This window comes from Plectropomus leopardus, chromosome 4 (assembly GCF_026936395.1).
Source record: "Plectropomus leopardus strain MGB_pleo_1.0 chromosome 4, ASM2693639v1, whole genome shotgun sequence".
Classification (NCBI taxonomy): domain Eukaryota; kingdom Metazoa; phylum Chordata; class Actinopteri; order Perciformes; family Serranidae; genus Plectropomus; species Plectropomus leopardus.
In genome coordinates, this window is record NC_142179.1 from 11,197,179 (window position 1) to 11,440,916 (window position 243,738).

A 243,738-nucleotide genomic window follows, 5' to 3' on the forward strand; every position below is an offset into this window, starting at 1 on the left:
GATTTTTAAAGGGGAACCTGGTGTCTCAAATAAATAAATAAGTAGGTAGGTAGGTAGATAATAACATAAAAATAAAATGAATGTATAGGTTAAAATAAAATAAATTTAATAGTCCTGAAATTAGGCCAATTTTGCTGGGTTTTAAGGGATGTCTGTTTTATGCCACTTTAGACCTAAACCGGAAGCGCTCTAGTTTTCAATATCAAAGCGGAAGTAAAGGAGGATTTCTCTCTCGCTTTGCCGTAATTTATCTTTGTGGGTGCGAGGCCGACCGGTTTTTGGAGGACAGGTTGTTCACTGAGGTTATCACCGCATCGCCTCATCCGACACACCGAGTTTAACGCCAGACCACATGAACCCGGGACCCGGGCTGCGGCATTAGGCGCTACATGTGATTATTTGTGGTATGTTTTCGCTGCTTCCGGTGTTTTCCCGACCTTTCCGCTATTGACCAAACAATAAGTTGAGCTACAATACATGTAGCTAACCGATAAAAAACGCTACTGCAGACAAATAACTGAACTTTTACAGGTTTTGTGTTTGGACAAATCACGGATGGTTCAATTTGACAGCAGAAATGTGGCTCAAAAGCCACAGCATAGTTTAGCTTTTATACCGTTGTAGCTTCACCCCGGGTCAAAGCTAGCAAGCTAATATCATTTTATCATGCATTTTTAATGGACGCTTTCAGATGAAAATGTGATTTTTGTGTTGTTTTTTTAACCAGCAGCAGCAGCACTGATGAAGCTTTTAACAAACGGCGGTGTGATTAAACAAAAGTGCGCTAGAGGGCGTCCCGGTAACGTTTCACACGTAAAGAGAGGCGCTCCTCCTCAATCAGCCATTATTAAGGTTTTATAAATAATATCAGCATTAATAAGATATTTATCGTTCGCTGTCCTTTGTAGATGAGTCATAAACCATCAATTAATCGTTAGTTTGTGAAAAATATCTCTTGCTTTTAAGTCATTAATTTAAAAAGGCAATCAGCAACTTGGCAATAAAATAGCAAAATGTGACAGAAAAAACCCAGAGAAGGTAAAAAGAGAGAGCATTATTTTAATTATTTTTTAAATATAAAAACCTTGGGGCAAAAAACACAGAAAACCATATTTATAATTACTGTAATTACATATTTAAATTTACGATTATTATTTAATTATTTACAGTTATTTAAGATAATTTCCTTGTTTGCTTGTTTGTTTTTTCATTGTTTTTTGTGTTGCCTTTCTGTGTTGCTACTTTTCTGGAAATTTGCTAGTAACTTTTATTGATTTCTTTTTTTTTTCAAACTCTTTTTCATATTTTTAGTCAATAGACATTCAAACACACAGACCCCCCCACCCACCCACCCACCCTAAAAAACAAAAAGAAAATAACCTGAGGAAGAAATACATGCATACATACATACATAATTCATGTTTTAGTTAATTAACCCATTCATTTATTTATTTGTGTGTTTGTTTGCAGCGGTGTTATTGTAACAAATGTCCACTAGAGGGCGTCCTGGTAACGTTTCATAAACAGAACTAGGTGCCACACTTCTTAAATCACCAAATTTTGAGGTTTTATAAATAATGGCAGTCTTAAGTAAAAGTAAAAAGCTTGAGTAGGATGAACACAACCTCCCAACCCCAAATTTGTATTTATTAGTACTTTTTAAATGACCTATAAAACATTGCTCCGTCAGTTGCTAAACCTTGATTGAGCCGATTAGATCCCGCCGGCTGGCCGGGGCCCTGCCGCTGCTGGCCGGGGCCCTGCCGCTGCTGGCGGGGCCCTGCCGCTGCTGGCCGGGGCCCTGCCGCTGCTGGCCGGGCCCTGCTGCTGCTGGCCGGGCCCTGCCGCTGCTGGCCGGGGCCCTGCCGCTGCTGGCCGGGGCCCTGCTGCGTGGAGTTTGCATGTTTTTATGTTGAAGGGGGTTTTCTCTGGTTTCTCCAGCGTTACAGTCTGCAGGTGAATTGGTGACTTTAAATTTGCCGTTTGTGAGAACGTGGGTGTGAATGTGTCAGCTCTGTGATAATCTGGCGACCTGTCCAGCCTGTCCAGTACTCCACCTCTCGCCCAGTGTCAGCTGGGATAAGAGGTTACGGCTAATGAATGACTAAATAATTTAGCCTGTAGTTACAGCAGAACAATTAACACTCAATTAGTTGTGTGAGTGACAACAATATAACACTTAGTTTCTCTGTTCTTCTCTGCAGGGAAGACGGACGGACTGACTCACGACATGTAAGAGCCGATACAACATTTTGAAGAACTCTGAGTGATACTACTTTTGAACTAATATATGAATACTTTTTGTTTCTACTTTTTAAGGTCAGGGTTAAGATGTCACATGTCGCTTCCTGTGTCCGCGGGTGTCCTGCTGGTGGGCCTCCCGTACTCCATCTCTCTGGCTGCCCAATGGCTGTACGGCTGGCCCAACAAGCCGGGATATAAGAAGTACATAGAAGCTCTAAAACCAAGGTAAATATTAGATGTGTTCATATTTTTTTATTCATTGACAAGAGTCAGTCAGTCATTAATGGGTTTTTTTAATGCTTGGCCTCTCCTTCAGGCGAATATACTGTTTGACCAGAGCTGTGCTGGAAACTCTGAAGTATCTACAATATGGGAGGCTTTACTTTCAGTGGAAGTCATGGTACAAGAACAACGAAAACCGAAAGCATTATGAAAAGGTGACTTACGCACAAGTTTCTATTTGTATTTGTGTCTTTGCAGACATTTCGGTAAATATCTAAAATTAAATAACCACACTGTCATGCTTGTCTCAGGTTTCATCGCTTCACTTGATGAAAAATTTGCTTTAAGTGTTACTTAAAAATTGTGTCAAAGTTCACAGTCTTGTCTGACTGAATACTTCACAGGGCATCGTATTTGGCCGCAGAAGCAACAAGCTGGACTTGTACCACCCTCCAGACGTGAGCAGGTCTAAAGATGTCCCTGCGCCGCTGGTGGTTTTCATCTACGGAGGTGCGTGGGGCTCCGGAGACAGATCCATTTACTGTTTGCTGGCGAGGCGGATGGCGGAGGAGCTTAATGCAACTGTCATATGTCCCGATTACTTCACCTATCCAAAGGTAAGAGCTTTACCACCTCACATAAACCTGTAAACGTAAGGTGAAAATGACACTGCAGTGACTTAAACGGCAGATAAGAAATGAAATTCTGACGATTACGGTGGTATCTGAACTGACTGCTGCTTTGTCTGATTGTCAGGGGAACGTTTTAGGGATGGTCCAAGATATTGCTGACTGCTTGGTTTGGGCTCAAGAGAGTGGACACAAGTTCAACTTTGACAAGGTGAGAAACATCTTCAGCTGTTCTTTAGAAACACAGGCAAACTTTAATGATAAGACTGACAATTTATTGCAACCTCCCTTCAAAAAAGAAAACTTTTATAGTGCTTCAGCGAGGTATGTTGAGCCCAAAGTCAGGGTTTCCTGTACCACGGAGGTGGCCGATATTAACTTGTGCATTTACGATATGTCATTTTCTGTCAGCATTTGTCTCAACTGAAGCAACAGTGTTGCTTTGCGCTGTAACGCATTTTAATGTTCTTCAAAGGTGGAAATAGGCAGCACGCGGTTGATCATTTACAAGAGTCAAATGACGTGTTCTGCACATTATTTGACTCGTTTTCTGTGAATGCGCTTAGAATACGAAGCAGAGAGCCTGAGTTAACAGACAGTTGATAACCACCTTCGTGGTTCCCTGTTGGCTCTGACTGTGGCTCTATGGTTTGTCGAGCCAGCTCAGTCAAAGAGAGCCTGGCTCTGCTGAACTGGCTTCGTGGTAAACCCCCCTGACCCCCCCGTCACTGTAGAGGCCGACGCTTTTCAGTTATATGTCACCCCCTTTTTTGTTTGCTTCTGTGACACCAGCATACTGTCTAAAATTACTCACTGGAGTGGCATAATGCCACCAGTGCAGTAACTGGCGAACAAGCACAGTACAGAGCGGTGGCCATTAGCTATCCAATGGGATACTCACACAGGGAGACACATGCACGAACATGCACACGCAGCTGGATCGTCTAACAAAACGAAGAATAGAGACGCCCTGACGCAACATGCAGAGGTAACGTGACGTCATTCTCTGCTCAGGACACCATACCTCCACTCTGTCTATACATAACAAATAGTGTTTTGCAGCAATTTAATGCTTTGTTGGTGTATACAGCTTCTTTGATTATTTATCATGAAAAAAACCTAAAACGTTTTTGTTTTCAGTTTGAGAAGCACTGATCCAAGATGTCCAACATGCTTCATCAACAAATTAAGCTAATGATGTTTTGCCAGAGAGTACTGATCGTCATTCAACCTGTGTCCACGGGAATAATATGTCATTAATACACATGTTGTTGTCTTATTTTTCTGTCTTTTATAGGACAACATAGTACTAATTGGCCATTCAGCAGGTGCACATTTGTGTGCACTGACCACACTGTTTCTCATTGATGCAAGAGAGGAGCTTTTCATCGAGGCCAGCAAGCTGAGGGACGTTACATCGGCAATAAGAGGAGTTATTGGTGAGGATCACTGTGCAGCGCATCAGTCACGTTTGCAACGATGTGTTATGCTACAGTAAACTTTGAGATTTCAGATTTAAAATTTGTTTGCACAAAACAACAGAAATATAACAAAAGAAGATGAGCAATTATCTTTGCTCAACTGTGGTTATTAGAAAATTGGTCTAAAACTTAATTCTGGGTGGCATTAAAAAAAACTGTTAAACAGTCTCAAATCAAACTTGCCTTAAGCTACAGGAACCCTGTAATAATAATAATAACAATAATAATAATACATGTCTGTGTGCCGCACACATTGTTGATCTATTGCTTTATTGACCTGAGGGCAGAGACGTTCTTCATACATTTTCCACAGTTGGACCTGAGACATCTGCCTCATTTATATTTTCATAAAACTGATTCCTGGGATTTTGTGTTAATGTGTTAGTTTGTCTCTCATGTTTCCTGGACAGGTCTGAGCGGCGTGTACAACATCATGGACCATTATGAGCACGAGCAGAGGCGAGCAGTCGAGTTTGTCTCCACCATGCACAAAGCCATGAATGGAGTGGAGAACTTTCCGTATTACTCACCAACACACATACTCAACACGTTTAGCCGAGACCAACTGAACAGGTGAGACTGAAAGGATTTAAAGCTGATAGGCACATGCACAGATGGACCCCGGGTGGTGCTCAGGCACCGGCACTAGACAAGTGCCCTTTTAGCAAAACATTTTTTTCTAGTTTCTTTTTTTTTGTATATAATTTTGCATTTTACATTTTTAAATTTGGCGATGGCATCCGTTCTCAATAAAAAGTGTGTTCTATGCCTGTTAACTGCATTTAAGACGAGCCCCTGTGCCGGTATCATGCTGTCTCCTCTAAAATCTGACGTTTGCAGGTCCCTGAACGCAGCACAGCAGGTGGCGTTTCCATGACTCATTTTTTCCTTCGCAGCAGTTTGTCACTCCTCACATGGATAATTAATCTGTAGATCAGTTCACTGCTGATCTGATCACATCAATGGGTGACAATTTATTTATTTATTAATGGACATCTGTATAAAATACAAGTGTAAATATGCCGGAGGTAGCAGGACAACTAATTTACATCAGTAGTCCCTTGGCAGGTAACAAACAACAGAAATAAAGAAAGAGAGAGAGAGAATACAAAACAATACAATAATTCATACAGAGGACAAAAGTACATTAACAGTAGCAATGTTAACTGTATGGCATAAAGTGCCGCATCTATTCGACACTCTGCTGTGCCGTCTCAGCCCCAAATGTGCTATAAATAAACAAACATTATATTTATTCTAATAGCTCTCCTAATTAACAGACCAGCTTCCAAAATCTATTTGTGGCGGTGGATGATTTAGTTGTGGCGGCGCACTGCAAACAAATCAAGCACCCTGCAGAGCCATACTCATGCAATTAAACCACAATTAAAAAATCTCAATACAGCCAGCCTCAATAAGACAATAACCCACCACAATGCATAACAACAAGTACACTCAAACTCAGTAAAGCCAAATTGTGTTCCCACTTTCAGGCGTCTTTATACACCAAAACTCAGCTTAAAATAATGTTTACGCCTCCCACACGTGGTTCTGATCATTAATTTCAACAAATAGGACGTGTCTTGTTGCTGATCACGGGACAGCAAGGAGACCACCTTGCCTAGATCACACATTTTTTAAAAGAATATTTGTAGCTTATTTAGAAGATAATTATAAGAATGTATAGGTGACTATGTAAAAGGAAAGAGAAGGTAAAGAAAATTTGGAGAGAAGAAGAGCAAAAGAAAAGATTTCTTTGTGTTTGTGCAAAAATAAATTTATGGAAGGGTGCCCTTTTTCTGTGATTTGAGCACCCGCTCCACAAAATGCCTGTGCAGGGCTCTGAACAACAATAACATTTATGAAATCTACATTCAATATTTTCATTTTAATTAAATCAGTTTTCACCCACAATCTCTTGTTTTCGTTCCTGCCAGAGTGCCTCCGTTCGCTTTGCTCCATGGGACCAATGACATTATCGTTCCTGTTGAATCTTCCACAAAGTTCTACAACCTCCTCACCTCGCTGTCCATAAAGGTGTCGCTCTACCTGCTGCCCAGAGTCGACCACACTGAGATAGTCACCGACCTCATGGCGTCAGACCGGCACTTCTACCATCCCATCTACAGCTGCATCAAACAGGAGTACAACAAACTTTCGGGAACCTGCTGACGTCCCTTCAGAACATCAGACAAACTGTCATTCATCACTGATAATTTACTGATTGTGCCATTAACTCTGTTTACAGTTTCTGCTCTAATACCTCAACGTGAATCCTGTTCAGCCTTGATTTTAACTTTATTGTGATTCCATGATTATAATTTATATTTTGATCAGACTGTAATTGAGTAAATCCTGGGGTTGTTTCTGATTCATTTTTTCATCTACATTATTGAAAAAAAAGGTTCTTGGTGGACTGCAATCTGGAAAAACAACATTCTGCATTACCTTGCAGTAACACTGTTATTAAAAAGAGTAAAGCACACTGATACATAGTATTGAAATGGGTCCAGTTACAGTCCATACTTCTGTTTCAGACCAACTATGTCCTAAAGACACTGCCACATTTTGATTCATTAACTCATGTTATCATATTTGCATTAAATTAAACTTAAATTGTATTATCTTTTCTTGAATACCTATTATTGATATCAGACACATTAAACCCTCCTGAAGGAACTGATTTTTGTGTCTTATTGTAAATGCTTTATATATGAAAGTACAGTGTTGGTTTATGTATCTTATCTTATCAATCAGCAGTCTATTGTGCTTACATACATACCCACCATACATTAATCAATACTTTTTAATAAATTGTAGGGAAGAGTGGGGTCATACTGCTACTGTGCAGAATCTGGCTCCAAATGACGTCACCAGTGCAAGATGGCAGCGACTATATCGGGGATGAGCAATTGAGAGTAATTTTACTTTTGATACTTTATTTATTTTGATGCTAATACTTTTTTTTATTTTTACTTAAGTAAAATTTTAAATGCAGGATTTTTACTTGTAAAAGAGTATTTCATCAGGGTAGTATTGCTACTTCTACTATGGTAAAAGGTCTGAGTATTTCTCCTTCCATCACTTTCAAGAAGGCATGTGCCAACTGACCCCGCTCTCCCCTATCTGTAGCTAATCTGATCAATAATTACGCTTTCAACTTGATTTATCTTGTGGGCTTTTACATGACATTTAATAAAAGCTAATATAAATCAAGTTAATTAACATCTTATCCTCATCTATGCTGTGGTTTAGTTGAATTGGCCTGCAGCGTTTCCTCCTTTGTTCCTCAAGCTTTTATTTTGAAAACTAGGATTAACATGCCTTTTTTTCCACGCGCACACACGCACGAGGCGGAGTTTCGCGAGGACCTACATCGTTGCTGCAGTTGAGTTTAGTTCAGGGTCTGCAGCAAGCAGCTGCACAGCTTCAAACACACACACACAGACACACACACGCACACAACTGTTGTGTTTGACGGTACCGAAGCGTGAAGAAGTGAAAAGCAGGTCTGTAAATATGTAACCGCACATGTCCGGTAACAGTCGTGTTTCCACCGGGAGAAGAAAGATGGACTCTGCGGGGAAAAACACCCAGAAGAAGTTGTGGCTCCGCGGTCTGCTCTGGTGGTCGCTCCTGCTCGAGCTGGCGTCGGGAGGTAACAACTTTTACACTTTTTTTTCAATGAAAACAAACGAAAAATAAACTAACTTAATTGTGCTTTTAATGCAGTTGTGTTAAACTTGTTACTAAATCACAGTATTGGTCAACTTTGACGAGTTTTCTCCAGGTGTTACTGAAGACTTTGTTTCACCCTGAAGGCTAATTAAGATTGCTCGGGTAAACCACCACCTCAGTGGCCATAACAAATGTTAGCTTTCTCATTTTCCTGGTTGTGCTTTCCTTCATATGTAGGCTAAAGTACTATTCCTGTAACATCAGAAGCGTGCCTCCAAAAACAGACTGTATCACCTTACACAGGATCGTTCATGTTTTCTGAACATGCTGTCGAGCTGCTGCGGTGATTCACAGGTCTTCAGCACAATTGCAAAAATTGTTTATGAGGTTTGGTTGGTGTGTTTGGCTGCACAGCGACAACATAAAGTCATTTTTTAAGCTTTTCAAACAGCATGGTTCTGCGTGATTTTCTCAAATTAATGAGGCTAATAAAATCATTGTTTGTCTCAGATAAATGACTCTGGATGATATGTGCATGCATAGTGCGCACAGAAGATATGCATTGCTTTTACCTTATCATGAGAAGCGGCCGAGATGTGACTGTGATGCATGAAAGAACAATTTGACTGTTAGAACAGCACACTCAGATGAAATCAAAGAAATGGACAGTCGTCGCTGCAACAAGAGATCTAAGGGGAGAATGTGTTTTTAGTGAGTCATGGCTACAGATGTACATTATTTACATTCATGTGGGCATTCATTAGCCTCTCTGGTTGATTTGATCCCATGCATGTGTCATCTAAAGTCAGCGTCTGTCCAGGCTTTGCCCCTGGGAATAATCAGGAATCATTCCACCATAACTCACTCTCACCATATCTTTCATTGAAAATAACTACAGTATAGACATTTCTTTTACTTCACTGCTCCTCAGAATGTGTGTGTTCCCTTCAGCATTATGAAGCAAGCCTTTGCTAAAACATCCTCGTCCCCGGCCTTGACAGTGCATCAGCGACAGAGTGGCATGACAGTCAACAAAAACCGAAAGAGGCACTTCAGTCAAGATGCATCTCTGATTTGCTGTATAAACTGAGCACACAGGCAGTGACAAGCACTAGCCTCACCCCTCAAATTAACTGTAAGCGGGTGTTTGCTGAAAGGTCACTGGCTTTGTTGTTGAAAGAGCGTTTTGTGAAATCTCACCTAAAAAAATGTCCCCTGACGCACAGAAAGTGCCCCTGCAGACATGCAGATTACAGAACAACCTCCAAACACCTCCTGTTTCTGCTTCTTAAGGCTCATGCTCAGGTGCACATGGGTATGTTAATGTGTGGGTATTGTTTGCTGGGATTCTGTGCTCTTTCATTTACATACCCCCCCAAAAAAAGCTATGTTTGTCCAAAGAAAAAATGAAACAACCTAGCTTTTCTTTCATTCTTTTACAGATTTCCAAGGATCCTGTAAACTGCAGGGAAGACCCTTTTGTTTTAACCAAACATGACGTTCAGTCATATGACTTGAACGTCACCGTGACATCGCCAAGATACAACTGAGCGTGCATGTCCATCCTAAATTTAAGGGAAAAATGTCAGTGCACTCCTCTTGGCCAGTTTTTCAGAAATGCTTCCCCCCGTTATGTGCGCAGAGATGAATGAATATGATGTGTAAATGAGAAGGGACAGTAAATGCAGTCGGACTGACTCAGGGTCAGAGTAAGGATAAGTAATGCTGGCTGCTGTGTGCCTTTGGGTCGATCAATTAGTTTATTTCCAGCTGTATAATCTGTTGCTAAAGGCACATTACACCTGACTGGTCAGTTAATCGCGTTCATTTATGCAACAGGAATAACTGCAGTATTTTTTCAGTTATAAAATATTGCTAAATATATATGCCTGCGCAGGCAGAGCTTTGGGCTGAATCTTGAGTAAAAATAAGCACCTGGAGGATATGTATTTAAAAGTCTTCCAAAGTTTTTCAGGCTTGTGTCTGCCATTTACCTGATTATTCAGCTGAGGCCTTAGGAATATTTTATGTGTGAATTAGTGCAAAACAGTTTAATTTTGTGGGTGTGCACAAATAACCAACAAAGCTTGCTACTGTGGGGGATATGATTTGGAAACAACCAGTTCACTGGAAAACATGATTCGTTTGTTGATGTAGGCTAGAATAAAGCTGATAAACAAATTAATACTAAATGTTTTATAGCTAGGGGTGTGATATGGTGTTTTTTATAATAAATAAGATAGCAAGACTGGAAATGAGGACTGTGGGGATTAGTCCACTCAAAGAAAAATTACATTTTGACAATCAATAATTTTGAGTCACTTCTCAAGCAAAATATTTACCAGCCGAGATGTCTGCCTTCTCTCCAGTATAATGGAACTAGATTTCACTTGACTTGTGGTGCTCAGAGCGCCAAAAAGTACATTTGAAAAACTCAGCAGTGATGTCTCTTTCCAGAAATCATGACCCGGTTACTCGAGATAATCCGCAGACCTTGTTGTGAGGAGTGTGAACCGTGCATCTGCTGTTAGCTAACGCCACAACTGTGCAACTCAGCCGAGGAGGACGCCGTTAATGTTTACATCTCGCACTGTCGGGAGCTCGAGCCTCTGGTCCAGGAGTAGATACACGCTTCCTTCTGTGCGGTGATGTGTTTGGTTTGTGTAGTTCAGTAAAAAGAGAATAGTTCCTACATGAAACGCTCACAACAAGGCCTTTGGATTATCTTGAGTAATGATTTTTGGAAAGAGACTGTGCTGTTGTGTTTTTCAAATGTATTTTTCTTGGTGCTTTGAGGACCACCAAAGCTCCATTATATTGGAGAGAAGGCAGACATCTCCATTACCTGGTAACTCACACCAAAACAGTAACGACTGATAAAAAGCATTCGAGGTAAGAGGAAAAATTTGTGATTTTGATTTGGGGTGAACTGTCCCTTTTAAGATAAACCAAAACAGCTGACACATGAACTAAACTATATAAATTTACATCAGCAAAAAGTCTGTATGTAAAATAATGTTGTATATAATTTCTCTAAGAAGCAAATATCTTTATGCACCCGCTCAAAATGTTGTGTTTTAGCATTTAACAATGAGACTGGACAGTGTTTCAGTCTAGGGGAAGAAAAACAGATTTGTTCAAAGGTACAAAATCGATTTTGTAAATGGGTTGACACTGGGTTGGTTGCTCACACATGAAGCTCTTTAAATAGACCGTTACTTTGAGGAAGCCTGGGAGATGACAGAAAAAAACAGTTTTGCATTTAAGTATATATTGATTGAAAGCACAAGTACATATAACCTTAATCTTGTGTTCCTATTGTTTTTTATTAACAATGAATGAAAATGAATGAATATCTTTTTCTCTCTGTAATAAGCTCCCTGTTGATTGCTGACTATATTGATTTGGCTGGTTTAATTGTGTTAATTTGCACTCCACAGTCCGTACAGACTGAATGTGGTCAGACAAACTACCCATTAGTGCATTAACCCTTTTAGGAGTAACAGCAATGCATTAACTCACATTAACTTTATCTAGCCTCCCCAGTCACCCTGGCCCATTAGCGGTGGTCCGTTCTCGCCGTGGGTCACAAACCACAAATAAAACCAACATGGAACAAACATGTTTCTTCACAGAGCCTAAGATCTTTTTTAACTTCTGATTATGCGTGGGAGCTCTGATGCTCATTAAAAACTGAGCTGGTGGTGCCCGGGCATGAAGGCTGGGATGGGAAGGCTTCAGAGCGCGTTAGGCCAGATTACAGGGTGATGTGAGATGGCTGGGAGGTGAGGTAGAAGAAACAGCTGGCTCCGTCCGCCACGTTGTTTCTGGAACATGAGGCCACGGACAATGTGGGGACGTCAGAGCCTTTCATGTTCAGGTTGAAGGTTCCTGTCAGGGCAGGGCAGGCCCATACATGTCTGACTCCCTGCGATCTCACCTCCACATCCTCTGCCTCAGTTTGTATACCGCTGTTGTGGCGTTAAAGTCAAATATCTTTAAAATTCTGTTATGTAATTCCTATGTTTTTGGACAGTCCATGAATGGTTCTCTTAAAGCTACAAACAAAAGGAGGGAGAAACCTGCGGTTCTGTCACAATGCATAGGTTTTGTTTCAGCCTAAACGTGCTTAATATTCAAAATGTAAAGCTGTAGTGCTTCCACTGGTGGATGAGGTATTCAGATCCTTTACTTAAGTAAAAGTACTAATATTACTCTATAAAAATGTTCTGTTACAAGTAAAAGCTCTGCATTCAGAATTTTAATTAAGTAAAAGTAATTAAGTATATTCATGAAAAAATAAAGTGTTAAAGGTACCAAAAGCAGAAAAATGTAAAAACTCAAAATTATTTAAAAACAAAAGAAAAAACACAGCACAAGATAAATAAATAATTAATAATAAAAAAACACCTTAAGAAATTATATTAAAAAAAGAAAACACCCATAAACCTTGAAAAGGTAAATAAATACCTGCAAGCTCCAAATTATATATAAAAAACACCTAAAAAACTCAAAATTATTGAAAAAAATTAGCTAAATGTTTGTCAAAAGCATTTGCACTTCATTTCTTGTTAATTGACTGATTTATCAATAAAGTAAGCGCAGATGTACATTTATAAACTGTTTTGTAATTTAATTCATAACAAAACACCATATTTTATATAACAAAACATTTCTATTTATGTATAAAGTCTTATTTTTTAATGCTAAAATCTTAATCTGTAAATTAACTAAAACATTTTGATAAATGTAGTGAAGTAAAAAGTACAATATTTCCCTTTGAAATGTAGAGTAAAAGCATAAGTGACATGAAAAGAACCTCCAATAAAGCACAAGTACTTCAAATTTGTACTTCAGTACAGTACTTGAGTAAATGTACTTAGTTACATTCCACCTCTGCGTGCTTCTTTAATTTACTCTTGTCATATTTTAGTATAAATCATTTTGGTGCAAACACAACTGGCCCACCAGGAAGGCTAAACTCAGCGGAGAGTCTTACGAGCATTCTTTTAAATCAGGCGGGGTATAATTTGTGCAGTGTGTGTTAAAAAGCTCTGTGTTTGTGTGTGTGTGTTTGTGTGTGTGTGTTTGCATTTGCTTTCCACGTTCACAGACTCTGCTCCACTTGTAAAGAACAACCAGGATGATAATTAGCCTGACTTTTATATCTAAATGTCACATGTTGGCTATATTAAGACCACAATGCTTGACTTGACTCGCTCTGTTTGCTGTATTTGCTGCTACTGTACTTTCTGTTGCAGTTTTCTTTCATACTTTATACTCATTTAACAGTCTGTAAAAGATGGTAAACACCACATATGAACACATATGTTCTCCTTTTTGTTCTCTGTTTGAATTTTTGGATAATCTAACCCTCTCTCATGTCTCTTTCTCTAGCTTCCTTCTATGGCGACGGCTTTGTACAGCTCAAGGCAACAGAGTCGTCCGACCATAACACACTCCGCATTCGCTTTCGAACCTCCAGCACCAATGGCCTGCTGTTTCTCGCCGCCGGCCAGACTGACTATTTCTTACTAGAGCTCCATGCTGGTCGCCTGCAGGTTGGTACATCCATGGCCCCAGTACATGAGCATATGTGTTCAAGCATACATGAGCACACACGTGCACTACCGCATATATGTACAGGCGTGCAATACACACAGACTTTGTGCTTGACCACATGCACGCGTATAGAAAGACGTGACACACGCTGACCACCGTAAGCTATGGCTCCATCACAGTTGACAGTGTCAGTCTCTCGACACAGTAACACAAGCAGACAAGCCTGGGTGGTGCGAGCTGAGTGTTAACGCCACACCAGTCTCTTATCACAGTGGAAACAAGGAGATTGTTAAAGTAGAAGAGTTGGTTAGTTTGGTGTATTTGAGTAATTGAGTGATTATTGCTTGATTATACTTTATGTTTTATTTGGATTATTTGTGACTTGATCACAATTCAATACATCATACAGCCTTTGTCCAACAATTTCATAATTTTCTTGATTTATCCTACTGCTTTATTCGCATACTCACTCTATAGCACAATATTTGGGGCTACAACCAATGATTATTTTTTATATTGATTCTTTTCTATTTTTAATTTATTGGTCCATGAAATGTCAAAAAAATGTGACAAAATGTCCATCACAGTTTCTCAGACCCCAAAGGGACATGTTCAAATGTCTTGTTTTGTCTGACCATAAAGGTCAAAAACCCAACTACATTCAGTTTAGGATGATAGAAATCTAAGCAAAGCACCCAATTATTATATTCGAGAAGCTGGAAACAACAAATATTTGGCCTTTTTTCTCAAAAATGAAGAACTGGATTAATAAATTTTCTGTTGAACAACTTATTTCAAATTATTTAATGGATTGTGCTCTCTATCACAGATGTTTCTAACAACTCAGTTCCTTGACGTTTTAAAAGATGATTAAACTTAGATCAGCCAACTAAAAGTAAGAAAACACTGTGGAAAAAAAAAACAGTACTCACAGTTCTGTAAGGTACTCACAACTGTACAAAAAAAGGTGTACACTTGTAAATTGACATTTTTCAACAACCAAATTGTATTTTATATGCAGCTTAAATCTGTGGCGGTTTGCACCATGCATTGTAGACATTGACTACAACTCACTAAACAGTTAACAAATAACATTTATTGAAAACAATATTCTTACAGAAAATAAAACTTGCCTGACTACTACAATGGCATTTTTACTAGGTGAACACAACTGCATAAAGTAGTAATGCTCTCGATAAAAAGTTTGTTGACTAACATTTCTGGTTCAGACTAGCAGGCGCAGCAACATTTATTAGACTAGTTGACTAATCTTGCACATCCTACTCTTTACACAGTGTTATGTTCTATAATGTAAAGACGCTTTTCCTTACTTTGTCCAGTCCTGTTATTATTAACAATGCCACTTGCTGTATTACTGTTCTGCTGTGTAGTCAAAGGTTTAAATTTCAGGACAGGGGGCAGGCAGGCCCACTTCAATATTTAGAACATGTGCATTTGTTTCCCCTCATTTAGTAGCAAAGGACTTTTATTTTGACAAAATTAAAGATGTTTACACCATAACTTGATGCAGAAAAGGCACAAATTAATACTGTTAATAGTGTTTGATACTCAGAATTTTCTGGCAGAGGACCCTCCAATGTTGAAACAAAACCTACATCCTTGTGTGCAGCCATGAACGGTTGTGCTCAGCGACTGCAGTGCCTTTGGCTGATTAAGGGCTTGGTCAGTTGAAATGCATAACTTAATTCATTTTAATATAAATCAGTTTTCCCTTGATTAAAATTTGTACCCATCATTTTTGTCATTATGGATTTGTAATGGATAATTGAGATGACTGGTAATATAGTAAGATATTATAAGTATCCCGTAAAAAGTGTGTCTCCCTTTTTCTCAAGGCACTGACTTCTGCAATTCGAATAAGCTTAAATTACTAAGACGGAAAAAATATGAGAACCCAGCTTTTATTAAAATTAAATTCAACAAAAAATGCGTGCCAGCAGTCAAAAAAGACTGATATTACTGCTGCAATAATAATCTGGCTCTAAATATGCATTACATGCATTACACATCGCTGGAAATTTATTTCCTAATGACAAAATATATTTACCTTGGGCACAGTTAAGAGATTTAGGATGGGTTTGTGTCCCATGTCGGGAGCACTATTTTAAGCGCACAACACAAGCCTTGTTGGGAGGATTTAGGGGTGAACTACATTTGGCCCTTCGAGACTGCTTCTGCAGCATCCAGTAAGCAGCTCTGCCAGGCTAAATCAGCATGCAGAATGGACAGACGTACTGTAGGAAGCCTTTTTAATATGCAGACACATTCATAAGAAACACAGGAAGTCCTGAGATATGCATTATAGCTTTTGTGCATCAAACTCGAGAAACCCTTGTGGCTAAGCTTCTATTTGTGTCAGACTTGTGCTACCGGGAATGAATCACACTGACGACTGTGTTGCACTGTCGTACTTCAGTGAGCACGAGGAGTGAACCGCTCGTCCGTGTTCCTTAAACTGGCACAGGTCACCAAATAATTTTTTTTTGTTCGCTCGCACAAGTTATCCCCGGGCTTGGGGTCTCATTCCATGTGAGTCAGACATGAGCGTCGCTCCCTGGAAACCCGTGCATGAATAGCAGGGACTCAGCAGCATGCCTTGACAAGCACGTCATATAAATACAGCATTAGTTTGAGATGGTGACATGATGCTCTGCGGACATAGCTGAAGGCAAAGAGATAATAGTTCTCTTCCTGCTTTAAATCACAGACAAAGCTCACTGTTATAACACCAGCTGACATCACGGAATTTAAACATCCTGTGTTTCTCTTCCCAGGTGTCATAGTGTCTACAGTTATTCAGTTAATTATTATAGGACATAATTAAATAGGTTATAGAAAGCATCTGATACAATGAAAATATTTTAAGAATGTGTGTATTATTTTTGTATTTGTAATTAAATATAGACATTTATGTTCGTAAAATATTATTTTAAAAAATTCTTCATAATCATACCAAATGAAATCAAATGTAATTTATATAGGACATTTCATACAATCACGTAGTCCAAAGTGTTTCACAGAGCAAGATTAGCAACATATAAAAAAAACCTCTAAAAATTATAATAATAGAATAGAAATAAGATGTTTAAAACAAATGTAAGAACAAATAAACATGACATAGAATAGTACAGAATACCAAAGTATGTCTTGAGGTTTCTTTAAAAAAAATGTCCCCTGATGAGGAGTCCCTCAGATGCTCAGGCAGACTGTTCCACAAAGTTGGGCCGCAGTGGCTAAACGTCAATTCACAGTGGATTTTTGTTGAAGGGACCTGCTAGTTACATATCTAAGAAGCATATCTGAGAGCTAGGCTGATGCCAGACCGGTTTAAAAACTAAAAAGAGAATCTTAAAATAAATTCTTAAACTGACAGGCAGCCAATGCAGTGACTTTAAAATGGTAATAAGTGATATGTTTTCTATATGTGGTCTTTGTTACTGTTCTGGCTGTTGCGTTCTGAACAAGTTGCAGGCGGCCAACAGCTTTTTGAGAAAGACCAAACAAGAGGGCATTACAGTGACAAGTCTTAAGGTTAAAAAGGCATACATTAGTTTTTCTGTATCAGCCTGAGAGAGGAACAGTCTGACCTTAGCAATATTTCTAAGGTGATAAAATGACAGTGAATGATGTTTCTAATGTTCGATTCAAAACTGAGGTCAGAATCTAGGATAACCCTGAGGTGTTTGACTCGGTTCTGGGTATGAAGAGCTAGTGACTTAAGGTACCAGAGTTGCAACCTATATATGCATATTTAAAAAAAGGGTCTGCAGCTATGGCTAAAGCATTGTTTATTCCAATTTTATTAATATTAAATGTGTCGTATGTCTGAAGAGCACCACCTTCAACACTGCATGTATTTTGGTCCCTTGCAATATGCCTGCCAAGTGTGAAGTAGATCAGCTGAACAGTTCTCGAGATATGTGAAGGGCACAGATACAGAGATGCCGTCCTTGCTTCATCGTAAGATCTATGGATTAGTTCTTGAGGTTTTTCAGTGTGGAACAAAGTGGTGAGCCAACTGACCAACACAGCCATTCCTTAGAGGCACGTCACTAACATGGCCATCAATTACAGCAATCATACTGAATGTAGGAAATCACAGAGAAGGCCTACTCCAAACTGATAAATCTGAATGTAACTTGAATTGCTGCTCAGATCAGTATGTGAATTTGCCATTCATTTTTGTAATATAGTATATTTTGTAATCCTTTTTTTTTTGTATCTTCTCTTAGCTAAAACTAGACCTTGGATCGGGGGAGGTAGTGTTACAGTCAGAAGGAGGCACCCAGCTTAACGACCTGGCATGGCACTCAGTGGAGGTCCGTCATGTGCAGCATAACGTCACTCTGACCGTAGACAAGAACTCTCACACTGATGTGAAGATGCCAGGCTCCAGTCACAATCTCCACATTTTGGACGGGCTCTATGTTGGAGGCTCAGGAGGCCTAGACAGACTTTACCTCCCTAGAGACCTGATCGGCTTCCGAGGCTGCATGGACGAGGTGCTCTTTAACGAACACAACTTGTTGTCATCACTGAGGCCATATATGGGATTCAAGAATGTCCATGAGGTGTCTTTAGGCTGCAGTCCTCAGTTCTTTGCCACAGAGGAGGACCCTATCAGCTTCTTCAGCTCGAGGGCTTACATTTCTCTTCCAACCTGGAATGCCCAACAGGAAGCAATATTTGAGTGTGTTGTGCACACTTCAGCCAAAGAGGGAATTATCCTTTACAGTTCAGCCAGAGAGGGAGACTTTTTGGCTGTGGAGATTCAAGAAGGTTTGCCAGTGGCCATTGTTGGGAAAGGTGGAACCAAAACCGAGCTTCGTTCACTCACATTCATCAATGACAGGAAATGGCATACTATTAAGTTGCAATTCAGTTCTAGAAGTCTTGAGCTAAGTGTTGATGGAGAGATGGTGAAGAGTAGCATTAGCTCTCGTTCAAAGGGGCTTCAGCTCAAAGGATATCTTTTCATTGGAGGTATCGATGACAGCACCAGATCAGAGGTCAGAAAGGTGGGGCTTGTCTCTGTGTCAGGAAAACGTGTCAGAGGAGGTTCTTTTAAAGGATGTATGAAGAAGATTGAAGTCAGTGGAGTGAAAACTGGTCTCTCAAATGCTGTCGTCACCAAGGATATCTCAGTTGGTTGTGAACCAGAGAAAGAACCAGAACCATCGACCACTTTGAGTCCAACAAGTGCTCCAGCATCCTTATTTCATTTGGTGACACCAACTCCGTTACTTTACATGTCCACCCTCGCAAGGGGCTTGGACAGAAAGTATGGAACAAATTTTGTACAGCTCAGAAACCTTGTAGTCCAGGAAGGTGGTCGAGCATCTCTTGAGGCCAAACACATTAAGGTTCTCTTGGACTTCAAGAAGCTTGGCATTCGGCAGTCTCAGATTGTGTTTCGAATTCAGGAGCAACCAATTCGTGGTCAGATAAGGCTTGATGTCGATCAGGACCAAGAGGAGAACACCTTCAGTATGTTGGACCTCTGGCATGGACGAGTAATGTATATCCATGGAGGCTCAGAGGAACCGGATGACTTCTTCATGTTTTCAGTTTATTCCAGCAGTAGAAAACAAGTTCCTGATTATCTGAAGGGCAACAAATTGTACCGCTACAATATTACTGTGACACCCACCAACGATGCACCTGAATTGAGTCTCCCTGAAGGCAACCTCTTTGTCCTGTTGGAGAACTCAAAGAAACGCCTCACCACTGATGTTCTGAAGGCCACAGACATTGACAGCAACTACACCGACCTTGTCTTCTCCGTGCTTGGGAACCTGAACGCTGACGCAGGATATTTGGAAATTGAAAAGAACCCTGGCAAGGCAGTGACCTCATTCTCATATACAGACTTGGAGGAATTGAGAGTGTACTACGTTCACACAGGGGTTCGAAATTCACGGATAGTTCTTAGAGTTAGCGATGGGGAAAAGGTAAGCAACACTGTGGTTCTAAGGGTCATGGCTGTAGCACTGGAGTATAAGATTGCCAACAACACAGGCCTTGAGATTATTCAAGGAGAGACAGCTATACTTGGTTCAAAGCAGCTGGCTGTGCAAACCAATGCTGTAAAACAAGTTGTAGACATTCGATATGATATCATCGAACCCCCTCAGTATGGAGAACTCCAGAGACTTCACTCAAGCGGTGAATGGAGGCATACTGACTCGTTTTCCCAAAGGCTTCTTGAAAAAGAGCGCCTGAGGTATGTAAGCACTTTTCAAGAAATTCAAACATCCAACGCCACTGATTATTTTAAGAGCAAGGTTACTGTGGCTGCAAGGACAACCACTGAAATACTCTTTCCAATCACTGTGAAGTGGGTGAAGTACCACCTGGTGAAGAATGTGATGATGGACATGGATAAAGTTAGAAAAGTGACACTGGATTCAGAGTATCTTTATGCAACGGCTGAAGGTGTGGCTCTTTCAGAGGATGACCTCTATTTTCGGGTTCTCACCACACCAAAGAAAGGGAAACTCCTGTTTGACAGTACAGTCCTGACAAAGAACTCCACCTTTAGCCAAAGAGACATAACAGACAAAAAAGTACATTACGAGCTAGTCGACAGGCCTTATGAAGATACAAGTGATCGGTTCAAATTCCAGCTGGTTTCCAAACATGCTCAATCACAATACTATGACTTCCGGTTTTCCATTAAAGCTGATGTCAACAGCGTGTTTATGAGAAATGATGGACTCTCTCTTCAGGAGGGAGAAAGTAAACTTATCACAAAGGATGAGCTCTTTGCAGAGACTTTGAGTACAAAGGATATGTACTATACTGTCATAAGCAGCCCCAAGAATGGCAAGCTAGCCCGTATTAGCCAGTCAAATTCCAATGCAAGCTATGACAATATCTTAATATTTAGTAATCAGGATATTTTAGAGGAACGAATTATGTACATCCATGATGACACTGAAACAACTCAAGATGAGTTCACTTTCATAGCCTCCACCAGCCAAGGATTCAAATCCTCCATCGCCGACGATGAAATTGGCTCTAAAGAAGGAGTGTTCAACATCTCTATTCAGCTAATAAATGACCAAAAGCCAGTACGTGTTATTGATAAAGTTTTCAATGTAGTACGGGATGGACAGAGGCTGCTCACCATACAGGATTTGCGTTATCATGACAAAGACTCTGATTTTGATGATGGCCAGTTGATTTACACTCGACGTGGAATCCCGATGGGAGATCTAGTGTTGGTTAATGACACCACACATCGGCTGTTCCAGTTTCGACAGAAGGATTTGGAAGAAAAGAGAGTGTTGTTTATTCACAAAGGTGTTAGCACTGGCAGGTTTGTGCTCTTTGTCTCAGATGGAAAACATTTTGTGTCAAGCCTTTTAGACATCAGTGCACACGACCCTTTCTTGAAGGTTGGCAACAACACCGGCCTCCTGGTTCAGAAGGGCCAGTCCGTAACATTTTCCACCAGTAATTTTAGCATCATATCAAATTTGGACATCAGAAATGACCAGGAGGTCATCTTCAAGGTGGACGAGGCTCCCAAGTATGGAGGACTCTATCGCAGTGAAACAAAGGTGGAGTCATTCTCACAGTCTGACTTGAAGGATGGACTGATCTCCTATCGGCACAATGACAGCAAACATCTTGCAGACTATTTCAACTTAACAGTTAAAGCTAAAGTTCTTCAACTGGCGGTGAGGATCAATGTGAAGGTTTACCTGGAAAGTCATCAGAGGCCACCCATCGTGCTGCATCACAACATGTTACTGGTGGAAGAGGGAAAACCAGTGAAGATCAGTGGAACTAAACTAGAGGTGAGTGTCTCAGAAGAGAGACAGAGTTTGAAATAAGTGGCAATGTAATTTTGGTATTTGTTTAAATAATACAATGGCCATTTTGATTGCAATTTATGTTAAATATGTTAAATGTTTATGTTAAATATCATCACAATATCACAATTGGTCTACCACAAAAATCTAGTTAGGCTAGGTTTTCTTTAGTTAATTTTCATATGAAGTTTGTTTGACCATTGTTCACTAAATCACTCCTTTACTGATAACGATAATAATAAGAATTATAATATTAATAACAATGATATGCATACTTATGGGAGTCTCTCATCAATGAGTAGATGGTGGGTCTAGTTCCGTAGAAAGAAAATAGTTCCTACATAAACCTGCTCACAACAAGGTCTGTGGATTATCTTGAGTAACCGGGTCATGATTTATGTAAAGAGACATCGCTGTTGACTGTTTTAAATGTGTTTATTTGGCCCTTTGAGCACCACAAACCAAATGCCATCTAGTCCCATGCAGACATCTCCACAGCTGATAGTTCCAACAATCAGCAACTCACACAAAAATTGTCCAGACTGAAAAAAAGCACTTCAAGTTATGAATAATAGTATTTGTTTTTGATTTGGGGTTGAACATTCCCCATAAGAGCCTCCAGCCCTGTTTCTGAAAATCTTATATATAACAACCTGCATGTTTGGTGTAGTTATGGTGACAGAACTAAACAACATTTAACAGATAATGTAAACTATAATAAAAGGACAATGTCATGCTAGTGTTGCAGTAAAAGAGCAGTTCTTTCTGCTCTGAAAGGGCAGAAACTGAATGCTGACCAGTCTTTGTTTAACAATGATGCCATGTTACATTGAGAGCAAAATGAAAACAAAACTTTAGTGACACATGGAACATTTCAAATTTAACCAGTGAATATGTTTGCTGATCGCTGCAGGTCACTCACGAGGACAACCTGCCATCTGAGATTGCATTCACAGTCAAGGTAGCCCCATCTCATGGCTTTCTCCGGCGTTTTGTCGAAGCGGAGGAGCGCTACATCGGAACCAAACAGTCCCCTGTCAAGACGTTTACCCAAGAGGACATTAACAGTGGGAACATCCAGTACATGCAGGCGGAGCCCAACAAAGTGAACGACACCTTCGTCCTTGATGCCACCAACGGCGTGACTGACGTCACAGACATTAGGATGTCTGTTGACATCATCCCACGCCTCATCCCTCTCCAGGTCTCCAATTTCACACTGAATGAGGGCGCCTCCAAGGCACTGACCCAGGACGTGCTCAAAGTCACAAACCGACACTTCTCTGGAATCAACTTCCTGTATAGTTTGACTGAGCCCCCGCAGCACGGTCACATTGAGCACTCTCGACACCCCGGTGTGGCCATAACGTCTTTCACCAGGAGACAGGTGAGACATTCTGACAGACACTGTTATAGTTGCTATGGAAAAATTGCAATAGGCCTGCAGTTGGATTAATGGATAAATAATTTGAATTTGTGTGATGGTGATATTTTTCATGCCCATAACTAACACTGAAGACACAGAAGTCATACCTGTTTGTTTTTGTCGTAGTCATTACTATTTTTGCAGATATGGAATGATCTTTAAATTTGACTCTTTTTTTCCCTGTTCTTCGTCTCCTTTTTGTAATTTTTAATTTTATTTTGTAGCCTAATGTTTGTCCTTGGGGACAGATTTAGTATATCTAATCTTAAGATGCATGAAGTTAATTACTGTACAGCAATATTTTAGAAAAAATAATAATAATATTAGATTAATAATAATAATAATAATAATATAGATATTGTGTAATCTTTTAAAATACTTTGGGATGATATTATGTTATCCAGCTACCACCATTCATCACAGATTTCCAAATCTTACACTAAATTCAAGTTGATTTCTTCATCTCTTAACTAGAAGTGACACATTTCCAGTATCTCTAACACATTTTTATAATACATCCAGTCCATATACCACTATTTTACTTTAGATATTATAAAAGTTAAAAATACCCTTGCCAAAAAAAGTCAGTGACTTTCACAAGTATTAACATAGTCATGAAAGTATTAACATAGTCAATGAGTGCAGATGAAGGAAACAAATATTTTGTTGTTACATTTTTGTTTCTGTGACCTTCAGAGGACCAGAAAGTAACTGTGGCCCAACCAACCAACCACAGTCTCCCTTGTTCTTCTGTCATGTCCACTGACATTTAACGCAAATGTTTCAAATTTGACCCTACTCTACAGGCATTTTTTTAACAAGTTTTGTAACCTAAAGTTCATCCTTCATTAAATCACAGCGTTAAAGGAAGGAAAAAACAGCATTACCCTGGCTGACCCCCCTCTCAACTCACCCAACCCCAGCTGGAATCTCTGGCTCTTGCTATTTTTTTCTGTCATGTTTGTGCTTCTCATTAATTTCTAAAATTGCACAAAGCATTGATGCGTTTAATTTTTGCCCCTATATGCATGTCATGTCATAGGAAATTAGATGATTGCGACCTAAGAGTCACTAATCATTATGTTGTTTTGTACCTGTTTTTAATAGATATTTGTAGTTTTAATTTCCCTAATAATTTCTATGACCTTTAATTAGGTGGAACATGAATTCATTTACTACGTCCATGACAGCAGCGAAACCTTTGCTGACAACTTCACTGTGGTGGCCAATGACACAGGCCTGAGGAAGCAGAGCGCAGCCCAGACGGTGTACATCCAGGTTTCAGCTGTCAACGATGAGCCTCCTGTTATTACAGCCAACAGGGTCCTCAGGGTGAGTCGGCACTGCTGCTCTATATTTAAACTCTCGACTTTTTTTTTTTTTACTAGCAGGTCTGGCACGATAACTTACTGTCAGACAATTTTCATGTGGGCAGTGTTGCAAGTTGCCATGGCTGGCTGGCTGGCTCAATGAGGGAAACTATGCTTGCTATGTGGAGGAGGGTCCAGAGGGGCTGGCAGCCCTTGACATACATTTGGAGGTGTCTGGGATTTGTAGGAAAGTGTGTTTATGGTGCTAAGGTGTTAAGCTTTCAAACAAATTCTAGTTTTTATAGGAAGCACTGTTTTGGGTTTTTTTGTGGTTCAGTTTCCAGCAGTCTTGCTTCAGTGAATTTAAGAGGGAGCTGCTGTTTTGCATATTTTGGGTTGACTGGAAATTATTTTAAAGGCTGCTTATGAATACCAAACAGTATAAAATCAAATGCAAAATAACCCACAGGCATTATACAGACAGACGGTCTCGCTCCCGCAAATATGTCAGTTGAATTTAGTCCCTTTCACAGGCATCCTGGTGTTGAGTGGCATGATGGCGTCATGGCCTGAAAATAGCAAACACTGTGACCACATGTTGACAGTCCAGTCCAGTTTCACATCTTTCTTCACTATTTGCTCATCCAAAGAAAACCTGCAGGTTATTTAAAACCCGTCTTTAAAAAGCACTTCTACTCATATACATTTTCAATTTTATGTTTTTCTCTGGTTAGATGGACGTTGTCTGTGTGTGTCCATGTGCTCAGCAGTTCTGGTTTGTACTCTGGCATCTTTAGTGGCCAGAGTTGGGAGAGGTCCAGCTGGAAAGAAAGCTTGAAGTATAGGTCTCTATTGTCTGTGCAGCTCTTCCCTAAATGCCTCAAATTCCTCTTGGATCCTGTAGACTCAGAGTGACTCCTAAAATTCACTTCACTTAAAACATTGGGAAGCCAGTTGAATTAAAGAAGTTTTAATCAAAAACCCTGAAAATGTTTTTGAATGGGAGCTTTTTGTGATTTTTTTTGGCAGCCATCATTCAGATGAATAAGTTTTAGCAGCATTGCACAGACACCATAGAAGCATTATTTATTTATTTATTTATTTATGCATTTAAGTGGTTTAGTGAATATTGGAGCCTTGATGTTTTTGTTATCATTTGCTTTTATCATATGTCTGTTGTCTGAGTTGTTTTGTTTTGTACTACGTGTCAATTCCTCGTCTGGCTATCACAAAACAGATCTACTCTGAGTAACCTGAGACTGATGATAACTAAAAACTGGCCCGCACATATTGATTATCAGTTTCATTCAAAGGTGATCACTAGTCATAATTTTACTAGATTTTGGGTGTTGGGTCTGGATTTTGTCCACAAGGTGGCTCTCTGCCACTGCACTTCATTAAACGTGTATTTCAGAGGATTTTGATAGATTCGCAGGTGGTCTTACAGAGATATTTATTGATTCCCTCAGAATTAGTTTTGGAACAGCTTGAATGTTTATATCCTCAGATTTGTATTCATCAATTGTGCCACAGGATTTATATTTACATGTCATATGAAATCTGCTATTGCTGAATAAACCCTAAGATAAAGTATAATCTGCTGTGATATGAATAAATCTGTCTTGAAAATGTAAACAATTTAGCCAAAAATGAAACAAAACAAACAACACTGACAAAAGAAATACATCCAAGGATTTCTACTTTACAAAAATCTTAATTATGCCAACAAATAACTTGAGTTCTCTGTCTGTATTACAGAATCTGCCCACATGTTTTAAACTGAAGTCAGTAAAGTAATAACTAAAATGTTTTGAATTTGTAGTTGTGGCAGTGCTACTGCTTATGGTATACATTTGACCTGTTTGTGACAGACATCTGTGACAGATGTCTAACAATAATGGCTTCACAAAGAACATCAGCAGTCTGTGATGGTGTTAAACTGTCAGGATTTTAAAAAGCTGTGAGCAGAGTCTCTTGAGGTCAGATGTAGTTTTTTATCTTCTGTGACCTCCTGACAACATGTTTAAGAAGCAATATATGACTGAAATCGTTCTTTTTAAACAATTTTGTGCTTAGATTGTTTTTATTATTATTATTTTGGTGCAGGTTTGATAATCTTTTTAAACACCTCAACAAATAAACATGAAAACAGTCATTCTTTGGAAGTCAAGACTCTCAGGAATTAAATGACTGTAGATGAAAGATGTGGTCAGGTTTGTTTTGTTTAAACTTCACTGTCATCTCCGTCACTAAAACTGCAGCCTGTGGAGCAGCAGACGCCCCGTCAAGCGGGGGATTGATCTTGACTCCAAGGGGCTGCTTGTGCAAATTGATCTCATGTGTCTTGTCTTTGAAATCGGTGAGTCACACTAATGTTGTTCCTCAGACTGATCCTGCTGTGGCTTCCTGTTAAACGGGGGATTATTGGAGGTGTAGTCATTTCCCACTAGATCAACACACACTCACATGCGAGGCAAGTCCTCTCATGTGGGAGGACGTGATGCTGTGGGACCGATGTGATGTGTGTGGTGGGTGGATGTGGAGTTTGCAGGTGCTAATTGAAAAAGTAACCCACACTTCTGTTCCAGTAAGTAACATTTAGAGCCAAGTGAGAGGCCAGTTCACTGCCAGTTACACCCGAGCCTTTCATTTTGTCATTTCATGGTAATTTTAGGACCATTTAGACTTCAGTTTTAAAAGGTAAAACCCCCCCTCAGATGCTCTCACACCCATATCTTGTATCATCTGATGCTTGTGATAGGCTGTACATTCCTGCAGCTGTTTTTTTTCTTTCTGGTTTTTGCACCCGCTGGTCCCCCCCCCTGCGATTCTCACTTCTGCAGTCTGTGATCACTGACATTTCTCACACTGACCAGAAAAAGCATTGGGAACTTGCTAGTTTAATCTCACCACTAATGTGAAACACTACATATATTTTGGTTGCCTAGCACCTCAGCATGGCCTGCTAAAAACTGCTCTAACAGTTTGTAAAAAAAAAAAAAAGTTTGTGTGCAAAGGCCTGTAATTTATATGTTACAGAGAGATACTCTCAGCGCCCTGAGCTCCAACCAAAGTAAATTTTGTGGCAAAACCAAACAATAACATTTATTGTAACATTACAGCTGTTTGAATTAATGTTTTTATTTTGAAGATGGGTCAAATGACATCATGTAATGTGTTAGTTTTCCCTCATGGTGACAAACCTGCTGATAATTATAACTTCTGCAGTTCCCCTCAGCTATACAGCACATCTCAGCATCTTTAGATCTTTTTTCTTCAGCCTCAGCTTTACTGTTTTTGTTCACTTTCAACCCTCTCATTAGTGTTGTTTCCAGTCACAACGAGCAGTTTTTTTAGGGAGAAAAGTCTTAAAACTCACTGTTTGCCAGCACACTTTGACAAAGTTAGAGTCAAACTGGTAAACACATTTGGGCATTCAGCTGCCAAAGAGCCACATATTGAGTGAATGTTGGACTTACATTCATCAGGTGGCCAGAACATGAGTAAAATTTTGTTTTGTTAAGTTTTCTGTAAAAACTGAACAAGGTGATTTTATGTTCATGTTTGCAACTTGCTTCCAGTGCCCCAAAGTGACCAAACTATTTTGTACCCAACCTTAAAGGTATACAATGCAGGATTTTCCTAAAAAATGATGTATAGACTCACACATAAGTAATCCCACTCAATATCACTTGTGTATTTATCTGCAGCGACCTGGCTCTATGCCTGTCTTTTCTCATTTTCGTCTTATTTTGCTGTATTTGGGGCACAGCAGTCAGGTGAGGTGAGGACTTTATAGGCAGGGGTGCTAGGCTATAAGCAGCATGCATCCAAGAGGAAGCTCCAAAAATCGCACCGCACAAGAAGAAAGGAAAAAATAGTGAATCTGGGGATTCCTGTGATGTATACTTTTAACTAAAAATAATAAAATAAAATAAATAAATTACAGTTGGTCTCAAGGTAATTTTACTAAATCTTGGTATCCCCACCACATGAAGAAATTTAGATATGAAAATGAGTTATGAGTCGTATTTTCCAGATGTGGAAAATTAATATAAAATATTACAAGTTTTGGAAAAGTCATGGCATTTTGTTGTATGTAATGAAATTGTTAGTCATAGTAGTACCCTTCCACATGGTGTAACATAACGTCAAATTTATATTCTGCAGCTTTTAACCGTCAGGTACGTTCCCTCTCTCCCGTCATGTATGCTAGCTTGCTGAAATGATTTTTGAATCAAGTTTGAATTGATAAGTTTGAAAAACACTTGGCAAGGGAAGAAAAGATCAAAAATTAAAATTATAACGGTTCATAGAAAAATCATGGAAAAGTTTGTAAATTTTGTCCATGAAAAGGACCCAGTTGCTCTGACAGAAGATATTAATAAAATATATTTTATTCATAGAGAAAATCCAAAATATGATATGTGTCTATATTAATGTAACAGCAGACAATGATCACAAGTACGAGTAGGATTTTAATGATGAAGACATTTTTACATGTGACAGTAGGAACAACGCAGATGTTAAAAATAAGTTAATGATGGCTGAATTCCATTTAGCTGCTTAAATTTCAGGGTCCTGGTATTGTGCGTGCTGGCTTACTGTCACGCTGTCATGGTTTAGTGGGACACGTGAATACAACAGAGCCATTTTTAATGTTATTAGTGATACCTGTGCTTTCCTTCAGTGACAGTTCAAAATGTTCTTTTCAAGTAATCAGATTAAATTTTTCGTGATTTTTGTCCTCTCAGTAATTACTGCAGAATCATAACCTGTGTGAGGGACAGTGGTGTGTTATGCAATAGCTTGGACTATAGAGGCTCATCCTTTGTTGTCAAGTGTCTGCATGGTTCGGTGGCTTTGTGCTCTGTGTGTCAATGAGTTCCTCTGTTCCTTCGTGTTAGCTCAAGGCTTTTGAATTTACATGGAAGCAGGACCTTAACTGCGCCTCGCCAACGCTCACTCCAACTCTGTTTACAGTCTGCATGGCTATATTTAGTCCTTGCATGCTCTTCATTTGAATTATGTCTGTGAATGTGACTTGAGTGACATTTTTCCATGGCTTGTTACTGTCTTTTGTCTTTAGGTGCCTCGGTTAGAGATTTTTTTTATAGCAGTTCTGCTTGTTTGGATGATACATGGCACAGTGGGAAGTGGCGGTTGAAAAGAAAGAGAGAGAAACATGTGAAATAGCCTTGGAGCTGGACTCACACCCACAGCATCCTGGGTCCATTGTATGTGGTGATGAATGACAAGGACACATCAGCTGTTTCCCCTGGTCTCACTTCCTTTTCAGTTGTGTTATGTCTGAGCAGGGGAGGTGAAACATAGCTGCTTTACAAGTCTATTTAACTAGTGAGTGAAGTGCATGAGACAATCTTATTAAGTATGTTTTAATTTGGGGGGATTTCTTTAAAAAAAATGGCATTGGCATGTGGAAATAAGCTCTAATGTTGCCAGTTTTTTGCCCTATGGTATAACAAAATATGACAATATTTCATTCTGTCTATCAAAATAAATGTCAAAGTGGCATTTGGCTGTCAGATCCAGTTAGCCCTACGTCATGAGCCATGTCAGACAAAATGTCTCTGTTCCTGGAGGTCCGTATTTTCATGGAGATTACAAATGACACCTGTTCTGTCCTTGTCCGTCTTGTGTCCAGGTTTGGGTGTCCTCAGTGACGGAGATCAGGCCGGAGGATCTGAGAGCGCAGGACCTGGACACACCAGCAGAGGAGCTGCATTTCATGGTGACCCCACCCAGCAACGGACACCTGGCCCTGAAGAGCGCCCCCATGAAGGCAGTGCTCAACTTCACCCAGGAGCACATCGACCAGGGACAGCTGCTGTTTGTTCACAAAGGTAACATCTGTTTTTCTCTCACCTGCTGAAGTGTAAACACTGCATGACGACACTGGAGAAAAACCCCACAAAAAACAGAGATGTATTCCTTGATTTAATTTAATGAAGAGGGGTCTGACAGTCGCCAGGTGTTTACAGAGGTTATTTGATATTTGTTTTTTTCCTCGTTTATTTTCCTCTTTTTTCAGTAAATATTAATGAAAAATCATAGATATTTGATTTTGAGTCTGTGGGTGCATGTATATATTTCATTTATTACAGTTTAGGTTTAAGTGAATAAGGAAGCTGCTTAATTAAAATTCAGTGACTAATGGAGAAGGGGTGGGATTAAATAAGTTTTTACTTCTTCTCACTCTTTTTGGAATATATGTAAACCAATTCATCATATGTTTGACCATTTCTTTTGCTTTATGTTTTTCATTGTCTGGAAATATTACTTTTTGTCTGTCTGATTTTGTATAATAATTTCTCTGTCTCCTTTTTACATGGTTGAAATCAATCAATTTGATCTACCTTTTTTACATTATTCAAATAGGATACACTCATTCAGTGGAAACACAATAACTATATAAAAAAAACCCAAACTGTGTTGAACACTTGGCACTTTAGGGTGTCAGCATATCACGGAGGGCCAAACAGGTTCAGGACATACAATGTAATACAATGACGGCCACTTTCACCAAGCTGTCCTCAACAAACTCTTCATCATTGAACTGCGAATCTCTCTGAGCAATTTTGTGAGATACCACACTACTTGCCTGTGTTGCGCCTTTACTACTTTTACATTTGTGAAGTGATTGTTGTGTTCAACATACGTTTGCTCTTTATTTGTTTACTTCCAGCAGGATTTGAGATTGGTCTCAAAATGCCATTTAACATTAAATTCCTTGATTCTGTTTGCAGAAACAGCAGATTCCATTATCTGAACCTCTATGATTAACTCTAAGAGTTAAACAATGTTTCCTAAAATCCTCATGATTTATTCATTCATTGCAAATTGTGTTAAAAAACCACCAAAAAGATTTTCTTTTTTTTTTGCATGTTTAAGGTTTTTTCTTATACAGTACTTGGTGTTCACAGGTCCTCAATAAGTCTTAAAATGTCTTAAATTCAGGTTTATCAATATGAGGCCTTAAAAGTCATTAAATGGTCTTAAATTTAAAACTAATTGCCACAAACGTTTTACTCTGATTTATGCATTTTTTATTTTTTTTTCTCAAAATGAGTCAAGCTTTTTTGTGTGAGTCCACTTTTCTGATGTTAAAAATCTTTAAACCAGCCACTGAACCTCATCCTGTCATTTTTCTCTATATGTGCACTTACCTGTTGGCAAAATGCAGATCACGCATATATCCATATTCCTACATGAAACACCTCTGCACATGGCAACACAAACAATACTTACCTTTATACTTAACTGCAATACTTGAACAAGAAAAAAAGATGATTTGTTGCTAAATAGTAGTCTAATAATAATCTTTAATTTTAACCAAATTTATCTTAAAAAGATCTTTTAGAGCATTAAATTTAAGTATGTGATACCTGTGGCCTATTTATCTATTATATAATGATTAACTGTGGGTCGCTGTCCATAATATTAAGCAGCAGCTACACCGATATTGGAAAAGTATTCTTTTTAATATTGTGACATTGATTTCAGTCATGCTGCCCAGTTTTTAATATAACCTGTGATAAATATCTCCAGATGTGAGCAGTATATTTTTATTCTCCAGCTTGTTTTGGAATAAATGCACTAATGCTAAATATAATTCACTTTTTTTTTTTTTTAGATTCAAAACAACTTGTTGTTGTTGTTCCTTTTATGTCCACTAGACGATGCTGTTGTCAGTCCATTTCCCTTGCTTTCTACTTGTGTCAGCTCACACTGAAATCATCTGTGGGAACAATGTGCGTCTTTCTTTATTGGCTGTTAAATCACCTAAAACTCTGATACAGACAGACTGGTTGGAGGTGATGATACTTTATGATGTGGAAACTGATGTGAAATTGGGGATAAGATCTGTCGACATCTGATGGTGTCAGATCAGGTTTCTGCTTACTGTCCTGATTCCTATCTTTTTTTTTCTTTGCCTGTACTTGTACCACCAGGAAAGGATGTAATAACAGTTTGCAAGAGTCTCCCCTCACCTATGTGTTGAATGTCTCTTTCTTTTTTTTACACACATACACCTACAAGTATAGAGAATTGATTTTGATTAAGTGTTCCCCTATTGACTCAGAATAGAGATTTTTAGCTTGCATTGCAGTTTTTCTTGGGACCAGTATCAGGAATGCTGATCAAGTTCTTTTTTATGTGTATTTTGCAGAAAGCAGACGCAGCTTATTTTCCAAGAACAAAGTGAAAACATGTCCTCATAAAACTAAGTTGTCTTGACAGCTTTTAATTAATTTTTTTTTGCTCTGGCATTTCCAGGTGCCATGTCTGGAGGATTCAACTTCCAAGTCAACGACGGTGTGAACTTCACTCCCAGGCAGATCTTCAGCATCACTGCCAGAGCCCTAGTCCTCAGTTTAGAGAAAAACCATCCACTCAAGGTGTTTCCAGGTAAATCACTCGCTGAGTAGACTAAATTACAAGACTGACATTGTTGTATACTTTTTACAACCCAAATGCCAAAAGAAAAGGAATTGCACTGTACCTTTCTGCAAACCACAAATATGTTACATTTGCACATTTCATACTTAAAGTTTTTAAAGTGATGTAAAATATAAGCTGACTCAGAGGTGGAGGGGCTGGTGGATGGTTAGACACTAAGTCAAGACTCCTGCCAAGCTGCAGACCACTGTCTTAGACAAAAAAGAATAGTTGTGATTTTGAGTCTGTATTTTTCACCACTAAACATGGTTGTTTTTTAGCAACTAATTTCTGTTCCCACAAAAAAATGTTTTTACAGAGATTGTAAACACTGCAATGCTTGCAGGGATAATGCCCCCAAAACTGGGTATTTTAAGACAAAACATGGATCTTTTCCTGACAGTAACCATATGACTTTTGCACCTTACCATAACCACACATTAACCCGAGTGTTTTAAAAGTTTCAGTGTATGTGCTACACATTAACAAACAAATGTATCAGTGGTTTTCAGGAACATACAACGTCCATATTTTATTTTAGCGATTGAGTTGATTTTTCTTTCATGTCAAACAAAACTGACAATTTGCAAGTGTGCCTCATGATATTTTTCCTCTTCCCTACTCTGTGGCTCTCAGCTCCAAAATGTAAAACTTGAAAACGGGTCACCGGTTTGATTCACTGTCATAGCCGCAGGAACATATTCAGAACAAGGGGTGCTAAAAGAAACAAGGATCAGAGTGACAGCACGAGTGCACACATACTGTAGAAACTAAACTTACAAATTGATAACACTGACTGGCGCAGCTTGTCTCTGCAGAGTGCTTGTAAGCTGCCTGGTGCTGAACAGCATAGCAACTGTAAACAGTGTGTGACAGTGGCCATATACCTTTTGAATATTTGTTTCTCCTTTCTGCCATGGTGATAAGCAAATAAAACATAGCCCAAATTTGCTTTTTAAAAATAAATCAGAAGTTGCACTTTGACTGTTTTCAGTCACTCTTTGTAAAGGCATTTTCATAAAATATGATTAAACAAATACGCACTTTCACAGATGCAGTGATATATGGTGAACGAAAAGCGAACATGCACTTTCCTAGGTTGGCAACTCGCTCACTGCCAACTAAGATATGAAAAATGATATCCAAAAGGTAAACAAACCAGACTCAAAAAACAAAAACATATAACCAAACCCCAATCTTCTAAGACAAATGCTGTCGCCTGTCGTGTCGAGTAAATAGAATGACATAGAGTGCAATATCACAAATCAAAATTTGCCTCAGAGGGCTTTACAACATATGACACGATCTGCGCCTGGACCTTCTGAACCTGCGGAAAAAGAAAAAGGCACCCCCAAAAAAACCTTTCTATCCTTAAACGTGGAGAAAAAATGCAGGAAACCTCAAGAAGAACGGACAGATATATAATAGATGTCTAAACTAACCTGACCAAATTAATAAAATTACAGTTTATACAATCCATATGACAAAACAAATTATTACTTACTCCTACAGTCATTAGTAATTTAGATAAGTCTTTATGAATTTTCATTGATTTTATTAAATGCATTTATTTTGGATGATGTATGCTCTGAGTACAAACATGCTTTCAAATCACACCTACTACCTGCACTAAACAGCATCTTTTTTTAGCTGTTTCTGTTTTTAGGGGTTTTGTGTCTTGCTGAAACTACACAGCTGCTTCCTGAAAATGAACTGAAACATAACATTTTTGTCTGCCTCTCAGTTATCCACTTGCACAGACACTTTACAGTTTTGCTATTTTTATCCATAAGTGAAGTATTGATTTCCTCTTTTTTGTTCCTATTGTGAGGGCTCAGTTGAAGATTTTGAGTGTGTATGTGAGGGTGTGTCATGGCCACAATCATATGGACTTTGTGAGTTGTAGTTCAGCAAGACCAGAGACAGAGTGGCGTCTGCTCGATTAATGATCTGGCTGTGTCATGTCGATTTAACGAGAATCTCCAAGTTAAACTTTCAGATATACGTATTAATTGCATGTTTTAAACTTACACCTTGTGAAAATTCTGTTATTAAAGAAAGTGATGTTACCTATCAGGACGCTCTTAGTTATGCAGGAGAAGAAATTCCTCAGTGTTTGAGGGGATACCCGGTCTACAGTGAAACAGTCTCTGTCGTGTAGGTCGATGAAAAAAGACACGTACAAACACACCTTTCTATTGTTCATATAATACTAAGCTATTAAAATAATAATTATAGGCAAATTCATATACATCATGTTTTAATGTTCAATCATCAGTGTTGCGTTAAATGTTTTTTCTATAAATTAGGCTGGTTTATGTTTGCTAATAATATGTAGGATTCATGTTAACCCTTTCACACCTGAGCATATTGGCTTGATATCTTTCAAAGGCATGAGAGGAAGAGGGCAGTGAGCAACCAAGAAACTGCCAAGTAACAAGGAAATTACCTAAAAATAAGTAACAAAAAAGAAAAGTAAAAGCAAAAGCAAGAAAGTGATTAAAAAAAAAATACAATAACATTTTACAAATATAATAATATTTATAAATAGAATTTTCAGGACATTTCTCTCTAGATACTTTCTTATTTGTTTTTGTTTGTTGTTTATTGATTTTTTTTCTTTATTTTTCTATTTTTTGCAATTTGTGTGCCATTTCTTGCCAGGTTCCTCATTGCCCTTTTTCCTGTGTTTCAAAATAAATCAAACTAATTTACTTATTTTCCCAGGTTTCAGAGGTTTAGATGCTTTTGAAAGACAGCTGAATGCAGTATAACTACAACTACTACTGTAGATCCAGGTGTTAAAGGCTTAATGTGTGTTTTCATGCATCACGTGTGTGTGTGTGTGTGTGTGTGTGTGTGTGTGTGTGTGTGTGTGTGTGTGTGACCTCTGCCCTCTGCCCTCTCAGTTCCCCTTTTATGTAACATTTAACCTGCTACAGTCTTCGCTCAGATTTTCTTAAATAATAATGCAGCACCTTACCAACAGTCAAATACCAGACCGATGAGTCACCTGGCGTCTCTTCATGTTTTGATGTTCAGTATGCTACTTTAAGCATGCCGGCTGTTGTCTGTGTCTGCAAACATGTTTCAAGATCTTCTGCGATTTCCAGAGGTCTGGTTTGTGAGTGAGAAAGAAAAGGATAATGCGAGGGCAGCAAACTGCCAACTGGCACGCTCTGCTGAGCTTCCCAGCCACAGGGTGAGTGGGTACTTGAAAAGCTGTGCCACTGTCTGTCTGAGGCAGCCCTGTTTGTGTTTTGTGCCAGGCGGGACAGAGGGAGGGGGAACGGGAGCTTTAACTGACAATGAAGGGTTTTGATGGGGTGAGGGGTGACACGAAACACTTTCACACTATGGACGCGAGATTAATGTTGTTCTTCTTCCTCCGTTGTCTGGGTGCTCTCTGTGCAGAGACTCCGCACTAAATGGCTGCATATGCCTCATTAAGAATCTGGCGTTTACCTGAAGCCATTCTGACAGGAAGTGGTAGTGATGTCGCCTGCAAATACCTCACAAGACTTCTTGGTATTAGGAAAATATAGGCTACTGATATTCAGCTTTGCTCCTGTTGAATAAAGAGGGGACAATATATTGATGTTATATCAATTTTGTTGTGATGACACCAGATATCGTCCTAAGTGTTGTTGTTTCTTGGTTTTAAAGGTTGCATTACAGTAAAGTCATGTAATTTTCTAAACTTAACAGATACTTCAAATTGTTCTGTTACTTGCCTTTACCTTCTCAGTCATTATATTCAAATTACAGATAACTATTTATCACTTATTTTCACTATTCTCCTTTCAGGCTTAAGTAGACACGCTGCATTTCATCACAGTGTTCTTGACATTTGAGCCTTTGATGTAAATTATTTAAATAAAAAATTTCAGGTCACAAATTAAGTATATATGTTTCATAAGATGCTCTTCCTGTTTATCTTTTGACCATTTAAGAATCATATTCTTCATACATTTTAGAGAAATCAGGGCAAGTTTCAAATGTATGCTTAAACATGGCGGAGGGAGTGGATTTTGACCAGAAGCTCTGGGAAGGGGAACGCCTGTGTCAGCAAAACTCTATATTCATAATCACAGTAAAGCTTGATAAAGAAATTTTAGAAAATCTTAAATGGTCGGACAGTGTTATATTATAAGTTTTACAGGCTTAGAAGTAATATTACTCTGCCAGACATGACAGATTACTGTCAAAAATGGAGAATAACTACCTGCAAGTGTTTTGAAATAACAATTATATTGTATTCAATAGCATTTGATAAATACATGCTTTTAGTGCAATGCCTGCTATCTGCGATGCTGTGAATATTGAGATACACTGAGTTTACAGTAAACACAGCCATAACAATCTTAATCATGATGGTAGGACAGCCTGGATGTGCCGAAAAAGTAAAATCCACGGCAAAAAAAAAAACATCCAGCAAGAACTTTCATGCTTGTTAGGTTCATTTTGCTGAGTGCACATAAGTAACTCAGAGGAAAATAGCAACCCTTTCTCATCAGCTGGGATCATCGGGACTGTGATGGCTGAACAGGAAAGAAACAATGTTCAGAGAGATTTTAGTAAGGACATATACTAATATGCAATATGCAATGCAATATTAAAAGTGGGGAACAAAAGCAGGATCTTAAAAGTATTTATTTGTTTATAAGCCAGCTGATTTGACAGAGACCACTTCTACATTTTAATACTTGAAATCTGATGATCTGATCCTCTTATACAGATACAGCTGATGGCTAATTTTACACAATATTAATACAGACAGCGTATACAACAAGCATTATAGAATACTGGTGCATATGGTATTTTCAGAACAGTTCTCTTTTTTGATTATTTAATAACGGTTCATAACATTAAAATTATTGACTTTTTAGCATCCTAGAAAAAGAACAAAAAATCTGCAAAGTTTGATTTGGGGTGGAAGCAAGGGTTTTTTGTGGCTTTAATGGGAAAGACTGACTTTACTAATTTTGTGGGTCTTGAGAGGATGACACAGTCGCCCCTAGCTGAGGTCTTTATGCTTCTGCTATTTCTCTCAGAGCAGAGCTTAGTGAAGCAATTTAAAGGAGGTGACGCCATGCTGTTGGTAACTGTCCAAACTAAGAGTACACCAGAGAAAAACATGAAATTCATAAGGCTCAGCATACTGAAGGGGGCCATGTCCCCTCCAACCCCAGTGAAAATTATGGCCTCAGGAATAACGATGCACATTTTCAGACAGTTTCTATTGGAAGTCATTAATTTTACATGGAAAGTTGAGCTTTGATGATATTCTAATATTCTCTGTCCTCTGTTGCTGTATTGTTCTTTTCCCTTGTCATATGGATCATTTAAAAAATTCATTATATCCCATATGCATCAAATACATGAACTTCAGACAGTGAATATGTATGGTGGTATTGTTTGTGCAGATTGTAGTACATATGTAGCATCTTTCATGCATTGCTGTTTCTTACAGCAGTCTTAAATTCCCAAAGCAGAACACATTTTCCTCATCTCACAGGCACAGAGTAAACAACTCACCTGAGTTTGTAAAAGTATTTTGATTCTGTCATGTATTTTGTTTATATTCCTGTAAGCATAACTGCATTTTACATGTCTATATGCTGCCATCATGAAATGCTGCACATATGTCTGACAATATAGCAAAACCCATCTAGTGCAGATTTATAGAAAGATAGGTTTTTGATGTAAAAAGAGAAGGAAGCCCGTCTCTTGCTCTTCCTCTAAGAGGAAAATTTCCCATGAGAGGCAGACAGGGATGGTGGGAGTGCTCAAGACAAGTGATGAATGAATTTCACTGTGCTTTGACCCCTCTTTCTCTCTATCATTGCCTTCCATCATTTATCAGTAGTCTTTTTTTAGTATCCTCGCAATCTTTGCAGCGGCAGCAGAGCTATGTAATTCATCTCAGAAGAAAAGAAGCTCTCAGTTGTCCAACCCTGTCATCATGCACGGGAGATATCTCTCCTTGCATTTTCCCCAAGTGGAAGACTTCTGCGCCTGCAAGGAGCTGATCCACTTTTAATTTCTTGTTTGGATTTTATGTAACACCCCGCACTGCAGTTGGATAGCGCTGTAAAAAGCCTGTGATGTCTGCAGTGCAGCTTTAATTTGACACATCAAAGGACTCTCATCGGTCTATTCCAGAGCTTGTTTTGCATAATTTGGTGTCAAAAAGATGTGAAATGCTTCCAGAGGGGGAAAACTTGCAACACGTGATGCAGCCGCACAAGAGATTTAACAGTGTGGCGACAGCTAAACTGAACACCAGACAAGAAAAACAAATTTTCCTGACAGATATAGTTTCATGATCAATTATCCAAACCACTTCACCAGTAATTCTCTTAATTCAGTTTCACATCTCTCCTCCAGGCTCCTCTACGCCAATCACAAATGAGGTTTTACAAGCAGTGACCAATGACATCGGCAACGCCTCGAACCGCACCATCACATTCAGTGTGATTCGACATCCTAAACTGGGGCGTCTGGTGATGAGGCAGCCTGATAATTCAACTGTGGACATCTCAACTTTCACACAAGACATGGTGAGTGAGGAACTGGAGGTTCTATCTTTTTTTTTAACATTTTTTTTATTTTACATAAGAATATTTTCAGATAAAACACATGGGATGTGAACCAGGTCAAGATTAAACATTAGGGTTTCTTCATTCATGTGGAAAGTTGCCAGATTTCCACAGTATAAATAATAGATACTCTGCATCCTCATTCAGGAAATTGACTTTAAGCTTCTTTAGCTGAATGGAACATGTAAGGCTTTTATGTGATCAATTATTTCTGATGGATTATGATCTGACACAGTTAAAGCTGTGGTGCTGTGCACTTTATTTACTGCTGACCAAAGCATATTTAAATTAATGATGAAATCTTATACATACTGTCGTCATGTCTTTCAGAATGCTGAAGAATTATTTAGGCCACTGAGCTGTTTGTACGGTTGATTAAGCCATCAGTTCACTTTAAGGATGGCTGATCTGCATGTTGTGCAAATTTGTTGATGTGAATTTATTTTGGGTTGTGTTTTTTTCTGAGGATCTGTGGTGTTTTTGTACCTCAGGTGGACAGAAAAGAGGTTGTTTTCATACAAACCCCCATCGAGTCTGTGGGCTGGGAAGCCATGGACTCCATGACCTTCTCTGTGGCATCACCGCCTACTTCTCTGGACAGCCAGACCTTCAGAATCGATATTTCTTATGAGAATACTGGACTTGAACACAACACAGTCCTGCTTGCAAACACAGGTACGAATAAGAGTCTAGTACTAGTGTGAGCAAGAGTAAAGCAAGAATTATTTGTACATTTTCTTATCAGCACAAAACTAAGTATGGCTGAGGCTGATGGGAATGTCATTAGTTTTGCAAGTATTTGTTCACAGTAATTCCGACTTAGCTGAGGTAAAAGCATTTTTAAAGTTATTATAAGTCATACTGAGGGGAACATGAAGATGAGTACCAATTTTTAGGGTGATCCATCAAATAGTTGTTGAGGAATTTCACTCAACTACAAATGTCAGCCTCATAATAGAAGTAAAGTGTGAGATCACCAAAGTTCGTATGCTTTACGACATTGCGACATGTGCTGTATGTTGCCATAAGGCCAAAGCAGAGCGTGTCCATTTTAATTAACTGAAGCTGCTGCACTGACCATGTGGGCATTGTGTTGCTCTTCTGTATTGTTACACAGCTTGTCTGTCTGTTTTTTCTTTTATTCTTTACAGGTGGTCCTCCAACAGGTAAAAAGTGCATAGAACTATGAAAAAATTGAGTATGATCTGTTTAAAAAAGATAAAAGCAGAGCAACCTTGATGGTGTTTCAAATTTACATAAATTCATCAAATCGATGCATCCTTTAGTTAAAACCATCCAGTTAATCATTTCAGTGCCGGTTAATAAAGTAACACTTTATAACACTGCATAAGCAAAGATAACGTTACAAAGACAGAGTCCGTGTAGCAGGTAAAATACCCTTACCCCATGATTTTCAGCTGTTATCCTCTGGAGACCACAAGTGTTTTATTTTTTGGCATTGTGTTCAATAGCAGTTGAGATACTTATGTCTGGACCAAAGTGGTGGACCAATGGACTTACAATGCCATCTTTAGAGCAATGCCCCTAGCGTGGCTAAAAACTACCAACTGTGCTCTTGTTTATGCTTTTAGTACTTAAAAATGTCCATGGTGATTAATGAAATGTTTGCTTGGTGCTAGGTGCTGAGGTAACAGAAGGAGGGAGTGTTATCATCGATGAATCCAAGCTGGATGCCACTAACCTGATGTCCAAGCTGCCGACGCCTCAGCGGAGCTCCCATGAGGTCTGGTTCCAGGTGACATCTCTGCCTCAGCATGGTGTCATAGTGGTAGGTGAGAGAAACCTCACCAAGGAGAAACCCAACTTCTCCCAGTTCATCGTTAACAAATACGGTATCACCTACAAGCACGACAACTCCGAGACGACTCGTGATACTTTTGTATTCAGTGCGTGGATAAATTCTAAGGGTAAAACAGCACAGCGCCCTCAAGACGATATTGACATTATTGAGGAGCATTTTAACATCACAGTCATACCTGTGAATGATCAGCCACCTTTGCTAAAAACCAAAGCTCCAAGTCTGAGGGTGGTACAAGGAGATACAGTAGCCCTCAGGCCTGAGAATCTCCAAGTGGAAGACTTAGATAATCCTCCTGATGATGTTAGGTTTTCTGTGATAAGCAAGCCAAACAATGGTTACCTAGCTCTTGAAGGACATTTGAATGAGTCAATAGCGGCCTTCACCCAAGCCCAGATCGATAACGGTCACGTCTATTTCGTCCATGATGGAAGCTCTGTCTCTGGGGTGTTCTACTTTAGTGTCACAGATGGCCACCATAAACCAATATATAAACTCTTTAACCTTGAAGTGACAGAAATCACCATTTCTCTGGTCAACTACACTGGATTGTCACTGGAGCAAGGCACGACTTCAGCAGCACTGACCCAAGACAACCTTTCTGCTGAGACCAACGGGAAAAACTTCACCATTCACTACCAGATCACAAGGCCTCCAAAGTTTGGCAAAATTCTAAAAGGCGACCAAGAAGTTACACAGTTCGAACAGGATGATTTACAAGCTGGAAGGTTGTCTTACCACATGATCACGCTTTCCTCTGCAGAAGACAGCTTTGAGTTCACTGCCTTCACATCAGAGGCAAATGTGACCGGTCAAGTGTTAAATATAACTGTCAGACCTCTGATCCAGGTTGGGAAAGGTTTGAGGATTCCCAATGGGATCGCTGTCCAACTCAACACTACGTTTCTTAATGCGTCTGCACTGGCTAATATTAGTAATAGTGACCCTGTATTTGAAATTATCGTCCATCCCAGGAATGGGAAGGTCGTTCGGACAAAACCTAAAATGTCAAAGAAAGTTGCACCTGCAGAGTCCTTCACCTTTCAAGAGGTGATGCAGGGAAAGGTAGCCTTAGAGATGAATGCCAACATGACTGGAGTTCAAGAGTTAAATGACTCACTGGAGTTTGTGCTGAAAGCTGATAACATCCAACCTGCTAAAGGGGAGTTCCACTTTACAGTTGTGCCATTTGATCCAGCACTTTTACCAACCACAAAAAGTCCCGTCCCAACCACATCTTCTGTTCATCGGACATCAATCCACACTTCTAGAAATGCAACTGCGTCACCAGTCCTGTCTACAGCTTTCCTCTCCACCCAGCAACCAAGCAAAAACCAGCAGAAATTCAAGGGACGCAATCGCTGGGGAAACTCCAACAGGACTAGCATTTTCAGCACGACTCTTGGCAAACCTACACGTGGAACTGATGATTTTCCATTTAGGAACACACCAGTACGTGTAGAGTCCTACCCTCAAAAAACTTCCAGTCCGCTCCTGGTTATCTTACCACTGCTCGCCCTGCTGCTGCTTGTAATCATCTTCGTCGTCCTGGTTGTCTTTCTTCGACACCACAGGCAAAGGAAGCAGAGCCCCGCTGCACCAAAGGAGCCACCTTCCACTGGTTTTCCAAGCAGTCAGTCCTACCAGGGTCAAACCCAGAGGAGCACAACAGTTCCCACAGTGACTGTCACGCCATTAAACCCTATCAACCCCAGCTGCCCAGGAAGCCCTGTTTTTGATCGGCTCGTGACACCAAATCAGGGATCAGCTTATAACACAATTGATTCAAACATGCTTATAAGTTCTTGGAGTAATGGTTCCCCTGCGTCATCTTCCCACATTATTAGAACCGCAACTCCAACTCTGCAGAACAATCAGTACTGGGTATGATCTTGCACAAACCAGTGCGTAACTCTGTGCTGGAGAACACTGTTAAAAGATTTGATTGCTGATTAAAATGCGGTTGTGTACTGAGGCTGCAATGAATTAGCCTAAAGCTGCATTAATCAATATTTTTGTAATACTGAATCAAATTACAGTGCCGTGTATTAGGTGTCAGTCATAGTGACAAACTCTGCAGCTTTATGAAGCCTTCTAAATTTGTTTAGCTCATGATCTTGTTTTTTACTGAACAATACTCTTTAAAGTTAAACATTTCATAAGCTAAAGTACAAGAATTGTTTGTCAAGAGTTGGTAAAGAGTAAACTAGAACTAAAACATCAACATGTGGCCGAAACACCACTCCAATGAGACAATACCATTGCTCTGTGTCTGCTAGATGAGTAATTATAGGCAGTTGTTTGCTAGCAACTTTAGCAACAACAACTTTATAAAGACCAAAATACACCGAGGCTGTAGTATCTTATTATTGAATTCCTATGCCCCCTAGTGGCTAAAAATAGATTTATGCAGCTTTTAAGGTGGATAAAGCAGAAAACCTCTTTGGCCAAAGTCCTTTGCTGTACATTAATCAATATTTTTATATTAATACGTAATCAAATCACAGTGCCGTGTGGAAGGTTTCACTCATAGTCACAAACTCAGACTTATCATGCAACTCTTCAGCTTTATGAAGCTTTTTAGCTTCTATTTGCTCGTTTTCTAATTAAAGTTAATACATTTTTGTCAAGAGTTGGTGGACACTAAACCAGTGGTAAAAGGTCACCATATGGCTAGAAACACAGCTCTGCTAGGATGATACCGTTGCTCTGTGTCTGTTGGATGAGGAATTAGGAAATTGTGTGCTTGCGTTGATAGCAATAACGACTTTTTAAGGCTTTGTCAAGGGTGTGCTAGCTTGCTTTTGAGTCAATCTGCCATTTAGTGGACAAAAATTGATACATGCAGCTTTAAGCTTGGACTAGGCAGAAAACAGCTGTGGGCAAGTCCCTGGCTGCACATTAATCAGCTGTACGACGGTTATAGGTCTTCTCTGAGTTGCACAATCCACTGAAACATTGATTTACAACCACTGCTGTATATTGAGTTGGTTCGAACAGACTTTGTCCACTTGAGCATTTACAAAGCGAGCATCATTGTGGTCAAGTATAACCTCCAGTATGTTTGGTGCCTAACGTATGTTTAATCATTGTTATCTGGTCCTCATGCACGTTGAAGTCTCTTTCATTATGGGTTTTGATCATCAGAGTGGAAGGCGATGCTAATAACAGGTTGAAACTGTGAATTACTAAGACTGACTCTGGCACAAAGATGCATAGTCTGAGCATTTCAATTGATTGTGCAGATTTTATATTGTTGTTATGTATTATATATTATAGTATATTAACATTTTGTAACTCAGGTATTTCGTTAAAAGTCATTTACTTCATGTTACTTTGAATAAGGGTTGCATGTATTGTCAATAACAGAGGTTTTTCTTGAACAATACAGGACTTAATACTATAAAATAAGACAGTAGTCACAAATACTTATCGGCATTGCTGTGTATTGAAATGGGACTTTGACCCAACTGGTTGACAGTTTGTTTGTTTTTATCATAGGCCTGATCAAATCACAACGGTTCAGATCTTAGCACTGTTTTTTTATGTTTTTTTATTTTTCTATGTACAGTATTGAAATATATCAAAAGGAAACTTACGATAAATCAAGGCACTGATATTAAAAGATTACACAGATCTACACTGTATTCTACCCGCCTTCACCTCAGTGATTAAAATTCAAATAGTACGTTTATTTGGCAGTCTTTAAAGAGGTCACCCTACAGTTAAATAGAGCCGCGTGTCCACCTGCTGTTAAGGCCCTGACACACCAAGCAGACACTCAGCAATTGGTTAGCGCCGGGCCGTTGGTGCCCTAGTTTTTACAGTGTGTCCTGCACCGTTTGCCTTTGTCGACCCTTGTTCGCCTTTTTCGGCTTCAGCATGTTTAATCAGAGTTGGGAATGGCGGAGCACGTTGGTACCTAAAATCACTTTGAGTTGCAGTGCAGCTCAACACATGAGCAAGAAAACGAAAGTGAGTAAAGTAAAATGTGGGGTGTTCGAAAAGATCAAAACAAATTTGTTGTATTCGGTATGATTATTTTTTTGCAATTGAGGTCTTCAGCAGAAAGGGATCATAATTGTTAGTGTTATGGTTCGCTGTAAATACGCTTTGTTCTTTGGTTGTGTCGTTAATGTGCTAACTAGTTAAGTAGTGTTTTTAAATCCAGAGTGCAACTCTTTGGCAGAGACACGGGCAACGTGAGGCGATGAAACAGGCAGCTTTTGTTGCCGCTACTTCTTTGATTTCTGTTTGGTGTGTCTGGGCCTTTAAGGAGAATGAGCAGCTAACCCTAAAACTGAGTTCATCTTTAAAAACACTGAGATTTTCTTTGACTGAAATGAGTGCAGGCATTTATATGAATTATTTATCTGTTTCTTTACATTATCTACTGTAGGCCTTGGGTGGTTTGACACTGTAATGATGTATCTACTGTAAATGAACGGTACTGCTCTGACATGTTCTGGCAACCTGTAGAACGTGAGAAAACCACTGTAAACTACTATGGTACAAAATAATTTTGTACTGAAGAGAAGTGTCTATCCAGTGTATTCCAGTCTCATCTGAATGATGTAACCTACTATGTAACAGAAGTGTCATATTTATTTATACCATATTTTTAATAAATCATTTTAAAATGATTGCAAGGAATCACTTTCTGCTATCATACAGTGTGTGCACCTGTGAAATTTTCCCCTTATTTCTTCTGCTTCAATGTGTTTTTGGCAGATTTCTCTATCAATATAATTTAAAGTGTGCTAGCAGCCTGTTGCCCCCCTCTTAATAGCACTTTACTCATTGAAACGAAAGATCCACTGCACCAGAGGACCAATTAGAAAAAGATTAATTTCCATGATCTCTTCTCCTGGTTTCCTGCACTTACTTTAAGTGCGGTTTTCTCGTGTCCAAACACAATAAAATCAGCAGGTCTTTGTCACATGGTCAGCACTAAGGTGTTGTGTGTTTTCCAAATGTCTACTAAGAATGTCAGTGGATGCCCAGAATTTTAACATGTAATGTGATTCAGAAAAGCACAGGGATCTTTTTGTGCAGCCGAAGCTTCACTGCTGTGAGTCAGTCCGCATGACTGAAGGTATCATGTGAAGAAGCAATTAGTTGTTTTCCTGCCCCCAAATGTACTTAAATGCTGGGTACATTAAGGATGTCTGTTATGAGAGAATACAAATAGTTTAACTAAAAATGCACAGAGCTCAGGATTTGTACACAGTCAGCACTGATGTGCTAAATGGTCTTGTTGAAAGTGAATTAGCTAATAAGAGCGGTGAGCAAAGGCATCACATGGGAGTTACAAACTTAGCACAATGATGTCAAGCCACAGAGTCCACTAAGAAGAACTTTACTGCGGTACTATAGTTAGTCACAATATTAGTCATTTATTTTAGGGAAATTACAGCAAAACTCAGGGCAAACATCATGAAATCATGCACGAGTGTGTGGAGTCTGTCTGGCGCACTTAGCACAGAAAAAAAGATGAACTGCAAGACAGAAAATGTACTTGAGCATGCAAGGGCTCCACTGATACAGTGTTTGAAATTTACTATTCCTGTCTTGACCAACTACAAATCAGCTCAATTAAATCCCAATTCAGAATGAGTTTTAACAGTTTGTTATCCAACCCAGTCACAAGAATTTGTTTTGCAGTGAATGCATGGATATGTTACATTTGTACATTAGTATGTAGGAGATACATTTTCTCAACAACACTGTGCTGAAGGTGTGGTTAGGTTTAGGCACTAATACCATATGGTTATGGTCAGGAAAAGATCATGTTTTGGCTTAAAACGCCCAAGTTTGGTGGCACAACAGCCGCTGGAAATGCAGGGACGAGTTGCCTAAGTATTCCCAGGTCTTGTGGCTAAAACGCTGATGGGTGTCTTTGATGCGTTGTTAAAAACACCCAAGTTTGGTGCCACAAACACTAGTGAATATGCTGCAAAGGGTCACCAAAGGACAACCAGTGTTGTGTGTTGGTTTTTAACAGTGATCTGCAGTGCTGCTGTGGTGTCTTGCTTGCCGAGTCACTGCCTGCATTTCCATTTTTTCTTCAGTGATTAAAGGAGATCTGGTGTTGCATTCAATGACATCTGCTCGCCAGGTTAGAGAAACAGTCAAGCCAATCAGAGCTTTGTTGGCAGGTTAAAACAAAATAGCAACTCAGTCTAATTAACAGGCTGGTGTTCAGCCACATTCGCAATTCTCAGAACGATGATGATGATTATGATGATGATGATGCTATGACACTAAATTAAACTACAGTGTGTGAAGGAGGTATTGGGGAGCAGCTTTTCAATAGACACAAGGGAGATGGATTATGTCAGTGAGGCAGGATTTAGACGATCAGCCACTCTCTCCCTCACACACAAAAACACGCAAACAAAAATCCAAAAACTTGTCTGTACTTTCCCAATCTGAATCCAAAACTGAGCTCCAACCTCAATCCCATGATGTCAAACCAACATTGTTATTTTGTGGCAAAAGCAACTTTGCTTGCGTTCTTTCATCGTCAGAAGCGTAGAAGTGCAGTCATGCGTACAAGTCTGCAAAACTGTTATCCAGTTTGTGTTTAGGAATGCTGATGATCTGAAAGACTATCCAGAGAGCCAGCTCATGGCTCGATTTATTGCCTTAAATCATTTGCAGAGATGCATGTCTTGTTTTGTGCGTCATGTCAGATTTGCAGTCTTCAGTTTGGTGGAGCACAACAGGCTGAAAAAAAAGGTGGCGACACAGAGGGGAAAAATGAAAAAGATAACATGAAGATCCAACATTTAAATGTCATGTTTTCTCTGTAAAGTTACATGGGAACTTTAGGGTTATACATTTAGAGCTATAAGGATGGGATGAATCATATGGTTTTCTGTTACATTTTGGGGCTTTTGATCAAAATGTCACAATTTCAATACACTGTTTCACCTGGATTTACAACAAGACTAAGGGCCCTATCTTACACAAGCTGCGCACAGCGTAACGCAACTGTCATTGCTACTTTCAGAGTGACGCAGTTGTCATTTTCATGACCACGCCTGTTGTGTAAGTCGCAAATGTACTTGTGTGGATCTCTGCGCTCATGGAGATGTCGGTCTTAAAATTAGGTGTTGTTTGGCAAATTGTTGGCAAATTGCTATTTTGAGGCAGCAGGAAGCAATTCCTCCATTGACCAGCAAAACTCTGGTTTTGTCAATTGCACACTATGGCTTGCTTCAGAAATGAGTCCTAAAACTCTGAAATTAGCATTTCAGCACCTGTCTTGAAGTTAGTGGATTTTTTTAATGGGTTTTTGGTTAAAAGCCTGAAATAAGGTCTCTGGTTAACAATAACATTTGTTCTAAAACATAAAATAAGTCTTTAAAAACAGACGATTGCCAGTAAATTAGACTACAGAGTGTCATCAAGCCGAGCTTGAACACTGTCTTGTTTTGAGGGCAGCCTTAAGTTGTGTAACCATAGTGTCGTTCATTTCAAGCCTAACATTAGCTTTTTATCTCTGACAACTTCATTTGGGCTCATAAAATCATAAAACTGGTGTTCATTTGTGGAGATTATTTTGCTGAACAAAACGTGTAAGTTAACATTCATTCATCATTAACATTTGTGTACTGCAGAGCTTATTTTCTGCAATGATCCAAAATCCAATGGAAAAATCCCATAGGCTTTTATTTTTATTTTTATGAGGGAGCCAGGGCAAAGCTTCCGTGTCGGCTGACAGAAAAACATCATCCCTGGAGCACTTGTTTAAATAGGGCCCAAATCAGGGTCACCAAAGTCATAATTATTCATCCTCTCGAAACTAGGAATTTCAAAATTGTGTGCCAATCCATCTAGTTAATGGAATAGGAGTTACATTTACAGCTAATTTCATAGGATATAATTTGCATCCTGTGCATTGATGAAAAAGAAAACTGCTCATCCGAATTGGCACAGAATAGGCACTCAGCCCATGCGTGCATGAGTGATTTGTACTTCCATGAACAAAAGTCAAATTATAGTCTCAACAAGAGGAAACTAGTGCAGAGAAAATGCTGACATCATGGTATTTAGAGTCACAAAATGTGGATGTCTGGCAGGAAGCTGTCACATGTTAGACACTCACAGCGGTCAGGGCTTAAATTAGCATTACGCTAGCTGTCTGTGATTTTACACACTCGCAGGGGCTTTTAACACAGTTACAATACAACTAATGCAATTTCCCAAAGCATGTGTGAAGCGAGAGTCAGAGGGAGATAATTAGCTGAAATGAGCTCTTGCCCTCAGATATTGGATCTCAGAGTGATCATTGTAATTTAAGGGCTGGTAATTGTAGGGCAGAGGGTTACAGAACAATAGCATCCTGCAAGACAAGACTGAGAGAGACAAAGCAGTCTTGGCTCATTTGGTTTATTAAGGTTCCACACAGACAAACCCAGATGGTTAATTGAATCACTTCAACCGCTATTTTACAGAGACTTCACTTCTGCGTTCTTCATATAAACTATTGAAAGAATAACAATTCTGTGCATTTGAAGTCCCACAAAGATATCATCCACAAAGTGTCATTTAGTTTATTCATAAAAGCTAATCAAGGCACGTAAAATACCGCAAAGGGTTTCAGAATGTAGCGCGCCGGTGATGAAAGCCTCAGCAGTTGCCTTGTAGGGGAAAGAACTGTTACGCAAATGATGAAGTAAAACAGAAAGCCAGTCTGCAATCTATCTACTTTTTCTTTCTTCCCACAGCTCTTTACCCAAGTGGCATCAGGCGCAGTTTTATCTGCTTCTAAACCGGGTCCTTTTGCATTTCTCATCTGCTGGGGAGAGGATTAGCTGCTTGATTCATTGACAGGCTTTGCTCTGGGTTTTGGCAGCTGCTCTGCATATGGCTGATTTGATCTGAAAAGGCACCAAAGAGAAACAGATCATGCACATATTGAGAGTAATATATGGCCAAAAAACAATGACGTTTATTCATCTAATTTAAGTATTGTTAGGATGGTTTTGCAGATGCAAACAAGTGGTAACCGTCTTGTTTTAGGGATTTCTGCTGGATACCTGTTACCAGGTTGTAAACATGATTTCCTTTGCTGCAAAGTTGGCCGTCAATTGACTCACTCTTGGAGTCGGCTTCAGGTGACCATTTTAGGAACTGCAGTTTTTGGCACCTCTGCGTTGGCTTCATTTTTCAGCCACTTGGGGCTGCCACTTGTTTTTGTGCTTCAATTTTCCTCTTTTGACTTTTTTTGTAGTTCTGCATTTTTTTTGCTAACTTGAATAAACATCCAACTTTTTGTCTTTTATTAAGTAACAATATTGAAACTGTTCTTGATGAAGTAGTTTTGTTGCAGTAGGCTACATTTTATAATATGCTCCAAGTAGTGTTTCTTTTCTGCTGCAAACTGAAGGCAACATTTGAACCATTTGGTCTTATTAGTTGCAGAGTCTTGCCTGATATTGAAGGCTGTAACTTTATCAAATAAATGATGCATAGAACACAAAGGCACATCTGTGTAATCTAATCAATGTCACTGTCAGTATCTGGCATTCACACATCCTCTCGACTCCACTCCCACGTGCCCTGCTGTCCATTGATTTGGTAACTCCCTGTCAATAGATTCATCCACAGTGGAATCATAAGCAGACGTCACGCATCAGATATTTGGCCTGATGTTGTGCTCTCCCTGAAGCTCTGTGTGGAGTTTAAGAACAGTAAACTTGCACAGTAGGAGGTGTTGTAACTGTGAGACAGGTCAGACCACCAGCAGCGTCCATGTCTGCTGGTGTATTTGATGACTGTGGTCGACTGCGGCCTGTGGGTGGCAGTGGACAAAGAGGGCGGTTATCTGGTCAGCGCAGTGAGAGTGTGCATGAAAACATGTTGCATGAGTTAGTGTCAGTGTGTGGTTCTGAGTTATACACATGAGGATGAGTAAGTCACATGGAGAGAAACATGAGGGGAATCCTTTGATATTATTGGCCTTTCGCTGGTCTCACTTGCTTGAGGAGACTAATTTTATGGTTAAATAAATGTACAAATTCCAACATGATGTACGTGCTGTCCCTGTAATCATGTTGTCATGACAAAAACAGAGTCAAATCATCCTGTACTTTTGGGTAACCTTTGAAAGTTCAGCTTGGAGAAAGCATAAGCACTTGAAGTGGAGAGAGGTTCTGGTTTTCTTCATTCTCCTGCTTACGTATGTGGAGGAACGTTAGAATTAACTTTTTAAGTTTTGCATGACTTTGAAAGTCTCCCCAGTGTAGATAAGTTGACAAGTATCTGTTTTTAGAATACAATTAAATATCGTACATGTATAATTCACTTTATAGCACACATAGATTAAAAATTAGATATGTTTCCAGCAGGAACTCTCACAAGTCATCTGATTTTAGGCCATGATAAGTAACTCTTTGCCACAAAAATTCAAACATATTGTAGTACAAAAATGGGGAAATACATAGCCTGGTCTATTTGATTGACAGTTATTCAAGTGGTTCTGATCCTGAGTGGGAAAATAACTGTCTGAGCGGGGGAAGTGGCCTCTTCCCTGGTTGTTCTTGCTTGTTTATTGTAATTAGAGCTATAAATGAAACCCTCTGATGGGGATGGGGGGTTGGGAGAATGCACATTGGCCCACAAAGACAAAAAAAGTGTGTTGTGGTGTGTGTGTGTGTGTGTGTCTATCTTGGAAGGCAGCCAGAGAGGTGGGGGTGGGAAGGCAGTCAGCGTTTTTCAGACTACATGAATGAGGCCCCACTGGAGTGAGCTTCCTGTGTGAGGGCTATAAAAACAAAACCGGGGCTAAAGAATGCCGAGTGCTCCCACATTCCTGAACATTCTGCCAGGTACAGGACACACTGCGTGTCCTCCTCTCTTTCCTTGGATAAATAGAAAAATACAGCAATTCCCATGATGCATTGCCACTGATTTAAAACAAGAAAACTAAAAATGTAGAAGTCTCTAACTGTTAAAAGCTGCAGCAAAAGATAATGTTTGGAGCCCTGCAGGTGGTCCACAGAGGCTCTCATGTTCATTACAACCCATGGCGCAAAAATGCATGTTGCACAGAACAAACAAGAAAAAGATATTTTTTCTTTTGTTAGTGCTCTACCAAATGTGTAGCTAAATGCATATTTTTACCTGAATTGCACCTGGTTCAAACTGGTTTATCCCCTTGAGAACATGCATGCCTCCAGCGCTTTACTGCTCATTAGGTTATCAAATATCTTGTGCATGAAAGTTCTCATTTTGTACAGAGTTTTTTGTAAGAGAAAAAAATCATTACGTTTCCAAAATGGAAACAACTTATTCTCTGGGCAGTATGAACTCACAAAGTATCCCAAGAAACTGCCAATTAGAATGTGTATGTTCATGCTTCTCTGGGGAGCATGAACGCATTTACAAAATATCAGCAATGTACCGATTAGTTCACTAAATACCTTGTGTGTAAGAGGTTTGTGTAAGAGGAAAGCTCACAGAGTGTCCAAAATAGAAAAAAAGGTTCCTCCTCCAGGGAGGATGAACATACTTACAAAATATAACCACAATCTGCCCATTAGATTATTAAGTATCTTGTGCATAAAGTTTTTATTTTGCCTAGAAGTTTTTGTAAGGAAAAAAAATCTTATTGAGTGTCTGTAATGGCATGGGTTCATCCTCTTAGGACCATGAAAATACTCACAAACTGTCCCAGCAATCTCCCTGATGGACTGTGAAATATCTTGTGTGTAAAGTTGTCCTTCTGCCCAGAGGATGGTGTAAAAGGAAAGCTCATTCAGCGACCAAAATGGAAAAGGTTAATTGCCAGGGGAGCATGAACATACTCACAAAATATCACAGCAATCTGTGTTAAAATTACAATTATCTATCATGAAAAGCTCTCATCTGCCCAGAGGTTTGTGTGAGAGGAAAGGTCATTGAGTGTCCAAAGGTCCATCCTCTGGTGAGCATGAACAGACTTACAAAATGCCCCAGAAATCTGGCCATTAGTTTGTGTAATATCTTATGTGTAACATTCTGACTTTGCCCGGAGGGTTGTGTAAGAAGAAAGCTCACTGAATGTCCAAAGTTTAAAAAATGGTTCATCCTCTGGGGAGTATGAGCATACTATCAAAATTCAGCAGCAATTCATCCTTTAGATTTTGATATTTATTTTATACAAGAGGAAATTTTAGAGTGCTTATGGTTACAGAGGGAATGTCAGAGCAGGCATCAAAAAGTATGAGCACCAACTTTATCGGAAATCTGCTTTTCTCTCTTATTTAATGAAAACATAGCAAGCAGTCACTACTTTAACAAGAAAGTAATTCAAAAATAGAGAAAATATACGAGACAAGCTGGAGCAGCCATTAGTTTTTAATGTAAACCTTTTTTTAGCAAGCAATAAAAAAAGAGATTAGTAGATGTTTGTACTTTTATTCTGCAGTTTCCAGTAATGCTGACAATGGGTGTGGCTGTGGCAGGATGTTGATTTCATCATGCCAGTACCATACAAACCCCTAAGCAACATATTTTGCTGTGTTTCTTTTGCTATTTAAACCACCTACAAAAACATGTCATGTGCTATACTAACATAGTTAGATAAAGCCGGTACAAAATTTTACTTTTTAGGCAGAGCAAATGTGATTGTAGCTTAAAATAATGTTTTATAAGCAGGGTGTAGCATGTCTGAGCCTTTTCCAGTACTGAGGGCCTCGCCCCCGAGGGTGGGCAGGGTGCTGTTGTGCTGAGGTCAGTGGATGATCTCATGTGAGCTGCTGACCAGGCCCACATGTTTGTCTAATCACACTTCCTGCAAAACTAAAACTAATGCCACTGAATTAGAGCAAAACCATATATATCAATTCATATCTTAACAGAGAAAGGAGAAAAAACGATCTTTTTTAAGTGCACTCTCAGTTCTGCTTGTAGATTTACAGTAGGAAGTATATTTTCTGAATTTAACTGGAAAAATCAGCAAAATAATGCTGAGAAACATGCTGTGGACTTGATTTGCTTATAACCCTCTGAAAGCTGGATCGTCATAAGTTTTGGGTTTGTTTTTTTTTGCTACATTAAGTTGATTTTCACATGCATTTAAAATTCAGAAACCTGAGCAAATTTGTTTGATTTCTTTTCAAAACATGACTAAAAATGCAGTACATCTTGGCAAAAAGTGTTCCACACATTGCAAGAAATTAGGAATAAGCTGACAAGAAAATTTGTTCTAATTTCATTTCATTTTTTCCCCAACAGTTTTTCTTTTGCTTTCTTTTTTGTGCTAATTTCCAAGTGATTTTCTTGTAACTTCATGTAATTTCTTGCTAATTTGGGGTAATTTCTCATTTCAGGTTTTGAGGGTGAAAAACTGTTTTCAGCAGGTTTCTGTCTGTTCTGTTTTACACAGTACAAAAATATATATAATGATACTAGAAACAAAAACAATGCAGAAATCAAAAAATCAACAAAATGATCTTCAAAAAAAAATAAAATAAATGTAATTAAGTGGTGAGCAGTAAACTTGTGGCTGAGCAGTGTAACCACCTCAGGAGTGAAACGACACCCAAGTGCTTGTTAGACACATTTGACTTTCAGCATGATACAAACACCGGCACATACTTTACCTACTGCATTTCTTTTAAAACCATCACATGCTTTATTTTGTTTTATTTTTTTAAACACTCAGCAGAGTTTAAACATTTCAGGCATGTTGCGTGCTAAACAAAAGAAGAGCGTTGATGTAATCTGTTTGAAAAGAGAGGAACATGTGTGACCTCACACTGCCAACTACCATGAAATCATCATCCGTCTGCAGATAACAGCTCCGACCAAACTTTCCAGTTACACAGTTACGTGGGTGCAGGTCTCATGTGACAGAGAAGAATGAAGATTTAATTTTCCACACCTGTGGAGACAGTATTCAAATAAAAATGTCAAGTGAGAATTTGAAGACAGTAGCGTTAAAGGTGCTCTTTGGATAAATAATCAGGTGTACTGTGCTTATTCCATGTTGTGAAGGGCGTATTGCACGGGTGGAATATGGTCTTAGCAAAAAAAACCCAAAAAAGATAAAATGCAAAAACAGTCTAGAGTTTGTGCAGAATCTAACTGCATTTATTTTAAGTGTCAATATCAATAAATCTGACGAGGAGCTGTAATGGTTGCAACACATTTGTCATTTTAAATACATATTACCATTTATATACTGAGACCATAATCCACCAATGCAATGAGCCCTTTGCAAGTTGGAATAATGCTAGATGCAATTTTTTTGTTTGACGTTTTTTGTAGTAAATTATCATGCATGTTAAGTGGAGATTATCAGCTCCAGGGGACCAAATTCAAACAAATCTCAGGAGAGGGCCAGGAGGACTTCACACATGCTTCATCTCACACTCTGTTTTTCATGAGAGAATCATACCAATCATACGGTGTCAGCTGTGGCAGGACAGGGTCTCCCCTCTGCCTCAGTCGGCCCAGACTCTGATCAAAGGCCAGAACAGACCCGGCTGTAATTGAAAACAGACCCAGCCAGAATCCCCCTCCAGCAGGAATATGCTGAGTACAGGCGAACGCCTCGCATACCAAAAGCATGAACTCTGCAAAAAAAGAGACAGCACAGAAACAGCACTTGAAGTTTGCTTCTGCTTTACATGTGCATAAAAAGAAAGAGGGGGGTTACTTTGTGTTAGAAAGCTGCAATTTATGTCATAATTTAGTGCCAGCATTGTAAAAACAAAACAAAACAGAGAACCACAAGTTATTATAATGTTTCATCTTCCATGTTAGAAAGATTACTGCGTGACACCCATGATCAAGAATTAGGCCTAGAGCAACATGCTATAAAGTGCTGCTTTTTCAAGAGGCACACTTGAAGACGGATGCTAAATGAGATAACACATCATTGAGCCGAACTGCACCGAACACAGCTTTACAGCCTTGTTGTAGTGGTGACACGACGGTAGTGTATTTTGTTAAAGCCTAACATTAGTGTTTTACTTGTGGCAGTTGCATTTAAGCTCATAAAGTCATAAAGGTGATGTTCAGTGAAGAGGATTATCTTGCTGAACAAAACATGTAAATATAATAAACATTTGTTTACCCTGGAGCTTAATTCTGCCATGATCCAAAATCCAATGGAAAAATCCCATAGGCTTTTTAATGAGGGAACCAGAGCGAAGCCACATCAGCCTACAGAAAAATGTCATTTCTTGGGCACTCTATTACAGTCTAATGTTATCAATGCTAATGCTGCTCTGTATCTGCCAGATGTGTGAAAAGAAAAGTGTTTGTTATGAAGTTCACCAGATCAACCAGGGCTGTGTCTAGAGAGTGGCCTGGGGTGGCCTGGTGCCACTCCATTATGATTTGCTACCTATCCAGTCAGTTTGAATTGATGAATAGATTGGATTTTTCTTCTTAGGTGCAATTCAGTCTTAAACCTGATGGGCAGTATTGTCCCAGGTTGTGTCTAGCCTGCCAAAAAGCGACAGAAGAAGAAGAAGATCTGTTTTTGTGATTTGGAGTGGAGCTGCAGTGCAGAGCTGGTGTCCCTGTTGTGTTGTGATGGTAAGTCTGTTTATCCTTTACACCAAACTATGATCAGGAATGTATGACACTACAGAGTTAGTAAGTAAAGTGGGTATAAGTTACAAAAATGGGAAATTAAATCTGTGTCAATGTGTGTCTGTAGCAGAGCTCGTACTTTATGCCACCTCTGCATAAGTCAGTTCTCCACATAGGCCACCCCAGTAAAAAAACAAAGTCTGGTCACACCACTGACCAGACCTTGGACATGCCTTTCCTCAATCCTACACACTTTAAAGCCCAAATTTATCTGTGTCAAATCTGAGGAAGCTAAAGCTGAAATGTACAGCTCTAAATTTGACCCACACAGCTATAAAGTCCTATCTGTGCAATAGGGAGCACCAGACAGCAGCTGTTTCAACACACCGTGCAAAAACAACATGTTCTCTTCGTCACTGCTTGACTTGAAATATGGCGCTGCAATCTTAAACAAACCATTTCCTTTTAACAGAAATCCTGTTTGGTTTTGCACTTCCTCTTTAAGCAATATAGTAATATTACAAGAAGAAATATGAGGGAACAAATCTTTGTGGTTTGCCTCAAGGCATTTCCTGGCATTATAATGTGACATTTGGAAGGCTTTAATCAGCTGAGGCAATGAGAGGAAGTCAGGGTCAAGCTGTGCAAGTGTGAAATTATGTCATGGGAGTGCAAGTGCTCCAAAGAGGGAGGTGATGAGCTGACAGTGATTAGTGAGCAGATGTGAAAAGTTGCACAGGTGTTATTGCAGGATCTTAGCAGAGATGAGTGATTTGGAGGACATCTTTGATGACAAAAATGAGTCTGAACTCCTAGTTTTAGAGGTTCTACCCCTGTTTCTTAACACTTTTGAAACCTGGAGTGAAATCACCGTGCTGCATTCAGATCCCCGTCACAAATATTTAAGCCTTCGAAGTGTGAGCACATTGATTTTATTTAAAAAGCAATTTTTTTTGAAAAAACACAAGAAAAAAACGGCAAAGAGCAACTTGGTAAGAAATGTCCTGCAAATTGCAAGAAATTAGTAAAAGGTAAAAATAACCTGAAAATTAGTTTACAACAGGGAGAAGAAAAAAAACTATGGAAAACTGTCCAGAAAGCTATATATATGAAAATTATAACCATATATTTAAAAAATATGATAGAGAAAAGAAGTATACATATTTTTTCTCTGGGTCATTTTCTTGTTGTTTTTTCTGCTTTTTTACTTTTTTTATTATCATTTTTAATTAAAAAAAAACAATCCTGCTAATTGTTGTGCCATGTTTTGTTAAGTTGTTTGTTGCTTTCTTCTCATGAGAGAAGTCAAACCAGTTTGCTCAGGTTTTAAAGGGTTAAGGAATCAGACCTGAGTGTTGCACGGGGAGGGTGCAACAGGAATTGGGTGTAATCAGCACAAGGATCTTGAGACGTTGATTCAGTCTTTATGAAAGCAATGTGGTTAAATGCGGCGTCAGTGCAGTGTCATTACAGGGGGAAACCCTGTTCTCTGAAATACTGCTTTGCCTCTCAGTGCCAGTTATTCAAACGTCTGGAAAACAAACCAATTTCTTGATCGGGCGATGTGTAAACAAGTTTATGTGAACAAAAAAAACTGTTAAACACTGATTCAGCTATGATAGAGGTGAAAACATGCTGTCAGATGATTACTTTTTTCTTTGTGTGAGCAGAAAATGAGCAGCTGTGAAGGGGTTGAGCCAGATTTTCTCAATTTTCGGGTCGTCACCACACTGACGACAAAGGTACAGAATGTCTCTGGGTTACATTCAGTGAATTCCAGAGAGTCTCTGCAAGTCCAAAAGGAAAAGAGCCAAAATCTGAAAGCAGCAGTGATGGCCACTTATTTTGGAAAATGTGATGTTTCTCATTAGAGCTGAAATGCTGGGACTGCCTCGATAATAAACCCTTTTAGAACAAAATCTCCAGAAAATCAAGCTCGACCTCTTGTATCATCCATGTTTTCAGTCTTATTGCGCTTGTGTCATGCTCTGTTATCATGTTCCCCCTGCAGCATCTGGACGGTACGCTGCTCTGGTGGCCGTCGGTTTCACACACTTGACGTTTGTGTCTGTGGAATGTAGTCAGCTGCTGACACTGTGAAAAATCCAAGTCTGAATCAAGAGCTGTTGTTTCCTGCTTGCTAGACTGTGGTGAGTAAGAAGCCCCCATTTTTCTCTCAGAATAACATGCAATGCACTCAAAATGAAGACCTCACTCACATTTAACACAATCTTCAAAAAATACCACTAAGTCACTGCTCTTATTATACGTGGGTCTATCATCATTGATTTCAAAGTGTTCTAGTTCTTTTTTGGAGCTATATGTGTCTAACATTTATTAGTTTTACTAATTCAGAGCAGCTACGCTTATAGATGGGAAGAGCAAGAATGTAAAAACAGGAGCACCCATTTCCCTGGGCGTTGGCAGTATTGACAGAAGGCCTGAGGGATGAGATTACTACAGGCGGTGTGCATCTTGTTGAGTTTATGTAGAAAATGAAAACCAGAGATTAAAGTAGAAAAATAGAGGACAGGAAAGAAAGAGGAGTTGTTGAGAGTTTCTAGTTTCCACATGACAGGATATTATTAGTTGTGCTAGAGGTGTAGATCTACAGAAGGCAATGTCGGTCTGTCGGCCTGTCGGCCTTTTTATTCCAGAAATAAGTCTCACAATCATTTTGTTGGTTTGCCATGAAATTTTGTACAAACATTCATGATCCCCAGAGGATGAAACCACTGAAACAGGGTTCCCCTTGCATCATCTAACAGTATGCAACCAAATCGGGTGCTGCTCAGCTCAATGACAGATTTTCCAAGGAGTAAGAAAGGGACTGGAGCACACACGTCAGTTTACAGCCCTTAATTGTACAGACTAATATTTCAGCACCACTGTGTCTTTATTAGAGTAAAACTACTGACTTATGTTTTTCACAGACTCGTCCTTTAGTGTTTCCAGCATGTTGAGGTTTTTGTTTTTTAGTCTCGACAACTATTAAACGGATTGCCATTATGTTTTTAACATGTTCATGATACCCAGAGTTGTTCTTTTGTGTCATCTGCATGTTTTGTTTTTTAGTGGAAATTTGGTCGACTGCTGTTGGATTTGGTACAGACATTCATGGTTGAGGGAGAACTGTTATCATGTAGGTGCAAGGCTATGGAAAAACAGTGTGCATGAAGTAAAAAAGTAACAGCCACAGACGTATTCCATGCCCCAAAAGCTTAATCAGGACAATGTTTCAATCCTATCTGGACCTTTGGCAGGTCAGAATAACTAGAATTTACCTGACGAAGATCCAAGTGGGACTGAAACATCTTGGTTAAAATTTTCTGGCATGGAGTTGGTATGCAGGCGTTAGATTTTTTTTCTGAATGTACAGATAATCATGGTTTCAAGAGGATGAATCCTAATCCTCTGAGACCTCCCTGACTTTTTATCCAGCTCAACATCTCAAAACCTTTCTGATGAATTAGCACAAGATTTTGTGCAGGTATTCATGGTTCCCCAAGGATGTACCTTAATGACTTTGGTGATCCTCTGAATGTACCTCTAGCGCTAACATGTGGTAGACATAGTCTTAAGTGAATGTTTCTGTAGACTTTCAGCCCTGTTAGAATTAAAAGGCATCTGCTCATCCTTGAGGAAATGGCTTCATTAACTACACGTAGAGAAGCTCTAATGTTTGAGAGAATATCTTGTTGCATGTCATCACAGCACTGAGTAGCATCTTAGTACATTTATTTAATAGATTCTCAATTTTGCAATCAATTAGATACCTTGGCAAGAGATTATGCAGTTGGCAACCTATTCATATTAACATACGAACATATTTACAGACCTGGGTGTTGCTTCTTAAGACCCCACGGTGATGAAAGCTGCTGCTTTCTGTTATCTTCTGCTCGACATCACATTTATCAAACTAGGATCTCACTGAGCAAAACAAAAACAGAAAAGACAAACTCTGCACGGCTGCACAATATGTTCACCTCAAGATAGCAAACAAAGGGCCAGTGTTGGACAAAACTGCTGATGTGCACAGGGAGAATTTGCTATCAGATCAGACCATCTGTGTGAGGAGAACATGTTATCTTCAGTAAGCGCTGTCCTGCGTTTTGGTTATCTTTGTTATAAGTTTTGGAGATGACAGCTAATGAAAAACTATTTTTGACCTTTTCCTGTTGACTGCGTGTTCACTGTCATACGCTTCGGCAATTTTAACAGTGGCCAGATGTCCCAGATGGCTGGTCGGGCCCTGCGCTGTCAGCAGATCTAAGCACAGAGCGTGAGCTTAGCGTGAAACACTGACACGGCACACCGGTCCTCCAGGGATGCAGCCAAGGAGGCCTGCAGGGCTGCACAGTTTGCTCCCTTTGTCTTTCTGCCATCATCAAATGGGAAGGTGGATACATTACATGGGTCGTATAAATTGTATAGTGTGAGAGTCTGAGGCGCTTTGAGGGACCGTTAAAGGGCAAATTAACCTGTCAGGACACATACCCGGACCTTATTGTCTCTTTCCCAGTGCGCTCAGGCTCCATCAGATAAATTCATACAAATCAAAAGAACAAAAAAAAAAAAAAAGATGAGATATTGCATATTTAAAGGAATACTTCATCCCTAAATTATCATATGTACTTTAATGGCTTATATATTACGCTGAATTTGTATTTGAAACTTGTTTTTCTTACACAAAACCAGTGATCAAAGAATCAAAAATTTGAGAAAATTCAACAGCAAAACTAAACCAAAAACACAACTTGTGCAGTTTAATCCAAGTCTCTTTTATCCAGTTGTATGCTCGGTACTTCAAAAATAGAATTCCCTCTCTGACCGTGAACTGAATGAAAGTGAACCTTTTCTGTGCTCTACTGTTTGTACTTCTTCTAGCTCCATTTTGATTATGTAAACCAAGTCATCAAATGTTAGAGTTCCTTTTGCTATATGTTTTTCATTGTCTGTAAATATTACTTTATTCTGTGTGCCTGCTTGTTTGTGTGATCATTACTCTTTCTCTTTTTACATGTTCAAAATAAAGTTACAAAATACAAATCAAATTAAAACCAGACTCAATTAACAAAAACAGCAATTTTACATCTCTGAACACAGGAACTGCTGGTCTACTGTTGCCTCAATCAGCTATTTTTTTTTGTGGTCTTGTGCAACTTTTGTGATTTAAAGGGTTAATTCTGATTCACCAAAGTTACTGAAAAACACAAACAAACTTATTGATCTAGGCAGCAGTAGACCAGCAGCTCCCGTGTTCAGCAAGGTTAAATCAATGTTTTTCTTTAATCGACTCTGGCTTTGAAGCATAGTTAAGTTTTTGTTTACTTCTTCATCAGAAAGTGTTGTCTTTTTGTCAGGTACTGAGCATATGACTGATTAATGAGACTCTGGTTACACTAAGTTGTGGGAGAGTTTGTAAATGTATGTTTTCATATAGTTTTGGTATTTTTAAACCCCTATTAATTCATCAATAGTTTCCTCTTTTCTTGGATTCTTCATTCATCTCAGCGGCATGGGAGAAAAACATTTTATTCAAAAATTAAATGTGACAGGGTGAGTAATTAATATCGAAATTATCATTTGGGGAATGGGGTATTAATTTGTAGTATGTGTAAAAAGACACAGGACCAATCAAAAAGCTTTCTGTGAAGGAGGAAATTTATTCAGCGTCTCTGCTTCTATATCAAATCTCCTCATGATGCAACCAACATCGTCAAGGTTAAAAACAGCAGTGGAGTCGAACTGTCTAGAAGTGTGATTAAAGAGACTGCATTATTAAAATAGGTGAGGAACCCTCGACCCTCTAACAGCCTGCCTCTGAACACTTCCCCAAAACTAAGCCTGAAAACCAATGTTTTGTCGACACAAATGATTCAGTGTAGTAAGTGTCCATCATACTCATCCCTCAAATTCTGCAAGCTTAAATCAGCACCAGCGCTGGCTGTGCCCTGTGTAAGGCATGGGTTCCTATTGTGAAAGCAGGTAATCCTCTCTTGATCCTGATTTTGTCACACTGTGCGTGTTGAAAATCAACTGGGGGGAATAAAAATGGCATAATCAAACAATATTATTTGCCATAAAAGACGCTGCTCATTCAAAGCACAGTGATCTTTTTTTTCAAAGACTGCAAAATTTGTAGCTTTGTAAAAACAAATAGAATATAGTTCTACATATACAGAATATAAAGCTTTTTAGTAACTAGTAACAAAACTGACCAGAGAGACGTAATCAGAAGGCACAGCGCGACAGTGGTGACAGTGGCTGCTCAGCCAGGAGAAGTGTAAACATTTCGTCCTGTTTGTCCGAGGAGAGAGATACTGGGAAGGGCTTAAGTGTTTTCGGAAGGCAGTGTGTTTGCCACTGGAGCGTTGCTGCTCCTGGAGTGACAGTCACTTATAAACAGTCAGTTTAAAACAGTGTTGTAAGGCTAAAAAACACGTGATATATGAAATCTTGCACCGAGTGTGTATGCAGCTCTTTCTCTCTGCGGGTCATCACATTATTAGCTTTAATTCACCCTCTTAGGAAACCAGGAGGTGCACCATCATCATCACTGATTCTCATTAAATCTATAAGACTGTTCATATTACACGTCCGCCTTTCTTTAAATTACATGTCTTCTCTTAAAGAAAAACATCCAGTCCCCCTACAAAATGTGGCCAACTCACACAGAAACCTGGATTTGGTTGAAATGTCGTTATTACTGGAGCGTCACCTCCTTGAATGTCCCTCCCTGCTGGTTTGAACAGCATTCACCAGTATGTGGCACCGGCGGCTGTTCGCCAAAACTCCACTGGCTGGTCGAGGGAGGGGCACGTGTCATTTATCACCAAGGTCAAAACCGATGGACAGAGACAAGCGATCCACTACGCGTTGTCATATTTCTGCAGAGCCTCCTCCAGCTTGCCTGTGATTTTTTGGAAGAAGGCGATCTGCTGCTGTAGGTAGTGCTGCATCTGCGCCTTGAAGTCGCGCACGCGGATCTGGTGGAAGTGCTGGATCTCAGCCAGCGTGGCGCAGGAGATGATGTTGCAGCGCTCGTCGATGCCTTCCACCTGCGCCCGGTCCATCTTGCCCTCCTCCACATGCTTCTGGCTCTCTTTCACCTTCGTCAGGGCTCCTGTTTGGAGACGAGAAAGTAAAGAAAATATTGACCAAAATTAATTTTTTGTTTCATGGAAACATTTATAATTATCATGATTATTACTGAAAGAGCTTCGTGAGATCGCATGTTCTGCAAATGGAAAACACCCACGTCATTTACTCATCAGTGCTCAGTCATCCAGATACGGTTTTAACCAGCGTGGGAAAACAGCCCACACATAGACTACATTTTAAACAACGTTCCTTCCTTAACCCTTTGAAACCTGGAGCAAAATCACTTTTCTTGTGCTGTCTTTCATGAGTATTTAAACCTTTGAACCTTGAGCACATTTCTTCCAAAAACATGGGGGAAAAGGCAATGAGCAGCATTTGTCACACAAATTCCAAGAAATTAGTGGATTTAGAAAATTATGTTTAAAAAGCTAGAGAAAAATGTACAGTAAAAAAATTCTAGGCAAAACAGCTAAGGAAAAACAATGTTCATAATTGCCATAATTACATATTTAAACTTATTCTACAAAATGATTTTCATTTTTAAACATTTTCAGATAATTACCATGTTTTTTAACTTTCTTTTTCTTTTCCTTTTTCTTACTAATTGTCACATAATTTTCTTGTACTTTTTACATATTTTTTTCTTTTTCTTTTTTTGCTCATTGCCTTCTTCCCATGTTTTTTTTTTTAAGAAATCAAGCCAATTTGACTTTTATTTCCTTTAACACTAAACTGACATCTGAGTCAGAGAAGTTAATTAATAATCTGAATATTCCCCTCTATTAAGATTCAAGAACACAGCTTGACAGGAAATTTATAACTTTAAGGAACTGGCCAAAAATAGTTTGACGAACAGTTTGTTCCAAACTCCCTGAGAACCGGAGCTACATCTGTGTCTATAGTTAGGGATTATGACTCTAACGAATATCTATCACATTATGTCACTTCAAAGGCCTTTTCTAAACAACCATTTAAGGGGATTTTGCCGGCAGTTTGATACCATCAATGATTGTTGGATTGTTGGCAATTTCAAGGACATACTGTAATATGAATGCTGGCAACTGCCAAGGAAATGTGCACAGGGCTGATTTGTAGCTATTCTTTCATGCTGATGTCACAGTTAAGCAATTCAGTGTTTGCTCAGACCTGAGTTTGATCTGTTTTTTTCTAAATTTATTTCTACGTCCTCTACACCCATCATCAGCTGGTGGTTGTGCTGACTTTTTGCCTGGGGAATGTAGCTTCAGTTTTTTATATTGATAGCATGTATGTGGCCATGAAGGGCATATTTAAGACCCTCTCTCAAAGGATTTTAATTTGAAAGTCAACTGGAAACTAAAACTGTTTTCATGAAGCTGATTTAGGCTTAACTTTAGCTATTTAGCTAAGGCCGGCAGTCTGTAAGGGACTTTGTATAATTGTGTCTGAAATCAGGAACTTAAAAGTTTTAAAATTGACTGTGAGGTTTTATCAGTTATCTGCCATCATCATTGTGCATGAACTGAGGGCTAGACTCACTTAACTACAGTAACTAAGGGTGGGGCTTGGCAAACGATCAATTGTAGCTACACGTTTTCAAATGTAAATACTTTCATGCAAATACAGTTTCATAAAAGACGGCTTTAAAAAAGGTTTACTCCCTTTAGGCCCCATCTTACACAGCCCCACTGTCATTGCTAGTTTCATACCAACCCAGTAGTCGTTTTCATGTCTTCTACCAAATTAGCAAATTGGCTGAATTTCTTTCAAAAACGTAAGGAAGAAGGCAAAAAGTGACAAAAGAAGAAATTACACCACAAATGAGCCAGAAATTACTAGAAAGTACAAGAAAGTTAACTGAAAATAAGACAGAGAAAAAAGTGCTTAAACATTATATAATGCTGTCACATAATTTTGAAGATGTAATTTTGATTTTTGATATTTTTTTTATAGTTTTTTCCCTAACTTTTTTCTTTTTTTCCGACAAATTTTCCCTAGCTTTGTAAAAAAAAATATCTAATTTTACTTATTTCTTGTAATTTGTAGAACATGTTTTACAAAGCTGCTAATTGTGTTTTTCCTCTCGTTTCTGAAAGAAATCGCACCAGTTTGCTCAGCTTCAAAGGTTTAAATACTTGTGAAAGGTGTCTGACAGCAGCACGAGAAGAGTGATGCCACTCCAGGTTTCAAAAGGTCAGACAGGACCCAGCATGTTTGATTTTAAATATTCAGCTGCTTCTGATCAGTGTCATTTGGTGGTTATTGATGAGTTTCAGTTGCTTTTTTAGTTTGGCAGATTTTGCTTCAATCATTATGAAAGGAAATCCAGCATCTCACGCATATTGAAAGTTTCACCTCTGAGTCTCTCTCTGCCAGTAAGACTTGCTGTCGTCACTGTGGTGGAGTCTTGTGGCATGAGCGCATCGAGACATGATGCTTTACAAACCTCCTATTTTCACACATGTCAACTGTCACTGCTGCTCTTCTCTTTTAAAAAACACTGCAGAGTTTTGTATTCAGAGCATGCCTTTAGCTATACTGGTGCCAAAACAAGAAATTAGCCTACATCTTCCCAGACAGATGGTTGGATGGGAGCAGAAGGCAGGGTCAAAACACTGGGAGCAGATGACAGATGACTTATCAAACTGCTGACATTTTCTGACCGAGTAAAGTAAGAAATGTCACGAGCAGTACGCACCGAGTTGAAACGCAAGAGGAACTGACAGGATATGACCTTCTGTCGGATCCAAGTACTTAAAAATGTTTACATGTCGCAGCTGGAGTCAAAGAAAGAAACACTTCTCTGGGCTGAGACATGAATGCTAATGTACGTGTGCTTACATCAGTTCTTGTTTTTCTGTCTTTCTATGAATATTTCTTGACAATTTTTAACGTGGTAAAGCCAGGAGCCTCATCATTTAAGTTATGATCAGCATTTTTGAAACATTTTCTGAACAGACCAAATAATTGATTTAGAAAATAATACGCAGATTAACTGATGGCAAAAATAATCATAGTTGTTGCCCTAAGATGTTTTACGTGACTTGATGTGTCCTTGTTAATGTGGCAGAAATATGGGTTGACTGAATACTTTGAAACCCTTTTAAGCTGCCTCTTCAAGGCGGGAATTTGAAGCCACTGATTTTTGAATCATTTCTTTTTTCGTTGTTTACCGCCTTCTTCTAATGTTTTTTGAAAGAAATCAAGCCTTTTTTCAGGTTTCAAAGGATTAACTCAAAGAAGAAGAACAGCGGCCGTAAAAAAATCTCAAATTACCCTCTGTGCAGACGGCGAGATCAACTGCCATTTAAGAGAAATGTTAAATCATTTTTATTGGCATGATGCTGTTGTGTTACATGTTACACCCATCACACCTCTTAGATTCAGCAATCTATCAAAAGTCACACGTTGGCACGATGTCACCGTCAGTTGGTTCTGTGTAAAAATGCAAATGTAGTGTAAAGAAGGAACTTCATAGCTTCCCTGTAGTGCGATCTCTCTGTAAAAAGGATGGCAGAAACCAACACTGTCGTACTCTCTAACATCACTGCAGGTGTGATGTTATAAAGTGTTGACACTGACATGTTGTAATATTTCAAAACGACAAAGACAAGACTGAGTAAGATTATTGCAGTTTCATTCATTGCACAATCAACTGACAGACAATGTCACCTCCGAGCATCGGCTTAGGGCGGCGTGTGAAGGTGACATTTGTGCCCTTGAGGCATACAGCAAGACTTCCTGTATTGGCCTATCATGCAATTTTCTCACCTATATGTGAGCCTAGTCACCAGCACTCTGTTGAAAGTATGATTCAGCCCGGCTCTTTCCTGAAATGTGAGACCACACAAGACTTACTGACCTAACCTTGCACTCTCTTGGCTTCTGTCTACTCTTAAAGTTCACAGAAATGCCTGACGACTGCCTTTTTCTCCGTCTGTCTGCGTCTTGCAGCATGTGAGGCTCTTATTAAAGCACACAGAGCAAAGAAATATGTTGACAACCCCTCCCTCAGAAAAAAAGATATCTCTTGACTATCGCCTTTCCCCACACAGTCTGCCCATTTGCCTTCTGGCTGTCGCTCCCTCGGCTGCAGTTTAACCTAAATCTTTGAAATTCCTTTAATGCACCACAGATTGAACATGACAGAAAGAGAGGCAAAGATAACGGGGAGCGGAGACACGGGGGTGGAACAGAGAGAGATGGGAACAAACACAGCTGTCCAAAGACTTAAATGCCAATCCCAAAGGTGTTCGCTGTGTCTTAAAGGTCTCTGGCTTCCTGTGTTTTAAAAGCTCACTAATGGACTAAGGAGGAATAATTGTTACCATGGAGATTTTATGAGAAAGGCAAGAGTTCAGTTATAGAAGATGGTGTCAGCAGACTGTAAAATACTGACAGCCACATCATTTTCACAGCTGCTGCAGAGTAATCTATAAAAGCCTGCTGCAAAAACACCAGTGAGACTCTGAGTCCGTCAACCAGGACTGCAAATAGACGATTTTCATTAGTGATTATTCTGCTGAATATTTTCTCATTTGTTTGATAAATGCTATCACAATTTCCCAGATGACGTCTTCAAATTGCTAATTTTTAGACAATATTCATCAGCCGCGACAACGTTGCAACGGCTGCTGTTGTTTTCACCTCGAGTCTCTGTGTCTCATCATGGAAAAATGTCATCCTGGTGACAATTATTGTAGCAGGAACTACCACAGAAGCTGTTGAGAGTATTTTAATCAATTTAAGTATTTCTTTTTGAAGAAAAAAAGTCTCTGACTCCAGCTTCTTGAATGTGAATATTTTCTTGTTTCTTTACTCCTCTTTGACTGTAGACTGGATATCTCTGAATTGTGGACAAAATGAGACATTTGAGAATGTCAGCTTGAGCTTTGGGGAATGCTGATTGGCATTTTCATCTGTTTTCTGACATTTTTAGACCAAACAACCAAAAGACTAACAAACAATGAAAACATCACTTTCCACACCTACTCACGACAGATTTCTGTCAGTGCCATAAAATCACAACCGTGCAAGATGCCATCATGACACTTCAAAGGTGTGTAGTTGAGATCAAAATGATGGCCATATCTGAAGATGGGTGTGGTCTGAGCAAATAGGCCAGAAGTAAGAGAGTGTAAGTTGGAGAGAGGCCATTGCCTGACTCCAGTTTATGCACCTGGCCCATATTTGTGTCAGGTTGCTGACCGCTGAGTCCTGGTCGGGGGTGATCCCAGCGTAAGATAGTGTGTAGTTTTGTCGGTCACAAGTGTACTTGAGTTTCCTTTTAGTTCGAGTTCATGACCTAACTGATCTGTCTGTACGACTCTCTGGAGAGCCAGAACACCTTTTTTTGTAGTGTAAGCATTACTTGAGATACTTTCTCTTGTGTATGTTTATGTAATACCACTTTCAACTTCTACTCCATTACACTTCAGAGAGAAATACTGAACTTTTTATTTGACTACAATTATTTCATATCTGTAGTAGCTAGTTACTTTACAAATTAAGATTTTTTTGCACACAATCCATATGTTAATATTCAAATGCAGCTGAAATAATTAGTCAATTGATAGAAAATTAATTGGCAACTATTTTGATAATCGTTAAAGTCATTTCAAATGCAACGCATTTTGTGTTTACGGCCTCTTAAAATATGAGGACTGGCTGCTTTTCCCTTTAATGATTTAGATTATTTGGATTTATTAAACTCACTGACAGTTTTCTGCATGAGTACTTTTAATACTTAAAGACGTTTTCATAAGCTTATGCAAAGGTTCTGAATACCACGGCTGCCATGTACATCACAATAAAAGAAGTGAAAACCATACTTCACCACAATAGATCCCTTTTAGGTTATCAAGTCATGCCATGCTGCATCTGATGTCTTGTTACCCAACAGCTGCTTCTGCTATCTTTGCTTTTTAGTGTTACTGAGTGACTGACAAAAAATACTCGATCCTGCCTGCATTTCAGACACATAATGCTGCTGTGTTAACATATGGAGATACAAGCTGTAGAGCTACTTATTACTGCCTCTGATTAATGAGCTTTGTAGCATAACTGCAGTGTCACACTGAGAATAAGAAAACATCCTCTCCGGGTGTACGGAGGTGGCACTGAGCCCTCCTGGACTCACTGGAGGCAGCCTTTCAGCTCTTACGTAATCCCTGGTTACACAACACCGAGCTATGTGAGCGTGTGACCTGGGCAACCAGCGGCAATCCCCATCTCATCACTCGGCCACCTCGGTCATCCATTGGTGCATCAGAGGACATTTAAATAGCCTGTAAGAATATATCAGACAGGCCTGCAGTGTTTGCACAGAGGGAGTGTCGGCTGAAAGGCTGACTCAGCAGGAAAACCTGACGTCTGTGTAAATCGGTGCTTTCCCCAACCTGTCTGCCATTGTTTAATCACTTCATGTAGTGATTAAACTGATGAAATCAGACAGAAAAAAAAGCTCTTAGTGATGGGCTGAAGAGATAACATTAACAAGCAGGCCAAGCCAAAATGCATTTGACCAACTTCATGATTTATTAACTTAATTCATCACAGATAGCTTACTTTCTTTTGCAGTATTACTATGTAGTCTATAGCAAACTTATTAAATTATAGAAACAGACAAGTGTACACTACAGTATGGAAATGTGATTGAGGACATTTAAGTTTATCAGTGCTCCTTCCCAAAAAAACTTTTTGTTAGCTTGATAAAGTCTTCTACTGAGCACTTTTATCAACAGGATGAAAACATTATTTGTTCGTGGGTGGTGCTCTGTTATTTTAGCTAAATTGATCATTTGCCCTGGACTAAAGTCAACTACAAGTTTTTCCCCCAAGAAGCACTGCAAGCAAAATCAATATTGTCACACTGAGTAAGTGTTTGAATAAGAACTTTAAGAGGAGGTCACATTTGAGGTCACATGATGTGAGCTGTGTGTTCACCTAAACATCAGCTACTGGACCATTTTTAGACTGCAATGAACGCTGTAAAAAGTTTTATATTCAATTTTCCCCTTCGTCTCGAGCTTCAATAATTTTGGATAATGGGATTCTCCACTTGCAAAATCAAATAGCTTCTTTGGTAATCAGCCAAACCAGAGTCAGCCCTATCTTTGGATTGTAAACAGTGAGCGTTTATGAAACCCTTCTCCTTCCTCCCTTCCTCTTTCTCAAGAGCCTGAAATAAGAAGCAACAACAAAACCAGTGCCACGATAACAGATTAGGACAAAAATAAAAGTACAAAAATAAAAGAACGTGAAGCTCAAAAAGTTCCTGAAAGCAACACCAGTTATTATGTCAATATCATGAGCTAATATTGTCCCAGTCAAGCTCCGCGCTAATGGCTAATGGGGGCCCTGCAGAGGTGGCGATCAATACGTTGATGCTCTGTGTCCCTCTGTGGGACGGCTCATGTTTCACTGTTTACTTCCACCGCAGGGACAAATAAAAACCTGTCTGGTGTCTGCGGTCCTAATGAGACAGATACTGGAAGCTAAAAATGGAATTGAGTTGTTGATAACACTCGATAAGCAGTGCTCTGACAGGCCTCTCCTAAAGAGAGCGATAGGACTGCACGAGATAACCTCTTAAATGTGTGTAATGACCAGACTTAGTAGCTTCAACCTGCACTTGTGAAGCTGTCATAGTTACTACTTAACCTTCTGCCTCACTTCAAATCTTCATTACAGCTCCACCAATGCATCAATACCACACTGTTCAGTCCTAGCTGACCTAGGTGGCCTGACGAGTTTCTGTGCGACCACTTCTGTTACGGAAACGTGTACTCTGGTCTGTGACAACAAAGGATGTGGCTGAGCCTCTCTTCGGGTGTCACAACTGGGAGAGGACTGCAATAAACCTCACTTCATAACAGAAGAACAGCACATGTGGACATTTCCTTCACACGTTTATCAGGAAAGGCGGATTAAAACTGAGCAACAGATGGGAGAGCACAGGAATAGGAAAAGGGAAGCGAAAGAAGAGAAAGGAAAAAAGGAGAGAAATGGACAGAAAGAATGCCAAACTCTGAACATGTATGTGGTAGGGATGTCAATAAAAGGTTGCTACCTTCGCTAGTCGGCACCAGAATAACCTAGTTTAACTAGTTATTTAAATGATTACTATTTCAATACAATGAAGCTGCAATTTCTATTATCAGGCATATTTCCAAAATGTTTATTTTCATGAAAAATTGTGTTCACAATGAATGTCATTTGTTAACTTTTATTTGGGGAGCTGTTTTGTAGAATAATAAATAAAATAATAAATAGAATATTGTGCAATGTTTATAATGACCGGTAAAATATGATTTAGTTATTGGAAAAACATAATTAACAATTTCAAATGAATCTTTAAATGTATGCAATATTTTTAGGACAATGATTAACATTACATATTAAATTGTGCCCAATTTTGACTGTTTTTTGAATAATTTCTCTGGTTTACGGCGCTGACAAACCAACTCAAAGCTCAGCCATTAGTCAGTGTTGGGCTGCAGGTGAGCGTTTGTGGCCCTGGTCGCCGCGATGTGTCCCACACCTTTTACCTTATTAGCTTTTTTTCCTCGATTCAATATCCTAAAGCCTGTCAGTGAATGAAATCACTCTAACTTGCAGTTCGGCCCAGTGCATTAGGACAGAAATGGAAATGAGGAACGTAAACAACTTAAGTCAAGAGGGAGTGAGGTCAAAACAAACTTATCATGTAAGTTGAGTGTTTTTCTTTAGCAATTGAACTCTTTCGCAGAAACATTTTCTGATGGATTGTGTCATTCGCTGCTGCATGATAAATAGGTTTTATTCTTTAAACATTGGATTGTGTTGTTAATGTGCTAACTGGTTAACTAACATCAGAACAGTCTTTTGGTTTCCCTTTTTGAATGGTGACTAACACGGCTGCTGGTGTGGAGTTATTTCCTCTCACACAGGCGCAGAGCACACATGCTGGTTAGATGTCAGTTGTGGTCAATTTTATTTTTTGAGAAACAGGTGACGTGAGGTGATGCATTAGTCGGCCTGGGCACCGCTAGTTCTCCAGTTCTTTGATGCTGGCACGATGTGTCTGGGCATTAACACTAGTCGACTAGTTTAAGCTGAATCTTCTGTTTAAACGTCAGGCGGAACATCTCTAGTGTGTCACTGGTGTGTTTAAGCTCCCATTTGCACATTATTGTCTTCACACAATGATATGCCAGTGAAATTCAGTGTTTATGACTTCATTTAAACCACCTCTTCTTACTAATTACAGTCATTTAACTACAGTGTTGTCAAGTGCGGCATGATTCTACAAAACCTAGGCGGTGAGTACACTTTAGAGCATGAATGTCAAGTACCTTTGCAAAGGTTATTTGCATTTAATGCTCCCTGGAAACATGTCAGCAATTTGAGTAACAAGCAGCCATTCAGCTGTCATGAGCAAGGCAACTTTTAAAAATATTTAATGTAATGCAGGCGCATTAACTGTGCCGATATATCACTGTCACTGCCATGACGCATAATGCATGTTTATAGCCTCTAGCAGCTACTGGGCACTACAGACGAACAGACCCAGTATATGAGTAGTTACACAAAGATTCTGCACACACTTTTAACTGTTTTTTCTTTCTTTCCTATGAATAGAAATAAATCAGGAATGCATTCTTCACTTGCTTGATTCAGGGAGAAAGGAATGCACGCACTAGAGAAAACAAGCTCAACCGGACTCAAAATAAACACAGGGACTAAACAGCCTCAGTCCACTAAAAAACAAGATGAGATCAAAGTAATTTGGGATTCAATATGCTACACGCGGCTCTCCTTTCATCTGCTGCATGCCCCGGCTTTCCTGTCAGCTTTGTTTCCAGTCTCCCAGTGTGGCGAGGCCTCGTTTCACTGCTGTCTATCCCCAACAAAGTGCCCGCAGCAAGGTCTTCCATGTCTATCAGAGTTTCTTATCTGTGGTATTAGGCTGGGCTTATCGCACTGTGACCGTTTTAATGGCTGTGTCACCTTATTTGGGCTGTGTGCGGCCTACGTGGCAAACTTGATTTGAGCTGACTGGGAAGTTTGTGTCCCAGTGCAGCGTAAACACAGCCTGTCCTGTTTCCCCACTGCATTGTGGAATGAATAGGACCAGTATTTGTGAGGGGGACCCAAATGATAAACCAAGAAGGCAAGGATCCATGTACCTGGTAAATTAAAAACAGGGGGCTCTGACTGGTGGATGAAAAGAATATATTCCCACCCTAATCTGGGAGCCATGGGATTTTAGTAAGTTAGGGCAGTGGGACTGAGCATAATGCATGGAATGAGGATTAGTTTGCATCATCCTCTATATGGGCCCATCTCCTCTGTTGTGTCCTACATGGCACTGGTCCAGGTAGAGTTCTCAGTTTCCAGTTGGCAGTGATTGTAAAGATTTCATGTGATAAAAAGAGGAAGATCAATGAAAGCACACATATATAAATGTTCAGAAAGCAGTCGCTCAGGTAAGACCTACAAAGAGGATCAGTTTGAGTTTTCTTTAAATTATCATGCTTTCTGCCCCATCAGAAGGAAGCAACTGTGCCACATCTCCACATATGGTAAACAGAGCTTCCCTTCTAAGCTCTAATGCTACAATGCCGTGCCTCTTGCATAACAGCGTAGCCTCTCATGAAAGTGACATTTTGCCACACAATGAGAACAATCATTGGGTTAGGGTCATGTAGGAGGATGGCCTAGATTAGTCTAACATTGACTTTCTGTGCAAAGACAACAGAACACATGGACCATCATTCAGAAAAGGATTCAGCTGCAAGTGTGTACTCTGCATCAGTGTTGTGATAACCAAGCCAGGTAGGACAATCTCCATCTCCAGAGTGCTTAAGTGTAACACTATTCATGTAACACCCTGTAATGGAAAATTACGCACAGCCAAACGGGTGCCGCCCTTTTGATTGAGCAGGTGGGACAAACAGGGGCAGCGGCATGTAAACGGACTCCAGAATGCAAACAATGCCTATTTGTTTTGCAAAGTGACTTAAGCTGTAACCTGACTGCTGTCCGCTGTTGACAAGTCTAACAACTAAACCTGCCTGACACTAATGGTGCTGTTTATCTTTTCACAGCCAGCAAACACACTTATTTTTTTACTTTACAACATGCTGACTGAACCTCAGCCAAACATGGTGAAGAGTAACGTTTAGAAACCATATTCATGATCCCCCACGTACCATTTTGTTTAATTTTATGTGTGTATATAAGGTGATGCACACAACATCATATGCTACCATAGAGTGTATTTAGTAATTTTACACCTATCCTTATTGTAATATGACATGTGCTTGTTACCATTATTGCTGTGCATCTCTCCCCCTTTCTTTCTCTTTCCTTTTTGTCATTATTGTTATTTAATTGTTATTTACGTAATCTATTGCACGTCTGTCTGTCTGGAAGAGGGATCCCTCCCTCATCATCCTCTGCTGCTCTTTCTGGGGTTTCTAACTCCCCCCCAAAATTATTATTAGCCAAATTATTTTAATTTATGTCTTTTGAATCAGCAGGATACAGATTGTTGTAAGCCTTCAAAGGGACAGTCCACCCAAAAGTCAAAAATTCATAATTTTTCTAATGCCACAGTTCAGATGAGGTGGATGCCATTAATGTTTACATCTTGCACCGTCACAAGCCACTCGTCCATGAGTCGATGCATGCATCCTTGTGTGCAGTGATAAGCTTGGCTGCAGAGTGAAAAGAGTTCCTACATAAAACTGTTCACAACAAAGTCTGCGGATTACCTTGAGTAACCGCGTCATGATTTCTGGAAAGAGACATCAAATGTACTTTTTGGGCTCCACAAGCTGAGTGCCATTTAATTCCATTATATTGGGGAGAAGGCAGACATCTCTACGACTGATATCTCCAACACTCAACAACTCACATAAAAACAATTCATACTGATAATAACTACAGATCAGAGGAAAAATATGTAATTTTTCATTTTTGTGTGAACTGTCCCTTTAAAGGTTGGCAATGAACTGAGTCCTGATGACTCAAAATACACAAAGAATAGAATTATTTGGCTCCTGGGAGGCCCCTGTGAAAGCAACAGTATACAAAATGATAAATCAGTAAGTGAGAAATGTACAAAATGTGCTGTAATTTTACCTTTCTGGACATGGATGATGTCGGGGTAGTTTGCCAGGTGTCCTTGGTAAAGAGCTAACAAATCCATGATGGGGTCGAGATCCTTGCTGGGCTGCTCAGCAAAATACTCCCCGATGGATTCATACGCCTCCCCGGTGAAAGAGATCGCCTGGTTGAGCCCAGCAGAGTACGGCTGCTGGTCCATTTCAAAGGCTTGGCTTAGGACCTTGAATGACAGCCCCACTTTCTGATACTCCTTCTTAAAGCCAGTGATCTGCTTGCGGGCGAACTCACTGACAGTGGCGTTCAGCTGCAAGGCGCTGTCGTCCATCCTTTTGGTGAAAGACTTGAACCCGTCTATTTTGCTCTCCACCTCCTGGAAGTCTAGCGGAGCCGCCGGGGTGCTGATAGTGAGGAAAAAGTTGGCTCCGACCATCTCGTCCTTCTCTGCCTTCCTCTTCCCCTGCTTCCAGGCCTTCTCATCTGTGCTGTTGCAGGTGAGGAAGTGCTGGAAAACATCACACCTGGCCAGGACAGGGTGGCTGGTCATGTGGTTCATCCACCATATGAGGCCTTTCCTCCTCTTGGAGATGAAGTCCTCCTCAAAGCGCCCTGTGGCCTGTTTCTCAGGGATGTGTGGCACTGAAATAACAGGAAACTTCTCCACCAGCCGAGCGTACAACCAGTCAAAGTGCTTATACCTCCTGTTCACCTGGTTCTGCGTGTGTGTAGGTGTCAGCTTATAGGAGATGTAGCTTTTCATGCCCTTGAACTTGGTTTGTTTAGTGGGGTCGTCGATTGTGCATGAAAAGGGGTACGGGTTCTCCTGCCACTCAGGGCCATACTGACCCATCACCACGCATAGCTTATCCCCGTCCTTCACAAAACCAGACGCCTCCCCGAGCACAAACGCCTCTCCTCCCGACTTCACAAAGGTTGAAAACCTGTTCAGGTTTCTGCTGACTGTGGCAGAGCTCTTTGCTTGCTGTGCGTTACCTCTTGACATTGAGGACGTTGACACCCTGTAAGTGGATGGCCCATTGCCTTCAAAGTCATGATACCTTCCTCCTACAGTCCCAGGCTCATCTGCAACAGTTGAGCTATCATCCCAGTCATCATCCCAGTCATCATCGCTCCCTGGACTGGCCTGCTGGTAGGTGTGCTGCTGCTGTGTTTGTGCGGGAGCTGAGAAAGTGGTGAAACTAGGCGCAGACGGTTTGGAAAAGTTCTCAACTTTATTCGGGGGCTTATACGAGCCGTCAAAACCTCCGGACGGGATGTTGGCGTACCGGGAGTCCGGGTAAGTGTCCCCAGATGTGCTGCAGCTGTTGTTGTTGAGCGTGGAGGCGGCGTCGCTCCTCAGGATCTCCACGTAGGACGCGGGGAACAGTCCCCTCTCTCCTTTGCTGTTCGCCCCCTCAAACCAGCCGTCAATGTCCTGCTCGCTGTACAAAGTTAAGATCTCATTCTCCCTCACCGACACCTCTCCGGGGTTTTCGGAGTTGAAGTCGTACAGCGCCCTGGCTCTGAGCGCCATGATTCACCGCGCAGCTGGACGAAGACAGCGGGCTAACTTATGGCTGGCTGGCCGGGCAAGGAGGGAAGCGCAGCGGGCAGCTCACCCCCGAAACTACTCCTCAAACTCCGCGTACAAACTTATCGCAGCGTGGGAGAAAACCCTGTTTGTATCCCTCTCAGCGCGCTCCCTCCCTCTTCGTCAACTCCGAGAGGAAACTGCGGTGTGTTTCAATCCAGAGGGTGCAGTGTGAGAAACTGCAGCGAAGGTATTTTCCGATACAACAACAACCTGGTGTCCCTCTCTGTCTCTGTCTCTCTCCAGTGTCCCTCCGAGCCCCGTCGGACGCTTCTGCCTTCACGCGCTGCGCAGCAACCGCACGTCGACCAGGCTGAATAATCGAGGGCGGAGCTACAAGATGCTGCAATCCACCCAGACAACACAAATCAACCGCCTGAGAGTGCGACAACAGAGCTGCTGCAGACGTGTTGAGTGCTTCATACCATCCAAAAGACACCACAGACGAGCCTGAGCAGAGTGTGAGGACGGTTTGTCACATTCAGGAGAAGTCGTTTTGTGGGTAAGGTGTAATGCCATATCACACGCTGCTAATGCAAAAAAAATACTGAGGTCACGAGTCTTACATGTAGCTTTCCTTTTAACAACAGTGGTGTAAGGAGTAGTCTACTCAGATCTTTTACTTCAATAGAAAGTAGCAATATCACTTCGTTGAAATCAGTGGAAGTATTTTGATCATTTGCTCAAGATAAAGTAATACCCCAGGATACAAAAACACAGTTAAATTGAAAAGTCCTGCATTCAAATCTTGCTCAAGTACAAGTACAAAAATATCACCCTCAAAATGTGCTGAAAGGGAAAAGTACTCATTATGCCAAATTACCTCACTCAGACTGTTCTTGGTGTCGACCGATTTTGGTTTTTCAGGGCTGATACTGATACAGATCATTAGTAGTTAAGGAGACTGATAACCTCTATTTGAAACGGTTATTTACAATAAAAGTGAAAATCAGTATTTAGAATTTGGAATATAACAACTCCAACACAAAATGTTGTTTAAATGCCTTTAGCAAATTATGTTTAATCAAAACTGAAATGTTCAACATCAAATACAGCAAGTTCCCAGCAACTTTTTTAAAAAAAATAAAGTCAAGTGAAAATTGAAATTAAAAAAGGAATACATAAAAACAAACATACCGAGGTTTTATAAAGTAAAAGTTCCTCCAATGGTGACACTGTCTTTGGACTTTCAAATTAATTAATTTTATCAGTAATTATTAAAATAAAATGCTGGTACAGATAATCTGCAAAATGCCAAATATTGACCCCAATTATCGTCCAGGCCGATAATCTGTTGACCCCTATTATATAGGCTATAATCTACATATTTTATTTGAATATTTTTACTGATGCATTTATGTAAGCAGCATTTATAACTAATTCTAACTACCTAACATACTGTTGGGTAGTTACATTTCTAAGATTGCATTATATCTTTTAAACTGTTTAAATGTTTTACATGCAGATTCTTGACCTAAAAAGTGACTTCAGCTGTCAGACAAATTATAGTTGTGTAAAAATATTTGCCTTGAAGAAGTCATGGAGTAGAAATATAAAGTAGCGGAACGTGGAAATACATAAGTAGGCTTTATGTGCACGTACCTCAAAATTGTACTGAAGTACTTAGTTACTTTCCAGCAAATTCTCTACTCGCTGCTACAAGTAAAATACCTGCATTCAGATTTTTACCTAAGTAAAAGTACAATCAATATATACCTAACATATCAAAAGTAAAACTACTTTCAATGCAGAATGTTCCATTTCAGAATGATATGTATTATTATATTATAATAATGTGTGTGATGTGTAAATGTGCTGCTGGTAAAGCAGGAATGCATTTAAATCACTTCATGTACTGCTTAACTTATAATAATATATCATAATTTATTGGTTGATTTCTATTTTGTATTAATAATCTAAGGCTACAAAGTAACTAGTAGCTAAAGCTTTCAAATAAATGTAGTGGAGTAAAATACAATATTTGTCCCAAGAATTTACCTCAGATACCCCAAAACTGTGGTGAATTGAGGTGACAAAATTCAAAATGTTTTTACGGAAATACTGTCAAGTTATGATGCTTCCTTTCTTGTTACTGTAGAGGGATGTGTTTTTCTGGACACATAAGGAATTGTTATTATGTCATATTTCTTAAAGGAAGTGTGGCTTAATGTTTTTCACCAGGAAGCAGGAAGGATGGGAAATCATCTCCAATAGAATCTAGTTGTAGTCTTGCCAGTGACCCTGCAAGATCCCCAGACTTTGTGCATTTTTATAGTGTCTTTACATGTGAAAATGTGACAGACTTATGTCCTTAAAAGTCTTTACAAATTCTCCAAGTGTATGGTAAAAAAAACAAAACAAAAATAAACTAAAAACCTTCACATTTACCAAAATACTGAGGATTTTGATGGCATCTTTAAAACCCCACAATGTCTTAGATTTTCACTGTGTAATGTCAGTGCCCTTTAAGCTGCTAAAACCCAAGAATTCCCAAAAAAGATACAGAGGACATGACCCCAACTGTCCTCAGTTGCTGCTACAGCCTTGTTGGGAATCAGTGATGCATGCTCACTTTCATGACATAAATGTGCACCAAAGTATATAAAAAATGAGTCATCTTAGATGTTCTTGTTTAACAAATACAGTATTAACCATAAAGGGAGCCCATCTTAAATGTACCTTCTTAAGAAAACATCTCCTAAAAATGTGAGCTTTAAAGAAACCACTGTGTTTTTTTTATATATATATATATTTACAGTATTATAAAGTTGAGGCCAAAAAGGAATTTGCAGTCATCAGGAGCCCCATCTGGTTTAGCCGTTAAAGATAAGCATGTGACTGATGTAGACAGTAGGTTGGACTTCAGGTCAGCCTGGGATATTGCCATCATTTGTCCTCTGCCATCATCTGAAAAACACTGACATCATGCTGACAGGTTACATCACAAAAAAATGCACAAATACATCTATTGATCATATAAGCCTGAAGTTATTCTGTCCTAGAAATAAATGACTACATATGTTTATTCTATTTCAGTCTCCTCTAGTAGCCATAAATGACTTAACAAAGACCGCCAAAGATATATGTGTCGCTACAAAGGACACATAATCAATAATCCTAGCTTGTGTGTGATTGATGTGAGTTTTTTTTTATACCAGCATATAATTATTATTTTATAAGAATGCATTTCAAGATCTTCATTGTCCCACTGGAGGAAATTCTGTTTGCAGGACAGACAGTTAAAAACAGGAACAAAAATGGACTGCATTAATAAAGCGCCTTTTTGAACCTTACTGGACAAAGCACTTTACAGTTTGTCTCTTATTCATAGACATTCATACACCAACACAGCTGCCATGTGAGGCCCTGGCTTGCCCATTTGGAGGAATTTGGGGTCTTGCTCAAGGACACTTAGACATGTTGAGCTGGGGATCGAACTGAAAACCTTAAATGACAACCCGCTCCTCCTGAGCCACGCAATATGACTGACAACTTTACATCCACAAATTTAAAAACATTTTCCAGTGGGAGTTTGATTTGTGTGGAATGATATGTTGATGAAATGCACTGAAGTTGTGCAGTATTTGTTTATCAAATCTTTAACTGTTGCCTGTAATCAGCAGGAAAAACAGACACTTTGACATGAGTCTCCCTAAACCCTGCAGTTGAGGTTATATTCGTTCTGTTGCCAATATCTTTAAAAAAATTGGATAGAGGTCTATCCCATCAATCTATGATGCCGCTAAAATGTACAGCTGTGAAAAACACAAGCTGGTGAATCCAGAGTAAAGGTGACTGACATTGGCTAGGATCCTTAAAAAGATGATAAAAGTTTGTTTTTATACTCATAAAGTTTAATCGTATTATTTAAATGGAATAGTTTAGACATCCATTTTAATGGTCTAATGGTGCAGTAAGGACACAACTGACTTCAACAGCCTCAGGGCTGGATGACGATAAAAACCTGCAGTGAAACCTTCCTGACTCACTCGTAGCTGTTGCTTTAAATTGAGTGTTAGAGAGTTTAATGTCCCACATGCATTTCATGGGCTATTGCGCCTGGCTGAAACAAAACCATTATCTGAAATTTGTTTTCTTTTAATATAGACTCATAAAATCCCAAAGTTATATTGTGCTTGTATATTATGACTCATTTTTATTTACACACAGGCAGATATGCAAAAGCTGAACCACCCATTGTGTGTTTGTTGACATCCTGTTACACAAGCAGAACATTTCCTTTGGGAATAATGTATGCTGGATAAAACAACAAGGACCCTAATGATGATGTTTTACTCTGGTAGATACTGACCCCTTGTGGCTGTTTTGATATTTTTTTCAGAGAGGAAGCTTATGAATTCTTCAAGGTGAAAACAATATAAAAGGAGGACACCAATAAAATTAAAAATTCCAATATGTTACTTTCATTACCGAGGAAAGTTCAATCAATATTTGTGAGCTACTTTCTCTCAAAAGCAGAAACCAGAGATGTAAGTTTCAAACTTGTGATGTCATCAAGTATGAAGTCTGGAGCCGCTCCATAGTCGATGAATGGGAGCCTCATTTTGTGGATACACAGAATGTTTGTTTTCTTTTTATACCCAGATAAGCATTTTTCTATTGTAGTTTTCTGTCTTCAAACAGAAAATGTACCAATACTCACTGTACCACTGCCTCACTGTCTTTAAAATATGTTTCATTGGTTGAGAAATGGTAAAACCCACTGACAGACAAGGTTTGTGTCTGACAACAGCGAAATGCTTTAATGTGCATGTGAATGGCCTTATTCCCATGTAAACTGAGTGCACCTGTGGCGTAGGTGGTACAGTTAACATTAGGTTTTCTAGCTCCTTCTGTCCATTTATCAAAATGTCCTGGCGAAGTCCCTGACACTGAGCTCAAAAAAAGGTTGTGATTCAAGAGGGAAAAATGTGAGTCACTTTGGACGAAAGCCTCGTCTAAATGAATGAAATGTAAGCCACTGCTTTACTCAATAGAGTTTTGCTAGAGGCCACCAGAGGTCTCTCCGCTCACATTGGACAGATATCCTGAAGAAGACACAATACCATATCCAATTCCCATATGATTATTGTGCATGCTAAAGTAGAAGTCTTCTTGTGTCTTCTTACCTGTGCAGAGGGCATCCAGTTCACCTTCCACTTAACTCTGCTCGGGGAGATTTCCTTTATAGCACAGCTCATGAAATATTGAAGAGGAGTGTGGTCTCCAGGGAACAGGAATTACTTAAGTATGCAGCTTGCATCACATAAGCAGACTTGTGATTTATACAGTTCCTCTAATCAGGATGATATAACATAATTGCTTTGTCAGGGCTCCGTGTTTGTCCCACTAGATAATTCTGGCTAATTTTTATCCTGTTAATTTGGTCCTATCTGGTGTGATTGCTTTCCAAGTCCAGAGAGGATTCTCTGAGCAGACTGTTAATGGGAGTAATGTAAATCACATCAGCACTCAAGGATTCAATAAAGTTGGAGAAACTATCACACCTTTACAGTTTCCTTTTTTGTGGCTCATTTGAGATAAAAACAACACAACACTCACTGGAAATGTACAGTACAAAATCCAAGATGACACAAATGCTGTTGTGACACTTGATACGCTTAACACATCACAAGGTTTCATATTTATTTGACAAACTCACATCCTCTCCTTTATCTTCTGTGTGTAACATCAGTGCGTCAGGCCTTCGTGCTTCGGATTAACTAGATTGACTTTGAACTGTGACTGTACTTACTGTGTCATCCCCTTTCATTCATTATGTATTGTGTAATGTATTGCGTCTGAGGCTGTTGCATTTTGTGCTGCTTCAAGCTTGATAATACTGTGGAAAAACTGCAGCTGCATGGATGTATAGTCACAAGATTACTGTCTTTAATTTGGTGTTGGGTTTACTTGTTCAAAATGGAAAATAAGCAATTGTGATTTAATACTGACCCACCTAGTGGAGTGATACATACTGGGATAACTAGATATCCCAAGGCTGGTAATGAAATAATTTTTTGGTAATGTGATTAGAGGTGCAACTTTTAATCGATTAGTTGTTAACTATTTAAATAATAACCAGCTGATTTGATAATCAATTCATTTTTGAGTATTTTTTAAAGAAAAAAGATTAAAATTCTTAGATTTCTTCTTCTTAAATTTGTATATTTTGACAGTGTGCCTAACGACTTTGCATTGTGGAAAAAGCAGGACATTTAAGGAGTCATTGAGCTTTGGGAAACACTGATTGACATTTTTCACCCATTTCTGACATTTTAAAGACCAAACAACTAATCCATAAATTGGGGAAAATGTTCTTTAAAATGCTTTATTCTCCTCTGTCTTTATCGCATTGCAAAGGTTCTGAATACATAATTCACAGCATTTATAGCCTATAATAACAAGTGCACTTGCTGCTTTTTTATGTTTGTCTAACTGTTTTATGCAGTATGATGTAAAGCCCTTTGAATTTCACTGTATGTGAAAAAATAAGTGGTATACAAGTAATGTTTATGACATATAAACATAAAGGCAATTTAGAAAAATGCGTTATTTTTTATTTAGTACAATAAAATATACAGAATAGAGAACAATCATATACAAAAAAGAACAACAGAGGTACCATTATATAGAAAATTAAGAAAAAGGGTGAATTTCTAAACAAAAACACAACAAGAGCAAAATGGAGAAACAATTGGGTAAGCCAAACAAAAAAGCATAAAAAACAGGGTGAGAGACATCAAAGCAGCAAGGACTTAGATATAGATGTAGGCGATAGCCTACAGTTTATATATATATATATATATATATATTCTCAAAACAGAATGGCCTCTTCAGTAAATATTTAGTGAGAAACATGGAATTGTACAACCATAACAAAAAGCTCAAACTGCTGCTCAAATTGCTCAAACAATCAATATTGAGCTTTGGACATGTCTTAAGAGCATCCTGGTGTAAATACACCACAAGATACTATTGTAAGTATTATATTAGAGTTCAAGACATGCTAAGTGTAAAGGCAGGTCACACTATTACCTACATCTTTTGCCTGTTAAAAATGTTTCATTCTGAAATATTTGCTTTTTTAATTCAGTATACATATTTCATGTTTGTTCAAGTTGTATTTTCTATTGTATACTCGTAAGGCGACTATGGAGAAATAAATATGTATGATCATTATAACTTTGTTAAAATAGCCTAACGGAGTTTACGGTGGCCTAAAACTTTTGCACAGCACTGTATTACAAATATTTAAGAGACAAATATCTCAAACCAGGGAAGACTGTCTCATGATATCTTGACTCCAAGTAGTATAAGTACAGTAGAGCTTTGTCCTCAGCAGCAACAGTGAGTTTTGTGCCTCATGACACATACTGTATACCGTAACAGACACACACAAGTTATACATTATCATATATTATAACCTTGCTAAAATAACAAAGTTTAAGGTGGCCTAAGACTTTTGCGCAGTATAGTATTTTAGCGAATTGCAGTTTTAATCCTATAGATCTGTACATTGGTGTTATGCTGATAAGGGGACGTGGCAAAGTCCTCCCGTCTGCAGGGCAAAATGAGAGAGATTATTCATTATTACTGTAAAAAAAAATCCCAGTGAACACATTGGATCGACAATATGCTTTTGAAATATTAATTGAAATGCATATGAAACGCAGAAAAGTTAGTTTCAACAGAGACAGTTTGAGCAGCGGTTCCTCCCTCTAAATGAAAATAGCCACCATGTGTTTGGTCACGTGATCACGCTACGTGCGCAAGGGCGACGTGCGTGACGTCGCGTTGTAGGCTTCGCTAGTTTCCTCAACCAAACACTCAACTGATATTGTGTGATAAAACTGGAAGTCAGCCGGCGGACGAGGGGCTGTTTGGTCAGAAAAAGCGCACGATACCCGCCGCCCTCGTCGTCTCAAACAAACTCCACCGTTTCTGTGCTCAAACTTGCCTCACCGGCGAAGAAGACGGCGAAAATCGTTGCTTTTAAAGCCACCAAAAGGCTGGTTTTTATCTTGCTGTGGCTGTCGAAAGGCGGGGAATACAAAGCGACGTGTGGTCAAATCCATTACATTTTGGACTCATTCAGGCAAAAACGGGATTACTGCAAAGCCAGTTCGTGCTGCTGTGACTGGTCAGCGATAGTACATGGATTATCTGGTGAGTAAATGATTCAAAATGTTGTAGTTACTGCAGTCTGGCTCCAACGTTTGGTTTCTTGCCAGTTGAGCCCCTAAGCAGACAGTGGAGACTCCCAGGTGTGTGTCCCCCAACAATCAGGTGTAGTACCGGGTATTGTTTTGTGCTAATATGTCAGGTTTAGCCTGTAGCTTTCGCCTGTGAGTGTTGTGTGTCTAACTGGTTGACCCAGACTCCGATCTGTTTACATGTGAAACACGACAACTAGCCGACTAGCTACACCCTTAAAGTCCTGTTAGCTAACTTATGTGTGTCTGTAACGTCATAAATGTGTCAAGAGGAACAAAACTTACTGTTGCTGATGAGGACAAAGCTACACTGTGTTAGAATACTTGGGAGTCAAGATACCATGAGACAGTCTTTACTGGTTTGAGATATAAGTCTCCTAAATATTTGTAATACCTGAGCGATTAGGGATGTGCCGATCCAAGTCAGCTGATAGTATCTGTTCATACCTAGTCCCGATCCGACACTAGCATTTACCTGCAGCTGCACAATACACATTAAAAGTTAAAGTTATTAAAAACAATCCACTGAGTATGCTTGACAGTTTTTCTGCAGGGCAAGACAAGAAAAAATGTCTGCATCTAAACAGTTAATAAGGGTTTGCTTTATGTTATATTTACAAAGATAAAGTAAACAAACTAAAAATATTTTTGATTTGGCCCTTATCACAATTCCACTTAGTACAGCATTTGTTTTTTTCAACAAAATAAGAAAGTAAACAAACTAAAACGTGTCTTCAGAAATTGCTTTCAGATCCACTTAGTGCAGCATTGTAGTGGAAGTAAACAACACTATAAATGAGATATATAATCACATTTTTACTTCAAAGTAATGTTAATATAGCTGAACATAAACATCCCCACTCACAACAAATAAAAGCCAGTTACAATTCTGCCTATTACAGCACTATAGTAAAAGTAGTTCACCAAAATTTTTTTAATTCCACTTAAAGTAGAATTAGCAGCCTTATAATAAAACCTGTCGCATATCATGCTCTCCATTTTTGACACCGCTGTGACAGTGACGAACAAATGATCAGGCGGGGTGCGTGCTCTAAATAGCCGATCCTGATCAATTAAAACATGTGTTGATTAGGCTGATACCGATCCTTCTGATCAGATCGTGACATGAATGAGACAATCTTATCTAGTTTGAGATATCAGTCCCCTAAATATTTGTAATACCTGCGACCAAAAGAGTTATTACAGTCCTGGCTCCTGTGCCAGCTGCAGCCTGGCTGGGAGATTATGGTTTAGGGGCCTTTGCCCACATTGTAGCGGTGGGATGGGTGCTGCTGGGAAAAGTGCAACAATAGAAAGGAAGCTGAAACTGAAGGCTTTCCCTGGGAATTTATACAGCCGGAGGAAATAAAGAGTGCACAGACATTGTGCTGTCATCTCATAAGAGGGACAGAGGGACAGTGTGAAATGCAGAGGAACTTGCCCACCCAGTGTTATCAGTTTGTTTATAGTGGGCCTCCCAAGATGTGGGACCTAAAAGGAACTTTGAACTTCTGCCTCACTGAGATGTTTCTTGAGTCAGTATTACAATGTCCGATCTGGCAACTGGCACCAGAAGAGTTATAGTTGATGAAAACTGATTCATGTCCAGCTTGTCTGTGGCTTCTGGCCTTGAACTAACAAATCTTACTGGGAACAAAAGACCAAAGTGGCTCATTCATACTTCGTATGACTGCTTCATTGATAAATTAATTCAGCAAGATTGCAATATCCGATCTGGCAACTGGCAGCTGAACAGTTATAGTAAATGCAAACTGATAAATGTCTAGCTTGACTGTGGCTTCCAGCCGCGGAGTAACAAATCTTACTGGGGACAAAAGGAGACTAAAGTGGCTCATTCATAGTTTGAACTTTTGCTTCATTGAGACATTTCATGAGTCAAGATTACAATTTCTTGTCCGACAACTGGCACCAGAGCAGTTAAAGTTAATGCAAACACATATATATTGTTTATGTTTTTATTTTTCTTCTTATTTATGTCTAAACTGTGTTGTACATTGTTGTATCCATGTCAGAAATTGCTGTCTGACGGAGAAGCAAAGCAGTGAAAATACTCTTTATAGCATACATTTAAACTGTTATTGATTGTTTTAAGGGGGACTTTTTAAGGTGGCGAAAATATGTTTTGCTGCTGACCCCATCTACAGCTGCACATTGCTCAGCTTCTGTGTGGTAATCCAGCCTGCGTCTCCAAACAGGAGGCGTGCTGACCGCCATCTACTGTACTGAACATGGATACCTCATACAACCCCAGTTCAAAAAAATTGTAACTATCCCTTTATTGCAAACTAATAAATGTTTAGCTTTTCTGTGGCTTCTGACCTTTGAGCAAGAAATCTTGCCAGGAACAAAAGGAGACCAGAGTGGCTCATTCATAGATCACTAGAGTTACTCTGTAATGTCAGTTAAATGTTAATGGAAAGCTGATGGAACCAAAGGTAAACACAGGAGTCATTGTTGTCAAAGGAAGCGCACTCGTGACACGTAAAGATAGAAACTGATTTCACCTTGTACTCTCTTCTTTTCCTTTTGGCAAAATGCGACAAGCTACAACCACTAACATTGCCTTGGAAAAATGCACAGCTTTCAAGGTTGAGGATTAAAAATTTTCTGTGATTTTTTTTTTTTGTGGAAAGCACAGCTGTAACTCAGTGGACTGTCGGAGTCGAGTGCTTGGCTGTCCTCTGAGGTCAGGCACTCGATAGGCAGCAGGGCCTCCTTTCCTGCTGTGCAGCACTGGAGATCTGGCACAAAACCCAAACCAAAACTGTGTCTTTCCCCTCTGTATAAACCAATAGAAACTTATCACTAAATCCTTGATTAAAGACGCCTTTTGTGAGATATTAGATCAGGTCAGGCCTAAAAGAGTATTTGGGATGGACAGGAATGAGTGCACAAATATTGCGCATTGCTGGGCAATAATAACAGTGGTTTGAATTATGACTATAGCAGAGATCCAACTTTTTGGTGGATTCTGTTTCGACTGGGAGCTTGAGCATGTTGAAGGACAGTACTCCTGCGTGGTCAGCAAAGTGTTAAAAGAGACTTACACAAAACAACAACACTGACAGAGGAATTTGGTGCTGTTGCCATGACACAGTCTTACCAAATTACAAGTGCACCGTGTGGCCGGCTCTTGGACCCTAGCTTGTGGCAGACTTCACCAGACAGGACACGCTGAATGTGCTGTGAGTGACATGAAAAAGAGGACTCTTTGAAAGTGAGAGAACCAAACTATTGGCTGTGTGAGTCTCTAAAACACGCACATTCTCCTCCGGTTTTATCGTAGCAGACAATAATTCAGTAAAACGGCTTTCTCAATGTGACGCTTGCATGCTTATATTTATACGATGGCTTTTCTGTTGCATTGTTGGTGCTCAGTTATTGCTGGTGGCAAATTCTCAGCATTTAGTCCATTTCTTTAATTTTACACATTTGTCTTTCTTGAAGAGATTGCCAGATTTTTATTTCCACTACACTTGAGTGACTAAATTCTTAGGTAGAATGACATTCAGGTCACTTTTGTCGCTCTGCCCTCAAGAAAGCCAGATATGCAAAAACAAATTTTGTTATTAAAAACATTCATTTTGTCTGGTGTGGAACGACCAGCACGGTTTTTACAGAATTCCGATTATGCTGAAGATTCAGTGACAGCAACCGCCAGGCAGTGACCTCAGACCATATGGTAATGATGGGTTTGAAAGATAACTGAACAGAGCCTCTTTGACAAGGCTGGCTCACACCTCCACTCGTGTTCAGAGAGATATAAGGAGGGAAGAAAGGAGATAAAGGGTCATCTTTTGCTAACAGAAAGTGTTGTAAGAATGGCTCTTTGTTTATGCAATTATGGCATTGCCTTTTCATTTCAACCCAAGAAGTGCATTAAGCATTTTGTTTTAGGTGACTTTGGTTCCCTTTTTTATATTTAGAAAAAAATTAAAAACCAGTATTGTACAGATATCAAATACAAAGTACAAATATATTTCAGTGTGGTGTGGTAAAGCAGAACAATGAAACACCACTTAACACCCCATACCTCAAACCTCAAATATATTTCCTTGTTGAGACATGCAAATAAATGAATAACACTGGTGATGAGGGAAATAAAGGCTACTGGCAAAAGCCTTTTCTTTTCTGGGTGACATATAATATAGCCATATTTGGCAAATATTGCACCTAGCAGTTGAATTATCGTTGCAGTTCTCTTCAGAAAAAGTAGAGTTGACGGGCACATTGATAGCTGGCCAATGATCACATTTTTTGGTAAAGATGGTGAGCCCCATATGTACTCTTTCCCTATTTCCAAAAAGCGAAAACATTTCAGACAGCAGGTAAACCACAGGCATCAGCCGAGGAGGGCAGTTTTTCAGCTGTCACTGCTATTAATAGTTTTGTCAGACAAAAATGACCGACCAAACACCTGTTTTCAGTCAGTTTGACTGAACCTAGCTGCCACCTGTTTGCCTTTGTTCCTTCTTTTCCTTTTTCTGTAGCTGACGAGACATTGAATTTGTCTCGGTTGGATTCTGTTATTGTTAAATGCTATTGTGAATGAAATCTGAGAAGATAGTTGAAGTTTCTGATGACACTTGTTGCTGCAGCAATTAGTTTATTTATTGATTAGATGATCAGCAGAGAAATAATTGTCAACTAGTTTGATGTATAATTGTTTTAATATAAATTGTTTTGCTTCTAATGTGTATTACATTTGAGAAATGTATGCTTTTTTTATCATACATGCATAAGCTGAATCGCTTGGGGTTTTTGGACTGTTGGTTGGATACCTTTTCACAATGTCACCTCGCATGACTTTGAGAAAAGACACGCGACATGTTTCACCATTTTCTGGTATGTTATTGGCAAAATGATTAATCGATTGATTTAAAAAAAAATAATGGCAGTTTAATTGATCATGAAATGATCCTTAGCTGCAGCCCAACTTTGAGAGCTCTTATTTGGGCAGGATGGATATATATTGGATTAATATATGAAAGTTTCCATAAGACCTCACACAGAATACCAGTATTGGACAGCGTTGAAAGTTAAAAAACATTAAAATTACAGTATGTACTTCGCACTTTTTTAAAAAATGTAGTATTAATTAGTAGAAGCACCAAGCCAAAGGGAAATCTGTCTCAATCTGCAGTTTTGCAGCGAAGAAGGCACATTCTCAAGATAAGTAAGGAAAAAATGACGAGTTTCATTGAAAAAGCATAAGCTGAAATGTGAGATTCCCATGTGTTGAAAACATTTTAGTACTTGATTCCACTAGATTGCAGGAGTTAATGGTTGAGTTCTACAGAAAATTATCAGTATGCATTAAGCATCAATTTGGAACAAAAAATGAGATTTTTTTGGCTACTAGATAGCAGGCAGAGGTAGACAGTTTCCAGAGAGAGCGAGGAGCATGACCTGCAACAAAAGGTCTCGGACCAGATCCAAACTGGGGACACTGCAGTTATGTGGTATGCACCCCAGCCATTCAATTTATCCAGTCTGCACTAAGATCACACCTCCGTGAAAATAAATTATTTTAGTAGAAGCCTGCATATGTCTTTGGCTCGCTAACTGTATTTCAGCGCAGATCTCCTGTCCAAGGGCACACAGCAGGCTATAGCAGACCGACATGTCACCACCGCAACACAGAGGAAAGAGAGCTGATGGGAGGCTCTTGGCAGCACATGAATACAGCTTGTTAGCCTATGGGATATGAGGCTGGTGTTACTTTTCCGCTCAGTTTTGTCCCCTGTGTGACCGTGTCCCACACCTCACTGGCGCTGTTGCCGCCAAGTTTTTCTCAGAGACAAACATAAATGACCTATTGTATGCAGATAAGAGCACCAACTAAAAATATTTCCACAATGTGTGTGCGTTTTATATATTTATATCAGGCTAATGATTTACTTCATCTATTGGTGAGAACAGTGAGAGAACAGTGCGTACTCAGGTTTTTATGGATATGAATTGATATTTACCTGAAGTTTGGTCAAGCTGGCCACAGTTCCTTAAACCTGCCCTTTTATTTGAAGTGCATAGCCTCCAGCTGTTATGTGAAATACCTCTCTGAGCTCAGCAGCATTCCTGAAACCCCTTCCCTGGTTTTAACCTGCCAGCGAATCAGCCAGGTTTTTGTGCCTGCTGGCTAGCTCATTGCAGTGATTCCCTTGTGTCTGTGGAGAGTGCTAGTGAGTCAGCATCTTGAAGCTGGAGCAACATCAGTGTTGCTGTTGGAGATAAGGGAATATTTATGGTCGTTTCATAATGCTCAGGCACTTTGAGTTCATTTTATATCAGCATCCAAATAAGATGATGGACCATTGCTCTAAAGGGTCATTAGTGAACTGTTTTTGTGGTTTTTATTGCATTTCATTTCCTTTATTTTCTCTCGGGCCATAACCACTATCATTGCTACTTCTCACTAAAAAAACAAATATGAAGGACTTGGATAAGTGGAGAAAGGCTCTGTTGCCATTGGTCTGTTGTTCTGCTTTATTTGAAGAGTGGTGGGATGGGTCCATAAAAGCCATAAACACATGCAGTTTGGTAATCAGAGCTTTATCAGTGACTCAAGACTTTCACAGGAAAGCATATTGCTGACCTACCTACTTATGGTGCCGTGTTACAGGAGGTGTTGCATTACAGAAAAAGATATCAACTGTACAAACTGTACTGTGTATGACATGCACAGTACTTTATTAGCTGGGATTTGGATTTTTTTGTTTTGTTTGTTGTTTAAGTTGTGTTTTTTGAAAGAGAAAAAAGAGAGAGATGACAGATGTTCTGGTTTGGATTTTAAGGAAGTCATAACAGTTGAAAATTGTGAAATGTACCATTGTGACCTGACTGTTTCGCCTAAATACAAATGACGTAACATCATCAGACAGTGTCTCGTGTTGTTGAGTAAGGGCTCCTTTATGCTGCCTTTAGTACAAAAAATAGATTTGTCCGTTTTAAACATTGTAAATATTTCTTATGCTTCCATGTGTCCTGTATGATGGCACAGTCACTGCTTTTTTTTTTTTTAAATGTAGCTTTGCACATGTTTTAATCTGTGATTTTATGTGAGTCTCATTGGTGTGAATTCTTTTTTTTCATTTTGTTTAAGCCCTTAACTGAAGGCAATTTTCTGTCACAATATGATAGACAATACAGGTTTTTGAATCTTGAATAGATACAGCCAACAGATGGCACTAGGGAGCAGCGTCAAAAGCACGGATGTATTATAGTCAAATAGGGTCAAAAGTCAAAGGAGGTGACAAACAAGGTGACATTGGAGTGTATCCTAATAATTTACCTTGTAACGGATGCAGCATTGTAGATAGTGTTGTACAGTTAGGGCATTCAGTACATCGCAACAGGTGGACAGAGGATGACTGTATTCGTTGTCCCCCCATGATACCAAGTAGTACTGCTCTGTTTTGTCTGTATTCGTAAGCTTTAAGAAAATGTGCACAAAGGCTCCATCCGTGTCCATGCTGTATATACGTATCTAATGTTGAGCATATACGAGCTTTTAGTTGGGTGGTGTTTATGCTGGGAACAGATGCCTGTTGCTTATTGTTCTGACTCTTAACTCGGGAAGTGTGATGTTTGGTGACGTGTAGCCATACGACACCACCAGCACCAGCCACTAACCCAATACAGGGAAAATATTCAAGTGGCTGCTGGATTTTCTCCACTCACCAGTCAAAAAGCAGTGGTAATCTATTAAGTAGCTAGTAGATTCTGGAATCAACCAGCCACAGTGGCAGGTGGATAAAAAAGTTCATTTCCAACCAAGGTTGATGTGTATGTTGTCAAAAACTCTCCACGCTACCTCTACCAAGAAACACAGATCAAAACTGTTACAAAGTCTTAATTACACAATACAGATCCCCAAGCAAAATGAGTGATTTCTTTCTAAACACTTCATAAATGTTAGAAAAATACTTGCTGAAGACAGGTCAAAAGGACTGGAAACAGTGTAGTACTGCATTGTGGAGTTTGAGCTTCAAACTGTTTTTCACCTGAGCCCTGGATATTTTGGGTGTGACTAATAGCATGCTCGATGATGCAATGGAACCGCCCTTAACATAATCCCTTCCTTATAAATGAGGAATAAACTCTATAATGCTACAGGCTCTAACATTAGTAATCGTAGCATACTTTCAGCTCCTTCCACAGACACGCCCCAGCATCTCAGAGCAGAGAATACTGTTCATTTTCTCACGATTTTTAAACCTGATTTCATATACTTTTTTTTAATAATTCAAATTTGCCCGAATGGTTAGTAACATTTTTTGGTGATGTGACAAACTCATCACATATTTATTTTTGATTTACAATGACTTTAAACTGTATGAAAACAAATAATAATAAACCCAATAATAACTGGGTTTTCAGTAGGTGGTGGTTTTTGCCTAATCTTAAATAAATCTTTGATTCTTCAGCATGACTTTAAAACACTCGCAATGCTTTTTAACTTGAATTAGCATATTAGCTGGAATACAAACTTCAATCAGTTTGCCTATAGGCAAATTTAAGTCTGTGTTGCACGAAACTGGCATTCTTAAAAAAAAAAGGCATCAAATTGAATTCAAGGCTACCTGTTGCTGGTGTTAATAGTTGTCACAAAACCTTATTGCATTACAGATGAGCACTATTATAACTTCAGTATGTCAGCAGGTGGTGGCAGCAACTATAACTAGACAGCTGACCATAACAAGCTATTTGAACATGACTCACAGTTCTCCTTAACAGACGGACTTCCGACAAAGCGTCCCACAACAGTTATTGAAATCCCCGCGGGTGCTGTAAGCTCCAGTGGTGGATCCCTTCATCCTCCTCCATGCATAGAAAGCTGTTTTTCATATTTCAAGAAGCTACACATACAGTATATGCATAGTGTGTGGGTGGGTAATGGTGACTAATCCAATTTGTAGTCTCATTCTGGATCCCTAGTTGTCACTGAGCCCTTAATCTCTGTGGAGAGAAAGATCCAAACTAATCTCAAGCTTGTGTCTGTCCGCTGATCCTTGTGGCAATAGTGTTTTTATCTCTCTATGAATGAATACGGGGAGCAAACACAAGAAAACCTTCAATCATGCTCATCTGATCGCTTGCAAAAACCCGTCTGTAAAGCTGAGACTTGAAAAGAAATGGCTCGTGGACACTGGCTGCTTACAGTGAGACCTTAAAGGGCTGGACTCATGTTGTTGACCTGGCAATGTTGTGCTCAGCTACTCCTGATCCTCCTCCATCCATTCATTTACTCCAGAGGCTTGGCTTGTTTGTTGCCGGGGGTTACGCTTGTTGCTGAGCACAATGTCGGAGCACATGCAGCTCTCCCTTGCCCTGTGCAGGATTGGGCTTTACACGGTAAGAAAATGTATACATGCTGCTGTGCGTTTTGCTGGAGAACGGCAGGGATGCGGTGTGTTTTTTTTTTTTTTTGCGTGCTGGATTGAATACCGTCAGTTTCACTGTGGTTTAATCTTGTTGTGTTTTGAAACAGATACTGACCAAGCAACAGTGGCTGCCGCTTCTCTATTGCTCGGTCACTGAATGGAGAGTGCGCTCCGCTTCATTCGAGTGGGTGTTAACATAATGTTAAGGTGGAACAGGTGGACATCAGGACTGTGAGATGTAAATTAAACCTACAGGGAACAAGCTGTCTTTGTTTTGGTCCTCAGAGAAACAGCCTTTGACTCAAAGATAGATTATGGTCCCCTTTTTCTTCCAGCTCCTAGCAACTGGCTTGGTCAATGGTTGTAGTTCAGGCAGTCTTAAATACAGTGCACTTATGAATGGATCCTGGAATATAATGCCACAGAGGCCATGGTGGAAATATTGTTGAAGTTGTTTTGTTATTGCAGTGACACTTGTGTGAGAGTGATTAAAAATTAATGTTCGCTAACACTGCAGTATTCATCTGCTTTAATTACCTTTAATGTGCTCAGTGTGCTGATTATTATTGTAAGACATTTGTGTTAAAAAAAAAACATCTTAAGGAAAATTCATGATTTTTTTTAAAACCGTGTTTTAAAATAGTTGTATATTAACCACGGCTGATGACTCATGTTGCGTATTGTCAGGTCCCCTGTTATTCCCTGACCAGCTAGTGACGCTTTCTCAATGAACATCAACAGGGAGGCTAATTTTAAAATGAAAATGTTTAACTGTAAGCTATTTCTTGTTACGCATGGTGCACATTTAATACTGTATCTCATCCATGACTCATCTTTCAAGCACACATGAATGAAGGAAATGGAAATACAGCAGATGGTTATTATGTTTACTGGAATTGAAGGTTCCTTTATGGAAGTCTTTTGTGGTCTTTTTGTGGATTGTGTGGGCAGATGTATTCGACACTTTCTATGAGTGTGTATGGTGCGCAGCTATAGAACTTGGGGAGCACAGCCTTCAGCAGCACTTCTCATGACTTGTGTTGAATATTATGGAATAGCACAAGAGTTTCATTCATTGGAGAAAGACACTTCTGAAGATAGTGAAGATTTTAAAGGCTGATAATAAAAACTGGTAATAACTGTTTCCAGTGGAAAATATTTTGGACCTGTTGTGCTAATGGGAGAGTTATAAGTGGTAACTCCAGGGCTGAAAAATAAAGCCAAAGCGGTATTGCAAAAAACTGCCTTTCCTTGAATGGCCACTTGAGGCTGACTCCAGATGTAAGTCAATCCCCATAGACCCACATGTTGAAATGCTGTATTTTTACAACTACAAGAAACATTTTTACAGACTGGTCCAAAAAACGACTTTGGTCTCTTTAGCTAATTTCAACATTCATGAGAACTATACAGGGTGTGAATTTTGACATTTGACATTTTATTAAGGCCCAGTTTTCGCCTATTTAACGGCCTGGCTGCTTGAGTGACAGGCTGTCTGCGAGGCGTTGCCAGTCTTTGAGTCAAATCAGCCCCTCGCTCCTCTTCAGCACCAGCCTATAGTCCAAATATGGTCACTACTGGCTCCAAAAAACCAAGATGCTGACAGACAAAATGCTGCAATGCTATAAAACAGCAGTCCAAGGTTGGAAATGAACTTTTTTTGTCCACCTGCTACGGTGGCTGGTGAATTTCAAAATCTACCAGCCGCTCAATAGATTAACATTGTCTGGTGAGTGACGCAAATCTGGCAGCCACTTGCATATTTAACGGCATTTGGCTGCTGGCTGATGCTAATTTCCGACCCTGTAGCAGTCCACAGACCAATGGGTGACATCAAGGCAGCTATGTTCACTGTTTTGATCGGTCTGTGAACAGTTAGCCCTCACTGGAGATGGGTTGCATTGCATACCACCTGCAGCCAGTAAGGACAGCGCTTTTGTTGGCTTTAAATCTAAAATGTTGCTGTGTGGGTGCAGTTTTAGTCTTTCTCTTCTCATCACCCCAGGAGTAAAAAAATAAAACTAAAAAAATACATGACCTGTATGGTACTAGTAGCTCTATTATTAAGTTTACAATGACATCATATAAATCAGGCTGTCATATTGCTTATAACTAATGCAATTTGACTTGAATTTAGAGCTGCGACTTAGGCTACTGTTAAAATTGCCAGAACGTGCATAATAACAATTGCCGGTTCAGTGGGTTTGCATATATCATTCGGGTTTAAGCTCGAACATCAGACCAGACCAGCGAAACTGGAAAGTGACCCAACTCTACTGTGGACTGTTGATTGACTGATTGATTAAAATTTTTATTTTCGAACATGATTTTTTTTTTCACCCCCTTTCCATTGTTCAATCAACTAACAAATCAAAATACGCTTCCTTACTTAAATAACATAACTCATAAATACAAAAATAAATCATCTGACTCCAGTGGTGTTTTCGTCTGAGCTATCATTGCTTGTCAGCTTATCAGTCAGAAGGCTTCATCCTCTGGGGACATGAGTGTCGATACAACACTGACAAACAGAGCTGTCCCTAGAGCCATGCTGCTAGTGTGAAAGAAAACAACAAAAAACTGACAACAAATCTGAATGAAATAAAAAATTATTATCTTTACACTTAGTGCATTCCATGTGGAAAGCTAATTTCCCCTTTGGACCTTTCTCCTTAGTTTTCAGCCCCTCACTGAGCTCCAGCCTACAGTGCAATTACTGAGTGCTTAAAATGGGGATCAATACAAGAACAGAGCTACCTCGGAGAAGTTCAAAGAAATGTGATTGTTTTTATTGGCTTGTGGGAGAGAAGCTTGAGATTCAAGCCCCTGCTGAGTCACCACAATATCCTGTGCAAAATCAAACCCTGACATGTGTGATGCTGTGGGAGAGGAATGGTGTGATCTATTCCCAGCGCTGTTTCATGTCTGCAATACAAATGTACAAATTACTCTGTTGTCATAATAAACAAACTCCCGAGTCCGAAAAACCTTCATTTAGCGATTAGATATTCAATCTTATCAGTGATGGTGATACTGAAGGAGCAAGGCCACTGTGAAAGTCGAGAAAAGCTTTTCTTATTTCTGTACACTGGCTTGATAATTTACTCCCATCAGTCATTTAACATGAGATTTGCAATATCTTTTAGCCTTTAATCTTATTGTCTCCGGCTGTCTCTGTATTAACAACAAACCACACTTGTTATGATTGCACACTAAAAAATAGCATTAGAGACAGTATGTAAAACTTTGGCCAATGTTATACTTTTCATCAGTCTGTATAATCAGAATCTCAGTATTGCCTTTTAAACTGTGTCAGAGGACTCCAGCAGTATAGTGAGCCGGCAACAGGGATGATCAGCTTGCTTTGCTTGGGGGCCACTTTTGCAAAATGACAGGACACCAGGGGCCGGTTGCAGCAGCCCCATAAATGTTTTGAGGATTTTAGGACAATTTTAGGATTTAAGGATGTTTCTAGGATTTTAGGACATATATAGAATTGTATGATGTTTCTAAAATTGTAGGACACTTAAAGGATTTTAGGATGTTTATAGGATTTTATGAATACTAAAAGTACAGAAACAATTCCCATTGTGAATCACTATATTGTTATTATGGATGGTTGGGGGGCCACCTGGCACCCTATCAGCAGTAAGATTTGTCCCAATGACCGTAAGTTGAGAATGGCCTACAGTGTAGTCAATGCTTGTCCTATCCACATTTCTATACTCATACAGGTGTGCACAAACTTAAAAAATCCTTCGCAAAAAGCATTAAATACAATTCTAACACAAAATGCAGCATAAATCTGATGTTTTCATTTTAGTGCAAACCTACAGATGGAAGTTCTTGGTAACAGCAGGTACCATGGGATATTAGCATAAGTGACAATGTGCAGTGGGTACCATAGCTACTGCTCTTTGGACCCTGTCTTTGCAGGGTGCCTTTACCATTAAGGATCTAAGTGATCGTATTAGGCCCTTCGTGGTCACCTCATTTTGTTATTAATGGAGTGGAAAATGGCTTCTCTCAGGCCACATCATGCAGAAGAGTCTCAAGGCTGGGTCATGCCAAATGTGGAAAGAAACCTGGTTGCATACTACCTTAAACCGAAAACAACATGGATGCTGCAGCATGTTCTATGCAGACTGAACAAGGAGGAACCAGACTGAATTGTCAGTACAAGAGAAACTTCTTTCTTTGGAATATGGTGAGAACTGACGACTGTTGGTTATCAAGGTTTATCTCAGTAACCTGGCCCACATTACATTTTGGCAATCATTTAGGCTATGCAAATTGTGGCACTGTTCATATTGATTACATTAAATTTTGCATATTTTTATTTAAACAGCTCACGCTATGGACAAGCTTTTGAGGTTTGTAGGTTATAAAAACAGAAAAAAAGAACCTATTAGGTCAGATACTTTTATACAGCTGCCACAGTGGTAACACCTGCATCCTGTTTACCATATGAAGATAAACTGGTACAATATTTCTTGTTTCAATAAGTAATCGGTAAAGTAAGTGAACATTACTGTCCAAAATAGACTGCTGTGCACATTTATTTCTTTGAGAAATAGCGCTGAATACCAGTGTCTCAGTATCACTTTACTTGATCCATTTATCTTGCTGAAGGCTGTATTTGACACCTGAGCAGGCAGAGAGCTGTGAGAATGTTTTGTTCCTCCTTTTGGATCTTTCGTCTCCTGGGTTTCCGTGCTGTGTCACTGCACAAGGCTTACCTTTTTCCTGTTACCACCGGCCTGTTAAATGTTTGTCCCCAGTCGTCAGCTGTGAGCAGCCACCTCCTCCTGTTATCTTTTCGCCCATAGTGTTGTGATTGTTGTCACTCCCAGGCTTCCCTCTGTTGTTTCTTTTTTTAAGGTTGCCTTTAGTTTTGAAACAAGACCACTGTGGTATATAGCAAACCTTTACTGTTTTCACACAGTCAGTATATCAATCATGTGTCCTGGTCTTTGCCTTTTTGAGCTGCAGTGTAGTTGCATTGTCGGCTTTGCTTGTGGTTTGTTCTGCGTTAAAATGAATATCTGCTTGTCAGTGGTTTATAAGGTTTATGGTCAAAAATGTCTCCTGTCACTGTTATCTTATCTCCAACACATTCGTTTTTAAATCGCACAAATCTCTTTGACTTGCAGCCTGACTTTATCTTTGCTCAGAGTTAAATAAGTTCAGCAGAGCTCACAACTTGATAACTGGATAGCTCTTTTACCACTGTTGTTATGCCTGCTTGGGTTTGAATAGATAATTGCCATGCATTGCCAAATGGCTTCAAAGTTCAAAAAGACCCCTTGATGAGTGTACAAAGTAGGAAGACACAAATGATTGACAATGGTGCTCTTTGAGCTGAGACGTTAAATTTCTGGTGTGGACAGCTTCGTTTGAAATGCAATAGCATGCAACATTTCCAAAACAAGGCAACACCTTACTTTCTATTGACATGGTAAAGTAGTGTATGCATAGCAGCTGACAGTCTGGTGTGCTAATGTCATGAAAAAACGTGAAAAGTCATGGAGTTTCACAATCATATTTTCAAGGCCTGGAAAAATCATGGAATTAGTAAAAATCATTTATGAAAAGTCCTGGAATTTTGTTGTGTGTACTGAAATCTTTACAGCAATCTTAAGTGGATAATGTCCACACAGTTAAACATAACAGCAAATGTATGTTCTGAAGCAGTCTACGTAACAAAGCTCTTCTATGCATGTCAGTGTGATGTTTGTTTGCCATCACATACGTTTCTGCATTTTCCCTCTGTGTTCTGGCTCTCTTACGTATGCCAACATGCTGAAATTACAGTTAAGGGCAAGAAAAAAAAAAGCTGTGGGTCCTTCAAAAGTCATGGAAAGGTCTCAAAATTGTGTCCATCACAATGCGTGGGAACCCTGTAATGGGTATAGCAGCCAGCTATTTTTAAAAAACAACAACAAAAAAAATAAACAGTTCTAAATTGTACATCATCAAAAATGTAATAGAATGTATTGTACATTTCTATGACAGGTGTTGTCACATTTCCTATTTACAAAGGACATTTTTGATTTAGACTGACAGGACAGGTACAGCCATTTCATTTCCTAGGGAAAGGGCAAGGCTTCAGGCATAATGATCAGTGATTAGACAGCACCTCATCTTAGGACTTCTTAGGACTTCTGTTGATGCCTTTGTCACTAAAAAATTACCAAGGCACTCTGTTTTGTAGAGAGAAGAAAGTAAAAAGATGTTTCTTATTTGCAGTAACAGTAAAAGCATCACGAACGATAAGCAAAATCTGGCCTTATTATTTCTTCAAAGAAGAGACAATCTGCAGAGGTGCACTGCTTTCCAAGTACATTTTTAAGTCTAAAGGTGGAAGCTCAAATTCGTCTTTAAATTGTTGAGGCTCTAAACAATTTTCATTTTAGATAAACTTTTGTCAGTTGCTCAATTGGTGGGTCATGGTCCAAAAGTGGGCTGTGGGTCCTTTGGTATTATTTGCCCTATAAACATGCCGTGCCTTTGTGGCGTTTTTATGTCACTGATATTGAACCAATGCACTTTTTTGGTTGCAGGAGTATATATAACTGCGCTTTATTTTGCAATATGTTTAATTTCATTGTGCTCTAAGCCCACGTTCTGCATACATTTTGTGAAATAAGATTGAATATGTGGGACTTTTTCTTATGTGGGGACCTTGAACTGATGTGTAAGGACAAAATCTGCACCCCATGGCTGGACCAGAACCACTCCTGTAGATCACATTTAAGAGGAAATCCCTGTAGCGGATTTTAGAGGAAATCCCAACACCTAACTTTGAAACTGGGTTATAATTATTGTTTGACAGAAACAGTCATCCTGTTTTCAGGAAGAGGTATTTTTAGCTCTCTTATCTTGAGATTCCTTGGGCGTTGGGTGTAATCCACTCATCTTGTTAAGACTTTATCTCACTGATCATAACATAACATGAACCTGGAAGTGTTCCATAGGAGTTGTTTGGTTAGAATTGAATGTTGTTTACGTAGTACAGTGTGCAGTAAAACACTTTTGTTAAAAATATTAACATGAAATAGCTTTTTCTAATTTCTTCAGAATATCTCTGGAATTGTGTCTTAGTGCACCATAAGGCTTCCTTAAGCTCAGATAGACCTTCACAATTCTTTGCAATGTCAGGTTTAGGTTATTTTTAAGCCCATGGGACTCATAAATCCCCAAGAGTTATTGTTTTTGTGATGCCTATTATGTCACAGAGAAGTTTTTGCACGGTAAATAAACCTCTTCTCACAGTGTGAGAGCAGCATACATTTCCAACCTGCTTCCGTGCTTTTGAAAGGCAGGATGGGAGCAGCCATTGCCCCATCCTGGGCCATGAATATCCCACTCTTCAAAATAACCACAGGACCCGGTGGGATGATGATTGAGGGAACAGCAAGGGTCACCCACCCACTATCGAGCACCGTTTCCTAAAACGTGACTGCCAGTCCTCACAATTTGTTTTGTTTCGTCAAGGACATTTTGGGAAGGAATTTGGCTCTGATTGTTTGGGAAACAACAAAGAATAACTTCCTGTCAGAGATGTATTGGCTGACGGAGCAGGGCGACGCCACGTTTGGCCTTTTGTGTACCACGTATACCAGGAACTTGGACCAGATTTTTTTCCAGGACCACATCCTTTCTATTGCAAGCATTATGCAGTAGTCATGCCCATCAAGTCATAGTGCATTTTGTGGAATTTATGAACGACTGTTTTCAGAGGTATAGTGTTAGTGGAGCTGCAGCTATGTCTTAGCATGCAAGACATTTGATTCTACATTGGACACAAAAGCAGTGGGACAGTAAGTGGTAGGGCCGGTTTAGGGGCAAGCAAATGTTTGGAGGTTAAAGCAAGCAAGTTAGAGCTTAAAATAATGGAATAGCAAGAAAGGTGTGTTGGAGGGGAAGCATAGGGTGGCAAAATTATGTTGAAAATCTGATTTAAAATTGTATTTGTTTTGACATCCTTGGGCTCTTTAGCCCCTTTTCCACTGCACAAAACAAAACAAAATAACATGTACCTGTCTGACGTGTACACAGATCTGGTCTACTGGCAATGGGAAAGGAGTCAAATAGCCTAGTTTTATTGTGTTAAAAAAATCTGATCTCAGTAAAACTCTGTCCAATACATGAACTAATTAAGTCAAATTTACATGCTAGATACTCTGATGTGTTTGTTAGTCAACAGTGCAAATGTAGAAAACATGAACAATTTACTGTTTTTTCTTTTTTTTTCTTCTCTTTTCTTACATTTGCTGCCTGAGGTCTTGGAGCTAGGATCATGATATTGTGGTTACCACAACATTGTCATGTTTTAAAAAGAATCCTTGGAATATCCAGACGTAATTGATGTTTTTATGCCAGTGAGGCAATTTATTTTTTTTATTAAACCAGACAGACAGAAAAAAGGAAAAACATATTATCTTTGTATCACTTCTTCAGAAAAGCAGAGAAGCTGTAGCTCACAGATTGCCCATTAAAGTGCCCTGCTTTGAGTAATCTTTTATGTCTCATTTGGTCTTTCTGCATAAAAGTTATATTACTTGATTAAAGGGTTTCATAAAAGTTCTACTCTTTCTCCCCCATTTAAAAATCCAGAATCTATAAATATGCAAATATTTTTCATGTGAAAAGTTTGAAAAGTTGCAAGTTTGTTGCAAGCTTGCAAATTTGGCAAATGTATATATGCACACATCTTAAACTCTGATATAAGGTTAGCACAGAGACATATTTCCCTCTCAGCAGATAAATATGAAACAAAAATTCAAATGGAGCTTCAATGCAACATTTGTTTTTGTCACACTTTCTATAGCACATAATCATTTACAGTTTTGTACATTGCATAAATCTGCTCTGCTGGCCTACATTTTAGGAGGCCTCCCTTAATGCCCTTGAATCTGCCTGTAGGCTTTTGTTGTGAGACGCCTTAAAGCGTCTTTCTGTTATACAATAGTCTTTGTCCCCATGACGTTACAGGACCCATCTTCACGCTGAGCTCAGGCCCTGAAGCTCATATCTTAATATGCTTATCCACCAGACATTGTAATACATGAGTGGGCTGCAAATTCCTTAAGCAGTCCACGCCAGAGGGCCTCTTTCTTTTTACATCAGTCTCTTCTGCTACTAGTCATTGTAAGTCCCCGAACCAAGTGAATTCAAACCTTTCTGAATACAGACTGTGACTAGATCTATAAAAGCAACAGGAACAGGTCTTTTTTTTTATCCTGTTCCTCTTTCTACCTTTATATTTTTTTTTCAAATTTTATGGAACAACTAAGCTAAACTTTTTATTTATTTAGTGTCTGTATTGATACTTTATTGTACTGCAGTTTTCTGCATTGGCTGATTTCACCATCATGAAAATAAATAATAATATTGATATTATTATATGCATTACTAAATATTGTTTGGTGTTTGGGTTTGGCCATAGTTTTTGGAGCTGAAAATCAGATACTAATAATTGATTATTTGTTTAAACATTTTTTCTAGCTAAAAATTGCAAAATATAAAATAAAAAATATTTGCTTTTCAATCTTTATATTTTATTGTTTAAGCTGCCAAATAATACCTTACATACAATGCAATAAAAAAACTAAATAAAGTGGAGAGAGAGAATCTGAGTGATAGCTCCAACCGTCTCAACAGTCATTACACAACCACCACATTAGGCCTGACATTACTTAATTGCCTTATTTGTTAAGCATTCAACAGTAATTTAATGTTAATGCATTCTGTATGATTATCATACAGTATGTAGGTGTTGCATCACTTTGCTCTACTTAAATGTCTGTGAGCTTAACTTTGTCTGTGGCAGTTTTTTCCTTTACAACAAATCACATTTCTGTATCCTTTTCCGTATCCCTGAGTGAAAACAGCATGACCTGCCATTTGAAATAATTAGCTTTTAAGAAAAACAGTAGGCGATTATTCCTGCCGTGAACCTGCATAATTTCTATGAATATTTCTCAGCCATGAAAACTCTTTTAGCCTTATCTTGAAGAAAATAAAAAATGTTTTTTCCTGTAAAAATTGGCATCCATATTTGTTTTTATCAGTCTTTAAGGCAGCAGCAGGTTTCAGTGGATTATGATTATGTTTGAAAAAAAAATATCTTTCATCCGTTTCTGCTTGATTGTCATTTTATCTAATAACTTGCAGCTGGCACACATGAGATAAACTTGCTGTTGTCATAGCTTTTTTTCCAAAGGTGCCTTTGACTGACACACCTTTTGTCTTAGAAAGAAATAGAAATGGATTCACTATAAGAATATTTTTTCCAGTGCTTGGGGTCAGTTTTCACTGACATTTTCTTCAGGATGAGTAATTGTCAGATGTGCTTAGCTGTAATTTTGAGCATTTTTATACGACATCAAGAGCAGTTTAGAGAAATGATATGTAATTAGACAACTTTGTATAATTTTCCCATGTTTCCATCAACATTTTGTGAGTTTAAAAAGGTCTGTTGTATAAGTTGTATAACTGATGATCTCGAAATGCCACTTAATTGCTTGGTTTGTGTGGCATTATTTCCTTGAGTAAATCATTTGGGTTAAGTATTTAAAAAGTGAAAAAAATAATTCCAGCTGGTATGCAAAATCTTTTATATCAATGTCAGAATCTGTTCTCCATCCAGATAAAAATCTACATTTACGGTTGGACACTGACATTTATTTTCAGCAAATTATGCAAATGTTTTACGTAACAAATCTGAAGGCGGGTGTATGTGAACATTCATATAACAGCAAGCAACTGTTTGCTATGAAAAACTATATCGGAGAAATGGTAAACAGATCAAGGAATGATGTCACACTACCTCACAGTCTTCATGTGTTGTAAGTTGCTCTTTTCTTTGCTCTTTTTTTCCCGTTATAGGATTTTTGGGGGAGTTTTTCCTCAGTCGATTTGAGGGTCTAAGGACAGAGGGATGTCGTATGCTGTAAAGCCCTCTGAGGCAAATTGTGATTTGTGATATTGGGCTTTATAAATAAAATTGACCTTACTTGACTTTGTTTTGGTAGACAATCCAACTATGCATGCATGTGAGTCCCTGAGCGTGTATTTCACTGAGCTTATCGCTGTGGCTCTGCACCGGCTCATACAGTGCTTACCGCTGATATTACCCACATACGCCGCAATGGCAGGATGCCCTGCAGTGGAAGTGCAGCACAGATCCTTTGATTTCCACCCGGTTAGCACTGTTAGCACTGTCAGCTAGGGTTGCAATGGTATGAGATTTTCACGGTACGATAGCTGTCTGAGAAAATGTTGCAGTTTCACAGTGTCACGGTATTACAGAATTATCATTATTATCAGTCAGAATGAGTCTTAAATGAATTAAAATGGTTTTATCAATGTAACTGAAATGTAAAACCATTTTTTTCTGATTGAAATGTGTGCAAAAAGTGACTAAGTAACTTAAAAGTGTAGCTACCTCAATTTTTAGAGCCAAGTGCAATCGCAGCGCAAACTCTGAATCGTAACTCTTAATGTTGAAAGTTCCTTTATGGATATTACATATTATGCATTATGTCATTCATGTCACCATGGAAGATTCAGACCAAAGTATGACAGTCTCTCACAACAGTCCTATTGAAAGTTTTACTGTGCCAATTTAGAGTTTGCCTCAAAAATTGTCTTGAAAATGAAAAAGAAGATGAAAAGGGATGTTTGTTCATAGTGGTTTTGTAAAGCCTGTTTCACACTGATTTTTGATCCGGCCAGCCTTCTGCCCATTGAGAGTCCATTCAGGATAAAATGATGTCAACAACATGATTAAATTGTTCAATTCGGAAAGAAATTCAGTTCTTTATTATAAACCGTTCCGGGATAAAAGACAGCCACGTACAGTAAAAGTTCTTTCTGATTACTTTCTATTTTTGGAATATCTCTAAACCTCTGCACATGTTCACCCACCTGACTTAAGATGCTTTTAGAAGATGTTTTATGTATTCTATCATCTGGGGGTTTAGGGTGTATTGGTACATCTTACCTGGCCAGTGGAATCAAACCACAAATCCCCAAAACAAACAACAAACCCACCAAACAACATATTGAATTCATTTACATGTGCAAAATAGTCTGGTTTTTGCCCTTAAGCCAAAAAAGACAATATTCTTTCTACCTTACTTTGATCAACAGCAGTCATTGTAATGGAGACTTCAACCACAGTCACAGAGGAACAATTCTTCAGCTAATGTTTGACAGCGACTGTCAGCGCTGCAGTCGATCCAATCTCTGAGGGACTCCTAATTATGACAATGGAGCTGGTGCAGATCATGCTCCAATTACTATTTCTGACAGCTCTATTTTGCAGCAGCATATAATAGGCATCCCTCCTTGTTAAGCACAAGCAAAGAAATCAGTCTCTGCTTTTCCACGAGAACAAAATCAGGTCTTATGAACTTTTGTTTTTTTGTGAAAATGCAACTAGAAACCCTACAACTGTTGAGCTTCATTATTTTCTGACGTCTAATGAAAATATTACACAACACTTTGTGGCCACACAAATGTCATGCCCACTGAAGCCTGTTTCCGCCCACAGATGTAATCCTCTTTGATACGAGTGATGAGAGAGCGAGAGACCCAATCCCATAAAAAGGAGTTTCCTCTTCCATTTTTTTGAATGACTGCAGATATTTTCGGCCTTGTGTGGAGGAAGTGTGACAAAAAGTGGCGTGGGCAGCCGTGTTGTTGTTGCTTGTATGGACATGCCCAGATGCATACGCCCACATTTAATCATTTGCTCCCACCTTGATGTATATGTAACTCTGGGTTAAAAATAAACCCTGCATGGACATCCTGCAGCCTCAGTCCTACATGGATGATTATTACCCTTTTTCCACACTCATGGGCTGGCATGGCTTGGTTTGGTTTGGCACATCAGTCCAGCACGGCAAGGATTTGTGTCTCCATTGCAGCAGGGCTACCTGCTTGAAGATGTGTCTTTAACTGATGACGGCTTGTCTTGAGTGATGATGTTTACCTGGCAGCAGGCTGGGCTGTAGCTCACCTGGTAAAGCAGATGGCTCATGTATAAAGGCTGTGTCCTTGACGAAGTGATTGTGTGTTCGATATCAACCCGTGTCCTTTTGCTGTACCCCCCCTCCCCCTCCCCTTTTCATGCATTACCTGTCTTGTCAAATAAAGGCAAATTTAAAAAAAAAAAAAAAAAGCAGACTGATCAAAAACTAAAGGTTCCCCTTTATTTTTGCTGCAAGTGTTTTTCAGTCACACAATAGGCGGGTAAAACAACTGAACTCTTCCTCCCTGTGGTATTAGCAGACTTGTTTTTATTGAAGAAAAGCAGCTAATGAAGTTCTGCTAATTCGGCAATGAACACATTTCATTTTGTATACATTTTTCCCGATAAAAGACAGTTTGATTTGTTATGTAAAACCTTTTTTTGTGAAGCAACAAAATAAGGAAACGTTTTTTCTGAACAGTAACTTAACAGGACTCCCGTATGGCTGAAAGTAAACATAAAACAATAAAAAAAAGCAGATATTCAAAGAAAAAACACTTCACAGGAGAGAAACTGAACCGAAAAAAACAAAAAATACTAACAAAAAATACTGACATTAATACTGAAACAAAAATACTAAAATACTGAGAGTTCAACACACAGACTTTTGAAAACATCTTTCTTTACTCTCCTGCACAGACTGAGGTGAGGGGAGGGGAGTCGTCGGGGGTTAGCTGTGGGCAGCCAGACGTCACTGCTAGCTGCTTGGAGGCGGTCGGGCGCTCTTTCGGCCCTACGCTGCACGGCGCAGTTAGACATGATAAAACTGACCCAAACCTGTGACACGGTTTGGCTCGGCGCAGCCACAAGTGCCTGTGGGAAAGCCCCAAATGGCCCTTGTAATTGAGGGGTGATGCCCAAAGTTGTCTGTAATGTCTGGCTTTCAAAACTGTCAACTAATGTTGACATTGAATGCGTTGTTCACGGTTTGGTTTAGTGTGTTTTAATCAGACATTTTCTGACATCTTTTTCGTGAATTGATAGAGATATGTAAAACAATTTTATAATACTTAAAGCAAGGCAAAAAAAAAATTGATTATTCTAACATTTGAAACGCATCTATCACATCAGCACTACATCAAAAAATGCTAAATGATACCAGAATACATAACTTTCATAGGATTATTATCCCAGTATGCATGCATGCATGTCGCTACAATTTGAAATATTGACATGTTTAAACGACATATTTGTTAGACCTTTAAACCAATTTTTTTGCCATTCTTTCCTGAGTGGTGCCTCTTTTAGAAAAACAAACAGATGTTTAGGAAACAGAATAACAAAGCATGCTGGAATAATTAAAATGGTTAATTTAGCCCAGTGTGAGCTGTGTAACTCAAGAGAGATAAAACAGCAGCAGCTCTCTTTTTAGCTAAGTTTTGGAAAAGCACAGGAGCACCATTAAAGCACGTCCTGTGGAGGTACTGCTCCTGTGTTAGCGGGGACGCCACGAGTGCCTCAACACAGGTCAGCTGATCTCAGGTCATCACTATTACTCCATAATCTCTTGGTGTTGTCCTTGACAGATAATACTGTCAGTTATACGGTTGCTGATACAGGATCAGTTACCAAACTTCCCAAACTGGTTCTATCCAAGATCAGTACTGTTTTCTAGATGTGCATCACACCAGTGTTTTGGGAGTGAGGACAGGGATGTGCCTGGACATGCTTGGTATGTCTGTGAGATGCTGATTCAAAGAAAGGGTAATGGCGCCCTCTGTTGTTCATGAAGAGACACTTGTGGTTAACAAAGATATACTCATGGGAAGTGCTGAACTTATTCAGGTCATCTATGCTAAGACTAGGCATGTTCAATTTAAACTTCAGCTCCAGCTGCCTGTCCCTTTAAACACTACATAGAGATGTAGCTGTGCTTGTTTTATTCAGGCAAATATGGGGCACAGGCAAATATTAGCAGCACCACATGAGATTTAACCTTTGTATTTGACAGTCATCACATTTTTGTTTGACTTTTCAAAGGATCGCAACACTATTAAGAGTCACAAGAGGAAAAAGTTATCCATCCCTGGATCACTGTTGTTTAGGAGGACAATGCTTCAAAGTTATTTTATATCTGTTGGTGGTTTACAGAGTTAATGAAGCATTTTACAGGGAGATTTTTAAGCAAGTCACATAACAAAGTAATAAAGGCTAATGGCAACAATACAACATCAAAATATCAGAAACGTAATAAAAAAATAATACCATAAAAGTCTGTCTTGAAGTAATTAGAGGAAATGCTATGTTGCTTTCATAGAGGAAGTGGTTGCAACTCACCTCCTTGGAATTCAAGACAAGATGCACATTGAAAGAGATGTTTGCCAAACACTGAACTGTAGTCTGAGTCAGTTACCACAGACCTTTATTAACTGTGGGGAAGAGCTAATAAAAGAGCTGAGAGCTAGTAAAACAAAAATGTCTTAACTTTGTATTTGGACTGGCAGTATGGAGAAGTAAAATAATAATAACACAATTTCACAAAATGTTTACACAATGAGATTTTTTGGTAGTAATTATGTGGATATAATGATTAAGTGCGTAAAGGCAAATAATAGAACAACTAGTCTGATAAGCAGGGCTGCAGCGGTATACTGGTTTCAAGGTATGAAAATTGATGGGTATCATACTGTGTGTATTTGCTTATCTGCAGTTTTGGGAAAAATGCGAATGGGGACAGTCTTTTTAAACATAATTTCATTTAAAAAATGAAATTAACTTATAGTTATAAATTGTTTGTTTAACACCCCCCACCCCCTCTGTTTTTATTCCATTAAAGGTCTTTGTAACTGATAATAACAATAAATCTGTAATACTGTGACACTGCAATATTTTCTGAGAAGGAGTAAAAGTCTCGTAACATTGCAACCCAACTTCAGAAAAGTACATCATGTTATTATATGTGACCTTTGAAAACAGGGAAAAAACAAGACTTTTGATATTGCAACATCCAAAATTTAAAATGATATCTAGTTGCATATCTTGAGACCAATACAATATAGATATATTGCCCAGTCCTAATCCACATTATCTGTTATTATATTGGCAACTTTCTGTTGAGTTGGTGTTATTTGACTCCATTATTACGTTGTGTTATGGGCAAAAAAATATGAGGAAATTTTGAGAATTCTTCTCAATCATCTCTGCAAATATTTGTTCTCTCATGATATTCCTGATTTCCAGAATGTTAATTTCCCTTTTCAATGTGACTGGACAAATTCAGGAGTGTTTTTATAGGACAAAGTTTGTCTCCCGTCTTTCAAAATTACTGGATCTGCTGCCCCCAGAACTCTTATGGGATATAGTTGAGTACACAGAGTGTACATTTGGTTTCCAAATCCTCCTCATCTGTCAAAGTGCTTGAGATTTTCCTTCTTGAAGAATAGTCTAATATCCCCACAGACACAGTGGAGTACGTGAATGACAGCATTCCAGCTCAGACTGAAGTGTGGACTTCATTCAAAGGAAGATGCTTCCACAGTATCGTCCAGCAGTGTTGGACTGTTTTCTTTTGACATGTTTTTAATACCAATAAGTCAGTTGTTTCTACATGGGCTGCAACTAATGGTGGTTTACACCACTGATCAGTCCATGAATTTCATCTTGATTAATTATTTAATAAAGAAATAACATTACAACTTCTCATTACAAGTTATTAGAGCAAAAGTGATGTTTTCAATCTTCGTATGCTTTTTGGATCAACAGTTTAAAAAAAAAAAGAAAACAAATGGTATCCAGTTGCTAATGACAGAAAACGGAGGAAAACAGGAAATGCTGACATTTGAGAAGCTGGGAACGGCACATGTTTGCTTTTACTTAATGAATGACTTCAAGAGTAATTTGTTATCAATTGCCATCAAGTAGTTTTCTTTCAAACAACCATCTGTCAATCAAGTATTTGGTTTCACCTTCAGCTGCTCAGAGATTCAATTCCAACCCAATAGAAGTGTATTTGTAATACGTATTTAAAAACAACAACAGCTGACCAAAGTGCTGTCTAATAACAGTTAAACAGTAAAAAAAAAAAAAAAAAAATACAGATGTCAAAACAAATAAAAATAATACAGGGAAAACACAGAGACCACACAAAAAAATACTGGAATTTCAATTATTTACACAAAGGCAAGAAAGGGCAACAACCCTGACAAAAACCTTCTTTCCTGAAGTAATTGGAACATACTTATTTTGCTCTGAAGCCACTGAAACTATTGCATCTAATGTGAAAAGCCTCAGGTTTTTTGGGTTTTTGTTTTGCAAATAAAGGCTCCATTGTGTCTTTTCAAGTATATCAAAACCTGACACTGGGCTTTCAGAACTGATCCAGAGAATGAAATCCATATTTCATGGAACAAAATTCAGTTTGATCTCTCTTGTGGTGGAAGATTCAGTCCATAAAATTCACTCATGTGTCCTCTGGGTGGAGCCATGTAGTCACTGATAAGCTCATCAGCTCAGCTGCAGATTTACTATAAAGGATTGTTCTTATGATTTTACCTGAGTAGTATCATATAACTGACATTAATTCACTACATTTTAATTAACAGTACAGACAGCCATGAATTAAAACTTTTTGAGTACTAACTTATTGGTATTATACAAACATAAAGACTGATGGATGCAAGGCCTGATATGTACCATGCAAAGCGAATCATATGCTATTGTATTTAAGGGTGTCAACTCACGCAGTAAAGGAAATTCCATTTGTGTTTTGATACATATGTTAAATCACATGCTGAACTGTGGTTTGCTTTAAGAGGCATTAACAAGCATGGTCATAGGAGGATGAATGCAAAACCTGTTTGGAGTTAAAGAAAAACTAAAAGTTTTGTGGTATTTGAGGCAATATATAATTGCCTGGAAAAGCCACATTAGAGAAGTGCAAAATTTCGTGTGGGGCTTTATCTGATGACAGATAAGAGTCTTTTGTTCTAGCTCGTTTATTATGTGCAGTCGTTCTCACTCTTAGAAAAACCAAAGTGAAAGGGGCCAAATACACATAAAAATCCTTCAGAACCCTGTGTGTCATCGATGATTACGCTCTGGGAGAATTTGACTCGATTAAAAGCATTTACTTTTGGATATTTTACCAATTTACTCAGCCTGATTAACTTTGCGTGGGGATTTCACAAAGCTGAGTACTTGGAGAGCGAGATAACTTTACCTAATAACTTTTGATTTCGTCAAATAACACCTTCAAGGTTTACCACCAGTGAAAATATTTAAGATCTACAATGTGGAATCAGTTCCAACCGTTGTCAAAAATTAGAAACATTCTGAATATCCCGAACCTTTTAATAGGAGGTTAACATTATATGCTTTTATTCTTAGATCTCTTTCGTACTTTCTGACAGGCAGATATTTTTCCAGTCCCCAACACACATTCATCCACAGTTGGTAGGCTGGATGCTCTCTCTCTTTCTCTTTTTCCGAGGAGGCAGGCATCAGGAAGGGCTTAGGCTACCTCTGAATCAGTTTGCACTGTGCAGTGTCACAGGTAGGCCTGTGATAGATCATGGCACAGTTGGCCTCTGTCTGTTCTTTCCTGTCTCTGACTAAATAAACGTTTCCCTCTGTGCTCAGTCGTTTATGAAAGCTCCTTTCCGCAAAACTGCCACACGCACATCTATCCATCAGCCTTGGCTCTCACACTCTCGCTCTCTCTGTACATGTGTGCGTGCATGTGCCTTCCTCCTGTTTGTCTGGTGTCCATCTCTTCTTCCGGTAAAGTATGATTTTGTCACAGTGTTCTTTCTGGATCACTGCAGGCTGTTGCACAGTCTCACATGGTGTTAATCTGAGCTGTCTTTGTTTATTTGATCACTTACCACAACGATTGTTTGCATATTTGTATTGTAATGTGCAACAGTCACATTAATCTAACTGAGTCAACTAAGGCAGATCTTTCATGATGTCTATTTCTATTTCTTACTTCTTACTCTGTGTTACCAGAGTCACAATTTAGCTCAGCATAGTCAGAAAATCAGTAAAGTAACTGCACTGTTAAATCATACATGCTGATTTCACTTAAAATAATGTTGGAAAACAATTGCTTTGAAAAGGGAAAGTAAATATAACTATTGATATTAATTTATGTTTTTCATTTATATTGAATTGTAAAACTTCTGTGAAGTTGCAGCTTAAAAATGACAAGTAAAATTGCCTTGCTCTCTCTAAATGTTAGCATCTTCAGTAAACCAAGTTAGTCTGACTTAACTTGATCATCACAAAGAGGATTTTGTAAATGATGAAATAAGGACAACTGCAAGTCCTGTTCTGCCCACATTTAAGAAAAAACTAAAATAATTTGACTTGTTTGCAACCAGCAGAATGCAGATATAGAGCACAGTTAGCTTGGTTTACTGGAGTTCCTAAAACTTACAAAGATTGATTTAATCAAACTTGTCATTTTTAAGGTGCAACAACTTCACAAATTCAAGTAAATGCAACTACATTTTAAGTAAACGTAAGAATTAGATATAAAGTTAACATAAAAATAATTACACTGATAGTTATATTTACTTACATCTTTTCAAGGCATTCGATTGCCTATAATTTTTAAAAAGTGAAATCAGCTTGTCAGATTTTACAGCATGATTGACACTCTGCACTGTGGTTTTTTCAAGCAGCTTTTGATCTCAGTGAGACTTTGAAAACGTTTGGCCATCCAGTAGGTGTCAGGATAATGCAGAGCAAACATACATTGAAGTTGGATTCAGTGAAAAAGTGAAAAGTTTCTGAATAATATTGGTTTTGAAACCTCATAGATTATACTCCTGTCTATCTCTTCTTTTGTGTGAAGTAAAAAAGTTAATTCTAGTGTCATATATTGCCTGTCCCTATAAAGACGGAGGACGGGCTTATGTGATGTGATATGTTTTTGTCGCCTTTGAAGTAGGCAAGACATGTGGAGTCCATTGGCTTTAGTCAAACGCTCCCTGTGTGGGATTTAGTCGTACAGTTTGTGTAGTGGTAGCTCACACACACATGTGTCTCTGGTTCAGTCCGTAGCCTTTTCTATCTCCACCATCTTTCACACACATGTACTTTACTCAGAAAGCATTAGGACAGTGACACATGTTTTGTGGTGTTGGCTCTGTACTCCAGCACACTGGATTTGGAATTAAACAGTGACAATGAGGTTAAAGTGCTGACTTTGATCCTTGATTTGAGGGTTTTTATGAGCGTGTGAGTTTATGAAATCCTTGCTTGTTTTATACTCCATCAGTGCGAGGGGACATAAAATAATTGGACAAGTTATTCAAGACATAAAGTTGTCACATTAATTATTTGGTTATAGATAAATGCCTAGTAGAGATGATTGGTATCTTCTCTGATGATATGATGATCTTGTCTGATGTTTAGGATCAATGTCCTGATGCATTCCCTTAGTCTAGAGGGCTATAAAAAGGGCTACAGATACACAACATCCAGTGTGCAGGGATGCACGATAATATCGGCACGTCATAGGTGTCGGCAGGTATTTGCTTCAAAATGAAATATTTGAATCGGCCAACATGCTTATTCCTGCCAGTATCAGAAAATCATTTTTATTGACAAAATGAACGTGTACAAAACATTAACTCTAAGCTAAGGTGTTTTTGTTATTTTGCACAATTATTGATTATTACATACACTATTTTATGTGGTGGTGGGGGTGTTGTATATCGATATTTGTATTGTTAGTGGCAAAATGAGTTGTAACATATCGGCATATTGGGTTTTGACTAAAATCCAATATTGTCCATGCTATGGGAATGAAAGTTAATATAAGAATGTTTTCTATAGTGTACAGTCATCCAAAATTTAGAATCATCATGTTTTGTTACCTTAGAAGGAGCTGTAATATCTACATAGGAAACATATCCTCGTCTCTGTGGTCTGCCATGTTTCTACTGTAGCTTAGATTGGACAATCGAGACACTTGATCTAGAAAGGGTCGTTCTTGTTTTCGCATCGGCCACTACACAGAGAGCTGAACAGCATCGGGAAAAAATGCAGATTTTTAACAAGAAATGCTTTATTCAGGGTTTTTGCCAGTTTAAATCAACATTGGTGTTTTGGGAAGAGAAAGAAACCTCTGTGATTAATTTGGCTCCCGACAAAATTCTCTTGAATATCTGGGTCTTAGTTATCAGAAAAAGAAAGTAAGCACACATTAGCAGGACTACATTAGCCCAACAATGTCGGAGAAACACATCACCTGGTCTCTTTGTTTTGGAGAGGGGGAGACCTCTGCTGGTCATTTGACTTCCAGTAAAAACACTCAACACTGAAGGAATCCTAACTGGGAGTTCATGCTTGGCACATGTGAGAAGTTTTAGCTCACTGCTAGATGCCACTAAATCCTACACGCTGCTCCTTTAAGGCTAAAGTCCTCACTGGTTGCTGTTTTACTTTAAATCAGTGTACTGTAGCTCCCAGTCAAAATAATGACAAACATGCCACAGTCCTGATACTCTCTGGCTGCAACACACACACTCACACACACACACACACACACACACACACACACACACACACACACACACACACACACACACAGTTCAGTTAGGTGCAGCTGATCGCCTTTGGCCCTTTCTTTATTCTGGGCTGTCCTCACTCCTGTAGTTGCATATAGATGTGCAATATATAACTTTTATTTTGGAATCAGCTGTGTAAGCATGTCACTAGATGATTTAAATGAAAACTAGTTATGCCGGCATCATCACTCACTCGAGCATTTGCCATACCGTGGTTCAGGAATAGACTGTTGCGGGGCTACAGGGTCACTGCAAGATGTTCTTGCGTGTATCAAAAGAACATATGACACCTGTATCACATGGTGAAGGAAAAGAGCGCTGCTCCCACAGCTTCACTTGGGTGGGTTTGAACCAGTTGAGGCCACAATCTGGTTCTGATTTACTATTACATAATCGCTTTGAAACTGTTGTTTTTGAGAAGTTTGCTTTGTAGCGAAAAAAAAATCGTAGGAAAATAGAATAACAAACAAGAGAGCGGTTTCAAAAGCAAATGTGGTGTGTAAACAGGTCTCCGGGTGGTGTATGGATTTCACTCACAACGGAGGCCAAATTTCTAGCCAAACCCCCAACAACCCTATCTCTCCACAATTAGCGGGAGGTGAACGGGTTTAGATGGAGGGTTGGGGGGGAGCTGGTTAAAGTTGGCGCCCATAACAGTCCCCCTACAATGGAGAAGACCCCCGAATTGGTGGATAAACAATGTACCTGAACCAAATAGAAGGCAGTGACAGAGGCATTTGGGAGATGGTTACAAACGAGTGACGATGGGGTGAGAAGAGGTAGGTGAAAGTGGATTTGAGGTTTTTGAGGCCTACAAAGAATCCGCCAGTCACCACTGAGGGGCCCAAAGCGTGTGATTATTAATTACTGATGGCTTCCCAGCCTTTGAAAATCAGGGGCCCGCAGACATCAGATGTGTGGAAGAGGCAGAGGAGCGAAAGGCCTGTCATTACCATCACAGAAACAATGCTCGAATTTGGCTGTCATGCATTTTTGCCTAATTGACTGTTTTGATGCAGGTTTTTTTTTCTCCATTTTGTTTTTGAGGGGGCACTGATGCCCCCCACTCCCCAGTCTTGATGAGGAGAACTTGGTGGGCTTTCAGCTTCACCCAGCAAGAACCTTCCGGAGGTTCTTTGATGGCAAGAAAAGCCACTGGAGACTTCAGGGGCCTCATTGGCCTCCATTTATGTATCGGCACCATAACACTTCGTTTCTGATTCCTGACAAGAAATGAGTGAGGAGGAAGAGTAATGTATGAAAGGCATACAGTGTGTGTAAGAGAATGTATGTGCTATATGGAGTGTGTGTGTGTGTGTGTGTGTGTGTGTGTGTGTGTGTGTGTGTCTGCAGGGTGGTACTTTTTTGTGTGTGTGTGAGGCTGCAATGAAAAGGGGAGGCCAGGGACCCACAAACCACATGAGGGGTCTCCTAATTTGCATAATTAACTGTTGACACTAACTGTGCTTAATGAAGGCCTATTGAAGTCATTGACCCTTTTACACAGCCAGCCCCTGGGAATGAGACAGAGGCTCCTCCGGCAAAGGTTAAAACAATGTGTCTGGTTAACTTCCGACAAACGCGGCGAAACGCCCCACAGCCTCAAAGATTCATGTGCCATGGACGAGGTTATGGCACAGAACGACCTGTGATTTCCCAGACGTGAAATGCCGCCAGATGTTTGGCTTTGGTGACTCATCCCCATTGTTATTGTTTATGTTCGACAGAATTTTCTCAATCACCAATTATCTGTAATACATGAAAGTTCGTGTTGTATAACAGCATCAGATAAATCTGATAGTGTAATCTAGAACAGTTCTGTGTTCCAGTGAACATTGCACATATTGTTTTAATTGTTTTGGCGAGTCACACTAAAGATGGTCAGCAATTGTGATTTCTATCGCAGCCTGTGATGTGTTTTGAAAAGAAGTTCTGCGTATCGTAAAAGAAAAGGATTTGGTTCAGTTTGTTTGATTGTTTCAAATTGTTTTGTTTTGTTTTTAAGACCAAAGCATGCTAAAGACAAATTCCCACCCTTGTGGACAATAAAGATCTATTCTATTTTATTCTATTCTATAGAAGGAAATATGAGTTATATGAGCCCTCCACCATGTTATAAATGTAGGTTGATAGCATGTAATATGAATGCCACCACCACAGGCACAGGCACACACACAATTTTATCCTATATGTACAATCTTTTTTGTACAATGTTGTCACGATACAGGAATTTCTAACCTTGAGGCAGTATCCCACAAATATAGATATTCAACACCATTTTTGATACCATGGGGAAAATTCGACATAAAGAGCAAATTTCTGTATAAATGAATATCATAAATTTCAATTTAAATATAAATATAAGAAAGCTAGCATGACAGCGGGAACTTTTTTTTTCATGGTTAGGATCGGAGAACAACAGATTGACTGTAATAAACATAAACAACAAGCAAGAGGGAGAAAGCGCAAATGGCAACAGTGTATTAATACTGTGGAAAATGAGTATTTAAACTGTGTAAAATTTTGAAAATTGATATGGATAGACAAAACAATATTTCTGACAACACTGTTATTGTGTATGTGCAATCTTATCCTATATGTGCAATTCTTTTCTATTTTTACCCTCAGCTGTGATCATTTATTAAATGTGCAGTATATTCTCATGGTTTGTGTGCGTTATGTTTACATAATTGATATATTACTTTACCCTTTTTGCAGTTTTTGCTACGTCCACGAGCTGGATGTGATGTTGAGAACTTGCCCTGTAAATAGTATAAATGACAACAAAGCTGATCTTAAATCTTGATGTTTATTTGGGCTTCATGTATAAGTCTCTTTAGCGAAGGGCTGCACCAGGCGCTTTTAGCCATTAAAATGCCAGAAATCAAGTGAAAGCCAACAGTGTGTGAACTAGAGGTGTGTGTGTGGTTTAAGAGGACCTGCGTCTCTGTTGTGGAAAACACACTTAAACACTGACAGACCACTTAGCATATGGCTGTGATCCCATTATACAGCCTTGTAAATAGGCTCATTCAGTGCTTAGTATTTCTGTTAAAAAGTAGTAAAATCTGAACTATGTTTGCACTATATTCCTTGATTTCAAAGATGATTAATAAAGAGACTTGTTTTTATTTGTTTCAGCTAGAATTTATGTATCTCTAGAAAATGTGAGTGTTTTTCTGAAAGTACTAACTTTAATCACTCTGAGGATAACAATGTAGGCCTTTCGTAGTACATTTCTCTGCTTAACTCAACTCGGAGAGTTAACTATTCAAATTTAACCACAAATATTCAATAGTACAGACTCCCAAACACAAGGCAAAAAATTGTCAATGTGATGTCTCAGACCACATGTGTTCACACCAAAGCATAACTTTGACACAGACTTTCTGAAGTGTTCAGGGATCCATGTAATCCATGTGGATGTGGGAGGTGCTTTAAGTGCTTGAATCTGATACTCAGAAATTTAAGAACTGGAATACCTTCAAAATCTGAAATATTTTTAACTTGGCCCTTGGAAAAGTGTTTTAAAATATAATAGAGAATACAAAACATATTCGGTTCATGTTTAAAACTAGGAAACCAAGTACAGCTGTGTTTTTTTTTTTTTTAATGCAGTATGATCTGTATGAGATCGGTGCACCAACAGGCTGGTAAACGTCAGTGAATAGTCGGTGCCAGGACGTTTTGCTAGCCTGTAAAACACACACAGGTGCAGCGTCAGCCGTTAGCATGAGTTTTGATCTATAATTCATCAGCACATAAGCAGTTGTGTTTGTCTGATTGTTGATGGTGGAGCTGTTGAATTAATTTTTTTAGTTTGTCAGTTCCAGATGAGGACTGCATTGTTGTGCTCTGCACTCTGTGTATTTTACTGCTTTTTTTCCTTTGCCAATCACTTGCCTGAATTTTAATAATAAGTATTTTAGGCCCTGGTAGCAAGTGCATTGGTGGATGAAGTATCTGAAAGCCACGCTTGAGTTAAAGTACTGATGTCTCTCCAGAGAATGAGTTTGGTGGAAATTAAAGTCGCCTATTAGAAAATTACTTGATTAAAAGTCTTAAAGTATCCAATATTAACTGTACTCTAACTATTATGCTAAATGTACTTAAGTATTGAATTGAAAGTACAAGTGAATGCTGTTAACGAAAAAGCAAGAAATCAGTGTATTTCTTTGTAACATACAGCACCTGTAGTGGAATAAAAGTATACATTTTATTCAGGAAATGTACTGGCACAAAAGTGTTAGTTGATGAATATATAGAAACTCAAATATGGTACACACTTTCAAGTACTGCATTAAAGTATTATTATTGTTTCATTCCAGCATTAAGCATCTGGTCCATTTCCGAATTTGCACAATTCTCTTGCAACAGGTGATTATGGAGAAAACAATTTCATCTTTGAAAATAAGAATGAGTGCTTGAAAAAGCACTTGAAAGTCCTTGAATTTGACTTGCCCCTGTGTGTATGAACCCTGATGTAATGACATATATGATGTGCCTGACTAAACTGATGTGCTGCCTGGCCAGTGTAGAACAACTCAACAATTTGAGCTGGCTGAAGTCTAAAGCTGAGGCATGATACCAAAGCCACATCAGTGCCGACCACTACTTGCATGGCCAAATGCAAAAGTGCTTTTGCTCTTTTCGTAACGGTCACAGTTTTCCACAGATAAAAGAAAATCTGCTCACAAGTGGTCACTCTGATGCATTTGAGACGCATTCTAGTGCCAGGTGTGAGCTGGAATCTGCCTCGACTGGACACGGACACGCTCCATCTGGATATGAGACTATGAAAAGTTCTTCCTGACCTGAGAGGACATAACTGTAGCAGTTGCACACATGTAGAGTTTCACCTCACTGTAAAGCTGTAGGTCTCTGCAGCACCTGTGAAATGTTCTGCAAAAGAAATGCACAGTAAAAAATTGGTCTCAATTGCTTGAGGGAAATTTTGAAGACACCCGCATCTTCTGACTAGCAATAAGGAGACAAGAGCCATCTGTTGCAAGAAGTTGTGAAACGTAACAGCACATATCCAGCTGTCTTTGATGTGTTATGACTAATTTCTTTTTATACTGCTGAAACCACTCTGTGTTCCCTTAATGTCTAGCAATACTCGAGGGTCATGACGCTTCCCTTCCTGAAAATGTCCCTCTGTTCTTGTCTTGTCGTCACTGTTTGTGGTTCCTATTAATGGCTTTTCCATTTTGTTGGTCTTAAGAGCCTCCAGAGGCCTATCTACCATTGCTGCTCAGCGTTTGTGGAACAGAGGGATTCTCTCGCTCTGTGTCTAGAGTTTGTCATTGATTGCCAAAAAAAGCTTTTCTCTCCTCCTCCCTTTTCATCCGCACACTTTGACGTGTTCAACAAGGTCATTGGGGACGTTATGAATGATCGTCATGGCCCTGGCCTTGTTTGTATGATGTGATGTGAGGGATAGTTCACTCTTTTAAAGAATCAAAGATTTTCCATATCCTGTGAGAATCTATTTGCATTGAAAAGGCTTTTCCAGTTCGCCCCCCCACTCATCAACCTAATTCTCAGCTACCGCACAATGTATAAAAACAGATTTATTGTTCGGTTGGTCCCCATCAGGTTTTTTTTTGTCTCAAAGGGGCCTAGAAATAGTTGATGGGGAGGGGTCTTTCACGTTTAATGACAATGTCCTTAAGCTTGAAACTTTCCCACACTTGTTTCAGGGAGAACAGGGGCCCTAAGATTTGTTTTTATCAAAAATTGAGTTTGTCGTCGATAGATAGATGCTGTATGAAAATGTGCCATAACTGATGTAAGTGGGACAAGTGCCCTCCCCATCCAACCCACCCTTTTTATGTCTATGAGATGGGGCGCCCCCCACCCCCCTTGGTTCTTGCACACTGGTTTCAGGGCCTTCAAAAGGGGGCCCCTCAAGCTTTGATCCTCTACATGGGTGCAGAAAAACATCTTTTTGCCCTACACTGTGCCCAGGAAACCAAAGTTTTGCCGCCGCCGTATGCTAATGCAGCCAAGCTAATCACCCTTCCCAGTTACGAGATTTATATACCATAATGGCGCCCAGTGGTACCCCCTCAGCCCCTCAATTCTGTGGCCCCCTTATCTACCCTCTGGATGTCCCATGGAGCAAAGGTGTCTTCTGTCTGTGAATGCAGCTGCCTTGCCACCACCTCAGCCTCTTGCTTTCTTCCACAAAGAGAGGGTAACATGAAAACAGTCCTGTGGGTGGGCCCCTTAATGCTGTCCCCCTCATTCTCTACCTAATGTACTTTTCCAGTAAATGTCGTGAAACACACAGGAGCTCCAAGGTAGGCTCCAGACTGATAAATGTGTCAGGGGGAAAAAAAGCTGTGGCCCCTCAGTCCCCTCAGCATGTCTTGTGGACCTGCTGCTTGGATTAAATTTCTCTTATCAATATTTTCCCCATTAGACTTGTTTCATCTTCTACTCATCATATGAGTAAGCTCTTTGAGAAATTGTCCATTTGTTCTTTATTACTTTGCTTCCTTTTCTTCTTTTAGGCTGTTAGAATTTCAATTTAAATGGTGTGTGCGGACACAGAGCTTTTGAACTTTGTTAATGAGGGGACATTTCTACATTTGTAAGAAACAGTGTCAGTCGAAGGCTATAGGGAGACATTGTTCAACCCTAGTGTGCACTGTGGCCCACTTTGGGCCCCTCTGAATGGGACAAGCATGGAGCCCGTGCAGCGCTGGCTGAACCCTTCAGTGCTCTTGGATCTGTCCCAGGTTCTCCTCAGGTGAACTCTGGTCCAGCTTGCTGAGAGGGGGAACATAAGGGCAGTAACTCAAAAGAAAATTTGGTTCAACTAAATATTAGATGTATTTGTTAACTTTTTGAAACTTTACTTGGAGATGTTTGTGAAAAATGGTGGAAAACACTAGCTCAGGTATTACAGTGCAAGAGTTATGGATGCTATAAAACATTATTTAAAGGGCAGATTTGGGGTTGTGCCTCTGTTGGGGATTTAATGGTCTCTGTTACAAGATTTTGGTGGCCTTGTAAGCATTAGTGTGTCCCTGAGGTAATCCGTATGAATCAGTGCATATCCTCCTGGACACAGGTTGGAAAGTGTAGGTGGTAGTTTTGCCTTGACCTAAAAATGACAGATTTTGTAAAAAAAAAATGGGCAGATATTGACCCCTACAACAAAGTAAAGCTTTTAAAATCAGGAATTATTCTTCATTCATGCCTTCTTTCGCCTGTTCATGTTTTTAGTGTTTTCTGTATTTAGACTATTTTTGTGTGATCTGTATTAACAGATATCTGTATATGAATTCAGTATCTGTAGGCAACACAACGAGATTATGGGACTGAAAGTGTTTTAGTTTTGTTGTCTGTTTGTTGTCCGAGTAGTATAGACCAATCATGTTTGAGCAACAGGTTAAGAGTCTGGGAGGAGAGCAAAAGTGACTAAAACCACTAGTTAAAACTGAGTACAATTTAACTTTTTATTTATGTATTTATCTGAATTCATATGTAGATATCTGTTTATCAAGATTAGCTGAAATGACTGGTGCATAAAGGAGGAAGTCTTGGCCTGGATATCCCAAAATACTGGCTGGTGACCCCAGAAGCTTATCCTCATCAGACTGATGGCTGATGAGTTCAGTGACTGATTTTTTCAGATGTAGCTGTCAGGTGCCAGTAACATTTTCAGTTACTGGGGCCAGTTTCGGAATTGGGAGATAAGGGCAAATAGTATTGTAGGTCTAAAATTGCTACATTTCCTCTGGAATACATATCTTGTCGTGCACGTCTGTCTACTATAAATTTTACAGAGACCTTTCTGTCCGTGCCATTGATGTTGATACAGGAAATTGAGCGGACTTGCACGCAGCAGAGATATCAGCAAAATGTCGATCAGGCCTGCAAAGTTGCAGTTTCACTGCACATTGTAAAAGCAATAAAGATATTGAATGACCTCAGGAGGCCATTTAGAAGTTTTTACCATTAGCATCCTCAATATTTGCTTTCAGAAAATGTCGTCTTGCTTCACTGCTACATTCTGCTGTTCACTCTGTTGTGCTTTTCTAAAAATAATCTACTGTATATTACATTTACCATAAAACTTCAGTTTATAGCCTGGACTATTATTTGCTTGAACCACTGAACTCACAGGCAGGTATCTTTAAGGTATCTTTAAGGGATGCGTTTTTATTTCCTTTTACATAAAACATTTGCTCAGCAAAAAATGGAAATGCAATCAAAGTGTTTATTTAAACCACTTCTTTGCATCTCTCTTGTTTACTCTGCTGGTATTACTTCTTTGGTGCTCATGATTTCAGTAAAAAAAACTGAATGAATTGTGGAGAATCTCAACAAGCTAACCATGTGCGAAGTATATCTGTATTGACAAAACTTTAAACATTTATATTTGTATGAATTATCTGGTCAGCCATGTAACATTATCTCCTTTCAGCAACATGGTTTTATACATCATAAATGAACTGCATGATAACCGGGCCTCTAATTGAGACAGGCCTTTATTTGTCAAAATGTGTAGCCACACCGGGCTAGTAAACAGACTAGGCTTATATTTGAATTTTTACGGTAATTATTGACAAAAGCAACACAAGGGGTTTTCATTGTTAAGGAATGTAACCCTTACTACCTAAATAAATTAAGATTATTCATGTTATTTATGTAACCTTTATGTAACCAGAAAAACCTCTTGAGATTAAAAATCTTTTTTTCAAGAGTGTCCTGGCCAAGAAAGGCAGTAACATAAGTTACAGACAGACAACATAGAACAAAAATACAAGATCAGAATATACAACTCCAGAACAAACAATATAAAACACAAAAATAAGTTTCTACAAGAAAGGACTAAAAGTAGGCAAATATATGCTGTAAGTACACTGTAAAACAAGAAAAATTAAAGACCAGCGAAGATAGACCCTGACATTGGCATGTAGAAGATGACATACAAAAGTCTTTCAACAGTTAACCTGTTGTTCTAGGATTTGCTTGCAGTGATGCAGGATTTTAATGTCATTGCATTACAAAAATAAATTCATGTTGTTGTTCAGGCACGTAAAGGTCAAAGTCTTTGCAACAGCTTTAGGAGAGGTGCACTTTGAAGGCTCTCTCTCTCTCTGTGTGTGTGTGTGTGTGTGTGTGTGTGTGTGTGTGTGTGTGTGTGTGTGTGTGTGTGTGTGTGTGTGTGTGTGTGTGCGCATGTGAACCACAGCAGCGGGCACTTACTGCCACATCCAGATGGTGCTGGAAACAAACAGAGCTACACTGTAGGACCCCTCAGTAGGACCGTCTAGACTGGTCCCTGACCAGACAGATACAGCCTCCCATCAAATTAGCGTTTGTCAGATTTATGGTAATGGTCCGCAACAGTCTTCCTGTCAGTGACATCAAGATTTACAGCACTGACACCCCCTCCACCCCCCTGCCTCACAAATACACACATACACATATACACCATCCTCATCCTGAGCTCTGGCTTTATCCCACGACAAATGCACCCTCCCCTGCTCCATCCTCTTTCTCTCTCCATCCTTCATTTCTCAGCCCCTGAACAACTCTTGCCTGCCACCGGGCCTCGTCTTTGCAACTGGGAGGAGAGGTGGAAGTCGCTGTGTGTGTACGTCAGGGAGGTTTGTAAGAAGGCTGAGGCCATGAAGTGCCCCAGTCTCTAAAAGTGTCACAACCCCAGTGAAAAAAAAAAAAAAGACCCGCTCGGGGTGGCAAAACCACCCAAGCCCCCTCTGCCTTCCTAACAATGGGTTGTGTCAGGGTTTCCTGTTAATCCTCTGTGATGAAGCTTGAGTGTTTTTGGGGTGAAGGGTTGGGGACGAGGGTGAGGTGGTGGAGCATAGAAGCTCGGGGGGGTAGGGGCGTGTTAGGTTGGTGTACTTTGGGGGTGACACAGTGTGGTCGAGAGTTTAGAGGGTGAGGAGCAGAGGGGAAGAAGGGATACATTATTGGTGGTGGTGGAGTGCGAGTGGAGGACAGACAGAGAGCCCCATGTATGCGGATTAGCGTCGCCCCCTCTTTCATGTCGGCGTTTTTTGGACGGTAACCCGATCCCTGGGCCCTAGCACTAGTGAGCCCAGTGGGAAAGGCTTCCTGACAGATATCCCGTCCATTCTCAGCCCAAATGTTTTTCCAAGGCTGCTCCTCTGCCTTTGATCTGGCCTCCTCCTCAACCACGCAGGGTCACAAGCTACCATGTCAGGCCAGATAGGAGAAGGCCAACACTGGAGCTGCTTACTGAAAAGGGGAAGAGAAGGGGAGCGGGGGGGCCGCTCCAGTCTGTTGTTCAGAAAACTTGCCCCATAGTCTAGACCTGTCTCTTAAAAAGTGGACTTTACGCCCCAGACGGTCAGTCGGTCACATCAGCTCAGTCAGTCAGTCAGATGAAACTCCACCTTGCACCTCTGTCCCTAAATAACAGGCGGCACTCAGCTGTTTTCCAGTTTGTTTTAGGGAACACTGTGCTCACTGTGACGAAGCTGATTCCCGTGGAAATGTTCCGGTCCTCATTCCTCTGTCCTGTGTCTCACATGTTAATGATCAGTCAAGAAAGAGATGGCAGCGATTCCAGAAAATGCAATATGTTAGAGTTATTTAGCTTATTGGCTTTTGTTCATTTTGTTTGATTTTTTGTTTTTTATCTTTGTTTTTCCCCCCCAAAGGATCAAGAGATGCAAAGTAACTGCCCACTTGTGGCATTCCTATAGAAAAAGCAACATTTTGAGATTTGATGTTGCCTGTAATGATGACATGAGACTGCTTCTCAAGCTTCCACGATGGTGTGGTGCCAGACAAATGTTTGTCCATGTCGGTGTGCCTACCTGATCTATACAAAGTCTTATGAATAGATACAAGTACAGGCTTTCTTTCTCTGAAAATGTCATTATTTTAATCTTTGACCCACCCTGAGCTGAGCTCCATCCGGTTTTCATCCAGACTGTAGAGCCACTGGTGCTCGAGTTTGTTTGTGGATGCCATTGCTTGAATTTCGTCCTTTTTATTATTATTATTATTATTATTTTTCTTTAAACTAAGTTACTGCAATGCATACTTTCTCCCTTCCCTTTAGATGCAGTGTATTCCAACAGAAAGCTGGGGGGCGCTCTAACTTCACTCTATGGCTTTCTGTGTGTGTGCGTGTGTGTGTGTTCCAGCTTGTCTCCTTGTCCAGACACCTTAGCGTCAGGGCAATAGTGTTCGAGCTCTGAAACGAGGGCCAGACAGACAGAAGTGGGATGAATGAATTGGGTAGCGGGGGTGATAGGAGGGAGAGAGAGAGAGAGAGAGGGAGAGAGGGAGAGAGGATGTTGCTTCAGAATAAGGGGATGATGTGCCTGCAAAACAGTGACAAGCAAATCAGCTTTAAAACAGGGCCTCCCCGTGCACACACAGACACGCAGGCATAATGGGTTGTGGGTTGTTTTGTCGACTTAAGTAAGACACGGTCTACTTCACCAGACGCGATGTTGAGCTGGTGCAGACAGGGTCATCTTATAATTGCTGTGTGTCTGTCATTTCAGTCCAGTAGGTCTGCGTGATATTGTGTTTTCAGATGTTGAAGTCAACAGTAGACATTTTCAACATTCAGCGCATCAAAAACATTCCAAACAACTGGATGGGCATTGTCGAGGCATGGAGTGGGAGTGACGCGTATCCCCCAAATGTTCCAGTGTACTCTTTCAGTGTATGTCTGCGTGTGTGTGTGTGTGTGTGTGTAGGTGTCTGTGTTTGTACAGGGATCTATTTCTGATGCGGGGGTAATGAATGGCACCTGTTTAGTGTCCTTAGTTGGCCATCATTTTTGAAGTGCAGTAAATCTTGTATTTCATCACCCCGCGGCCACAGTTGAAAGCGTGTCACGGCCAAATCTTGTTTGCTTTATCTCGCAATTAAGGGTTTTAAGAAACCAGTCGATCATTCCTGTAGCGACAAGCATCATGCCTCCGGTATCATCTAGCCTTAGCCCTCAGGGAGGGAAACACGCTGCCACGAGAGGCGAGTGGTGGCGGCAGTTGTGGTTAGATGGCTGGCGGAGGAGGTGTTATCAAAACATCAGGAGGACTTTAGCAACCACATGTCTTGGAAATATGTGTTGTGTTATAAAGGCTGGCGGGTGGTTTGGCGAGGAGTGGCGGGGACCCGGGCCTGAAGCCGTCTGTGGTTGGCGCGGTAACAACTAAGCATGGGAAGAGTCCAGCGAGCAGCCTTGTGTGTCTAGCATGTCTCTCTCACCCCTTAACGAGAATGGCATGCAGTGCGCCCCACACACCCCCTTCCCTCACTGTACTGAACCACACTGTGTCCCACCGTGCACCCCCCATCCAGCTTCAAAGCGGCAAATAACAACAACAACTGAAGGGGGGAGAAGATGAATGAGGATGAATGAATGTGCCCCTTCCACCCTCCCCCCCTTTGCCCGTACACCCCCTCCACCACCTCCCCCGCTCCCCTCTACCCTTCCTTCCATCCCTGACAGACTGCCTTCTCGCATGCCCTTCTCCGCTCCCACCCTCTGCTTACGGCTGGTTTTGCAGGCCTGTGTTATGACTGTGGCTGGTGTGTATTACACACATATCTGTTAGCGCCGTTCCTCCGCCGGGACGCCCATATAAAGGACTGTCATTTCCAAAGGTCAGGAGTGAGCCCTGCACACAAGTGTTGTCCCGACACTTGGTCTGGAAAAATAAGAACGGCCTGCTTGCCGTCCATGTCCCGTGTCTGTCTGTCTATGACTCCCAGATGCAAGTGTCTCGGATGTCCTTTTCCTTTTCTCCTCCTCCTCCTTTCCTTCGGTAGCTCCCCTGTTGTTGGGAAATCAAGATGCCCAGCTTGTTTGAATTGGCAGCCTAGGAGGAAGTGGTGGTTTGTTTTTTGGTGCGCCGGCCCCGCTATTGGAAATGCCTGGAGGTAAATGTGATACTGCAGTTTTTAAGAGGCATTATTACTCTCATTAGCACCATCGCTGGGCAGAGTGCAAACAGTTCAAACATATCAGTTGATGTGTAACCTACCTTTCAAGAGGAAGTGTGCCGCAATGCAGGCGTGTTGAGCAAGGACACGACTCTTTGCATTGGTTTTTATTGTAAGGGCACAGAGTTTGTTTGTGTCTGAGGCTTATGTGAAACAAAGTGTACTTAAGAATTACGCTGGCTGTGGGTAGCCTGCATATTATCTACATCTACATCTTGGCAACAGATTTCCTTTAGCCATAGTTTCCAGATGAACATACCTTTTTTATGCCAAAATGTGGGCAAGATTTAAGCCCAGTTCAGGTGACTCAGTCATCTGGCACTTACTCCCTATAAACCAGAGCACTATAATTTTTTTTTCCCCACACCATCTTGTAGGAATTTTTGGTGAACTCCCAGAGTGAATTGTTTAACAAGATGATGATATGATGTGTGATTTTCACTCATTATACACTCCTCAGTTTATGTGTATGCCTAATGAGTCTGCCTCACTGTTGTGTTGAGTTTTTTGTTGGCAGTCATGATGCCAATGAGAGAGGTTAATCATTGATCAGCACTGATAAACCATGTTCTCAATATTTCAGCAAAAGTTTCCCTCAAAGTACCTCTGCAGGTCTACATACTTTCTGACATCCGCACACACTGTCTGCTTGCTCCGGCACTCAAAACATCCTATATTGATTTTTGTGGCTGCACTATAAGTTTGAATAGACATCTTATGACTTATATTTTTGGAAACGCTTTGTAATGACTTGCTGAAGTGTCCAGGAGTTTAATGCAAAGTGATGCCAAATGTGCACCTTCTTACTGTATTTCTGTGAAATGTTATGGTTGTAGGGATGCACCAATTTACTGGTCGCACATCAGTATTGTCTGATATATGCCTTGTTGACTGCCATCCGCCTGTGGGCAAATACAGTGACATTTAATGGCAGTGGCTGATGTTTTTCTGTTGTGTTACATGAATTTTGTGCAGGGTAAAAAGCAGGGCTCAAACTAATGTTGTTCCTGAGACAATAAACAAAGTGTTCGGGACGAACAAAGATCTTCCCCGGGATGCCGCAGGGATTAAAGGATGCAGTAAACTCACTATCGACATGTCTGGGGAAGCACCTTGTTTTTGCCCTGATAAAGCCTCATCATGACTAAACAACAAAGTTTTGGTGAGACACTTAAATGAATACAGTTGTTTTATGGATACATATTTTGCTGTTTTCACATCATCATTGAACAGATTTTAGAGAGGGACTTTTAAACCACTATTTAAAAAAAAAAGTTCTTCATGTGAAAGAAGGTTAGTTAAGACTTGTCTCATAAATGTGCATTATTGAAATTTTGTGCAATCAAAGGTATGGCGAACTGAATTACTTAAAACAGTGCAGTTATTTGTTATAATGAAGAGTTTTTTTTTAACTCTCACAAAACAGGTAATAAATAAAAACAATAATAAAACATCAGTATTGATGTTGACTATCAACCATTTTTTAAAATACTAAACTTCGGTATTGTATCGGCACAAAATTTAACAATTGGTGCACCCCTCTTTGTATCTAAATTTATCTACTGAAACAGTTGTGTAGTAAGTGTGGGACTTGTTAAATTTGGATAAGTCCTCCAAACATCTGGATAAACACAATACTATGTAATGACCCTAATGGTCCCAAAATACTGCTAACCTTTTCTGGGCAAGACGTTGGATTAATTATGTGGTCGTCCTGAGAATTCCAGACCCAGCTTTAGTTGATGCTCCACACCTGTTTAGATATTTCAGCACTGTGCAGAAACAGTCCCTGTTCTATTACTATTAGTATTTATGTATGTTCATACGCAGAAAATCAAAGTGCACCTGCAGCGTATCACTCTTGCAGAACAGACAGTGAATATCATTATACCCAGCAGGAGTATTTGTAGGCCAAATGCTTCATGTATCCTTTGAAGACCCCAATGTTTAGTAGCTGTTTCACAACTGAAGCGAGGAGCAAACCACACCATAGAAACTGGAAGCTTGTTGGGGTACCTCAATTTGGAAACATGCTGTCACACCACTGCCCATTTTCCTATCCTGTGGTGTCTCGACAGTAGCCAGAGAGTACGAAAGTGAAACACGAACTAGTCTGCTGCGGTGGTAGCGGCTTCCCTCTAACCCACATTTATTACCTCTAAAAATACAAAGTGGTTTTCTAAAAAGAGCCTGGCTCCTGTTCTGTCCAACTACGTCAGGTGAATTTGCAACACGATGGGTTCTGTTCTGGCTCATTGATAAAACAGTTTTCTGTGAGCGTTTTCAACTTCAACTGAACCCTCAGTTTTTAGTGGCTGAACCCTGTGCCTTGATCTTCTTTCCATTCATGTACAGTCCAAATAACCTTGAATATGTCATGTGTTAACAGTATGCAAATCAGCAGACGGTCACTTGAGGTCAGCAGGCTCCATGGTGGTGTTGGTTGGGCTGCATGTGGTATGACTTTGAAGGAAAACTTTGGAGAAAAAGGGGGTGCGGTAATTATTTTCCTTTCGTACCACTGATGTGCTCCCTCATTGTTTATGTGAAGCTAAATGATACTAAGTTCAGCGTCTGTAGAGTTATGAAGCTGCTCACCTACCTCTCCTTACACAGATTAGGGTTATACTGATCGAGTTTCCCCCCGATCCGAGTCATTTGAAATCTACTGTTTTCCAGTCCCTATCAGATACTTGCACTTACTTCGATAAGACAGCTGCACAGTGCACACTTCAAGTAGTTTAAAGTTGTGAAATGTAATGCAATACATGGAAAATATCTGCATCCATACATACATTTTTTTACAAAATAACAAAATAAACAAACTAAAAATATTTTATATGGCTCTTATCACAATTCCACTTAGTGCAGCATTTGTTTTTTTTTAATGAAATGACAAAGTAAACGACCAATCTGGATTTTCCGGACCGATACAGATCATGAATAGTTAATGAGACGATAACCGATATGTGGAACCGATATGCATTTACAATAAAAATGAAAATCTTTCTGCCAATATTTAGAAATGGGAATGTAACAAACTCTAGCACAAAACTTTGTTTAAATACCTTGTGCAAATGTTTAACCAAAACGGAGGCTTTCAACATCATATACAGCAAATTCACAGCAACTTTTTTTCATAAAGTGAAGTGAAAATGTATTTTTTAAAAATGAATAACGTTTTATGAAGTAAAAGTTCCACTTTTCAATTAATTAATTTTATTGGTGATCATTATAATAAAACACCGATAGAGATAATTGGCAAAATGCCAAATCATGGCTCCGATAATCAGCCAGGCCTATAATCCGTTGACCCCTACTATAAATGAGTAATATAATCACAATTCCTCTTCAAAATTATATTTAAACTTAAGCATTCCCAGTCAAAACAAATAAAAATCAATAACAATTCTGCTCATTACAGCATTGTAGTAAAACTAGTTGACTAGAAAGGACCAACAAAAAATTCAGTTCCACTTAAAGTGGTGTAGCAGCTGAAGTTGAACATGAAAAATAATCAGTTTCTTCTTATTTGGTGTAGCAGCTTTATAATAAAACCTGAATATCTGCTGCAAGTCATGCTCTCTGTTTATGAGACCTGTGTGAAGGCAGATGTAAACAAAGGATCAGGCAGGGCGTGTGCTCAAGATAACTAATCCCAATCAATAAAAAAAACGCGCCAGCCGGGCTGGATACCGATCAGGACATCCCTAACACAAATACTGGTAGACCAGCAGTGGTGCCTTCTTCAGCTCCTGTTCTTGTGTGCTTGAGCTCTGGTCCGCTGCCAGGAGGCCCAGTTATGTCACCCATTAAATGTCTTGACATCTTTTTCAAACTGGAGGCCTGTGGGGGCTGTTTTTTCTTCTTTCTGTCATGTATCTTTTAAGGAGACATTCATCTAAAAAAAAAAAAAAACAAAAAAAAAAAACACAGCCTGGCTATGTCTTCAGTGATATTTATATTCAGCATTCATTTACATATAGCCTAGCTAATCAGCTTTCACAACAACAGTGAGGTAATGTCTCGGCGGGTCTTTCAGGGAAGCACAATTAAAACATGTCCAATCCTATAAGTGGCAGCCAATCAATAAAATCTAGGAATGGCAGACTTTTATGGAGAGTGTTTTGGCAAGGGGTTGTTAGTTTTTATTTGTTTTCTTTTGCCCTCTTTTTAATGCCCAGATGGCCTCATAGTAGCATTTAAATAGTAGCCTTAATAAACAAGGAAGTAAAGCTGACAATCCCTCAATAGGCACATGTTTTTCTATGTGACAGCACATGTGAGAATATTTTTAGAACTCCATCACTTCCAGCTTGTCTGTAAATCACTCAAACAACATTTAGGGAACTGTTGACTGTGTATGTTGAATTCAATTTCCAGTTTTAATCTCAGCTGTTGGTCTGGATGCCTCGCAGAGATTTATAGAGGTAGTCATCATCGGGCGGTCTCATTTGAGCCCTGAGTCTCAGTGACACAGCACACAGACTCGCAGATCGTCGAGTGTGTGGTTGACAGGGAGGGGCGAGGTAAGCAAAGGCCTTTGGACATATTTATTTTTCTCCTGTGAGCCTTTTGACCAAACTTGCCTCGTCAATCTTGTGCTGTCAAGGAGGGCCAGAGGTGGGTGCTCCCATCTCTCTGTCTCTCACAGGGGCCACTGTGTGCAGAGGGACCCCGGGGTCACGCTCAGGATGCTCTTTTGGTTGTGAAATCTGCACTGTACGTGGAGGGAGAGGCGGTGGGAGTTGTCCTGTCTGTCTGCTCTCACATGGCGAGGCAGCAACCCTCTGATAAATTTTACAAAAGGGTTAATAAATAGCAATGTCATAGAAACTTAATAACTTTTTAAAAGGTCGTTATTTATCCAACAGAGTGTAACAAAATTTCAGTGTACAATTTAACATATACAAATAAAACAATAAAAAAAGTCAGGGGGATATTACATCAAACAAAAATATAGTAAGACAAACGAATATCCAGTGTCTTGAGAGCATTTTTGTTAGTTGAATCAGTGAGTAGTGCTTTGAGGGTTTCAGTTAATATCCCTCAGAAAAGCAACAATATATGTTTTTTTATTGCTAAACTTACATTATTGTATGACGTACTTTGTTAAAATCATTACAAAATTAATTATAAAGAATGTTTTATCTTCTTTTCTTGGGTAATTGAGGATGCTTAACACTCTATTTTCCCCCCAAAATTTACTTTTTTACTTTAACGATATGGTCCGTGATAATTTAGGCAAGCAAATTAGGGCTGGGCGGTATGGGCCTAAAATAATATAACAATATTACAGCGTATTTTTGCGCTAACAATATTCTTGCCAATAAGACAAAAATGCTTAAAGATATTTCACTAGTAATTCTAAAAACAACAATTACATAATATATATAGTATTATAATAATATTAAAATTATTGAAGTTTTATATGTCAGCATAAAAGTAAGAGTTTGCCTGCAGATATTCAGTAAAAACTAAACAAAAACTATCTCTAATTTCTTTAGTTTGTAAACAACAGCAGAAACTCAGATTCTGCATAGAATATAAATAGTACAATAAAGTAACATCAACTGCAAATTCTGAATCTTAATAGTACCTGAATACCTTAAAATATACCATTTGATGTAGCGTAAGTGATTGGCAGGGTAGTACTTATGAATATTTATGAAGAACACTTGCTTAACCTTATTCACAATTGAGGAGGAAGCATCCGAACCTTCTTCATTTACAAATCAGTTCCAATATGCAGTGACATGAGGAATAGAGACAACATTGCGCTGAAAAAGGGCATGTATGGCTCTTAGCGTTTTGGGGACGTGGCGAGCAACTTCACAGCTACACCAGTTCCCCATTCGCTCCATCTCAACCCCTCTGAAAGATCATCTGTCAGTTTGGGGGATTGACAGCTGACGGGCAGATTTCACCCTCTGCCGAAGTCTTTACATGTAGCTTCAGGGCAGGTAGGTGACGAGGGGTAGAGAAGAGGGAAAGGAAGAAAATAAAATGACCTCATCAGACCAAGTTTTTACATGTGTTCCTGCATCTGACGCGCGTGTGTTTCTGATCTTACCATTTTTCTGGAAGAGGAGAATGTTTCCTGTTTGAGCAGACTGGCGGGTTCACCTAGGAGTCGGGGGGGTCGGGTTGCTCAGTCGACGTCTGGTTCTGTTGAAGCAGATTCCCCACATCTCCATCAAACGGCAGCTCTGTTTTGGCACGGCTCTGAAAACTGACCCTGGTGGTCACTGATGTCTGGGGGTATGCGGAAGAATCGAGGCTGCGACTCTTTGCTGCTCTCTTGTTCCTCTCCAATATGAAAGATGGTTTAAAGACATCCCTGCTACTCTGAGGAAAATCCATTGTTCATTTTGCTTCATTAATCTTAAGAAGTTTCCAGTTAAAATTACATTTCCAATTGGAATTCTTGTAGTCTTGTACTAAACAGAGTTCCCACACGCATTAAAAACCTGGAAAAGTCATGGAATTAGCAGAAAAATATTGAAAGTATTGGAAAAGTCATATAATTTATGTTGTGTTCAATGAAATTGTCACAGTAATCTTCTTATGTAACATAACAGCAAACTTATTTTCTGTAGCTGTTGACTGAATGTAGCTCTAATATGCACTGAAATGTTTTATTCACCATCACGTACGTTTCTTTGTTTTCTGCCCGTGTTGCCCGCTCGTTGAAATTATGTTTGAATACAGGTTGAATCTGGTATGTTTAAAAAACGCCAGGCAAGTAAGGAAAGAAACAAATTATTAAATTAAATTAATTTTACTCATGAAAATGCGTGGGAACCCTGACTAAATCTTGAACATTAGCAGAAAGAATACAGAATGTTTGTTGGTTCTATCATTTGTTTGCGTCTCCACTGAGGTAAGAGTTGTAATGGCACGCCCAGGCGCACCTGGAGAATGTGCGCACAGATGTGCAGCAGTTGGTGTACACTTGTGCGTGTGTTTTCCTTCCTGTCAGAGTCTTTGATTGAACAGAGTAGCAGTGTGTTGCACAGGGTCGTCCCCTGACAAGAGCAGTAAGCAATCTTGCGTTGATGTTCTTCCACCTGAAATGTGATATAGTAGATGGGAATGAGTGTGTGCGTGTGTGTCTGTGTGTGTCTGTGTGTGTCTGCCCTGCCTTGTCCAGACTGGTTCCTGTCTTGCTAATAAAAGAGATCTCTTTTTAGTTTTGGATACTGATCTCCCCACACAAGTTTAAAGATCTCATTCACGGTTCACACTGCATTTGCCCCTTAATGTCTCACAGCAGGCCCTCAGTCCCAGGCCGTGATTCATGGAGTGACAGGTCTGACTCTGGCCGCCACAAGGGCCCAGTCAGACGGGGTCCACACACAGACACTGCAGACAAAAACATGTCGCAGCAGTGCTCAGCTGCATGCGTCTATATACTCGCTCTATTCTCTTTCACATATTTTTGTCATGTAGACCTTTAATCCATATGACATGAATACATAAAGTTATAAAAGCAAAGCATCTTGTGGTTTTATTATTTGTCATTGCTCTGTCTTTTTAAAAATTCTTTCTGGTGGGACGCGGTTAAACATTTTGCTCCTCTTACATCAACTGACAATCTGGATGTGTTTCATAGACCAGACCCGTTATGTGACGAATTGTAAGGTTTTCTGCTTCATCATATGAATACAGCTGTGATATAAGAGTCTATACTAAATCATTTTAAAGGGATAGTTCATTCTAAAATCCAAAATACATATTTTTCTTTTTTGCCTGTAAAGCTATTCATTAATCTAGATTGTTTTGGGATGATTTGCTGAGTGTTGGAGATATTTCCTGTGGAGATGTCTGCTTTCTCTCCAATATAATGGAACTAGATGGCACTCTGTGTGTGGTCTATAAACAAAACAAAACAACAACAAAAAAAAAACAAAACAGCAGTGTCTCTTTCCAGAAATCGTGGCCCCAGTACACAAGAACATCCACAGACCTTGTTATGAGCAGTTTGATGTAGGAACTATTTTCTCTGTGCTGAACAACTCTCGGGAAATGTATCACTGCGCAGAAGAAAAAAATACATAAATATAAATAAGTTATTCAAAACAAAACAAAGAAAACTGTGCATACAAAACAGTCCATATTCCTACATAGATATGCACCACAGTCTACCTTGATCTACAAGCAGCCGATTAGTTTGAACACCACATTGAAGTGCCATCTAGTTCCAGTATGTTAGAGAGAAGTCAGATGTCTCTACGGCCGAGATCTCCAACACCCGGCAACTCACACCAAAACAATCTGGATTTATAGATAGCACTACAGGTAAGAGGAAAAATCCATAATTTTGTTTTTTGAGCTGTCCCTTTAAAGGCAGAACTTGTTGTAATTCCAATTGTATAGTTGCTATTGCCACCGCACCTGCATTAGTGGCATTTGGTATATTTTCAAATTAACAATCATTGTTTTGTTTGTTTTGTTTTAGTGTTTCCGGGCACTGTGCTGTAAAGGACCCCCGCCACCGAGACCAGAGTATGACGTCGTGTGTATTGGCCTGACAGGTGCTGGAAAGACCAGCCTGCTCTCACGCCTCTGTAGTGAGGGCAGCGACGGCATCGTTCCCACAACAGGTACGTGCACATCGCATCCATCGTTTGGAAAGAGAGCATTCCTTCAGAGTAAAAACCCAAATTAAATAGAAGAACTCGCTCTCCTCGAATATACGCATCTTCATTCCCTCACATGCGTTCTTGCAAGCTTTCCAAGCCTCTCGAGTGCTTTCATGTTTCAAGAACATGTTGTCCTCTGGATTAGAATCATCAGATAGATAATACTGTCCAGGTATTACAGCTCTCCAATAGGGGGAAGCATGTCTTCAGTATGTCTTCCAAAGTCCCAGCGCTCATGCCAGAAACGCTCTGCTGTGTCTCACCAGCCAATACTCAGCTTCTTTCTTCTAGTCAAGTGGGAGGCTGGTGTTAAGTATGTCCAGAAGAGGAGGCTTTAGAGTTAGAACATCATTCTCTTGGTAGTCAGCGCTCTGCTTTCCATATACGCAATGCAATCCCTCAAGGACTCTGACATTCCTTTTTCCTCCCCTGGCTTTGTCAGCAGTCAGCTTTGAGCTGTTGCAGAAGTTCTATTTTAGATTTAGTCATTGTGCACTTTTACCAGTAGAAGCTAAATATAATGTTATTCCCAAAAGTGCATCCGGTAACCGCCAGTGTGTTTGTCTCTGTGGCAGGGGCTGGTTCAAGGGACTGAACACCTGTCTGCGTCTGCTGCTGAGCAGGCCTTAATAGATAAAATATGCCGATTAGTTTCCTTAGCAGGGAATTATTTTAGCACACTTCTCTGAAATGAGATTTAGCTGTCAGCACAGTCTGTGTCTGCCAACATCTAGAGAGAGAAGATCATGATGAACAATGAGGAGGAAGTCTCCTGCGGTTACCCCCACTTCTTACCTCATGATTTTGCACTGTCGTAATGTACTTAAAAACCACATTTAGCAGTTAATTCAGATGTTTAGAAAATCATAATCGTTTGTCTGCCCCATCTCTCCTCCTGTTTGTGAATGTTTCCAGGAAAGGAGTTCCCACCAAGACAATTTAGCATAATTTGAGCAGCTTTAAATCTTTTCCTTCAGTGGGTGTCTTTACTATTTCCCACCGTATGCAACCGCAGAAACAAACCACGTAATACATGGTAGCACTTTAGCCATTAGTTCTATCCTCCTTTAACTCCAACGTAGAACAAAACACTTTTCTGTTTAGCTTTTCTTGTTTTTCTGTTTTGCTTACCCGGACCACACAAAGTGTTATTTTCTTTCGTTTTTATAACACAAATATGCTGTCAGTCCTCTGTGTGTTTACCAGCTGGTGGTTTGGAAAAGGTACACTAAATATCCGGAGGGAAACTAAATGATGGAGTGGAACTTTTTTAAAGTCAAATTTCTTTTAGACATATTCTCACTATTAAAAAAAAGCAATCTAGCCAACATTCCTCAACATGTATTCCCATCTCTCCTAACATGTGCCGTCCACACACACACACACACACACACACACACACACACAAACACAGGTTTCTTTATGTCATTACAATGATGGATTTTCATCTTTTTCCCCTCAGGTTTCAGCATCAAAGCAGTGCCATTTCCAAATGCCATCTTGAATGTAAAAGAACTTGGAGGTAAGAAACAGAATGTAAAGCTGTCAGAATTTAATTTGAAAATTCCTTTTTTTTGTCACTAAAAACCCACACTGTGAATGTCAGTATATCTGTATTAGATGAAATATAGCTACCTAGTTGTTTCATTTTCTTGTGGTCAAACATAGACATTAGCAGGTTCATCAGCTTCACCCCAGCAAAAACTGCATTAAAAACACAATACAGCAAAACAAAAACCTTTTTAAATCTACAATGGAATATTTTTTTGAAAACAGTTGCAAGTAGAGTATACTGAGTTGCTGTTTCTTTGCAGCTTAACATATTATTATATATAATAAAATGTTTATTATATAGTTACATTGTTTAACTCATGACAGGCTTCCTAGTCAGTATGTTAAAATATAAAACTTGATTTGAGTAATTTCTGAGTCTGTATGACTATGGAAAAATAGAAAAAAAGACTTTGGAGGGAAAATATTTCTGTTCACAGACTATTGCCCCTATTCTGTTTTCCAGAATAAAAAAAATTCTAAAAATAAATTTGTCATACAAGCCGAATGTTTTTCATGGCCCTTGGAGCAGGCAGCCAGTGCTGTGTGAGAGCGCAGGCGGAGTAAGTTGATGGTGTAGAAAAAGCAAGGCAAGAAGTATAGCGTGCGACTGAACGCACTCACACACACAGAGCTGCGTGTTTGCGTGTGTCAAAGTCTGCAAAACAGTTATGCACCAACATGTGCCTTACTACTAAACCACATCTGGACATCTGCAACCAAATTAATTTGAGAGAAAGTGCAGCATTATCTTTGAATTGCATACATAGGATCAGTGGTGGGATGTAACGAAGTACATTTACTCAAGTACTGTACTTAAGTACAAATTTAAGGTACTTGTACTTTACTTGAGCATATCTTTTCATGCCACTTTATACTTTTACCCCATCACATTTCTGAGGGAAATATTATAACTTTTTACTTATTACATTTATCTGACAGTTGTAGTAACTAGTTACTTTACAATTCAGATTTTTGCATAAAATATGATATATATATATATATATATATATATATATATATATATATATATATATATATAATATAAATAAAAATACCAAAAAAATTATAAAAGTACAGCTGAAATTATTAGTTGATTGATCAATATGCCAGTTGACAGAAAATGAATTGCCAACTACTTTCTATAAAAATTTCTTTTTTTTTTTTTAAATTTTTTGTTTTTACATCTTCCTGCATTAGATACTTTTACTTTGAATACTTTAAGTACATTTTCTTAATTATATTTACTTACTTTTACTTAATAACATTTCCAATGCAGGGCTTTTACTTGTTACAGAGTATTTTCACAGTGTGGTATTAGTACTTTACGTAAGTAAAGAAACTGCATACTTCTTTCACCATTGCAGAGGATCATAAACAACAAAAAAATATTAAGCTTGTCAGAACATGTATGAGATGCGTGATGATGTAGTTATCAGAAAAGGAAACAGGCTATCTTTGCTATGTAAGAAAACCTTTATGGCAGCGTTCATCGTTGTTTTTATGGACACAATGAATAAACAAAGGTGCACAGATGATGGGAAAATTTTTAATTCCTCTTGAGTTATTGTTGATAAAAGAGATCAAAAATATGGGGGGGGGGGCAATAACAGTATATTATTTAATTAGTATGATAAGGCAGGATAAGGAAATTGATACAAGTATACGGAGCATCGGTTAGTTTACTTCCTGTCTGGGCTGACATGTTTGACACTGGAACATCATCCAGCTCTTTGAGGTCATTATTTTACGTTTTGTTACAATCTATTTCATTAGTTTGTCTCCACCAAAACGTCACTCTGACATCTTTCTCTCAGTATGTGGGTGAGGTGTTTTCTCTGTTGGTAAAGCTACTGCTTTGCTCTAAATCACAAATCTAAATTACCTAAATGTGCAGATTAGGTTAAAAACATGTCTCTTTATACACAATAAAACAGATGTCGTCAGATCTCTAAGTATTAACTGTTTACACAGATAACTGCGTACACCACGGATGCAAAAGCATGTTTGTTTTTATCTCCAGTGGCATCACACCTTTCGGTCACAGACTGACATTTGTGTACAGACGTCAGGCCTGTTAGTGTTTTTTGAAGTGGCTGTACAATCTGCACCCTGTTATTCCTGGAAATGTACAGCATTCGAGGAGGCCGTTTAATAAGCACAGATGAGGGATCTTGAGGTGGAGATACGTAAACAGAACAAAAGCAGCGGGAGGCTTCCAGTCCTTAAAGGGAGAGTGATAAATCAGTGCTGTGCCTGCTCTGATGAGCAAAAATATATGGTTTTGTTGAGAGTTCAAATAATTTATGTTGTTTTCCGCCTGGAATTGGCACATGACAGGTGCAGCGCATGTTTTGAGGGCTCACCCATCCTAGCCTCCTGAGAAGATGAAAAACATTCAGACAAACACACACACACACACACACACACGCACACACACACACACACACACACACACACACACACACACACACACACACACACACACAAAGAGGCACCGGGGGACCACCAACGAGGGTGCTACCAAATTTGGACAGGGCGCATTAGGGGGTTTTGAAAAGAGGTTTTTCTGGATTGGTTCAAAGCCAGTCTGGTGGGACATTATCGTGGTTGGAAAAACACTGGTCCCATGGATGACATGTTTGATTTAGATAAGTTAGTATAGGCTGCCGCCACAGTAAAGGATGATGAAACCTGCTCTCTTTTTCTCTTTGCCCTCCTGCTCGGTGCGTTACTCCCCTGCTCCTTTTCTTGTAAATACACAGCACAAGAATTTGAGCGATTTATGGTGCCATCCGTTATGGATGGGTTGGACTGGGTAAAAACAAGCACATGATGTTTTCACGCTTCCAGTGACTTGTCTTTTTTTTCTTTTGGTGCACAGTGTCGGATTTTTGTTTCTGTCTGTGGTGAAATATATACAACTCTTTTTTTTTTTTCTTTTGGCTGAATAAAAGCGTACTCATCTTGTTCCAAATGTATATGACGTAAATGTGGAGTCAGGAGAGTTGGTGCTCTTGCATAATGTTCCAGTCAGTTTTCATAACACGGCTTTTAAATCGTTTTCTGATTAAAGCAGCTCCTTTCCGCACTGTTTGTTACTTACTCAACTCTTCCCATTTCTGTCAGTATTCTTTTTTTCCTCCCCTTTCCCTATGGCTTTAAAACAAGCAAACTTGTCCGGTTTAGTTCTATGTTATTTTGCACTGCATCAATGATGCAGAAAAATGATACAAGATATGACGCACAGACGTCAGAATTCCTGACCCCAAAAAACTTGTTTTACACAATACCTTTGTGGCTTGTTCTTTTCGCTCAGTCTTGACTAAGGCAAGGAAAGAAGTGCTTGTTGAGGAATAACGCAAAGAAGTGAAGCACTTTCCATGTATTCCATTCCTCTCCCACAGAAAGCCCATTGAATGTCAATGAGGTATTCTCCCTTTACAGTAACAAATGTAAAGCAGGTCTTGCAGGTGACCTGAAGTACCGGAGGTCGGAAACACGCTTATAAATTAACTATTTGTCAGTATTTGCTCCTTTTATTACAGCAAGGAGGGCACTTAAATACATGGAATCCTTTCTCACAAAAGCCCAAGACATCACTTTTTATATGCGGTTATTCTATCCTTGCTGTTCGCTTGGCAGGGCAAGCCTGATTGTTGCTCAACTCATTTCATCGGGGAGATAAAAGCGGTTTGAGCTGAACAAGAAGAAGGCACATGGGAAACAAGCGAGTGTGAGGGTCAACACTTTTTGGCATGCAGAAGAATCTTGCATATAGCAAAGAGCAGAATGACCCTAACATGGCACATGGAGTTGTGTTAGGAGCCAGGTCTCCTTTCTGTTATTAAATGTTGCAGTCTTTGAACTAAGAGTGCTCCGATCAGGATTTTTGGGCCAGTTATCGAACTCAGGTTGCTGGAAGCAGGGTCGGCCAATACCAGGAGGGTCTGTTTGAAGCCTTGTATTTATTGTGTAGCAATATTTATTTATTTAAGCATTCTTAACAACATTGTGTCTTAGAGACACAATCTAAACCCTAGCAGCCTGCATTCTGTTATTGGGAGCATCATAGCGCTTAAAAAGTGTAACTTTAAAATGAAATAAAACATGCAAAAGCATAATAAAAGCTCAATGTACACAATACATCAAGTGAGAACAATAAATTACATTACGCAATACAATATACATTGGCAACTAATGTTAATTATTTCAGCTTTTTTTTAGTTTTATTTCTATGTGAAATGTTTCTTTTTTTAAAATCATATTATGTCATATTTTAGGTATGTTATTTAATTGACTAAAAGTCTGGGCATTTGAGTCTTATCTGTGTCAAAGAAAACTGTAACTATTTTAGTCTTTTAGTCATCAAATTATATTGAATATCTTAGTCACTCTAGTCTAGCCAAAACCAATAATATTGTGAATTTAGTCAGACTTATAAGATTTTATCTAATCAGTATCTGATGAAAAACACAAGTCAAATCATTACTTGCCCTGCTACATTTTCACATCAGCTTGCCCCACAGATAACCGACACCCGACACAGTCTCTCTCTCTCTCTCTCTCTCTCTCTCTCTCTCTCTCTCTCTCGCTCTCTCTCTCTCTCTCTCTCTCTCTCTCTCTCTCTCTCTCTCTCTCTCTCTCTCGCTCTCTCTCTCTCTCTGGCATCAGTTGTTTTGCATCCTCTGACCTAAACCTCTTCATAGACACCACAGATCCAGTTTAGAATGAATATCACCCTTACTTTGAACCTATGTAAGTGTGGTTGACTGTAGCTTGTACAGTTACTAAGCCTGGTAATGCATTTTAACTCTCCCTGCCCGGAGTGCACTGGGCCAGATTGTTATAAGCGCAAGCTGTCCTTTAAACCAGAGGCACAAAGCAGCTTAGGTGCAGACGACTCTGATGTATGGTGCCTGTGATGACTCAGACCTGGCTGCACCTTGGTCTCACTCATACGTTTGTCATTGAGGTCCCTGCTGTCTTGTTTTAATTTGTTTTCTTTCTTATCTTCACCTCTGTTTTCTGTTTCCTCTCCCATCCACTCTTCTCTCCACCTTTGCTTCCGGATTGTGCTATTATTTTTGTGCTCTCTCTGTCTCTCTTTCTGCCTCTCTTTCAATCTTCATTCCTGTCAAGCTCTCCTTGCTTATTGATTTGAACACGTCTGGTGGTGATAAAGCACACTGCCTTTCCGTCATTATCAGGCACGACTTTTCTGTCTTACCATTTAGGGTGTTTACATGCTTGTGATTAACCTAGTTATTGTCAGCTTTCTGCAGGTCCCTGATTTCTTAGATGTAATGTAAGTGAAAAATCTAGTTCCCTTAACCCTTAAAAAATGATTGTTGTTTGTGTGATTCTGTATTAATAGGTCTGAAACAAGACATATTATAACTACAACATTCATTCTTTTTGTAGCAGAACGCTTAGGCTTCCATCTTCCATTTCATAACATTGAACACTCATGATGACGTCATTGTGTTACGTTACCTGCGGTGCAAAAATGTGCATTGGCACCAGAGGAATGAATGATGAATCCATCACAATGCCTTTGCACTCTGCTTGTAAAAGTGCGTATATCGAAAAAAATGTACCTAGTTCAAATCCCTTATGGGGTGTGACACAATTTCAATACATTAATCAGTTATTATATTTTACTGACTCACATAACACTTAAGCTTAGGCTCTACAGATTCAACAGATATGAAGTATTTGAAGACACTCCCAAGAAATTACATTAAATTAAGCAAAAATATCACTATAGGCGTTGGCAGACCATTTCTAATGCTGAGTTCAAAGGGTTAATTGCAGTTAAGGATTAAGAAAAACACAGTGCATACAACTAAATTCTTCCTTAAGAAACTCTGTTTGTATTTAACACACATGTATTTTATGTCAAAAGTATTGTAGTGACAGCAGTGTGGCAGGATAAAAGAGCAAAACAACTAAACCTAAAGTCGAGCTGAAGCTTAAGCTGAAACGAATAAGTCAAAAAAAATGGGTTTCCACAGCTGAGCAGCAGATTATTTGTACACGCTAAAAGACCAGCTGTGTGGTCTCTCACCACGGAGTCTGTCCTTTGTTTGAGCCATCATCAAGTTGCAGTGTAACTTCTCACTAACGGACATTAGACATTTCAACCTTGGTTTAATATTGTAGAGGATGGTATAGAAATCCAGGTGGAAGATCATGTTGTTCTCTAAAGGCACTCTGCACACTGCCACAGCAAGGAAAAATCACCTGTACCTGTACCGTGTATTACTGACTTACTTAGAAGTAATCTACAAATTCATTCTGGAATCAAACAGATACCCAGAGAGAATTGTACAGTTTCATTTTAAGATTCCCAGCATGAAGAGATGAAACCACCATTCATTTAATCAGCGGAGCAGCAACTCTGCAGCAAAACTGTGCATCGACATTATAAAACGAGTACTCCCTGTACTAATTTAAGTAAAGCGAAATGAAGTCTTTTCAGTTTTGTCGACATTTAGAGTTTTGCATCTGCCGATCTTCTGTCTGACAGGGATTTGGTGCCCAGCTGGTGCCAGGTACGGGGATTAGGTGGGAAGGGCAACTCCGGGGACACAGGGAGGAATCTATTAAGTGTGTGCATGAGTGTGTGTGTATATGTCTGGACAGTGACATGACGTCAAGTCTAGACGGGCCATTTCACAGTGTGCATTCATACCACGCAATGACAGCTGATGAAGAAGTGGTTCTAATAATCACCACTCACTGCTGTGGAGGCTTTTGATTTGAAGTAGATATGTGCACATGTAATATTCTTGTTTAGACAGTATTTGTCGCCAGGCTTTACAATACCTTTGTGTTTGCCAGTATTTTGGAAATTAGACCATTACTAAGAACAGATTTGCCTCAAAAAGCCAATTTAAAGGTTTATGTGCTTCAATTTGTAGATGAGCATCTATGTGTGTGCAAGACTATTGATGAACATGTGATGCATGCACTGTGTGTAAATGTGATCATTTTTTTGTACATTTGAACCTGTCACTGCAGATCTTGGTAGGGATGCACCGACTGATTGGCCCCACATCGGTATCGGCCAATATTCACCTTGTTGTTTGCAATTGGCCTAGGGCCCCTTTAAAGTGGGAGACTCGAATCATCATTTGAAGAGCTTCAGTCGACTGAGGTATTTTCTCCTGTGCGGTGTACTTCTTGGGACGTTTTGGTCCTCGGACTTTGCTGCGGAGTGAGTGCTCTTGACTTTCTCGCTACTCTTTGCATTTGCCACATTCACTTTGCGGCATGGAGGGAGAGAGAGAGAGACTGCACCATGAGGTAAAGAAGTGGTGAATTTACAGCTCACAGCAAGTTGATACGATACAGTCTCTGGCTTTTGTTGATATCTAAAAAACTGTTGTTGCACATTAAGGACCTGTCATCAGCGCTGTTAGCTTGTATACTGTGTGACTTGAGTGCCACTGTCACACTGAACATTCTGCAGAGCGCGTTCAGACTTCAAAACTTTGATTGGAAAACAAAACTAACTGCTAAATGCACTATAGTAAAATGCTTTTGAAGCAGATCTTTTAAAAAAGTTAAGATTAAAAGGTATATTATAGGATCAGGATTATAATAACCCCTATTAGTCCTTTAGAACCTGGACATCAGTTTTGTTGTGCCTTGTTCAGATGCCCTTAACAAGCATTTAAACTTGTGGAACCTGAGACATTTGGTTTTGGTGTCTTATGAAAACATGGAGAAGAGGCAATGAGCAACTTGGCAAGAAATGTGCAGAAAGTCGCAAAAAAAAACCCCAAAATGTGACAAGAAAATTGTGTATGCGTGTGTTCGTATATATATATATATATATATATATATATATATATATACTGTGTGTGTGTGTGTATGTATATATATATATATATATATATATATATATATATATATATATATATATATATATATCCCCACTTCTTGGTACATATGTTCCGTCATACACATACAGAAAGCATTTGACGGTGAGCAAGACGCAAGAACATCACAGAAAATGTACCCGTTGTCTGTGACCACCTACAGGCAAAGGAAGTATGCGAGCACGTCTCAGAGCAAAACCACTACATTGTAGTCATGGCAGCCCCAATGTGGTTTATATTACTGTCAAATAGGACCACAGCATGTGCTACTTTGCCCAACCGGGAAGCTTTTTCTATGCGTTGGAAAAGATTTGACCAAAAGTGAAATAATTTGTAAATTGTCTTTTGGGTTTTAAGCAGATGCAGGCAGTTGCAGACGGTTCTGATATTGGAGTTCAGAGACAAACGTGTAACTGATCTCTATTTGAGGCCTCATTCAAGGATATTACCGCGTTTGATGTTGGTTTTTTTTGTTGATAGTGGGTGAATGGTGCATCATGGATACCATAAGGGACAGACCATTAATATCTTGATAATGCATTAGCCAAACCAACTCTTGAAGTTGAAATTTCTAAGTATTGAATTTTAATAATGCATTTGCAAAGTGCTGCGTGAAGTGTGCGATAACAATGAGGACATATACATGTGCTCTTGATATTACAGGGGCACAGCCGCCCATATGTGGGTCGGGTTCAGGGGAATATAAATAGAGAGGCTGTGATGACTAATCATTACATTTTAAACCAGTCACATTACTTCTCTATAACCACAGACAGCTGTGTCAGTCTCAGTGGCACATGACAAAATGGCAATGAGAAGCAGGGGTGCTTGGTCGCAAAGAACAAAAACCAAACTGATCTCAGATATTATGATGTGCAACAAATCTGTAAGCCAGATTTGTCAATTATGTGCATAAACGAGGGGGTCTGATGTGTGTTTGAGACTCGGCCGCACACAGGAACTGTTTACTTAAAAACAGACACTGCTGAGACTGCAGGTTGATGGGTTTATCAACAGCTGAAGTGTTTTCCACCTCACTCCAACTCCAGCCCCAGCTCATTCCTCAATGAAGTAAGCAAACTTTATTACAAGGGGCCTCCCTTGCTGGTCGCAGCTCTCCCTCCCATCACCATATTGTAGCTGTTTTGTTCAGAAAAAAAAAAACACGGTCTGTTTTTCGTTAGGGAGACTTCAAAGAAGGTTGCTTTCAGTTTTTCAACTGAAGAGAATGAAAAAAGACCTGATTAGCAACATGTTTACGTTTTGTTCAAGGTAAAAGCTGGCATAAAGCATGACGATAGGAGGCAGACGTGTGAGAAAGTGCTGTTCAAGCTGACTGTGAATCTGAAACCATACCTGCATCGATGCCCGACAACAAACAGAACGAGCCTCAACAGTAGCCTAATTTAGACCAAATGCAAATAGCGGGTAGTGTGTTTCAACATTGTTGATATTTTTGACATGTAGACCATCACAGGCTGTCAGAAACACCAGCCATTTAACACAACTGAAAGAAAATGTGAATTCAGAGGATGTTCTACAGAAGACTGTCTGCTTTTCATTTTAACAGTGTAATAAAGTAATGTTTGCTTATATTTTGTTGGCAGTTTCCTCAGAGTTTTGTTTATGAATTCATAGTCACAGTTCGGTAAAGACAAATGTAACTTGATCACTGAAACACCATTGCCACTGCAGGCATCTGCTTTTTCCATTCTCTCGACTTCCAGAGAATCTTTAAATTTTACTATTCTCTGTATTTTCACATGTTCTGAGCTACATTTTTTGTCCCTAACCGCTCAATCCATCGTCAAATTGGAGTTTGCCTAAATAGTGATAATCAAATAAATCGCAACAAATATATTTGTAATACATATATTTGTATATAAACAGCCAATGTCCTGCCCCACGTCTGGTCTGACTTCTTTTTCACTGATTGTTGACAGTATTTGAGAAGCTTGAATCTGAGAATTTTGACTATTATTTTTGTACAAAATTGCGCCAATTAATCAATTGATTGACTTATTGCTTTTTGGATAAAATGTCAAAAATAGTGAAGATTTCCTGAAGCCCTAGATGACTTCTCCAAAAAGGTTTTTTCTTGAGCACCATTCCAAAATCCTCCGATAATCGATGTACTGTTACAAAAGACAAGGAAGAGTATCAAGTCTATTAAAAGCTGTATCTAAGAATTACTTGTCATCTTTGATTGAAAAATGACTTAAACAATGAATTGACTATCAAAGTAGCTGCTGATTAAATTTCTGTTGATTGGTTAATCGGCTAATTGTCTCAGCACTAAACACCACAGCGAGATGTTTCACTTATCTTGACCTAAAAAGCACAAAGCTATGTGAATGTTTACTGTCTGACAACACAACTGAGACAGAATCCTAAGAAATATTTTATGGACAGGGAAAATTGCTGCATCAGTAATGAGTGGATGCCCTGGTAAGCGTTTCACATTACAGTGGCCTGTAGCAGTTGGCCGTGCATATGCAATGAATCATCAAATGTCTATGAAGCATCTACACTCATTACGATTCATGTTTCCAAGACCTCTAACCATGCGTACAGATTAAGCATTCATATGCTGTACTGAATAAGTAATCATACTTTAGGTTTCAGCTTGTCTTCCTTTGCTACAGAGAGTTTAAATAGTCATGCTCGGTGTTGAGTGAGAGAGTGAGGGATGGGTGGGGTGGGCGAGGTGTTTTCCTCAGATCGGATTTCCATTCCTTTGATCCCAGAGAGGGTTACACGCTGACGCCAAAAACGGACATACACTTGTTTTTTTCCGCAATGTAATATTGTCAGAATTGTTGAAATTACACAGAAGCAGTGATTAACTTTTTTTTCTCATGCAGAGGGCATAAAAAGACATTTACAGCTACAAATTAGTATTGTGTTTAAGTCATACTGAAACACAATTTATTTGGGCTCTTCTTTAAGTTTACTTGTGTACTGCTTCTATATATAGTCCATTTATGTGTAAAGATATTGTAGATATTTTCAAGAGAGATTTGGTGGAGTTTTATGGGATATGCAGCTGTGGTTCAGAGGGAGAGCGGGTCATCCTCAATTTGGAAGGTCAGCAGATCGAATCGTGGCTCCCTCAGTCAACATGTCGAAGTATCCTTGGGCAAGATACTGAACCCCAAATTGCTCCTGATGCTGCATCATTGGAGTGTGAGTGCCTGTGAAAGGTGACTGAGTAGCAGGTGATACGATGTATGGTGGCTTCGGGCCACCAGTGTGTGAATGTGTGTTTGAATGTAAGGTATGTAGTGTAAAAGCGCTTTGAGTGGTGGGAAGACTTGAAAAGTGCTATGCAAGTGCAGACCATTTACCATTCAATGAACAATCTGCCCAAACACTGGTGGTAAAAAAAATATTTTTTTTGCCTATTCCCCCCAAATAACTCAAGAGAAAATACACTATAGCTGGTGAACCTTTTTGTATCACTTTTTAATAACTCAAACAGAGACTAAATCCATCATGGAAAAGAAAAAAACATTGATTTCTTTGGCCAAGGTTAGCCTCAGTAGACATTTATGTAATGCAGCCACAACATATGTTTTATGACATTTTGTCCTGACCGGAAATTGTTGCCCTCTTGCCATTACTAACATCCAGGTCCACCAAGTCCAGGAAAGGATGTTGATGGTTATTCTGGAAAATAAAATTTCTGACTTGAGTTAGAGGCAGACATAAGATGTATATGAAACAGTACAGTGTCGCAGGTTCGATTCCCCCCCCCCCCCCCCTTTACAGGGTTTTTTTTGTGGGGAGGCAAACTGATTTGTGATAATGGGCTTTATAAATAAAATGGACTTGACTTGATTTGACTCCCCTTTCACATTTGATCTGTCCCATCTAATAAAGGCAAAAACCCCCAGGAAATAATCTTAAAAATGGATAAATATATTGGTATAATGATTGAACTTTAAAAAGTGAATGACTGCATACTCTGCTGGAGCACCAAGAAAGAAATCAAACTGACTTAGTCAAAAAAAGTGCATGAAAAAGATCATATCAAGAGAGGAAGGGTGGGGAAGGCCCACAGAAACTGCTTATTCATAAGGCCCAGGTTTTTTTGTGCTACATCCATGCTTGACAGGGTCAGTAAGAGAAATGACTTTCACTGACGTGCTATTTTTACCGCGTGCTGCACTGTTGACATTAATTTAATTGCATCTCAGTGAAAACTTTAAGTATCAAACATGCTTTTTAAAATTATTTCATTTCAAGCTTTATGCAGAGCTACATCAAAGTATTGACGTGTTTGAAAAGTGGAAAGGAAGGCAGAAAAATGAGCTCAGGAATGAGGTCTTGTTCATAGTGCACTTATTTGATTAATGATTTGTAGTAAGGCTGCCAGCATCCCCACAAGAATCATGACGTCATGTTTGGAAAACCTCCCGTCAGGCCAATAGGTGGCAGAAGTTGCCAATGAGATGTGACGGACATTCCACCATTTCCAGGCAAAGATGAGAGAAACTTCCTAGTCAATCTCTCAAGTGCCACTTTGTCTGATAGCTTTCCACTCCAGTGAGAGGTGTGAGTAGAAAGAGTGGGGGAGGAAAGACAGAAGGGAGGAAGGGAGGCAGAGTATGAGGGGAGGGAGGTAAATGTCATTGAGAGCACTTCGTGATGTTTAAACATTTGCCAGCCTCACAGTTCGTCACTTCTTGGCAGTTACCTTACTATGAGCAACAATAACAAAACAACAGTTCACATGATTGCAAAGGAAGTAACCTCACCAGACGGAGGAGGATAATTTTAACCAGAGAAAGTACAACCTCGTAAAATACATGTACTTGCGTATGTGATCAGAGCCTTTGTAGTCGTGTGTATGTGGTGCTGACAAGTTTGGTGAGCATGGAGAAAAAACATTGTTGAATGGTTTTAATGGAAAACATGTTGTGAAAAGGACACAATTCAACTGAGTTACTGGAGTGTAAGTCCAAGAGCACTCAACAAGACAAGTTGTTTTCTTTTTATAATAGGGGATATAAATCTGAAAGTATAATAGCCAATACTGTGTTGACTTGAGTGAAGGGGACTTGTTGATGCACATGGCTGGTTCTTAGTTGTAAAATCTTTCCCCTCCTTCCTGTCTTACTTGAACATCGTAAGGAAGATATCTACATTCAGTACACGGTTTTGAAATTTATCGCCATTTTAAATGAGGGAATAAAAATACAACTTTTATTCAAAGTTATTTAAATTTTTTTTATCATAAAAGAAAAAAACAATTCACCTATCGTTGGCTTGTAATTTATACTTTCTTGCTCTTAGTCAAATTCAGTTGATTCCAAAAGTCCCAAGAGGAGCAAGATGTCCCAGCACTAAAGGAACATGAGTAACATGGAGGATGTGATGAGCATATCATGGTTTGTGGTGTTGAGTAAGTTTGTCAACATCAATGAAGAGAAGGTGGCAACAGAAGCTGTCATCTGGTAGTCATTCCTAACCTCACGAGAACCCTTTTTTGTCATGGACTTAAATGTAATATGACAAAGGAAAAAAGGTTGTGTATGTGTACTGTAGGTGTCCAGTTTGCGGGCAAGACATTAACCCATAACTTTTGACTGAAACTGTAACTGGGATTTAACATCCTCTTAGAAGATGCTTGTAATTTCAATGTAACTGCATGAGGCTGTTCGACACCTTCTCATCCCAAGACATCACATATTGCTGCTTTTTCAGTGGACTTCTGCGTCTACATATTACACTCTAGGCATCCTCCTGCATCTGATGTTGACATTACGGGATGCTGCAACAAAAGCACATGGTTATGTATAGGCAACACAAGAATATGGCAATCTATGTTGGGATGTCAACAAAAGCAGATGGTTAGGATTAGGTTACAAAGGCACAGAGGGTTAGGTTTAGGAAAGAACATCATGTGAACGCTAGGCCTGGTTTGTTGGACCCATGCACCGCCCCTCCTTCCTAATGTGAAAGGTGGCTTTTGGCATTGGTATCTTACACCGATATCACTGAAAAAGCGTCAATGTTTACCGACTTTGGTATGACCGGCTGGGCTGTTAGCAATGATCTTTTTGAATTGGAATACTTTTGAACTGAGGTATATTTGCATAGAAAGGGGGCAATTTTTTGCCAAATGTGTGCATACTTACCAGTTTAAAAATGTGCAAACAGCACAGGAGCTGCAAGACGCTATTTGCTTGGCAGCATGGTTAAGGGTGCATTTTAACCTTTGTGGGTTTTTGGGAATTACATGGTTTCTTTTTATCTAATTTGTGCAAGTTTGGCGGCTGCAAAAGCTGTGCAGTCCTTTTGTGAATCTCCTGTGATTCTTTTGTCTGATATTTGGATTGAAAAATGATATTCCCTGTTAGGTGTTCTTTTTAGACAGGGGTATGGTTGCTGAAAGTTGTAAATGGACTTTATGCCCTCAAATTATTCTGCTGAGGAAAAGTCATATGCAGTGAGCTCTTGCCACTAAGCTTTACTACTCAATGTTTTGCTACAAGTGAGAAATGGTTATTGGTTGACATCTAACAATCATAGGGAGCAGGTGGGATTTGGCCAGATCCTTAGCAAGTGCCCAATCTCTAAAGAAACTTTATGTAAATGTGGTTCCCTTACAAAAGCATTGCCTACACTGACATCAAGCCAAAGGACAAAATGGACACAACTCATTTATTGTACGTGTAGGTCTCGTGCTTAAATTACTTACACTAACAAATGCAGTTGCTGTGAACCAAACCATTGTGAATGGAAGTTCTTAAATCAGCACACAATAGGGGAACTATATGTCGTTCAATGTGAACTCAGTCAGTGTGGCCTTGAAAACATCAACTTCAACAACAACAACTTCATACCGCAAAGCTTAGTGGTTTTGGTTGTACCCAAATCAAGTGAGGTGGATGTTTGACCTTTAAAATTGGATGTATCATGATTCATTTTGCCTAAATGATTGAACATCATTATAAACTTTATAGCATTAATTACTTGATTTAAAAAAAACAAGACATATGCCATTGTTTTTGTACTGGAGCTATTTATATACTGACAATTATGAGATCAGAGATTATCAGAGATGAGATTATTTTTTAATGATGTACACCAGTCTACCACAGGAGTTGTTGGCATTTCTGCCCTGCATTTCATGACAATGACTACTCCTCTGAGTTGACACATTTAATGACATCACGTCCGTCCACAGGAGCTGACAACATCAAGAAATACTGGAGTCGTTACTACCAGGGGTCACAGGGTGTAGTCTTCGTATTGGACAGTGCCTCATCGGATGAGGACCTCGAGGCAGCACGTAATGAGCTCCACTCGGCCCTGCAGCACCCGCAGCTCTGCACACTGCCTTTCCTCATCCTCGCCAACCACCAGGACAAGCCTGCTGCAAGGACGCCAAATCAGGTAACCTAGCCCATTTTACTGTGCTAATTTTAATTTACTCCATTCCATGCATCTTTAACTGCAGTTAACTTCAGTTAATTCACAATTGAGAACTGCAGCTAATACAAAGCAGTTTTGCATTTATTAATTGTACACATTCAGACACATACCCACCAGTAATTAAGTATAAACATACACATGGATGGCTCTATCCATTTGCACTCTGTGTTCAACAGTTTATTGTGTTGTCAAAAGTGGGTGGTTTCCGAGCTGAGTCCTAACTACAGTGTGCATCATCATGACTTTTATAATATTGTCCATCTCATAATTTAATAGACTTTATGAATTCAGCACTTGATGCTACTCCAACTCTCTAGAGCTGCCTTGAGTTAGAGACACCCTATGAGTATAATGATACAGCCCCCAACATGTTACTGAGGGAAAGGGTGCTACCTGGGGACTCCACAGGTTTGCACAGATACTTGGAGGCTCATGAGGGTAATAACTGAAAAGCTAAGGCGCTGCTTGGGTACAATGGCCGGCCAAGTAGCATTTTGGTTTCAGACTTGTGTAATAGTCAGGGGCTGCCCATGATGACTATTACCTTAGAGCATAAGTTAGTTAGATCAGTTTGATTCAGTTCATTTTTTGTATTTCCATTGTGAAAAGTTGTGGATGGTACCTTTAGTATCTTTGCAACCATCCCCATTTTTCGTAACCCCTCTGCTTGGGGTATCTAGTTTATGGATGTGGTACTAAACAGTGGAACTAGAAACCCAGCAGTCCATTCTTTGGTCAGTGGCTGAGCCGTGGCTTGTTTAACAACTGTTCATTCCATGACAATACATAAGTAAACTCTAACTATAAAATATAATGTTGTTTTGTAGCCTCTCGCAGCAGCTGTTGACTGAGGAAAACAAAACAAAATGCTGTACCAATTGACTGCAACTTTTAAGGTGGAATGTTAACTTGTAATATTACTCTGTGAAGAGATGACGACGCGGATCCATCAACACACTTAAAATCTCATTATGATAACTTTAACCATCCATATGTTTTTATTGTCTCTCTTGGATGACATGCACTTTTAGTAATGATGGATCTTTGAGCATTGTAAAAATGTATATTAATTTCGACGGGGTTATGTGAACTGCATTTATCCTAATTCTCACCTCTGAGAAAAAACTGTGTCAGAGTTCAGTGTGCTCAGGCAGCAGTAAACCTCTGCTCTTGCCTGAAAAGGAGTCAATGCACAAACCTGCTATTTATAAATATCCCATTAAAAGAGACTCTCACTTCAGCCTGCAGCCTCGTTCTGTGGACAGAAAAATGGGGTGAAACACTCTCATGGTTTTGTGGGTTTTATCTAGCATCTATCACAACCATAATCTAGATCTGGCTGTCTGGAAAAATGTGTCAAGTTATTTGTCATAATTTGCATCTGTGGTACATTATTCAACAATCATCTGTTTCACGGGGTTAGAGAACAGGCAGGTCATGTGCTCCCAATATGCTTGCTTTTTATGCTTGCTTTTTATCCTTTATCCTTGTAAATGGTCCATGAAACAGCCTCTAAGCCCTGGAACACAGATCCCCTAAACCCCTCCCCCCTGTTGAAGTTTTAGATTGTGATGTTATTTGTTTGGCAGGTCAATGATTGTCTTTTTTTTTTAATATATATATATATATATATATGTGTATATTTGGGGCTTTTTTGGCCTTGAATGGATAGGACAGAGAGTAAGTGTGAAAGGGGGAAAGAGAGGGAATGACATGCAGCAAAGGGCTGAGGCTGGGGTCGAACCCCTGACCGCTGTGGCAAGGACTTGGCCTTAGTACATGGGGCGCCTGCTTTATCTCAGTTATTCCCAGTGTTTATCATTTAATCTTCAAAATATTTGATTGATTTGATTTGATTTCTGATTATCATAGCTCCAATTTCAATATGTCAAATGTTAGAGCTTCCCCATGAAAGTTGGAGATTCGAATCATCAGTTGGATACCCTCAGTTGACTGGGGTTGCTTCAAGTCGAGCAGTCTGGTGGTTTTTTTTCCCCGCTCCTTAGGTCAGCATGCAGTGCAGTGTACTTCTGGGGACAAATTGGTTCCCAGATTTTGCTGCAGAATGAGTGCTCTTGACTTTCATGCTATTCTTTAGGAGCTACAGAGCAGGAGAGAGGAGAAGCCCTCTGCTTAATAGTGGTGAATTTGCAGCTCACAGCAACTTAATATAGCCAACTTAGGATGGTACAGTCTCAGGCTATTTACATGAAAAACAAAATTAATTGTTGAATATTCATATTGAACAGACAAATCTGATTCGAGTGCCATAATTCTGAGTCAGGTACAGCCCTATACATGTCATTTGACAAGTAGCCTGTCTGATAGCTTTAAAAACTATATTAGCACTGAGTTCAATTCTTACTCCAGTTACATCCATTTTTTGTCTTTAGAGTTGCAGACTCTATATTGTGTTGGGCAGGTTTTGTGTTTCTAATCTTCTCTCTATGTAGACTGAGTAGGAAGCAATGTACTTCTCACTGAGCATCTTTCCAGGACAGGCCAACGCAGAGCCACATGATTACACATCTTTTGTTCCAGTCTGTTCCAGTCTTTTTTTTTCTGTTGTCTCGAGTAGCAGTTTGCCACCAACAGACAGGATGTAATAGTTAGAATATAGTAGAAATGTCATGTAGTAGTCATGGAGTAGTAGGTCATGTCACCACCTCCCCTCAGGACAGAATTAATCACTGCTTGTGGAGGCAGGAATGAAATACAGCAGAACTAGGGTAGTCTGTCCCACCTCTCTCTCTCGCTTTCTCTCTCTCTCTCTCTCTCTCTCTCTGTCCTCCTCTACACTAGCGGTGCTCTACCACTCTACCTCCCTCGCTGAAGGAGCCTCTCAAAGTAGGATCTTATGGATAGCATTCCCTGTGCAATGCTCACTCAAGTTTCAAAAACCTGAAACCTCACTTTCCTCTCTCTTCTCTCTCTCTCTCTCTCTCTCTCTGTCTTTCTGTCTGTCTCTCAAGCACACACACACACACACACACGCACACAACCACACACACACCATCTTTAGAGGCCTACTTAATGTTTCTGAAGGATAACAAAGATGGATTCCTGTAAAGAAGACCATCTGCATTTTCCAGACAAGACCACCGGTGTTGCTGCTCCTCAGTGATGTGAAATCTACAGTGGGAAATTGGAGAGAAAAGTTCTGTACCAGTTTCTGTTGTGAACAAACTGAATGCATTTGAGAAAAACTCAAATGACTCCACCTGAGTCAGTTTAACTTAGTTTAACTAATTCGTATGGATTGGTCACTTGAGCACATGCCACTATAGTCACGGAAACCCACTAATCCTATTGATATTTTAAATAGCAACTGCTTGCTTTAAGCCCGACAACAGTGCTCTCTCTGTTGGCGCTCATAACGTAGCCAATTAATCCAGTCCGTGAGCCGCCTGCACTCACCCACCAGTTGTAGCGTGATGTGTCCTCAGCTTCATTTGACCGGTCATTGCATCAGTCTCTGGAAGCATTGATGTTTTCTGAACTGTTTGCAAACACTGATGACACGTGAGACTGGCATGTTGCCTTAAGGTCTTTTTTGCATCGTGTTGGAAGGGTCATTTCAGTTCATAGTGAATGACTTACATAAAGTGAGTTCATCGGGGTTGCTGAGGAAGCTTTTTCTATGAGCTATATACAGTAGTTGGGCATATGGACATTTATGCATCGGGCTGGGGCATTGTCCATTGCCGGTGACTGTCAGTCATCGACCATTGAGCCTGACATGATGATTTAAAAGTCCCCCACAGCAAGACTGGGCGCCGGTTTGTGATGGCACTGATGGCATTCAATGCATGCTTAAAAAGTAACAATTCTGATGCCTCTACCAACTGTAGGCTTCCAGATGGATAAAATGTTACCATTTTTACCAAATGCATGCACACTTCGGAGAGCACCGCAGTACTCATTTTTAATTGTCTCTGCCCGTACATATTTAGCGTTATCTCAGAGCCTGACTGGGAAAGGTCACTCTCACTGTTGGAAGCTGCCTCTGTCTCACTCAGAAACACTCTGGGTTTTTGTCTGTTTGTAGAAGAGACCAGTGTGAAACCGAGGAACACTTACTCTGCAGCTAAATCTGGGGACCAAATTGTCCCAAGGAGTACACTGCACACTGAATCAAACAAATAAACAAACAAATAAACAAACAAAAAAAACTACAAACAAAAAAATGATGTGAAAGTTCTCGGTTGATTAAGGGGTCACTGACTGATGATTCAGCCCTAGTCATATGCAGAATCAGTAGACATCACCCAACCCCTTTATTCATTGTCAATTTAGCATTTTTGTATTTGTTTGTCTGCAGCATAAAAGTCTTTCTGTCACACATGCAAACTGTTGCAGTTTCTCATTTTGAATTGCGATAGACCTAATTTCAGTTTCCTCTATAAAATGGGTAACATCAGCAATAAAAATAATAATAATCATAAACTATTTATAATGCACTTTTTGAAACAGTGTTACAAAGTTGGATGCCGGATTCAAAACAATGCAGGATTTAAGCAGAATAAATTGGGCAATTTCAAGAAAAACAAAGAAACGACAACCCCAACAATAACATACATACTATTACTAAAGCAGACAATGTGAAGTTGGCAGCTAAGTGCCCAAAAGATTGCACTGAGGTATAAAGAAACAGAAGATTAGAAAAAAAAAGAATACAGCACCAGATGACAGTAATAAGACAATAACAATAAAGACATGTTGGAAATAAGCAGTGTGCCAAAATTAATGAAAGGCTTTATTGAACAGTGGTTTAAAAGATGTCTTGGATACTCATACTTGGCATGGTTTCTTAGTGTGAGTGAGTGTGTTTTTTCTTTATAATACATTTGTGTGTTTGAAGTTACATGGTCATTATGAGTGTGACATGCCTGTGTGTGCATATTATCATCTGACTCATGGCTGTGTCACTGAAGGAGCTTAGTGTTCAGTGACTCACGAGTAATCTGCTAAAATGAAACCAAATTTTAGAACCACTATGAAAGAAACCATTGACTTTACCTCCTTTACACCTTGTTTCTTTGCCTCAGCACTGTATGTCAGGCTCATGAAAACAGTAATAACCCTCGCTGGTTCTCATTAATAACAGTCTGGCTTCGGTTAATATCGAGTGTCAACTGTTAAAAATGAAATAGAAAAAAGGGTGGAAATAGTGAGCCCACTCAACCACTGGAGAGTGCAAGAGGGCAAACCCTCTATATGTTAACCAAACATTTGCTCAACATCTGCAGGGGTCTCTTCCTGGAGTTTATTTTCAGTTCTCCCCAGATTCCCGTGCTATCGCTTTTAGTTCCTTTTAAAGGAGCTTTCACCTCTTTTTGAGACTTTGCATCTTGAAAATTATATATTATCTTAAGAATGAAATAAGCTGAATATTATTTATACAGCATGCACATGCAAATGAAAATCATGGTTTGACCCTTAAAGATCAAACAGTTAGCTTATTAACAGGTACTTATTCATGCAAAGTGGTGCTTAAAGGTGCCCAAAATAGCTTTGTGTCTTTTGATTGAGTGATGTGATGATGGTAACTAAAATTAAGAGTTATTTTTTCCAAAACAATGAGAAAATTAGCATTTTTTCTCACACATTACTCTCCTGCAGAACCCCCCAAATGGCAGGAGAGATTTATAAGATTTGCTTGTCATAGTGATTTCGTAACAAAATTCAGAGGCAAGTTGTGTTTACTGATAAGTACTGTTTCTTACCCTAACCTGTGTGTGGTTTGTCTTCAGGAAGTTTGGGAATATTTATGTGTTTACATTACTTATTGATGAAGGTTGTCAAAATGCTCTAGTGTAGAACCGAGTTGCTTAATATTAAATGAAAGTTACACTAAAAGTACCAAGGTACATGTCAGAAACAGGTGGCAAACCACTCTTACTGGCCTTTGTGGTCCAGTAAAAGTGCAGTGTGTCTCCTCAGCTGAGGATAAAAGCACAATTAAAGATATGCCGCTTCCTATTTCCATTATTTTATCATCCTTGGGGTTGCTGGTTGCTGGAAGCATTGAAGCAAGACCTCAGAGTGAACCCGAGAAAGTGTCGGATTATGTACAGTGTGTCCAGCTGCACTTCTGAAAACACTTAACACATACACAAACACTCATTTATGTAGGTTATCTGGAGCACATGTGCTTGCATTGTGAATTACCTCTCTGTTGACCTTGTTGCATACCTGCTTCAGCAGATTTTTCTTGTATATAGTACACACCAGGGTTCAATCCTGGGAAACGGGATTTCCCGAGATACACATTCCAAACCATTTCCCTTTTTTTTCCTCCATGAAATATAATAAGAGGAAAACAGGAAAAACAACTTGCGTTCTAAACCAAATAGTCTAATGCAAACAAAATAAATGTCACTACAGAAATACGCAAGTCCTTTACGTCCTCCTGCATAGATGCAGTTCTGAGCAGGAAAACAAAACTCAGTTAATACTTATTAGCCACCCACACCCAACCCACGAACCGACACCTTTATGCATTATAGGAGCACAGTTTTCAGTGGCACAGTTTTCAGGACTGAGACAAGTAGAGTAGTAGTAGTACAGAGACAAGGAGTGGGCACTGCTGTGCTGTCCAAGATCAGTGTGTGTGTCTGTGTGTGTGTCTGTGTGTGTGTCTGTGTGTGTGTGCTTGAAAGAGAGAGACAGAAAGACAGGGAGAGAGAGAGAGACAAAGAGAGAGAGAGAAAGTGGGTGACAGAGAAGGTGGACTATTGCACACAAGGCTTCTGTAAGTAATTAATAACATACTCAGAATGTTGCTTTGTCAGTTTTTGAACGACCCGGGTCCCATGGGTTGTAGATCCGCCTGTGCATCACCAGGTTTGGAAGCCAAAGGTTATAGCATATTCCTACTTATTGTATTTACTTTCACTTGAAATACATATCCAGTGCATATTGACCATAGCTCAGGTTTCCTGAAAATTAAGTAATTTTTCCCAGGATAGTTTGCCTCTGCTACCAGGAAAGAAAAAAAAGAATCCCTAGTTAATACAGTGTGTGCTTCAATATTTCAAATTTTAAAATGTACAGTGAAGCACAAGTGATGTTTTTCTATCACCAGAAACCTTTTTAAAGTTCTAAGAAATTTAGTTAACATAGTTAATGTCATTTATCGGAGTCATCATTTTTAGCTTGTCCCACGTCACTACCAGACAAAGTGGCTATATCAGTCATACAGCCTTGTCTGTTTCCACAGGACCCAAAAAATCTCACATGCACATATATCCTTTAAAGGTTTCCTGTAAGACACTATATACCCATGCGGTATGTTATGTATCTTCATTATTTATTAGAATTTCCATTAGCTTTTTCCTAAGTAAACAAGCCCTACTAAGGGTCAGTGCACATTGCTTTGAGATGTTTTGGGCCACTGGAGCTACTTCAGTGAAACTTGTGTTTTATAGAAGCTTTACAATCATTAGGTCAACACCAGGTTAGAACAGTAACAGTGTAAAACTGCTGTGCATTTAAGAGAAGGTGAAAGATTCTTGACAATGGTAAGTTTGAACTGTAATAAATAGTATACTGAGGTGAAAGATAATATTACCTTGCAAAGTGGAACAAATCATCTCTCTGTATTCTAGGCTTTTACATTTTGCAGTTATGAAGTCATCTGAAAGTAGATTTTTCAATAGCTAACTACATTAGAGAGATGCAGGTAATAAAAATAAAGACAGATTTTTCTTTCCTGAGTAAAGGTTGTAATAATGTTTAAGATTACTGTAATCCGTAACACTTTGAAACTAACCTTTTCAACTTGAGTCATAACCTTTGATCCACCATAACAATTTGCTCCGGAAAACTCGGTCTGGTTACATCCTTAGTAATCCCTTTGAAATGTTTAAACGATTTAAGCATGTCTAAATGTTTATTAGACAGGTCACTCTAAATTGAAACAAGAAGTCATGCGTAAGGTTTTGTATATACCATATGTGATGCATGGATGTAACGCTGCAGGTCTTGCCACAGTCCTTCAATCCCCCGACTCAAGTATCTTTCACATGGGACTATGGCTTCGTGGAGACCCCCTAACATTTAGAACTGCCTTCAATCTCTCTGTTTAGTAGAATCACATGGACAGTTCTCATTAATTCAGGTGTTCAGAAAACGAACTTTGTATGGCTTCAACCTTATATAACCAGGTTTGACATCAGTTTTCTTGTGCTGCCCTTAGATGCTTTTCACAACCTATTTAACCTTTTAAAACTTGAGCTAATTGGTTTGATTTCTTTTAAAACTTGGGTAAAAATGCAATGGCTGAGGAAATGTCCCACAAATTGCAAGAAATTATCAAAAGGCATCACACAAAATGATATAATTTTTTCTAACATTCTGCACTTTTGGGGGTAATTTCTTTCTGTGTTTTTGTTTTTTGCTTTTTTTGTGTGCTTATTTTCAGGTAATTTTCTTGCCTTTTTTTGGGCCAGGTGTTGTTTAGTTGCTCACTCCCTTCTTGCTTGTTTTTATAGAACTCAAACCAGTTAACTCATGTTTGAAATGGTTGAATGTGACCACAAGTTAACAAATATTTATTGTTTTTATATTTAATATTTTAATTTTTTGCAGTGTTGTAAAAACCCTGCGATGCACAGCTCTCTAATTGAAGTTTACATCTGTAAATTGAAATGAAAAATCATCCAAATTGAATGCAGATATCATGAGATGAAAGAGGAAATTGAAGCTTTGTTGTTCAGAGCTTAGTCTACTCAGACAGAACTATTCTGAAGCACATTATTTGTTTTGACGCTTTGTTTCTTAATTTGTTTTGATATTTTTGTCATCTTGGGAACATCAAGCCTCAGCTGCCAGGATATGCTTTGAAGCTTTCTTCAGCAAATTTTGTTAAATATACCACAGGGAATTTGAAGGGATGTTGTTTGTAAATATGAAAGCCCATATTAATACATGGTGTATAATGTTACAGCCATGGATGGACGTCTGAAGAGAAGGCCCCGTAGTGTGTCCGTCACTGAGGGTCTGTATGTGATCTAGATTGCTAAATCAGATTACCCCACAGATAAATGAAATTATGTATTGTTGCAGAGATTTATTGGAAGATTTATTGGATTTTGCAAACGTCCTGCTTGCAGACCCCTGACGGTCTCTATCTGAACTCTGCAAACCTCAAAAGACAGCAGCTGCATTGCAGGTTCTTGCTTCTTGTGAAAGTTTGACTAGCACCACCCCTGAAACAAGCCCAAATTTAGTTGGTCTGAATTCTATTGGCAGCTCTTCTGGCGATGACACTGTACACAAATGACGTCTCCGTGTTGGCCTTCTTCTCACAGCAACCACTCTGTTGACAGAACAAGGTGGCTCATTTCCTTAAAACACACACAGACTTGCATTCGCTAGCGCTGTTTTCTGGGGCGCTCCTTGTTTACAGTGTCACTTTGGTGACTTAGGGTGTTTCTGGCACTGCTAGAGCGAGGGGTGAGAGAGGGTGGCGGCAGGGTAATACAGCTCAGCAGGCCTGTTAAGGCCTCACTGGGGCCCTCTGTGCTGCATGGTGCAAGTGTTTTTCAGGAGCTGGGTGGGTCTGGAGGAGGTAGAAGAAAATGTGGGACAAAATTCCTTGTTGACATCAATCTCCTGCCGTTGTGGGGCCCAAGGAAGCTGGGGAGGAGTGGAGGGGAGGTTGCCCTGTTGATATAACACCTCAACAAAGCAGGTCTGTTTGGATGGATGGGCCTAATGGACTGCGTCCACGAGGGGCTCTTGTTTTAGAAAATGCTGTCAGTGTTAGTAGGCAATGGTAGAGATCCTTTTGGTTCTTTTGGTGCTTGTGTCATCAGAGGAAGAGATAAAGGAAAGACTGAAACAGATGAAGAGTGCAAACAACAATCAAGTCAAGGGGTGAGTCACAGAGATGGGGAACATTTATAGACAGGGTTCCCGTGAAAAAGCCTTAAAAGGAATTTAATTTATGAATTCAAAACTAAGGCCTTAATTGGTATTAAGATGTCTTAAATCAATCTTTCAGAAGTCTTAGAAAAACAAAGACATGGGAAGTAGGATTTTAGAATTGTTTTTCTATTGAAGTTGCATTGTAAAATCTCAAAATAATTGTCAAAACACAATTTTCTACAATAATTTTCAAAATGTCTCTTGCATTAATGTCACCACATCAGGATAGTAGACACCAACCACACTCTAGGTCTGCGCTTTGAAAGTCTGAGACTCGCATCATCAGTTGAAGACCCTCAGTCAACTAAGATTCAAGTCCAGCAGTTGTTTTTTTTCCTGTGTGGTGTACTTCTGGGGATGTTTTGGTTCCCAGATTTTGCTGTGGAGTGAGTGCTCTCGACCTTCATGCTGCTCTGTGGAGCTGCAGACATGCAGGCAGCAGTACAGAGGGAGAGAGATACCTTACCGGTATTTGAAGGAAGCGGTTAATTTACAGATCACAGCAACTTATTATGAACAGTCTGGTTTTGTTTGGTCAAGGTCACATTCATCCTATTCTTGTGAAAACGATATCTCAAGAGCACCTTGAGATATTGTGATTTAAATTTTACAGAAACATTTACTGGGACTCAGTGATGAGTTGATTAGATTGTGGTGTTCAAAGGTCAAGGTCACTGTGACCCTGCATCTGCCTCATTTTTGTAAACGCAATATCTGAAGAAGGCCTTGAAGGAGTTTCCTCAAAATTGGCACAAATGTCTACTCAAGAATGAACTGATAAGAATCTGGTGGTCCAAGGTCAAGGTCACATGTTTTTGGCCATAACTCAGGAACCTTGGGTGTCCAACTTGAAACTTTAATCTATTAATTTTATCAGCGATCATTTAATAAAACGCAGATTCAGATAATTGGCAAAAGGCCAAATCTCTGCTACAATAATCAGCCAGGCCGCTAATCTGTGGACCTGTTTTAGGAACCCTGTATATAGAAAACGGAGGAGATTACAACAAAGATGGAGACCATCAAAATACTATGAAATGAGGAAAAAGGTGGAGGCTGCAGTATCTAACCTTGAGAACCACAATGACTATGCCCCTCCAAGACAGAAAACAGAAGCACTGAAACTTTTTGGTCAAAGTTCCCAAATGACTGAACAGGAAGAGCGCCCCCTCATACTCTTTCTCCCTCTTGCTTTCTCTTCTCACTCTTTCACACTCTCAGTCCCTCACTAACTCACACCACACACACTCAAACTCAATCCAGTCCCTGTATTCTTTAGTCCATTGTGAGGAAAACAGTGCCTGGTATGAATTGAAGCACATCTGTTTCCAGTGTACCAAAACTAAATCTGATGTTGCTTATGCACTGTGACAAAGTTACACCGCACAGAACAAGCAGCCATCAAATGCGTCATACACTTGTGGGACAGTTTCTGTGCTGCAGCAGGGACAATAATGAATGATGGTGTTGATTGTTAAATTGTGTTTTTAAACGTTGCTCCAGCTCTTGTTGTCTTAGTTTCCAGAAAATCAAGATGACTGCACCGAGAGGCAGATTAGAGACAGTGACAGATTTTCACCTCTTCACTAACTAGCATGCAGACAATCATTAATCATTAATTTGCCGTGTTTTGACAGAGACAGACAGGCAGACAGACACATACACTCACACACAGGCGGGTACATCGAGGCAGACGTTGTTTGATATGTTTTCTACCTTCAGCTGATCCCAGAAAGAATCATTTCCCCACTAAAAGAAATATTTTCTCTGGGCTGCTGTTGAAACAATCACAGGCCAAGTTAAGAGCATCTCCTCATTTGTTGTCAAGACAAAGATAAACAAGGCTTTCTACTACAGTAGATCAAGGGAAAAGCTTCTACTGTAAACCACTGTGGGGTTAAAAATGTGACCCCACAAACTCACTTGGAGTTTTGCCATGTGGGGGTGGAGGGTGGATATCTGAGCCAGTGATAGATGGAGGGAAGTTTACTACAGTTCATCTACAGATATTACTCACACTGTTTTGATACAACGCTGGTTGAAATCAGCAAAATATCCCTTTAACTTTAACTTGAAATCACCATTCAAGGACAGCTGGTGAATGTCAGTTGGTCTGAGTTTTGGTTTATGTTAATGGGTCATAGAGTGTGATCTGCTGTCATCAGGTGTTGTGGCCTTTTACATTCACTTTAACGCGCCTGCATCTATATTCACTTGTAACACTTACATACTGTGTGTATGAGTGTGTCAGAGAGAGGAGGGGGTGATAGACATCGTAAGAAAGCATTACACATGTCCTGAAATGCCAACTGATGAGTGATGAAGTGAGACTTTGCATCTGCACTGCATAGATGAAGCCACTGTTTGCCAGTTGCCTAGGATTTAACCCTTCATTTACATGTTCACTTAATTTTTTTCTTGGATGTTGTTTTCTAGTTTACACTCTTTTAGTCAGATTAAAGACACCCCCGTGTCTTTAATCTGCATTTATATATTCTCACAAACAATGCTATTATTTTTTATTCATATATTTTGCTCTAAAGGAAACAGTTCACCAAAACCACATTTTTCCTCTTATGTGTAGTAGTGTTGAAGATATCAGCTGCAGAGATGTCTTCCCTCTCTTCACTTTGATAGAACTAGATGGCACTTGGATGGGGATGCTCAAAGCGCCAAAAATACATTTGAAAAACTCAACAGCAATGTCTTTTTCCAGAAATCATGACCCGATAACTCAATCCCAGACCTTGTGCTGAGCAATTTTATTACAGAATGTTTTTCTGTCTATCAAACTAAACCTGCCAGTCCTTTCACCCTGTAGATGGAAGCTTGCATCTGCTAATGGACAAGAGGCTCGTGACATGAAATTCAAACATCAATGGCGTGCAACTCAGCTGAGCTTTAATGTTTGCTATTTCAGTGGTGCTATGTGAGCAAGCAGTAGATGAGTTATGATTTCTGGGACATTGCTGTTGAGTTTTTCAGATATATTTTTTGTGCACCACAAGCCGAGCGCCATCTAGTTCCTTTACATTGGAGAGAAGACAGACATCTCTACGGCCGATATCTCCAACACTCTGCAGCTCATTCTCAAGCAATCTAGATTGATAACCAGCACTACAGGTAAGAGGAAAACTATGTTTTTGATTTAGGGTGAACTGCCCCTTTATCTATAGATGTTGATTACACAACATAATGGCTATAGAATAAGGACACCATCAGCATTAAAACTGGTTCCCCTTAAGCCTCACTTTCACAATACAATTCTCCCAGCAAAATGAAGGCTTGTTGCTTGATGATGCTGAAGTAGCTCTGAGGACTGTGGTAGTTGCTAGGCTCTGAGGAAAGCGGAAAATGATCAGGTTGTTGTGGCACCAGCAATAACACCACTTAGAAATGCTAGGGGGTGAAAATGTAGATGTTTCCACTTTAAATCAAAGCCATATACTGTGTGGATCTGCAGCATTTTGGACGTCATATTATAAAGTTGTGTTGTGACTTGATTGTGGTTTTAGCTCCTTATATTGCAGCTGTACAAAAGAGGACATTTCTCAATAACCATTTTCTTTCCCTCCTCTCTACCCTCTCTGCAGTGTCAGAATACTAACATATCCATTGATAAAACACTAGAGACTATCTGTCCTCTCTCACTATATGCCCACTCCCTTTTCTTGCTTTTTTTTTTTAGCATTCATTTATCTCCTTGGCCATGCTCCCCCGAAACCTGACACACGGCTCCTCTCAGAACATTGTGGTGCATACTGGCTATAAATTGCTTGACTCTGAGAACTTTCTATCAAAAATGCATAGCCCTGGTGACAAATGGTTCAACTTTGTACCTTGTTTTTGTTGAGTATATATAAATATCTTCGTGAAATAGATGCACCCATAGGGCAAGTCTGTCATACCCTGTGTCATTCTTTGATCTCTTTTCATGTCCTTTTTTTCTTTTCCTCACTTTTCAACTTCCAATAACAAAATGCTACATTTTACCTCTAAAAATGTCAAACCCTCTCCAGCATGTGAAAACGTATAACTCATTGGAAGGCGTGTTTTCTAGAGGGAACAACCTCACCAACCCCACAGCTGAGTGGGTTTCTCCACAGCCAGTTTCTGTTCTCCTGTGGTCCACAGGAATGTGGCTCACACAATGATGGAAAACCCACAACCAACAAAGTGTTTTTCCCATGCATGAGGTCTCATTTGACCAATGCTTGTGTGCCCCTTCTGGATATACACACAATAGAAATCCAAGAGCACTCGCACAGCAGGGGAGGTGAGATAGATCACTGTATGACAGGTGTGATTGCATGTTTTTGGCAAGTCTTATAATTAATGGACCCATTGCTTGAAGGGTTGTATTTTTGCATGTCTCATTTTTTATTTTGGATTCATATATGATTGTCTTTTTTTATGTCACTACACTGTTAAATCTGGCAACTTAAAAAAAATCTAGGAAAAAGATTGCCTTGAAAAATGTAAGTAAAAACAATTATTAATCTTAATTTATGTTCACCTAATGTTTATCCAATTGTGAAATTTACTTACATTTTTGTGATATATACTTGATTTTGTGAAGGTGTTGCAACTTAAAAATTACAAGTTTAATGAAATCAATCTTTCTAAGTTTTAGCAACCTTGGTAAACCAAGTTTACTGTGCTGTATCACTATTCTGCTGTTTGCAAACTAGTCAGTCATATTTGTATTTTCTTCAACATGTTAAGAAAAGAGAACTTGCAGAAATCCTAACTTTATTGTTAGCAAAATCCTCCTTATCATGAATCAGAACTTGGTTTACTGAAGTTGCTAACACTTAGAAAGAGTTGCAGCAACTTCACAAATTAAGTAAATACAGCTATATTTGTATAAACTTAGACTGATATAAAGTTAACCTAAATTTTTTTTTTTTTTTAAATAAATAAATTATATATATATGTACTTTCCTTTTTCAAGACAATGGGTTCCCAAGATTATTTTCAACTTGTCAGACTGTACAGTGTAGTGCATTCAATATGTAGTAAAAGATATAGGTTGTGATTAAGCATAATTATTGCCCCTACAGTTTTTTTTGTTTTTTTTATCCCACCGTCACACCCTGTCCAATTTTGTGAACACTTGTATATACCTTCACATTTCTGAGAGCTGTTCCTTTTAATGGAGATGTTCTGATCAGTGATTGGTGGAACTGTCAGTGACAGCTATAGGTGAGGCCACCGCCAGAGATTAAGAGGGTGGTTGGGGGTCATGCTGTAGGGAAGTAGTTAGCCAGCCTTTTTGTCTCTATTATCAGGCTTCCTTAAATAAAGTGGGAGGAGTGGGGGGTATGGGGGCTGGGCCAGGCTCTCTGTTTGATCATTGATCTCCATGACCCCATTTGAAGGGTCTTAATCTCTCGGTTGACCTCCTCCAGGATTTTTCTTTTTTTTGAGGAAGGCTGACAGGGGTGGATGTTGACTGGGAACTATCTCAAGAGTGAGGATGCTGTTGGGAAAGTGACGGGGGTATTTTTCCACTTGAGTGGAGATACAGGGGTGTAATGAGCCTGGAAGGTGTGTGGATACACGTGTGTGCACATGCACAAGTCTGTGCAAACCTCGTACAAGCTGCTTTTATTTTTTCTGACTGCTTAACCACAGATACTCACACATTGGTAAATTTCGCCATCAAAGTTTATATAGGCCTAGCTCACCCACGCTCATAGTTGTGTTGTCTAGCACAAGCATGCCTTTGCTGAGTTTTGTTGCGCAATTCCTGCTGCAGACTGATCTGTATCATGTTGTTTAGACAAATATGCCTCCTCTCCTCTCTCTCCTTTCTCTTCCCTTTCTTTCAAAGCACTTTGAGCTGTAGCCGTAGTTGTTAAACCTGTTAAAACAAGAAGATACAAATATGAACCAGTGAAGTCAAGTAGATATCCAGCTGCTATAGAGGTGACTTTCTACCTTAACCCACTGACTGAACATGTAGCCTTCCTCTGAGGATAGTCCTCCATCATGCAAATGTCTAACTCTATCCCCAAAGAAGATTTAAGGCTAACTTTTCTCCAGCCTTTGTGCCTCAAGTCTCCAAGGCACTACTCTCCATGACAATAAGAAGATAATGCCACCTCTGTCTTGAGGGCTTAAACTGAATGTTGTGACAAGACAACCAGACTGAAGCCTCTCGCATACATCTGCGGCATAACTGAGCTGCCTCACACACTAAACCATTGGCTCTGTCCATATGATGATGTTGATTGGCTATGGTCTATGTGGCATATTACCATAATAATTTTTGTCCTCAAGAGTTGTATTTTCTTGTCCCAAAGAGTCATTCATGAAATTTGTTATGTTATAAATGTATAATTAGTAATTATACTCAAATTCCACTCCTCTTGTCAATGATGTAAAGCCTCTAAAAGCACCGTTTGACTAATAGATCCATACAGAGTTATACTGGATATCTTTTCACAAATACTTCTTGTGGAAGTCATACTTAATTTTTCAGTAAGTGGTTAAAAACAATACTCTAACTTTTTGGCAAGGAAGCTTATTTTCGATGAGATGATAGCCTTATTTGCACTTGTCATTTGAAATATCTCAGATTGAATCCAGATTAGAGTTAAAACACTTTTATTTACACTCAGGCACATATATACATGACATGTCCTTTTTCAAGATCTCAAATTCAGTCGCAGTTTATCTTTTTCTCTGGGTACATGCAAACCAGGGTCAGCCATCCACCTGTTCAGACGCTATAAGGTAGCTGCCAAAAATGTCAGGAAAAGAAGAACTGCACTTCTGTAGCTTAGTAACAACAAGCATTATCTAAAAACTATCCATAACCAGTGAAGTTAGTTTTTTTGTTCATAAGATTTATTTAAGGTTTATTTGATATGGACATCAAAATAGCATTAGAAATGTACATTTATGCACAAGATGCCATGTTTTTAGTGTTTCTCACAGAATGCTAATTGCGACACCTGTCCACACGAGGCTTTTAAGAAAATAAAAATAGAATATTGAAAATAAAATAAAATCCACAAACACATATATACAAAAAAATTCAGTAAATCCATTCACAAAACACATCCACAAATATCACAAAAGCATCCCTAAAGATACATCCACAAGTAATATACATTCCCCAATCCATACACAGAAATACATCCACACAATTTACACAGTACAAATGACTCATATTTATTACTAAGAGTGAGACAAAAGTTTATCGTCTTCAGGCTCAAATGGTTGAAGTGATCGGGGATCAGATAAATGCTGCAGCAGCTGGGCGTGCCTTGTATTTGCTCAATTGTGAAGAAATCGCTGGAGATGATTTTTCCATTTTGCTGTAATGAGAGGGAATAATGGCTAATTTCCATACAATTTTAGTTGCTATTTTCCCAAGGACAGAGGAGACAGACCGTGTGTGTATTTGGAAACTCAGACAGTGAATGGCGATTTTCATTGTTTAGTTACTGATGCAGCTACACTCTGGGATTACATATGCATCTTGGAGAGATGGACACATTTACACTTTTTTAACATCTGGCTAGAGTGTGTCTCAAATCACCTCCGGATGTGATTTCAACAGTCATATTTCAGTCCGCCTCTAATTCTTTTTGGACGCATTTGTGCTTAGCCTTATTAAAATCAGATAGCAATCCAATACCCAAATGCATCATGTAACTAAGTGTAAATGAGGTTCATAAGTAACAGTTCCGCCCTCTGTCTACCATGCAATAAACAATACTGTGACCAGTAAGATGCAATTTCAAGGCCTCTTGTATTGTCAGTATCAATGCGTTAATCAGAGTTAGGATATTTTTTTTAAAGAGAAGACAGATGTTATGGGGAATGAGCCTTTAACTTTGACAGTTATTTTGGGCCACCAGATTTTCCCTTTGCCTTATGTTGTTGTTTTTATTAACAGCTAAAAACTGTGAGCCATATGCAACTTTGTTGTTGTACACAGGATCAAGAAGAGCATTTCGTACTGTACATTTTGAACACACTCTTTACTCAACTAGATATTGGATGATGTCACAGTTTGTGATTTATTTCCCAAAGATCACTTCAGCAGATTAACATCCAAAACACCCAAGGGTTGGAGCAACTGACTGATTCAGGTGCTTCATTTGATTTGATTACAGGGATTAACACACACCGAGTTGTTTTGAAACCAGTTTTGTGCTTAATGACTTCTCAGAAAGGATGAATTTTGCAGCCTCCTTCTTTGATTTTTGTTTTTGCTGACATAAATCACAGTTTTGCAATACAGTTGATTGAGGTCACTATGTTTTCCTTTCTTTGTAAATGCTCCTTCCCAGTGCAATTAACAACTGATGATAAGGTGTTTTAGTGAAGTCTCTATTTTGAGACTTTCATGTGGATTGCAAACATCGACGTGTTTTGTAAGGAGAAAAAAAAAATACCATGACAGGCAGAACGAAAAGGAGACGAGATGGGAATGTTTTCATTTGAGCTTCTTTGGTATTCAGGCCGGATAATTAAGTCCCTCTTTTAACTTGTCTCTTTTTCAAGACCTCCAGATGCGCCTGAGTGTTGTCAGACAAGGTGTGTCGCTCTAACACGCCCATCCGTGAGCAGCTGTGCGGATGTGCTCATTTATGCATGCATGCGCGCACACGTGGAAATCAAACATTCGTGTTTTACATCAACAAACCTTTCCGCCATAATCTCCCTTCCTCGTTGTGTCACACTCTCACACAAGCCATGGTGTTATGTGGTCAATTCACTGCTCACCCTCAGGAATGCAGCTGCACTCCGACTACACCACATGTAGATGCATACATACACAGTGGTCTCCCTCTCCTTTACTAGCCTCAGCTGGAAAGGTTTAAAAAACTAACTTACACGAGATGCCTGGGAAGGAAACCATAAAGAATGGATTTGATGTGAAGAGGAAAACCACAGCGCTGGGTGAATTGTGATAATGACAGACGGAACACTTCCTGGCTTCTTGTTTTGAGGGGAGATACTGATCTCAAGCACTGTTACCTAAGATACTCAGTGTAGCCAGGCACAGAGACACGCTGACGAGGCTGAGGGAAAGCGAGAGGGCCGGGGAAACACAAAGCTGCAAATGAGAACAGTATTGTGGCAGAACGTCAGTGCCCCAGACCTCCCCTTCTGCTTATCTCTCTGCCCATCGTCTGGGGCTCTCTTATCAGCACACCAATTGTATCCAGGCCACGGGGTTTTGCCTGAGTTTTTATACCGGCTCCTCTCGGTAGGTGTGCTAGAACACATTCTTATCAGTGTGTAGCATCCATTAGTACGTCTACATGCACGAAATAGTCCGTTTTTTCACCCTTATTCCAAACAAGACAATATTTCTACTAAGCTGTTTACATTTTTAATGAAAATAAATATTCCACAAACACAGTACATACTCCAATTATTGTGCCCTAAAGTTGGATTTATCATCTCAAAATATGGAAAAGTAGAACAGCTGAAGCTGCATGTCATTTTGCTACTTGGCATCAAAATAGGACTTTTCCACCGTTTCCTACAAGTGGCAGGCTTGTTCTCAGTTTTTTGGCAGAATTATTGACAGTCCCCCGGCAGACTAGGCCTAAATCAGCCTAACTAGGGGCTGGTCCAAGGCAAGCCTGAGCCAGCCCTGACTATAAGCTGTATCAGAGAGTCTTAAGTCTTAAGTTTACTCTTAAATGTGGACTCCCTCTTTCATTCCTTCCCCTTCTTGAAAAGTTTGATGCAGTGCATATCTAAATTTCTGTTGATATATCACAAAGTTTATCACAAATAATGCTCCTAAAACCCGGATAAACCCGGCATATCCCACGTCTTAATTGGAAAATGCTAAATTTGTAAAATGGCCTGATTCAGAATATTTGACTGGACTAGGTTGCAGGAGTTTGCTACTTTGAATTTGCTAGAACATATCATAATGACAAATGCTGGTTCAGACAGTTTGGATAAACTCAAACCAGTTTAAGCTTGTACAGCAGACCAGACCAGCGAAACCATCTTCTTAACTCTTGTTGTGGTTATGTATCTCTGTTAGCCCTCCTTCACCAATTTTTTTGGGGGGTTACGCTCTTTTGCCTCTACATAGAGTGCAGCATCATTGAGGGTGTTGATTCTTTAGTTCTTACCCTTTATGATTTCTTGTTAATTGTTTAGAGATGAGATGAGATACTATAAGTACTGAGCACAGGACCTGAGTTGTTGTTGCATATTGCAGGTACTTAGGCTGTATGTGTTGGGCTCCTCCAGTTTCCTGCTGTTTGTGTTTTGTTTTCTGAGCTGATTTCCCATACATACAGTTGACAGACTCACATTGCTATAATGATGCTCTGCACTCTGTCCAAAGCCTCCATGTTTTAGCGTCTGCATTCCTTCATGGCACAACCATCTCCAGATGTTATCCTCCTATACTGTACCCATTTTTTTCTGAAAAGGCAGGGAACCCTTGCTTGGGTTCGATTTTCCCTCATAAAGCCACTTTATTTGCCAATGTTTTTCATCTCTTCAAAAGACTTTGACGTTGGAGCCCTTCGACAGAGCATTCTGGATAAAACATTAAGGGGAACCGAGCCTCACAAACAAACTCTCTCCCTGTCCTAAAAGGCCAATTGACAACTTGGGATGTATGACTAAGTAGTTTCATAAAAACCAAGAGAAGAACTTAAGAGGTCCATCACAAGACTGAGACATCTTCAAGGTTTTCTGTTATCATACTTAGCAAAAACAATATACCCTGAAATGCATTATTTACCATGTGGTGACTGTGATGACTGCAATGTTACACCTCAGTATCACACTCTGCTTGTGTTTTGAATTCCCCTTTGTGATTGACTAATATTAATTTCAAGACTTTTTTTCCTGCTTGATCAAAAAACATTTTTGTGGCCTTTATACCTGCACATGTATTTATGTGTTTTACTCAAGAGTTACATCTTTGTTTTCCTGTCCATCCCACGACCAACCTACCCCCTGTGATGGCAGACATGACTGATCTGCGAGCTTGTCAGGTACCATCAGTGCAAAGCTGGTGCCATGTGACGCGCCCGGCGGCTTGCCAAAAGCTAATTGTGCTAATTGGTGAGCGCCAATCCTGTAACAAGGCTTTGAGGGGCGACCCACCGACACAGATGAAAGCGCTCAGATTTGTCTTGTGTCAAGGACTTGCGGGTAATCGGCGCATCCGTTGACCTGCAGGCCAGGAGGGCAGGACCACAGCGCTGTGGCCAGTCTGTGTGTGCAGAGGGTAGAGGACAGGGGACATGAACTGGAGGATCCACCCACTGGCTCTTTCCAGACATCAGTCTCAGGAGATTAAAAATGACATTACAGCTTGTGTCTGAAGCTAATAATTTATTTTTTTCAATCCTGATGCATGCTGTAATTTCTCCAGGATATTCTTGGTAACATTAACTCAGGAGTATATGCACACAAACATCTGTGAAACCTGTCCTGGCCATAGATCCTGTCCTTGGAATCAAAACATGTCATTCCCTGAGTTGTGTGCGTCTAAAGCCAGTCCTATGCTTTGGTCTGTGGACAACAGAGGAGTATATATAATCCAGTCTCAAGACTGATAGATGAGCCCAGAAACCAGACAGAAACTCTCCCAAGGGCTTTAACAGTCACCAGGTCATTTTACTTTTGCAGCTTTAGTCGTCTGATAGCCTTAGCTTGGGGTTGGGGGTGGGGGGTGTTTGGTCTTGGCTGTCTACGATGGAGAAGCGGTTTAAAAAAAACGATGAACATATGCCTCTGATTGTTTCCTCGGGGGTTTGTTAGTTGTCTCAAGTTCATTCTAATGGGTGTAACATCCCATTTCCAGAAATCCTTTAATCAATTTTCATACTGTCTGGGAAACTATTAAGGGTTTTCACAAGGATTGTCTGTCTTTAACCACAAGCTTGACGAGCATAAGACATTTGGTTTGCCGTAGATATGGGGGGGGGGGGCTGTCTGACAAATTACATGCAATCAGAAGTAGGCCTGTCACAATAATTACGTTATTAACTTATTGTTCAACATGTGTACATGACCTTGACCTTTTTACTGACCTCAACACCATGTTTACATGCATGTTTGTTTACATAAGAATGTCACCAACATGATGCCAGAATAAACAGCGGGGATTTCTCGACTATTATAGGACTGCAGCAGATTTTCCCTTTTTTCCTTTGACCCCTGCCTACTTGCATGAGTCCAAAGGAAAAATAAAACATAATTTCACAGATGATACAGTGTAGCTTACCTGCAGTCTGCAGCTGCACTTTTAGAGTGGAAGAAGCACAGTCCTGATAGTCGCTAGCTTGCCAACCGCAGGCAATGAGCCAACATGTCTGTCATTTGTAGTCTTACTCTCCAACAACTTTATTCTCCACTCCATAAATCCACCAGCAAATTGTTCGGCTCTGAGGCCATTGCTCCCTGGCATCACATTGACCAGATTATGGTGGCAAATTATGGAGGTAACTGCTTGTCTCCAGAGCTTCGCTAAGCTTGTTAGTCACTAGAGGCATCACTTAGTTATGTTTTAACTGGCCAAATTCTGTATGAAGTCTCAAACGGAATAATTTTGAGTTACTTTTATACTTATATTACTATATAATCATAAAGGTGCCATCATTTTATATATACTTTTTTGCATATATAACCAGGCATGAATTGCTTTTAAGAAAATGCTTAACATTCCAATGTCTTAATATTATTAAGAATTAAAGTCTCATTGCTCTTTTATTTTCATTCTTATGCAGTTATATAATCATTATATTGGATATTGTTCAAAAAGTAGTTATCATGACAGGCCTAATGAGAAGTGTAATTTGTAGTTTTGGTGCTTTTTCAGACATTGACTTTTATTATTGCAAATAAATGAACTATAAATCATGTTAATACTGGTATTCCTAGCAACTGGCCCTGGATCTACAACCAGCGTTCCCACGGTTATGGAAAACCTTGAAAAGATATGGAATTTCATGATTACATTTTCCAAGTCATGGAATTAGTAAATAAAAACGTTGGAAATTTTGAAAAAGTCATGAAATCTTGTTGTGTTTGAAGAAATTGTTACAGTAATCTTCAATGAATAACCTTCCACGTAATGTAACATGACAGTGAATTTATTTTCTCTAGCCGTAGACATAACATAGCTCTTACATGCATTGATATGTTACAGTTTTTTGTTTACCAATACATACGTTCATTTTTCCCAACTTTCTGCCTCTTTCTTCATTTATGTCAGGTAGCGGAAATTATGTTTAACAAACGCCAGGCGAGTGGGGCAAGACTTTTTTTTTTAAATAATGGGTTCTTGAAAAGTCATTGAAAAGTTTTGGAATTTTGGCCATGAAACCCTATTCAACACACGTGCATCCACAATGGTCAATATCCAGTCATCTCCTAATAGCAGAGTATATTTTCCAAACTAAATCAAAGTCAGGTTCCACATCCTCTGCTCACTATGACACATTTAAACATGCTGTTGTGCGCCTGACATTTAAGGGTCAGTGGTTTCATGACTCATACTGTAGCTTGTGGTCTAGCTTGACATCAGGTGAGCTGGGACGTTTTTGACTTAGACAACCTGATTGCATGCTGGCTTTGCTGGATAACACACACACACACACACACACACACACACACACACACACACACACACACACACACACACACACACAATTTCCTGTTTCTCGTCACCCCCCCAGCCACAGAGATATTATGGGACAGATTTCTCTTGACTTTCCCGATAGGGGGCAGCCCAGAACCCAAATAGAGAGTCACTCCACTCAGTTGGATCAGTCGCACTGAAATCATGGAGACTGGTTGTTGCTTGTGTTGTTGGTGCTGTAAATGAACTCCATAATATCTGACTCCTTCCCAGTCAATGAATAATTTAGCTGTCTACCCTTGAATGTGTATTTAGTTTATCCTGTCTTTTCATGTCACAACTCCTGCGATGCAGGTGGTATTATACTGTAAAACACTGGCCCTGAGCCAGAGGGTTTGTTGCGGCTCATGGTGCTTTACTGTATTTTATTGAAAACATGTTACATTTCATCACAGATTAAATAAACCTCAACTGTCAGTTATCTGGAGTTTTTGGCTTTGGTTTCACAAGATTTAATTAAATGTTGAATCTAAGTGATTGAAATGTATTTTACTAGTTTTCTTTGTACTGTAATCAAGTGTGAAATACAATATTACCTAATTATAGCAGATTTTTTTCTGCATACCTGGGTTGAATAATGTCTGGAACTTGATACATCCCCGTACCCCATATCTATTCATCCACATAATACAGTCATTACTGTGCTGCTCTGCACTAAGACCAAGTATCTTCACTCAAGTGGAATGGCAATGATTATATATTAAAATGTAACAAAGCAGAAGACTCAACAGTCAGTCAAGAACGTCAGGATTTGGATGTCATACTTTGAGCTGAAAGACAGATCAAACACACCACCCCCTTTGACTTTGTTACACCTGTGACAGCTCATGTTGGAGGGGTTAAACTGTGTGTGCCAGAAATCAAATGAATGCACAGAATACTTGGCAAGTCACTCTTCCCCAGTGCAATGTAGCTACATGAACATGTAAACTGTCTGAGTTTTGCAGACATTGCTGCAGGGCAGAGGGAATTACACTGTCACACAGAGGATATGGAGCTGCCGTGATATCCTCTTGGCACATAGTTGAAGACCATCCAGGTGGAAATTGGTAGGATCTGCCAAGAGGGAGGTGGGGAGTGAGGTAGTTGCGTGGGAGGTGCTCATCTGCATCGGCAAGCACAGTCTTTCATGTAAGTGGTATATGGCTTTACCTGTTGTAGCTATCAAAGTGACAGAGGGTGGTTTGTGATGTGTGGAAGCAAGCAAATATTAAGGCTTGTTTGCATGTGTATTGAGGTCTGCACACTTGTACATTTTTTGGGATTCATTAAGTTGTGTGCACGTCTGTCTGTGCTGTACTTGTGCCACACAGAAGGGACACGTGAGATTTGATTTGTAACTCTGTGCTTGTCAGTAAAAAAAGGAGCTGTTTGGTAACGATGATTTCTTTTGATGATACAAATTAACGTGCAAAGAAAACATTTTAAAAGGCCCATAGACACACTAGTCATGGAGTTTTATATTTTTTAATTAATTTGGGAGCTTCCGTATCCAGTCATTCAGCAGTTATGGTTGATGGTGTTTTTGTGCCAGTCTTTATAGCTGGTTGCTAGCTGTCCATGTTATTTAAGACAAACTGAAGAAATGATAAAAGCACCAGAAAAGTTTATTTCCCAGTACAATGCATGTATTACAATCTGCAGCTAAAAAATACATGAATAGGAGAACAATGGAAAATGCAGACCATTTATTTATCACCTTGTTGTATTCAGACCAAACAGGAAGTGAGTTTTCACCGTACATCACTCATAGTAACTACAACTGGTAACTGGACTCAAGTAAAAATACATATTTTTTTTAGAACTTAAATGTAGTCCTTTGGCTTCAGTCACTTTTCTCCAAGCCCTCTCCTTTTATGTTCTGTCCCTGTACAGTACTGGCATTGAGTAGGAGAGCTCTGAGTGGCCACAGATGGCAACAATAAGTTTGTCCTCCATTTCTGATTCTCAATGACAAGAACATCTAGGCTGATAGACTTTTGCAACACAGCTTCACACAAATTTTTGGCATAGCTTGACTTGTCTCATCTCACAAATTGTGTCTATTTGCATCTTTGCATTGACTTTGTATGTAGTCACACCACAAAAGTTCGCTTTCACACTTCTAACATCTCTAATGTTTGAGTTTGAGGCCCCTCAGCAGGCAGAGGAAGCTCTGTTGTGTTGCATGTTGTCACCTGAAATGAGAAGCCTGCATTTTAAAAACTCTTCTGAATAGTTTGTGGTGTCAGTGTTATGCTTCATATAAACTGAACAGACTGGTAGTGTTTGCTAACTCTGACTGGTACAATTCAGACCTGCCTTCTCTGAGTCACAGGTTCAGATTGCATGTTTTGCATCCTTAAAGGACTGATGTAATCTCGTAAGCATTACTGAAAGATTAGTTAAAACTTGTTCACTTAACCATCTGGAATCGGTAAAGCAAGCACATAAAAACAATGATGAGCAGATTAATAATAAATCGTTGCTTGATCTTCTCGTCATAACGTTTTATAAACGTGGACCGACCAAAATGTAGAGGCAGTGTTAGGCTACCGTAATCCTGTAATAATAACAATACAGTAGCAAAAAAGTAGATGAGCTGGATTTGTGCACACGTGCCAACATGCTTGCACCCTGTTGCAGTCACTCTGCTCATTTTCTTACTTTTTCTTACTTTTAGCAATTTCATTTTACAGTACTTCAACTATTTTTTACCTAGTTACTTGGTGATCTGTGCCCTCTCTAAACATGCTATTGGAGAGAGTTCTGGTTTGTCTTTTCACTGTCCACAATTTTCCCGCGGGGATCAATAAAGCATTTCTGATTCTGATTCTGTTGCAGAAGCTAGTGTTTGTGCCTCCTCGCTAAATATCACTTCTTTTCTTCATTTGTCAAAAACTGCATTCTTTTGTTCTCATGCTCCAGCCAAAGCTGGTGAACAGCCATGGCCACCCTGTCTGAGGACACACAGCAAGGCACATTTAATGGCTCTGAGAAATGTCTACCAAAAATGGAGATGTGACCGACAGGATTTGGAAGCCAGGTGTCTTGAGCACCATAAGCCTGCCTGGGTATGATTAAAGCTGCATGCAGCGTTATCTCAAACATTCTTTAGGCGTGATAACGTATCATGCTAAAGGGGTTACTGAACCGTACTGACTACTGCTTTCTACTCGCCAAGTGTGTATGCCATTAACCAGCTCTCACATAATTTTCAGTTAGTGAATAGTTTTTGTAGGTATGCGCCACATGGGTTTTGATTACAAATAAGTAGAAATGTTCCTATACTTAGAAAGACTTTCAGTGCGGTCTACGTGCATGTGTTTTTTGTTTTCATCTGGCCCACACACCCTTGGGACTAAAATGTGATCTGTGTCTGGATATGCTATTTGTATAATCATTAATCCAACCACGCCATGTGTGTTTATACACGTTATTTATGTGTTGTGTTGTCTGCATGCTGCCCGTACTGTGATCCGCATCTCAAATTGCAGGCAGAAAAAAGGTGAGCAGGGAGGTGGTGTCGAAGAGTGTGTGAACAAGAATAGACAAGGCAGATGTATGAACGTTTTTCCTTTTCTTTTTCAGTGCGGATAATTATTTGACTCAGAGAAGGAAACAGTGAGGAAAAGTAGTGATCACTGACTGTTTGCAGCTCAAAGTGGAGTGTGAGCAGCTAGGAAGGTTGCACAGTGTAGGAGAATGTTCTGTCCAAAGAAATGACGGCATTGGACATGACTTGATAATTGTTTCAAACTTAACATTACTGCAGCAGAAAAAGAAACAACAAAAAAAGAAAAAAAACTCATGAGACTGATGTTGACTGTTTCCAGTCTCCCATGTATTTAAATACTACAGCCATGTAACATTATACTGCAAAGAAAAAAAGATGATTGCTGTTGTGATATAGTTTGCAAAATTTACATCCTAAACAAAACGGACATATTTAAGTCCAGTTTTCCTCTACCAGGGTTCCTACAGTTTAGGGAAACCTGGAAAAGTCTTGGAATTCCTCATTTCTCAGTTGTGGAAAAGTTAGGGAATTAGTAAAATCCTTGAAAGTTTTGAAAAAATCATGTTTTTTGTTGTGTGTAGTAAAATGTATCGTTACAGGAAAGTTCTGTTGATAACCTTCAACATAATGTAACATAACTGCAGATTTATTTTCTCTAGCTGTTGACATAATGTAGCTCCAATATACTTTGATGCGTGCGTAATCAGTGTGTATTTTTAATAATTTTCTCCCCACGTCATCCCTGCATGTATGCCATCTATCAGGAATTATGTTTGAACAGAGTTTGCATCTGATATGTTTGAACAATGTTGTACAGGAGGAGTAAGAAAAATAATGCTGTGACAGTGTGATTTAACATGTAGGGTAATGAATCTCAAAGTTTCCATGGCAATGCCCCAGTACCACTTTTAAATTGTACTGCAATTCTGAGAAGGAGGTACTGACATCGGCAGCCTCAGGCATTTAACCCTGTGAAACCTGGATCACATTCATTTTTTATTTTAGTATTTAAACCTTCAAAATCTGAGCAAGTGGGTTTGTTTTCTTTTGAAAACATGTTTAAAAAAAGGCTATGAGTAAACATATTTCACATATTGCAAGAAATTAGGAGATTTAGAAAAGTACTTTTTATATAATATACCATTATTATTATTATTATTATTATTATTATTATTATAGCATTTTTTCCAAGTAATTTCCTTCTTTGTTTGAGGGGGGGTTGTTTAGGTTTTTTCCCTTTTTTCTTTTAATTTCAAGGCAATTTTCTTGTACTTTTTACAATTTTCTCAATTCAACTTCAGATCATTTATTTTAAAATTGCTTATCACCCCTTCTCATGTTTTTGAAATAAATCAACCCAATTGCTCAAAGCACAAATGCACACTTTTTAAAATTTAGTTTAGTTTAGTTGAGCTTTTGTTTCCCTACTCTTTCGCCTTCTCTTATACATTGTGAATGATTTTATTTTTATTATGAGAAGTCATGGATAAGTTTTGATCTTTTTTCTTCCTGTAAATGTGTGGAAACCCTCATCTACTTTATCTGATCTTAACAGTTCTTAAGATGTGAATGCTCAAGAATCATTTAGTTCCTGACTTAATTACTTGTTTTAGCTCCTTGAGCTATTTGGAATGAAAGGTCCATAATAGAGACGCCTCAGCAATCCTCCTCCCTCCTAAACTGCTTCTTTTTCTCCTAAGTCACTCCCACACACATTTCATGGCCTTATGGTTGCTGCTTGCAGTGTGTGCTGCGTTGGGCAGTTCGAGTGTTCCAGCTCGATTTGCGTCTTAATCGCGCCAGATGACAGACGAGTCCCCTGGGCTGTCTGAGCCACATGAGAAGCTCTTCCTCTGCTTCCTGTGATCTGGATTACCCTTCCAAAGTGCTTGAGACCAGAGTCAAAGGAAGACGGGAAAATATTATGGCATTATTACCCTAACAGATAATTTAAGGTTGAATAATGTCTTAACTTCACCACATCTTTAACTCAACTGATTCACCAAACGGCGCTCCGCAGTCACTTTCATTCAGAAAATATCAACAAAAATCCCTTTGATGGCAGCCATGCAGTTTAAATGCCTAAAGAAAGCAACACGTCATAGCCTGTCTTCTCGTCATATTTCCACCTCTTTTGTTATCTGATGCAAAGCGGTAATGCATCTTTTCCTAGCCCTTTTTTAAAATTTTCATTTATTTATAGATTTTTTAAAAATTTTATTTGAAAAAGCAACCTTGAGTTCTTGAAAGGCGCTATATAAATCCAATGTGTTATTATTATTATTATTATTATCTTTTGTATTTAAATTGCGACTTTCCCTGAGTTTGACCCTTTCTTTCTCCACAAACTTTCCCCTCTGGGAACAGTTCGATGCTGTTTGTTGGAGCTGATGTGGGTGGTGTGAGCCATGCAACCCTGCCACCCTGCTCCAGTGTCCTCGTCTGTCCCTGTCTGGCCTGCCCACCCCTCCACCTCCCTCCCGCGGTGTCCTTTCTGAGGGCCAGCTCCTCTGAACCCAAACAACAGTTCCATTTGTTTTGCCAAGGCTGGGAATGCACTCAGCCATCTTTAGCTGTGTTTCTGCCAGCCCCACTGGATGCCAAACCTGTGGACCTTACTCATATGCCAGCTCTTCCCTTTCTTTTGCTTTCTTTCACTCTGTCTGCCAGAGTTTGTGACCGTGCCAATGTCTAAGTCAGTGGTGAAGGGTCCTGAGAAGGGACTGTCTGTGTGTCTATGAACCTATCGCACTGTGTGTGCCACAAAGTAGATGTGACTGAACGACAGCACATGCCACTGCAGTGAATCAATGGTTGAAGAATTGGATTAACCAAAAGAAAAATAAGTTGTAGATAAGTGATACAACATTATTATTTGTATTACTTTTTTTAGAGCTGTATGGCAGATACATTATATTACTTACATGTTCTGTAAATGCAAACTCACATATTTACAACCTGACAAGTGAATATTAACATTTGCTTCACCATCAGCTTTACTTTGTTGCTGTCTGGTGGTAAGTTTGTCATGCTACTTTACCGCTGAAACACAATTTCTTGCAAAGGCACTTAATGGTTTCACAGTCTCATAATTTTTTCTGTATTTTTGGAAGTTTTTGTTATCAAGTTCATGGTGTTGAAGCTTTGAACACAGTCTTATATCTTATATCTTAAATCCACAAAACAGACACCGCAGTTAATTGAGTTGATTTTAGGAGGTTAGAAGTATTATATAGGGGTGGGTAATTGGCTCTACAATAATTTTGCAATATTTTCAGGTATTTTTGCAATAATTATATTCTTGATAATAATGATGATGTCAATATTGTAAAATCAAACTAATTATCAATTTCAAGAAGATACAATTTCACAATTTACCAAATGTGATTGTTTTTTATGTTGTATTTAAACATAAACGTAATTGTTTGCATTCAAATTTGCAGTGAAAGCTAAAGAAAAATTATCTCTCAGTTCTGTAGTTTGAGGAGCTAATGACTGAGTTTATTCTGAGCAGAAAGTCTCTTAAAAGTTAGTGAAAAGTCCAGAGTGGTTAATAAAAATATTCAGGGCACCCGGGCCTAAAAATGCTGCTGATCCCACACTACTGAATTCACTCCCCTTTTTGGAACTTAACTCATCCTTCGTCGAGTTGGAAGCAGTTTTTAAGCTGTGTGTAACTCTATGATGTCATTATGTCCAAAAATTCAAAATATTGCCATATTAGTATGATATGGGTTTTTTTTGTCATGTGAAAAATTTTACCAATATTATCATAAAAATGACAGAAATGCCACTATTTCAAAACATTATGTATTTATGTATCATTTCTAAATTTAAATTTTATGGTTCACTGTTAAACTCATTTTTCCACAGGAAAAACTATGCACGCTCAGAATATGTCCACAATTAGAAAGCAAAGACTAAAATGCCTATGACAAAACTTCATTTTCGTCTGTTTTTATATATTCAAAATGCATGCATACTTTGCATACATGAATTTTTAGATTTTCAGGGGGAAAAAAACAGAAATTATGAGTCCTTTGTCCTTTATCATTTCTTTCACCTTATGTCAGTGGTCACATTTTTATTTTACACTATTCCCCAAGTTATTATTACCAAAACAAAGTTATATGATTTTTTTCGATTTTTATAGCAGCTATATTTCTTTGTGGAGCGTGCTATGAAACGAGAAGTGAATATGTTTTTCAGGTATTTGAATTTGAGCAGCCACTGCTCATTGAAGACAAATAGGCCATGGACTAGACATGAATGCCTCATTGCCCAACACTCCTCCGTCACCGTTGTGTGTGAGATGGATGAGTGAGTGTATGTAAACACTGCATAGTCCAGAACCAATGTGGAAATCTTCAGATTGCTCTTGAAGGGCTTAAGGAAACACAAGTCGCTGATAGCAATCACTCAGTCTCAGAGATCTGCTTGTAATCTTCACTTCAAACAGTCCCAGATTCTGAATTGTTGATTTGGCATGCAGAAGTTTAGTAACAACTCACTGATGATATGTTCTATCTTGTTTTATTTGAGCAAGTGTATTACTTCCTTTTCTTATACAATAGCTTGAATTGCACAAAGTTGTTGGTTCTCAGTGAAGCACAAAGTACAAGTTCTGATATGTTCATATGACCATGTGATCTCAGGTTAAAGTCATTTTTATACCAGATTGAAAAAGGTGTAGGATCTGATGATGATGTAGACTGAAAAAGTCTACATCATCACCAGATCTTTTTTCTATATTTCTAGATTTTCTCAACATCAGATTTCATCTTTCCAAATTCAGGCATGCAAGTGGTGTCTCTGACAGCTTCACAAACAGGTCAACAGAGAAAGTGGGCGAAAAGGTATGGCCAGGGAGGGCTTCCTCGGCTGAGCGGAGAGAATGAAGAAAGGGGAGTAATCTGCTCTGTCTGGTACATTACCCCTGAATGAGTCCCGAGCACGTCAGTGGACTCATAGAGGATGCACTCTGGCCTTCGGACACAAAGAGAGGGCACGGCCGGTCACTTTGTAGCACTTAAATCCACCGCTCATGCTTCCACACATCATTCACTTCAGTCATTTCTGGGCTGTTTTTCTTTTTCATTTTGTTTTTTGGAGCCATGTCGGATCCTCAAGAAGTGTGTGACCCTTGGCTATTTCACTGCTTGTGTGGTTAAACAATCAAAGACAAGTCTATCAGTTATTTCTTAAATCAGTGGTTCCCAACTGGTGGGTCACGGTTCAAAAGTGGGACTGCATTGACTTGCGAACATGTCAAGTTTGTAAAAAAAAAACAACCCTTTTTTATTTTAAAGTACAATGAATTTCCCTCAACGAGCTTTTAGTTTGAAGAGAAGTTTCTTTTTCATTCTTGCAAAATATTTTATATCCTGTGTTTTAGGCCAATGTACATTTTTGGGAGATAATATTGAAAATATTGGAAAGTTTCCTGTGAAATCCCTCATTTTTGCTTAACACTACATCTTAGGCATCTTAGAAAACCTAAAATACCATTAACGAAGAAGTTAATTAAAGATAAAACAAATACAGGAGATCCCACATTCCACGGTTTACCTTTTTTCCCACGTCATCTTGTCTTCTCCCGCTTTCTTGTCCCTTTACTTTTTATCTATGTTAGTGGGCAGACACCATGTAAACAACTGGCCATTTGATCCCCGTGTCCCATCTCTCTCCACTTTTAGAACCAAGTGGCCCCTTAATGGGGATGTCCCGGCTGGCATGGGTGTGTCCAGACTTGTCTTAGCCCCCCACCCTAACAACAGGGGCCATCCCTGTGAATCATGGAAATGTCTCAGAATGGATATGCTCGTCTTTCAAGTAAATTGGGCAGTGTTATCCTCCGGGCCCTTATTCTTGACAACAGTTACCATGTAGGAGATCTGATTATAGCCCCATACTAGGTGCTCATGGCTTATTCTGTGGTTATGATGTCACGAACACGAGACATGCCCGTGACCTCAGTGCAACATGTTTATGTGCCCGGCTTAATCCAGGGCACCAGCAGGGAGTGTAGGGTCTGCATTCCTCTGTATGTGCATTATGATCTCATGACATGTTTGACCATTTTGACATTTCTTTGATCTATGCATGAGGCATTTCATTACAGATGATAAAAGTGGCCCATAAACTGTGAGACACAGTGATTAAAATTAAGAAGCAGAAGTGGAATAAAAAATAATGACAGAGAAAAAAGTCCATATTCTTTCCTTCTGCATTGACTGATGAGTGCATGTGATGACACAATTTAACTAAATGATTGATAATGGTGTCGGTAGTTCATAGCCCAAAGTGCGTTCTGCACATTAGTGTATTACATAAGTGTAATTTCTGTAATAAGGCAGTGTTAAAGCAGCAAATTAATGCTTTAAACTTTAATAGTGCCTTTTATGTCTTATCTGTTTGCATGCCCAAGTAGGGTTATTCTGTGTTACTTGTAATGGCTGGTCTACTGATCTTTTGTTGTGATTTAGATAATTGTATTCTGTATTTTAAGTACTGGTGTTGCTCAGGTAGGGTTCATTGTCAGGCCAGTGTGGATTCAAAGGTAATTCCAGTTGTAGGTTTCTTAACAACGCTGCAGTCTCTGGGCAAAATTTGTATTTTTGCACTGAACATATTATGTTACTCGTCAGGTGGTGGTGCATTTCTGGCATTCAGATGAGCAGCTCTGGACTGTTTCAGCAGATTTGAACTGTTAATGCACTCAAATGTTTTAAGGTATTTTGTTCTGCAGTGCAGTGCAACTGCAACACAGACATCCACTGCAGACAGTATTGTGTGGGACTTGGCAGACACCCCCTGAAGCATCTTTTGAAAAAGGTTACCTTGTTTGCCCCTTGAGCTATTTTCGCTCTGCCTCTCTGTCTGGACTCGCCAGTCTGTGAAAATACTCCTCACTAGCCTTACCTCCTCCTCTCCTGCCTCCCATCTCATGTCTGTCATGACATCACCACCGTCAGGTATCCAAGGCAGACAGCAGTAAACGGGCGTTTGTTTAATAAGCATTATTAACACACCTGCTTTGCAGCACATTCCTGATTACACGGTCTAATGGGACGGGCACTTCAAGTGGGATTAGTTGAGCCTTGGGGCCTACACCTGAACCTCAGCCCTGCTCTTATATGCAAACATCCTCCAACTCAAACTAAAAAAGCTGTGGAAAAGTCCATTGTAACTCAGCTCTGATTGTGTGTTTGATCAATGTATTTTTCAGCACACCCTGAAGGCTTTGATCCACCCTGTTTTCTGATATTAGCTTGCTGGCCTGATATTAAGACTTTAAAATAATATACCTTTAGAAGCCGCAGTCTTGACTGTATGCAACAAAATCATTACAGTTGATGTTCCCATAACACACAGCATGTTCAAGTATTTTCTGAAACGACTGAAGTCAAGTTTGGCAATGTTGAAAATAAATTGGACTTTGGTGAAAAGTCCAGTGTGTATGATGTAGGAGGATAAATTATGATATTCATTTGTTTTTAATCACCTGATAATAGAATTGTTGTGTTTTTTGTAATCTTAGGACAGGCCATTACACATACAGAGCAGGTCCTCTTCCACAGAATCCAACATGTTGTTTCTACAGCAGCCCTGAATGGAAAAAATAAGACAACCAAAAACTGGCTCTACATAGAGCTCGGGTTCCCTCGGAATGAGGCTTTAACTGGTATTAAAATGTTTTAAATCAATCTTCTAAAAGTCTTAAAAATGCTAAGAAATGGGAGGTAGGATTTTATGAATCTTTTTTGTGACATTGCCTTGTAAAATGATAAAATTGGTAACATCTATATTTTGTAAAATAATTTATCAAAGGCCTCTAGTGTCAAGCAGTTAAAGATAGTGGTACCAACAACTCTCATTTTGTGTCTGGCCAGGATGCTCAGAGCAGTTGATCCACTTTGCAAATTCAACAAATTTTGCAGCAGGTCTAAAACCAGTAAAAAGTGGCTTAGCAAAAAAGCAAAAAAAGGCTTAGTGTATTTTATCCATAAAGGTTTTCAAAGGTTCAAGGTTTTCTGTTCATATGAGTAAAATTGTCCTGAACCCTACTTCTCTTCAATTTTGGTTATTGTGAAATTTGTCTTAATTTTATTTCCAAGTGGCATTTAAAAAAATGTTGGAAAAAAGTCTCAAATCTAACTTACCTTGAGCTGTAGGAACCTTGTGAGCCATTCACACTTCTGCGGCAGCCATCGTAGTTCTCATCGTACACACTCGTACACACATGGGAGAAGTTTCAGTTGGTTGCAATCTGCAGCCTCACCACTCGATGCCACTAAATCCGACACATTGGACCTTTGAATAAACTCTAAGTATGATAGGCCTGTGCACTTAAAGACACATAAAACCTTTTAAAGCTATTTAAAGTAACTCTGTGGTGATTTATAGCTCCGGCTTACTCCAGTTATTTTTGGAAAAAGCTTACTACTCAACAGAGTTAACATACTGAGGATGTGCACAGTCCCCAGTGTTGCTTCTGCTTTGGTGTTTTAAATGGGTCATTTTGAGGTGAACTTTGTTTTTGAAACTGTCCAAAATATGATCAAAGTATTGCTGAGCCACTGTAAAGTATATCAGAGTCAAAATCCTAATGATGTGTTTGTTTTTGGTAGCGCATGTTTTGTCATGCCCAGTATGCAATTTGTCTTGTTGCTAAGTGCAAATATAAAAGAAAATCTGTCTCGTTTCCCACACAGAACATTATTCTTTCCAGTCCCCAAGTGGGTGGTGGTAATTGTTGTCAATTTTGCCTCTTAAACTGTGGCCATAGCACATAATTGTCTCTGTACCACCGACATGTACCAGATTTGCAAAACCACCTATTCATCCTTTTTTTATCGTTGTGGATATGTGAGCACCGATTCAAAGCATTTCCCCCGGTGTGCCATGTTGCATTATAGCATGAAGGAATTGTGGGCTGGTAGTGTGGTTTGTTTTTGGTGTCGGTTGGCAGAGTGGAGGCAATATTGGAAGCAGGCGCATAAAAGTGTTAACTTTATTTCGAATAAAAACTAGGTTCCTTCCCTTATGTAACAACACATTTTTTAAAAAGCAGTTAACTTTGGATGAGTGAATCTGTATCCCTGCATGCATTCTCCTTGCACGTGGCGTGTTATGTCAGTCTTGAAGACTAGTCACTGCCCTTCGGGTTTAACCGGTGATTGCGAGGGAATGACCAAAATGTCTAGGGATATGACTAAGCCCGCTAAGACCTAATGGGGGCTAATGGTGAAATGTTAAAGGTCTCTGATGTGATGTGACCAGAATGACCCTACGTGGGGTTAACTTGTAGGGAGTCTTTCCTTGTGTCTGCACCCTGCGGCATGGCTGGTCCGCAGCGCTGACATCCTCTCAGTACACTGTGTTTCTGCTGATTAGATTCGGGCACTTACCGTCTGGAAGTGAATCAAATGATTTTGGGTGTTCGAGCAGCAGCTGTGTTATTGCCTCCAGATGAAGGCTGCTGCTTTCTAAGGATGCAGATGCACAAACAGGATACATCTCCTTTGCTTTAATTCTGAAAAAGGCCAGAAATCTTTTATTTTTCAACATTTGGAGCAAGGCGTTAAAAGCTTCTTTTTTTTTTGCTCCTTCCTGCTCTATTTAAATTGTTCCTTTAGTGTCTGTTGTGCACAAGGGGCTTTCCGTGATACAACATTCATGATATTGTTTCCTCTTTTCTTTGGTAATCCTAGCCTGTGGAAAGATACAATCTGTTTATTACCTGTGGAGATGAACTGCCAGTCACTGACAATAGAGAGGATGACGTTCCAACTCTCACAAATACCGCTGAAAACTGTATACATCCGGACAATGGCGTGTTTAACGGAAACGTTTATGTGTAATAATCTCTTGTAATTGAGGCCTTTTGAAGTAATGCATGGCTGTTGAGGGCCGTTATTGTTTACTTGACATGCACACCAAACAGTTATGCTCACACCTCCAGTGGAGTCACTTTACTGCAAAGCATCGGAGGTGCAGGACATTTTAAGATCTTTAGTAACCATACTACAGTCTGAAAATACTGTGTTACAAATAAAGTACTGCATTCAAAATCATACTTAAGAATCTTGAAAATACATAAGTATAATCAAGAAACTTTTCTTAAAATATAAAAAGATTATTATTATTGATGGACTAATATTTAAGCAGCATTTTAATGTTGTACTATAGGGAATATAGTGTGAAGTTAACTTTATTCCTTTTTTGTACTATTTGGTGGTTTAATTTAGAACACATTGTATTTCATATACTTGTTCTAAGTTCTCAAAGTCTGAAAAGTAACCTGTAACCACAGACACCAAATAAATGTATTAAAGAAAAGAGTTCAATATTTCCCTCTAAAATGTGGTGGAGTAAAAATATGAAGTACTTTAAAATTAAAGGTATACAATGCAGAATTTAGCTAAAAAGCGATGTACAGACTCATAAAAAGTAATCCCTTTCAATCATCACTTACGGCCTAACATCTGGCTCTTATAAAAGGAAAGGTTACAACCAGAATTCACTCGCAGGGCAAATGACTCGGCACTAGTCGCAGGTATGTATCGGCTCTGGTTCAAATTGGCACTGATGGGGATGCAACACCTGTGTGCAGGCGCTAATTTTAGCACTCGAACATTGTTCAAAATTTAGTTGCCACCGAGTTTGAGAGAGAAACTGAACCGGCAAAACATTTTCACTGGCCTCTTTGCTTCTGTCTTCTGTTTACTTACCCAGTTTTCCCACCTGTCCATGACACTAAACATGACGCAGCAGAAAAACAAAATAACAGAAAACTGGCAGAACCAGTACACAGTTCTGGTCTTCCTGCAGTGGGGAAGCAGTTTATTGCCCATTTTTAAGCAGTTTATTGCCCATTTTTAAGCAGTTTATTGCCCATTTTTAATTGTTTTCCTGTGTTTAAAAAAACCTGCAAACACGCAGCATTTTTGGGGCAAAAAGGGTGTTATAACTCAATAGAGATGCTACCCCCTGCCTGCATTTTCTTCTTATTTTGCTGTGTTTGGGTTGTTCCTGGGCACAGCCCACAAGTGAGGGCAGGGATTTTAAAAAAAAGTAGCTACCAGGTGCCAGACCTTAAGTAGAACACATCCAAGAGGAAGCTACAAAAAACTGTGTACACAGCGCTGAAAAAAATTTAAAAAAAAATTCAAACATAGTTGGCTTACATTTATGCTGGAGATATTGTTTATTAACAGTTGTTGACGATTCCTGCAAAGTGTACCTTTAAAATATTCAGGTAAAGTACAAATAACACAGAATTGCAATTAATTACAGTGCTTGAATAAATGTACTCAGCTACTTCACCACAAAGCTTCTCATGGAGCCATATATGTTTCCAGCAGTGTCTGTGTCTGTCACAAAGATGCAGGTGATCCCCCTGTGGTACTTCTGTGCAGTCCAACTGGTCTGAACACACAGACCCAACGGGTCTTAATAAAGACAGATGAAAGCATTGCAAAGGCAGCCAGACAATGAAAATGAACAGCTCTTTGTGCAACTAAACAAGCCACTGCCAAGTTTTGGACTAGGGCCAACTGCCACAACAATGCTCAGTCAGCAAACTATGCTTTATCCGCTTTGATTTGATTTGACTTTGATTTTGTAATTTATGGTTATTTGACTCTCGTCCAAAATGTACTAATTTACTCCCCGCCGTGACGGCTTCACTTTATCGCTCTGAGGTAATTTGCAGATAACACTAGAGCTCTTTCTCAAGGCTCTCACCACTGCTGGTATGTTTTACGTACTGTAAATGTTGCACAACAATATATGCAATTCCCTTTAACTGATAACCCTGCCCGCGGAAGCATTTTGTTACCTTCATGAATGCCTGATTAATCTGATGCAGGTCATTCGATAGAGATGTTGTACATTTAATGAATAGACCGCAGGTGTGAACAGCATGTGCAAAGAAAATGTCTTCTTTCATGAATGTAACTGAGACCATCCTACAGCTGTGTTATTTAAGGTTAGTTTTTTTCCTTACAGCTCAAAAAACTGGTGGAACATGAAAGAAATAATGGTACAGTCTTGCTTGAATATATCACAGACAGCTTCCCACTTTTCTTTTGTTTAATACACATTCAGGACAGGTTTGTTTAAACACATTTCCAAGATCTTTTGGGTTGGCGATAATGATTTTGAGCTTCCCAGCAGAGCTCTGACAGTCAGTGACAGTTTGTATTGCTTACGGAAATCTCAATGAAGTGATAGTATAATTAACTCCTTTAGTTTAGACATTTGTTTGACTCACTTGATCATTAATACAGAGGAACACTAACACTATTAACGGAAACATTTCTCGCTGCCATCATGGAGAGGTTCACTTGCCTTGCAGAGCATTGCTGATATAGTATATTTGAAAAGGAACCCGTTTCAATGCATTTTGGCCTTTCATTGACACCAAACTTGCTGTTTAGGTCACCGAACAGAGACAAGCTCAATCAACGCTGAAGATTTCAGTGTTGGCAGAGTTTTTGGCTTGACACAACAGAGTGTGCGCCGTTGTCTCCTTTGTGAGGCGTCAAATGAAGCTACATTTCCTGCAATGGCAGATGCGGCAGAAATAATAGACATTTTTTTTGTTTACACAGAAATTTGCTGTTACTTTTCCACTATACTGAGGAACGGAGGCATCACAATTACGCTATGCAGGTCACTGCTTCAGATAGACTTCCAGTAATAGTTTTTTTTTTCAAGCTTTTCATTGGCAAACATCTTCCTCTTTTTTTACACGTCTTTAGGGTTATATCGCCGCCTGTTGGTTTGGCATGCTCTTGAGAGCACTTTAATTGTGTTGAGCTTTTTTAAAAAAAAAAAAATATATATATATATATATATATATATATATATATATATATATAAATGGAGATTTTTTTCTTTCAACAGTGCTTGTGTGTAGATTTTTTTTTGAGAATGATAGAGGAGAAACAGTGTTCTTGTGCACTAGGCCTAGGTCAAGCATGTTAATAAAAGGGCTTAACAATCAGTTTAATAGCCCTCATGGACAAAACAAACTACCAACACGTGGACATAGAATGCAGTGCAGAAAGTAAATGAAGCATACCAGTACAAAACGTTGTTTTTAAACCGTGTTTTAATTATATAATGTGTTATTTTAGTTCTAGCTGTAGGTCAGGGAAACCCCACAGTTTCTTAACTGAGATGGAGAAAAACAGAGCTGTATACTCTAGAGTAGCAGTGTGATGATTCATGGATCTGAAGTAACACGCAGGGTACATCAGGTCCAACAGCTTGTATCACTGTTATTAACCACAAATGTTAACATCTATTAATAATTGCTGTTTTGATTCTTCCATGTTTTGTTCAAAATGATCTCCCCCAGTGGACTCTGTCTGTGTCTCTCAGCCGGTCTGCGAGTATGACGACTCACACACATGTCACATGTCCCCCTCTGCCCCTCGCTCAAAGAAAACACAGACTTGGCTCACGTACCCACAGCTTGTCTGCTGGCTGAATCACTTTGAGCACTGTAAAAAATATTCTTTACGCACTGCGCACTATGCTGTTTCTTCATCAGTTCTTTTGCCTAAAGAATAGCCTCAAGATGCTGCAATAACTGCACTCACTGTAAAAAAAAGTCAGTAGACACCACAGTGTGGTTTAGTTTGGAACTAATATGTTGTAACACTGGAAATAAGTTTGCTTGTACTTTTTTGCTGCATTTACATTTAACTTCTTAAAAAGACACATTCCTGCATTTACCATTACTTCCCAGATTGTTACTGTTGTTCTGAGAACATTTGCATGGCCATTTCCTTTTCTAAATGGGTAATAAAGAGCAAGATCTCACAAAAATGAACATAAACGTGTTGCTTAAAAATCTGTCTACATGCACATGTTTAATGCATCTTATTCTGCGCAGAAATTGAGATCAGGACTGCGCATAGACACTTAGATGATGGCTGGGTGAATGGATTTATAGATAAATGAAAGATTAATTGTTAAGTGAACTGCTTGATTTGCCAATTGATCAGAAGTGCTCTTTAACTGTTGAAGTAATGGACAAAGTTAGTAAAAGAAACTCTGACTTTTTGTTTGAAATATGACGCATTTCTTCTCTAGCCACATACTTACTCATCCTCAACAGGTGGTACACATCCAGATGGCTACTTGAATGATCCATCCCATAGACCACTCGCTCTTCACCATTTATAAGTTCATTAGTTCTCTCAGCGTGCAGCACGTAGCTAGTAACACTGCCAAGTTAAGTAATGCGTTGCTGAGTGTCCCACCCTGCTGAACTTATGGAGCTCAGAACATGCCGAATCTTGCCTGCCCTCTTTGCACCTTTAATATATAGTGCACTAATGTGATCCAAATGTGAGGAGGGTTTCCTTATAATTGTTGGCACACCATCTGGCAGTTATGATCAAAACAGGTAATTTGTTGAAATTAAAGCCCTTGAGATGATTTATATTGGGTCTCACACAATGACAGGGAGTACATATATCATGCTCTGGTGGAATTGTAGGAATTTCTGTGCCTTGTTTAGGCTATTTTATGAAATCCATTAAACTGTTCCCCTAATTTAAAACCACCAGGATTTTACTTTAATCTGCCAAGGGCACTTGATTGTTATCTTAAATAGGTGCACATACAAGCATTTCAGAAATTTTATCACTTATCCATAAACTGTTAATAACACAGTTTAAATAAATTGTCACAGCCTGGAGGCACAGAGAAATTAATTTAAACAAAATGATCTACTCCTTAAAGAATTCAAAATGAAGGAGTGGGAGGGGGGTCGTGCTGCTGCTTAATCCGACAAATAGTACTTCCTTATCCTCGTGAAGAACTAAGTTTACATGGAAAAAATGTTATGGTTTTTGGCCTCGTTCTGAAAAAGATAATATTCCTACAAAGCTGTTTACATGGCTAATGAAAATTAATATTTCACTAATAATCCTGATTATACGCAGCTGTGCATACTCCAATAATGTCACCCATCAATTGTTAACTCCCGTTTTGAAGCCTCGTGTTCAGCATTTCGGCTGTTGCCATTTTGGATTTTCAGTCAGAAGTGACCATATTTAGACAAGAAGCTAGCGCTGAGGGGGAGCAAAGGATGGGTCTGACGGACAGACTGTAGCTTAAATATGCATCACTTTAAGCCTTGATAAAATGTGTTATGAACAAATTCACCATGAATGTTGAAGATACTGATAGAAACCAAAACTGTTTGCTGTACCAGGCTGTAAACATGTTTTTATTTTTGCATTTTAACATGTGGGTCCATGCGGACTGATTCGCTTCTGGAGCCAGCCTCAAGTGGCCATTAGACAAACTGCAGCTTTTGGTACTTTTGCGTTGGTTTCATTTCATCTCTTTTTCTTTCATCAAAATAGGATCTTTAAAGTTTTTTGCTGGTGGCAGTCTGTGTAAACACAGCCTCCCACTTTCATTCCCTCGCCCACCTTCTCGAAAAGGTCTGTTTGAACATATCCAAAATACTATTAATATCCAAGTCTTTCATGAAATTTAGAAGTAGGTGTGTTCCCACTGGCATTTTCTCTTGGGCATACATCTCTACCCCACAGTCTTGCCAGCTGTTGGCGAGTTGGTTTGAGCATATTGAACATATTGATGACGATGGAAAGAGCTGACCGTAAACAGACAAGTGGCCGTGTGTCACAAACTGCGGTAAAAACATAAATTGAGATGCATACACAACACCATATTCCACGAGTCCTAATTGGAAAATGCAACATTCGGAAAAACAAGGCCTAATTTGGGATATCTGGATATCTGAACAGAAAATGCTGTTTACATGCCCCCTATCAAATTCAGAATATTGTCATAACCATAGCAGTGGTTGAATATTAATGTGCATATAAACATATTCACTGTGCTGATGTTGCTGTGTTTGGTTGTTGAAGACCCCTATAAGACCATAGAAGTCCCACAAGGTTTGTGTCCCTTGTCTTAACTTGGACAATTATTATATTTTTAGTGTCCATTACAGTCACTTGACATTGCAGAAAGTGCAACTTTTGCTCAAACTGTGTTGGGAGTTGTCCAAGACGGAAGTGGCTAGTCAACCACTGTCCTCTGTCACATTTTGCACATGGTGAACTTGCAGGTCTTGGCACACATTGGGTGGTGGCTGTGCTCAATGACTCATGTGGCGCCCGGTGTCTGAAACTTCCGTCAAACGTCTGGCACATGGTGTGTGCGTCATTGTAGCCAGTGACGCTGGTGGCTCTGCATTCCCCAGTGGCTGTTGATTGGTTGTGTGAAAGATGAGGCACAGGTAAGGGCCAATCAATGAACCCTGAGAAGAAAACAACACAGTGTGAGCAACTGTTACCAAATGTCTCTAACTTGTTAAGATCACCCTTACAATACCTTGCACTTGCGTCACTACTGAGTGGAAATGTCTTATTATTGCCAGCTCATTTAGAATAATCAACAGGGTGAAAGTTTAACAACAGTCATCACAAAAAAAAATGATATTTAGTGTTAAGTGATAATTAGTTATTGAAGTAGTATTTGAAATATACTCTTTTTCTTTTTATCAAGAGTATACAAATGTTGCCAGTTTGACATTTTCATTTCTTTAGTTTATAATGTAAGATTTTTATTATAATTCTCATAACTTAATCATTTAATCTCATTGAGATCAAGATCTCTTTTGCAAAACAGTAGAAAATGTAAAAAGATAGATAAGGCAAACACCAAAAGACCTGCAGTCACTCAAAAGCACATAAAAACAGCATTAGTATTTTGTGATTTATGGAGTGAGTGAGAGAGATATCCAAAATTCCCTCAGTAAACACCTTTGACTCTAATGTGTCAACAAAATGAAATAAGAATTTTGAACCTGGCTTTGTCCAATGTTCAGATGTCCGTTCTGGAAATGTATGCAAATGTAATGCATATTGAAGAAGATAATGCATCATTTGCATATCTAAACATGAAATTTCAGAAAATTTGTAACACAAAAAATAATTGTCTTAATGCAAGTTCTAAACGAGGGAAGTTTCGTGGTGATGTGTATTTGATAAAAATGTAACCCTGTTCACCTGGGGTGTTTCCCCTTAAAAGGTTCAAAAGTTTGTTACTGCAAAATCTACTGCAGTAAAATGTTAGACAAGTCATTGTAACTGCAGTAGAATAATCTCTTAGCAGACGTTCAGTTCAAATGCGCTCTATAAGAAGTGGAGAATCATTATTTGGGATCTTTGTGGGTCATGTTTTAGAGGGTAAGGGTCAAACAAAATAAGATAATGACACAGAGTGATTAAGTGTGAACAATGAGCAAAACCACATGAATGTCTCACCAGAACTGTTGTTTTCACACAACTCTGACAGCTACCTATGACTTGATGTCAACACGGCCCTTTTTGCAAAATTTGATCCATTCATGAGTGTGTGGTGCCATTGTGTGTGATGTCATGTCAGACATCTGTTGATTGACCATCTTTATCACCACAAGTCGTGATGGGTGTGTTCTGTCCTCCCTCTGCTTTTTAAATTGTCGCAGGCTGGTGTCTTTTTTTGGGAAAAGGAAGGGCTGGTGATATTAAAAGGCCTGGAAGGGGGGCACGTTGGCTGGTCCGTAGACACTGATGCTCACGACTAAAGTGATGCTGTGCTTAACACTGCACAGCATGTCCCTGTTGCGTTGGCTTGCCCTTTGTTTTTTCACATACCTCATCGCTGGAAAAAGCGCCGGTCAGTGCTTAATCATCATAAGGGCAGTCTGTGAGCTATAACCTCTCTTAGTCTTTTTCATCTAGATTTAATCATCAGTAGTAAGCATTCAGACCCACCAGACAATCAGTAACAGTTTGCTGCAGCCCTGTCAAATGATTCAGCAGATGTCCGTATCCTTCAGTGGGCTGCCTTTGCCTTAAGAGAGTTAAGTAATGTTGCAAAAGTCGAAGTGAGCCAATACAATCTTTCGTCTTCTCTCTGCAGAATAATAATTAAGCGAACTTCCAAAAGGGCTCATTGCCAGTCTTGTAAAGATGAGATCATTGTGCAATGTCAAATCATTTTTATCAGCTAGACTGCCAAAGATTGGGACTAATGAAAACTGCAAATTGAGTGCAGTCAGCATTTCAAACAGACATTCCTTTTGAATTCTGCTAATTTCCCATTAAAGCCTTTTCTCCGGATGCCAAATGAAGATGAATGGCGCTCTAAACTTTAAAGGTCCAGCTGCTGCATAAATAATTCTCGTAGAGTTTAGACACAGCATCAACGGAGAGACCACCATTGTGTTTTTATAGGTTTGGGGTATTAACAAAATGTTTCATGAGAGAAAGGGAAGCATTCAGATGTTCAAAACATCATATGCAGCTGGGTAGAGCTGCAACAATAAACTGATACGTTGTCAACTATTTAATCGGCAACTAATTTGTTAATCGATTTATTAGTGTTGAGTAATCCTTAAAGAACAAAAAGTCAAAATTCTCTGATTCCAACTTCTTAATTGTAAATATTTTCTGGGTTCTTAACTCTTCTGGACAGAACAAGACATTTTAAGATGTCATCTTGGGCTTTGAGAAATATTTTTCACCATTTTCTGATATTTCATAAACCAAACCAATCAGTTAATTTAGAAAATAATGTATAGATTAATCGACAATGAAAAAAATTGTTAGTTGCAGCCCTACATCTGGATGGTTCTTTTAATTTCATTACTTTTTAGTTATGCTGTAATCTCCCTATCAACCTACATACAGAAACAGTAAAATGTCGTCTGATGACAGTGTAACTATTGAATATTCACTGAGATCAGATTCTCTCCTTGTGTATGCTGAGTGAGCAGATGAGACCGATGGAGGTACTGAGGGGGAGGACGGGATGAACAGCAGGAAAGCAGACAGGCGGAGAGGGAGGGGGGGTCAGGTGGCGTGACTTTTTACTCCGCGGCTCACTGACCTTGACAATGGAGCCACAGCCAGCGACTCGGATAGCTCTCTCCGATAGCGTATCTCTCTCTCTCTCTCTCTCTGCCTCTGTCTATTTCTCTCTCTCTCACTGTCTCTCTTTCTCTCTCTTTTCCTCTCATCCCCCGTCTCTCTGCTTGCTCGTAGCGAGTCTAGCCCGCTGGCTGTGGCAGCCAAACTGCACCACCACCTCTCTCTGCTGCAGCTCACCCCCCTCTTACCTCACGTCTGCTCTTTTTCCAGACAAGCGGGTTTAAAAAGTCAACTGCGTATTGAGCCGTCTAGACTGAAGCCGGTCAGCAACCACCCCCCCCCCACACCCCCAACTCCCCTCCCCAACCCCCGACTTGTGAGTTGCTGGCTACAGTGGAAAAACGGATGAGGAGCAGGTGACCTTGCTGAGCTCTGTCCCTCATTTCTGGCCAAGTGCAAAACGGCTCTATGGACACATTACATAAACAATATTGAACACATTGTAACAATGTACTGCAGCTCAAGTTGGACATGTCAACAGTGTGAAAGAGATGTTCTTTCATTGTAATATTCTCGGAAACAGTCACTGATGCAACGGGTGTAATAGCTGATGTGGAGTGCCATTAATTTTCGTTAAGCTCCTCTCCTGCAAACAAAAAACTTAGTTTCAGCACTTAAATATAAACTGTAGTGCAGTGTTTTAATATGACCACGATAAATCAGTCCTTATTCTTTACAAGGTGCTAGTGTTTCACACAAGTGCAAACGCTCTCCATATAAAATACTAATGTGAGTGCCACCGTGAACTCCCCACTCTGCTGCCTGTTACTCTTTTGATGTTTGGTTTTATGAGTAATTTTTAACTTCCTGTTTTGGACGCCAGTAGCAACTAACTGATTTACTTTATGCATGTTTGTAATAATTGCAGTTTGTGTCATTTTACAGTGCACAAACAAATTAATTCGGTTGGGAAACCTACAGTATGAATCAGCTGACAGAAATGTGAAAAATCTAGTTTGTGACTTTGCGTAGCTCTCATTGTCATTAGAAAAACGGCACATTATTCCTGCCAGTGTATATATACAACTGACACAAACAGCAGGAGACGCACTGCAGTTAGTGAGTGTGTTTTCAGTTCCCTCCTGTCAGTTGATGAGGTGTACTGTATGGCACCCTGAAGTGTGACATTCCATGTAAAGCAGCACGTGATACTTTTTTTAAGAGGTGTCTCCAGCCAGCCAGTGGCCCCGCCATGTGCAGTAAGATGACTCTATCCTCCCCGGTAAAACACAGCATTGACAGCTTGATTTTCCAACACATCCTTTAAAGTGTTACAATTAAGCTGTCTTTAAATTGCTGAGTGTGCCTTTACCTTCTCTTTGTTCATTTTGTGATTTAACCTTTTAATAATGTAACCTTATACGGAGATGTTTGAAAACTGCTCCATCCCAACAAATCCAGTCAGGTTTCTTCATAATTTCTATAACCTCGAGGTTATGCGTGTGATGCCACCGGTATCATCAGTGATTGTTGCCGGTGTGAGGTTAATAAACAGGGGCCGTTGAAGCCCACATAATCTGTCTCCTGTCCTACAAAGTCTGTGATCTCTGTGAGACGTTTTCTGTTTCTCAACAAGCATGACAACAGAAATTGCCCCCGTGGTGGCTTGAAAGTGAACAACACTTTTTGCATTTTGCATGTGGAACAAAGTGCCTGACTCCTGTCTGGTTATCATATCTTCTTACAGTTTGTGGAAGCAAATGAAGTAGCAGGAGGGTTTTCACTTCTACTTACCGCAAAGTGTTCGACACTGTCAGTCGCCAGTTCTAACATCTGAAAACAGGGCAGAGTCAAGGTGTGAGGAAACACATTTGGCAGAAATTTTGAACTTTCTGTTTCCATGCAGTCCTGCTTGGTGGCCTCTCATTAGACTGCACTAATAAGAAGAGAGTTGTGAGTCCAGATGTTTACGCTAGCTAGCCAACAAATCTGACCTCATTTTGTTAGTGACCACTTCTTACAGTATAAAGCCCAAACACACCATCAACAAACTAAAAGCCACAAAGGTTGACTGTTATTGTGCATCACATTGCTCTCAGCCAAAAGTTTCACTTAAGCACAATGCAAAGACAACAGCCAGCTGCCAACGCGTACATAATGTTCTGCGCCCACATGAGAGGAAATAACTCTTCATACCTGCAGGCAGAGATCATCTGTGGCCACCATTCAAAGAAGGAAACCTAACGAGGGACAGGATGAAATCAAGACACCAGTTAGCCAGTTAGCACTTTAAAAACACAACTTGATGTTGAAGGAATAAATTTTATTTACCGTACACATTTTGATCTAACCTCCTCTTGACTTCACTGTTTCATTTCCTTTCTCACTTTGCCGATTCATCATTCTGAATTGGCAGGAAAAAGGCAACAAGTGCTAACAGGATGCAAATTTGCGAATCCTAGGAATGTCTCGCCTTACTCTGCCTTACTCTGCCTTACTCTGCCTTACTTTGCTTCTGATTGGCTTACCCTGACAGTTTTACCTTTACCCTAACCAATCCCACTCCTCTTGCCTAACCCTAACCAATTCAACCAATGAAGGCAACAACTAGCCGCTCACAGGGAGAGTCTGACGGTTCATTCCTTTGCTGTCCTAGGATTAGCAAATTTGCTGACCAACACAGTCTCACTACAAGATTGTCACATGGTAACGGTCAGTCAGTGACCTTTCTGCGTCAACCTATGATGTTCCAGGATGCTGTTAAGGTGATGTCAAAAAATGCATGTGGTGGGAAGATGTAATGGTGGGATGATGCAGCCCGTTACCGTGATGTCAAGAAATGCACACGTTGTAGGATAGGGCAGCACAGTCTCTATGGTCACACAACCGCATGGACTGTCAAGATGGTTGGGATTAAGCACCAAAGTCATGGATGGTTAGGTTTCGGCAAAAGAAGCACATAGTAAGGTGTAGAAACACACACACAAATCCACATGGGATGCGAACTCTGGACCATTGCATGAAAGTTGGTTGTTTGTGGGATACATCCACCTCCCCACTCGCCCATGCACATTTGCGTTCTTTATATTGAGTGGTTACCCTACACCTTCTCACTTCGAACTCGGAACAGCATCAGTTGATGCACCAATGATATCTAAAACGTCATAGCTTGACGTTAAAGGTCACTGTCTGACCGTCACCATGTGACAACTTTGGAGTGAGACTGTGTTGTTGTTACAGGAGACTCCTCAAACACTAGGGTGACAAACGCTCATCGATCGTTGGTTTGACCGATGGCTGAACGTTGGCTTGTTGTGACGTAGAAGTACTGTAGCATACATTTCCATAGCGCCTATTCCTCTCTAATTGCATGCGTGGTCTGTGAGTGATCACACAAAAAAGGACTGCAGACCCTCTGTGTCAGGAGAGATCTCACAGGCATGTACCCAGTGCTTCATCCATCCCACCTTGGGAGGCGAGGTTTGGAAAACCAGTCAAGCAGCACATATTGATTACCCTCCAGAGAATCTGGGCTAGACCTTCGAGGCGCAATATGTGAAGCTACTTAGAAACCTCTCATTTCTTTGGTGGTTTATCTCTCTTACATCTTTGTCTCTGTCCAGCCAGTGCAGTCCTCCCTCCCACCTTCATCTCCGCTTTCTTTCCTTTTCCCACCCATACAGCCTTTCTCATCCTGTCATCCCTGGGCTGGTGGTCCCTCCCTTTGGGAGGTTAAGGGGCACCGTGGGTGAGAGGGCAGTCGGCAGGTTGTGCGGGCACCGTGTTCGCCTTTTCCCACAGCCCGCGTCATATGCTGCTGAACCCTGACCCCAGTGGGTCCTCACTCTCAAAATCGGTTTGGAACGCAATTCAGCTAGCCAGACCCTATTCAGGACCAGACCTTCCTTTGGAGGAGAAAAGAATCCACCCCCCGCATCCCAATTGTGGTCAGTGCCCTCCCTTTGTCTGCTGGTCAAGCAGGGTCGGACGACCGGCCGCCACTAGCCGGGACAAGACTTCCGAAAAGCCCATTCAGCATGTGATTTGACCCCCAGGTTCCATTGCTGACTCACAGGGATCAAACGCTGGGAATCTCTGGGGGTTCTCCTCCATGGAGTTTTTCATCCATTGAAACTTACCCTTTTGACAAAACTCGAGATAACTAATGATTTTTTTCTATGTTCAGTGTTTTACAAATGCGGGACTCCTGGAAAAGTTTCATCCCAGCCTCACCTCTTAAATACCTCACTCTTGATGATGGAGTTCATGCATAATTAACTGGAAAAGAAGAAGCACATGGGAGAGCTTTCATCCTCAATTGTTATGGTATGAAAATGTTTGTTAATGCCGTGGCTACGGCTGCGTTTGCTTGGGCTGGGCCACATCATTGGCTGAACACTCCTGATTTCCTGGTACTGGTTAAAACCTGCCAGAAGCAGTTCTGTAACAGAAGGAACTAATAGTGCAAAAAAATAAACACATTTACTGAAGTACATCAAATCTCACTTTTGTTGCTTTTGTGGATTTAACAAATTTCAGACATGTAGAGTGATGAACACCATGATCATTAAAGATCAGAAACCTCTGCGATTCATTTACAAAACACAAACATGTACACATGCACAGACACACATAGAAATAATATGAAGATGTGGTCATAATTACGAATGGGAGAAGGTATGCAAGAAAGGCAGAAAAGGTGAGAGACTCCAGGAACCTTGAATTTTAAATACAATGGTCCCATGGCATATGAGAGCGTGTGAGTGTGTGTGCAGACTCCAACTTGACGCATGGTTTAAATCTTTTGCAGAAGGGGAGCACTTTGATTGTAATGCCTCGTGCTGTGTGCTGAAGCGGGGGCCTGCTGCAGCTTTAAAGCTGGTCAACTGTCAGGACTGCAGCGTGAAAGGGGGGCCCCAGAGTGAAAGGGGTGGAGGGTCCCACTAGGGGGGTCCTGGAGGAGGAGGGGTGGCTTGTAACGGACCTCCTGGGCTTTGAGGGCCCTCTGTGTGGGCCGCTACAGCGAGGCGGCCCTCTTCACAAGAAGAGGAGAGGGAGGGTGGGCTCGAGGGAAGGTGCTGGTGCACTGGCCCCTGCAGCAGGGAGCATGGGCAGGACGCCAGCTCACCCGTTCAAGTCCCACATACCAGATGTTCCTTGTCAGGGAGCTCTTGGCCTTTAATAAATTGAGTTACTGTAAATCTGTAAGAAGGCAAGGCAAACATGGGCACCCGACCTCTCGCACTACACACACCTTCAGATCACACAGACTTTCTTCAGTCTCCTTCGGGTCAACCCCTGGTGGAGGGGCCGTGTCCCAGCTACTGAACCTGCCAATTATTTTCCAGGACGGATGTTTTTCTTCCCCTTTTCCCCCCAACCCGCACTCTGACTATAGAAAATGTCATTCATGCTGCTAGACTGTAACATCACCAGGCTCTTTTACGGACCCAACCCAAAGAGAATTGTGTTTTTAGATGTTCTGACACAAACTTACGGCATTAGATTCAATAATTCTGTTTGGGCAAATGGTTCACCTGTTTTTATGTGACCAATTCACAGTTGCTCTCACTAGACTGTTCTGATAACTGATCCAGTCACCAGTGGAGGTGGAAATGTGGTTGTTGTAACAGATGCCACTGTAAAAACAAAAAAAAAATCAAAGTGATTTTCAAGGCAACAAACTTTGTTTTGCTATTGCGTATTACATTATCCCGAACTACACATTTGTAAAAAAGTACAGTCAGGGCTATAACAGAACACATACATAATTCATATTTATTATTATATTTACCCCAGCTTTGAGTTCACAGTTTGGTACATTTCTGGTGTATCACATACAACAAAAATAATAATAATGAAATATAAATTAAATTATGAAATTATACATATAATTTAATTGATTTATTTTTTAATTCAATGATTTTTTAAAAATCTTAACAGTTGACAGTGGTGTGCTGAGTTGCATAAAAAGTCTTACATTGTCTTAAAGTCAGTTTCATAAATATTAGGTCTTAAATGTCATTAGTCTTGAATTATATTCCAACAAATAATTTATAAAATATAGTTTATCATGTGTCAGTTTTTTTTTTTTTGTTAAAATGAAACAAGCTCCTGTGTGTGCAAACCCACATATCTGATGTCACAGATCTTTTCACTTTATACACTTACCTGTTTGCAAAATGTTTATTAATCATACTCTAATTACTATATTCCTACATTAAACCCACCTCTGCATGAGACTGCATATATACCACTGACCACATACATAAATAAGAAGAAGATGCAGTCTTAAATTTGGACATGTTGATAATTCCTGAATTGCAGCTTGTGTCATTTATACAGAGCAGGCACAACAGACTGACTAAGATGCACACGTAAAGGCACAGACCTAAGTGCTTTGACTATATGCTTTAATTCAGACTGAATTTTTTTTTTTTTTTTTACATTGACACGGCCTGAGCGCTGTGAGGAGAGGGACTCGTCTTCCGGTCTGTTTTTGTCTCGTTCCGCTGATAGACAATTACAGATGATGCCTTTGTAAATAAGATGTTTGAAGTGTATTCTCAGATACATTTTAATTCAGTTTAACAGTCTTGGCATGAATTAAGACACAATACATTGTCCATTGAGTTTAAGTAATGGGTTGGTATACATCTGCACTTGTATAGCACCTTTTAAGTTATTTTGACCTGTCAAAATGCTTTCACACTACGAGTCACAATCACTCACACACACTGATGTGGCTACCATACAAGGTGCCACCTGCATTACTGAACTGGGGTTTGGTATGTTGCTCAGTGATTCTTTGACATGTTGATAGGTGGAGCCAGGGATTGAACCACCAACCCTCTGATTAGAGGAAGACTTGCTCTACCTCTGAGCCCGCGGTGGCTAACACGACCAAATGGGCAAAGCTAATTAGCATGCTGCAGCTGATAGACAGTTTGTGGCCAAAACTTTGCGTGTAAAAGTCATGCTATAAAATTTCTGTCCTGCATGTGACAGTAGTACACATAAATAAATGATTGTAACAGTAACAGGATGTTGCATACTAAACTGAGTGTCCTGTACCAAAAACATATACGTACCATTTGGCCCCTTGTAACAGTAACATTTTTGTTTTGTTTTGTTTGTAATAACAGCTTGCTCAGAATGATAAACTTGGAAAAAAAGAAATATGTAGAACGATAACAGGATAATATCTTCACAGTATGATTCTGCTGAAAGTTGATAAACATCATTAATTATCACCCAGCCCTAATCCCCTGGGTTTAGGTGTTTTTGAATGTGTTCTGCAAAAACAAACTGCATCTGTTGTTGCCACTAACAGACTTGAGGTACGGGTCATTTACCCAGGTAACAGCAGCCAGTGTTTGTGGAAGTCATCTGATCTGCTGCAAGAAAAATAAAAATAAATGCCTCTGTGCTACTGAAAGGGTTGGGAAGAATGTCCTCTGTGCAGTCTTGCTTAGATTTACAGCGCCTCTGAGGATGGCTCTGATCTGGCAGTGGTCAGTTGGCTTTGAAGAGAAGTGCACAGAAAGTGAATCACTTTGAACCTGCACTGAGCTGAGCCTGTGGGAGACCCACGGTCCCACCTGAGTGGAACAGGACAGTAAATCTAAAGGCAGCTCAGTTTTTACACTGTGACATGGGGACTTAAGTCTTAATTTGTTGCCTGCTGAATCCCCTGGTCCAACAGTTCTACAACTGTGGCCTCGATCCAGGGTGGCCTCAACGCTTTTACGTGCCGGCTGGATCTGGATTGTTTTTACAGCATATGAAAGGACTAAAGTGAAAGTCCATATCTTTCTGTCTGTCGCCCACTTTCTGTCTCCATGCTTGAACTTTAGCTTTATGATCTCTGTGTTATATATTTTTTAATCTTGCACATGCATTTTTTCTGCAATTGCTTCCAAGTCCTGCAGTATGGTTCTGCACAGGCATCCGCAAACCAATGCTATTACTTTAACTGTGGCTAGTTTTTCAATTACACCGTGTCAATTGCCGCTACTTATTGATGATTACCATGTAGGTCTGGGCGGTTTATTTTCAGATGCCACCACACATCTGATGTATTTTTAAAGACAAGAAGAGTCAGAAAGTGGAAAACAACAGCAACACAAAGCCATTATGAGACATCTCAGGCAGCTTTTTCTGGTTTTGTTGGCTTCAAGATTAACCTTCTTGCATCCTTGCTGTAGATTTGTCCAAGCACCCACTGCAGTGCTGGAGCAAAATGACAAAACCAAATTTTAAGATAGTCAAAACGAATAATGCTGTAATGCTGATGGCATAAGTCCTGCCCTGCTTAGTTACTTTTGCTAAGTCAAACAAGCTTGATAAAAAGAAACATGGCAACATTTGCCTTCAGGGCTTTTTGCTAGAAAGGAATTTCTTAGTTAAGGTTAGAATAACAATCATGTTTTGGGTTAAAATGAAAGATTTCTGCCAGAAAGCCCAGAAGGCAAACTGCTTCTATGTGCACAACACTAATTCTGTGTAGACGTTTAATCGTTCAAGAAGCCGACAGTTAGGACTTATGAAAGCATATATTCATACTGGGATGCTAGACATTCGGTAGATCCAAATAAATATCACCAAAAGTTATTTCTTCAGGGTGGCACGTAGTCTAACAGAGACAATATAAACAAAGAAATTCTAGAGAAAAACAGTCAACCACCGCACACTGAAGAACTTTACTGTGACTTCATTCACAGAGAGAAATTCTAGCCTAGATTTGGCTTACGATTCGGATAGTTAATTTTAAAGCCAATATTGGCCAATACTGACAATGTGCTTATATTATCATGCATCCCTACTTTTATTGGTCCCATAGCCACATCTTTTCACTATCTTAAAAAAAGTTTTTCCTTTCTTTATAGACAAAACTAACATATAGCATATCTAAATATGACAGGAAATGAGAAACCTGAAGAGGGCTCTGTCCGGTTCCATGCTTGCTCAATTGTTAGGGGCGGGACTTAGGAAGTGTTAGTTGTGACATGAGATGGTGCGGGGTTTGCCATGGGGACCATGCTGAGCCCTTTACGCTCCTCTTTCTCTGCTGTGCCACCTGTTAGCTATCCCAAACAACCTCCTAACTTTATGTAATCTGGAGACAAAGGTGCCCCACCTTACAGGTAATACTTTCACTTAACAGATGATCAGGTCATTATCTCCCTCAGATAAGGCTCTGGGACAGTAATCCCCTTCAGATGCAAAACCTTGGGTCCATTGCTGAAGGTGTTACAGCCTTGCTTAAATAGGCTTTAGGTTTTACTTGCTTGCCAGCGGGCTGTTTCATTTGACACCTCCCACAGTTTGTGGTGCAATGTTTGTTTTTTCACAAGCTTCCCAAGTGTTCCTCTCTTGGGGACCTCCGGGCTTTCGCATGTCTTTAAGGCTCTTTAGGTAAGCCGGAAAAGCAAACAAAGGCATATCTATTATATGGTAAGTGGATCTCACATTACCCTCCCGCTTCAATGCAGTCGCCAGTGTGGGCCACTTTCCAAGTGACTGATATTTTCACAGGGGCTAACATGTCAAGGGATGGTGTAATTGATTGTCTTGGATATTTGAGCATGCCACTTTCCCTCGTTCAGAGACCCCCTAATGCTTCCTTCTCCAGTTATAAGGCTTACTCATGTGGTGAGGTTTTGATACATGACAGTTAAGCAGGGTAGACATTTGGTTATGGTACATATTAGGACAAGGGCATTGAAGGCCATATTTTCCATTTTATGAGGCACAGTTATTTTAAAGATCATACTAAAATCCTCTTCTAAAATACCTTCTGAGTAAATACATGTAAAGATATGTTTGTATGTATGTTTGTCTGTTTTCTGCTGCCTTTCCCATAGGTCACGTTATGCACACACGCTCTGAAGTAACAAAGGATGTTATTTTTGTCGAAAAAGGGCCCCTGCTGAAGATTATCCAAATGAAAAGCTCAAGGCTAAAATCATTGGTTCTCCAATGAGTTTATTGAGTAAAGCTCTTCTTGCTCCACAGAGGAGTTTTGATAGTTGCCTGCAGGAAAGTCGTGTTTGAAGGAACTCTGTTTGAGTGAGTCTTTTTATCAGCTTCTCTTTCTGCTTTGGCTTTTTTAAAAACATGGCTTAAAGGCAAAAACTTCTCAAGTGAACGTTTCCTGTTTCTCCTTTTATGATGCTGTTACTTAAACAGGAAGAGATTATTAGTATTATTTGATATTATTGAATTTAGTTTCGATATTTTTCTCAGACTTTTGGATCCGCAGGCAACTGTAAGAGCCAGACTCAGAAGAAAAAAAAACACGCTCTAGATGAGAAATTGAGAGTTGACAGTGCAGGTAATTTAACTTTCTTTTACGATACTGATCTGCTGTAGGAGTCCAAGAAACCTGCATCTGTTACATCTGGCTTTGCTGTTAACCTCTGCAAGAATGCTAGAACTGACTCTAGATTTCCTAAATATGCGCACATAGCGCAAGCCCATTGAACCACAGCAAGTCTTTTTATCAGAAAGATCCTGAACATGGTATGTAAACCGAGTCTGCTCTGTTGCCTTGGACCTCTGCCATGGCACCCTTGAGAAAGACACTTAACCTGAATTACTCAATGAATTACTGAACATGACTATAGGAAAAATACAGGGTACAGGTAAAATAATGAGACTGCTTTGTGGAAACTTATTTCAATTTTGAAGATCATAAATCATGCTGCAAAAATAGCCAAGGTGGGTCATGTTAGGTTGTATGCAAGTTACTGGTATTCATCAGCTGCCTGAGTACTGTGTCTTTGATATCGCTTGCACAAAGGCCGGTTTTGGCATATAGTATGTTTGGCATAAAGTCAGTTTGTTTAAAAAAATTTAGAAATATTTTCAATTTTTTAACTTTTCACATACAATGCAAAGAACAGATGTGTTGACATCTGTAGAGCTCTTTTCTTTTTTTCTTTGAATCAACAATTTAAAGCTTACGCTTTAAGGAACAGTTCACCCCAAAAGCAAAAATACATTTTCTTTTCCCCTTTTAACTGTATTGCTATTAATTAACATAGAGATGTAGACGAAGAGATGTCTGCTATCAGTCAAATATAATGGAAGTAGATGGCACTTGGCTTGTGTTGCTTAGAGTGCCAAAAACATTTTAAAAAACTCAACAGCAATGTCTCTTTCCAGAAATCATGACATGGTTACTCAAGATAATCCACAGGTTTTGAGTTGAGCAGTTTAATGTCATAACTGTTGTCTTTCTACCAAACTTAACCCGCCAACTGTATCACCCCACAGAAAGAAGTGTGCTGTTGAGTTTTCAAATGTATTTCTTAATGTTTTGAACACTGTAAGTCAAATGCCATGTAGTTCCATTATATTGGAAAGAAGGCAGATTTCTCTATGGATGATATTTCCAACACTCATCAATTTACAACCAAACAATCTAGACTGATAAAAACACTAAAGTTTAGGCAAAAATATGTATATTTGATTTTAGGGTGAACTGTCTTACCTGTCTAAACTGTAACCATTGAATAGCTGGGCAGTACAGAGTTGAGTAAAATAAGGAAGTTGGAAAAAAAGAGAGGGAATTTTAACTTAAGCTTAATTTACAGTACAGCCTATGATTTAATAAGATTTGAGCACAATACCACCTGCTTTCTAGTTTGAATCCTTTTATTTTTAAACCCAACACCATTGCAGAATAGAGGATATAAATTTGGGAAGGATATAGATTTGTCAGGGGGGTTCCTCACATATATTCTCAGCAGCCAACATAATCCACCTCCATGACTAGAGCTTGGCCTCAGGCATCTTTCTCTTCTCTCTCGTCCAGTCATTCTTTTTTTTTTTTTTTTTGCCTCTGTCTGCCTCCCTGGTGTGTTTAGTTGGTCAGGAGGCCAGAGCAGGGCTCTGCTGGCAGTCAACAACTGCTGAAGCTCTTTTTATTCTGCCATGACATGACATGATGCCAACAGTGACCATCACATGTAGTAATCTGGCATAGGTCAGGGTGCAGCTGGATGCACGTGCCATGCATGCCCATCCGCTGTCTTAAGGAGCCTGAGGTAGGTTTGCCAGGGTTGAAGCTTAAGCTTAGCTGTGCAGCCACTCCCTGCAGACACTGGGTCACGTATCTGCAAACATAACAATACATCTTAAATGAATTTCCTCCAAACTCATTTCCCAAAAAGTAAGATAAAAGCTGGAAATAATGTATTCTATCCAGAGGAAGCTTAGTCTTCTTGGCCAAGTTTATTTTGGTTTTTGTCCCACAAATAGCCTAGATATTGATAGATACTGATATAAAATTGTAATTAAAGAAAAACCTAGAACTTCCCTTATCTGCACTTTTAAATCCTGACCAACCAATTTATGTTTTCCATTATCAATTGATTTATCATCAGACTTTCTTATATATTTCTCAGTGCAAGTAATTATTTAAAAAGAAAGCCATAATTTATAGATTTTTTTAAACCAAAACATATAACTTTTTTTGTGCAAGAATGTGACAAATGTTGGTGCCAGTGGCCAGTTTTTCATATTTTATTTTTTAAAGAATTACCATAATTTGACCATGTGTAACACAATAAATTTACAAACTAATGCAGAGTGATGGCTTTTTTGGAAAGGAAGATGTGCTCTCAAAGTGGACCAACAACTATCAGCATACTTCCATACTTTGGCTTTTAAAAAAGGCTTTAATATGATACAGTATGCTGGGTAGCAGAAAACAACTACTAATCAGTTATTTTTAAAATAGAGTATTACAGTTATGCTGAATGTAATTGTCTTTAAAAAATGAAATCAAGAGAATTCATCGTGAAATCCAGCGCAGGTTCTCGGTCATTTTGCTGTCCACTCTACACAAATAGTCACCAGAAGTCACTATGACTGTTCAGGCCTGTTGCCAAAGAGTTTTCTGGCTCTCCTCCTGGTGGCTAACACGGATGGATTCCAGCAGCAGGAATACAGTTGACACAGACACAGGTGATTAAAGATTTTTTGACACCCTTCTGCATGTATAAGCTGCTTTCTCCCATGCACGAGGCGAGGCCCCCGGTCTGTATGACCTAGAAGAAGCTAGACTGGATGACCCAGTGGTCATCCTAGGAGCCATCTGGCAACCAGCGTCTTGTGTGGCTTACCCATCCCACTGCCTCACGCAATTCCTTAAGCAAGCATAAGTGTGCTTAGGAGGACTTAATCTCAGAGAAACTGGTTTGGGCCACACTGTCGACTGCCAGTGTGGGTGCACCCGGCTGTCGGGTCACGGGGTTCCTTTAGTCATGTAACACTGAGACAGCGATTTTGGCGACGTGTCCTGTCTGCCTGTTGTGGAATTAAATCTGGGGATTGGATGATCCCTTTCAAGGAAATGCGGCCCATAGGAAAGTGTTCATAGCATCAAGATACTAACGGACTCTGTAAATTCAGAGCATTAATATAGCAACAAACGGGTATTTGCTATGTGAAGATAAAGTGGAGTAATGGCATCCTAAGCAGAGAATTAAGTCAAGCTACGTCTGTGTGTGTTGTAATCCGAGCTTCTCCGTTCATTGCTGTGATAGTCATTCTGGCTGTGCATGCGTGTTAGCGCATGTGAGTCCCATGTGTGTTTCCCCCTGGCAAGCTAATTCAACGCTCTACACTGCATTCATATCGCAGTTACAACTGATATCAGGATGGTGTCATTACGGGTGTGTAGCACCCATTATCTGGTATTCTCCAGGTTAACACCATCAGCTTTGTCAGCACTGTTGTTAGCACTAGTGTTGTTAAAAGTACCACTTTATTGATACTTATAAATTCTGAATATTTGAAACAGTTTCAATACTCATTTTTTGTTGTATTGATATACATTATACACCGGTGCCAGCTGCCCTTTCTCACTCTTTCTTTTTTTAAGTTCAGCACAGTCATTTTGCCGTTTGCTGCGACTAACAAAGAAAAACAAAACATTGTCACTGTCATGCTATAGCCTTGGTGTATTTATATTTAAATAAATTTTAAAAAATTTAAATTTAAAAAATCCATTTTACACTCTCAATGTTAATTTGCTATCAAAAAATTGTATCATATATCGATATTTTTAAGCTACTGCATTAAAGTTAGAAATCCCGGTATTGTGACAATACTCACTGCATATGCTGTTAGCCATTATCCTCCGGTTCAGCCAATACCAGGAGCCGTGCACACACAGCCTCTGAATCATGAATCAGGTCTGAATATCTTCAGAAAGTGGGGGAGTCTTTAGTATCTTATTAAACAGAGATTTCGCAATATTGTTTAAAAAAAAAAGATTCACCATTATGCCAGCTTTGCTATTTTACACTGAACCAAACCATGCCAACCATGCTGCTCGAGTGTGTGGTTGTAGATAGTGTGCCGACGGTCTGGAAGCAAAAGATGTGTGACGTGTAACACAACAGCCTTGACATGGAGTGTCATTTTATGCAGACTGACACTGAGCAATAACAGCACAACATTCTCGTCTTGAACAGGCGGTATAAAAGGGGCTTCAAACTTGGACTCATGTTTTCATGAGTGCATGACTGTAAAGCTGCATGGAGAACCTAATAAGCCACCTGGCATCGTTGGTAAGATCAGTTGTCCAATCATACCGATGATAGAAGGCATTCGCCGCGCTCTCAGATGCCCCTGGGTGTGTAATGTTGGCCCGCGAGGCAAGGAGGGGAAGTGAGAGAAGCTTGAGCCTGTCTGCACTTGCACAGAGGTCACTGCTGGCCTTTTGACTGTCTGCCAGTGCAGGGGCCAGAGTCTTCCAGAAGAGGGCCTTGGCTACAGGCAGACAAGTGAGCCAGCCAGCCAGACAGGCAGCCAGCCGCATCGTCTGCAGTCTAGGTCTGGGGCTAGAGCCTGGACTAGGGCAGCTCAAGTTACCCAGACAGATTTGTTAACACTGTTTGGGTCCGCTCGGCTTTCTAGCCAGGCCTCTGAGCCAAACGCGGCTGAGGTGACTTAATCTGTCATTAAACTCACATTACACCCGGACAGAGACTCGGCTCAGGGGCAGAGACAGCAGCGCTCACTCTCCCACTCACTGGCATGGCTGGCTGGATTTGAGCAGACACAAAGAATACCCCCTCCTCCTCCTCCTCCTCCTCCTCCTCCTCCTCCTCCTCCTCCTCCTCCCTATCCTCTTCATGCCACACACCATGGCACAGCTAGACAGCCCAGCACGGTCTAGACAAAAGCAATTTCACTTGAAGTTGAAAATTCATTTTGCAGTGTGATGGGCAGCAGTGTGGATCTGGTGCATCTCACAGTGTGCACAAATGTATCTGATTGCAAATACTGAGTTTATCTGCTGTTTTGAGAATTGATTTAATCATCAATATTTGTTCTATTTTTGCAGAAATATGTAGAATATGTAGCTGGTAAGATTGTGAGTGATGTTGTAATGAGTGTTCATTTAATGTTTTAAATGGCTTTGCAGCTTTGGTGTGTCTGCAGTGATCGATGAATGTATCATTTACAGACCATGTCCTTTAACAATAAAAAAATTAAATTACAATAATAAACACAAAAAAGGAAAAAAGTCTACAGTATATTATTTTCATATTTTAACAAGTAAAGATAACTGAGGAAAATAGCCTTATACATCTTAACATTTTCTATCATATTTTTAATGGATATATAAATTGATTTTGATTTGTGTTGATTTTCTAATGGCCACATGTTCAGTCATATTATACAGTTCCGCAGTTTCAGTGACAAAAAATGTATTATTATGATGGTTATAATGTTTCTTGCCCTAGTTTCCTAGGGCAGTAGTTTCCATGCAAATCTTGCTCAGGCAAACATCTTCTCATTAAAACTATGAATATTTTATCTATATTCTGTGATGATTATTGCAGCATTTGTATATGTTGTTACCTGATCAGTGTGATCAAACATTTAACTGTCGAACTGAACGTGATACTGGCTAAATCAGTATACACCGTGGGTAAAATGTAATTTTATTGCATCAGTGACAGTCACAGCACTACATTTGTTTTTCTCTGAGTTACTGATGGAACACATTTGCCTTTGTACATTCGTCACTGGTGATCAGACAAACAGGGGGAGATGGCTGAACTTCGTTCACATCGGGCAGACAAAATTGCTTCCATTACTCTCAGCTTGGAAATGTCAGAAATCCTAACAACCTGCAGTACCTTGAGTGGAGGTCTAAGACATTGTTTCCCTCTGCTGTGATTTGTTTTTACCTAACAGCTGGTTCTGGTTCTCCGCCCCTCCAACTTCACCGCACCCCCACTGTCATGAGCAGCCAAAAGCCAACATATGAACTTTATAATCAACTGTTACAACGAGCTGTGCCAAGCCAAAAAGCTGCATACTTCTCACAGAAGACTTTTTATTCAATTTAGTTTTATTTTATTTATTTGTTAACTTTGGTTGCATTCTGGATTCAAAGCTGTGTTCGGACAGTTTCATGGTTGTGCCTTCATGTATTTGTGAATGATTATGTGAAGAAAACACACAGTGCATGGAGAACCATATGAAGTGTGGATAGGAATGGTACTCTGAGCTCTTGCTTTTTTTCTCAAATGTTCTTGGTCTCTGAAAACTGTAATGCAATAGTTACATCCAGGTCCTTTCTAACTCTTTTCTTACAAAAATAATCCAGGTCCTCACTTCTATTTAATTGAGTCATGGACTGAAAATACAGTGGTCTAAAAACTTCCCAAAGTTTTACCACAAAGGGCAAAAATCTGAAGTTTTTTAGTCCCACCAGTTACTAAAGCACAAGATAATATTGCCTTCTTTTTCCCATATTTGCATGTGTTTCAGTTACTGAAAATGCCTGGTGCTGTTTGTTTAACAGTAAAACCTGCAGACTATTGGCTTTAAATGAATATAGCTGTTAATTTAGGCAGTTAGAAAATCATCAAAATTTATTTGAGTTTAAATGAAGGATTTTTGATAATTAAAAGACTTTTTTGTAAATATGATTAAACGGGACCCCTTAAACCAGAGGTGGGACCAAGTCTTTTTTATGTAAGTGACAAATAAGTCTTCAGTTTTGGCATTCAAGTACCAAGTCAAGACAAGCAGGTCACAAGTCAAGTCACAAGTCTAGACTGACAAGTCCCAAGTCCTAAACTTTGATTTTTAAGACCTAAACAAGTCACAATTTGCTCTTCAACTAATGACAGCTTTTACAACAGAGTAATAATATATTACATTTACAGAAACCATGAATGCTTTTTTAAAATGTGTGTTTACAAACACAAATACCAAAATAAAAATATGGAAACCTAGTTGTCCATGATGTGGGAATTTTTCTTTGGTTTCACCATAGCACATGCCTTAAAGACATAAATAAAAATGCACAAGATACTTCCTTCATTTACTTTTTGTTATCCACCACCTAGTTTTGTCCATGAACAAAATTATTATTTGATATAATGTTTTCCAGCTGACACTCGGAAACATATCGATAGCTCTTCATGGTTCCTTCCAGTAACTTGATTGGATGCTGTCAGATTGTTTCAAACAGAGCTGATCATCTCAGGAATTAACTGTCGGATTGCTGGGAATGATATGCGTTAATGTTGGTAGATTCAGGACATCAAGGGAAATTTTGCGATTTGCAGCACAATTTTAAAATAACAGACTTTTTATTTTTGGATGAAAGGTTTCAAGTATTTTTAAATCAAAAGGCTCAAGTCCATGTGAAGACACAAGTCATTGGTGTTGAAGTCTAAATCAAGGTGCAAGCCTTTTTTAATTTCAAGTGGAGGTTTACAGTCATCAAATTTGTGACTTGAGTCGGCATCACTACCTTTTACAAATTCGTTAACACTGAATGTTTTGACAGACCACGTTCTTTGTTTTTGCTGGCAGGTGAAGAAGTACTTTGAGCTGGAGCCACTGGCCCGGGGGAAGCGCTGGATCCTGGAGGGCAGCACCACCGACAACCTGGAGGCGGTGAAGGAGAGCTTTGGTCAATTCATCAGCCTGTTGGAGGACAAAGACACTGAGCCAGCAAGGATATGAAGCTTACGCTGCTAATGCTAAGAGACATTAGCAGCTGACGACAAAGAGGTACCACATCCTGCTGGTGCCCATGTACACACACACTCACGCACAGACACAAACATGCACACACGAGAAAACACGGCAGATGTTGGCCTCTCTGTTTGAGAAGTGTATTGTATGTTACCTTCCCTTCACTGCGCTCTCATTTTGTTTTTTCAAATTAGAGTGTGTGCACACGCCACTACAAGAGGAGAGCTGCCATTAAACCCAAACAGTGTAAAGCCAGTTGTCAAGAAAAATCATTGAACTTTGCCAGAAATGGGAATCTTGTTTACTGCAGTCTGTGCCATTGTGATTAAACCAACGGCACATGGGACATGTGGCAATCCTTTAGCCATCATTGGACACACACATTCTCACCCTTAAACACACACTATCACACACAAAGTGAAGCCCAGGTTGTCTGTAGATATGTTTAACATCTCCAGTAATTACTTTACAGGATGTTTGGGTGGGCTTGGTTGATGTTCTTTCCATTGAGAAGCACGATATGGCTGTGCCTCTCTGTCTGACTCGCGAACAACGAATGACGTTGTGTGATCGGAGTCCGAAACCTTGTGTTATGTACGGTAGTTACATATCGGTGCGTTATGCCGTGTCTGAAAATATAATCTGAATAGTGTAGTCTGAGTATCTCATGGAGTATTATGTACATGCAAACAGGCATATTGCTGTGTACCCTCCTACGCAGCCATACACGAGTACTACTAATCATGTGACTAAGTGCTAGATGACTTTATGGAGACCATTTGGAGGAAGTGGGAGCAAGTCTGAGTGCTTTTATAAATGTGCAACTTAGGATATATTTTATAGCTCTGTATGTTAACCTCGTAGAGCTGCATTCAGATTTTTATAAGTCATACCATACTTTTGAATTCTTTTAAATCAAAGACCAAAAAAGGAAAAAAAACAACAGTGATTATTGACTGGGCTGGATGTAGCCACAAGGTAGAGAAATGTGGTGGATTTAGTTTCATTTCAGTGTCCAGCAATGTTTGTTTTATTTTCTGTATTTTTCCTGTATTTTTCTTCCTTTTGAATTTGACATAATCCCTCTCAACACCGGCCAGCAACTCCAGTCTCCCATCAGGGTGGAATACAAACTCTATCAATCAGCCACAGCAACAGCTGCATCTGACAAGTCCCTGTCCGACACCCTAATGCCTTCCAACTGTCTGTGAAGACCCCTCCCTGTCTGCTGTTTATCGCGGACCCCAACCAACACCACCCCTCCAGTTCAGCTCCGCTCCCTGGTGGGTTTTTTTATCCCAGATGCCATCGTTCAGCCTGGCTGCCCTCGTTCTGACTCCACCTCTCGAAAATGAGTCGTGTTCGTTGTGTCACAGGTGTGTGCTCGTCCCCAAGATGTGCTTCAGTCACGGATAATGTTCACACCTCCTCCGTGCGTGCTTTGTATTTCTGTTGCTGCGGTTTTATTCAGTATTTTGTCAGGTTTTTAGAGATTTAATCACTTTTTGTACCTGACGTGAGATCAGAGAGGTTGTTTTTTTACGGTCTGGATGGATCGCTGCATTTGCTTGAATGCAAAATAAAACCAGACTTTTCATATCATCTGCTCACACATAGGTTTTAAAACATTCACTTCAGTCTTTCTTTTTGTATTTGTTTTTCAATCATGCGTTTTGTCTAAAATAGCAATTAAAGTTTTAAAAATTGAAATATTCTCTCTGTTGTTATTTACATTTTGATTACTTTTGCTTGTTAAAATGTACTGTAATGTTTGATATTTTACATCTCTGATTGTCACATTGAATGTCATAACATCTTTGTTTTTAATGTGTAAAATGGATGATTATTAAACAAACAGCGTGAATATATATTTTAGAATAACTGCTGGTCTGTGTAGCTCATGTTTGTAGTGTTTTATCTGTGAAAGTCCAGGTATGAATGTGAAGTTGGATTCTTGGGTCTGTTCCAGGTAAATATTCGTATAATGTAGCATTCGTAATTATGCATTGGTGTGAGATGTGTGACATGTTGAATGTTTGCATATGTTTTCTGGGAACATTTTCTTCACAATGTCTCTGATTTGTGATTTAAGGTGACCCACTGAAATCTGAGACCCTGGAAGATAATCGGAAAGCGCAGATGAGCAAGTTGAGGTCAAGCCAAAGTTAAAAGGAAAAAAAACAGAGCGCTCAAAGTCAAAGTGGAGCAGCTGAAGAAAGTTTGGAGTGGAAAGTTAACCAAGTGAGACAGGAGTTCCTAATAAATATACTCTACTCTGTGCTACCTCTGCCTCCCCTTTTCTTCTCCTTTTGCCCTTCTTCCCTCTCTTTCAAATTAACCGTGTGGCTTTAATACAATGTGTGTCATGCAGGTTGCCCTGGCGACTCTTTGATCCTGTTTTCCAGTCTCTGCCTCTGGGGCAGACGTGCTTCTCTTCAGTCTGCTGCACACCAGCTCTGGAAGCTGCTGCAGCCCTGAGACAAACCATGGGCTGCTGCGCTCGTCTCGCTCCCCCCTTTTTCTTCCTGCCGCTCTCACTTTCTCTCTGTTTTTTTGAATCCTCACTATCTCTCTCTCCTTACCATTTTTTTCTCCTCTCTCAGGTTCTCTCCATCTCTCTGTCTCCCTCTTACTCGCTCTGCTTCCCTTTGGTCACGCCAAAGCAGCCCTCCCTCAGCATGGGTATCCAGGATGCCCAGGGGAAGGGAAGAGGCCAGGACCTCAGCGAAGCAGCCCTCCCAGGAGAAAAAAAAGGAGATAGACGCGGGACCTCTCTCTCTTCCACTCCTCCTCACTCTCTTTCTGTCTGTACAGTTGATTTTAGATGCAGCCAGTTTTCTCCTCCCACACTGAACCTTTACCTGCTCTACCTGTTTAATTGCTGGTGTCTGGCTCTTGTGTTCACAAAGATTTTTTCTCTCGTCCTCGCTGCCAGCAGACCCTCAGTGTGGCTCACAGATAAGAAGCTGCGAAGTAATGTTGCTGTTGTTGTTTTTGTCGGTAATACAGTCCAGACTTTTTGAATCAGCCTGTGCATTACAAAGCAACAATAACGGAGACGTGATGTTTACTGTGATGGATACAGTATCTCAAGAAACTTTCAAGTCTCTGCAAGTTGATTTTTATAATTTACTTTAAATGAATGGTAATTAATGGCTGCCTGGAAGGGAGGAAAAACACTTTGAGAAAGCTATGGCAAGCCTAATTGTTGGCAGTGATATAAAGCCAAGGTGCTATTTGTAACAAAAGGGCGAAACATGCAGAAATGCTGGAGGGCTTCTCTTAGGATTCTGCATGTAAAGAATGTCGGCGCAAGACGCCACACAAAAGCAAATTGAACTTAACCACAAACAATTCTGCAAAGTGCAAAGCTGCAGCCTCCAGCAGCGTTTATTTATCATTTGTTTTTCGGTTTTGATTTTCTGACGTATGTAGAGAGCGCCACACGCACGTCATTACTAGACCTCTTTGCATCAACAACCTGGTTACAGTGTGTACTGTACAAACACATAAGAGTCAGTGAGGAAATCTTCACTCAAGTGTGGATTAGATTTACTTACTGTGTAGAAAGTCCAAAAAATAAATAAAGCCATATGGGCTTTTAAAAAATATTATTTTCACACCACATTTTATCTTTAACAGCACAACTTCAGCATGAATCCTAAAACAGAGAAGTGGCTGCCTGAGTGTGTTTACACTAATGTTCTACCATCCAACCACCAAGTGTGTATTATCTATGATCTGTATTTAAAGTAGCGTCTGATGATCAATCAAAGTAAAGAAAAAGCAATGAGAAGAATAGCAGTGGTCAGTTCAAAAAACCTGTTAAACATGTTATATGACAGTTAGGACAAAGATTTAAAGTAAACATCCAAGCAGCTGCTGTTTGTGTGAAATTGTGTGCACAACTGTTTTTTTTTTTTTTTAACTTTGCATTCTTTATTCTGAAAAAAGATTAAAGCTGTAAGAGTTTGGGTGACAGACTTTTGTTTGGAAACTATTAATACCAAGTATTCATTAAGTATTTTCAGCTATCTGAATTTCAGGTACTATCTGATGATTAATTAAAATCACAGAGAAAAAGCACAGAGGAAAGTGTTGGTGTAAAAAGCAAAAACAAGATATTAAGCAAAACTATTGTAAAAAAGAACAGTATAGACAGTCTTAAATTAAATGTGTTTTAAAATTATAAAATTCTAAAGTTAACATTAGTGCACCAAAACAGGTGCAGTTTTAGCTGTGAAGACTACAAATGAGTGACAGTGCATGTGCAAATGTTTTCATTTTTTCTTGTTTTTAGTATCTAACAAAAGGTTGAACATTTCTTGAAGCAAAGTTACATGAATGTTGTTGACAGACTTTTAAAATCGAACGCATCGATCTCAAACATGCATCATGTATTACCTGCTGTCTGAGTTTCAGTACCAGTTGATCAAAGTGAAGAAAAAGCAAAGAGAAGAACAGCAGTGTTTGCCAAAACAACAGATATTACAAAAAAGTAAAATATCAACAAGAACAAGAGGAATTCTGGCAAATGAAATGTAATATGACATACTTTTAGGATATAATTATAAAGTAAACATAAGTGCATCAAAACAGCTGCCGTTTTAGCTTTGCGGATTACTTATGAGTAAAAACTGGATATACACATTTCTTTTTATTAGATTTGTTTAGATTATTTTTAGCCTTGTTTTGCCCTTCTTTTTTGTTGCTTTTTTTCAGTTCTTTGATGGTTGCAGGTTTGAGGTTGCATTTTACCAACACTAAAGCTAAGATTTGGTGACAGACTTTAAAATAGTAATAGCAGTTTGGTTTGGGAAACATTAATGTAAACATTCATTGGATTTTTTATATTTTTGCATGTACAGGATAGTATACAATTAGGACAAAAGTGTGCCACATGCATTAGAACGACCTACCTGAAGTATAAACAAATTCAGTCACACACAACAAAATGAACCTTGTGAGCTTTTTGAAATGCTAATGCGTGACCCGACGGGGAACCTCATGTTTGTTTACAAGACAAACAAAATGCATGTTTTCTTAAACTCTGCAAAGAATGCCCTTTCTCTGTCTGTCTTCTCCGTCTTCTCCCATCCAGTGTGTGTGGCAGCATTTCTGCTGATAAGACCCTGCCAGGAGGTGGAACAGATGTTGCCCTGACATCCATCTGGGCCTCGTACCCCTGCTCTGCCTCCCACAGCCGATGCTCCACACAGGACACCCCACATTCCCGGCCCCTCACAGCGAGGGGGCTGCTCCCCGCCCCGTGATCCTGGGGCAGTGACGCAGCACAGACATGAGCCCTGATGCTGCTTTCATTCACGGTACATGTGTGTATGTCAGTTATCAGACGAGACCTCTGGGGTCATTTGAGGTGTTTCCTCTTTGTTTCAACACTGTCCTGCCTTCGTGACGCTCTCTCAGACACACACACCCCTTTGAAAAACAAACACAAATGACGGAAATGCATCAATGTGATGTAAGTGACTGAGGAAATGTTCACTGGACCAAATAATTATTTCCAGATATGTGAGATGTTTCCAGAGAGTCACAAAATATCCAGGACTTTGACATTCGGTGTCACTTTACATATTCTAATTTATTTAAAATGATCAGTGAAGTGGTAGTTGTGTTTATCTTGAAGTTGTAAGAGCCAAGATGTGCAGTTGCTGTGGACTTCATATGTCCATTTTAATTTAATGTGATGAATTAATAGCAGCTGTGGATGAATAGTTGCATTTTGAAGAGGCCAAACCATAGTGGTGTGAAACTGAAGGAGCACCACATGGTTTGGCCTTTCCTCTTAAACCACAGTGATGAATCATTTTACATTAATGTTCATACTTTTGTTGAACACAAAGGTTAATGATAATAAAAAACAATCATAGAAGCTTATAACACATGTGGTCTAAATAACAAAGTGAAAAACGCCATTAAAATAATTATGAAATTTATGAAAGCCTAGCCAGATATGGACTTTTTTCCCTCTCACAAAAGCAAATAAAATACATTCACTTTTTGTTTTATCAATGTAAAAAATAACTTTGTTTTTGTTGAAAATATTCAGTGATTTATCAGTAACTTGCAGGTGTTTTCTTTTCCCCAGCTTTGTGTTTTCAGATGTGCAGCAGGAGATTCCTCAGAGCTGACGTCCCTGACGCTGAACGTTGAGGCAAAGGAATCCCTCCTTTCGTGCATGTGATCCTGCAGGTTTGTGGTCGAGCTGTAAAACTAATGAACGGCTCAAACCTGATAGAATCTTAACGAGTTAGACCCCTGCCAAGTAGTGAATGAGTGCACTTTGCAGCAACATGCCACAATCATTATTACCAGCAACTGATGTTCAGCTGGATTTTTCCTTCACGGTTCCTTTTCCTTCACGGTGCTTTATGTTTTGTTTTTTTTTTAATGCTTTTCCATCACTTTCAGAATATATGATCCAACAGTAATGATAAACAAGCAAATTTTAGTACATTACATTAGTCTGAAGAAATAATTTAATCAAAAGTGGAAACTGAGGCTGTTGGGCAACAATCCAGACAGCTGTCTTTCCAGTCAAACCTATCTGGATAAGGAAGGCCTTATTCACTCTAGTCTAAGATGACTGACTGATAGAACGTTTAATCATTTAACATTTCACAAACCCTCACAGATTTGTCTATTTGTGGAACAGATTTGGCCTGCTGAAACTTGTGAGCTCTGCCTCCCCGCACTTTATTCACTGCCTTGGATTTATGAACCAGGATCTTCATGGATTCAATGCTGAAAAACTCCCTTTGCAACAGCAGGTAAATCTTAGGGAATGTGAAGTTTTACACGACAGTTTTAGATTTTGTTTTCTTTATGTAGTGTAGAACTTCTATTTCTTTTTCCTTTTCTGATCCAGCATTTGAGCAATGAAAGCTATTCTAACTATTTAATAAACAATAACACATTGTTATTCACATGTAGGTCATCACTGCTATAAAAGAAATATGCTGGGCTAATTTGCTTTTTTTTATCCCTGAACAAATACTTCTTGAAGTGGCTAAAATGTATACCGTTTACTTTTATTAAAGTAGAAGTAGAAATACCTCAAGGTAAAATTACTCCACTACAAATAAAAGTCTTGCACTCAAAATCTTATCTGAAGTACAGTAAATATTATGTATGTTTGCGACTGGATTATAAGGTCCCCTATGTGTGAATATACATTTTACTGTTGTTGTGTGTCTTGTTCTGTATGATTTTAACTTGTTAGTACTTCAATTTCTTTTGTCTGTAAGGTGACCTTGGGTGTTTTGAATGGTGCCTGTTAAGTTATTATTATTATTATTATTATTATTATTATTATTATTATTATTATTATTGTTATTATTATTAATTTTAGGTATTATTTTATTTAGTATTATTATTTAAGGTATTTTATAAAATATGATAAAAAAAATGCTAAAAAAACCCAACTAAAAATATAATATATATATATATGTATAAAAAGTACAAAAACAAATGCTTTCAAATGCATTCCAGTATTCAGTGTTGATAATGAAGCTCCCTTTAACAAGCGAGTGACGTTGTGTAGTTTAGTCGGGTAGAGAACTGCGTTAGGCACAGGATCACATGGTTTCTCTACTGTGTGACTCAATATAATTTAAACTTTTTTTAAGAAACCGTTTTAAACTGGATTACGCCTCCTGTAATTCATGCTGAAGTTACTGTACCCACAGCTTGTTTTTGGCTTACTTTTTCATATCCAGAAGGAATGCCACTACAGGATGCACTCTGTGTATAGTGTTTTATAAGCTGTAGCTGGTTTAAATAAAACTCATTTAAACTACCTGAGATACTGTTGGGCTGTTTAATCTATAATACTTCATATTTAGTGAGGTGATCATACATTTTGTATGTAAATCATTCATCCTTAAATTAACTAGCAACTACAGCCCTCAAACAAATGTATTGGACTAGTGGCTACAACATTTTCCTCTTAAATGTCATGCTACAAACTGGCTTTAAATGGAAATACTCAAAGTACAGCTCTTATAAGCTATTGAGAGTTTTAGATGAAGTTAATATGACGCCCGCAGGTTTCCTGCGTATGTCTGGATATTGACGGACTTAAACTTTTGTCCTCTAGAAATTGAGGAGACCACGCTGTGCAATTCTACTCCGGCCCTTTGTGGCCACCTAAACGGCTCTTGTTTTTTTCTGTGTGTTTGAATGCCTCGTCTGTTGGGTGACTTCCGTGGGATTCCAGCAGGCATGTCACTCAGATTGTTTGTCCTGGTGACGAGATCTGTGTGAGTCCTGTTTCTCTTCCTCTCCGCTCGGCCCGAGTGCTGATGGAGACCCGCATCCCAGGTGGCCCACACATCAAAACAAGAGGGATCGCGGCTCTTGGTTTTCAGACAAACATCACTCACTTTCTTTGTTTTGTGAGGGACAGGGGGCATGGCGGTTTATCTCCAGAGGATCTCCCCCGCTATCGCCTTCCACCAGCCCACCGCCCCATCCCACAGGAGCCGCTAAAAGCAAATGTCAGTCAAGGAGAAGGCGTTGCATTCCTTCAAGAGGTCAGTTAGTGGTGGCGACTGAAGGATCTGTTGCATATTTTAAGAAGACAATTAAAAAGTCTTCTATTCCAGATCTAGTTATTCTTCTTGTCTGCTTTATTCCCCTCTTTGTGACACCTCTGTCACGTTGCAGTCCATGTTTTGAAGATAACTGCCCTGTCCTTCCTGCATACCTACCGCACACAGCCTAGTTTGCTCTACAGTGAGTTATTTGACGCTGAGCCTGATTCACGATGTGCCGCATATGAAACCTGTTTCTCTGTAAGGCCGTGTGATGGGGCTCCAGTAGCAGCTCGCAGCTCCTTACCCATCTGTGCAGGTGATTCCTGCTCCGGCTCGTCCCCTCCAGGCCTATAAGGAGCACCGTGTCTAGGGGATTTTTATGAGCATGACCTTAACATGCCCGTCTCGAGCGGTCTAGACTCAGCGCTACGTTTACTAGAGTCCCCATCCCGCTGATGGCTATCAGACTTTTTGCTTTTTACAAGTGATTCTGTCTTGTCATAACTCTTTGAAGACGGACAGACGTGACGCTTTGACCATCCTTTTTGTAGACTCTGGAGAATTTACTGTCACGGCTCTGCAAAACAAAGGGGAGGGCTCTGACGTGTACTTTCTCTCTCTGCAGGAGAGTCAGAAGAACATGTGCAAAGTGCAGCTGTGGTTTGGCTGAGAAGGTGGTGAGGCTTTAGTGCAGATGCCAGCTTTAAATTAACATCAACATGAAGTACAAGCATCAGGCTCTGGGTGAAAAGTTTTTGAAGGGAATGTTTTCGATGAGAAGAGCTGAGATTAAATAAAGTTTTGCCCCAAGTGACATTATTTTCAGAGTAACACACCACAAGTGGCATTTACTTAATTCCCCATCTTTAATAGTAGTTTTTATGAGCCTTGGCCTCTGATAACCGCCATAATGAGCCGGCGCAGTGAATGTTTCATAAGAAGCCACACGTGATTAATCTGTCGCTAATATATAGTAAATATTTAATTGTCGCCCATAAATGTGGCCTTTTATACATGAGGGCCTGTTTGGTGTGCTGTGTGGCGCTGAGCCAAGCACCGTAGGTGGATTAGCTCATTGAATCCAAACAGTTTACGGGGAAAGCAGCTCCAGTGACGACACTATGTGGGCAGCTTGCTGCTCTCAAAATACAAACGTTCCGTGTGAGAGTGAAAAAAGGAGAAAAAGTGAGTCTTTCACAGGAACAATCTAGTAAACACGGTCGCTGCGCAGAGAGAGAACACCTGTGTTTTACCAAAGTTTTGGCACGCAGCAGTCTTATCACTCACCGGGAGCCATATTTGGTTGAGTGCAAATTTAATGTTCAGCAATGACGAAATGCACTCTGACTCAGGCAGGAAACTGCAAAGTCGGTCAAAAATAAGATGTGAGTGAACAACAGAAAGAGGAGAAGGTGCACAGCGTGGTGCTGAGATGATTCAGCGCTGCAGGCTGCAGACACAAACACGGGTTAGATAGTGGGAATAAGCTTAGAGCTGAAGCCAGAAATAGTGTTTAAAGTGTTATGGATTAGGGTTAAATGTCAGAAAGGTCAAGCAAGATACCATTTTAGATTGGCTTAGAGAGGTTAGCTGGAAGGAGCTCGCTGAACAACTGGTCAGCTGGCAGCTAGAGGTCTGACTCTTTCCATCATTTTACAGAAACCAATGTAACACAATATATTATGCTGCAAACCTGACACTGCTCGCCTTTCTAAGTTCCCAAATAAATCTCATTTTAGCTTTTGATAAGAGCTGGTGGAAATCTCGAGACACTTAATGAATCGGGAACATTTTATTTAGACTTGATGTAAAAGAAAAATCCACAGCATTGAAGCCATAATACACAGATTGATCAAATATATTAGTTATTTTAACACCTATAAAACTCAGAAGAACAGGATAGTGTATACCCAAGGCTCAGAGGCAAACATATATAAACAAACCCCAGGATATAAATTCTAAAATGTGGGTTTTTTTTGGGCCATTTGAGAATTATGAATTGTCTCCTGTCCAGCGTTTTGGGATCATATGGCACTGCTTCTTCTGTTTACTTTTGTTGTGAGGATTGATCTTAAACATCCTCTAATGAGATTAGCCAATAGTAGACACTGAGGTAAAGACAATATGTCAACTCTCTTTACTCACTGACCAGCTGCCTAAATCTCGCTCAAATCCAGTAAAAATATGTTCATATTTTTTAAGTAAGATTTTTATTACATTTTTATTATATTTAATTTTACATTTTTGATTTTTTTAGAATTCCTAATGTTGCCTAAATGAGCTGCTCTAACATAGGTAAACAACAATATTTGAAATTTAACTTCAATAATTGTGATTTGCTCAGATGCTAACAAATTCAACTGAGTTTTGATTCCATTGCTAATACAGAAGCTTTGTACATGCATGTTAATGTTAAAACCTTAACATTTTTAACATTTCACATAAAGAGCGCACGTGCACTACTAATCGGTGCGTGATGCTTTTTTTGCAACAATGTTTTGAATAGTAAGGTTTTAACAAAAATGCATGTATTTGGGGAAGTAGTGAGCATACATAGCACATGGTTGAGCAATTAATATACAAATTATTATTTGGGGGGTAAAGTATTGTTTTAAGTAATATTTTTACTTTGATTTGTAAGAGAGTATTTCCTCAGTGTGATGTTACGACATTTACTTATGTAAAAAAAAATCGGAATATTTCCTCCTCGACTTAAAATTGTGCATCGTAAAGTACATTACACTGAAGTAAATTTGCCATGATTTAGTTCTATAAATTGCAGATGAACTGTATTGCTCAAATAACTGATTCAAACTTTAAATAGTCTTTAACAATCTGTCAGCCATGTCAGTAACAAATGAAAATAACAGTAATAAATAACTGTAAAATCAATAATAAATGTGTTGCAAAGAATCAAATTTTAGAGGTTGAATTTAATACTTTTATGCGTTTTTTTTGTCACTTGGACAAAATAAAAAGAAATGAGCTGCTGAAAGCTGAAGGAGTGATATTCTCACATTCTCCTCAGTCTGTCTCTCGTGTTGCTCCCCCCCACCCCAGCCCCTCTGAATCTGCCTGGTTCATATACACAAGATTAAGTAGCAAAAGTGACATCCAAGACCAATCGGGCCACCCAAGAGAACCACAACCAGCGGAGAGGCTGTCAGAGCCCCCTTTTGCAACATTAATCTTCAAGCCTCTCCTGCACTGCCAACTCACATCTCCTTCAAACAGGACAGGGAGGTAGAAAACTGAACTTTTCCCTCCCTGAAGGTTTTCTCCTCTCCATCAATGAAATCTTTGGGGGACAATTCATCGTCACCCGCCATGTGCCAGACAACTTCAAACACTGGCAAAATGAATTACTTTTCCAGACATTTTAAAAAATTTACCCTTTAATTTGGCAACAAGAGAAATGAGTGTGGACATAAGTTCAATCCACAGTCGACCTAAAGGTCCCTGCAAAGACGTGAGGCAGAAATTACGCTAAGGATTCTGTTTTAAAGTGATTTATGCCTGAAAGAGCTACATTTAACTTGTCTGTCGAGGGCTGCAGAGACATTTCGCTGGTTTGTTCCACACATTAATAAGATGTTAACATTCAGCAGTGGAATTTATCTTAAACGTCACAGGGCTGCTAAAATAGACATCGAGGGATCTGCACGCTAACTGAGCTACTTTTAGCTAACCCTTTTGTCTTCTTTACTGACCAAAAGCATCTTTGATCTCTTTCAGGAGGACAACTCTATGGCGTGTGGGGGTTATCCTGACCTTCCGAGGGGTGGTGTCACGTCCAACCTTATAGCGGTATGAATGGGAAAACAGAAAAGATGAATACAGCAATTGATAAATAGCGGAACATGGGTGTGTTATGCCGTGGATGCCTTCAGTCCCAGGAGAGGGCTTTCCTAACCCCAACCTTTCTTCTGCCTGAGACCTGAGAAGCAAAGGGGGACGCTGCGCCACCTAACAGCGTTCCTTTGAAGAGAGCAACGCTGAAATCAAGCAGCATGCCTCGAATACTTTCTGCTAGTTTTTGGTAAGACTCTTTGCACATGGCTTGAAACTTAATCTATGGGAATATATTTTAACCTGATATTTTATATTTTTTGTATTGTAAACAAAGTCCACGAAAATAACAAAACTAACAATAACCTGATCCAACTAACAAGTGTTGTCTGAATAGCCAAAGCCTGGTACATCTTTACCTGCAATGCTACAGACATTGTTGCCCAAAAACTGCTGAAACACTATTTTTACTTAATCCCTCAAAAACTGTTCTGCTGTTGAAATACATACTAGGGCACTAAATGTGTATTAATCTGCAACTGACACTAGTTCCCAAAAAATGCTGTATTTACTCCTGTTTGGCTTGTATCTGATCAAATTTACAGTCCAGCGTGTTTCTGATGTTCATCTTATTTTTTTTAAATTAAAAGTTTGCATCAGCGACACCTTGATGTATGCCTTCAGTAGGAACTAGGGTTGCAAATGGTAAGCACTTTCCTTAATCAATTATTGGTAAAAATTAATGATTGATTAATCACTATTTGAAAAAAAACATTAAACTTTGCTTATTTAAAACAATATTAAATTTGTTTTGTTTTGTTATAATTGCTAATAGGAACCTTTGGTATGGGGATAAGTAAAACCCCTTTCTCAGTGGACACCCCCCAAAAAAAAACCAACTAACACCAACTAACATCTGGCTTTTGTGTTTAATGGAAAAGCTGAAAATCTGTTTACCAGCCTGTTTTCTGGCGTGTCCGTAATGCTGAACATAACACAACAGTAAAGAAAAAAAACAAACTATGTATGTATGGAAAAGGAGTCCCTCGCCTATTTTAAGTGGGTTTTCTTGATCTTGATTTTTGGAAAAAGTGTATAACATATAGGATTGGGCTGTCAGAAAGCATTACAAGATGGACTAACTCACTGTTGGTTTTAATCTTTTCATTGGTTCTTTGACAACAAGAAAAGAAGAAATTATCAAAAAGATTATTTTCTGATTTTGCTCCCCACTCCCCTATGATTGCTTCTCAAACACAGTGCTAATTAAATGCATTTTCTTTGTTGTTCATAGATTATCAACAAACTCTTTAAAATTCATTTTTGATTTGATTTTGGCTAAATGTTGTCCTTATTTTGCAGGATACTCCTCTGACCCGAATTATTTCCATTGGGAACACTATACCAAAGACAGCTGCTCACATCATTCATTGTAAGTTGCCATTTATTTCTTAAAATGACATTAAAATGTTTTGAGCACCACAAATTAAACTTCATTTACCTCCACCTCCCTGCTCCATTGCTCAATTGATGTTTGATAACGGACATTGGATTGAGTGCTTAGGCCTTCGGTGTGACCTCTGCCTGGTAAATTACGACGATTTTTATAGGGACTGAAAGAAGGAGAGGGGAGTTAGTGGTTAATTAGCCACTGAGTTAACAACAGCTACCAGCTGACTGAACTAACAGCCGACAATGCTGAAAACAACGGGTGTAGTTGGCAAACAAGAAAGACGCTTAAAATTCCACTAAAAGTGGAGATGAAACCAGATGAAGAGTACATGTTACTCAGTCAGTCAAATTATTGTGGACTCAAACTCCAGACTTGATACAAAAGGGACTTACAAGAAGTCAAAACGAGCCTGCAGTTCACCCAAAAAGAAGTGGACGATTTGAAGGCTGACAGAATAAAACATTCTTAGAGCTGCAACACAATGCAGGCTGATATTTTCAAGTCTGTGATAGCTTGCTGACTATCACAGACAAGAAGGAGTATCAGGAGGGACAGACCAGACGGAACAACCAAGTATTTGGAGTAGCAGAGTCACCGGGAGAAACCTGGGCCGAGACTGAGAAGAAAGTTCTGGCTGAGAAACTGCAAGAAGAGGTGGAGGAGGAGAGGGTGCACCGCACAGGGAAACCCGGCGGAGGCGACAGACCGTAGACCAACAGATGTATTTACATTTTGTATGGATAGATGAGTACATTTGTATTCATATCTGACTCTTTTTACTGATATACTGATATGATATATTGATGTCTATATATAGAGAGGAAAAAGGCAGTGTAACTATATTAATATTTATAAACATTTTTGTATAGAAATGTATATTTTTACTCATTTACTTTTTGTATAGAAAATACAAATGAATACATGAATATTTATATTTATAAGAAGATTAAAATGTTTTTATTATAGTATTGATAATCATTAATGGGGCTCAAAGGGATATTTTTGACAATAATGAAACAGAGAATAGGGGCTAGGATTAAATAAGTTCTTACTTCTGCCTACTCCTTTTCAAGCATGTTAAAATGCTGATGGATGCAACTTACTTATTTAATTTTTATTTATTTTTTTTTATAATTTATATATATATATTTTTTTCTTTTCTTTTTCTTTTTTTTGTATTTTAATTATTTATTTTTTCACTGCTTTTTTCACATGTTCAAAATAAAGATATCAATCAATAAAAAAAAAAACTATATGGGGTGGCAGTAAAAATCCAAGAAATGTAAAAACAGAAACAAAGAGAATCAGCATCGGTGGATACCATATAGGGATAGGTATTATCGTGGTTATACAGTACATAAAATTTCAATCAATATATCCAACGAAATCAAACAAATATTTTATGAATAACCAAACAAATGTGTGTTTTTGGCTAACCTAAATAAATGAGATATATTGAATGTCAAATTAAGTTGAGTCAAATCAGGTTAGTAACATAAAATAAACATAAAATCAAAAAATAAACAAACAAAACCCTTCATTTTTTTTAACAGACGACATCACTTCATTCCAATCTACTACTGCTCCACGCTACAGAAATGTTGAACCCGTATGAGGAAGTTCACAGCCTTAGAGCCTCAGGTGGAGCCCTTCTGGCAATTCCAAAGTCAAGACTTACAAAAGGTGACCGTGCCTTTGCCATCAGGGCCCCTCAGCTTTGGAACGACCTGCCAGAAGAAATAAGACAGAGAACAGTGACTTATTTTAAATCACATCTTAAAACCCATTTTTATAGACTTTCTTTGATGTTATATCGTCTTTTCATTTCATTTTTATTTATGGCTTATTATCTTATTTCCTCTTATTTTTTGGTTTTATTGCTTTTGTCGTTTTGGTCTATATGTATTAATTATTTTATATTGTCATTTTGTTTCCCGCATGCATGGTTTGTCTTCTCGTTTTAATTTTATCTCAACTCTACTCTAGTTTGTCTCGCTTATGTTCAGTAGGATCGTTTGGCTTTCTGTCGTTGAATGTGTCCCGTTTCTGCTTTTTCTTTGTCAAGCACTTTGTAAACTCTGTTTTTAAAAGTGCTATATAAATAACGTTATTATTATTGTTATTGTAAAATATCTGAAAATATAACATGGCCTAGCTGTTTTTGTTGTCTCACTGTACAGAGGATAATAAATGATGCAAGAATAATAAACAGAACACTTTAGGTAAACAGGTTCTTTTCAGTGTTGCTTGCTATGAGCTTTTGTTTGGATAATATGAAGTCATCATTAATCTGCGATCTGTGCCCTTCAAAACAAGCTGCGCTCCACACAGCCTGCTGAAAACACACACACACACACACACACACACACACACACACACACACACACACACACACACACACACACACACACAGGGAAGCAGGTCTGTGGCTTGCGTGCCTCATCGCCTGGGTTAGGGAGTTCACAGTAGTGAGTGACCACAGACAGCAGTGATCATTAGGTCATCGTGGGCCAGAGAGCGGTTTGCGTGAGTGAAGGTGTGTGTTTGTTATTTAGAGAAGCTCCATTAACAAATATCATCTTGGCACACGTTCAAACTAAAACTTTCACATCAGGTCTTCTGTCCAGCTGCTGAGTCAAAGCAGGACGCACAGCTCGATAATGGCCTGCATGCTGTCCAACAGAGTGTAGGAGTAGTTTAAATGACAGCAGACTGAACTCTCTTTAGAACAGAAAATAAAAACAGTTCATGACAGATTAAGATTTCTTCCCCAGTGGAAATATCCATTTGAAGACACAGAAGTCCTGCAGGAATTCCATGGCTTGCTATCTGTTTTTTGCACAAACATTTGGCGTCTGGGAGCCACATTTCCTCGCCAGTGCTATAAAAATCTGAATGCATGATTGAATGAAGTGTAACACAGATTGTGGTTTGCTCAGCATCACCCCAGAGGTTTTTATTGTATCTTCCAGCTGGCAAGGCCAATTATTACTTAACCCATAAAGTAATAAAACATTATGACACTGTTAGGGACTGAAAACACTCTAAAACACTGTTATAATGAGCAGGTGTCATCACACTGCATGCTACAGTGTGTGCTGCACTCACCACAAATGCAATCCATGGGCTATGTGTAAATATATTACATGTTGTATACAGCATGGTTTAATTACACATGAATTCTGTCCACTTAAATTCAGTTTATAGGTGTTGATACGCTGGCAAACGTCCTCAAATTGCCACCTCAGTACATTGGAATTAAATAGGATTTTAATTTGTGGTGTTCAAAGCATTGAAAAACTACAATTAACATCTCTTTTCAGAATGGTTGTCCCCTTTACAGGCTTCCCCACCAAAAATACAAGCTTGACAAAATTAGGCATTGTACATTTCTGCAAACCACAGATGTGTATCAGTTGCACTTGTCATCATATGATGCAGTTCTGATTCTGACATGTACGTGACCTAACTTTTTCATCACACAGAGGGAATGGTGGATGGCATCACACCTGTGCGGGATGGCTGCTAAGGAGAGACAGCATACAGCAGCAGAGCACTGTTCGAGACCAACAAACACAGGTATTTTTTTAACAAGAGTTCCAGATATTTCGTGCTGATTTTGTAGTGACAGAAGCAGGATTTTTTTAACAGGAGTTTGGGTCATTTCCAGATGTTTTTTTCTAGCATCAAAAGCGAGTACTTTTCATTAAGATGTACAAGGTACAAGGTAGATTAAACGTCATGTTTAAACGTTTATGCCGGCTCATGTTTGTATCAACAAAAGCAGGTATTTTTTAACAAGAGTTTTAGACATGTCCTGTCATCTTTGCATTGGCAAAAGCATGTATTTTTGAATGAGAGTCTAGGACATTTTCAGCCGTGATTGTAGTAACAAGAGCAGGCATGCTTTTATTTTTTTTAATTTCTCTAACAAGTATGGGACATTTCCAGCAGTGTTTGTAATAACCAGAATGTTTATTATAAACAAAAACATGATGTTTTCCTAACACAAATCAAGTGGAAAAGAAAGTCATGGTACTGTTGTCGAAAAACAGTTATATTTTTTTTGTATATTCTGTGAAAAAAAAAATGTATCATAGTATTTTATGTCATAAAAATTTGATTTAAAAAAGTCATACAGTCAACAGTATGTCAAAAAGTGATTAAAAAAGTGATTGTATAGTATGTATGTTTTTTGTTTTTCACTCCTTTCAATGGGATAGCTATTTCAGTTTCGTTATGCATACTGTATATGTCTATTACTTGTGCTCCTTTTTCATTTGACTGTGAGTGGTAGAGTATGGGTTATGACTCAATAGATACATTTGAAAAGTTATTCCACCATCAAAAATCTGTTTATCACTGTTGAATTTTAAATATCTCTTTTGTGTTGTTCGTTCTGTGTATTATCTTTGTGATATGAGTTGAATAAGTAAAAAGTTAAAAAAAAAAAAAAAAAGTTGCAGTATAATATATCGGAAAACTGTTAAATCATAGTTTAGTATTTTAAAAAACTATCATAGTATTGCATGTTGACAAAATGTAACAAAGTCATACTGTTGTATGTTGTAAAAAAAAAAAATAAATCATAGTATAATATAGCCAAAAAAAGTGATAAAAGGTCATAGTTCAGTCCATTGTATAGCATGTCAAAAAATTGGAAAAAGTCATATATTTTTCATATATTTTATATTTTTTTTATTTTGGCACGCTAATTTATGCTGTTTTGAGATGTTTAAAGGTGTTTTTGGGACATGTCATTTTTTGACATTTTTGCCTTACTATAGCCTTGCCTTTTTGTTCATTTTTTTTCAACATGCATTATTATGGTGTTTTTGGCCGATTTTGCAACATTCTTTGCTATGGCGTGTTTTGGCACGCTAATTTTTGCTGTTTTGAGAGGTTTACAGCTGTTTTTGGGACATGTCATATTTTGACATTTTTTAATCTTGCTATAGCCTTGCCTTTTTGGTCATTTTTTCAACATGCTATACCATGGTGTTTTTGGCCGTTTTTGCAACATTCTGTACTATGGTGTATCTTAGCACGCCATTTAATTTTGTATTGAGGTGTTTTCAGCTGTTTTTGGGACATGTCATATTTTGACATTATTGCCTTACTATAGCCTTGCCTTTTGGGTCATTTTTTTCAGCATGCATTATTATGGTGTTTTTGACCAATTTTGCAACATTCTTTGCTATGGCGTGTTTTGGCACGCTAATTTATGCTGTTTTGAAGTGTTTTCAGCTGTTTTTGGGACGTCATTTTTTGACATTTTTGCCTTACTATAGCCTTGCCTTTTTGTTCATTTTTTTTCAACATGCATTATTATGGTGTTTTTGGCCGATTTTGAAAAATTCTTTGCTATGGCGTGTCTTTGTACGTTACTTTGTGCTGTTTTGAGATGTTCACAGGTGTTTTTGGGACATGTCATATTTTGACATTTTTGCCTTACTATAGCCTTGCCTTTTTGTTCATTTTTTTCAACATGCATTTTTATGGTGTTTTTGGCCGATTTTGCAACAATCTTTGCTACAGCTTGTTTTGGCATGCTAATATATGCTGTTTTGAAGTGTTTTCAGCTGATTTTGGGACATGTCATTTGTTGACATTTTTGCCTTACTATAGCCTTGCTTTTTCGGTCATTTTTGCCAACATGCATTTTTATGGTGTTTTTGGCTTTTTTTGCAACATTCTTTGGTACAGCTTGATTTGGCATGCTAATTTATGCTGTTTTGAAGTGTTTTCAGCTGTTTTTGGGACATGGCATATTTTGACATTTTTGCCTTACTATAGCCTTGCCTTTTGGGTCATTTTTTTTCAACATGCATTATTATGGTGTTTTTGTCCGATTTTGCAACATTCTTTGCTATGGCGTGTTTTGGCACGCTAATTTATGCTGTTTTGAAGTGTTTTCAGCTGTTTTTGGGACATGTCATATTTTGACATTTTTGCCTTACTATAGCCTTGCCTTTTTGTTCATTTTTTTTCAACATGCATTATTATGGTGTTTTTGGCCCATTTTGCAACATTCTTTGCTATGGCATGTTTTGGCACGCTAATTTTTGGTGTTTTGAAAAGTGTTTTCAGCTGTTTTTGGGACATGTCATATTTTGACATTTTGCCTTACTATAGCCTTGCCTTTTGGGTCATTTTTTTCAATGTGCATTATTATGGTGTTTTTGGCGATTTTGCAACATTCTTTGCTACAGCTTGTTTTGGCATGCTAATTTATGCTGTTTTGAAGTGTTTTCAGCTGTTTTTGGGACATGGCATTTTTTGACATTTTTGCCTTACTATAGCCTTGCCTTTTGGGTCATTTTTTTTCAACGTGCATTATTATGGTGTTTTTGGTCGATTTTGCAACATTCTTTGCTATGGCGTGTTTTGGCATGCTAATTCATGCTGTTTTGAAGTGTTTTCAGCTGTTTTTGGGACATGGCATTTTTTGACATTTTTGCCTTACTATAGCCTTACCTTTCGGGTCATTTTTTTCAACATGCATTATTATGGTGTTTTTGGCCGATTTTGCAATATTCTTTGCTATGGCGTGTTTTGGCATGCTAATTTATGCTGTTTTGAAGTGTTTTCAGCTGTTTTTGGGACATGGCATATTTTGACATTTTTGCCTTACTATAGCCTTGCCTTTTGGGTCTTTTTTTTTCAACATGCATTTTTATGGTGTTTTTGGCCGATTTTGCAACATTCTTTGCTATGGCGTGTTTTGGCATGCTAATTTATGCTGTTTTGAAGTGTTTTCAGCTGTTTTTGGGACATGTCATATTTTGACATTTTGCCTTACTATAGCCTTGCCTTTTGGGTCATTTTTTTTCAACATGCATTATTATGGTGTTTTTGGCCGATTTTGCAACATTCTTTGCTATGGCGTGTTTTGGCACGCTAATTTTTGGTGTTTTGAAAAGTGTTTTCAGCTGTTTTTGGGACATGTCATATTTTGACATTTTTGCTTTTTCGGTCATTTTTGCCAACATGCATTTTTATGGTGTTTTTGGCTTTTTTTGCAACATTCTTTGGTACAGCTTGATTTGGCATGCTAATTTATGCTGTTTTGAAGTGTTTTCAGCTGTTTTTGGGACATGGCATTTTTTGACATTTTTGCCTTACTATAGCCTTGCCTTTTGGGTCATTTTTTTTCAACATGCATTATTATGGTGTTTTTGGTCGATTTTGCAACATTCTTTGCTATGGCGTGTTTTGGCATGCTAATTTATGCTGTTTTGAAGTGTTTTCAGCTGTTTTTGGGACATGGCATTTTTGACATTTTTGCCTTACTATAGCCTTGCCTTTTTGTTCATTTTTTTCAACATGCATTATTATGGTGTTTTGGTCGATTTTGCAACATTCTTTGCTATGGCGTGTTTTGGCATGCTAATTTATGCTGTTTTGAAGTGTTTTCAGCTGTTTTTGGGACATGTCATTTTTTGACATTTTTGCCTTACTATAGCCTTGCCTTTTGGGTCTTTTTTTTTCAACATGCATTTTTATGGTGTTTTGGCCGATTTTGCAACTTTTTTTGCTATTGCGTGTTTTGGCACGCTAACTTTTGCTGTTTTGAAGTGTTTTCAGCTGTTTTTGGGACATGTCATATTTTGATATTTTTGCCTTACTATAGCCTTGCCTTTTGGGTCATTTTTTTTCAACATGCATTATTATGGTGTTTTTGGCCGATTTTGCAACATTCTTTGCTATGGCGTGTTTTGGCATGCTAATTTATGCTGTTTTGAAGTGTTTTCAGCTGTTTTTGGGACATGTCATTTTTTGACATTTTTGCCTTACTATAACCTTGCCTTTTGGGTCATTTTTTTTCAACATGCATTTTATGGTGTTTTTGGTCGATTTTGCAAAATTCTTTGCTATGGCGTGTTTTGGCACGCTAATTTTTGGTGTTTTGAAAAGTGTTTTCAGCTGTTTTTGGGACATGTCATATTTTGACATTTTTGCCTTACTATAGCCTTTGCCTTTTGTTCATTTTTTGTCAACATGCATTTTTATGGTGTTTTTGGCTTTTTTTGCAACATTCTTTGGTACAGCTTGATTTGGCATGCTAATTTATGCTGTTTTGAAGTGTTTTCAGCTGTTTTTGGGACATGGCATTTTTTGACATTTTTGCCTTACTATAGCCTTGCCTTTTGGGTCATTTTTTTTCAACATGCATTATTATGGTGTTTTTGGTCGATTTTGCAACATTCTTTGCTATGGCGTGTTTTGGCATGCTAATTCATGCTGTTTTGAAGTGTTTTCAGCTGTTTTTGGGACATGGCATTTTTTGACATTTTTGCCTTACTATAGCCTTGTCTTTTGGTCATTTTTTCAGCATGCATTATTATGGTGTTTTTGGCCGATTTTGCAATATTCTTTGCTATGGCGTGTTTTGGCATGCTAATTTATGCTGTTTTGAAGTGTTTTCAGCTGTTTTTGGGACATGGCATTTTTTGACATTTTTGCCTTACTATAGCCTTGCCTTTTGGGTCATTTTTTTTCAACATGCATTATTATGGTGTGTTTGGCCGATTTTGCAACATTCTTTGCTATGGCGTGTTTGTACGCTAATTTATGCTGTTTTGAAGTGTTTTCAGCTGTTTTGGGACATGTCATATTTTGACATTTTTGCCTTACTATAGCCTTGCCTTTTGGGTCATTTTTTTTCAACATGCATTTTTATGGTGTTTTTGGTCGATTTTGCAACATTCTTTGCTATGGCGTGTTTTGGCATGCTAATTTATGCTGTTTTGAAGTGTTTTCAGCTATTTTTGGGACATGTCATTTTTTGACATTTTTGCCTTACTATAGCCTTGCCTTTTAGGTCATTTTTTTTCAACATGCATTTTTATGGTGTTTTTGGCCGATTTTGCAACATTCTTTGCTATGGCGTGTTTTGGCACGCTAATTTTTGCTGTTTTGAAGTGTTTTCAGCTGTTTTTGGGACATGTCATATTTTGACATTTTGCCTTACTATAGCCTTGCCTTTTGTTCATTTTTTTTCAACATGCATTATTATGGTGTTTTTGGCCGATTTTGCAACATTCTTTGCTATGGCGTGTTTTGGCATGCTAATTTATGCTGTTTTGAAGTGTTTTCAGCTGTTTTTGGGACATGTCATTTTTTGACATTTTTGCCTTACTATAGCCTTGCCTTTTGGGTCATTTTTTTCAACATACATTATTATGGTGTTTTTGGCCGATTTTGCAACATTCTTTGCCATGGCGTGTTTTGGCATGCTAATTTATGCTGTTTTGAAGTGTTTTCAGCTGTTTTTGGGACATGGCATTTTTTGACATTTTTGCCTTACTATAGCCTTGCCTTTTGGGTCATTTTTTTTCAACATGCATTTTTATGGTGTTTTTGGTCGATTTTGCAACATTCTGTGCTATGGCGTGTTTTGGCACGTCATTTTGTGCTGTTTTGAGATGTTTAAAGGTGTTTTTGGGACATGGCATTTTTTGACATTTTTGCCTTACTATAGCCTTGCCTTTTGGGTCTTTTTTTTTCAACATGCATTATTATGGTGGCTTTGGCCGATTTTGCAACATTCTTTGCTATGGCGTGTTTGTACGCTAATTTTTGCTGTTTTGAAGTGTTTTCAGCTGTTTTTGGGACATGTCATATTTTGACATTTTGCCTTACTATAGCCTTGCCTTTTGGTCATTTTTGCCAACATGCATTTTTATGGTGTTTTTGGCTTTTTTTGCAACATTCTTTGGTACAGCTTGTTTTGGCATGCTAATTTTTGCTGTTTTGAAGTGTTTTCAGCTGTTTTTGGGACATGTCATATTTTGACATTTTTGCCTTACTATAGCCTTGCCTTTTGGGTCATTTTTTTTCAACATGCATTATTATGGTGTTTTTGGCCGATTTTGCAACATTCTTTGCTATGGCGTGTTTTGGCATGCTAATTTATGCTGTTTTGAAGTGTTTTCAGCTATTTTTGGGACATGTCATTTTTTGACATTTTTGCCTTACTATAGCCTTGCCTTTTAGGTCATTTTTTTTCAACATGCATTTTTATGGTGTTTTTGGCCGATTTTGCAACATTCTTTGCTATGGCGTGTTTTGGCACGCTAATTTTTGCTGTTTTGAAGTGTTTTCAGCTGTTTTTGGGACATGTCATATTTTGACATTTTTGCCTTACTATAGCCTTGCCTTTTTGTTCATTTTTTTTCAACATGCATTATTATGGTGTTTTTGGCCGATTTTGCAACATTCTTTGCTATGGCGTGTTTTGGCATGCTAATTTATGCTGTTTTGAAGTGTTTTCAGCTGTTTTTGGGACATGGCATTTTTGACATTTTGCCTTACTATAGCCTTGCCTTTTGGGTCATTTTTTCAACATACATTATTATGGTGTTTTTGGCCGATTTTGCAACATTCTTTGCTATGGCGTGTTTTGGCATGCTAATTTATGCTGTTTTGAAGTGTTTTCAGCTGTTTTTGGGACATGGCATTTTTTGACATTTTTGCCTTACTATAGCCTTGCCTTTTGGGTCATTTTTTTTCAACATGCATTATTATGGTGTTTTTGGTCGATTTTGCAACATTCTTTGCTATGGCGTGTTTTGGCATGCTAATTTATGCTGTTTTGAAGTGTTTTCAGCTGTTTTTGGGACATGGCATTT

The 243,738-nt window shown here is 39.3% G+C and overlaps 4 protein-coding genes and 2 long non-coding RNA genes across 12 annotated transcripts; 4 read left to right on the forward strand and 2 right to left on the reverse strand.

The window, feature by feature from the left end:
- Positions 1-225: 225 nt before the first annotated feature.
- Positions 226-7,259, forward strand: LOC121944515 (uncharacterized). The gene is made up of 9 exons (XM_042488329.2): positions 226-404; positions 2,205-2,232; positions 2,320-2,469; positions 2,561-2,681; positions 2,871-3,083; positions 3,223-3,306; positions 4,393-4,534; positions 4,987-5,149; positions 6,514-7,259. Coding segments are annotated over exons 2-9 (1,110 nt in total). The 5' UTR covers positions 226-404; positions 2,205-2,230; the 3' UTR covers positions 6,749-7,259.
- Positions 7,260-7,911: 652 nt separating this feature from the next.
- On the forward strand, positions 7,912-45,917 carry cspg4ba (chondroitin sulfate proteoglycan 4ba). The gene is made up of 10 exons (XM_042488488.2): positions 7,912-8,234; positions 13,652-13,815; positions 18,070-21,642; positions 22,571-23,044; positions 24,239-24,415; positions 30,059-30,257; positions 32,692-32,823; positions 39,244-39,416; positions 39,947-40,130; positions 41,096-45,917. Exons 1-10 carry the CDS (start codon positions 8,108-8,110, stop codon positions 43,162-43,164), a joined length of 7,272 nt encoding a protein of 2,423 aa, XP_042344422.2. The 5' UTR covers positions 7,912-8,107; the 3' UTR covers positions 43,165-45,917.
- Positions 45,918-53,492: 7,575 nt separating this feature from the next.
- Positions 53,493-83,097, forward strand: LOC121943895 (uncharacterized). Of its 4 annotated transcripts, none has more exons than XR_015776395.1 (4): positions 53,493-56,814; positions 58,823-58,961; positions 77,843-78,098; positions 79,778-83,097. It is a non-coding gene; the product is annotated as an uncharacterized LOC121943895 (long non-coding RNA). The 4 variants fall into 4 exon arrangements; XR_015776397.1 differs by having other exon boundaries at positions 80,928-83,097; XR_006105877.2 differs by having other exon boundaries at positions 56,375-56,814; positions 77,843-83,097.
- On the reverse strand, positions 62,458-77,867 carry snx18a (sorting nexin 18a). The gene is made up of 2 exons (XM_042487489.2): positions 76,024-77,867; positions 62,458-63,937 (listed from the first exon to the last, which is right to left on the reverse strand). The coding sequence occupies exons 1-2, from the start codon at positions 77,537-77,539 to the stop codon at positions 63,684-63,686; spliced, it is 1,770 nt and encodes a 589-aa protein (XP_042343423.1). The 5' UTR covers positions 77,540-77,867; the 3' UTR covers positions 62,458-63,683.
- Positions 83,098-85,187: 2,090 nt separating the features above from the next.
- On the forward strand, positions 85,188-221,014 carry arl15a (ARF like GTPase 15a). Of its 4 annotated transcripts, XM_088076537.1 has the most exons (6): positions 94,832-95,187; positions 138,214-138,358; positions 139,860-139,919; positions 155,033-155,241; positions 219,140-219,340; positions 219,499-221,014. In XM_088076537.1, exons 1-5 carry the CDS (start codon positions 95,134-95,136, stop codon positions 219,290-219,292), a joined length of 621 nt encoding a protein of 206 aa, XP_087932663.1. In that variant the 5' UTR covers positions 94,832-95,133; the 3' UTR covers positions 219,293-219,340; positions 219,499-221,014. The 4 variants fall into 4 exon arrangements, with proteins under 4 accessions (XP_042343425.1, XP_087932664.1, XP_087932663.1 ...); XM_042487491.2 differs by lacking the exon at positions 94,832-95,187 and adding an exon at positions 85,188-85,765 and having other exon boundaries at positions 219,140-221,014; XM_088076538.1 differs by lacking the exons at positions 219,140-219,340; positions 219,499-221,014 and adding an exon at positions 204,964-205,702 and having other exon boundaries at positions 94,821-95,187.
- On the reverse strand, positions 196,817-203,822 carry LOC148189724 (uncharacterized). The gene is made up of 3 exons (XR_015776394.1): positions 203,477-203,822; positions 203,075-203,113; positions 196,817-198,681 (listed from the first exon to the last, which is right to left on the reverse strand). It is a non-coding gene; the product is annotated as an uncharacterized LOC148189724 (long non-coding RNA).
- Positions 221,015-243,738: the final 22,724 nt, after the last annotated feature.

What these genes read in the sequence shown, in the direction of transcription:
- LOC121944515 (XM_042488329.2), top strand. An exon ending in ATTACTTCACCTATCCAAAG is followed by an intron (nt 3,084 to 3,222) that starts GTAAGAGCTTTA and finishes TCTGATTGTCAG; the next exon opens with GGGAACGTTTTAGGGATGGT. An exon ending in GGCAATAAGAGGAGTTATTG is followed by an intron (nt 4,535 to 4,986) that starts GTGAGGATCACT and finishes TTTCCTGGACAG; the next exon opens with GTCTGAGCGGCGTGTACAAC.
- cspg4ba (XM_042488488.2), top strand. Translation starts at nt 8,108, where the DNA reads ATGTCCGGTAACAGTCGTGTTTCCACCGGGAGAAGAAAGATGGACTCT. An exon ending in TCAGTGGAACTAAACTAGAG is followed by an intron (nt 21,643 to 22,570) that starts GTGAGTGTCTCA and finishes TGATCGCTGCAG; the next exon opens with GTCACTCACGAGGACAACCT. An exon ending in AGTCCTGCTTGCAAACACAG is followed by an intron (nt 40,131 to 41,095) that starts GTACGAATAAGA and finishes GCTTGGTGCTAG; the next exon opens with GTGCTGAGGTAACAGAAGGA.
- snx18a (XM_042487489.2), bottom strand. Translation starts at nt 77,539, where the DNA reads ATGGCGCTCAGAGCCAGGGCGCTGTACGACTTCAACTCCGAAAACCCC. An exon ending in CATCATCCATGTCCAGAAAG is followed by an intron (nt 63,938 to 76,023) that starts GTAAAATTACAG and finishes GTCTCCAAACAG; the next exon opens with GAGCCCTGACGAAGGTGAAA.
- arl15a (XM_088076537.1), top strand. Translation starts at nt 95,134, where the DNA reads ATGTCGGAGCACATGCAGCTCTCCCTTGCCCTGTGCAGGATTGGGCTT. An exon ending in GAATGTAAAAGAACTTGGAG is followed by an intron (nt 139,920 to 155,032) that starts GTAAGAAACAGA and finishes GTCCGTCCACAG; the next exon opens with GAGCTGACAACATCAAGAAA. An exon ending in CTGCAAGGACGCCAAATCAG is followed by an intron (nt 155,242 to 219,139) that starts GTAACCTAGCCC and finishes TTTTGCTGGCAG; the next exon opens with GTGAAGAAGTACTTTGAGCT.